Source organism: Pantherophis guttatus, chromosome 2 (genome assembly GCF_059756535.1).
Source record: "Pantherophis guttatus breed Tessera chromosome 2, ASM5975653v1, whole genome shotgun sequence".
NCBI lineage: Eukaryota > Metazoa > Chordata > Lepidosauria > Squamata > Colubridae > Pantherophis > Pantherophis guttatus.
Genome location: NC_142064.1, coordinates 120587971 through 120795843, shown reverse-complemented (window position 1 = coordinate 120795843; position 207873 = coordinate 120587971). Strand labels below are relative to the sequence as shown.

General features: G+C 41.1%; 8 protein-coding genes across 15 annotated transcripts; 6 read left to right on the top strand and 2 right to left on the bottom strand.

Moving 5' to 3' along the window:
* Positions 1-6413: 6413 nt before the first annotated feature.
* On the top strand, positions 6414-64906 carry KCND1 (potassium voltage-gated channel subfamily D member 1). Its single transcript, XM_034434054.2, has 7 exons — positions 6414-7057; positions 8160-9905; positions 44493-44655; positions 44772-44855; positions 46894-46989; positions 48982-49214; positions 61481-64906. The coding sequence occupies exons 2-7, from the start codon at positions 8791-8793 to the stop codon at positions 61695-61697; spliced, it is 1908 nt and encodes a 635-aa protein (XP_034289945.2). The 5' UTR covers positions 6414-7057; positions 8160-8790; the 3' UTR covers positions 61698-64906.
* On the top strand, positions 63267-125286 carry OTUD5 (OTU deubiquitinase 5). Of its 4 annotated transcripts, none has more exons than XM_034434058.3 (9): positions 63267-68533; positions 77324-77414; positions 117470-117534; positions 118336-118492; positions 118634-118782; positions 120417-120602; positions 120773-120983; positions 122645-122758; positions 123599-125286. In XM_034434058.3, exons 1-9 carry the CDS (start codon positions 67949-67951, stop codon positions 123718-123720), a joined length of 1680 nt encoding a protein of 559 aa, XP_034289949.1. In that variant the 5' UTR covers positions 63267-67948; the 3' UTR covers positions 123721-125286. The 4 variants fall into 4 exon arrangements, with proteins under 4 accessions (XP_034289949.1, XP_034289950.1, XP_034289948.1 ...); XM_034434059.3 differs by having other exon boundaries at positions 77321-77414; positions 118634-118686; XM_034434057.3 differs by having other exon boundaries at positions 77321-77414.
* A 9090-nt stretch (positions 125287-134376) lies between these two features.
* Positions 134377-142972, top strand: PIM2 (Pim-2 proto-oncogene, serine/threonine kinase). Its single transcript, XM_034434060.3, has 6 exons — positions 134377-134663; positions 137973-138079; positions 138913-138963; positions 139715-140087; positions 140663-140839; positions 142238-142972. Exons 1-6 carry the CDS (start codon positions 134624-134626, stop codon positions 142402-142404), a joined length of 915 nt encoding a protein of 304 aa, XP_034289951.1. The 5' UTR covers positions 134377-134623; the 3' UTR covers positions 142405-142972.
* Positions 142973-147931: 4959 nt separating this feature from the next.
* SLC35A2 (solute carrier family 35 member A2) lies at positions 147932-163787 on the top strand. 2 transcript variants are annotated; one of them, XM_034434061.3, is made up of 6 exons: positions 147932-148067; positions 151009-151191; positions 152711-152862; positions 154421-155142; positions 160424-160461; positions 162480-163787. In XM_034434061.3, exons 1-5 carry the CDS (start codon positions 148013-148015, stop codon positions 160455-160457), a joined length of 1146 nt encoding a protein of 381 aa, XP_034289952.2. In that variant the 5' UTR covers positions 147932-148012; the 3' UTR covers positions 160458-160461; positions 162480-163787. The 2 variants fall into 2 exon arrangements, with proteins under 2 accessions (XP_034289952.2, XP_034289953.2); XM_034434062.3 differs by lacking the exon at positions 160424-160461.
* PQBP1 (polyglutamine binding protein 1) lies at positions 163730-170705 on the bottom strand. Of its 3 annotated transcripts, none has more exons than XM_087886600.1 (7): positions 169371-170705; positions 168816-168926; positions 168491-168602; positions 166936-167045; positions 165456-165566; positions 165256-165316; positions 163730-164524 (listed from the first exon to the last, which is right to left on the bottom strand). In XM_087886600.1, exons 1-7 carry the CDS (start codon positions 169396-169398, stop codon positions 164368-164370), a joined length of 690 nt encoding a protein of 229 aa, XP_087742726.1. In that variant the 5' UTR covers positions 169399-170705; the 3' UTR covers positions 163730-164367. The 3 variants fall into 3 exon arrangements, with proteins under 3 accessions (XP_087742726.1, XP_034289956.2, XP_034289955.2); XM_034434065.3 differs by having other exon boundaries at positions 170162-170364; XM_034434064.3 differs by having other exon boundaries at positions 170109-170290.
* TIMM17B (translocase of inner mitochondrial membrane 17B) lies at positions 170588-182612 on the top strand. Its single transcript, XM_034434066.3, has 6 exons — positions 170588-170902; positions 176299-176398; positions 177175-177238; positions 179968-180096; positions 180195-180305; positions 181323-182612. Exons 1-6 carry the CDS (start codon positions 170877-170879, stop codon positions 181409-181411), a joined length of 519 nt encoding a protein of 172 aa, XP_034289957.2. The 5' UTR covers positions 170588-170876; the 3' UTR covers positions 181412-182612.
* Positions 182613-182617: 5 nt separating this feature from the next.
* Positions 182618-189502, bottom strand: LOC117675442 (chemokine-like protein TAFA-1). 2 transcript variants are annotated; one of them, XM_034434067.3, is made up of 6 exons: positions 189279-189502; positions 186134-186222; positions 184568-184722; positions 183916-184056; positions 183195-183319; positions 182618-183008 (listed from the first exon to the last, which is right to left on the bottom strand). In XM_034434067.3, exons 3-6 carry the CDS (start codon positions 184713-184715, stop codon positions 182991-182993), a joined length of 432 nt encoding a protein of 143 aa, XP_034289958.2. In that variant the 5' UTR covers positions 184716-184722; positions 186134-186222; positions 189279-189502; the 3' UTR covers positions 182618-182990. The 2 variants fall into 2 exon arrangements, with proteins under 2 accessions (XP_034289958.2, XP_087742727.1); XM_087886601.1 differs by lacking the exons at positions 186134-186222; positions 189279-189502 and adding an exon at positions 185121-185196 and having other exon boundaries at positions 182868-183008.
* A 7723-nt stretch (positions 189503-197225) lies between these two features.
* On the top strand, positions 197226-206717 carry CDK20 (cyclin dependent kinase 20). Its single transcript, XM_034434069.3, has 9 exons — positions 197226-197463; positions 200577-200666; positions 200785-200898; positions 201586-201774; positions 201916-202037; positions 202380-202442; positions 203103-203226; positions 203347-203502; positions 205550-206717. The coding sequence occupies exons 2-9, from the start codon at positions 200592-200594 to the stop codon at positions 205736-205738; spliced, it is 1032 nt and encodes a 343-aa protein (XP_034289960.1). The 5' UTR covers positions 197226-197463; positions 200577-200591; the 3' UTR covers positions 205739-206717.
* Positions 206718-207873: the final 1156 nt, after the last annotated feature.

Sequence of the window (207873 nt, the reverse complement as noted above, 5' to 3'; positions counted from 1 at the left end):
AGGATTTCAACTCTTCTGGGACAATCACTTCCCTTATTTTGCTTTGTTGGCTTGCTTCTTTGACATGACATACATTGCCCCATCATGTCTGTCGCTTTATTATTATACCTTTAACAGCAATACAACAATTTGCAATTGTAAGCAAGTAGTTACATTCATTTCTCTAAATGAGAACTATTCCTATGCAGGTTTCGGCAGAACAGACTTTGAAAAAAGGTACCCAAACTGGAAAAGTTAGTAGGATTTATAGTCCTGATCATTTGGCAATCTTACAATGGATAAGATGTTTTAAGGGTGCTCCGTTTCTTTCATAGCTTTGCACTAGATAGACATTAATAGGCCTAATACAGCAAAAAAAAAACCTGTACCTATTCATATCTCATATAAGGGGGAGAGCCTTCTCTGTGGGGGCACCTGCCCTCTGGAACAAATTGCCCCCGGAGATTCAGAGGATCCCGGACTTACGCACCTTCCGCCGTGCCCTCAAGACTCTTTTGTTCCAACAAGCCGGGCTGGCATGATTCCAATTCTTCAACTTTGAATCGTCATTTTTTAAGAATGGGTTTTTTAATTAGTTATGGGCCATATTGTTTAATATATATTTTAAATTGCTTTTAAATTTTCTATTTGTGTGTTCTTATTCTGGCTGTACACCGCCCTGAGTCCTTCGGGAGAAGGGCGGTAAAAAAAGTCAAATAAATAAATAAACAAATAAATATCTGACTGTCATATAGCTGTAAAAATCAACATATAGTCTAGACCAGGGGTGAAATCCAGCAGGTTCTGACAGGTTCTGGAGAACCAGTAGCAGAAATTTTGAGCAGTTCAGAGAACCGGCAAATACCACCTCTGGCTGGCCCCAGATTGGGGATTTTGCAGTATTCTTCCCCTGCCACGCCCACCAAGTCACACCATGCCCACCAAGCCACGCCCATAGAACCGTTAGTAAAAGAATTTGGATTTCACCACTGGTCTAGACACCCAGGAAAGGAAAAGACAGGAAGCTGCTTTATCATAAACCAGGGTTCACACATAATGCTAAACCATAATGAGGATGGTATTTATTTTTAAGTTGGCTTAACACTGTATGTGAATTAGACACAGTATCTTGAAGAAAAGCAAACTGCTAAAGCAAACTGTGGTTGCATAGATGCAAACCTAGCAAGTGTGTCCATCAACCAGGCATCCATATGCAAAATCTATTAGATGGCAACACAGAGAACTCTCCAAGTTCTTTGCTATGATCTGGATGTCATCTTCATTTTTACAGCCCAAAGTATCCTTATCTCTTCAGCACTCTACTTCCTGATTAAAGCAACTCTCCCGGATCTTCTCTAGACTAGAGGCCTTTTCTATCAGTTGTTACCTCATGCTTTCATGTGGAGATATCAGGGAGTGCACTACTGGGATCTTTCTGCATCCAAAACAAGTTCCTGACCACCAATGTATGTTTGCCTTCAAATTGCACATATTGCAATATTTAAATCTCAAGCCGTAATCATGTGTGTAAAGGAAAACAGTGACTTGCAAGCAAGTTACTGGAAGAACTGCTTGTCTTTATCGTGTCAACAACTGTGATCAAGATTATCTGGCAGGAGGAGGAAGATAGTGAAAATGCAGGTATGTTTGCTAATGGGCTGTGCCACCAGTGGGCTTCAGGGCCCCCACAAAATTGCACACCCTTGACTTGTAGAGCCACAGTTGGCTTTAGCTCATTAGCTTAGCCAAATTAAGATAAATCAAATTGTGGCTTGGGGCCATGTGTGATTGGAATCTTTTTCTCTCTGGGCAGTGTATTGTGGGAACTTACTGAGATATTATTTATTTACTACATTTTGAAACCAGCGATCAGCAACAGCTGCTAGGCCATAAACCACGAATGCAGAAATTCTTGGCTAAAGATAACGGGTGCCAGACGATGCAAAGTTTTCCTTATTTTTTAAAAGGCTTTCTGGAACGGGAAGAGGAAATTTGTAAAGACTGACTTCCCTTCCCGATGCGTTCACTATCTCTGGGCTGAAAAAATATCCCAGGAGATGAACAAGAAAATAGGAAGTCTTACCACCGAGATACAACGAAGTGCAAATTAAAAAAAAAAAAAAAGTAACCCATTCCGCTTAGTTTACAAACGGTCTCAGGCGCCTGCGCTGAGTTCCAACCTCTAATGGTCTCTTTTTTTTTTGCAGCTGGAGGGGCGAAGGATGCGACGCAGCCTCGGGATCTCCGCAGCCCGAGGAAGTTCTTGGCCCGCCACGTGGCTACGACCACGTCAGAAAGCGGCCTCGGACCTCAGTTTCCCCCCCCCCCCCCACTCCCCGGATCACCAGGTTTGTTTATCATCATCACTCCTAAACGCGGCTAGGACCTTTACAGTCGGACTGTTCGGGTAGGTCCTGAAGTAGCCTGACTCGCAGGGGCAGAAAGGGGTGGGAAATGGATTATTAATAACAATAGGAATTAAAGAACCGCGCGATCGCGGCACGTTCTCTCTCCCTGTGTTTCCTTGTTCCTCCCACCTTTAGGTGCGGCGCGTTCCTTCCCTTCTCTAGCCGGGCCCATCGTGCTACGGGCAATGCCTGACTTGCCGATGATTCAGCGGCTGCCACTTTCCCCTGATTTCAGGCAGAGTTTGCTAGGGGGCTAGGAGGCTAAAACGTACGAAAAACAGTTACAGGAATCGGGTATGTCTAGTCTAATGAAAAGAAGGACTAGGAGAGACATGATAACACTGTTCCAATGTTCGAGAGGCTCCTACAAAGACGTGTGTGTGTGTGTGTGTGTGTAAGTATTTTCCAAAAGCAACAGGCAAGACAAGAAACGATGGTTGGAAACTAACCAAGGAGAGAAGCAATTTAGAATTAAGGAGACATTTCCTACCGTGGGAGCAATTAACCAATGGAAGAACTTGACTTCAGAAGTTGAGGGTGCTCCATCACTGAAGGCTTTCAAAAAAGGGGACTGGACAGCTATTTGTCTGAAATGATATTGGGTCTTCTGCTCCAGCGGAGCGGGGTGGACTAGAAGACCTCCAAGGTCCCTTCCAGCCCTTATTATTTTGTGTTCTATCCCTGAAACGAGCAAAAGTCTCTTGCTCAGTGTTGCTTTAAACTGGTAGAGAAAAATAAGGGCCAGGTGAAATGCTCAAGACATTTATTTGATCTGAGAGAACCAACACAGGTGTGAAAGATCTTCAGGTACCAGGAGATCCCTACCCTACTGAAATAGCATTCAAACTTGTAAACTCCCCACGGTTTTGACATCAGGAGATGGTGTAATGTTTTTAGGAAAGCTTTCCTACTGTTTCTGCTATTGTAACTGTGTTTATGGTGGTTCTCTTAGCCTAAAGGAGAGAGTTTATATGTTTGGGAAGCGACCTAGAAGATGTATAAACAGACAGTTTAAGAACAGCCTTGTGAATTATTTGGAATTTTAATCCATGCTTCCCCCAGTTTCTGCTATTGAATAAGCACCAGTATCTTCATTTGCTCTTATTTAGTTTCTGTTTGGACATGTGACATGATGTCTCATAGTCCATAACAATGTAGCCATATCTTGCATTAGCTAAAAAGGCTCATTTTGAAGCTTATACACTTCCCTCCTCTCGTTGCATCCACCTAACATGCTATGCTGTAATAATAAGGTACAGGTAGCAATCTCAGGCGTACTTAAAGAAGCACACACATATCAATTGAGCAAGACCAAGATGAAGTAAGTGTGATTTAGATCATCAAATTAAATGCAATTAAAGTTAATGCGGCTACTTCCCTTGTATACTATTTCCCTCTTGGCTTGAAGTGAGGTGTATGCAACTCATCTGCAAATATTCTATTTGCTCTGAGGAAGCTGAGGAAGAAGAATACTGACTTAGCTTGTAGATTTGGTGTAAGCACTATTGAGGAATATATGTGAAATAAATTGAACATACAGGAATATTTGGGATGTTGATTAAAGTTGTTAATATCAGGACACAATCCAGTAACACAATAACAGGACACACAATTCTGCATATCAGTTTTTGCTGACAAATTCCTTCGACCATATCTTTGCTATTAAAATTGGATTTCTTTGCTTCTGAGGTTGGTAATGTGGTTCTTGCTTTCTACTGGCATGATGAACTATCTGTCCAACCTAATCCACCAGGCTTCCCTTCCATTCCTTGTTCTAGCCAATTCACATTTTAGCTTTCTGTTAAAGGAAACCAAAGTCCAAGCAAGCTATTATCCTCTCCTGGAGAGGCCATATGTCTTCATGGGCATCTGCCAGCTGGGATTTTCTCAGGTCAAGAAGGAGCTAGATTCAAGCACCTTGAACGGGAGCAGGGGAAGAGAGGATGCTAGCTATTGTGTTGTTTTGATGACAGGGAATTGCATGTGAAATAGAGTATGGTGAAAGGCAGCATCTAACCCTAACCTTGGGCTGGAGACAGAGGGAAATTAGGAATATTATTATTTTATTATTATTTATTAGATTTCTATACCGCCCTACTCCCGAAGGACTCATATGGGGAATATGTTGTGAATATAGTCACAAAAGAGTTGCTAGGGAGTTTGCCACTGATTTTGTCCAGGGAACAAAGCACTTGCTATATTAAGATCCTACTCATCTGCCCCTTCTACTTCTCCCCCCCTCCACCACCACTTTTGCAGGACTTTCTTCTTCTTCTTCTTGTCCATTTTCTTGCCACATGAACAACTTTCCAAACTATGGTTTGGGATACTTGTAGCCTTCATTTTAATTCCATGGAAGTTTAAGAGGCCCATGTGAGGCCCAGGGACATCCTCAGAATAAAGATGATGCAGATGGTTTGCTATCGGCCAGCTTTGCATTATTACATTTTTATGTTATAATGCATCTTAGAGCCCATGGTTGCCCTGCTAGGAATTCCTGCGATAAATAGAGCAAGTTTCCTATCATGTGGATGAAGCAATAATTCTCCCTTTCGTTTATGTTACAGGCTTGCCATTATCAAAAACCAAGATCTAAGCAGAAGGAGATGATGATGATCTTCATATTGGGGGTATTGGGTTGGCTTCAGAAGTGATGGGGGAAATGAGAGTCCATCCTAGTCACAACAGTGTGAAGAACCAGGAGTGATAAAAGTTGCAACTGCGTGCTTCTTTGGGCAGAGAGTTTGTTTGGTTTGGGTTTTTTTTGTTTTTTTGTTTGCTATTTTATACTTCATGATGTAGATTGATGAAGAGATATCATTGATTTATTGCACTTGCAAGTAGCTCTTTCTGCCAAGAGGCACTCAGAGAAGCATATATCAATTAAAAACAAAAAAAAAATCAATAAAACAGCAAAACTTAGAAATCATAAAAACACCACAGCAATCATAACATTAACTTAATAAAACATTGTCTTCTCTGTGTTCTGTACTTATTGTTAATCTCCAGTCCTGTATGTATTAGTTCAGATGAAGAGAAATTAAAAAGAAAACAAAACCTCTCAACATTCAGCAGGATCAAGAACTTAACCAAATGTTAGGGTCCCTGATTTGTGCCAGTTTAGGCCCTACTGCTACTTTTGCTCCCATACCAGAAAAGAAATTCGGATGTAGAAACCACCTAGCCTTTCCCAGCATTCCCCAGGGGAAGGGGGATTTTTTTGGAGGGTGTTAAGTCTTAAGAGGGAGAACGTTCCCCTTTAGGATCTTGTCCCCCCCGTTTCGATTTTGTGGAATCTGTATGGGCCCAACTGGCAGAATGGGGTGCGCTCTACGAGAGAGGTGGGGTTCAACGCTCCCCGGGATCTCCAGAGGGGGCGCTGTGAGGAAGGAGCCCGGGATGTTTCTGTGCGAGATCGGAAGGAGGCGCGTCAGCCCAGATTCATTGAGAGAAGCTCGCCCCTCCCGCCCTGTAGCGATTATGCCCTCTCTCTCCCTGATCCTCCTCCTCTCTGTACTTATCCTGCATGGCACCAAATTTGAAATTCCTATGGAGGCTCATAAACGTTTATGAGGCAGCACTGCGCACAGCCCAAGATTTCTGAGCTGCGGTCGGAAAAGGGAATATAGCCCGGGTCTAAACGGCAGCCCTGGGAAGTAGGTTCCCAGCAGAAGCAAAAGGAGGGTAGGGAAAGAGAAGGACACGCGGGGGCCCCTTGGTAGTGGACGGGGTGCCTGATTCCTCAAGGCGTTTGAAGGGCCCGGGCGTCCTTTCTGCTTGCCAGATCTCGACGGTCCTCCAGACTTCTTTCATACCTGCTTGTTTTGGCCCATCCCGGGCTTCTGCCTCTTTCCGCCTCCGGTCTCAAAGCACTTTTCTGTGGCTGGAAGATGCTATCTGTTGATCGGGCACTTCTCCAGTCTTCCACACACACCCCCCCACACTTCCTGTCTCCTGCAGCTGCCCATCTCTAGTTTCTAACCAGAAACTAGTTTCTCGATGCACTCTTAAAATGTCCGGTTTATTTCATATTTTTCCCCCCTATGTGATCTCAGCAAGCTCTTTCTCCGTTCCCGGTCTCTTTTTCCTCTTAACGCCAGCTTCTCCTCGGTATCCATCCTGGCTTTTTGCTTCATTCTCCTGTTGAACTCCTCCGTCTATCCCTGTTCCTATTCTTCCCTCCATTCCGGGCCATTCATCCCATTCCTTTCCACCCGCCTCTGTCTTTCCAGCCTCTTGCCGCCACCCACCCACACCTTCCCCAGGCTGCGTCTTCCCTTCTCTGCTCCTGCTGGCCCCCGGCCGGCCCGAGCTTTGCCTGGGGTGCGCGCCTCCGCCGCCTGCGATGCAGCCACTCGCTGCTGCCAACCGCTCGCTCTGCCCCCTCCCTGCCGAATGCAGCTCACCCACACTCGCGCACACACTCTCAGATACACAAACACACACGCGCGCACACACACACAACACACACGGCGCCCGGAGGGTGGGAGCGCGGCACAGTCAGACGGGCGAGCCGAAGGGAGCGATGAGGATCGGCACCGCCGAGGGCAACCGGAGCCTTGTCGTTTGCGTCCTGGGGGCGGCTCGGCACCTCCTGACCCGAATCCCATTACCACACACTGGGGTTTGCGGTGGTCAGGCTACTGCCTGCTTCTCGGACAATCTCCGGGGTAAGAGCCTTGCATTAGCCTCCCCACCCCACCCGCAACCCACCCCAATTACTCCACATACCAGTTAGATTGGGCTTCTTCCTCCGAGTTGCCACCATTCCATCAGGGATCACCGCCTTCTCTAAATTTGCCCTTCCTTCCCTCCTTCCCTCCCTCCCTCTTCCTTCCTTCCTTCCTTCCTTCCTTCCTTCCTCCCTCCTTTCCTGGATTTTGTTTTTTACCATTTTCAAACTTGCCTTGTTCTTCCTTTTCCTCCTGTCCAAAGTCTTGTCACGTTCTTTCCTTGATTCCCATCCCCCTCCTTCCAGTTTCCCCCTGCACCTTAATTTGTTGGAATTTTTAAAAAATTCAAATTGTTTGTAAAGATGTAGGCATGTGGTAGTTTGAGTCTAGTTTCCAGTTAGAGGTGGGAACTCTTGGCACAACTAAATGGGAAAGTTTGTTTGGATCCTGCGGGTGCTTCCTGAGAAATAACTCTTTTCTCTTCCCAGCCTCCCTTCTCTGGGGCTCAGGGCTAGTTTGCCCTGAGAAACAGCAGTTTTCACACCCTAGTAGGTACAGAGAAATGATAAGTGTTCCCTTGCCTCTGCCAAACTCTTTGACAAAGCTTCCTCATGCCACATCTTGGGCACAGCATTATGAAGAGACATCATACTTTTCTGTCAGTGGCCTTTTGACTCTTACAATATGAAATAAGTCCTGTTGGCTCCTCTAGTCATTTGAGCTCTAGATTCCTAGATGTTATTCTAGCTCAGGAGAAGGATTTACATAGTTACCTAAGAGCTGATTTCCAGGCGTCTTCCTCAAGGATGGTGTGTAATTGTGGATCTCATTCCCTTGACCAGCTTTCTTGGTTTCTCTTCCAAAAATGCAGTCAAAAGACTGGATCCCAAACTAGTGCCTTTTAGGATTAGCAGTTAATTAAACCATATTTCTCATGTAGTATTTTGGGGTTCTAGGTTTCAAAGCAGGACAAGTTCAATAGCTTAAGAACTGCTGCATTCACTCCAAATGCCATAATCTAATGGCATGCAGTTATTTCTTTCTCATAGTTTGTTGTTTTTCTATTTCTCTCTCTCTCTTCCCCCACCTCTTTCTACAGCAATGTGTGTCCTCCCTAAAGGTGAAGATATCAACTGAGCCCCTTTCTCCTACCTCCCCATCCGATGTTGGTATCCTGCCATCCATTTTCTCTGCCAACAGGAAGAAAGGATCAAAAGACAAAGAACAGCAGAATAATATAATTCATTGCAGGTTACCCGAGAGGAGTGTCCGTTATGTTCAGTCTGCACAGGACCAAATGGTCAAATTAATCTGTCACCAGGCGCAAACTATGGAGAAGACCCCTGTCACCTGCATTATCTCTTTCCGATTCCACAATTATTGATAGTAGAGCATTTTGATCTGAATACAGAGCTGGAATGCTGTTTGGTAGCAAGTTCTCTAATGCATCCAGATTTGTTAACATCCACTGAAAACAGCTTGGATATTTTTGCACAGGAGGAGAGGAAAAGACGTCACTTTTGGGGATACTTTGTTGTGCCTGGATATTTTAGACAACTAATCCAGATGGCTACATTCCTATTGAGACCCTCTAAGTCGCTGACTTATGGTTGCAACTGACCAAAGTAACCAGCTGAAGAATTCTTTCAGGCGCCTTTCCACTAGACAGCACCTGTTTTACCAAGAGTCTTAGCGCATAGAGGTTTTGATGGTGATACAGCTTATACAGTATGGCTGCAGGAGTGGCAACCTGGCTGCCCTTTGCTCGGGCAGCAGCTGTGGGCTGGCTCCCACTGGCCAAGAAGCCTATGCCCAAACCTCCTCTGGACAGTAAACGCCGCCATGATGAAATCTTAGTGGTCAACGTTAGTGGAAAACGCTTCCAAACGTGGAAGAATACCCTTGACCGTTATCCAGATACCTTGTTAGGCAGTTCCGAGAAGGAATTCTTTTTTGATGAAGACAGTAAGGAATATTTCTTTGATCGTGACCCAGAGATGTTTCGGCACATTCTCAACTTCTATCGTACTGGCAGGCTCCATTACCCCCGCCAGGAGTGCATACAGGCCTTTGATGAAGAGCTGTCCTTTTATGGAATCATCCCAGAGCTGATTGGTGACTGCTGCTTGGAGGAATACCGAGATCGTAAGAAGGAGAATGCAGAGCGCCTGGCTGAGGATGAAGAAGCCGAGAATGCCAAGGACACTTCCTTGCCGCCAGATAGCACATTCCGCCAACAGCTCTGGAGAGCGTTTGAGAATCCCCACACCAGCACCATGGCTTTGGTCTTCTACTATGTGACTGGTTTCTTCATAGCCGTCTCGGTTATTGCCAATGTGGTGGAGACGATCCCATGCCGGCCACCTCCTGGGCAGAAGAGAAACATGTCCTGTGGAGATCGTTTCCCCAAAGCTTTCTTCTGCATGGACACAGCCTGTGTCCTCATCTTCACCTTTGAGTATTTCATGCGGCTTTTTGCTGCCCCAAGTCGGTTTAAGTTCATGAAAAGTGTGATGAGTATCATTGACGTTGTGGCCATCATGCCTTATTATATTGGGCTGGTGATGCCAGAAAATGAAAATGTCTCTGGGGCCTTTGTGACCCTGAGAGTCTTCCGTGTCTTCCGCATCTTCAAGTTCTCACGTCACTCACAGGGCCTAAGGATCCTGGGCTATACTCTTAAGAGCTGTGCCTCGGAGTTGGGCTTCCTTCTGTTCTCCCTCACTATGGCTATCATCATCTTTGCTACTGTTATGTTCTATGCTGAGAAGAGCACAACGGAGACCAACTTCACCAGCATTCCTGCTGCCTTCTGGTACACTATTGTCACCATGACCACACTTGGGTGAGTTCCCACTTTCAGACATGGCCTTAAGGTCTCAGCTCTGTACTATTTATCTCATTCTTCTCCCTGCTCAAATAGAAAAAGAAAATCTCCAATTACACCTCTTTTGGAAGCTGATTATCAGGTTGATATCTAATGGCATCCTGACTTCCTTGTTAATTAATGTACCTCAAGTCCAGGCTATCGTCAGATAATGAGCTGTGGGAATTAAGAGCTTGTCAGTTTCCAGAGTAGACATAAGAGCCAAACCATTAGGAGATGGGTAAGCATTGAGTCCATAAAGGTCACTACGTTGGTTTGGAAGTTATGTCATCTACAAATGGGTCCAGATAGCCTCTTCCCCAGACACTCTTATAAAGTGGTGGCAAAAAGGTGGCTCTGCCAAATAAAAGAGAGAACATGTGTCCTCACCTTTAGATGATTCTGAGATCAATGCGGCATTATCTTCAAGGAGATACTGCAAAAAAAAAAAAAAAGTGCCTTTATCTTTGGGGAAAGATGAGGAGGCACCCATATGAGAAACAAGAGAAATTGAGATGGGGCCTATTGAGGTCAAATAAGTGGGAGTTGCAAACTAAAAGGACAATGGGAGAAGGAAGGAAGGAAGGGAAGGGAAGGGAAGGGAGGGAGGGAGGGAGGGAGGGAGGGAGGGAGGGAGGGTTTAGGAAAGATGTATAAATATGTGGATCTTTTCCCTCAAAAATATAAGCACCATCTTTGTATCTGTTATGGATGAAAACTTTAGCCTATTCTTTCAAATATAGCATTCCGTCCATTTCACTATTCTGTACACAATGCGCTGACTTGTAATCATAGCTCTGGCTGCTGTACAGAAGCACTGACCTTCCTTTTTAAACTACCACATTGGGGGAATATGTATGCATTCTAGAACTGTATGCACTTTCTGGAAAATCAAAAAGTGATTTTGGGTGCGCTTGTGCATGCATACTTGCCAGTTGGATTTTTAAACATTCGGACTGGGGGTCTGGTGTTTCAGAATGTCAGCTGCCTTCAGAGATTTATTTTCCTCAGTCAACTGATTGATCCTCTTTTTCCTCTGAATTCAACTGGATATCATGTGTTACATTAGAACAGGATAAGAAAATCTAGTGTCTCAAGGTCTGTATAAAATGTTGGTTCCAGTTCGTTTCTGGGCTTTCCAGGGTTCACATTCCATGATGGGGTTAGTACCGTATGATCATTTTTAAAATTAAGAGGTTAAATCAAATTATTACTAAGTTATTTAAATCATGTTGTTATTGATGTATCTTATATAATACGTAGCACTTTATAATTTACCATTAGCAAAAGACAAGTTTCTTCTCTCAAAGGTTTATTTACAATATAAAGAGAAATTGAGGCATTGTCAGAAAAAGAGAGTTAAAGGGAGTTCTGTGAGCAAAAGCAAGATGTGAGTGGCTATTTTGAAAGATTCAGGGTGGTATAGATCAAGGGCTTTTTGGAAGTCTGCAGGAAGCCTGAGGCTAAGCGATGCTACTAGGTTTATTATTAACAAAGGGCTTTCCTGTATTCCAATGAATCATTACTTCTGGCATCTATTTTTGTATCTGTTTTGTTTTATCGTTACTGGGAGCATTCAGGCTGCCACAAGACTTCAGTGTAGAATCAAAGTTGGGAGTTTTTATAATCCACCGGCTTCCATCTGGGAGAACTTATGGACGTGTGTTGAGACTGTGTGAGACCTAGCTTTTTAATTCTAGAATTTTTAATTCTCATTCTCCCTGTAAGATTCTCCAAATAACGTCTGGAATTACCCCCATTTTATCCTAACAACAGTTCTATGCAGTTGGTCCAGGGTTAAGAGAAAAGGCAGTTAGAAAGGAGGGAGTTCTGGAGAGCCACAGGCAAATGTCAAAGAGATTTGGAGAATCTGGTCAGATATACTGGGAGTATTTTCAAAAGTTGTCCAGAATAATCCTTTGACCAACTATTAATTTCCAAGAAGAGGGCTCTGAGGCTTCAAGCCTCCCTGAAAGCCATTCTCAGTCTGTCTGACCAAATTTCCTAAATCCTCTTGACATTTGCCTATGAATCTCCACCAGCAAAGGATAAGAGAAAGAGAGAGAGAGAGAGGGAGGGGGAGGGGGAGGGGGGAGGGAGGGAGAGAGCAAAAATATAAGTGCTGCTTTGAATCAGACACTAGGACTCTGGTTGAAAATAAGCAACCAGGAAAAAGAAAAAAGGCTAGATAAGGAGTTAGTGTCATTTACTGGGCATGTTTTGCCTTGATTCTGATGAAGGAAAGAAGAGAGGGATGGAAGGAGGAAGAAAGGAGGGAAATGATTCACTTCTCAGAAATCAGTAAATCATTATCTTACCAACTGGAATTGGTGTTGCTGAAACTGAAAATCTGGGTGATGGATTTGTTAAGGCAATCATTAAAGATCACTTTCATTTTTCCATATTCTGGATGTGGGGCTGGTAGTTCAGTGCAATGATGGGTTGGCCAGAAACACAGCAGGGTTTTAGGATAGAATAAATTATTATAGTAGAAGGAAGCTGTGATACATGCTCTTCCCCCCCCTCAGAATGTATCCACATGCCGATTTCCTGACAGTTTTGAATCATGAAAGGGTAGATTGTGCCACCAGACCAGGGCAAATGGAGCCTTGATTCACTATATGTTGGAAGTGGGCCAGGTTGGGACTGAAGGCTGATCCTTCAGGATCAGGACCGTTGGGAATCTGGCAAAGAGGAGAAGGAAGAAAGGAGCATGAACAGGTGGTGACTAGTTTGAATGAAAAGAATCATCTTTCTCTGCTGTGTCTAAACTTAATGAGAACCCACTGGTTGCTATAACATTTCCCCAGTGTCAGCAACTGAGCTAGCAAGAACTCTTGGCTCCCTCCTTCCCAGTCTCTACTAGGCCTCTGTTGAGAATTTCCCTTCCCAATAAATCCCAGTCATAATTCCCAACTCCTTTCCTAGTCTCAACCAGGCCACAAACCCCTGCTTTCTCATTCCATTCTCCTCTCCTGAAATCTGATGGTTCCCATTATTGGGAAGCTTAATTATCTGCCCTGTTCCCATCCCGCTCAATTAAGTTTTAATAACTTGCTTGCACTTGTGCCAGAGAGACACCCGCTGTCGACAAACATACCCCCCTCCCAGTTCCCAGCCCTGAAGACGTCAGTGAAAGCCTCTGTTTCCACATAAAGGGGTACCAAGGCATCTGAGTTGCTTTCCCCTCAGGAAGCGAGGTCTCCTGGCATCCTATTTGGTAACCATCTCCGCCCAGAATAAAGTCTCTCTTTTTCCTCATGGACTTCTCCCTTGCCTGTTCTCCGGCAGCCCTCACGCAGCTCTTTCTTTTTCTGCCGGGTACACATGGACCAGCCTTTGATGCTTTAAGCAGCAGAATATTAAGCCAGGCTCACCGTTAATCACCACAGTGATCCCGGTGGCTCTGCAGCTCTTTTAGCTTGGCAGAGGCACAGCTTTTTCCTTCCCCCATGAGATCCCAATAGGACTCCTTGCTTTCCTGGGTGGGAAAAGCTCTTTGCAGGGAGCCCCAATGATGGAGGGTCTTAGCAGTTTGGATAGAATTTATTTTTCTAAGGGTCATATAAATAACAAATCAAGACTACCCGCTGTTGCCAAATATTACCTTGGGTATGCTTTCTAGAAGTAATTTACCATTTTATTTATTACTAAATTTATTTTCTGCTCATCTTGCCGTGGGTCTACTCTGGGCGGCTCTGGTGTGGAGTAGTGTGTAATGTTAGGTCACAGCAGCCATTTCTCAGGAGTCTTTGGCCTAGGACTTTAGCCACACAAGCAGGAAAATTGTGGAACTGAGCTTTTGAGATAGCTGGAGAGAACCATTTGGGGGCAAAAATTAACAAGGTCCTACCTTGTCATTTCTATTCTCCACCTGTAAAATGCGAAGAATAGAGTGAATTACCTTTCAGGATTGATGTTAATGCTTAATGGATCCAGTGAATCAGATCAAGCCATCAAGCTTATTGCAACAGTTGGCTACTTAATTCAGATCCATCTGTGACATTGACTCTCTCTAAATTGCCTTGCTAGGTCAGATTGCTGCTCTTATCACCTCATAGACTTTTTTTTTTTTTGCACAGTTTTTGAAAGTGCAGGAGACTCCTCAGGCTCTAAAAGGGCACTCCCTAACATGGTCGTGCATGCTTGGAATGATGGGAATGGTAGTCTTAACACATTTCGGAGGTAGGCTGGTTGGGGAAGGCTGGCTGGATCACAGTCTCCAGAGTGCTTTTGCTGTGGCTTGCTGCCATTCTTGTTCCCAGGGCCTGGGTGAAGCTTTTCTTCAGCTCTCCATTTTCCAGCCTGACCTCTGGACAACATCCTCAGTTATTCAGCATTCTTTCTGTGCCACCCTGCCAGGGGTGTCTAGCTTGTCTTGCCCTGAGGAAGAATAAGTTGTACATACTTCCCTGGCTGCCATATTTTTCCTCCTCTTTCCTGTCTCTTCTCCTTTCTGTTCCTAGTACAGTTTGTCTGCCCATGGACTTCTTGATTCTTAACAAAAATCTCCTGACAGCTTTCCTTCCCCTCGGTTTTCTAGCCTTCGACCTTCCCCCATACTCAGCTAACAGGACACCATCCTTCATGCAGAAAAGTCCAAATTAAAAATAGCTCTGGGGTGCTGCAGCCTCTTGTATAAGGGGGTGCCTTGCCACAGAATGGGTGGCGTGGCATCAACATGTACCCAGAGAAAGGCTCAAGGATACATCCGGCTGCTCTTTCTATTCGGCTGCTAAGTTCCATCTTAGCATCAAAGAAGAAGATTGTTTGATTAGTTTAATTGTCCCTTTCCCTCCCCTTACCCCTCTCCACCCATGAGGTGTTTTGAAAGGTGTCTTTGGCTGTTTGTCCACTTCTGCAGGGGCAATGCCAGTGCTGGGTTTCCCCAGCCCGGATGCAGCCAGGTCAGCAATTCTGAGCTTTTATTGTTGTTGCTGAGTAATTTCTCTTTATGGGCTAAGTCACTTAATGTGTAACCAAAGGGAGGGGAAAGAAATAAATAAATTTCCAGGCAGTGAAGGAGCCTACGTAAGAATTGAATTATTTATAGTAGGACCACGGAGAGAGGAGAGAACTGGCTGCCACTGAAACAGAATTCTGTTAAAATCGTGGCTGCAGGAACGGACCCTTTGTGGATGGAAGTTTGGCTGGGAAACGAGAGAAGGGGGCTAAATTAAGGGGTAAAGAATTATTAGGAGGGAGATCTAGTGAGAATGAGGAAGAGCTACTGGCTGCTTCCCATTGAGCTCTACTAATCTGACCATCTCTCCAACCTCAAAAAGGGAACTGGTGGGTTATTTCAAAATCATTAAACTCAAGAGATTATAGATGCTTTCCTTGCTCCATTCAGGCGGAGGGTGATTGGCTCTGGTTTTCTTTTCAGAATGTTTAAACTTAAAATTCAGAAGCAAATACTGGTGAGAATAAAAAGATGGTAGACGCTTGGATTTTTTTTGGTGGGGGGGGAGGCCTGAATTCAATTGCAATTATGAATTAGTGCACAAGGCACCATAAAAAGGTAAGGAAAAGTCAACTGCCTTGCCCTCAAATTGGCAGCATTAGATTAAAACCTTGTGAATTCCTCATTGGTCCAAGATCGGCCTGCACTTAAGCATTAAAACATTGTTTAAGATTTTCAGCTTTAGATCTGGGACACCTTGTAGGAATGAAATATATAAATTAGTTTGAAATGGAGTATTATTTGTCTCATCCATTAAACCTATTTCAAGTGCTCATGTCAAAGCTTCAGCTAGGCATGGAATAAATCTCTCTCTAGGAATGCCAGTACAGTGAGCAAACAATTTGAGGAGGCGGCTCAGATCAGTTTTTATTGTAGATGCAAAATATTATTTTTTTTAATGTTGAAGAACAGCTACTGCAGAATCTAGGAATCTAGGCATATTTCTAGGTTAGTTGCAGAGTTTAGGCCAGAGCTGGCTGGAGAATTCTGGGAGTTGAAGTCCACAAGTCTTAAAGTTTGAAGACCTCTGGTTTAGGCCCTCCATTCTGTTTCTCCCCACTCCCCTTTCAATGGGATGGAATGGATGTTGCCTTTTCTCATACTTGGATGCTGATGGAACATGCTTGGGGTTCTTGATTATACAGTTTTTGTCTTGCCACCTTCAGCCCTTGTAACTGGACATGTGGAAGCAATGACTAGACTGTTTCTGAGGTTCTGTTTTCTCAGTATTCAGTAGCTACAGCCCTTTGCATCTGTTGAGGGCAAACATGGATACAAAGAACCCCAAACCTGCAGAACAATATGCAGTTGTGTGATTATTTTTTTAAAAAATAATTGCAAGTATTTGCACCAAAGCTTACATAGTGATTTTTACTTGGCACGATTTTGCTGTTGCTTATAGCTCTTTCACCATGACTCCTGAGATTACCAGGCATAACCATAAAGACTAGGAAGTTGCTTCTTCTTATAATGAAAACTGAAATTCTCAGGAACCTCCACTGCCCAAGAACCTCATCTGTACCTCCACAGAATTATGGCACATACATTGCCCCGCACAAGGTTGAATAAACGGTGGCACCTTTCTGTTTAGAAAGGAAGGCAGAATTTCATAGTAAGGAGCTGCCACTGAATAGACTTAATATGTAGGCCAGATAATAAAGTTAGTTGATAGAAAAGCAGAATCACAAGTATATGCGGGAGAGGAATGCATCCATTTTTATGCAAGTAAATATCAGGACTTTGAGGCTGGGAGTGAAATGAAGGGTGGCAGTGCCAACATGACCAGAAAACAGAGTTTAATTTGCTTTCTACTGGCCTTTGACTAACCAGAGGCTCAGTGGTGTTGCTGAATCACTAACCCCATCATTCTCTAAATGCTGTATCAGTTGACTGCCAGGCTGTGGAGGGCTCCCAATTTCTACATAAGTAGCTGCCTTGCCACAAGCCAAACCAATAATTCATCCTGATCCTGAATTTTCAGGTTTTTCTTGAGATTCCTTCAGCAGAGATCTTCTCACTTGCAGTGGAACATGGACTTGTTCTTTGAGATGGGGCCAGGTTTGGACTAAGGAAGACCTCCATGCAGTGATGGGATTCAGCCAGTTTGCACCAGTTCGGAAGAACTGGTTGTTAACTTTCTGAGCAGTTTGGTGAACTGGTTGTTGGAAGGAATCATTAGGGCAGAGAACCGGTTATTAAATTATTTGAATCCCACCACTGCCTCAATGTTTTGTCCAATCTGCAGAGCCCCTCCTTGTTCTCTCATAGGATTATTCTCATTCTACTGCTGGAATGAATTTTGCAGTTTAGGTGCCTAGTGATTTATTGGTTCAAGCATTGGCTTTGTTTGCCTAGCACACTAAATTAAAAAATGTGGTTTACAATCCATACATTGAATTTTAGCGAAGCCATATTACGGTTTGCTTCTTTATGGCTTAGTGTGGTGCAAATCCACCAATTGTGATTAGTTTAATAAACCATGATTAAGCAAATAATGGCATTGCATGGCATATGAACTAAACCATGGACCTCCAACTCTGTTTTAGGTAGTGAGGATGAATAGAACTGTAGCCTTAGTATACCCTTTTATTCTGACTTTCCTAAGCCATAGCTTTCTTTGAACCACTTTAGAAGTTTGGCACCAAGATCTCCAAATCAATGTTATACTCATGCCATTGAGAACACCTTGTGCTTAGAAGTATGAGCGTATACAAAGGATTCTTCCTCATCTACAGTTCTAAAGACCTCCTAAAGACTATGTCGACTGTCCATCCTTGGTTCTGTGGGGGGAGAAATTGTCCCCTTCAGAACGGGCTCGCAATTTGGGTGTCCTCCTAGACTCACAGCTAAGATTAGAGCAACATCTGGCAGCTGTAGCTAGGGGCACCTTTGCACAGGTTCGCCTGGTGCACCAATTGCGACCCTACTTGGATCAGGAGGCTCTCCTCACAGTCACTCATGCCCTTGTCACCTCACGGTTAGATTATTGCAATGCGCTCTACATGGGGCTACCCTTGAAGAGTGTTCAGAGACTACAGTTGGTCCAGAATGCAGCTGCGCGAGCTGTCATGGGTGTACCTAGATACACCCACATTACACCAATTCTCTGCGAGCTGCACTGGCTCCCTATTGGTCTCCAGGTACAATTCAAGGTGTTGGTTATTACCTTTAAAACCCTACATGGCTCAGGGCCAGGCTATCTTCAAGACTGCCTTCTACCGCATAGCTCCCAGCGACTGGTAAGATCCCACAGAGTTGGTCTCCTCCGGGTCCCGTCAGCTAAACAGTGCTGGCTAGCGGGCCCATGGGGGAGAGCCTTCTCTGTGGCTGCCCCAGCTCTCTGGAACCAGTTACCTCCTGAGATCCGAACTACCCCCACCCTATTGGCCTTCCGGAAAGCGGTGAAGACCTGATATTCCAGAGGGCTTTCGAGGAGCTCTACTCTCGCCCACCGGCTCTCCTCTCCTTCTTTTCCCGAAGGAGAGGTTTTTCAGCCGCCAGACAGCCGGTTTGCACTGTCGAAGCGGCTTTTACGAAGACGCAGGGCTGGCGGTCTTAGAAGACTGTCCACGGAGCCTGCGGTGCCGACCGGAAGTCCCATTTTTAATAATTTTCTGTTCATTGTCACATTACTTTTGTTGTAAGCTGCCCAAAGTCCCTTGGGAGTTGGGCGGCATAAAAATGTGATAGATAAATAAATAAATAAATACAGTTGAGAGGGAAATTTTGCCAATTGTTCATTATGTTGCATGCTGAATTGGAAATCCAGCTGACAGAACAAAATCTGTTTCTATGAAAAGAGCCCCTCTTTTATTGAGGCTTTTGAAGAGCTTCTCCCTTGGTCAGACTGGACAGACCATACTGGTGATGCTTCAGGTGATGCTTTTCAAGTAGGTGGATAGACAGCAATGGCTGGGAAACTAATGTGGGATGTCATCCAAGGGAAATAGAAGCGCAGCCAATATCTTCATTCCCCATTCAAAACTTGCTACAGAAATTTCCTTTTATTCAATGCAGTCAGTTCTCATCTACTTGCTTTTGGCAAGCATTTTTCCTCTTGAAAAAGGGTTTTGCAAACTTAAAACACCCTGGGATCGATCACTTGCTTGGCTCAAGAGACCTTTGATGCATTTGAGATCCCCAGCCTGGTGCACTCCACCTTTGTAGGAAGGTAACTCCCACTTCAGCCAGCCACTACAGCCAATGGGGCTGCAGGCTAAGGAGAGTGAGAAATGCAGCCCAGTGCACTAGGAGGGCACCAGGTTGGAGAATGTCGTTCTGGGTGGTGGTGTTATTTATTTAATTTTTTCTAGAAAGGTTTGGTGATGCTGTTCATTCTACTTTGGGCATCTGTGTGCAATGGTGCAAACAAAGCTTGTCATTGAAGCCCAGAAAGCAGCCACTTCCTCCAGCTCTCCACGTGTGCAGTTCCCCCTCACTCACAGCCTCGGCAGGAGTGTGCTGTTTTTTGCATGAACACACACATGCGGGCATTCTGGATGCAGCTGTTTTAATGTTTCAGGAAAGGAGGGGGTTTTGCTGATGCTGGTTTGCTATGCAAAAAAAAACACCCATTTGGAAGGCTTTGCAGCTGCAGTCTACAATCACACAAAGCCATCGTGTGTTTGGTTTTGGCTTAATGCATTACGGAGAATCCAACTGTTAGGGTTTTTAAAATCATAATTTAGCATGTTAGTGAACTCAGCCAGTGGTGGCTTTTCAGCAATCTGTTCATGTGTTAGGGAAACATGGCTCATACTGACCAGTCACTCAATCAATCTGTATTACCTCTTTAGTAGTGTCCATGGTTTTGAAGAAGGAATGATAATTGCCTAACGGCTTTGCCTTTGAGAAGGGTGTGATTCTGATGGTTTTGGAAGAGATCCAGAGTCCTGGGATGGAAGAGCAGGTGACAGCAGTGAAGGCTTGAGAAATGGACAGATTTGCCAACAGAAGAGCCTTCTATTGCCTTGACAAGAATGAGATTTTTTTTTTTTAAATTTGATTTATATGCCGCCCTTCTCCGGAGACTCAGGGCGGCTTACAATATGCTCAGCAATTTATTGTAGTAAATGTTTTCTTCAATATAGGTTTATTTATGTATTTTTTTCTGCTACCACAAATGAGTAATGCTGCAGTCTTCTAGCCATTTGCTTGGCGGTAGAACTCAGTAGGGCTTGGCTGTTGTTGTTTTGAACTTTTAACATTTTATAAAGAATGAGGAAATAGATCTCTGCCCCATGGTACATACACTCTAGAAATATATCCAATAAAGAGAGCCGAGGAGAGAAAGGGAAATGAAGACAGGGCTCTGTAGGAAAATTGTTAGGTTTCTAAATTCATGCTCCTCTATCCTAAAATGGGGGTGCTTGATATGGATTTTTTACAAGTATTGTCCTCAGCAGGGATAATCTTTAAAGGATAGCAGATATCAATGTTTTTTTTAGAAAGGCCAATGGATTAATCTTAAATTTCTAAGCAATTCATTTATGTATAATGTTGAAACAAGCATTTTGCAGTACAAACTCAGTCTCAAAAATCCACATTCCTCAGCCAGTAAACATGAGATGAATTGAGAGCATTTGCCTAATTTATTTTCATTTCTAACTCTGCCTTGGTGTCTGATGGGAGAGGAATAGGATTCTGTGGACTTTTATTCAGGTCTCCCTCTGGGTTCAGAAATTTCAGCAGGCCCTCATTCCTCTAAGGAACAGACACATAGGTGTGGGGGTTTTATTCCCAAAAGCACAGCTATTGTTCTCAGGATCCTTCTTCACCCTGTCTTTCCTCCTTTTTTTTTCTTTGCCCTCTCACTATGTTTCTACCAAAGAAAATTAGAATATATTTTGTATTTGAAGGGCAGGGCAGTGAACAAAGTGTGTGTGTGTGTGTGTGTGTGTGTGTGTGTGTGTGTGTGTGTGTGTGTATTTTCTGTCTTATTTTCTGTATTTTTGTAAGACTTGCGTTGTTTTTTCCTTGTTTAATACAAACTTAAACCCATGAAGCTCTAAATCTGATGCTTGATCATTGGAATGGGAGGCCACAAAATAAGTTGGACTCCACAGCACTCCTAGAGCATAAATCTCATATCTTTGTCATAGATGCACATAGCTCTTGCTAAATTATATTAACACAGCAGAATCCAAAATCATCCTCAGTCACACCTTTCAAATGCAATTTGATTTCTGCTAGTTAATCCAAGCAGATTTTAGTAGATTAACCTGGCATTTAAAGCTAAGTATTCCTGCAGCCCTTTGTGTTTGCCAAACTGGTATGAAGTGAAGATGTGTTGTCATGCCACAACTGTGGCTGATGTTTATTTCTTTCCCTGTATAGATGCAGGCAAGTTCCTTTTTACGAAAGAATATGAGAAGTGCTGCATCCAGGAGAAGGGAAACATACACTGACAAACCAAATCATATCCATACATACTCACACCCATTCCTGAAATCTTCATTATTTGTGGAGAATGTTGCTGCAATAAATTGAGTGGGGCTATTGACTCTCTTGGCTTTCTTAAGAATAGGCCCGGCCAGCAGGCATGCTTTCAATGCATCAAAAACATCTTCTTTCCAAGCATCTTCTTCCACTCCATCCCAGACATGAGGAATTTTGTCAGACCAATTTTCCCATCTCAGCCTATTCTCTGCTCACCACCTCTGTAGTGTGATAGTCTGCAAAGCAAGGTTACTGCATCTTCTTTCCAGTGAAGTGGAAATGCTATGAGTTGGTACCTAGGGATTATATGAATATTTCATGCTATCCGTATTTATAATCAGTGCCAGCAAAATATATCCTCCTTGAATGCAGAGAGGAAGGATCTATGGTGTTTATTTTACAGCTGGTTGTCATATTTGTTTCCTGTCCATTGCAAAAATCCACCCTCCCTTTTGATGTCTGCAAAATAGAAAAAGACAAACATCTAAATTAAGTAAAGAGTTTCTAATTACCAACTTGCCTTTGACTTGACCTCCTCCTGCTGTACCCTCAAGGTGGACAGAGATTGAACATTGATTTGTGACCAAAAGGAAGCCAGTCAGACTGGAAGTTATCGGTGATTCTCTGTAACGATAAAGATTGATATTGAAGCTGGCCTAAGACATTTTAATGTTCCTCCATTTGGTGCTCAGCAACCAAAGAAATACCTCTTGGAATCAAGAAGTGTGAGCGCTTTTCCTGCAACATTGCAAAAAAATCTAAGTTGCGCCTTTTTGAACTGCAAGAAATTTCATTGATGCTTCCTCTTCCAATGCAGTATTTGCATTTGAGTGGATTGTGGATTGTGTTTTTGTGGAGCTCCTTTTAAACAGCTATGGCACCGCTGCAAGCAGTGTGGTCCAAATCAAAGTAAACAACCAAAGAGATTGCAGTAATTGCGGCTGCAGGAGTTATTCTGAAAGAGAAAGGACATGTTTGAATATTGTCTTAGTTGTCTAGGACAGAATAGACCAATGAGTTAGTCTTGCAGAAGTTGTTGGACTTCAACAGTTGAGGTCAATAAGCCATGGTGATGGAGGTTGTCAGTAAACATTTAAAAGGCTATCAGTTTTAACCACTGTTCCATGGTTTTGCCTTCAATCAATGGGCTGAGTGAGTTTACCCCTGGTCAGTTGCTAGCTGCCATGAAGGACTTGGGCTAAGAGATCTACAGGGCTATCTTCTTGCTGTTGTCACCACCAACTGCCAAACTCTGAGGCAACAGCATCTGCTTAACACCAAAAGCCATTTTCTAAACACAGTTCTTCTTATGAAGCCTCTTCAACACGTTTACTTGAGAAGAAAGGGAGGGGAGAGATAATAAGAAATCCTGTTTCTCTTCTAAAACCAATATAATGCTTGAATGCTTGGTGTAACATTCCACTGTGGCTATTCTGGACCCCTTGCTCTTTAGCTTGTATAGCATCCTTTCTCCAGCTGCCATAATCTCAGGCCGTTTACTATGAGGCCAGAGGATACTTTAGGTTCAAATATCTGGACCATGCTGAGTCAAGAAAAGATGCCATATAATCAAAGAATGCCAGTGTGATACCTTGTCAAAATGATTTGCCATCCATTCACACATTGTTTCCTCTACAGTTCTTTGCAACTATTCTATAAAAAGTCAGCCAGTTTAAATAAATGATATGGCTTTCTATAGATTTTGAGCCTTTTTAGCATGAGCAGTACTCATTTTAGCAAAGCAATGATGGGATCACGGAAATTGTGAAATTTCAATGTTTTCAACACATCTTCTGAATCTACTGTCATTATTATTTCTTTCATATTGCAGCTGTTCCCTAAAAGACACAGGGTAGTGGGTACTCCACAAATACATAGGTTTAGTGGAATCTCTCCAGATAAGGAGTGGATGGGAGATTACCCACTTGTGTAATTTGGAGAAGAAATAGGGTATGTGATTTCGAGAATGAGATCTTCCAAAGCATTGTGAGAACAGGGCTTCTCCTGTTCTCCTAATCGTGCACCCATTTTCATGAGACCTGGAGAAGACCAGGAGGTTTCCAAAGGATTGTGAGAATGGGCCCTGCGATTTGGAGAAAAAAATGGGGCATGCAATGTAGAGAATAGTGTGAGGTAGCCTCAGGAAGGCCTGGCGCAGCTAAATAGTGTTTTGTGTAAAGTCTCCTCTCATGAGCAGCGGTAGAAAAATAGCAGAAGTCAACTGGGTATGGCAGAAACCTTCTGCAGCATACCAACACTCTTTATCTGGGACGCTTTCAATTAATGACCCACAATTCTTGAGTAATGATGGCATACCTGGATTGGGCTCACTGAGTGATGTGGTCAGGTGACTTCTTACATAACAAACACATTGTTTAGTGACAGAAATTCTGGTCCTGGTTGTGGTTGTAGGTTGAGTACTACCTGTATACTTGTGATGAAAATCGGAAGTCATTTTCTTTAAATATTTTTCTTTTTTCTTTCCTTTCACTTTTTATCCTTCCTATTTCTCTTTTTCCTCACTGAGTTTAGTTTGTATTTGCTTTCACTACTGCAATCAAAAATTTCAGTAACAATTATTTAAAAAAAATAAACAAAAGAATCGTCCTTAATTTCTGAAACTTCTGTAAAAAGGCCCTCTTCATCATATAAACCAAATGGGTTAACAAAGCAAGAATATTAGCAACCTATAGAACAATGGCAAATTCAGCTTAGAAAGCAATAGGCAGGATTTTGGTTTCATCTGTCTGGAACTATTTGGAAAAATAAATATCTCACAGGTTCAAGAAAGAGATTTACTTCAGAAGAGTTCTTGACTTACAAGCATAATGGCGCCTGGAATTTCCATCACAAGTCATGATGATTGGAAGTTGAAGCACCCATATGACCGACCTGATTTTATAACTTTTTTTGCAGCTGTGATTAAATAAACGCCACAGTTCTTAAATGAGTCAATGTATTCCTATGGATGCCTTTAGCCAAAAAAAGACCGAAAGGTCCAGTTTCTGGAAAAAATGTCGTAAATTGCATCACATGACTGCCAAATGCTGCAATCGGCTGTAAAGGTGAACCAGTTGCAAAGTGCCTGAAATGTGATCTTGTGACTGTGGGGGAGTGGGAGGGGTGCTGCAGTGGTGGGTTGCTCCCGGTTCGCACCGGTTCGCAAGAACTGGTAGTAAAAATTTGTAGTAGTTCAGAGAACCGGTAATAACATTGGCTGGCCACGCCCCCAAACTGGTCCCCGGCCCGGTCACCACTCGCTTACCCCGCCCATCTCATCAGAGGCTTTTTTTTTTTTAACTTTTAAAAGCATTTTTTCTACAACCTCTTCGGCGGAAAAAATGCTTTTAAAAGTAAAAAAAAAGCCTCTGATGATCGCGCGGCTCAGCTGGGATCGTCAGAGGCTTTTCAAAGCATTTTTTTCTGCAACCTCTTCAGCCAAAAAGGTTTTAGGAAAAAAAATGCCTTTAAAAGCCTCTGGCGATCCCTCACCTGTTCGGCTGAAGAGGTTGTAAGAAAAAAAATGCCTTTAAAAGCCTCCAGCTGAGTTCCCTGATTGTCAGAGGCTTTTCAAAGCATTTTTTTCTGCAACCTCTTAAGGTTGTAGAAAAAAATGCTCTTAAAAGTTAAAAAAAAAAAGTTGGCCACACCCACCCAGTCACATTACCCCCCACCAAGCCACGCCCACAGAATCGGTAGTAAAAAAATTTAGAATCCACCCCTCGGGTGCTGCCATCAGAACTCCAGAACTAGATCGTAAGTACCTTTGGGGAGGTCTGTCATAAGTTCAAATAACTGCTAAGAGACTAGTCGTTAAGAGAGGACTACCTGTATTGTAATTTCTAACCTGCTGGATCAATGATAAAGGAGTGTGTGTTAATGTGAGCCTAGGTATGATTTAGGAGAAATTCATAGTTCTCTGTGTTAACAGGAATTGTCACACCAGCACAAAATAGTTATTTGACTTCCTATAGTTTGATCTATTTAGATTATACAGGTAGTCCTCGGTTTACAACAGCTCATTTAGTGACCGTTCAAAGTTACAACAGCACTGAAAAAAGTGACTTATGACCATTTTCAAACTTACAACATTTGTGGCATCCCATTGAGCATGTGATTAAAATTCAGGTGCTTGTCAACTGGTTTACACTTATGACCGTTCCTGTGTCCCAAGGTCATATGATCACTTTTTGTGACCTTTTGACAAACAAAATCAACGGGGAAGACAGAGTCACTTAACAACGATGTTACTAACTTATCAAGTGCAATGATTCACTTAACAACTGTGGCAAGAAAGGTCGTAAAATGGGGCAAAACTTAACAAATGTTTCACTGAACAACAGAAATTTTGGGTTCAATTGTGGTCGTAAGTTGAGGACTACCTGTATTTTGCTCATGCTCAGACATAAGGGTTTAGGAAGGAACATTCCTGAGAAAGAATTCACATGATTTCAGCCATTCAGAAGCCCTTCTTTTGTTTTATCGAATCCCAATGTTTACCAATGTTGAACACAAATGTAAAATTGTGACTCGAAGAGTAGAAACTGACTGAAGCAAGTTGGTGTCTAGAATCCATTACATTATATACACATGGCTTAAACTACACCTCTGGCCTTCCGGATATTAAACTGCAATTCCCAGAAGCACCAGGGTTGAAGAATGTTGGGAATTTTAATTAAAAGCTAGAGTCTAGAGTCATTTGGGAGGGCAATTTGATACTCAGAGAGGCTGGTCTCGTGAGCAGTGGGTATTTGATTCCAATACTAAATTCTCAGTTCCCCCCTCTTCTAAAAATACAGCTTTGAGGTGGAAAGATTTTGGCTAAGGTCAGTTATGGTAATGACCTTCTAAGTATTTCAGATATTTTCAATATGAATTTCCATATGATAGATGGGAAACACAAACTAGACGGACTTGCACAAATGGAATTAAACATTACCATGCAGAGTACAGCAGCTTTTTTTATTGTTATTGTTGTTGTATTTGAGTTACAAAATCTTTGCCGATCATTACAAAATGCCAGAAATCTGATTTAGCATTTGCTCGCCTCCGATGATCAGGTCTTTCATTGATCTGTCCCCATGAACTTCATATTAGCCTTTCCATTCCTCCCTTTGCATTTTTTCATATTAAAATTCATGCCTGTAAATGCCTCAGGACATAAATGCTAGCAAAAAAATCCATATTCACGCCCAGAGGCCCATAGTATCAATTTCAGCTATAAAGAAAATAGCAAAGGACATGAAAAGAATTGAAATGAAAGGGTCAAACAAAGAAAGACTGTGAGCGAATAGAATAGAATAGAATAGAATCGAATCGAATCGAATCGAATAGAATAGAATAGAATAGAATAGAATAACAGAGTTGGAAGGGACCTTGGAGGTCTTCTAGTCAACCCCCTACCTAGGCAGGAAACCCTATATCACTTCAGACAAATGGTTATCCAACATCTTCTTAAAAACTTCCAGTGTTGGAGCATTTACAACTTCTGGAGGCAAGTTCTTCCACTGATTAATTGTTCTCACTGTCAGGAAATTTCTCCTTAGTTCGAAGTTGCTTCTCTTCTTGATTAGTTTCCATCCATTGCTTTTTGTCCTACCCTCAGGTGCTTTGGAAAATAGCTTGGCTTCCTCTTCTTTGTAGCAGCCCCTGAGATAATGGAACACTGCTATCATGTCTCCTGTAGTCCTTCATTAAACTAGAGATACCCAGTTCCTGCAACCATTCTTCATATGTTTTAACTTCCAGTCCCCTAATCATCTTTGTTGCTCTTCTCTGCACTCTTTCTAGCGTCTCAATTATCCTTTTTACATCGTGGCGACCAAAACTGAATGCAGTATTCCAAGTTTGGCCTCATCAAGGCATTATAAAGTGATATTAACACTTCACATGAATTTGATTTTATCCCTCTGTTTATGCAGCCTAGAACTGTGTTGGGTTTTTTGGCAGCTGCTGCAAACTGCTGGCTCATCTTTAAATGGTTGTCCACTAGGACTCCAAGATCACTCTCCCAGTTACTACTATTAATTATTAATCTGTATTTCTGATTTGTAAGAAGGAAGAGTTGGTGGCTAAGTCACAATCTTATTAAAAGAGGCATGTTTTAAAGAGAGATTAAAGGGGAAAGAGAAATAATACCTTAAATGTTGACCTGAGCCATATCTGATGTCTTTCAGATATGTTGGGACTACAACTCCCCGAATTCTTATTCAACAGATCCTTCCTTCAAAAGTTAGAAATTATGGAAATTGTAATTTCATTATACCTGGAAGGAAGATAGGATCTCTTTTTTGTTTCGGGAAACTTTTGATTTGGAGAGCAGTGATCCAGAAGGTACAGTCTGCAAAAGAGACAAAATCTACCGTAATGTTAATCATTCCAGTTGTATATATAACATATATACATCACCTATGCAGATTATTTTTTTTCCCAGTGGCATCATTCATACTGATCTTGGCATTTAAAATTTGTGAAGTCTTCTAAAAACACAGAATTGTAGATGTTAAAGCAAGGTATTATGGGATAGCATACAAGTGAATGGTGGCTAACAGCCAAGTCTGGTGAGTTCCAACTTCCAAGCTCGCCTCCGTCATTTATGTGAGGTAGATGTCCGCAAAACCTAAGGGTAGTTTGTTATGTGAAATACACCAGTCATCATCATCTTTCTTGCCAGGTTTGTGTCCCAGATGATAAATTTCAAGGATTTTCAATATTCTTTGCCAGTACACTATGAAAAATCTGTCAGGGAAACCTAAAGTAGAAAAGCTGTTAATTTTCAAGAATTCCTTGCACCAATCAGGGTAAAATGTGGGAAGGCTTGCCTTCCTTTCATTCCTCTTCCCATTGGTTGGGTCAGCTGATGTCAGACCCCCTTTGGAAGAATACATGAAGAAGGAGGACACTTAGAATCCTATATATGTTTCCCATCTCTGTGAAACCTTCCCTCCCACAGCATCGCCAGTGGACATGCAATAGGGTACCACCAGCTAATGACATTTGGCGGTAGTAAGTCTATCTTCTATCCAAGAGGGAGCCGTAATCAGATTGAGTTGTCAAGCCCACAAAAATGCTAAAGGTTAATATTAATACTATGGTCTGGCGTTTTTCAAGTCTTCCATGAAATGAATGTTGCCAGCTGATGAGAAGCCTGGTCTGCTGTAGGTTCTGAATAGCATCTGGTACATAGGAATTGGCAGGCAGTGTTATGGGGCATGGAGATAAAAACTGCCAAGATCCTTTGGAATGAATCCCTTCTGGGAGTCCCACACCCCTTTCCCTTTCTAACTTCTTTCTCCCCTCCGGTGAGGAACATCAATTTGGGGATCCTAGAGAGAGTGCTGTTTTCCCAGCTGTCCTGAGATTCTGCATCCTTTTTTTAAACTCCTAGGGCTCTTCCCATTTGAAATGATGGCCTTTGGGTCCTTTCTTCCTCCAATCAGCCTTTATTTGATTTATTTTCTGCTCCCATTCAATTAGTCATTTCTGAGCATATTTTATTACATAATAGCAGATCACTTTAGTTAGATTAATGATGTTCCTATATAAGCTATTTAGCTTTCTGCAATCTTCTAACACCAGTCCCTGTCCCAAGAGAAGGTGCTGTGCCGGCTCACTGAAGAACAAAAAGGACTGCCAGTCTCGGTCAGATCGATCTCCCTTCAGGCTGTTGTCCTTTTCTTGAGGGCAGAACTAAATGTGATGGCAACAGTCCTCTATTTTGAATGTGAGTTCAGCCAAGCAGAATAGGAATGGTGGTGGAGAGCAGTGCAGGAGGGAGATCCTTGTGCTGGAATAGAGGACAAAGGTCCCTGCTTATGCTAACTATATCTATTCATGTCCAGATAATGAGGTTTTTAAAATTAATCATATCATGTCACAATTTATTCCTATTAGATCTTTTCTCTAAATGCTGTAAATTCAACACCATTGCACAGATCTTGATGGGTTTGATCAGAGACTTCATAATTTCCATTTTTTCTTTCATCCTGATTCTTCCATGTTCTTTATGAAAAGATTGGCTCTATTCAGAACAGGAATTATCGGTTTTGCTTTTGTTTTGATACAATGTTGATAGAGGATATTATAGCGGCAGACTTTTCCAGCCTGATTTTTGAGGTCTGCTTTATCAAATAAAACAGATGAATTAAATCTATTGGAGCTTTAGCATATCCATTTGTGTTTTTTTTTTTAATGGAAAATAGTGCCAATGATTTTCAAATTGCAGGAGCAAGGAGCTGCATGCAGTTCTCAGGCTGGAGTGGAATGAATTGATGTGCTATCAGGTAACTTTTTTTTAAATAAAATAAGAAACCCTGGCACCATCAATCAAGAAATAAGAACCAGGGTTAGCACCTAACCAACTGATACTTTTGAAAGGCCTAACAAGGATTTGAAAGTTTTAGCTGTTGTACTAAATTAGGAAAAGTTTAATAAGTCCCACAATGGGCCTGGAACCTGGACAAACACGAGAGGTCTGAGAACACTTGACTCTGCAGCCCAATATGGTTCTGGCAGGACGCATCAGAAATTGCCTTTGCTACCTGGAACTGAGGGGCTGATTATTCAGACTCACAAGACTTCCTGAGGAATAGGCAAACCATGAGATCTAAAATACAAATATGTAAGCACGTCTTTGCCTCTCCCTTCCAAAATATTGACCTTTATAGACAGGTATACATGATATATTCTCCTTGATCATATACCCTTGTTTGGTTTGGGGGTAAGAATTTCTGGCTTCCGGATTGGTGAGTAAAACTTTATTTATCTGATGTGTTTCAGAGAGAGAGAGAGGGAGGGAGGGAGAGAGAGAGAATGCACTTTCCGTTTGTCAAAGCAGTTAGAAATAATAGAAGGCAAGCAAAAATCAAGCAAATTAAAAATAAGAGTTAAAAGACTTAATGAAAACATCGTTTAAAAAACAAGAACTGTCAATATCCACCCAACTCAACAGAAAAACGGCTTATCCATCAAAAGCCTCCATAAGAATGTTTTTGTCTACTGACAGAACGAAATTAGAAAAGCTTAGATTTCATATGACTCTACCCTAACCCAGTATGCTTACTCTCCCTTTCCTGACCAGAACCCTGATGGGTTTAAATTCAACATAAGACAATCCCCACCACAATTCTCCTCATCTAATCCTTTTCTTCTTCTTCTTCTTCTTCTTCTTCTTCTTCTTCTTCTTCTTCTTCTTCTTCTTCTTCTTCTTCTTCTTCTTCTTTTTTTTTTTTTTTTTTTTGACAGTCTTAAAATATTTGCAGCACCTGAACTGACTTAGAACTGTTTGAATGGGTCAGAGCACTAGATTTCGGCTCCCTCATCTGGTAAACTAGAAAGTGCTGTGTACAATAAATATAAAGAGCGCTAATCTGTGCTAAAATAAACCCAGAATCTTTTCAAGATAAAGCAAATACAGCCCTGCTCTGTGACATCCATTCTGCAGAGTAAGCATCTTCGTATGCATATTTGCTTAGTCTGCAACCCTCTGTGCATTTTCTGGAAAAGGAAGCCCCATTGAATAAAATGGGCCTTCGTTCCAAGGAAAATTGATGAGAATCGGGCTGCATGTCTGTGTCCGTGCTGATCATGAGGACTGGTGTTAAACAATTATACATAACCTCACCACCAGGGCCTTGGTCTGCATCAACTGATGATTCTCAGCAGTCTCTTCAAATTGTAGGGTGTTGTCAAGGTCTTGCCTATGCTGTATTTTATCAAAATTACTCAGTAGCGTTGAGAGTTATAAATGTAGATGGGGAGGGGAGAAGTGAATAAAAATATGGATTCTAATGGATTTCTATTATATATGCTCTGCAGCACTGAGGGTGTTTTTGAAAAAGGCTCCCTTCTTCATTGCATAGTGGATGAAATGGTTCCTTGTTAATCTGTTGCAACACACAAAGAGTTCATCTTACTTTCAATCTGATCCTTCAGGTTGGGTTCCTTTGAAACTGCAGTAGAAATACACTGCTCAATCATTGCACGAGATAGATTGGCAGCAGATTTTCCATTTATTTTAACACTTTTAGCTGAATCAGACTGCTATAGTTCATTTACCTCGTGTTCTCCACCCTTGATACAGTCCTTCTTCACCAACTAATGTACTGTAGATACTAAGACAGGAAAGGGGGGGGGGAATGAAAGGACATTACTAAATAGAAGGTAGGAAAAAGCTGCATCTTCTTCCTGGGAATTTAAACATGGAATTAGAAAATTTGACTTCTGACCTAAAAGACTTTTACAGATCGGTGCCACTAAAACTAAATAATTGGGCACAGATCTTGGGGGTCCTAATCTCAATACCTACATAACATTTCAAATCATCAGAGATATTGACTTAGAATAGAATTAACAGAGTTGGAAGGAACCTTGGAGGTCTTTTAGTCCAACCCCCTGCTTAGGCAGGAAACCCTACACCACTTCAGACAAATGGTTATCCAACATCTTCTTAAAATTTTCTAGTGTTGGAGCACCCACAACTTCTGCAGGCAAGTTGTTCCACTGATTAATTGTTCTCACTGTCAGAAAATTTCTCCTTAGTTCTAAGTTGCTTCTTTCTTTGATTAGTTTCTATCCATTGCTTCTTATCCTACCCTCAGGTGCTTTGGAGAATAGCTTGACTCCTTCTTTTTTGTGGCAACCCCTGAGATATTGGAACACTGCTATCATGTCTCCTGTAGCCCTTGTTTTCATTAAACTAGACATACCCAGTTCCTGCAACCGGTCTTCAGATGTTTTAGCCTCCAGTCCCCTAATCATTTTGTTGCTCTTCTCTGCACTCTTTCTAGAGTCTCAACATCTTTTTTACATCGTGGCGACCAAAATGCAGTATTCCAAGTGTTGCCTTAATAAGTTATTATAAATGTGGCCTTACCTCCCACTTCCTTCTCTGCCCCTCCTCCTTCCTCAAAGACTCTCTGGACAAGTGAAGACACTACAGACAATGGCTGATTTGTTCTGTAGTGCCCCCAAATCAGGGGTGAAATGCTCCTGGTTCGGACTGGATCACCCAATCCGGTAGCGATGGCGGTGGGTGGTTTGGAGAACCGGTAGCAGAAATCCCTCCCTCCCCCCATGCCCAGCTGAGCCGCGCGAACATCAGAGGTTGTTTTTTTTTTTACTTTTAAAAGCATTTTTTCTACAAATGCTTTTAAAAGTAAAAAAAAAAAAGCCTCTGATGATCGTGTGGCTCAGCTGGGATCGTCAAAGCCTTTTAAAAACATTCTTTTTACAACCTCTTCGGCCGAAGTGGTTGTAGGAAAAATGCTTTTAAAAGTAAAATAGAAAAAAAAGTTGGCCTCCCACCAAGCCATGCCCACAGAACCGGTAGTAACAAATTTTACATTTCACCACTGCCCCAAATGCTTTTAAACATACAAGGAAAGAAACAAATGGTGCCTGTTAAGAAATAGAAAGTTTGGGGGGCTGGGGGGGGGGTCAAGCAGGAAGGGAATAGTAACAATACTCAGAAGTGTGCATATTTTCATGTGCCAAGAAGGTATCTTATCCGAGTCTCCTCAACCCCAGCAGCATGGCTGTTGTATCCATCAGCACTCTGACCAGCCTCTGACCAGCCTCCCAAATTCTGTGACCTGCCTCTGATATGGGTCAGAGGGTCAGAAAGTAGAACGAGAGACAAGCGTTTCTCTCTCTTTGCTAACACTGAGGTCTTCCAAGAAATCTGAATAGTGAGGATTCAAGTCAACAGGTAGCACATGTTCATACAATGCAGGTGGAAATAAACTTTATAGCTCCAGCCAAGTGCTGTCCACCTGTGCTGTGCTAGTAGAAAACTACAGTAGCATAAAATTGATCTCTGTGGTACTGTCTTTATTTACAGCGCACAGTACAAATAAGAAAAGGGTTTGGTGCATTTTGTCAGCTTTGTTTGCCTCTCCCCTTTAACATGGGCTGGTCTTGGAAAGGAGATGAATTTCCACAGCTAGACTACTTGAGGTAAACATCTGGCAATATGTGGTGTGTTTTTTCATAAGTACGTTCATAGATTCTTTTTGACAGTTCGAGAGTGGAATAAGATAAACATATCATTGACTTCTAGAGATCTTCCAATAATAAAATATTAGGCTCTTTATCTCTCACTAGGCTTAAGTCTTGGAAACCGCTTTGGGATAACATACCACAGTCTTAGATCAGGGGTGTCAAACTCAAGGCCTGGGGGCCGGATCTGGCCCACGGGGTGCTTAGATCTGGCCCATGAGGCCGCCCTAGAAACAGCAAAGGATTGACCCTGGCAGTGAAAACAGAGCTCGGGAGGGCTGCCCGCATCCCTTGCAAGCTCCATTTTCACTGGCAGAGAGTTGCAGGGTGCCGTTGCAGCCGAAAACAGCTCAAGAGCCCATTTTCAGTGGCAGAGTGCTCAGGCCACCACAGGTGCTCCCGGCACGAGTGATGTCGAGCTGGCCATGCCCACCCTGCCCACACCCACCCTGGCCCCCCGAAGTCAAATACAACCCTGATATGGTCCTCAATGAAATCGAGTTTGACACCCCTGATTTAGATGAACAATGACGATTAAAATGGGCAACTTTTAATAACCACAACCAAACAGATCACACAGATCCAACAAAACCACTTTCAGGAATGCAGTTGCTCAGAAAAATATCAAGCCACCTGAATAGAATCATTACAGGCCATTCCAGAACTAAGGAATGCTCTTTAAATGGGAATGGCAGAGAGCCCGCGATGTGCCTGTCATACACTAGACAAACAATAACATATATAGTTCAAGAATGTCTTCTCAGGAAATCATTCAAGGCAATTGGGATGATCTTACCACAGCCATACCAGAAGCAGTTAGATGATTAGCTTCTTCAGTTATCAGATCTATCCCATTGCAATTCTATGGCTCGATATTATGGTGATTTTATTATGGTTTAATCCTAATTTAATATTTTATCTCCTATATTGTATTGTCCCTATCTATCTATCTGTCTATCTATCTATCTATCCATCGATCGATCGATCGATCGATTGCTCTATCTGGTTTTAACCAGGAAGTAATGTTTTTTTACCTTCTGCACATGCGTAGAAGATTTTGCACATGCGCAGAAGGTGTGTGCGTGTGTGGTGCGTGCACTTCCGAACCGGTAAGGAAGGTAAGTAGATTTCACCCCTGGGGTGTATCCATATCAGCCTAAAGTAGCCAATGGATGCCACATGGATTGCATGTATTAGAGATGACTTGACTTTGCTGCTAACAGTATTTTTGGTGAAGGTTGTTCACTGTATACATGGTAAAACCTGGTTTGGGAGAAGGTGGAAGCACTACTGTACTTGAAAACTGGGCAGCTATAGGGGATCTAACGCTACCTCATGGCTGAGCTGGTGATCAGATGATGGAGATTTTAAGAGGACAGAGCAGAAAAAAGGTTCCTAGGTCATGTTAGCTCCAAATGAACAAAGTCCTCCCTAGAGGGCCACAGGTTCTTCACAGTTTCCTGAGGCAACTGACTCAAAAGATATGCCTGTGCTGGAAATCATCAAAAATGGGTTGCAAGGTTTTTTTCATGCAAATTATTTCCATTTTCTGCAAATATGGTTTGACTTTAGTTCTACATGGTTTTACTTTTGGTTTTTTTGGCTAGCATCATAGTCGTCATTTAGTGTCCAAAATTAGGAGCTGGTCAAGAGGTTGCTAAGTGAAGCCATATTTTTCAAAATACTTTGAATTAGGTACATTTTCTTCTGTACTTATGATCTTACTTCAGCTTTCCCTTGTTTTATGGATCTGGGAAGGCCATAAAAGTGACAAAGTTACTTTTTCATTACCATCATAACTGCAGATAGTCACTAAATGAGGCAGTCACTAAACAAGGACTGTTTGCAATCAACTATTATAAAGCAAGAAATTATGCTTAGTTATTTAAAAAAAACTTATTAAACTTTATAGAACAGGGAAGCTGTAGCTTTCTAATCAGAGGTCGGCAAACTGTGGCCCTCAGGCCAAATATGACCTGCTACCTGTTTTTGTATAGCTTGCAAGCTAAGAATGTACATCTAAGAATGTACAGGTGAGTGGCAGATTGCCACTCAATCAAGTTCCTAGGTTAAATGTATTATCATAAATCAAGGATTACCTGTAATCTTGCTGCATTTATCATGTAGAAAAACAAAGTTCCATGACTTTTTTCCAACTGTCCATCAATCCCCAAGAAAAACCTCTAGTTAATTATATATTGTTTAAAATCTTCTGATTTTAAACAATATACAATTGTTTAAATCCATCTGTGAATCCAAACATGATAAAATGTCCCTTTTTGTTCAAATTTCTAGCATAAATTTGAAGCAAGGGTGAAATCCAGCAGGTTCTGACAGGTTCTGGAGAACTGGTAGCAGAAATTTTGAGCAGTTTGGAGAACTGGTAGCAGAAATTTTGAGCCGTTTGGAGAACCAGTAGCGGAAATTTTGAGTAGTTCGGAGAACTGGCAAATAACACCTCTGGCTGGCCCCAGAATGGGATGGGAATGGAGATTTTGCAGTATCCTTCCCCTGCCACGCCCACCAAGCCACGCCCACAGAACCAGTAGTAAAAAATTTTGGATTTCACCACTGATTTGAAGTGACTTTATACATTCTAGACAATTTCTCTGGTGACATATACCAAGGGTACATCATTTTATAAAAATTCTGTTTATAGCCTTGTGTAAATTTCAATACTTTCAGCCACATATTTTTCCATTGTTCCATCTATATATTATGACCAAATTTTTAGCTCACTTTATCATACATTCTTTCACCTATTCTTCTTCTGTTTCGAATTTCAATAAAAGTTTAAACTGTACATATTAACAATTATGTAGCCAACATTTGTACACAATTCTATTTCAAACTCAGTTTTACAATGTTCAAAGCCATAAACACTTTTTTCGACTGCCAGGTGCCTTCACCTATAAAATTAAAGGAAGTTTCTGAAGTTATAAAAAAAAAATTAAACCAGGAAAGGCGTGTGAACCAGATGGTATTAATGTTTTTATTATAAATGATTTAAGGACGAACATTTACAACCTTTACAAAACATAACTGTATCTTAACTGTACAGGAAGAAAAATTAGAAGGACATGACCTGAGATTTGGTTGGCATGGGTATTTCTGGTATTACAAGGTCAAGATTAATGTGGATTTTAAGAATCACTGTTAGAAGTGCTATATTGAGAATGTAGAATAGATAGAAACTGAGATTGCCCCCAAAACATCTATGTGGCTCTCAGCACAAGGAGCATATTATAGATGAGAAATAATAGGCAAACACAAATGGTTAGCTTATCACCAGATGCTAGAATTTTATTGAGGGGAATGTAAAATACAGTGTAAAGAATTGGTGGCAGAGGGATATAGTTGTCAATGGTTTTCATATTTACTTTCTAGTTAATAAGTTTCTTATTTTTACAATAGGAACTTATTTTTTATTATCTTATTTTTGCAATAGTATTAGATTTTGGTTTAGTATTAGTTTATCAGGCAGAATAAACTTGGCCTTGGTTTGCTGAGTGCTAGTAAGAATTCAGGTTAGCCAATACATTTATAGGGAATGCAAGTTGGGTAAATATATAAATAAACTTGAAATCCGAGGACAGCCAGAGAGAAACAGTTCTCATAGGCAAGGATGACAAAGTTTGCTGTTTTGTAATAAAGCAAAGATTCTAACTATTATCTGCTTAAAAAATGCATAAAGTTGGAAGTTCAAGGGCTAATGAAAATTGTGATAGCAGCAGCTTACAGCAGCAACCAATTGCGGGAGAGGAGCAGTATGAAACGGTATCAGGAAGGAATGGAAGATTGGCTTGATACTCTAAATCAGAGGTCTTCAAACTTGGCAGCTTCAAGACTTGTGGACTTCAACTCCCAGAATTCTTCAGCCAGCATAGCTGCCAAATTTGGGGACCCCTGCTCTAAATCTAGCACTAATTATAATTCGGTTCTTAGTCCCTGAGACCCAATAGAATAGATAAAGGTATAATCAATATAAAAGTGATTCTGACTCCATGAAAGACACTCTTTCCTCATGCCTGAGCCAAAGAAAGGAGGCTGTGAAGCAATTGTTTCACTACATCACTGTGACAGTGTTCAGGCCAATTCAGATTTGGAGTTAGTAACCCTAGTGGCTATCCTGTGAATCAGTTTTGTCTGTCATCAAAGTTGAACACAAATTCTGCATGCCCAGAATTCCAAGGGATGGATGGCCAAGAGCAGAGATGTACAACTAATTTTCATGAATGTATAGATAATACTTAGTAAAGGTAAAGGTTCCCCTTGCACATATGTGCTAGTTGTTCCCAACTCTAGAGGGCGGTGCTCATCTCAGTTTCAAAACCGAAGAGCCAGCGCTGTCTGAAGAAGTCTCCGTGGTCATGTAGCCGGCATGACTAAATGCCAAAGGCGCACGGAACTCTGTTACCTTCCCACCAAAGGTGGTCTCTATTATTGTGGTCCACCAGCAGCCTGCGGAGCTGGCAGCGGAGTTGGACAGTGATGAGGCTGAGGAAGAACATGGGCCAGTCCTGGAGGCTGGGGAAGGCCTAGATGAGGGCTTTGCATCAGAGGCAGAGATGGGGCCAGGGCCATCGGGGAGTGAGGTGCAGACTCCGGAGCCTCCAGAGGCTGACAGTAGAGAGGCAGAGGAACAGGAGGAGCCTGTTCCTAGTGCACATATGAGAAGAGCTGCCAGAAGGCAAGAGCAGTTACAGCAAAGAGGACGACTCGGGAGTAGGGCCAAGAGATGATTGGCCCCTCCCATAAGGCTTAAAAGACCAGCAATGGCTCTTGGGCTCTTTGTCGAAAACAACGTTGATAGACTTGTTCTTGTCTTGCTGCACTTATCTCTTGTCGGTGTCTTCTGCTTCTGAACTTTTGCCAAGAGAAGCCCTTGGCAGTTTGCCTAATTATACCAAGGTTGGTGATTAGATTGAAGAATTTGTGTTATGAAGAACTTGTTTTGATTTAGTTTGGACTATGCTGAGAATGAGTTAATTCTCAACTTTATTAGAACTATAATTCTTTATAGTTCTAATAAAGTCTGTTTGTTTTGGAACTGTTTGAGTCAAATACTACCTACTTGGGCCTGGGTCACAACACCTGTTTCTCTACTTGCATTTTTTACATGCTTTTGAACTGCTAGGTTGGCAGAAACTGGGACAAGTAACGGGAGCTCACTCCGTTAAACGGCACTAGGGATTCGAACTGCTGACCTTTCGATCAACAAGCTCAGTGTCTTAGCCACTGAGCCACCGCATCCTTCTAGATAATACTTAGTACCTTAGATAACTCCCAGGCTGACTAGCAACTTCACCCAATAGTTTCATGTAGATATTAGAAGGAGGGAGAGAGTCAAGTCCTGAGGCATAATAAAATGGAGGCGCTCAGGAGCAGACACAACTGAGTGGAACTGGCCTTGGAAGAAGAACTATGGTAAAATATGCTTCCCCCAAACCCCTAAGCTTCTGCAAACCTCTTAAGACGCAGCTTGTCTGTCAGACACGGCGGTCAGCAGGTGGATGAGCTGATAAGTTACATGAATTTGTTGTTGACTGATTTACCCTCAGCGACCATTTTTTTTTCTTTTTGATGTGGCTTTATTAATTGCATTTTGTTTTGTATTGATGTTTTTATTGTGTTAGCCACCCAAAGTCACTTTATGTGAGACGGGCAGCCATATAAATCTAATGAATAAATAAATAAGCTATGATCAATGGTATTGAACACTGCTGAAAGAGCAAGGGATGCCAGGATGGATGCACCTGCCCCCATCTCAAGCCCACCAGAGATCATCAACAAGCATGATCAGTACTATTTCAGTACTATAATCCATCCTAAAATCCAACTGAAAGGAATCCAGATAATCTGCTTCGTCTGGGATCCTTTGGAGTTTCAGACCTATCACCTTCTCAACAACCTTCCCTAATAAGATAATAAATTGGAGACCAGACAAAAGATTAGATTCAGCAGTGCTTATTTTTGTAAGCTGCCTAGAGTCACTGTGAGTTTGGTGACCATATATGTTATATTAATAAATATAAACAAACAAACAAACAAATAAATAAATAAATAAATGCCTTCTTGTGGACAAGATGAACCACCACTTTACCATGGCAAGCATTCTGTGTCAGAATCTCAAAAGATTGTCCATCTCTGGATAAAAAATGGAATATAATTCTTAATTACTACTGAGAACAATATGAAGATAGATAGGACCTTCCAGGAGCACTAGTGCTGGCTGGCTGATTAGTACATAGAATTGCAGGAGAGTGGGGTACAGTTGCATGCAAATATTCGGATATCTGCTCAAATTTGTGTTTCAATGAACAATATTTGGAAGCTTTTTATCAGAGAAGATCTAAAGGACTGATTGAAAGAGTACCCAGACTTTGGCACTTCCCATAGTCACTGTTTCTGCTCTGAACCTGTACAAAATTGGACATAGATTATAAGCGTGCATTAAAATTTACAGAAAGATATGTTTAACTCAGTACCAGGCTGAAGTTTTTCAGCTTGCATGCATAGTTTTGAGTTGGAGTGTTTCAATGTTGGCATGCAAACCACCTGTCCTTGATCTGCTCCAGTAAGTCACAATGTATGTTGGAAACTAGTATAGACTCTTGTTTCTAATAGCATGCCTGTATATTTTGCATTTAAACTGCCTATATTTAATTATAAGGCCCTTGGATTCAGAACTGTAAAATTTAGTGAAAGCACAGTTCCCGCCCTCCCCTTATTCTTTAACGCAACTGAAATGTGAATGTACAGGAAAGCTCTGGAAATCATTTGAAGAAAGCAATGCTGAGTTGGATAAAATATCTGACCTCCATTTGTTCGTTCATTCATTCATTCATTCATTCATTCATTCATTCATTCATTCATTCATTCATTCTGGTCTCTGCTGAATCTTAATATTCAATTACCTGCTTCCTCTCCTTCTTTCCCCAGCACTGGTCCTATTAATGGTCTCCCAAGGGCCCATTCATCAGAACAGAAATAAAGAGTTATTAAGGCCGTAATTCTTGGAACCTGCTGTTCTCTGACAGGTGCCATAGATTCCCACTCTTTAAGTCAACTGGTTACGTGGAGTTTGCTCCATTATAGACTGGAAATGACAGCTAGGTGGTATCCTTGGGGAGGAGGACATACCAGATGGTGAGCAACCAGCTCCACCTACAGAATTTGGGGAAACAAGATCATATGGGGAAGGTGTCCAGCTCAACCATGAAGCCATACTGCCAGAAACACTGGTCAGCGGTGGGTTTCAGATTAAGTTACTACTGGTTTGCGCGTGGACATGTGCTTGCTTCGTGCGTGCATGCGCCCGGTTTGCACACACGCCTGCCTTCCACTCATGCGCCTGGCCTTCCGTGCATGCACTTTGCTCATGGCGCGCACCTTCTGCGCATACTCCCGGCCTAAAAAATGTGCCTAAATAGGACGGCATAGAGCCAGGGCGGGTGGGCAGGTGGGTGCAATTTCCACTACCGGTTTGAGTGAACCAGTCCAAACCGGCTGAATACCATCTCTGACTGGGATATGTGTGGGGGAGTGGTGGATGGAGAATTTGTCCCTCTGGATCATTAGATGTTATATATGTAGAGGCATTTATATGTTGAAGAAAAAGAGGAGGAGGATTTAAAGCCTGATGCTGGTGGATAAAGAGGAGTGGAAAGAGATTGATTGACTTGAAAATAGCAAATTTTTATTATTTGAAATGTGTTTGCCTGTATTAAATGGGTTAATATTCTTTTAACTGGTTTAACTGATGTGTCAGTCTTGATTTTCCAAGTCCAGTGTCCTCCAGATATATTAGAATACCATCCCCAGCATCATTATCATCCATCATAGCCCAGAGTCATTGAGAGTTGGGTGGTATACAAGTTTAATAAATTAAATTATTGTAGCCATTAAGTGGGAATTATAAGATTTCATCCCAGCTATATGGAGAATGCAAGGATGAGGTACTCTGCACCAGAATTATATACAGAGAGATCTCTTTTTAGGGGGAGGAAAGGTCAGTTTCAAAATGAGTTGGGCAATCATGAAATGAAACATTAATTACCTTCACTACTGAAGAACCAGGCTGAAGATTTAAATCTTCTGTAGCAATGGGATTAGAGTTGGTGAAATGGTGAAATTTATATATTGAGTCATATAATTTTTGGATTGTTGCCTTCTGGCAGAAGATACAGAACAATTAAAACTCGGACCACACGTTTTCTGAATAGTTTTTATCCCAGAGCTATAATTGCACTCAACAATGAACTAAAGGGCCACCATCAGTGAGCTGTTGGACAGCATTACTTGGTCTGTTGTGTGGATGTTTGGGTGGTTTAGGGGTGGGGAATTGTGGTAGGTGGGAGTGTGTTTGGGGATTGTTATGTGTGTTAGACCTGGTCTTTGGGTGTTAAGTGAATTTCATTGTATGGGTATACTGTGTATACATGTACAATGACAATAAAGTTGTTGCTATTATTATTATTATTATTATTATTATTATTATTATTATTATTATTATTATTATTATTATTTTATTAGTTCTAACCATGCTCACATGCTTAGTGGTTTCATTTTGCTGCATGAAGCTTCTTTTGGGACTGAATATTCAAAAAAATGTCAAAAAAGTCTGATTTTTAGTGGCCAATGAAAGTGGCTGAATTTTGGGGAACCGTTTGTAGAACTTTGTCTTCATATGTCTTCAGTCTCTTCTTATTGACATGAGTCTATTGATGTAGACACAAATAGAGCATCAGATAAGTTCATACCAACTTTTGTGATCAATTCCACTAGATGTATTGGATTCCAGCTTCCATCATCCCTATTTCGCATGCTGAATAGGAATGATGGGAATTGAAAGCCAACATATTTGGAAGGCACCAGATCAGGTGAGATTGTTTTTCTACTCACTTTACAAGTAAAGAAATTCTTTACACCAGTCCTGTATATAAAAAAGATGGAATTCCTAATCATCCTTCTACACCAGAGGTGGGTTTCAGCAGATTCTGACCAGTTCTGGAGAACCGGTAGTGGAAATTTTGAGTAGTTCAGAGAACCGGTAGTAAAAATTCTGACTGGCCCCACCCCCATCTATTCTCTGCCTCCCAAGTCCCAGCTGATTGGGAAGAAATGGGGATTTTGCAGTAACCTTCCCCTGGAGTGGGGTGGGAATGGAGATTTTTCAGTATCTTTCCCCTGCCATGCCCACCAAGCCACGCCCACCAAGCCACACCCACAGAACCGGTAGTAAAAAAATTTGAAACCCACCACTGTTCTACACCACCAGTGGTTCCACTCCCCAGTAATGACATGAAAGTGATCAACCATTGTCTTCTTTGAAGATGTTTTTTCAACTTCTTGATCTAGAGTAGACTTCTGGTATACTGGAGGAATCCCATCCAACTATTAACCAGGGCCATTCCTCTTTAGCTTCTCAGCCTAAAAGCTATTATCTGAATAACTATTAGAATGCCACTTAAATATTGTAAATTTAGTCAACAGTTAAAAAAAGCATTTAAATATATGATTAAACCATAAATTACATTCTTGTAATACATATTTAATCATTCCTGTTTTAAACTATACTCAAAACTTACATAATTAGAATAGATATTTTTTTAAAATGATTTTCAAAAACACGTATGGTAACAGAATTGACCAGAACAGTGAAATGAATAATACAAAAAAACCCCACACCTTAATAGAAATATATTGGAAATTTGTATTGGTCAAAGAAAGTTCAAGTTTATGTGAATCAAAAATTCCAGACTCGTGCTTACATAATTCTTATGCAGCACACACAACCCAAACTATCTAGTAGATATGCCACCACTATTATTTAGTCATCCTCCTGGGTCCTTAATAGCAGCTTGTCACATAACTTAACATTTTCACAGCATGGAAATCAAAGATCAAGATCTTTTCATTTGCTTGATTTTTTTTTACATCAAGCTGCTCTTAACAGTGTGCTAGAGGGGTCAATGAAAAATTCAGCATCCCATCCAAAATTTCTCTCCCTTTTCCTCTCCCTCCCTCCCTCTCACTCACTCACTCTCTCTCACACACACACTTAATGCCCCCACTCATCTACATATATACACAGCCTGGTTGCTGATTGCAAACCTGAACTTAATTATCCCATGTAGGCTCCTTTGATAAGGCAATGAGCCTGGCTTCAGTTGTGGAACCCACCCACTGACTTTGGAATAAGCCCTGTTTTTTCATCAGAATGGTAATATATAGAGAGGAGTAGAGGTAATACTGCCTAATGTAAAGGTTTATTTTTCTAATGATGAAGAGAAGGGAAGATGTTTAAATGAACAATGGCAATCCTGGTGAACCCCAGTATACTTGGTGCTATTTGCTGGGCAAAACTGACGGTCCATTTCTTATTTGCCAGTCTTTGATTACTTGGTGTTGTGAGGACAGAGGCAGACTGCACAATCTTGGATTCCAGACTTGAAAGTCCTGATTATGCTATTGAGCAGTCAGCTATTTTCTCCCCAGCCTTCTGGAGCACTGGCCAAGAAAATCCTTCCAAATACATTGGATTTCAATTCCTTTAATCCAGTGGAATACTACCTAAGGGTTATCGGAATTGAAGCTCAACATATCTGAAAGGCACTAGTTGGTGGAGGGCATATGTTCATTTCTGGGTGTTATAAAACGGAGGGTAACAGGTTTATGTGGGCAATTGTGAGATGCCTTAAGGCAATGATGGCTAACCCTTTTGCCATCGTGTGCCAAAAGCAGGGTGACTGCGGGGTGGTCGTGTGTGTGCGTGCCCACACCCATAATTCTATGTGCCCTGCCCCCCCCGTGCATGTGCACGACCCCCCCCCCATGCTTTTGGCATGTGATGGCACGGTGGACCCAGTAGGCCTGTTTTTCGCCCTCCCCAGGCTCCAGAGGCTTTCTAGGAGCCTGGGGAGGGCGAAAACAGCCTCCCCAACCCAGAGGCCCTCTGGCGGCTGGAAACAGCCCATTTGCTGACTTCCGGTGGGCCCAGAAGGCCCGAAAATCAGCTGGCCAGCGGGCACACATGTGTGCTGGAGCTGAGCTAGGGCAACGCTCGTGTGCCCTCAGATATGGCTCCACGTGCCACCTGTGGCACCCGTGCCATAGGTTCGCCATCACAGGCTTAAGGGCTGCCGTAACTGTCGTATCTCTTGCAGCTATGGTGACATGGTTCCAAGCACCATTGCAGGGAAGATCTTTGGATCCATCTGCTCTCTAAGCGGGGTGCTGGTCATCGCCCTTCCTGTACCTGTCATTGTTTCCAACTTCAGCCGTATCTACCACCAGAATCAGCGGGCAGATAAGCGACGAGCTCAGCAGGTAGATTTTGGGAGAGGAGGGGGAGGAGGAGAAGGAGGAGGAGGAGACCACATACACGGGGAACTCAATTATCTGTGACATTCCACAAATAGTTCTCTATGTTTCTCCCTTTACAGAAAGTTCGCCTGACCCGAATACGACTGGCCAAGAGTGGCACTACCAACGCTTTTCTTCAGTACAAGCAGAATGGAGGCCTTGAGGTATGAACTCAATTCTCTGTTCAACCTGGTGCCCTCAGTTTTCTCCATGCTGGGCATCCTTAAGACAATGGCACAGATTTTCTTAAACCTATTGACTTTTCCTAGGTAAGGAAAACAAGGATCAGCGTGAATGGGAAACACATGTTCCTCTTTGTTTGGGCCAATATGCTCAGTTTTTGTTATTGCAGTCAAAATGAGCAAACCTAAACCTTTGATCTTTGGAGTTGACTATAGCTGGGCTGTAGACATTTTCTCTCCATTGCATTCCATCAGTGTTAAGATTAACTTGCCAGAGCTGCATGTTAAGCCAAAGATAGTTTTAGGCAGAGCTAGTTGCTGAAAGATAAGGGGGAAAAAAAGAGAGAGAGAAAGAATGGGATATACCAGCCCTCTTTCCCTTTCTTGGCCATCCACTTTCTGTCACATCTGTTATTGTTTTTCTTTCTCTTGATCTGTTTTTCTATCTCCCCATTTTATTTACTTTATTTATGGGGATGCATGCAGCACTTAGCCTAATTTCAGAAACAATCTGCAAATGATCAGTCTAGACCTCTGACAAAAGGAGTCTGTCTGTTCTCTGGCAAAAAGAGAAGTAGATGTGATTGTTTTCAGAGGGCTTTTGAAATTAGGCTGAGTACCATGTTCACCCCCAGAGCCAACAGTTACACATCCTTGGGCCAAGCTTAGAACAGAGCTTCCTCTATGAGTCACTTGCGGAAACCAATGCTGGAATGCTCTTCCCCAGGGAATAATTCTGGTTCTCTATTATCTCCCACACTTGTTAATATAATCACAAAATCCCTCGAATGGGTTCATTGGAAACGTTGGCATTTGGTTTAGATTTATGTCCAAGATTCCCATCTCTATTTCTCCCTCTCACCAAATCTAGGGGAAGCTGTGAACTTCTTTTGTGCAAAATCCCATTCATTAAATGAGAGCAATTTAATTAAAGTGCTGTCCAAATAAAACAAAGGTTCAAGCATTGCATTATACTACAAAATAATTTGTTTTGTGTTGGCTTGGGTGAGCACATGCATTTACCTAGCCCATTTTCATGTATTCAACAAATAGCAACTAAAACAAATCATAGTTTACTAGGTTTGAACCCATTCATTGTTAAGGATAGAGGAAGACTGGCTGAAGAAACAGCTACTCTGGATGGTCTCAAAGGACCCAATTCATAGCTCCTGGACTTTTAGGGGCTACTGTTGTCCTAATACCTTTCTATCAGCTTTAGCTGATTCAGATTCTGTGTCTCCTCTGATGCAATAAACTTAACTGCTGTCATTCATGCATTGGTGTTTTCCAAATATTCTGTGAGTCAGACTGTCCTTGAAGATGGTTTGGAAATGTCAAAGGCTGCACAATGCAGCCTCCTACATTGCTGTCAAGTCTTGCACCATTTGGTTTCTGTTCTGATTGCTAATTCTTCGCCCTTTGTTGGTCAATACTTTGATCTTAGCTAATACAGGCATCATAGAAGCCTACTCTTAAATTATTTGTTTATCTTATTTGTGATATATTATATGAACAGTAAGTAAATATTTTAAAAAAAATAACTTCAAAAGTCTAATCCAGTGCTCCTCAAATGTTCTAATCTCAATTCCAATTTTAAATAAGCTCCCGACTTTATATTGCAACTGGAGTATTCTTTGTTGGAAGGCTTCCTACCTTGCAAAATATCAATTCCCTATAGACAGAAAGGTAGTCCATTAGAGAGGACAAATATAGCCACACCCTAACCCTGCAGTATTATTTTCTAAATGCAGAAACCTTCTTTTCAATGGAAGGCACTCAGATACTTGGCTACCCTTCTTGCAATCTGAATTACAATAATCTAAATATATTTAAAAGTTGAATACGTTTTAAACCTTATGTACTTAGGCGTTTTCCCCATTTTTACATTTCTACTTGCGTGTCCAATGAAGGCTCTGATAATTTAGATATGTGGATATTCAAGCTGGAGCTACCAATTGTTGAAATGGAATGGTTATGTCCATCAGATATCCCATCTGCCTTTATCATCTTTCTCCATCAGGACAGAGATCCTGATGCACATGCCTTGGCAGTGCGTAACCGATCAGCTTTTGAACAACAGCACCACCATCTCTTGCACTGCTTGGAGAAAACTACAGTGAGTAATAAGAAGGGGGGATCAAAACAGGGGAGGAATCAAAAAAGGGAGGAATGGAAGGAATTTGGGAAACAGAAGTGGGACTGGTGGGTGAAGCCTGCATTTGTATTTACAAATGAAATCTGCTTTCTGTCCAACACCTTGTGAGCCAATCTTCCCACTTTACACTCTAGAAAATAGTAAACTATGATTTTGATGCTCAGATGGAATAATGGGACTTTTGTTACTAAATACTTGAGGGTTTCTTATTGAGGGAGAGGTTGGAACTGTGCTCATCTTATTTCTAGGCAGTTCCCCCCCCCCGATATATAACATGAATAACCTCACCCAAAATAAAAGCAGCAACATTAAAGGGGAGAGGCTTGTTGCAGTGACTTTGTGGGGAAGATCCCCCTCTGTCCCAATAATGGTTTAATTGCTTCTGGTAGAATGTTTGTTACTTTTTATTGCAACAAGGATAATAGTAGTGCAGATTGCCAGTAGATGCAAAATTAAATCAGTTACACCCAGAGGTGAAATCCACATTTTTTTAATACCAGTTCTGTGGTGTGGCTTGGTGGGTGTGGCTTGGTGGGTGTGGCAGGGGAAGGATATTGCAAAATCTCCATTCCCATCCCACTCTGGGGCCAGCCAGAGGTGGTATTTGCTGGTTCTTGGAATTACTCAAAATTTCCATTACTGGTTCTCCGAACTGCTCAAAATTTCCGCTACCGGATCTCCAAATTGCTCAAAATTTGCGCTACCGGTTCTCCAGAACCTGCTGGATTTTATCCCTGGTTACACCCCTTTTGATGTTTAGTATTAAATTATAGTTTAATTATTAAAATATAGTACAGGACAGAAATCTTAGGATCCTATGTAGGTCTTGAAAGACTGAATTGTAGCCCCCAGAAGCTGGGGTGGTGGTAGCGGCATAGACACACTTTAATTGAGTATAACTCTGGAAACTGCATATAGTTTAAAATTTAAACTGTAAGTGATCATCAAACTAGAATTCATATGGAGCTGTCCAAGGTCCTGTTTTCATTTGCTCTTGGTGCAGAACGACTTTTGCCTTGATTTTGTTTATCTCAGCTGAATTTCATCACTGTCTTAACATTGCTCATCTTGATTGGAATATGACTGCCTAGATTTGATATGAGAGTCTGAACTGATTCTACAGGTTTACAAATGTATGTTCTATATTTTTCTGCTCTAGTTGACAACTAATGAATTAGAAATGAACATGATTATGTTTTGCAACAACATTAATTTACTAGGATAGTTAAAACAAGAAGGGGCAGCAATGAAGGACAAATTTATCTTCAGGCTTGAGAAAATGGTAATAAGATAACAGACACACTGTGAAATAAGACAAGTGATTGGTATTGCGTGCCCTCCCGCCACCCTTTTTTCATAAAAAGCTGTTGGTGGCTGAATTTGCAGTAACTGACCCAAGAAGGGGATCTTAGAGTTTTATTACTATTTCAATAAAAATGACAGTTCAGCACAGGAAAAAAGGCAGAAACTATATTTTTAGTCATTGGGAATGGAATTGATAATAAAAGTGCTAGAATCATAATGCCTTAATACAAATTAATGGTGTCATCATTCTTAATATCCTATTCATAGTCTTTTTTTAGTTGCGGTCAGTATTTCTCAGAAGAGTATCGAGCTGAGAATGCAAAAACAAAGTAATCCAAATGATTAAAAATTGTTGGAGCAATGAGGAAAAGTTACAATATTTGAGGTTTTTCAGCTTAGAGGGGGGAAAAAAGAGGCAAGTGAAGGGGCCATAATAGAATTGTATTAAATTACACATGATGTGAAGAAAGTGTTTAGGGGAAAACTCTGATGAAGTATTAATTAAGTAATCTGATAAGAGCACACTTGAAGAAGAAGGGCCGTTTGGGAGTAAGAATAGGTTTGTCCACTCACATCAACCTCTATTATTATTTTTCTCCTTCTCTCTCTCTTCCCCTTCCCTGGCATTTTTTTTTCACCCACATGCAGAGTCATGAGTTTACCGATGAACACACCTACAGTGGTTTTTGTCTGACTGAGCCCCTGGGTTACCGCACCAGCCGCAGCACCTCTCTCTCCTCTCAGCAAGGAAGCACCTCCTGCTGCCCCCGCCGCAACAGGCGCCGCACCACCCGCCTCACCAACTCCACCATGTCTGTGAGCCATGCCAGTGCACAAGAGCTGGATATGTTGAACAGCCAGAAAAGTGCTGCCCCCCAGAGGTAGGAAGTATGCCTACAGCTTTTAACACCCAATCAGTGGGAAGAACGGATTGCTTCCACTTGCATTATTCATGCTCAAAAAAACTTTGATTACATCTATTATTTGCAGGAAAGAGTGAGGATGGGGGAGACACAGCTCAAATATATTACCAAAGCTATTCAGTATAGAGAGAAAATTCAGCTCAGTAGCAAAGCATTTTAAGCAAGCATTCTCAGGTTTAATCCCCAGGAGTTCCCTGCCTGAAGGGCCACTGACAACCAGTGCTGACTGTATTAGATTCACAGGGGGTTTTTTTTAGATTGATATGCTGGTAATATAAACTGTGTCTCACTAGTGCTAAAAAATAAAATAAATATAAACAAATAAATTTTTTAAAAACTCATGACCTTTCAGAAGTCCCTTTATCTACCATGATTATCATTTGGTTGGGGCTGCTGGGAGTTTTAGTTGGGTAATATCTGGAGTGCCACTGGTTCCCCATCTCTGCCTTCCTCCCTGAAGACCAAAGACCATCTGTAGGGTATGTAAAAATACCTCATGGTGACGTATAAAAAATACTCCTAGAATAGAGTGCAATTAAATCTGTTGATTTGAACTCCAGGTCACCAAAGTTTTGCAATAATAAATATGTTAGTTGCCTTCACTGTAGTTAAGAAAGTTTTTAAAAAGTCTGGATAGTGGACATTGCAACACCTGGAGACAGCAGAATAGAAGGGAAAGAAAATCACAAAATACAAAGACCTGCAAGAGAAGTAGAACAACTGCGCCAAAAGAAAGCAAACATGGTAGCAATAGGAATAGGCACCTTGGGTGCAATTCCAAAACATTTGGAGCACCACTTAAACATCATTGGCATTGATAAAAATCCCCAATTGCAAAAAAGCTGATTTACTTGCAACAGGGTACATCCTGCGACAATACCTCTTAACACCATCAAACAAAAACATCTGCCCACCCCAGGTCCTTGGGAAGGAGTTGACAGGAGAACAAAAATGCCAAATCCAATCTAAACATCAAGCTGACTGTTTGATTGAATATATGGCAATATAATATATTGCCATAGCTGCTTCCCTTCCATCTCTTGCATAACTGATTTTACAGCTAATAAATATGACCAGATTTGTTTAATAATACAGTGGATCTGATTGTACTTGCAGCTCAGCTATGCTGTCAAGTACAACCAGATCCACTGCAGGATGAAGCATAAAGGACATTTTTGACCAGTTTACTAAAAAAAAAATCTGTTTGGGCTCTGCAGGAGGAGGTTGGGCAGTTATGGCCTTAACAGAAATAGATAGACTGGATAGAGAAGTTTAGGGTAAGAGTTAGGTTAGGTTAGGGCAGGGGTGTCAGACTCAATTTCATTGAGGGCTGGATCAGGGTTGTGTTTGACCTTGGGGGGCCGGGGTGAGCATGGACAGGGTGGACATGGACACCTCAACATCACTTGTTTTCTGCCAGTGAAAATGGGCTCCCAAACTCCGTTTTCAGCTGTGATGGCCTCCTGCAACCCTCTGCCAGTGAAAACAGAGCTCGGGAGGGCCATGGATGCTTTTGCTGCCAGAGGCACCGTGGGCTGGTTCTTCACTGTTTCCAGGGTGGCCCCATGGGCCAGATTTAAGCACCCTGCATGCCGGATCCTTGAGTTGACATCCCTGGGCTAGGGCAACATGGAGGAAGTGATCCAAGAATGTACCGTATTTTTTGGAGTATAAGACGCACCTTTTTCCCCACAGAAAGAGGGTGCGTCTTATACTCTGAATGTAGCCCCACCCAGCCTTACAAATGGAGATTTCAGAGGCTGAAAGAAGCCTCTGAAAGAAGCTTCAGAAAAAAAGCCTCAGAAACGAAGCTTCAGAAAAAAAGCCTCTGAAAGGCTTTTATCTAAAATAATATGGCAAGCAACAAAGGAAGAATCAGTAAAGGTTCTAACCATACTATGTTAACAAATCTGGAGAATGACACAATAACCAACAGATCCGGAAGAAGTTAATCTACATACCAATACCAAAGAAAAGAAATTGAACAGAGTACAGATAGTCCTTCAGAATAAAAGCCTCTGAAAGAAGCTTCAGAAAAAAAGCCTTTTTTTCTGAAGCTCTGTTTCAGAGGCTTTCAGAGGCAGAAAAAAAAGCAAAAAAAAAAAAAAAAGCAAGGCACAGAGCTCACAACCAAGGAACCTGTTGCTAAAATTCACCTCTAGAAACAGCTGATTGGGGGTATTCCGGGAGGCCGATCCACCCACCAATCAGCTTTTTCTTGTTTTCCTCCCCAAAGACTAAGGTGCGTCTTATACTCGGTTGCATCTTATACTCCAAAAAATATGGTAAGTGACATATTAGTGCCTCTGGACTTTGCCCCGGGCCTATTTTTTCCACATTTTTGGTCTACTTTGGTGTTCTTGCTAAACAATGAATTATCCATACTAGCCAAATGGCTTAGCTTGAAGGTTCAGCATTTCCCCTCCAGTGAAAGCACAACGTTTTTGGTTCTTTTTCAAGTTCAGGTCAACTTTGTTTTTGAATGGAATGCCAAAGTTCTGCTCTGCAAGATAGACCAGATCAGGTAACATGCTCCACAAGATGACTGGAACTCTATTTGATTAAGTTAGGTTGTAGTAACAGAATTGTGTAAATCTGTTGTGTTTCCCTCACTCTTATGCTCCAGGCAGTCATGGAAGCCAGTCAGAGTTCCTTTTTCATGGTTTCCCCAAAGCTTAACTGATACTTCTTCTGCTCCTCTTGTCCTAATGACTTCTGGATGCCTTCTCCAAGGTCAATTCCATGGCTTGCTAATCAGAATTACATTCCAAAATCAGAACTAGAACAGGATTAGAACAAGAGCTGGGTAAAATCAAGCTGGGATGTAAAAAAAAAAATCAAGATGTCATCCGTGACCATGTGATTGAAGCCCCACCTCTCTTTATAGCATCACGATGAACATTAAAAAGCAGCAGGACACCTATCATATAGTCATTAGTGCCATCTTCAATGTTTCGTTCCCCTTCTCCATGGATGCTGATGGGGCCAGGCCAAAAAATAAAATAAACTCAAAGGTAATTACTATAATTACCTATGTGTATTTGTAATTTTCCTCTTCTTGCGCACTGAAGGTGGCATCTCACTTCAACAGTGGTTGATGTAATCCCGATTGTCCTTTCAAAGTTTACAGTTTTGTATGGGGGTTTAACTGGCTCATTTGAACTTACTCCCGTTTGGATATTGCTTTGAACGAAATGCGGATAATAATTGATAGGTAAATTAGTGATTGCAAGGAGCATGGAAGCTTAGAGTGTCAGAAAAGTTCACTATTTCTCTATAAAATGGGGGCAGGGGCTTGGAAATGGAGATAAGACCTTCTGCTTTGGCCACTTATTTTATGGGGCAGATCAGGACTCCTGGCTGGAGCTTCCCATGCATGACCTAGAGCAGAGCTAGAGCAGGGGAAAGTGATCTGATGGCCCCACATCTGTTTGTACTCCATCTTCTACAATACCTTGCTGACTCCTGCCTGTCCCGGAGGAAAGCATCCCCTAGAAGATCTGGATGGCCACAAGTCTATTGGCCAGGAGCATAATAATAATAATAATAATAATAATAATAATAATAATAATAATAATAATAATAATAATAATAATAATAATTTTATTTCTATACCGCACTTCTCCCGAAGGACTCAGGGCGGTGTACAGCCAATTTAAAAACACAAGACACAACAATAATTAAAAATTAAAATAATTAAATAGATTTGGCCGATTTAAAACCCCAAAAATTTAAAATACCCCAATTTAAAATTATTAAGTTGATAGCCCGGCCTGGCGGAACAACAGGGTCTTCAATGCGCAACGAAACACCCGGAGGTCGGAGATCTTGTGTATTTCCGGGGGCAGTTCATTCCACAGGGCTGGGGCTCCCACAGAGAAGGCCTGGGTGTCGCCAGCTGACATAATTTGCCTGATGGCACCCTGAGGAGACCCTCTCTGTGGGAGCGGACTGGTCGGTGGGAGGCTATTGGTGGCAGAAGACAGTCTCGAAGGTACCCGGGTCCTAAGCGAGTTTTATTATTTGTTTGTTTTGTTTTGGGAATAGTCTTTTGATTCCAGCCATGTATTAGGGTGTGGATTGTATACAGGTAGTTCTCAACTACAACTATTCATTTAGTGACTATCCAAAGTTACAATGGCACTGAAAAAAAGTGATTTATGACCTATTTTCACATTTATGATCATTGCAGCATCACTACAATGATCAAAATTTGGACGCCAGCTTGACAACTGGCACGTGCTTGTGATGCTTGCAGTGTCCCAGAGTCATGGGATCATCTTTTGGGACCCTCTGACAAGCAAAGTCAATGGGGAAGCCAGATTCGCTTAACAACAGTGTTACTTACTTATCAGCTGCAGTGATGCCCTTAACAACTGTGGCGAGAAAGGTCATAAAATGGGGCAAAACTCAACAACTATTTTGTTAAGTAACAGAAATTTGGGGCTCAGTTGTGGTCACAAGTCAAAGATTACCTGTAATGGTTTTAGGAATTATGCTATTGTTTGGGGGAGGGATTGCTCTTGTATGCCACCCAGAGTCACCTTTGTGAGATGAGGAGCTATACCAATTGCTCAACTAAGTAAATGAATCAGGGCTGGTGGCTAAAGGTAAAGGTTTCAGATGTCTGACTCTAGGGGGCGGTGCTCATCCCTGTTTCCTAGCCAAGGAAGTCTGTGTTGTCCGAAGACAATTTCTGTGGTCATGTGGCCAGCATGGCAAAGGGGCACGGAACGCTGTTACTTCCCACTAAAGTGGTACCTATTAATCTATTTGCATTAGCATGCTTTCTAACTGCTAGGTGGGCAGGAGCTGGGGCAAGTAAAGGGAGCTTACCTGGTCTCAAACAAGGGGTTTTAAAATCTTTAACTGCTGAGCCATCGTTCCCCTTATTGCTGGTGGCTGATGGGAATGAAATCCTAAACTCCTGGAGGGCACCCTTTGCCTTCCTAGACTAACACATGAGCTGTGTTCTCAGTTGCTTAATACATATGAGATCTATGCCATGCAGTTCTATTGATTGATTTATTATATTATTCATAGGCTGCCCTTCAAGATTAACTCTCCCCTTGTGGTTTGTAACATATTAAAATTTAAAATTTTCTTTAGAACTCTTTACAATTCAGAGCCCTGTAATCTAGAAATATTGTAACAGGGTTACAGCAATGTTATGGCAGCAATAATATGCATCAATGCTCAAAAGTACACCCCGTTGTGTTAAGTGGGACAGACGTGAGTTTTCACTTATTCCATTATATAGAACTGCTGCTTTTGTGGTTCTAATTAGATAGTGATTAACTGCAGGTGTCAGCAAGTAGCTGACCTTGGTTAATTCCCCAGAATCAAAGTTGATCTGACCTGGTTCACACATGGATGGGAAACCACCAGGAACCTGCTAAAACTATAAAGCAAATCGTTTGTAGTTAAGGTCCCACTTATTTTATTTAAATGGACTTTTGAGGGATGTAGGGGGCATGGGTGATCACACAAGGGCTCCCTTAAGGGCTTTAAGATGGAAAGTGGGAATTATTTCAGTGCAATGGGAGGCACTGCTGAAAATCAGATTTTTCTGCCAGATTTTATTGTGCTATTCGGCTCCTCTAGGGCCATAAAGAGGTGCTGCATGGTATGAGTCCTTGCCTCACATGGCTGTACTCACAAAACACACTATATTACTTCCCACCAGAGCGCGGAGGCAAGGAATGCTATGGGTCCCCTCTCCTAAGAGGGCCATTTAGTGGAATCAAGAAAAAGGGCATTCTCTGTAGTGGCTCCCTCCCTACAGAGATAAAATTGGCTCTCGCTCTCACACTATTTTATAAGGCCCTGAAGACTGGTTCTGCCCACAGGCCTGTGAAGCCTAGGATGATATGAAGCCCATCAACTGGCTGGTCTGGTTTTTGTTGCCCCAGAAATATTGGTTTTTGTACTGGGCTTTTATCTTTGTAAGCGTCTTGGAGTCAGTGAGTGTGTGTTGGGCAGCCATATACATTTTCTTAATTAAGCCTTGGCTTAGTACGCTGCATGAGCCCAATTACTGTGATTCATTAACCCTAAAGGCTTATCTATTGTGTGACTCCAGCCACTGCAGTGTCAAAATCATAATTGTTTTGTGAACTTCTCCAATGTTGGTTTATTCAGGAAAAGCATGCTTAAGCAAACCATAGCTCATTCTGAACCAAGCTGGAACTTGTCTTTACTGTGCTAGCTCCTTCCTACTCTATACATAAGACCTGTTCAAGCCTTTCTTGCTTGAAGATATAACAAATATATCAGTTTTTCCTAGTTCTGGGATCAGATGTGTGAGTCTGGGTGGGAATGATAAGAACTGAAGTCTGGTACCCAAAGGGCATTCTGGAAAGCTACATTAGAGTGGGGATCTGCCTATAACTGATGAAAGGTGAGATCAAAAGGTTGGAGGGAGGTTTTCCATCTCTCCACATAACTGTTTCCATTTTCCTGGGACGATTCATTCCTGCTGAGAATCTAAGACTTAGTGCAGATTTATGATTGAGTTGCACTAACAAATGAGGGGATAGGATGGTACTTTAGTTGATTACATCACCAAAAGGAAAAAAAAATGTTTTTAACTAAAGGAGTTATCAAACATTCCATGGACACAATTTTAATAAACATCCCTGTTTCAAGAATGATGCTGGCGAAAGCTGAATTGATAGATGGGTTTGAATGGAAAGAAAAGGCTGAAAGAGGCTGGACAATGCAAGCACAGAGAAAAGAAGTTTAGGGAAGAAACATAAAAGCCACTTCCATTATCTGAAGGAAATGATAGGGAGAATGGCTGACTGCTTATTGGCACCCATTCAGCAAGAAAAAGAACCTATTGCAGGAAAGCAGGCATAGCATCAGCATCTGGAAGAGCCAGAAGAAGCATTCTCTGGGGAAAAGCATTCAGTCATGGGTGTTTTGTGTCAGCACTAGATGGCTTTTGATTACTGCTCTAGGCTCCATTTGTGCTATTTCTGTTGAATCTTCCAACAGAATGAAGAGCTTGTCAATCAAAAGGATGAGTTAAGTATCTGCAGATTGACTGCTATAAATGTGATCTCTCTCCCCCCATCTCCCCCTCCTTGCAGTAATTGACTCAGCTGCTCTGATGCAACTAGACATTCAAAGGAGAAAGAATTAGCCATAATATAATTGAACTACTGCATAGGAAATGGAAGAAACCAACTTTCATATACTGAGATGGGCAAAGATAGGCAGAAGAATGCACACCCAGCTATAAAATGGATGCTGGCTGGGTGCAGGGATCCCAGCAGCCTAAGGGCTGAAGGGAAAACGGGCAGATACGTGGAAAAACCCGGAGGACATAGGAGACCAAGGAAACCTCCTTGGGGTCTGAAATATGGAAGCAACAGTACCCAAGAGACAGATCAGCAGGAGACACGGTCAGCAACTCAAGAAGGTAGCTGAGATGAATTTAATATATGAATGATAAGCCAAATGTTAGGCTGCAGGTCTCCAAAATTGTTGAATTCAATTCCCTAATTTCAGCAGGACTCATGTTTCTTACAGCTTTTTGAAATAATGGATCTTCTGCCACCTCCTGGTAGAAGAATGGCAACACCAGAGGAATAGTACCGAACCAAGAGTCAAGAGTCAACTTTCCCATTGGCATATACAGCAAAAGTAACTCCTGGGACATTATTTTACCAAGATTTTACTTTACCGATAGATCCATATAGGTACAGAAGAAGCAAAGTTGGTTCTGAGGCTTTGGCGCGAAAGGTAGCATAGTTAAACTTCCCCTTTTCCTCCCTGGGCTACCCCGTGTCCATTATCCACCAATACCATTCTATCATTTTATTTTGGGAAACAGTCTGTGCCGCATGAAAGGGTCCCATCAGGCGACCTTGAAATGTTGGGACTTTCTCAGGCTGCAAACGGCTCACATAAATAGACATGAGTAAGAAACACGAGTTTTGCTGAAATTAAGGCTAGTACTTAGGAACTGAATTCAACAATGTTGGAGACCTGCAGCCTAACACTTGGCTTATTTTTTGAAATCATGGATCTTCTGCCACCTCCTGGTAGAAGAATGGCAACACCAGAGGAATAGTATCGAACCAAGAATCACCAAAGTCATTAGGTTAGAATTAGAAAGGTCTACTAATCATTGCCCTAACTTGGCATGTACACATTAGGTTAACTCAGAGGTGTGTGTCTTTCTTTATTTGAAAGCCACAGCCGACTTAACTCAGCAAGGCTGTATTCCAAAAGTAGATGAGGAAATGCTCCATGAGGTTCAGGGGTTTTAAGAAGTGAAATGAGTGCTTAAGACTTTGAAAAGTTTCAAGCACACAAATGGCTCCATAACTTTCCCAAACACAAAAACATTCAAAGCCAGGGTCTGAAATATTATAACCCAAGCACTTGGACATCTGTATGGGTCACAATAGAGATGTTAGAGGATTGCACTCCAAAGCCCTTTTGCCTGATGTGAACTCAGCTAATTGTGGCTTGCAAACCATGGCCTACAACTTAGCCAGTTGTGTGAACCCAGCCATTTAGATAACACACAGTAAGCCACAATGTGGTTAGTTTATTTATGGCAGTTTTAGTATGTTGTATGAATGCAGCCAGTGTTTGTAAACTGTATTTACCATAATTGTTTAGCTTGTTGCCTGGACCTCATCAGTGATAAACTTCCTTTTTATGCTTTGACTTAAAACTTTTCCCCCTTTTACTGTATATTTCTTTATTTTTTTAAAAAAATATATACAATTTTACAAAGTGAAACAGATAAACACAAAATTGTATAAAGAAAAAGTTACAAAATGAAGAGAGGTGAATAAAAAAAAGTGTTAAATCCCTTACTGGGACATTTCTGAAATTGGGTTACATCATGAGGAAAGAATTACATTCTGTATCTGCTGAAAGCTGCACCTCCTCAGCCTTGGTTGAGCTTTTAAAATGCTCATGCATGGCTAAGAATAATTTTCCTTTGAAAGCACCACTGGTGAAAGAAAAGCAATGCAGACAGGAAGCCTTCAGAGGCAAGTTTTCATTCCATTAAAACCTCTGATACTTGAATGGCACACAATAGGTGTGAAAAATTTACCTCACACGTATTCATCTCTCTAGTTTCCCTGAAATTACTTCCTTTCTTCCCTCCCACTTTTCTTCCTCAATCCCTCCCTCCCTGTTGGCACACATATACTGTATTAAATCACTTATGCTGTCTTTTTTTTTTTTTTTTTGGTCTCTTGAAGAAGATCAAATAGAGTCTTCCTTTCAAATGATTGACCCACCATAATAGCCACGTCAAAATATGGAAAGTCTATTAGGATGCTCACAAGATATAAGCATTTGATTCAGATTTATTTATTTATAAAATTTAATGGCCACCCATCTTACCAGAAGGTAACTCTGGGTGGCTTACAGTCATAAAAAATATATCTAAATTAAAACATAAATTAAAGCCAAAGATTAAAATCCTAACGATACATGGGGCAGGAGTGGAATGGGAGGAGGTGAGACCTGTTGTTACTCGATCAACCACCTCCACTGTGCTGTTTCCCCATTGGGCCCTCAAACCAACTGGCAGAGGCAGGTCTTTAGACTCTTATGAAAGGATAGGAGGGTTGGGGCCAACCCCATATGGGGTGGGGGGAGATATTCCAGAGGGCAGGAGCAACAGCAGAGAAGGCTGCTGGACCTTGCCAACTGGAATAATTGGGCTGATGGGACCAGTGGTGGGTTTCAAAAATTTTTACTACCAGTTCTGTGGGTGTGGCTTGGTGGGCATGACATGTGGATGTGGCAGGGGAAGGATACTGTAAAATCTCCATTCCCACCCCACTCCAATGGAAGGTTACTGTAAAATCTCCATTCCCACCCCACTCCAGTGGAAGGTTACTGCAAAATCTCCACTCCCACCCCATTCCAGGGGAAAGTTACTGCAAAATCCCCATTTCCTCCCAATCAGCTGGGATTTGGGAGGCAGAGAATAGATGGGGGCGGGACCAGTCAGAATTTTTACTACCAGTTCTCCGAATTACTCAAAATTTCCACTACCAGTTCTCCAGAACTGGTCAGAACCTGCTGAAACGCACCTCTGGATGGGACCCACAGCATGCCTCCTCTGCTGGCACAAGTGAGACAGGCCACTCGAAACATTGGGTGCTACATATTTACGAACAAAAAACAGGAATTATCGGATAAGGTTGTGTACAGTTCCAATTCCCTCACTTCACTCTTGTATTCTGTTAAATAATTGGTCTCTTTCTTGTTGGAGTGGAGCTGGGCTATAATTCGCAGTAGTTCAAATGACTGAAAAATCTTTCATTTAGTAAAAGAAATTCCCTTCACAGAGGCTGAATCCATTGTGCTAAGCCAAATGTGATTTGTTTTTGTTTTTTTAAAGTAACAAAAAAGAAAATGAATAAAACACAAAGATAATTATGATTGATACCTTCGCAAAGGAAAAATACATGAAAAGTGCTTTAAAAAGTTTAAAAATAGCACAGATAAAAAGAAAGTATAATATATCATTAACAGTTACAATATACAATGTCTAAACTTATCTAATGTAAATATTATTCAAGTATATGTATATTTATTTCTGTTACATTTATATAACCATTATTTTTTACCTACTGCATTTTATAAAAATGAGTTCCATATATTATACTTATCCATACAAAGTCTATGTCTGTAGTCAATCTGCTCCAAGGTGGCAAGTGTAATCAGGTCTTCAATCCAGTGAAAGGGCCACACATTCATCTTTTCAATACTACAATATGTCTTTTGGCCCCAGGAACGGCCACTTACATTGTCCACCTGTCAAATTCGATGTAGTAAGTATGTAATTCAAGAAATATTATCCTCCGAAAATTTTAACTTTTGTCCAAAAGTCATATTTGTATAGTCCACTACTTTCTCCCAACATTTAGCAAATAAAGGACATTGTAAAACCATGTATTTTTTAAAAAGCATTATCCTTATTACATCTTAGTCTTTTCTATACAAACATAGTGGAGTCCAATAAATTGTAAAAATTATTTTTTGTTGTATAAGTCTTCGTTTAAGATCCATGGACACTCTTGCTATAGAAGTGAAGAAACTCCCCATCATCTAGGCAAAATAGAAACCTCTAATTTTTATTCCTTTCATTTCTTATCATCTGCATATCAAATTGATTTATCAATAACAACTATAAGAATGAATAGTATGTTTTTTTAGTTGTATAGGATTTAACAAGTTGTTCTACAATCTCAACTGTCTCAAAACCTGAAAATGCTGCTGATCCAACAATGTTGTTAACAAATGTTGTAGCTGTAAATATTGCCGTTTACAGCTACAAAGTGATTTGTTTGTTTATGTCTTAGCGGACGTTGTGAATCCAGTTGCTGATCTATATATTCTTTTAAGACTATCATTTATCTCAGCATGAGCATTTCCCCCCTCCTCTTTTTTTCCATTCATCCTTTCTAAATATGATTAAAGTCTTTGCAGGGATCATCCTGTAAATCAAGCCATGTGATTTCGTATCATTTGAAACATATTAATTTTTAATTTTTGCCTGCTATTGTTTTACTGTTATGATCTTTCTTTTTCTTTTTGGAGTTTAATAAAATGTGTTTTTTAAAAAAGCGATGACCGAGGAGACTGAAGGAATACAAGCAACCTGAAGATAAAGCAGCTTTGCTTTTGGACTCTATCTCTGAAATATAATGGATGGTTATCACTAAATATATACTAAATTGAACTGTTGATTATTTGCTGATGGATTATAAACAGCTGAGGAAACTGTCCCAAGGATTGGACAGGGAACAAATTATGGAAGATGGACATAATACATTTGAAAATAATTAAAATGTTGGGATCAGGTCTCTGGGAGAATCAGTGTTCTGCCATAGACTTTGTAACCACAGCTCTATAAGGAAGACTAAAGTTCACTCAGCAGCTTCAGAAAAATATTGTCTGAAGTCACTTCATTTGTACAACAGGCACCTTTTGTTTAATATTTGTTAGGAATTTTTGTGGTTCAGCCCGTCGCTGAGCTCCAGATATGGCTACGTTTATTAGCATTCTTCAGCATTTGGCCATGAGAGCAGGGAGTTATTGTTCAGCAATATCTGGAAAGTCTTTGATTGTCCACCCAAGGTCTATTATTAAAGAATCTCATACTTTGAGGCTGGGATGACCTCTGCATTCATAATTTCTCTCTCCCTTCCTTCCTTTGTCTTCTGCTTCTCTAGTCGCTCCAACTTGAATGCCAAAACCCACGACAACTTGAAGCTGAACTGTGACACCACTGACTTCACAGCTGCCATTATCTGCATCCCCACTCCTCCTGCCAACACACCAGATGACAGTCAGCCTCCGTCACCTAGAGGCCCTGGTGGACCTGTACGCAATTCCAGCCTTTCCCCTCCATACCTTCTTCACGAGACTGTCAAAATCTCCTCCTTGTAAGAGGAGGCTGGGGTGGGGTCGGGTTGGTGGTCCTTTCTCTTTCTGGAGTCCCTGTTGGTCAACAAAGTCTTATTTAGGATCTGGGGATGGGATCTTCCACATCAGTGTTCCACCCCATCCTGTTGCTGCAACCTGGAGGAGATCAGAGGGAATCAGCTTTCTTTTTAAGGGTGACATTGATACCTACCAACACAGGAAGTTCTTACGTAAGAGGTGCCTGCCCAACTCCCATACCCCAGCAGTCAAAGCCATAGAGGAGATGAAGTGGATCCCAGATGCTATGCAACTTCAGAAGAGTAGAGCAATGCAGGGAAAACTGGGTCACAGTAGATGGATCTCTGGGGTACTCAGGAACATATCCCAGCTATGGGGGATGGGTTTTTTACCCTTTAGATAGTTTTCACAATACCAAACCTCTTGTCTCTGAAGTTGTGAACAAGGATGAGCTAAGACTCCTATTTTTTGTTCTCTTAACTGTAGAAATGAAGAAGGCTTTAGATTCTAGAGCAGGAAAGGAATCAAGGACTTTGGCACTCATGGCTTTGGAAAGGAAGAAGAATCTAATGGTGAAATCGTAGATTTCCTACATTAGTGTGGCCAGGGCGGACAGATGAGTTGCCTGAATGTACAGCCAAAAAACTCAGAAAACCTAGTCCTCAAGGTCTAGGTCTCTCAAGAAAGAGAAAACCTCTTTAATTAATTCTGTCCCCAGCATAGTCAAGAAAGTGCTGTGGAGTGATTAGAGCAATGACCCATAGATGCTTGCAAGATTTAAGGAGGGAAATGAAAAAGGGGAAAAAGAGACAGAATCAACAAAGCTTCCAACAATTTTTCTATCTCCTGGCTAAGCCATGACATCACTGGGGTGGATGGAGCCTGAAAGTTTCCCCAAAACCCCAGCTGCCACTTTTTCTCTTTCTCTCTCCTTCTCTCCCAAAACCTGTTCTGTCTCTTGGAAACTGCACTTTAAAAGAAAAAAAGTCTATTGCACCAAAATGCTACACCTCATGGGAATCTCATGTACTATGATTCCAACCATACACACACACACAAACAAACAAACAAACAAACACAAAGAGAAGCCTGCACTTCCCCACATTGTGTAGCATAAAGACTGTGCATGTGTATTATACCTCCAAGAGTGAGATCCCAAGTCCACAGCTGCAAACTGTCACATGCATGTATAGCTGGGTTCCCATCTCATCTCGCCACCCTGATGGAAGATACGCTGTGAAGAGCTGAACCAACTCTGCAGAGCAGGATGACAATGGTCTATGTGGCCATCCTTCTTCTACAGACATTTTTTGGATTAAATAAGCAGGGAGAGAAAGACTGAATCTTGATATTAACCAAGCACTATAACTGGGGAAGGAATTAAAGATGGCAGAAGGCAGAGAAAAAGAAAAAGCACTTTGGTGGGATAATGGATACCGTTCTAGGTATCAGACCAGCCATAAGGCCCATAGCATGCATCAAGTTGGCCAGCTCTCATGTCCAGAAAAGGATTTTCTCTCAAACAGGAATGGCTTCTTTGTTCTGTGTCCATCTTGACTGTTTTCTGGTGTTTGTTTTATTTTCTAATTATATTGGATTCTCTCTCCTGGATATGTATCTGGAATAACAATAACCTATTATGAGACAGCTGAAAATCACCAGTCAATTAAGACACAACTTAGGAGATGTCCTACAGTCTTCCACAAATTGATGCCCTCCACATATACTGGGCTGTTTCCCACAATTCCTCAGCCAGCATGAAATTTGGCCACGCTAAAGAATTATGGGAATTGGTGATGCCAAATTACAAAAAACCCTGCTCTACTGGAGGCCTGCAAAACAGCAGTATATTAGCGAATATGAATGCAATGAAATTGGGACCACAGGATGCTGAAAGTTAGTACCCTCAGACAGACCCACATAACACATACTCTGGCCTTTCTCCCTTTCTTCCTCTCCATTTGTTTCTCAGGGCTGCTGTTCATTTATGCACCAGTTTCCCACACCACAAGTAAAGCAATATCTCCATGTGTCGGATAGTTAAAAGAAATGCTATCAATTTTCTTCTGTGCACTTTAATGCTGATCACAAATGTACTTTTAACAAACTGGGATCTGAATGATATCAAAGGAAAAGAATATGTCTTTTATTCTTTTTTATCTCTTAAGGGAACTGGAAATTCAACGATAGTTTTAAGTACAAATGCTTGAAAAAAACCATGCAGACAGCTCAGGAACAGAATATAGTTTGTTCATTTTCCTGAAATCTTTTGGGGTTTTTTTTTCCATTAATGGTGCTAGCAGGCATTCTGGGAATAAAGCAGCCCAACTGCACAATGAAAATCTCACTTATAACCACCCTAAATGTAGAACATAGTACTCAGTGTCCAACTGCTTCAGAGTTAAATTGAACAAAAGTTCTCTATCCTCATGAAACTGATAGCAATATTCCCAGGTTTTACTATATGCAAAGGGCAATCTGTATTTTCTTCCACATAGTTCCCTTCTCCAATCTCCAGATTTCCATCTGTGATCTGTCTCTAATGAAGGCCATAAGTATATATGAGAATTCTTACACGTCTAATAACAATGCATCAGAATCCACTTGCAAAGCTTTTTCTGGATTAGATAATGTACTGCTTCAAGAATGTTGTGGTAAAGGTACAAGTCTGAATGGTCCTCTCTTAAGAGTGAAAAAAAAAATGTCACCAAAAAAACCTGGAAGGAACTTTCTCTAACTTATTAATTCACCATATGCAAGGCGTTTGACTTTTGTTTCTGATATGCAAACAAATCCTTTCACTTTTCGAGGTGATGGAATAATCTGGGACAATGTTACTTGTCCATTTTCCTGAATATATGAATATTCTGGATTTAGCCCTCAATATAACAAGGTTCTTAGCCCTGCAGGAATGAGAAAAGTGGTTGGCCTAGAAAAGAATTCCCTTTGTTCTCATGCTGTGTGGGTTTGTGATGTGTATAATTGTAGTTTCACATCAACTCAGGTTCCTATTTGGGTACAAATAGGAGAAACAAAACTGATCTGGACTGAAGGGAGATTGTGTGTATTTTGAGGGAGAAATATGTCAAGCATATGGGATGGGGTTAATGGAGGGTCAGGAGGCATCATTACTGAAGTATACTTTGAGAGAAGATGTTGAGGAGAGAAGATGGACACTGTTGTAGTTTTGTGCCAATAAACAACATTGGATGAGAGCTCCAAAGCAGCTTTGTGCTCTTTTTATTCCATGTAGGGAAGGTATTAGAGAATTTGGGAATGAATATAACGACTTATTGAGGTCATATACCAGCCACTTCCATTATAAATATCATTTGGAAAGTTATTCAAATTATTATTCTATAAAACATTTTCTAATTAAAATCTAGAAAAAAAAGAAGAAAAACTTCAACCAGAATATCTTTCTCAATAAAAACAATGTTTTTAAAGCATACATTGTTGGCATGGAAAGGCAAGTCTAAATGGGCTGATGTAAATTATTATTTTTGAAATTACGCTGATACCTAGACATGTGTAAGATTTGTAGATCCGTATGAATGGATATAGAATTGAAGTATATCATCACTACATTTGGTTTTTAAAAACCTCATCCTTAAAATAAGGACAGTTTATTTATTCATTTAGGGTAATTTGAATCAAGAAATCTTTTACTGTGATTAACATCTAAGCATATAAAAACCTGAAATCAGCCTTCTTAAACTAGTGCTCTGTATTGCTACTAAGGAATTTTGAGGTGCTTCAACATATTTGGGGGATACCAATACTGAAAATCAGTTATCAGGAAAAGAGTGGGGAATTCTGTGCAAATATCACACAGCTTTGAACAGGGCTATTTTAACACATTCTGTCCTCTGCTTCCACAAAACAAGTTGAATTGTATAATTTGGATATAACAGTGAGGTTATATCCTCACCTCACAGTGAGGTTCAAATGTTGTCTCTGGTCATACATTTCCAGAATGTGTGATCGCTAAGTGATTCAATTATTAAGCGAGTTATCATGTGACGGGACCCCATTTTTATTGCAGTTCTTAAGTGAATCACTTTGGTTAAGCAAATCATGCAGTCATTAAGGTTTCCCCCATCCACTTTGCTTGTTGGGACCTGGGTGGAAAGCTCACAAACCCAGTCACATGACTGCAGGATGCTGCAACCATCCTGAATGCCAGGTATCCAAATTGCAATCACATGACTGCAGGGTGGTGCAACAGTCATAACTTTGAGGACACATCATAGGTCCCTTCAGCACCATTGTGATTCCAAACCATTGTTAAATGAATGGTTGTAAATTGAGAATTTACCTGTACAGATAAATTCTGTTACAAAAATCTGGGTCACTGCTAGATTACAGCCCAGAGATACAAAAGTAAAGAAACCTCTTGCTTCTCAATGCCATCTAGTTTAAGTCATCCAGATACTTGCAGCTGGTTTCTTAGCTGCTACTACTAACAGAAACCATGCTTCTAAATTCAGTATCGTGTGCAATATCCATTAGAAATTTTGGCCATATGTATTAAAAATGCCCTTTTAAAACAGCTACTTCTTTAAAAAAAAAATTGCCATCACATTTCCCTTTAGTATTATCTTAATGTAGACAATCACCCCCCCCCCCCCCCAAAAAAATCCAAACACCGAAATGAACACAAAATGAATAATGGAAACAATACAACGAAACCTTAAGCTAGGTGGATTTATTAACTAAAAGATTCTTCATACCATCCCTGGACTGTCTCTGCACCTCTCAAAGGAAAGTACACCTCCCTTTTGGAAAGCTTCTATTAAAACCATGTTTTTGGCCATATTTGTTGCCATTATATTGTATTTAATAAGCTCTAAAACCTTAGTTGAGGAGCTATTTGTCTAAGTACGTCTATAAAATAAAAACTAATTTCATTTTCACTTCCTCGCTTTAAAAATAATTATTCAAGAAAAACAACCTGTTTAGTTCACCTTGGACGTTTTTTTGTTCACATGCTTGGGAGACACAGTCGGCACAGTTAAGAACCGTTGGGACTACGATTCCCGGTATACCCAGAAAGGACGGCCTTTGAGTAAGTATTCTGGGAATTGTAGTTTCAACTGTTGGGATAACATCGAGTTCAAGAAAACGAATATAAAGCACCGGAACACACTTTCTTGATCTGGACGGTTTAGGAATCAGGACACTCGGAAGCGCGCAGTAACCAATCAGATCGAAGAATTTCGGCACACCAAAAAAAAAAGCCGCCCTCAACCTATCAATTTTTACACCCGGGAGAGCCCCCCAGCCAATCAGAAAGACTCTGCCCATTTCCGCCAATTACAAATGAGATTTGCATTCGTTGACGAATTGAGGAACGGTAATTATATCCCTTAGCCCTATCGGAACGAAGTCTGCCGCTAAGCGTGATTAAAAGCTCCCGCCTCCCTCCCTCGGTCAACGGTGGAGCGGGGAGGAGGAGAAATAAAAAGGCAGGGTTAACAAGCTAAATGACAGTAAAGCTGACTACTCAGGGAAGGACTTCCGTCACTACCGGCCCGTGAATGTTTAAATCACGTGCCGCTCAACCATTAAGAAAGGGATGGTTGCTAAGATCTGCCCAGGGACCGCCTCAGCTGTAGCTAAGGGGCGTGGAAACGGAAGTCGAGTTCGACGGGGTCAGAGGCCGGCTGTGTTGATGTTGACACTAGGCCGGGCCCATAGATGGGCCATAGTAGACGCCGCTGTCAGGAGACCGCGAGAGGTCCGGAAGCTTTAGGCGCCAGCGGGGAAAGGCCCTTTCAGCCAAACTGGGCCGCTCGGGACGGCCGCTTCCCTCTCGGGCTCCTCCTGAGGATTGAATGCTTCGCTTCCTTCCGCCTCCCTGCTGAGCCCGAGCCGAGTTGCCGTGGGACGGCCAGACGTTGTGCTTGAGCCTGTCATCCGGGCACTTCCCTCCACCTTCCCTCTGCTTTCTGCCGTCCCTTTCGACTCCTCGCCCCCGACGTCGCCCTTGCCTCCCTCTGTCTCTTTACCCCCCCCCCACCTTCCCCGAGCCCTCCTCATCCGGGTAACCTGCCCGTGGCTTAGCCCTCCTCATCCGGGCACCCGGCGGCGGTCGGCCCTCGGCGGTCTTCCTCTGGCCGCCGCCGCTGCCTAGGCAGGCGGCTCCTTCCGCGAGGCTCCTGCCCGGGGGTCTCGTCCCTCGGCGCTCCTCCTCCTCCTCCCTCCTCCTCCCTGCCCCTTCCTGCCCCCTTCCCTCCCGTCCTCTCGCTTTGGCCATGACGATCCTGCCCAAGAAGAAGGCCTGCCCGGCTGCCGGAGACGGAGATAGGGACCAGCCCGGCTCGAGAGGGGGAGGCCCCGGCGGCCCAGGGGGGCCCGGCGGCGTAGGCGGCCCTGATTCCCGAGGCTGCCCCGGCGCCGATTCCCACCCGCGCGGCGTCGGCGTCGGAGGAGGCGTCGGACCCGGGGATCCGCATTCCGGTCGCGGCGGAGCCCGTCCCCGAGCTTCGCCTCCTCCCCCGCCGCCGCGCTGGGGACTGCCCCCCGCCGGGTCCCCTCCGCCGCCCAATCCCGGTGTTGGAGCCGGGGGCGACGGGCCCGGCCTCGGCCTACTCGACCCCGGAGCGGCCGAAGCGCGGGGCGGAGTAGGCGGCGGCTGCTGCTCCGGGCCCGGCCACAGCAAGCGGCGACGGCAGGGGGGGCCCGGCGGCGGGCTTGGGCTCGGCGGGGCGGCGGGGCCTGGGGGAGGGGGAGGCAATAGTCCCGAGCAAGATGAGGTCGGCGCCGGCTACAACAGCGAAGACGAGTACGAGACGGCGGCAGCCCGCATCGAGAGCATGGACCCGGCCACCGTAGAGCAGGTACCCCTCTAGCGAAAGGACCCGAAAATCGAGAAGGGAGGGAGGCCTCTGGACGGGCATGGAAGAACGGAGGGCATCGGGCTGGAGGCCACCTTTGGTGTGATAGCCACAGGAGGGGCTTGGCTCAACTCTTCGGCTATAAGACGATAATGGTTTACTTAACAACCGCCCCCCCCCCATGGTTAGAAATGGTCAGCCGAGATGTGGCTGAAAAGCACCCCGGCTGGCCTACCAGATTGCTGCCCCCATGAGTTTAGCCTGTGATGCACAACTTTCCTGGCCCTCTGCAACTGCCTCTTAAGGTGTATGAACTGCCTTCTATGCCTCTTTTCTACTGAAAAAAAAAAAAGTTGCACCAGCTTTAATTTTTAGGTGGCTTGCCCATGGCAATGAGGTGCGCAAATTCAGTGCGTTGGTAGCAACTGTGTCTGAAATAATTTGCTAAATTGTCAGGATTGCATCACAGAGAAATAATCCTTTCCGTATCTCGATATTTGCCATTTTTATTTAGGAAAGTTGTTGGTTCAAAAGGGGATTGGGGGAGGAGGGGGAGGCTATTGTAGTAAGGTTTTAATATACAGTAATCCTGAAAGGAAGGAGAACGGTAATTGATGTGGATAGGAAAGTGAACCTCTGCTAAATCTGCTTAGCTGATAGTGATCATGACTTTGGCAATCATTGAATGTGAAGCTATACTAATGTGAGGCAAAGGAGAATGGGGATACTGATGGAAGGATAAAGGGATCATCTGGGTTCAGACATGTGAAGAAGAATCCTGTCCACTGGAGTGCTATGTCCTGTTTGGGAATAAAAGGTAAACGTTCAATCTCCATTGGAGGACAAAACTTTCTTCCACAGATTCCAGTTTGTTTTTTGATAGCAGCAATAATGATATTGTATCTCTTGTTCCTGTTTTGTCTGCCAAAACATTTTTTTTGCCCGAAGTTTCATGCAATAGATTAAATTCACTTATTTTGGTAGTTTCACTTTTTTCTCCACCAAATTGGTTAGGCTAGTTGATTGATGGTTAACTTTTGTTTCTTATGTAACCACAACTAGGATATCACATCAATTGATTATACCTGCTGAGAGTAAAAAAAAAAAAAAAAAAAAAAGGTCATGAAATTTTAACATTAGGTGTGGGCAAAAAAGGAACAAGAACTCCATTGTAATCAGAAAAAAAGGCAGGTTTGTTTTGGGCTGAGAAAGTATAGTCATAGAAGTCAGAGAAAAAAGCGATTTTTTTTCCTGCAGTTTTGGAGGAGTTGCAAATATAGGTCTCCATGCTTGATTATTACTGATTAATCTGTGATTATAGTTATGTATTCGGCAACTGCTTAACAATGTGGGGGATATTTGTACAAGAAAGAGTTTGCCTATTATGAATTGGAGAGACTGAGGTATGATGAAAGAAATACTAACAGTTGGGGTTACAGTTGGGATCCTTCAACAGTTGAGCCTACCTTATTGTAGGTCCAACAAGCATGCTATTCAGAAGTTAGATTCCAGCATTTATATGCCTGTACCGTATGTATGGCTATATAACATTGATTAGGTTTCACTTATGTCTAATTATGAAACCCAGAACATTTGTTTTTAAATAAGCTGTCCTTCAAGACTGGGCAATGTGATTTTTTTCAAATGGAAAGATTTAATTGAATTTAAAATGTAATGTGTGGTTAGTAAGCTTTGAGCCCTTCCATTTTAAGAATAAACAGATTTCTTTTTGATCCATGAATTGCCCCTATGGTGTTCTCAATAGGGCTGTTGCTAAGTATATGTCAGACTTCCCAGGTAAACCAGACACATTATCAGTTGAGCTAATTCTGCTTTATTGTAAGTCTGAAATCTTGCAAGTCTGAAAGTACAAATCTCCTGCTGTCTCCTTTACAGTCTGAGAAGAGGTTAGGGAGGGTCCCTTCTGAGCCTATTTCTCTACTTATGCAGCTATGGGCTATGCTCTCTCTTATCTGATCATTTCCTAGGCAGCATCTACCCATCCGCTCCCCACTCAAGATGTTTCTTACATAACATTTCAGCATGCTTAAGTTTTAACTTTCTTTATAGTATATTGTCATTTCTTAACAGTATGTCGGTATGTTTTCCATGGTTTATTACCAAAAAGCCGCCTTAGCTCAGTTGCTATAAGATAGGTCTTATGGAACATGCAGAAGAAGTGTTGTATTTGTGATTCAAATCCCTGGCTTGAGGTAAACTAGAAAACTGTTGAAATTGTGAAATAAAAGTAAATTCTCTTCATCCCAATATTCCAGTGGGAAGCTAATTTGAGATAGGCACTACCAGAGTGGCTCCAGAGCAAAATTATTCATGTTTTTAGCTTTAAAATATTGTGCTTTCCTTGCCTTTAAATCTGCCGTAGGATCACTCCATATAGGCATCTTTTTAGTAAAATTAAACCATTTGAAGTTATTTCAGCTAAAGAGATAAGTGATGTTAATGTGACAAAAAAGTACCTGGAATATTCTATACTATCACCCTAGCCTTCTTTTAGAATTGATGCAAAATCTGGATGTCAAATGGTTGAAGCAGAACACTTGGCTTGGAATTTAACTTAAGTTTCTGGGAGATGCAGCAATTTAAATACATTAAAAAGCTTAATTCCCTCTGCCATAGAAAAAGAAGGCAAAGCAGCTGTTTTAAACTCTAGCACTATGAATTTGAGTCCAGCATTTGAGGGAAAACCTATTAAATGCAACAATTAAACAACAAAGCAAGTTGCTTTGGAAAATTGCCAAGCTTTGTGAACTGAAAAAGCCCATTAAATGTTTATATTGATGTATCAAAAAGTTTGGGGCAAGTTAATTTGTCTATAATCACAAAGCATCAAATCAAAAAGCTCTTAGTTCACTTAAAAGGCTTCTGAATAGCAGTGCAATTCAATTAAGTTCTGGGACAGGCCAGCTTGATACCCTGTTTGTAAGTCTGTGGTACTAATGTGCCAGATCCTAATTGGTATTCTATATTCTGTTAAGATGCACATGATTGGACTATCGACAATAATTATGAGGAATAATACAATCGGGCGTGTGAGCAATGTGTTTTAGGGTTGAACCAAGCAGTTTGCCCTTTCTTCTAAAAAAGGGGGAGAAGATATATTTTGGTAGAATTCATATTAGTCTATGTCACTTGCTGTCTTCCACTGAATGGGTCTTCCTCTTTTGGGGAAAAAAAAAATCTTGTGAGTATGAGGTTGTTTCAGAGGCTTAGAAAGTTGTAACATCATACCTGTTTCAATGAGGTGGAACATTAACATTTGGCAATTATATTATTTAATAAATAGACTCTGCAGTTTGGGCGGGGGGGGGGGGGGGGGAATTAGTCCGGCAACTTCCCTAGGGATAAGAGATCCAAGTTGTAAGCCAGCTAGAATGTTACCCTAGTATTTTAACATAGGACCAGAAATTATGTTAATAAAGCAACAGTTATTATGGAGCTCATTAAAGAAGACCTACATAATACAAGTTATTTCAGACCATGCAGGGCAGCTCATCATAATCTCTCTGAAATGTTCTAAGCATAGCAGGTAGTTTTGGGAAAAGGTATAAAAATAATAAATTTATGTGCAGATATAATTGAAATGTGTTATCCCTGTCATCTTCATATCTATGACTGTCAGAGTATTCTTAGGTGCTGTGACTCAAGATACTTACCATATTTCTGAGTAGACAGTTATTTACTATGAAGTGTCCTACTATTGTTGAATTCTTTTTCATGATTCTAGTAGATATGACCCTTAACTGTATGTACTGATCTCTCTATATCTGCTTACTTGTTCATCAAAAATGCATTAGCAAATCTGAAAAGAGATTTAGATGAATTTTTGCCTTAATCTTTCTACAGTTCTATAGAAAGTATCTACTGTGGTGATTTCTAATCATCTACCTAAGCATCCACATTTGTTGGATTGTAACTCCCACCACCTTCACTCAATAAGTTGGTCAAGGATTTTGCAAGTTACATAAGAATACAGTTAGAGGGGCCTATATGGAGTAAATTGAATGTAGTTTTTGCTTTTTGTTTTATTTGGCCAGGGGTCTTGAAATCAGTATTGATTCTGGTGACTGCTTGGAAAGCCTCCACAGTTTTCTTGGCAAGATTTCAGAAATGGTTTGCCATTGCCTCATTCCTAGGGCTAAGAGAGAGTGACAGGTCAAAAATCACCCAGATGGTTTTGTGCCTATGGCAGGACTAGAACTAATGCTCTGGTTTCTACCCTGATGTTTAACCACTGCACCAAAGTGGGTCTATCTAATTTTTGCTTAGGTCAACACTGCAAAATGTGCTATTAAGTAGGTCAGTGGGCTCTGACTAAATGAAGTTGGATTCCATACGTGCATGGTTCTGTATAAGAATAAAGATTTGCACAGAAAAGGAGTTTGAACTATTTAGATACAGGTAATTCTCAACATAAAACCACAGTTGGGACAGGAATTTCTGTTATAAGTCATTTTGATTGTAAATCCTTGAGATCATATGACCAGACCTGATTTTATAACCATTTTTACCATGGTCATAAGTTAAGTTACTGTGATTATAAGTGTGAATCTATCTTAATGAATGGTGTGCTTTGCTGAAAACTGGCAAAAAAATGTTACAAATCGTGCTCACGTGACTATAGGATATTACAACCAGTTGTAAATGTGAGCTGGTTGTGAAATGCCCAGATTGTGATCATGTGACTGTGGGGGTAAGGTGAAGGTTGTAAATTCGAATTTAGATCATAAATGATTTTTTTCAGAGGCTGTTAATTTGAACTGCCATTAAGCAAATGGCCATAAGCCTAGGACTACTTGTAAAAAAGCTATGTAATACTACATCATAATCACAGATAAATTAGGCTTTGAGCAAGGGTTGCATCTTATTCTAAGAACATTTGATATGTGACATGCCATTGAAACAGAAATCAATGTTGCAAAGCTTTCTCATGGTTATGATATACGATTTGGAATAGATGAAAACTGTGCCTTGCCCTTCCCCAGTTAAGGATATAAAGAAAGGAAGATGTTCATTTTCATATTTTGCAAAGTGGCTAGGCAAATTATACTGTATGTGTGTGCAATTTTTCAGCATGATTGTGATAGGGGTATTACACATTTCTTATGAATGATTGAAGGTCACTTGCAAATTTGATGTATATAACCAGATTGTCTGTATAAAGTCATGACTTCAGCTGGTTTCCTTTGTGCTACAACCATGCACTTACCTACTCTAATTTCATATCTCAATATATTTATATGTTTATTTTCTGACCTCAGTTTGGAAGTGAATTGATAGATGAAGGACAACGAAGGTGGAAAAATGATAAATGATTTTTAACAATTGAAGTGATACCTATGTGGCTTTTTTTATTGAATCGAAACAATATGAACAAGAACGTTAGAGATTGAGAGATTGAGAAGCAGAATATTCCATGTATTTTCTACTGATCTTTAGGGAATAGTGAGTCTGCAGAATGGTGAATTTTGTGGAGTAGCAAGTCTGGATGTGTTGTTGAGGTATCTTGAAGTTTCCATAGCCTGGGTCAACCTTCTGAGTATCTGGATTGCAACAACCATAACTCCCTAGCTCTTCTATCTTTTGCTAAGAAGTTTGAAAATTAGAGTCATCATATATGTGATATAATCAGGCTGCAGCGTGTACCCATTTCTTACAATAATTACAGTTCATTTACCTTTTATATTTATCTTCTCTGCATTTTAATGTGCCAGATTGCCTAGAAAAGTTTCTAATGAACTAATCAAAATAAGCATCATAGTGTTCCTGCCTTATCCAGTGAAAAGTATAAGTTCTCTTAAAGCCTGTTAAGTCTAAATGGTCACATGATGTTGCTACCTGGTAATACAGGTGGTCCTCAAGTTACGACCACCAAAATTGAGCCCAAAATTTATGTTGCCAAATGAGAAATGTGTTAAGTGAGTTTTGCCCCATTTTACAACTTTTCTTGCCACATTTGTTAAGGGAATCACTGCAATTGTTAAATTAGTAACACTGTTGTTAAGTGAATCTGGCTTCCCCATTGACTTTGCTTGGCAGAAGGTCACAAAAGGGGATCACATGACCCTGGGACACAGCAAAGGCCATAAATATAAACCAGTTGTCAAGCCTCTGAATGTAAATCACATGACCATGGGGTGCTGCAATGGTCATAAGTGTGAAAATGGTCATAAGTCAGTGCCGTCTTAACTTTGAACAGTCACTGAATGAACTGTGGTAAATCGATGACTACCTGTAGTAGAATTCAATAGGGCTCTTTATGCATACAAGCCTAAGGAATCTTCACAGGATAATAAAAAATATATTGGTTCCCCCCCCATTTTTCCCTTTTTTCCCTTCAATGATAAAGACTGTTAAATTGGCAGGAGAGCCATAGAGTCATAAACATCTGGAGAACATTATGGTAGTTGGAGAAGCCAGCTCTGTATTCTCTTTGCTGAGTGTTAATTGATGGTGAGAATGCCAGTGTGAAAAGTAGCCAAAGAAGGAAGTTTCGCACCAAAACATAGCACTTGAAGCATCCACAGGTTTATTTTTTCCTGTTGATCTTTCTCTCAATATGATTTCCAATATGATATTGTTGATCTTTGTTTCCAAGGAACACAGTTGGAGTAGGCCTAAACTTCTAGTTTAGAAACAAAACAAATATCAATTTGAAAATTTTTGTTTTCAATCTAGCTTCAGGTATGAAGCTTTTAAGTAACCGCTAAGATATTGTTTTGAACTGTCAGTTTTCCTTTTTAAAACAGGATTCATTAATTAGTAGTCCGCTTTATGCGCTTCTTGTAATTCTTGTAGCAAAAAACATTCTGTTGGACTAGAGATTGCTTTTTGGCCTTCAGAAAATTGTTTCATAACTGAATATTTGCAAGATTATAAAGCCAGAATTAAAAGGAAAATAAACATCAGTAGAGGTTTCCAGAGGAACTATCACCTAGTCTTCCTTATGTCCCTAATCTAGTGCCCCGATTCTACAAATATTCTCTTTCCCTAATCTGTTCAAATTCAATATTACTGGGGCTGATAGGGAATGATGAAAAGGTAGAATTGCTAACAAAGGGGATACGAAAATCTTGATTACTTAAAAATCTAGCTCTCGCTGTTGCCAGTAGATGGCAATGAAACTATTTGGGCCAAAGACAAAAGGCTAAATAAATTTGGAGCAGCATTCTTTTGAATTGCCATTAATATACGTTTTTCCGAATTACTTGTGTGCCATCAAGTTGCTGTCAACTTTTAATGACTAAAATCTTTAATAGATTACTGAAAGACAGTATGCAGTGGGTCATTATGTGATCATTTCTTGAACAAAGTAATGTACCTATTCAATATAGATATATCTCAATTAGTACAATTAATGAATCCCACAAAATGGTTGCATTATTCAAATTTACAATATTCAAAGTGATATTTCTATGAAAAATAGGGTAATTGGCTCCAGCATGAAACACAAATGTTTACATATTAATTAAACACTGTAAAAGAGGATAAACTTTTATGCAAAGTGCATTTGCTATCTCCTGTATTCTGCAGATGCATTAAACACAAGTTGCTATCACTTCATAATTTGCAATAAATCAAGTATTGCGCTATTCAAACTCACACTAATTGTAAACTACCTGTATGCTTGAAGCAATGATACCATATGAAATTGTGGAATTTACTTCCAAAGTGACTGAATGTGTTTATTTAGGAGAGAAGAAAGGATTATTTAATTAGAATGTAAAGAGGGTTCTTTTTTTTTCCTTTTGAAAAAAAGTAAATTGCTAATCCTACTACAGGTTGCAGAGCTGGATATATGGGTAGGAGAATGCAGAAAACAGAATTGTACAATCAGGCATGATTTAAATGCTGTTCTTAAAGCTCTGGGTATTTGCAAAAAATATGGGGGTTGTACCAAAATGAGCTTGTAATCACGAAGCCTCTGGAGAGGTGCCTTGTCCTGTACGAGTTCCTTAGCTGCTGTCTTCCTGCTTCATGACCTCTCACATTCTCTGTACAACAAGCATGGAAGGTGAAGAACTTTAATCTGACTTTTAAGTATGGGAATTGTGCTTACTGGGTTCAATCTAAGAAGTTGGGGCTGACCTGTAAAGCCTTAAATGGCTTAGGATCAATAAAGGGATTATTTCCACTGTTGCAAACCTGACAATCTGTCAAGATTTGTAGGAAGAATCCCATGCTGTCAACAATCCATCTTTCCTGCACACATGGGAAAAGAGCCTTTTCCTCTCTTGCTCCCAGAAAAAGGAGCATTTCTTTAGGAGTTGTGTTTGGCCCCTACTCTCTTGGATTTAAAAAAGAAAAATCCCTGAAGACATTTCCAATCAGGTTTTTAATTAATTGGATGCAATACAAATGTTACTGTTAATTTATGTTTTATACTCTGTTTCAGTTTTAAATTTTTGTTAGCTGACTGACATAAGTAAAAAGGCAAAGTATAAAACAGACATATAAATAAAATTGTGCATGATTCGATTAGTGCCAATCCTGTATAATTCTATTCTTGGTTACAGCACAATTTGGAATTAACAGGGGCCATTAAGCCAGAGTTGTAATGATCACTGCTTGGTGTGGGCAGCCTCTAGTGGGCAGCAGAGTTACTTATTGCATGTGGATAATCTTTCTTCTCCAATGTGGTTTTTCCACCTGGTCCCTCTTTTTATAAGTAATCATGGGTAGATCAGGAGAGAAAGTTGGTTATGTTGCTCTCCTCATTTGTGGGATGGGGATGCTGTCTAACTTGCTGACATCTGCCCCTCCTGTCACCAGCAGGAACACAGGTTCGAGAAGGCGCTGAGAGAGAAGAAAGGGTTCATCATAAAACAGATGAAGGAAGATGGGGCCTGCTTGTTCCGGGCTGTGGGTAAGTCCTGCCTGCTGATGGGATCTACCTTAGAGAGGTTGGACAGCAGGCAGCACTCAAGCTGAAGTGAATCTCTTCCCTCAGTTTTTAAAGTCACATATAGCCTCACGTATAGGTCAAATATTTACATTGTGTTAATTATAATATTTCAGATCCAGTGTTAAATTTCAGTAATTGTAGATTTGATCATTAACACGGTGACTTACATTTAACATTCGACAGCTGGGTATTGCAGCTGGGTTTAAAAAATTCAAATCGAAAATGGGATCCAATTACTGGCTAATAAGAAGTAAGGCGATCATTTTGATTTTTTGTCTGCTCTGTTACTGCCACATTTTCACTTTTAACCTCATTGGTTCTTTTTCATTTGGTCCCTAATGCAATTTATTTAATTTGGTACTCAGCTTGAGATGAAAGTAACCTTTTAACCTGAGCCAGAGACCTAGTAGTGGGATGGGATGGAATCAAATAGTTGGGCAAGTTCAGACTTCCAGTATTTTCTCTGAGCGGGAAATGTTAGTAGCTTTTAACTTTTGCTGAAGAAAAACATTCCACATATACTTTATTATTTTATTAGCTAAAAACTGTTTTGGTATTTAATACCTGTTGTTGGTTATCTGATTGATGTTTGTGGAAGAATCTGTTGCCATATATATATACCAGCGATGGAAAACCTCTGTACCACTAGATCTTTTCTTTCCCCCAAAACAGAGAACCCTCTTCAACTGGGAATGCCTCTTGCCTTATAAATGAGGAAATAGGAATATTGGCAAAGCGCAGTTGTTGCTTAAAGGCTTTATTGTGTTCTACTCACTGGTGGGTAGCCTATGGGATTGCAAACTGGAAACAAAATTTTTGTACCCCACTCCTCCCCGCACTCCTGAAGGGGTGGGATGCAAAATTCTGGCCATGTTTACAGGCTTAAGGAGCAAATAAATGTCAGTTGGTCCATTATCTTGATATTTGTATTGCTTTAATACATCCAACTTGGTTGATCTGATATTTCTTCTGCACAGTCTTGATACGATCTCAAACTCTGTACGTATGTCCAAAATTAATTAATCATTTATTTCATTCATCAATTTGCCACCCATTTAGCAGTTCAGACAAAATTTAACATCTTAGTTTTCCTATCAGTACTCTTCTTTATTTGATAGGCTAGAATTCTTAACTCTGAAATTCTACTCTCACTTGTTCACAATCATGCAAGTTTTCCTTGGACAGAATAGTGAAAATCAAGTTCATTATCATCGGCAGGCAGAAACCCTGGTTAATTTTACTGACTCTTATAACTTCAACTATATATTGTTCCTGCCTCAGTCACTCTATACTTTTATAATTTTTATAATGCAGTGCTTCCTTTGTAAATTCCTAAATGGTTTCCTATCTGCATTTCATATCATGGATGTTCCTTCATATTCTGTGACTTTCCTCTACATCCTTATCTGCAATACACCTTTGTCCTTTTGAGATAGGGAACATTTGATCTGTAACCTGGATGTACCCAATTGGACTTCCTCTTTCAGCCCCAGTTTGCTATAGCAATAGCACTTAGACTTATATACCGCTTTACAGTGCTTTACAGCCCTTTCTAAGCAGTTTACATAGTCAGCATATTGCCCCCAACAATCTGAGTTCTCATTTTACCCGCTGGGGAAGGATGAAAGGCTGAGTCAACCTTGAGCCTGGTGAGATTTGAACTGCCAAATTGCAGTCAGCCGGCAGTCAGCAGAAGTAGCCTGCAGTACTGCACTCTAACTACTATGCCACCGTGCTATACCTTCTGTACCTTCTGTATAGCAATGACACTTTAAAAGATTGCAGCTTTTCAAATGTGTTTGTGATTAATTTCATGGGGGGGGAGGCATGGTGTTACCCCGCCCCCCCCCCCCCCTTCATATGCTATGACACTCCCTTTCCTGCAGCACAGTTGTTCTGAATGGATACTTTCTTAAGGCCAAATGTTGAGTAGCAAAGCAAAATTTTGCTGGGGAGAAAAAGGGATATAGAGATCAGAAGAAAGAAAGTATGATTATGAGATAACTCTATTTGTACCTACTGATTATGTGTGGCTTTGAGTATATTTCCTGCAGAAAAATTATGCGCTTTGGCTGGAAAAAAAATTCTCACCTCTAACTCTGCTTCTATTGGCATTTATTTGTAGAATGTTGTGCAATCCTACAATCATGTATATGTGATAGTATTCTTTTCCAAAGAATTGTTCTAAATTCAGTAGGCAAACAAAAAAGAAGAGCTTAGGGGAAAAGTAAGAATAAGACTGGGAAGACTGTTGATTTCAGTTCCATGGACTTTTGCTTAGTTAGAATAAAATACAGGTAGTTTTTGCTTAACAGTAATTGGGACTGGCAACTCCGTCACTGAATGATGTGGTCATTAAAGTGTAAAGTCACATGACTGCACAGACTTACGACAGCAGTTGCAGTAGTTCTAGTTGCTATCATTAAGTGAATCCAGCATGGGCCATTAGGTGTCACATCACATGAATACCATTTGCAACCATCTGCTAGCTTCCCCATTAACTGCTTGTCAGAAGCTGGAAGTGAAGGTCGCAAATTGTGATTACATAACGGTGGGGAAATGTGAGAGCCACAACTATGAAGATTAGTTGTATGTCTCCTTGTTCAGTGCTGTCCTAACTTTGAACATGGTTCAAAGTTCAAATGATTGTTAAATGAGAGCTATCTATATTAGCTAGACCTAGGAAATGATCCAAACCCTTCCCAAAATAATGAGATTTGAGAAGGTTCGTAACCCCTTTTCTTTACCAAATGGCAGCCATGTGATAAAGATCAGCGGTGTTTCAGGACTGGGAGACCTTTGGACCTTTGGACCTTTGGACAAGAGAATAGTAGAGATGGGTAAGTGTTGGAAAAGAAGTGCTGAGAGAAAATCAAGAGTTTTGAAAGTGAGGAACAGAACTTTGTGCAAAGTTAGGGACTGGATAAGAAGGCTGAAAAGGGCTTAGGATCAAAATGACGAGACTGGTTGCTGAGTGCCCAAAATGTGGTCACATGACCATGGAGGTGGGTGCAGCCATTAGAACTTCAGTACTAGGTTTTAATGATGCTTTGGGTAATAACCGCCGTGCCCTCAAGACCTTTTTATTCCAACAGGCTGGCCTGGCCTAACTTCCCTTTTTAATTGTAAATTTTAAATTTGTCTAAAACTATAGGGGTGTTTTAATCTGTTCCGGGCCAAATTTATTTAATTAGGTTTTTATACTTTTTTTAAATTTTGTAATCTGTGTGTTTTATCTCTTGGCTGTTCACCGCCCTGAGTCCTTCAGGAGTAGGATGGTATATAAATCTAATAATAAATAAATAAATAAATAAATAACATCAAAAGGTTGCTACGGGACTGGTCATAAACACTACCAGTATCAGGTACAAATGATGCTTTTTTCCCCTTTGACATTCCATTTACTTGTTTTACAACATTATAAAAATAAGGTGAGTCCCCTTCTCCATCCAGCAAAATGTTTTGTCAGACCTGGACACCTTTTGCCTGGAGAATTCTAGTCTTTTTTTCTGGCTTTTTATTGAATCATCATCATATCCACCCAATACTCAATTTCCAGTTTAAAAAAAGGGGGGGGGGGAATAGCGAACAATGAATTTGCTATGTTCATTTAACAACCATAACAAAAAAGGTAAAATCAAGGTGGTCACCTGATGATCCACTTTATGACCACCACAATTTATGAATGGAATTTCCAGTTTTAATTACAGTCATAATCCGAGAACTACCTGTGCAGTGAGGTGGATACAGATATGAATAAGATAAAAAAAAATCAGATGGAAAAAAGAGAATGACAACCCTAAATGTAATCATCTTGAGCAGACAGCAGTATCACAGCTAGTTATGGAAATGGGATTAAATAGAAGGCAGATCAGGTGGGATAGTAGGGGATGGGTGTTTGTATCAGGAATGCGGAAAGCCATGGGGAACAGTAAGACTGTCCAGGGACAAGCGGAGGATAGAAATAAAAGCACACCAAGGGCAGAACCCAGAAGCAGTCTGAGTATAGTTGATACCCACAGACATTTCAAGACAGCTTCTGTTCTAAAATGAGTCTGAACTGAAAATGTAAAAAAAAATCATATGCTGAGTTTTTGTTTCATTTGACTATTTGTTCAAATATTTTGCTCAGAGAGGGATCAGTCTATACAGAACTCAATCTTTGGGATCTAGGTTAGATTTTGTTTTTCAAAAGTAGCTTAATTACTATCTCTTTTAAATTGGCTCTTGGACCAAGCTGTACATCTTCTCTCTCTAGAGAGAGATATAAGCTGAAAAGGACCAAAAAGTTAATATTCAGTGATTGACTAGCCAAAACACCATGTCCTCTCCTCAAACTTCAAATAATTGAAACTCATCCGGTGATCCAGTCAGTGTTTAACCAGTTGTTTACAACATTGTGAAACGGTTCCTGAAACTACATTCTTGGAATTCATGTGTGGCTTTAAATTTTTGTAGAAATCTGAAACTTCCATTCAGTGTTACTTTTAAGTGAGAAAGCACCCCTTTCTGTTTCTTTTCTTCACAGCCTAGCTACATTTACTAAAAACACTAGTGACCTGGTCTCTTTTACGAGAAACACATGCTAGAAATTTCCTGCTAGCTAGTGGTAATGAGAATACTGACCACTTTGTTACTCATGCATTGAATTTTCTGAGTAAAACCTCATTTCTACTTTAAAATGTTTGGTCTGTGCAGAGCCCCATATATAACTTAGTGTTGTATAAAACAATTCTTTTTTTAATATAGCATAATCAATGGTAATTTTAAATATGATACATTAATACAGCAGGTAATATATGAAGTAGTGAAATTTGAATGGAGCATCATTTCGACAAAGCCAGAAAAAGAGAGGCTTATCTGAGATTAAGTGGATATAGCACTACAATAATGAGTCTGGATTCAAATTGCAACATAGGCATGCAATTGTCATGAATCTGGACAAACCAGCTAGCAATTAGCCTCTATTGCTCCATCAGTAAATAAATTCAATTTAGTTGCCCTTATTACTCATTGGCTGCATTCATCACTGAGTTAGAGGGCAAGCTACTTTCAGTCACCTGTTTGCCATCATTTTGCTTTTCTTTGTTTTCATGTATGGATATTCATTGTGAGAAATGTATAAATTGATATGTTGTCTGAATTTGGAATGCTGACTAAATACAGTCAGAGGAGGAATGCTTCATTTGTCAACAATTATTATTTAAGGCCAACAATCCTTGCTTGTGACAGCATGCTGAATTTTGAAAGTTTGTATGCAAGCTATGCCTGAATTCAGGACTCTTCCTCTGGAATTCCAGATTAGCCTTTTACAAGTTAACACTCCCCAAATGTATTGTGACTGCAATTTGTAGAATTTTTATAACCCATGCTGGCTGGGAATTGCAATAACATTACAGCAGCTTGAGGAAGACTGCTCCAGATGATTCATACAAGTAATCCAGTTGCTTTTTGTTGCAATCTAAAGAATCAAAGGCCTTCTGCAACAAAAGTGGTGCCAATCAAGCTGCCTCTTACATTATTATTCTTGCCTGACTGGAATTGAATAATACTTCTAGGTAATTAGAACTAGGGTGGATAAAAATCGATGATTTTTAAAATAAAAATGAATTTTTAAAATTTAAATCTGATTTTTTAAAATTTTTTATCAAACTTACTTTAATAAAACGCTTTTATTACAATCTATAAAATAGTTTTCTATTTAAGATACATTAATAATTTAGTTTATTCAACATGAAATTGAGCTTAATTATGTAGCATGAGGCTGTATGTTCTGCAATATTAGGACTGTTGGTGAGTCAATAGTGGGTCAGAGAGGAGCTGTTGCGGGACAGAGATGACAGTTGCTCTTTAAAAATTATGATTTAAATCGAGTTGATTTAAATCAAGCCTTTTTACTAGTGATTTGGTACTTAAAAGGTCCTTAAAAGGACCGTGGAGTTGTGTGTGAAGCCAGGAGATTCTCGCGGATGTCTGGCTACCAGTCCGTCTGTTACTCATTTAGCACCACCCAGGAGGCACGTGTGGTTTAAGGATTGCCACGGACGCAAGTAACTTTGCCTCCCAACATATCATCCACACAAAAGTGGATAGAAGTGTGGAATAGCTATTCCCCCCAAGATATCTCTGAGCATATTAATCCTAATAGTATACCTCCAGGATTTAACCTACCCCGACACATATGGGTGACGTATAACAGAATTAGAATGACTCATGGGGTGTGTGCCGACTCCTTGTATAAATGGGGAAAGACACCTTCAGCACAATGTGATTGCGGGGGCCCCCGACAGACTATCCAACATATAGTGAAGGAATGCTCTAACAGAAGGTATCCAGGAGATTTTGGGGACTTCCTCTGCATAACAACGACAGCTGCTGACTGGATCTCCAAACTCGACATTAAACTCTGAAATGTTATTTCTGTTTTCCTCTTAGGTTTTCTTACTGCTTTTTTTTTTGATTGTTTTAAATGTTTTAACCTGTAAAAATGAAGTGTTTTAATACTGTGTGTGACCAGCCATACACTAAATAAATAAAATACTAGTGATTTAAACCATGATTTAAATCACGATTTAAATCGACTTGATTTACATCAAATCCATCCCGGTTAGAACCTACAAAACTTGACACACACACACACACCCTCCTCCGCATAATAAATACTGTGCTACCATTGATGAACAAAGATTCTCCCTTGCTGATGTGAAGTCTAAAGAGAGCTAGTATCATTACTTAACTGGGACTTTTTAATCGATACAGGCTTGAAATGTTAAAATGTCAGTTACAGTCTAGCATTATAGTTTGGCAGATAGATTTGGAAAGCTTGTAAAACAGCTGTGTTTTAAGTGCTGAATGGGTGCTTCCTGTAGAAAGTTCACTAACAATAATATCCCATTCCATATGGAAAAATTTATAGATGTTCCATTTACTTCCTTTTTTTATTTTTGAAATGCTGGCAGATAGCTTTAAGTGCTCCTTTTTGTTTCTGAATGTCTACCTGCCTTTCTAAACCCCTCTGCATAAGTGGTTTTGTCCTACAGGCTTTTTCTTTCAGGAAACCACAAAGCAGCAATAAATCTCCATCATGGGACCCAAAGAGCTACATTTTCAGACACTTGCACATTAAATCATATAAAATGTAGTACATGTTGAGAAGCCTTCTATACTATATTACAGGTTGAAGTGCTACTTTTCAAGCATTCCTTTCTGTACTCTATAGTAACTTACTATTTTTTCCTTTTAATTACCTTAAACAAGATAATTTCCATCTTGTCTTTTTGCCGGCTGTTCGCCTATTTTGTTAAATAATTGAGTTTCTGGGAGAATTGACATGCCTTCTACAATTGAGCTAATTTTATTTGACAGTTAAGCTTTTGGTTCTGCTAACTCTCTTTCTTTCCTTGGAGATACCATAAAATAGTTTCTTGTTTGAATCTATTGTTTGCCCCCTTCATCTTACTTAGATGCTTAACTTCATTATCCCTGTTATCATTTACTTGGCACTTTTGGCCTTTCAATCTATCAAATCTGCCCTGGTGGCGCAGTGGTTAGAATGCACTATTGCAGGCTAACTCTGCCCACAACCTGGAATTCAATCCTGACAGGCTCAACGTTGACTCAGCCTTCCATCCTTCCAAAGTCGGTAAAATGAGGATCCAGATTGCTGGGAGCAATATGTTAACACTATAAACTGCTCAGAGAATGCTATAAAGCACTATGGAGCAGCATATAAATCTTAAGTGCTGTTGCTATTCTATGTGAAGTTTTTTTTCTGTAACCCCTGAAATCATAATGTTATCTCTCTTCTGTCTGGGCAGTGTAATTTTGAAAGAAGTTATATGAGCATGATTTGAAAACAAAATATTAACTGATAACTGCAGTTAGTTGCTGTGTGTTGTTGCTTTTGCATAATATCTATGAGATTTATGTACATAGATGTATGCCTGGCCAGAGCCTAATTTGGAGACTACCAGAGCGGTGGAATTGGTGGGACCCCCAATATGACTATATACACAGTTCCTGCTGAACCCTTTCACTTTGTTTTTGATCATGTTTTGGTTCTGCAACCCAACAAGACAGACACAGACTTCAGAGGATAATTAGAACTGCAGAAAAAACAATTTCTACCAACCTGCCTTCCATTGAGGACCTGTATACTGCACGAGTCAAAAAGAGGGCTGTGAAAATATTTATAGACCCCTTGCATCCTGGACATAAACTGTTTCAACTCCTACGCTCAAACGATGCTATAGAGCACTGCACACCAGAACAACTAGACACAAGGACAGTTTTTCCCCGAATGCCATCACTCTGCTAAACAAATAATTCCCTCAACACTGTCAAACTAGTTACTAAGTCTGCACTACTATTAATCTTCTCATCTTTCCTATCACCCATCTCCTCCCACTTATGACTGTATGACTGTAACCTTGTTGCTGGTATCCTTACGATTTATATTGACTGTTTCCTAATATGATTTGATTGCTTATTTGTTCCCTAAGACTATTATTAAGTGTTTTACCTTATAATTCTTGACAAATGTATCTTTTCTTTTATGTACACCGGGAGCGTATGCACCAAGACAAATTCCTTGTGTGTACAATCACACTTGACTAATAAAGAATTCTATTCCATTCTATTCATTGAGTATTAACATATTCATTCTTGAGCTGATTGTCCTGCTTTATCAACATTTTTTTCTTGTTTTCTTTAATCTTTTCTCATCTCATTTTCAATCCTTAGAGCTTCTCAGTGCATTCTTATCTTTCCATCACAGTATAGGGCTCCTATCTGAAGAGCTAATCTTTTCAGGCTTTGTCTCAGACCAAAGAATATTACCTCTCTTGCCTCAATGGAGGTCATGCAGTCTAGTAAACTGTCTTGTTCTTCTTTGTTAGGCACTCCTAATAGTTTTAAGAATGATGCACACCAATGTTACTGTAGCCACAACCCTTCTAACCATTCTACTATATCCTCAGAAATATATGGCAGCTTCCTCATTTCTTCAAGCAGCCGCCATACTATTATAGCATTGGCACTCAGGAAATTGCCTATTAATGATTCAGAGCCTTCAAAGAGGCCTACCACCCAAATCAAACCACAGCAAAAAGTAAAAGAAGGAATGTAGAGCCTTTTGAATCTCTGATCCCAGCTTCAGCAGACTTGAATCATTCTTCACAGTGGCCTTTTACAATCTTGCTGCTTGTAGTCCAACTGTTGATAAACTTTCCAATTTGTATTCCAATGGGTATTTATCAGCAACTCTGCCAGTGTGGGATTTAATCTCAGAAGGAAGATTTGGTACAAACCTCCCTTAATTGGTATTCTTCTGGGCTCTGTATAATATAGATATTATCAGGAATCTATCAGGATAAATGTCTATGGAGATTCTCAGTCATCCAGGTCATGGTTGTCCCAAAGGTGCTTTTTCAAGAGGCAACGGGACTTTCTGGTTTTTCTTTGAAGACGTTTCGCTTTTCCTCCAAGACAGTGGTTCTCAACCTTCCTAATGCTGCGACCCTTTAATACAGTTCCTCATGTTGTGGTGACCCCCAACCATAAAATTATTCCTAAAACCATTGAAAATATGTGTTTTCCGATGGTCTTAGGTGACCCCTGTGAAAGGGTCATTCGACCCCCAAAGGGGTCCCGACCCACAGGTTGAGAACCACTGCTCCAAGAAGCTTCTTCAGCTCTGACCTGATGGAGGGGAGTGGAACAGTCAGAGCTGAAGAAGCTTCTTGGAGGAGAAGCAAAACAGAAGAAAAACAAGTCCAGTTGCCTCTTGAAAAAGCACCTTTGGAACTATCAGGATAAGTGAAAGAATATTCTTCAGCTATCTTGAGGTCACTCACATTGTAGTCACTTCATGGCCACGCTGCTTCCAAATAGCACCTCAGAATTCAGTTAATTACATATGCTAGAGTGGATCACTGGTCCATTCAGAATCAATCCTTTTATCAACCCATAATTGCCAGAAAAGCCCAAATACAGTGAAGCAGATCATTTACATGCTGGCTTTCCACTCCATATTCTTTTCATTTTCAACCATCAAATCACGTCTCCATCTGCTGAGGCTACACAGCATCAGAACAGGATTCAAAAGCTTCGTATTTGTTACCTTGTTTCAGCTACTCTCCCTGGTGCCATTTGCATCTCAAACAAAGACCATCATTTTTTTTTTAATAGAAAGAGCATATTGTTCTGTTGCTTGGTTCTTGATAGATGTTGGCACTGCCTATACCCAGTTTTTGATTTTGATCATGACGTTTCTCATATGGATTATTAGGAGACCGCCTAGCTTACTTTCAACTTATAATTAATGATCTTGCATGGATTTCATAACGAATTCTAGACTAATCCCACATCAGATCATCCTCTTGCTTCTCAGGCATTCCAAGGATTACTTCTGGAAGTTTCCCTTTTACAAAGAGGCAATTGACAGCATTTCTGAAGGAGAGTGTTTTATGGGGGTTGTTCATCTAAATATCTTACTATACTAAAAAGAATGGGCTCAGATCCGTATCGGATTTTTCCGATCTTAATTTTTCAGATGCTCTCATTTTGTGATGGTATGAAATGAAATTATTTCCATTAGTCCCTTCTTGCAGAAGAGAATGTGGCTCACATTTACGGATTTGCAAGATGCATTACTTTCCCATGTCCTTAATAAACTACTGTCACTTCTTCCTTTAATTGATAAGAGATGGATGCATTTACCAGTTTTATTTTTTATCATTTAGATGGACTCTCTGAGGCCAAGAATTTTTTCTAAATGCAGAACAATTTCATTGCATTTCTTCTTCTCTAACTAACATTATGGAGATGATACAGGTGGTCCTTGGATTACGACTATTCGTTCAGTAACTATTCAGAGTTGCAACAGTGCTGAACAAGATGATTTATGACCGGTTCTCAAAGTTACAGCCATCAAAGCATATCCACAGTTACGTGATTACAATGCAGGTACTTGGCTACTGGCTTGCCATTATATTTGCAATCACCTGATCACCATTTCCAACTTTCCATGCTGGCTTCCTAGGAGCAGTTCCCATAGGAAATCTGGCAGGGGGTCGCAAGTCTCCTCTTGCCACTTTTTCTCCTGAGGAGCCCTCAGGCGGCATGTGGATCTTGTACTCCATAGCACCTGCCTGGACTCTGTAGTGCCCACCTGTGTCACCCACCTGTCTATACTCTGTAGCACTTGCCCACAGTACCCACCTACATGCCAAAGTGCCTGTTCGTGGCTGTCTGCCCATACTGGGTAGCACCTCCGGCCCTCCCATACTTGGTAGTGCCTGCCTATGGCACCCACACTCTGTAATGCTTGCTGTCCATGGCAGCTGCCCACTTGCACTCCATAGCACTTCTTCACAGTACCTGCCCACCCATATTCAGTAGCATCCATCTGGCCATGCTGCAGCTCCTGTCTGCCTGCTTGCCTATAATTCTCACCTGCGGGTCCAGTGCCTGGGACCCAGTTTCCACGCCTCTTCCGATATCACAGTCATGTGTGGTCCTCATTTAACAATGGCAATAGGGATGGTCAATATTGCTATTGCTAAGCAATGTGGTCACATGGTGTCATGCTTTATGACCTGATCTCTTGGTGATGGAAATTGTAGTTCCCATTGCGGTCATAACTTGAGAACTACCTATAGTTTCTTACTTGCATTTTTGTCTCAAGTTGTCTTACAACATAGCTCAAATCCTTCTGCTTCTGTAGCATTTCATCTTCCTAGTCATCTGAGAAGTCTTGCTTTCTTCCATTGGAAATAATTTACAGGGGGAATGCTTCCTATTATACAAGAGTTATTTCTTTACTGTTGTTGCAGCTTGGTATGATTTAGGTCCTAGTACAGAAGATCCCCTAAGAAGAATCAGAACCCACATTACTCTGCAGCAACTAACAATATGGCAGCTGTGCCTCCAATTGTTTGCTTCACCCATCTTTGGATACATTCCTTACAGTGTAGTATGGGCATTCTGCTTCTCTAGACATGAAAATAAGACAGTCCTCCTCTCAGCTCTGCCCTGTGTCAAGGAATCCTTCTTCAGATGTTTACTTTCAGACAGTCTCATTAAAGTTCAGAGCTTTCCCTCCCCCCCCCCTCCCTTTTCTTCATGTCTACCCCTCACCATTGCAGTGTGAATGTCTGGATGGAGAGTCTACTTCTAAGGCAGATATTTGGTCCAGGTGAAACATATCAGTTCTTCTTCATAATTAGGAAAGTATATGAAGTTTTCCGAAGTTTTTTTGGGAGGGCCACAAGTTACAGTATATCAGACAATTCTATGGGACCTGAAACAACATTGCAAAAGTTTGCCCCTCCTTTGAATTACGGATGTGACATAGGTGCATCCATCACTCCATCTTCATCCTGGTAATTCGTACGCCTAGAATAGCTGATCCTTGATGCCCAGATCAGCCATTTCAAACAGTCTATAATGTAAGTGAAAAATATATCTCTCATTAAATTCATTGGATATTAGAGAATTCTTAACCTTTTGCACTAGGGTCAGGGTAGACCTTTACCTTCTCAGAGACGTCTTTACATTTTTTAATGGACTTTTGTTTTATACACTCCTGTATCTTGGTGGCCTTGATAACTGTAGTTTACCCAGCTGCTGTCTTTTTCTTGGGAATATCTATGTCTCCTACCTAGCCAATCCATATTTCTCTCCTTCCATCATAGACATTTTTTTTTTCATCCAGAGCTCATTTCTTTCTATCTGAATATCTGGAGGTTTCATTTGCACAATCCCTCTGAGACAAGGTAAAACAGATCATGCTTGCTTCTTGGAGGAAGCCTTTCACATGGCTTTTTGGGCAATTAAATGAACATCCTTTGATGCTTTGTGCTTAAATAGGGGTTAGACTCCCTGCAGTGTCAAGATCATTACCTTTTGTCTTTCTTTTGCAGTTGTGAGAGTTGGTTCTTTTTCTGTAGAAATATTTCTTTTTTTTTTTTTTATTGCAAAAGTTTTACAAGTACATTTTCACCCCTTTTTTTTTCACCCCCCCACCTCCCTCCCCAGACTTCCCAACCTCCCTAACCCTCCCTAACCCTCCCCCCCCAGACTTCCCTATTATATACTCATAACTAATAACACTGATATATATATATAAGCTTGAACCCATCCCTCCCCCTGTATAATTTTTTCTATTTGTCTCTTTACATTAAAATATTTCTAATACATTATTTTCAAATAAAAGCTATTTGATACTTTCTAGTTTGATATTTGTTCTGAACATATTCTATCCACCTTTTCCATTCCCATTCATAAGTCTCTTGTGAACAGTCTTTTAAGTATGCTGAAATCTTCGCCATCTCTGCAAAACTAGCCATCTTCAAAGTCCATTCCTCAATAGTGGGCAAAGCTTCATTCTTCCAGTATTTACCTATCAACAATCTTGCTGCTGTTATCATATACAATATCAATTTTGTTTCACCCCGTGTAAAACCCTTAACTATACCCAATAAAAACAGTTGTGGAGAAAATTGAATTTGCCAATATTTCTGTAGAAATATTTCTGTTGCTGGTTCTCCTTTTTTTCCTTTGTCAGGAGGTTTTTTTTTCTATTTTTTAAAATTGTTTCATTAAAGCCTAAGGCCCTAAACTAATGTCTGTCCTTCAGTTTCCCTGTTGCTTTTGGCCTGCAGCCTCTCCCTTGTTTCCATTGAGATAAAATCTTGAACACTTTGAAATCAACCTTCTTTGGAAAATAGCCTTTTGGGTAGCTGTGATGTTGGTTCAGCAAGTTTGAAAACTGTGGATTCTGCAAGGAATTCTCCCTTTGCCCAGATATTTCCTCCCCAAGCCAGTGTACCATTTTCCCTATCCCATAACACCACCGAAAACATGGTTTAATTTTTGAGGAGTGACAGTGTTCATAGTGTTCTGCCATTTTGCTGGAGCCATTGTTTATTTCTCATCTTCCAAGAGCTGCTTAAAGAGAACAGCTTTTTTGTATAGCATTTCTCCAAATGTGTATTGGCACCTGTCAGGTTTTTTTACAAGCAGATCAAAGTACTCTGTACTCTTCCAGTCTGAACTCACTCCAGAACAGCACAGACACCATTAGATCTTTTCTCCAGGGTATTTTATTGTTGGAGTTATGCCAAGTGACCAAGTAGCATTATAGATTGGGATCTCGGCTTCCAAAGAGATGCAGATTTTGAAAGAGTCACACTCTCTTCTGGTTTTTCTGATCATACCTTCTTCAGGTAAGAAGCTTGTTCTTCACACACATATGTTCAATATTATGGTGATCACAATAAGGAAGATCCTTCTTTACCTATACTTTGATTGTCTGTGAATTCACACAGACAACCACACCTATCTTCTAATCCATTTGGACTTGGGTGATTTCCCTGTTCCATCAAATCTTTGTGTTGGTTTTAGATACAGAAGGGTTTTGGTGGGAGCTACATCTGGTCATATGGGGGAGGGGGGTGCTGAGAGCTCCTGCCCCAAAATTCTACAGCCTCTTAAAGGTTCTCAGTTGGAACTGCACATAATGCACTAATGTGCATTCACAAAGGACCATTCAAAGAACATCAGTTATGGGTAAGTCACCAAAACCTATAAACCATATTTTATTAGGATCTAGTGTTACACAAGGCATGAATGTTTAGACTGCTTATACCAACGTAGCTACTTGCAAAAAATAGGGAAGGAATAAGGGAATGCTGTAAGGGGGGGAAAAGAGCTCTTCTTGGAGCAAGGTAAGAAAACTTAATTAGGCAGCACTTTGGAATCTGTACTTTCATATTATTCCATGATGTACTTTTACGTACGGTATTTTTGTATTTGAATGAAATTAAGTTCACAGGGAATTGTTCCCATCTGTAGTCTGCAGGGGGCAGCATAAGGCATTACAGTACCTTATCCAACTTCAGCTGCTGCCTAATGATAAAGACTTCCAGAGAAGTTCATAGCAACACACCCTGCATTTACTGACTCAGCAGACCAAGAACTCTTGGAGAAAGCATGACTCTGCCTATTTTTTTTTAGTGACGCTGCATTTTTGAGAGAAGTGGGACTGGAACAAATGGCTAGAAGCCTCTGCTTTTAGTCACGCCAAGCTGCAAGAGTATATATATATGTGGGAGATGGAGCAGAAAGTGTTACAAAACACTAGAAATTAGCATGTTTACAAAACAAAAAAAGGTTACACTTCTATAATTTGATGCAAATAGCTGGGAGTGTGAAGTAGAACTGGCAAAACTTAAAAGAATGTTTTCTTCTTGCTTCAGTTAACTGACACTTTAGATGTGTATCTGAAATCCCTACATAATGTTACTTGATTCTATTAGACTGTAGACAAAGTAGCCCAATGCATTTGTGGCAGTGAGATTGGCAATATCTGTCCCAATCTATTTTCAAAGGCAGAAGGGATGGGACATCTTCTGTAATTTGTATGGATCCATTTAATGAAAAATAACTAAATGAATGGTTGATATTATTTATCTGGTGCACAGTTTCATCATCTAGCATCTATATATCGGGTTTTCTTTGAAAATAGAAAGACCATAATTAGAAAGGGTTTGCCATACATTTTGACTTCTAAATGGTTATTTCAGTGATTTTGGGCTTAAAACAAAACAGATGCATTCCCAAATTATTGTTTCAAGTTTTGGACAGCCTCTTTCAGATATTTTAAGCTCAAAAAAATTTTTCCCCAGAGTTTTATTTCTAGGCTACAACAGAGCACTCAAAACGTTTTGAGTTTGTTTTCCCTGATTGGCACATAGCCAAATCATAACACTTCAAATGGAGCTATTCTTTTCTGAACTCAAAACAAAATACATTTTCCAGCTCCTGTACATTTTCTGGTCAGGTTCCCAAATCATTCTTAATTAAGCTGAAATGCTTTTCAAACTCAAAACATGGTGACACTTGGCACCTTAATTTTGAAACAACATGAGTTGTGTGGATGGTCTTGTTTTGTGATAGGTGATTACTGCCAGTGCCACTTACCTAAACTAAAGAGATCTGTCCTCCTCCACTCTATCCTGGAAGATACCTCCATTGGTTTTAATGAACTCATTTGGGAGTGACAAAATGGGACATCAGGGCAATTCTTTTTCTATCTGCTTAAAAATTCTTATTTCTGTTACAACTCTTTGCTAGTGTACCCCTCTAGCATGTGTTGATACATGCAGCTACCTGCCTGCATCTCTAGTTGACTTAAGACCCTGTGATGCAGTGATGAAATCCTCCGCGGATTGCCATTGGTTCGCTGCACGCGCATGCATAGTGCATACCAAAAGCACGCTGCGCATGCATGCACAATACACACCAAACGTGAGCTTCGCATGGAAAAAAAAGGCTTAACAAGGTAAGTAGAACAGTGGGGGGGGGAACAGCTGTGCTGCGTAATTTAGCTTTGCTAGAAAGCAGGATTTCGTGCTTTCTAGCGAATATAAACCATGCGGTACAGCTGATGGTCAGAAATACCGGTTCGGACAAACCGATAGCTTTTTTTAACTACCATTTCGCCCAATCCAGTAGTTTTTATCACTGGTAGCATTTCACCCCTGCTGTGATGTCCAGCTTCCATTTCCACCTGATGTGCCCAAGCGGAGAGTCATTCTTAGTTGCTGCTATGATTTTCTATGTCCTGTGTCATTCAGAACATTTTTTACTTACTTACTTACTTGAGGACATTCTGTTCATTTTTTGTAATGTCAAATCCGTATCTGCATCAGCAATGTTTCCCAGTTTAGTTTTACTTCCTTCCCAAGGCCAGCAGTAAATAATACCCCCTAGAATAATCTTAGAGGAATTCCAGGAGTGAATCCAATCCTTTCTCTTTCTCTTCCTCTACCTTGTATGCTCAAAAACTCTGAGTGGCTCACAGCACTCAAAACAAGGACATTACAATTTAAAAAAAGGTGGCGGAGGGAAGGAAAAGATGGCAAAAATAAAGACTGGATGGCAAAGAACAAGGGGTTTCACTTTCTGTTGTGAAAAACCTGGGCAAAATGCTAGGTCTTTAAGACCTTTTGAAACACCACCCATGTGGTGGTCAATTGGATCTCGGGAAGAACCTTATTCCACAGGCAAACACCACCACAGAAAAATGCTTTGGGATCCTGATAGATGGTAATGTTTAATCACAGGAACCCGGAGCATGCCAACCTTGCAAGAGCTGACTGGGTAGATACTATAGGAAACAGGCAGTTCCTCAAGTAATCAGGCCCTATTTCATGTGGCTTTATAGGTAACCAACACTTTGAACCACATCTGGAAGCAAACTGGCAATCAACAGATCTTGAAAAGCAGAGGTGTTACATGGGCATACTAAACTGGCACATTCTGGAATAGTTGAAACGTCAACCTGTGGTCTTCAAGGGCAGCCTCACTTAGTGTGCATTGCAGTAGCCAAGCTGTGAGGTGAACAGGACACATTACATGATCATTTGCTTTCCAGTATACAAGGCTTGTTTTTTCCATCAAGCTCAGGGCAAATGGGGAGGGGGAGAGAGCTGCTTCCCTTCCTTTGAACCGATAGTACTAGCAATCCTATGTCTACATGGGGACAGCTAATCATTTGTCCGGTAATTCTGTTCACTTCAGATCAGAAACTGCTGCTGCTGCTGCTGATTTTCAGCTATTCTAATCAGGGTAGAGATTAGAAAAAGATTTCAAGCCTTAACAAAGGTTGTCTATCTGCATCTTAAAGTTGCCCAGGAAGACAATTCCTGGTGAAATATCCCAAATGTTCCAAAAGAATGCCTTGCAGTGCCACAAAAAGAAAAATAGACACAAGAAAAGGGAAGCTCCTGGTCCCATGATGAATGACAAGGGGCAAAAGAACCAATAAAGGTTTGTTTCCAGAATTAGAGGCTGGAGCTGTCTGAATAAAATACGAAGGTTTGCCTTGAAGACAAAACAATATTCACTCAACTTTGGCCTACATATTTTGTCTATTTTTTTAAAAGAAAAACTAATGGTATTGCAGAAGCAGCTATGGATAATTTATAATGTAATCTGCACAATCAATTTAGCTTGTTTTTAACCAAAAAATTTGTGGCAAAGGGTTATTTGGAGCAAGAAAAGAGCAATAATTTTAACAAGCTAGTATTTTGCTGCAAAGGGTTGGCTTTCAAGAATGGCAGGTTTTTAATCAGTAAAGTTCTAACCCCTTCAGCCTACTACTTCCTAAATTCAATTCAAAGTAAGTAATGAACTACCACTTTTTTTTGGGGGGGGGGGAGGGAATCCTCCCTCAGTAGCTTGATCTGCATTGTAACTGAAGGATTCTCAGAAGCCTCTGAGTCAATTGTACTTACTGTCACCAGTTGATAAATGTTATCACTCTCTCATGGTTAACCACTATTTCTTATGGCCTGTTGTCTTGCCAAAACCACACTGTTAATTCCGGTATTCCTAAATACAGCCTTGCCTTGACTTGCTCTCTTCCTTCAACTCACTCAATTTCTTTGGCAAAGCAGGTGTATAAGACTGATTTCAACATATTTCTGCAGAACATCAGATCTCTAGCAATAATATCTTTTTTTTTTTCCTCCCAGCAGACTTGAGGGCAGAGAGGGGCAAAAATCTCTTATTTTATATTGTAGAGTAAGGAGTGCATATTCTAGGTATGCAAGTCTGTGTGTTTCACAGCCCAGAAGGTCAGATATAGTGAGATTATCTGGGAATATCCTTGAATTCTTTGGTGGGCATTGCTAGTTGTCCCTTGTTTATGTATTGCATAGTTGAAGCAGCTCTTAATGTCCTCCCTGAACTGATGAGCAGAAGCGTTCTGCAATAGGTAAAGGCAATTTTACATGAGACTGACTCCGGATTAATTCACCACACTTTGGATTTTATAGAGTGAGTTTACTGTTTAATATCCAGTTTTGCCCATTCTTAATCAGGCAGTCTCTTGTCCTAGAGCTTTTCCTTTTTCTCTCCTTATCTGTTCTCTCTGTCTGTTTGGCAGAAGTCGCTTGCACTCATATCAGCCGCATACACTAACCGGGAATCTAGATTCTGACGCAGTAGCTGGCATTCTCAGAAACTTGCTTTATTTATTTAAGTGTGCCTTGTTCTTAGCAATTTGGGAGGGGAAAAAAAGAAACCGGAACACAGTACTGAAGGAATGTCAATCCCTACACAGGCTTCAGCAGCCATACTCAAATGTAGGAAGCTAGTTTTGAGATGTTCCTCTTGGTGTCTTGTGAGCTTTCTGATTTAATAAAACAGTACCAACAGACTGAATGAAGGAAATTCATTTGCATTAAGTTTAGAACAAGTTTAAAACAAAACAAAAAAGCATGAAGCATCTGTGGGGTAGACAGGGAGATAAATAAATAGTAAATCTATTAAAGGTTTGAATTTGTGAGATCATGTGAGAGCTGGTCAGAAATTCCCCATGGCCTTGGAACATTGGAACTGCCTCCTCCTAGTTTGTATAATATGAATAGTGACAACTGATTTTATCTGTTTTGTAAAGTTTATTGAGAGTGTGAAAAGTTTGAGTGATTGATTGATTTGTTCATTTGTTTGTTTAGAACAGGGGCATCAAACTCAAGGCCCGGGGTGCCGAATTCGGCCCACATGGTACTTAGATTTGGCCCATGGGGCTGCCACGGAAACAGCAACAGATCAGCCTGCAGTGCCTCTGCCAGCGAAAATGGCACTCCCCAGACATGTGGCCCTCCCGAGCTCCTTTTTCACTGGCAGAGGGTTGCAGGAGGCTGTCACAGCTGAAAATGGAGCTTGGGAGCCTGTTTTTGCTGGCAGAGTACTCGGGCCACCACAGGTGCCCCCAACACGAGTGACATCGAGCTGGCAATGCCCATCCTGGCCACATGCACTATGGCCCCCCGAGGTCAGACCTAACCCTGGTGCGGCCCTCAATGAAATCGAGTTTGACACCCCTGGTTTAGAAAGTTTCTATAGCCACCCAATTTAAATACATAACTCTGGGTGGTAAGCAACATGGGGGGGAAAATCCCTATAACCAAAATTAATAATAATCCATGACAAAGAAAAAAGAAAAAACTCTAAGTAATAGTTTTACAAAAACAAACATATTGGGCTCCCCTAACATCCTGACCCTAACAAATTGTGTGGTGTGTGAGTAGGAATCAGGTTTTAAGAGCTCTCTTGAAAACTAAGAGGACAGGTTTTCCATATCTCAGCCCAGAGGATTTTCCATAGGGCAGGTGTTACAAGAAAGAAGGCACACCTCCTTGGTCCTGCAGGATTGCACTGTTTAATACAGGAGACTTGGGACACACACTCCTGGTCAGATCTGATGAACAGAACCCCCCCAGAAACGGAGGGCCCTGCAAGTACTTGGCCCTGTGCCATGCAAGCCTTTAAAGGCGATAAGCAGCACCATGAATTGCACCTGGAAGCATACATGAATTGCACAGGGAAGCCAAGCATGCAAGATAATATTCCATTCCAATCATTTAGATCTAAAAGCCCATGAATGCCAAGTAACAGGCATACATAGCCAACCTGTTGCTTGTCAAAACTTTCCTGAATACAGTGGTTTTCGTAGCTTTCCAAAAGCCTAATACAGTGATGACCTTGTATCATCAGAGGGATAAGGTGTTGTAGAAGTATTATATAAACATACAAGCTGTTATAATATCGGATATATTGAGTTGTTACAAAGCTTAGTAGCTAGGTAAACTTGTTTAAAACATGCACTGAAAGTGGCTGGGGTTTTTAGTCTTTGTGCTATAGAGAGCATGTACCTTAGGGATATGCAAAACATTCTGAAATTGAAACATCTAAGCTCAAAGTGGCTGTTTTGAGTTCAAGACAGATTATTCCATCTTAACAGAAGTCTTCTAGTTGGGAAATGTTCAAAGCTTGAAGCAAATGTATTTCGGCTCAGAACTCTTCAAGCAAAGGAATTACAGGTAGTCCTCGATTTACAACAGTTTATTTAATGACTGTTCAAAGTTACAACGGCACTGAAAAAAGTTATGACCGTTTTTCACACTTACAAGCTTTGTAGCATCCCCATGATCATGTGATCAAAATTCAGATGCCTGGCAACTGGTGCATACTTATGACTGTTGCTGCGTCCCAAGGTCATGTGATCACCTTTTACACACTCTTGACAAGCAAAATCAAAAAGGAAGCAAGATTCACTTAACAATTGTGTTACTAACTTAACAACTGCAGTGATTCACTCAATGACTGTGACTGTTTATTTACTTAATAAATGTCTCACTTAACAACAGAAATTTTGGGCTCAATTGTGATCATAAGTCGAGGACTAACTATATTGTTATAATTTTAGATTTCAAGCTGTTTTGTAAATGGTTGTGTATGCTTGTCAGTACAGATATATGTGTACCAAGCGAACATAATTTTATAAGACTGTTAGTGGTTGTTTGCACAACAAGCAACCGATATTTTAGTCCTCCAAGCTTCTGACAAGATAATCCCTAATTTCAGTAATAAGCCATCAAATGCATGTGCGCGTGCCAGAACCCCAAAATGTAATGTGAGTGCATCCCCTGCGCATGCGCCCTGCCCCCCCCCAAACCCCACTTTGACTTCCAGGTTGGTGCAGGAAGCTTTCCAGGCCCAAAATGGGGTGCGGGGAGGCCCCCTCTTCCCATTTTGGGCCTGGAAAGCCTCCTGCACCCACCGTGCATGCGCCCTGCACCACTGCATATGCACACATTCATCCCTGCATGCGCCCCACCATCCCACACATGCATGACAGAGACACGAAGACCAGCTGGCTGGCGGGAGGCGAGGTGGAGCTAGGCTGGGGCAACGGCTGGCGTGCCTGCAGAGAGGGCTCTGCATGCCACCTGTGGCACACATGCCATAGGTTCACCATCACGGGCTTAGGGAGTCTATCCGTCTCCATTTCATTAATTAATTTTACATATTAAATTATTTGTCCAAGATACTCTGAACTATACTGCTCAAAAAAATAAAGAGAACACAAGCAGAAGACTTCTGAGATCTGAATGAATGAAATAGCCTTATTAAATACTTTGTTCTTTACATACAGTAGTTTATACACAGCTCAAACAACTAAAGGGAACACAAAACTACTGTATGTAATGAACAAAGTATTTAATAAGGCTATTTCATTCATTCAGATCTCGGATGTCTTCTGCTTATGTTCCCTTTATTTTTTTGAGCAGTGTATTTTCTCCAGTACTACAGTTTAACAGGATTGATATTCATTCATCCCTTTGATCCAGCTATCATAGCCAGATGTTACAACTGGGAAGGGTTTAGCCTTGACAGTATGCTCCTTGGCAGTCTTTATTTTATGTTTCAAATTAACTTTTTTGTTGATTTTTGAGGCCAGGAATATAAATGTCTGTTACTGCTTCCACATCTGTTTTTGTTGACTTGACACTAGCAGTTGACATTATCTTAGGAATTTTTTTAATACAGTGTATCTTAGTGGCCTTTGCCTCTTATTTCCCCTTCAACAAGAGATTTCTTAAATTTTCCTCACTTCCTACATGAAAGTGGTTTCATTAACTTGATTTCTTTAATGTTAGGAGTAGGTGGTCTGGTACACCCTTGTATTTAAGGTCTGCCCACAATTACTTGTGGTCTGTGATGTCAGAGGCCTTTGTATGATTAAGAAAGCAAAAATAAATATCTTTTTTGGAACCCTTTCTGTCTTTTTTAATAATCCATTGTAGCTCTGATGGCCTCCATTTAGAGTATTCTTGATCTTTGGGCGGCAATATTTTTAGCATATGAAATAAATGCCATTGTTTAATAGTTTGAGTAGTATTGCTCTTTTTTGTATTGAAAAATATTTATTTATCTGGAAAACATATATGGCTCACAATGACATCCAATAAGAACACAATAAATATAACCAACAGCACCCCACAATAACACATGCATCCCAACCCCAGCCCCATAATGCCTCATTAACTCTACATTTACGTTTGCTGAGTTTGCTTCTGGCCCAATGCCTGGGCAAAGAGCCAGATATTCAGAGTCTTTATAAATTGAAATTTTTCCATCCTTTTGGACTCTACTATGTTTTTCATATCCGCTTACAAACTCTTATTGCCATCATCTTCCAAGGTTTTAAAACAGTTTTGCTGGTATTTCCTCAACTCTTTTTCTTTATTTTTAGTAGTATTTTCTAGGATTCTCTTAAATTCCAAAATGTCTTTCCAAAATGTCTGGCTTTACCTTCATTTGAAGTGAAGTGGTGGGGTGTATAGTTTCCCCATTTATTTTTTTTATCTCCTCCCTTTATTTTTATTTTTTTAACTTTAGTGGATCCATATTATGCTTACTTTTATGTAACACGTTCCTTAATTTTCACTATTTTTCTTTAAAGTGTTGTCTATGGGGTGTTGCTTATTTAAATATAGCTCTTTATCTCTTCATTGCTCTTTGGAAATTAATGTTCAGTTGGATACATTTCCCTTTGTTGTTGCCTTCTGCTTAAAGCCTTTCTTGACATATCTGTTCCGCCAAGCCGGGCTATCAATTTAATGATTTTTAAATTGGGTTTTAAATTTTTGGGGTTTTAAATTTCAGCCGAATTATGTAATAATTTTAATTATTTTTAACTGATGTTTGTCTTTGTGTTTTTTAATAGGCTGTACACCGCCCTGAGTCCTTCGGGAGAAGGGCGGTATAGAAATAAAATTATTTATTTATTTATTTATTTATTTATTTATTTATTTATTTATTTATTTATTTAATATATCGGTAGACAATCATTTTGCCATCTTCTTGTTTGTACAACATGGAATAAAACCCTTCATCTTTAATATCAAAAACTTCAGTTGAGAGTTCTTCAGACATTCTGTTTATCAAATCTAATCCATTAAATCTATTCTTTATCATTGTCACATTCTTATGTGGAATATTGCAGAGATTATGTATTGTTAGCTTGATTTTGGTTTTGCTTTTCACTAGTTGGAATTTTGCAAGATCATGAACTGAGCCACAATCAGCTCCAAGCCTTGCTTTTGTTGATTTGAGTAGAGTTCCCCATTTTTGCTTGCAAAGTACATAGACAGTATGATTCCAATAATGACCATGCAGTTATGTTCACATATGGAGTCATCTTATCCTGGGATAACTCATCTTCTTTGTTTCATATACAAAGAAATGTTATAATTATATAATTTATATCTAAAACTAATGAATTATAAATGTTAAAATTTAGATCTAATTCTTTCTACCTAATATGATTTAATATTTTAAAATGATTAACAATGTAGAGTAGAACTTTTAATAGTCCTAGTCAAAATCCTGGAAGATATAGGCATTGCATAATTTGCAGTATTGGATGGATTCCACTGTCCCTTTTTCCTTTAACCTAGCTGCTCTAATAGCATGAAAAGCAGCCTGCTGTGTCACGTTGTAAATATCTTATAAGAAGTATTTCAGCTTACTTTCAACATTCCAATTCCTCATATCATCAAGGAATGGAAATCAATAGTGATCCCTATATTTAGCACCCAGCAGCATTCCAATGGGTAACATATCAGATCTTCTATTTCATCTGCCCTCCAATACACAAAGTCTGTCTTGCACTGAGATACCTCAGAATCTGCCTGGTTGAATCATTATATCCAGTTGCTCAAATCTGAAACAAGAAAGGCTACATGATAATCCCCTTTCATTGGAAAAGGCAGATATTTTTCTTCTTGAAATTGGGATTTAATTCTTACTAGCTGTTTCATTAAGTATGTAATTGAGTGAGCTGCTCAGGGCCATCTTAACAGCATTATGGGCCACGGGCAAAGCAGTGTACTGGGGCCCCTACGACAACTACTCACAGGAATAAAAATGTAAATGGTCGATAAAATTAAACATATGCTTATTTTATTGGCACTTCCAACAAAATCGGTATTGAAAGATTAAAAACATGCTGTGCAGCAACAACTAATCAACATGATAAACATTTGAACAATATATGAGGCTTGAAAAACACAATAATACTCAGTAAGCCATACAGTTGCTGTATTTATATGATACAAGGTGCATTGAAAGGTTAACATACACAGAGTAATATGGGACCCCTATACTCATGGGGCCCACGGGCAAGTGCCCATCAGGCCCATGCGTTAAGACAGCCCTGTGACCTTCTGTCCTCTAACATCAAATGTTCTTTGTTTGAAAATGTTTATTACATTAGTGCTGGGTAAACATAAAATCTCTACAACCATAGTGTAATGCCAGTTTTGAAAATTTACATAACCACAACTTGTCAAGGATTTTAACCATCTGCTCATTTAGAAAAAATTAGGAAGTTTACTCTTTGCTTATTGGAGTTAATTGATCCAGTAATTAAATATATCTTAAAACAGAACCCTATTATTTATATCTAAAATGGATTAGATCTACTATATTGATGATATGTGCTGCGGAAAGTCTTGACACTCCTAAAATCAAACATAAAAAACAATGCTGAACATTTTCAATCCCATTACTGTCAAGAACCTGTTCAAAATTGGAATACTTTTTGCCTTCAGTTCATTCCTCTCAGTGCAGGATCCTACAGATGAAAAAACCTATACCCACATATAGAAAAGATCCAACCTATTCCACTCTATGGGAATTTAAAAACCACTTGTTTCCTTCCTCAGTGTTTCCTTTTCCTGCAGAATGCCACCGCTTTATTAATCCTGCAATTAATAGCTAAGTCATTATTCAGGCAACGCATACTAAACTTCCTTGATTCTTTACATAACCTCACCTGGATTATAGGGAATGGTTGGCATTTAACAGAATATTTAATCTTCTATCCAAAACTATTGGCATATGGAAATCCTGCCTGTCAACAGTAGATTTAACCTAGGGTTTATATGCATCCTTGACATAGTTTTGTTAGTAGATGGGATAAGATTATTGATGACTGACTGTCCTTGACTAAAACCAGCCTGTTCCTTTGCTAAAATGGAATTTTATTCTGGCCAGTCAGTCCGCCAATTTCTGGGGGAGGAACTTTGTATAATTTTTGCTGAAATATCAAAGAAATTTGTCTATAATTTCTGAGGTCCACTTGATTACCTATGTTAAATAATGATACTATTACCGGTATACTAAGCTTCCATTCTTAGGGAATATGCCCTGTATTGTTTATGTGAATACACAAATTGGCCAAATTTTCCCACAGCTTTGTTATTTTTAGTGACTATATTAAGTTTTTATTTTCCATATAATAAAAGAAGACTTATTTGTGCAAATCAACAATACCCCTGAAAAGTATTTTCTCGAAGAAAAAGTTGTATTCCTAAACAATTTACCATAAAAACCACCAATCAACAAAAAACATGTTGAATTTTTATTTATATATTCTCCTTTTAAAACTGTCTAACTTTTGCAATAAGCAAAAGCTTTGGGATTAGAACTTTTATTATACTCGTGTCTAAGATCAGGCATAAGTTTAAAGCCTTTGTCATCTAAAACATTTCTCATTGCTTCCCTTGCATGCGTTCCCAGATCTCTGGGCTTGATACCTTATGTAATTAAATCTGACCTATGTTATTAATAAAAAGTTCAATTAGAGAACAGATAGGCTGATAAGCACATAGTACAATGTCAAAGTTTGATTTTGTAGAACACACAGTACTGGCCAGATGCTCCTCCTGCCTCTGAGGTCAGGAAAGTTTTAACTTTTAACAAGCTCATTTGCTGCCATTTTAATCTTTTCTCATATACTCAGTTCAAATTTTGTCATATATGTCTGTCAGCCAGACAGGGTGCTAGATCAGATTCAAGGAACAATTGGGTAGATATCAGTTAGTGATGGTTCCTTACTCTAGTATGAACTGAGATGCCAGAAAACAAATGTCCTATTTTGCTTAGCTATACATTGGAAAATTCCATTAGTCCACCAATTTTAAGGGAGATAGTCTGTTCTGGCATTAAAGTCCTTTGACATAATGATTAACACATCTAGGTAAATTGGATTTATTTCTTCCGTCAATTTTTCGAACAGGAAGCAGATTATCTGCAGAATTGTACAGATAGTTTATTGGAGGAATATTATTTGCCAGGATTACACTTGGGAGTTTTAAATTAAGACCTATTCAATTCCAGGGCACGTCAATATTGACCACAACTCACTTGACAATCCTATGTCGTCTTTAACAAATATTGACAGACCACCTATTGCTGCTCTACTCTTATCTTTGATTTTCAAAGCAGATTTGAGCCATGTGTTATCTCCTGGTGACAGATTATCTCCTTTAATTATAAACGAAGTTTCTTGAAGTGTAATTGCATCAAATTTGGAGACTAATTCAATCAAGCCCTTAACTACAAATGGAAGCTTTCCAACCAGCTATGTTCCAAAAGAGGATTTTAACTGACAAAAATGTGAAATGGGAATTATAGCCAAAAGGATGGAATTGTATACAGGTCGTCCTCGATTTACAACAGTTCATTTAGTGACTGTTTGAAGTTACAATGGCACTGGAAAAAGTGACTTAGGACCATTTTTCACACTTGTGACCATTGCATCATCTCCATGGTCACATGATTTACATTCAGATGCTTGACAACTGACTCACATTTATGACAGTTGCAGTGTCCCAGAGTCATGTAATCCCCTTTTGCGATCTTCGGACAAGCCAAAGTCAATGGGGAAACTAGATTCACTTAACAACCGTGTTACTAATTTAAGAACTGCAGCAATTCACTTAATAAATGTGGTGAGAAAAGTTGTAAAATTGGGCAAGTCTCACTTAACAAATTTCTCACTTAACAACATACATTTTGAGCTCAATTGTGGTTGTAAGTTGAGGACTACCTGTAATTTGTTATACCTTATATGATGTAAGAGGGGGAAAGTTAACTGCTAATCTTCTAACTTGGGTGTCAAACTCACGGCCTGTATGCATCATGTGCTGGCTCCACCCTCGCCCGGTTTAGCGAAGGGGAAAAAAATCCTGATACGTCATGTGACAATGCAAGTTTGACACCTGGTAACTGGTAGCAATGCAACCTGGTATCATTCCGAATTAACTAGTTTGAACAGAGGGCTGCTCTCCTCTGGAATTAAGAGACACAGGTTCATCTTTGAGTTGACTCAATATACCATCATTGAACTTTGCTGGATACAATGTCTATAATTTCAGTTGATTTTTTTTCTCTTTCAATCACTTCCCAAGTTGCTGTTATCCGTGTGCCTCATTTCAAGCCAGTTTGCATTCATATCAAAGCCCTTTTATGTGTGTTTCGTTTGACTCAAGTTGCTTTCGCAACACCGTTTGTTTTTGATATAGTAGCTCCTGTACCCTCAACCTTCTCCTAACTAGCTAGGGTCTTACTTCTAAGCTTTTCTTCCTGGTACAATTTCTCCACTCCTATAATTCCTATTTAATCATTGCATTGTTTACATTCCCTCATCTTACAGTTGTGTCTAGTCAAGATTCCCCAAGACATATCTGTTTTTGAATTAAACAATTCCTTAGCTGATCTATTCGGTCGAGGCTCTACTTGAAAAATAGCCATCCAGGACCAGAATGTAGACAAGAAAACTTTCTGTTCAGGGCTGAAAGATTCTATCCTTTCACTAGATATTTGTTTCATGTGTAAATAAGCACTGAAGTTTTCCAGTTTGAGTCCTGAGACTGTATATCAGACAAGATGGAATTTTGGAACCAATTAAAATAAAATATTGAAGACCATTTAGTCCTTACCTTTAGGTAAACGTTCAAAGGAGATTGATTTTCAAAAAATCTTACAATTGTTAAACCATACTCAAAGAATATCTCTTTGGCTTTTCACGCTCAATTACGTAGTCTGTTTTTTTGTCTGATGGAAGTTCTTTACTTGATCCAGGCTTATTTTGTTTAACTCCATTATTATCTTTTCAAACATTAGATTCTAACTGGTCTAAAACTCTAATTAGCCTCTAAAACTGATCTTCTGCCCAGTAATTTGAACAGGCTCTTTTAAAGACCCTTTTCTGTCTATAGTGGACCTTTTTACTCTCATTATTTTTTGATATTTTTGCTTTTCTTCTGTGTTTTGCATGAACCTTTTGAATCCATTTCGGCTTAAAAGATTTGGAGTCATCGTTAAGACCACTAAAACAGAACAGGTACAATTATATTATACTGTCTGGTATTGGTGGTATTGTCTATTCTGAGAAAGATATGGCTGTGCCACCATAGACTGTTCTTACAGTTTCTACATACCTTTTTAATTAATTCTCTTACAAATTAAAAAAAAAACTGCGAGATGAGATTTAATGCCTTTTATGAAACTAGTGCATCTATACAGTGCACTGCACACCAGCATAGGGCAGTTGTAGCATTCCAGCATTATGCCACTTGTCCTGTTTCATGAGTGATGATGTAAAAGATGAAAGTTCTTCTCCAGCACAGGAAGTCCTCGACTTATGACCACAACTGAGCGCAAAATTTCCATTGTAAGCAAGGCAGTTGTTGAGTGAGTTTTGTCCCATTTTACAGCCTTTCTTGACACAGTTTTAAGCAAATCACTGCAATTAAGTGAATGATGTGGTCGTTAGGCGAATCTGGCTTCCCCCATTGACTTTGCATGAAGCCATCTGGGAAGTTACAAATAGTAACCACATGACCCCGGAACAGTGCAACTGAAATAAATATATGCCAGTTGCCAAGCATCTGAATTTTGATCCTGTTACCATGGGGGTACTACAATAGCCATAAGTGTCAACTGTCCAGTTGGCGAATCCAGAAAAAGAAACTCCTGGGACATTATTTTAACCTGTAGGAAGAAACATCCTCCTGGGTTCAGCTCCAAGTGGGGGAAAAGTCACTGGAAACATGGAGACTGCTTGGAAAGATGGTTTAATGGTGGACAGGATCACATGGTTTGAGTTCCTGAACAGAAAAGGAGCGAGATACAGCGAGTCCCCGGGTTTTATGCCCTCTCTGGCTTTTGAACTTCCTGGGGCCCCAAAAGAGTATCCTGATTGGTTGTCAGACTCCCAGGGGGTGGGGCTCTTAGCTAGCCTTGCTGGCTGATGTAATCTTCCCAGATGCCATGTGGTAAGTTTCTGTTGCTAGATGGGTCCTATTGTGTTAGTTTCAGTTGCTAGATGGGTCCTATTGTGTTGCAGATGATGGTCCATTGACAAAGGATTGGGTTTCTGCCTCTGGCCCATTGACAAAGGGTGGGGGCAGGAAGATGGGAGCTGCTTCGTCTTTAAAACATGCTTCTCCATTTCTCATCCAGGGAAAGATAATATTCTGCCTTTTTAATGTTCCCTAAAATATTTCATTCTTCTAGGAAAGGGGTGGGTGCTAACTTCCTACAAACCAAGAATATAAACTTTACTGAATAAATTCCACATTGCACAGAAGAAACAAAACCAGCTCTGAGCTTCCTACATGAATGCACGCATAATTCATTTCCCCTTTCCCCACAGGCCACCCACAGTCCATTACGTCCACCAATCTCTTCTGTTCATTTTGTTTCGAAAACCAGCTGATCACGCTGTGGCATTTACTCTGGGTGTCCTATAGTGGAGGGGAGCTGGCACACGGGAACCATCGATGCTGGAAGGCCATTCCCCCCCCCCTTGGCATTCCAATCCACCCACCCACCTATTCTTGGGCAAGCTGCAAGCAAAGCAGAATATAGGTGAAAGTTGAATCAGCCTTGACAATAAGTGTGAAAAACTGTCACAAGTTATTTTTTTTCAGTGCCGTTGTAACTTCAAATGATCATTAAATGAACGTTTGTAAGTCGAGGACTACTGTATAGGAATTTCCAGCAGTACTATTCTTCAAAATCTTCCAAGTAGCAATAATTATCTGCCAACGTCCTTGGCAAAGAACTGAAAAGGAGATAATACAAAGAAAACTAAACAAGAACAGAGCTCAAAACCTTGAGGCACAGATTAAATCAGGTGTCCTTTGCTTACTGACGTTTTGTTGCCGTCATTATGAGGAGGCCATGATGTGGCTGCCTGCAGCCCACTTTAATTGCCTGTCCTGTCCCCTCCTTTCCCATCTTACAGCAGAGGCCACCAGTGTGGGAGGTACTGTGGGAATCCCATTTTCAAAGAGCTTAGTTGGCTGCAACCAATAGTTTCAGTTTCTGTCAAAATACACTCAGGTTTCCCACCTTAGGTTCTTTAGTGTAAAGTTAGGTTCCCCTTTTGTTGTATGTTTTAACTCCTACGCACTATTTTTTTTAAAAAAATTAGCATGGCAGCTAATGTAGCTTAAAGACAATAAATGCTCGGCTTTGTTCTCTTTTTTACACCCAAAATGTTTATGTAAAACAAGGGGTTTTTTTAAAAACAAAAAACAGGCAGAAAATTGGTGGGGAAATCTCACTGATGAAATAAGGGTATTACAGGGAATCTCCAACTTGGAATGTGTGTACATTACTATTTTATCGAAGACGTTTGTGGAACCTGTTATTTGAAGCTCTTACTTGCCATGTAGTAGAAGAGGAGATTTAAAACTGGAACAAAATCAGCCTGCCCAGTAATGCTGAAGTCAACTTTTCCAACTTGATCTCTTCTAGATATGGCTGAGAATTCTGAATATCATCCACAATATTACCTCTCTCTTATCCCAAATCCTGAAAAAGAAATTTCAAAATCACCTTTACGGAGACACGATCACAGACCCAAACCTCCAAATTGTCTTTTTTTTTTTTCTTTCTTTTTTTTCCCAGAGATTATGGATAAAACCCTTGTTAGTTTCCCCAGCTTCATTCAGTTTCATGCACTCTCTCTGAAGTGGCTCTTTATCCACAGCTGCAGGAGAAGCGAAACGTGACCATGTTAAAGAATGTGTAGACAGGAAAATATGACATGGGAAACACACACACACACACACACACACACACGCAGACGCATGCATGCAACTGTGGGCGGGATAGGGTAAGTGGAAAGGATGATAGGATCTTTTTGTATGTGTTTGTCAAAAAAACAGGAAAGTGAAAAATTGTCATCTTCCTGGATGTCATGTCATGTCATGGAGCTGCAATTGTTTTAACCATTTCAAGGGGGAGGCATGTTGCAACATAAAGAACAACCACGTGGCCCTATAAAGATTAATTAATTTGTTGTGGCATGAACCAGTCTTTTCCCATTGTAACAGTAACAGAGTTGGAAGAGAGCATGGAGGTCATCTAGTCCAACCCCCCCTGCTCACGCAGGAGACCTATAGGGATTCGAACCTCTGACCTTTGTATGACATTAGTTCAAGAAAATGTTAGACCACAGCCCATTTCATCATGTGTGTCTCTGTAATTGGCTGTAGTATAAAAAGCATACTCAAGCCTTCCTCCCAAGTAGATGCTCTCAAAATGCGGGTTGGGCCTGATATTAGAGAGTGGTATTAAAACATGTGTTTGGGCTTGAACTGGTAAATCCCCTGAAGAGTGCTACACAGAGATCAAGAAAAAAGTGTACCGATATTTGTTTGCTCTTGAACCCTTCAAACAGGACCGTTTGGTGGATTGTTTCAACCTTCTTGCTGAAATATTTTCTTCCCTGCTGTTAGGTTTTCAGTCAAGAGGTAAGAAGTTAAAAGTGCCCTTCCCATTGGGTGCCTTTTGAACATGTTTGCCAACAATGGTGTTAGAAGGGCATACAGTATTACACCCTGGATCAACCTACAGGATCAGCCTTCTCCAAAGGCTGTGCTAGCTGGCAATTCTAGAGATGAAACTAGGACATATTGGGAAGGTGCCAGACTAGGCAAGGATATCCAAGAAAGTTTCACTCCTGAGGCAATTGTGCATCTTCTGTCAGTGATGCCTTTCCTTCAGTGTGTCCAGGTTTATTTGTGTGAAGGAATGATGCTGAGGTGGCTGTCTCCATTTGGAGAAAGCAGCTACAACGAGGCAAAAATATTTCCCACTCCCCATTTCTCTCAGGCTAAGCCCATGCTTTCTCCCAAAGAGAAAGGTTTACAGGCTCCAAAACCTTGAAAGGAGATAGGCTCATCCATCCAGGCATGCCTTCCTTCCTTCCTTCCTTCCTTCCTTCCTTCCTTCCTTCCTTCCTTCCTTCCTTCTTCCTTCCCCCACTCCAGTTTAGTCACAAGTATTCAGGTGTCAAGCTAATTGAGCCACACTTATGGTGTTTTTAGGAACATGCCAATGCTCATACGCAACTTTCAACCCATCTATCTCCCTAACCTACAAAAGTGTGCATGTGTAGAAAAAGGGGATTAGAAGATAACAAGCATACAAGCAGGAAGCACAGTCTGGGAATATACAATGATTATAGGCAAGTAAGAAAGTTATCAGTCAATTGCCAAGACCACAAGCTGCAATAAGCAGCCCATTGTGGTGTGTTTCCTGCCTGGAGCTTGGCTTAGAGCTTGGTCTGGAGCTTGGTAACAGCCAGCAGAGGCATAACCAATGGTGGGTTGCCCCGGGTTCGGACTGGTTCTATAGAACCGGTAGTAAAACTGGCAGGAGGCTCCGCCCACTGACCCTGATGTCATCAGAAGCAATATGCGCAGAAGCAAGTCATGCGTGAACGAAGGGTGTGCATGAGTGCGATCCCGTTGCGAACCGGTAGTAAAGGTAAGTAGAACCCACCCCTGGGCGTAACCACCTTGAAGCAACACCTAATCCCAACAACGGCAATAACTTTTGGGGGGAGACAAAGGTTGAATGCTTTATAAGCTTTAAGACTTTTATTTGTTACATGGTCTTACTTGTGTGGGTACATCAACTTGCGAAACCTAGGAGGGTGGAGTTAAACAGCACCCTATGGTTGGGAAAGTTGTGCGCTACAGTAAAGTATTTTGTAGTTATCTTCTAAACTGTGGCATGTCCAGTCCATGGAAAACAACCCTCACAATCTGCACTCTCTGATGATACTGTTCACAGGGGTACCTTCCAATAATAAATTTGTGCAATTGCTTTTACATACCGTAGTCCCAAATTCTGAAGTTCTTGCCAGATCTACTTCTGCAACTTTTGAATAGAAATGCAAAAAGTAATGGATTAGAAGGATGCCAGTCCCAGCCTGGAATCTCAGGATAATTTTGAAGATGGAATTCTTCAGCAAAGTGTTTGGGGTCCTGCATTTTTATAGTTTATTATAATACTGTTCCATTGTTTGATTTTATTATATGTTTTGTTTGTTGTAAACTGCTGAGAGTCAATCCCGATTTTATTCAATTCAATCAACTATTTATTTATTTATTTATTTATTTATTTATTTATTTATTTATTTTGCAAGCAAAGCCACATATGTTTTACTGGCAAGCTGTGGCCTTAGCCTTTATTGAATGGGGAAGGAGAATGACAAGGGATTTGATCAATAAAGATAACTTGGTTCCTTGAATGAGATAGAACTTGACTCCCTAACCACAGGTTTGGGGGTTTCTTTTATCACTTGGATAAATAAAGGAAGTAAAATAAGTTCACTGAATGGTTCAACTTGATCCTTGAAATAGTTTTGTTTGTTTGTTTATATCAATCAATCAATCAATCCAGGGAGGGAAAGAGCTTTTCAAGAAAGCAATGATATACTGTACTGATGTATTCTAATTTATCTACTAGTAACTCACTGCAAAAAAACCTTTCATGTGCTTTATCTAACGCAGATAGTCTCCCTTCTAAATCTAACACCTTGCTTAATTTGTTTTTAAATGTTTTGGGGAATTTTATGGTGTAGGCTGAGAATTTTTAGAGCCCAAAGAGCATTGAGTTTCTTTGAACTGCAATGTAGCTGATCTTCTGGAGATTAGTCACTTGCCTCTACTTCCCATTTTAATGTAATTTACTTCAACCCAGAAAAAAATACATTCTCATAAGACAGTGTTGCAAGTGAAAAGGACACCCAGAAATGGAGTGCCCAATGTTTCTGATCAGGAAAGCTTCTTCCACTTCTTCCCCTTTGTTGTCTGACCTCCAAGTCTGCATTCTTCATTCTACCTCTGGCCTTCATTGGAATGCTTTGGGGATTTTCCCCCTTGATTTTTCAAAAGAAGTATTTCTGATTATAAATTTTCGGGGTTTCCCCTGGACCATTTGTGCTCATGCGCAGATAACGCTGTTTGATGGCAAAACAATAGCGCACCTCTCTGAAGATCGTAAGACAATATTCAGAATCCTGTGGCCAAAAGTTACCTTCATCAGATCAGTGTAAAAGGATGGCTTGAACTTGCGGGACTCAACGCTGATGTGACTAGCTTTGACATCAGTTTACTCAAGAGATCCTCCGCTTGGTGACTTGGCTACTGATCAGTTAGCCTTAAAGGACAGTTTCATTGCGCTGCTCGGTGTTCTCAAATAATTATTAAGCAAGATGGATCAGCTTGTTAGCACTTGGCTTGATGATGAAAAAAGTGTGAGCAAGTCACATTAGCTCTTAACTGCTTCTTCCCAGGTCTTTCAAAACTAATGCAAATGTGTGGCAATATCAACTAATCAGGATTGAGGAGCATCTCGATCAGTTTTGCACACACACTGAATCGGCAGCGCTACTCCTGAAATTCTCTGAATTTCAACCGTTTTGAAAGTGCAGATAAGAGACGATACAATGGGATTGTGGTCAACCTTTTGTAAAGCTTGGACTTCTTCACCCTTGTGCCCTTGATACACATTTGTTTTACTGGGATATTATTGCTGGTTGGAATGGTGGGAGTTGAAGTCCAAGACCTCAGGATTTAGGGAAAGGCTGCCTACTCTGGTTAAAAAAACGTTTTGGGTTAGAATGGTATTCTTGATATCTGCAGATAACATAGTTTATACTGGTGAATGCTTGGTGAAGTGTTTCATTTACACAATTGTCTATTCCAGCAGTTTTCTCTAGAAACAGATCAGTTCTTGAGGTAAGAAGGATTCTTGGAAAGTAAAAGAACTGAAAAAGGAACACGTAAAGTCAGAAGCTTTTGTTCTTCAGCACTTTTGCTGTCACGTTGTTTAATGTAACCACGAGATCCTTAACATTCCTCTTTATTTTCCATAGCTTTTCCTCCTTTGTGTTTTAAGCGTCTGGCTGAGGGAATAGCATCACAGAGACCTCTTTAAAAAAAACAAAACCCCAAGCATGGCCTGGAAGATAGTGCAGAGGTCCAAAGTCCCAGTGATACCTGTTTCTTCTATTTCTAACCCTAGTTGGTGCATCTGCGTTTAGTGTGCACATTCACCAACAAAACCGAAGCTTAGCATAACCGCAACCCCAGTTTCGGAGAAAAGCCCATGTCCCATGTGATTTGCTGGAACTGCTGGCTTTACTTCTCCACATCAGAAACCACATCCTTGTTTACATAGGGGGGTAGAGATGAGTCACTTGCTCCCATGATGCAGTGTGCAGCAGCCCGCCAAAATGTTTTTGAGCAATATCGTTTTGACTGTTGCTTTGTCACTGCTACCTGATTAGAGGATGGTAACAGAATGGGTGGATACAGCTCTAATGAGACCAGGTGTCTCCCATTGGGGTCTTTGAGAGAGAACACATCTAATAGCTCCTGTCTCCTCTCTCTTCCACTGTACAGAAAGTTCCAGAACATCACTGGCGTAAGAGTGGCTTTGAGGATGGGGTGCCTTCAGTAACACCATGTTATTGTCATGCGATGTGCCACTCTCCTGGCTATTCTGCCTTTCCTACCCTGCTAAATTCTGAATCCGGCCAGGGTTTTTTTCTCCCCTGAGGATTGTACAAGGAGTCCCCATTTAGCAACTGCCTTGTTTAGCAACCATTCACAGTTATGACAAAGATGAAAAAGTAACTTTACGGACTTTGCAAGTCTGTAAATCAAAGGAAAACTGAAATAAGAGCACGGTCACTTAGTGACCGGTTTGTTTAACAACCAAGTTGCTGGTCCCAATTGTGGTTGCTAAATAAGGACTACCAGTAGATGCCTATGTATGTATTTAGTTACTTTAATTTTGATGCTACCCAACTCCCAAGTGACTCTCTGCAGTTCACAATGTAAACCAGTCAATAACATAAATTTAAAAAAATACAAAGAGAGAATGTTTGGTGTTAGAAAGCTGGCTAGTGCATCACTTGACTTCTCAGATGAAGCTACCTTAAGCAACAAGGGTAGAATTCAGGGAGCGGTTGTCCCATGCTCCTCCAAAAACGACTCGGAGCTATGCATTTCAGTAAGGATTGGATCTCTGAATGACTTAAATTTAGTTTGCAGTTGAGCACGTGGAAGATGGCACAACTTTTATTTAAACCTCTTCAAAAGACCTTGGCCTGGCCCGCCCAAGAACAACAACAACCTTCTGCTTTACACCTACTCTCATTGATGTGCCTTTCAAATGAGGGTGGGGGTGGGTGGCGGTGTTTGTTGCTGTTTGCTCCAGCTATACCCCATGAGGATGTTGTGGTTCCTGGCAGCTTCAGAGGAGTTGCACAAAGAGTCTTGTCTATGCCTGAAGCAATGGCAGATCTGCTAGGTGGTTGTGAAGGCAGGAAGAGAAGCAAACAGGGAGGGCAGAAGGCATGGGAGGGATTGTGGTTTATAAGGATTTAGGCAGAGGTATTAAGCAGGCATGGTGGAACCTGATGCCATTGAGGAAGGAGTCCATAGGTCTTATCCTAGAGGGTTGGTCATGCAGTTTTCCCTGTTTTTGAAGATTTGCTTCCTCTGCTCCCCTTGTTCTTCCCCTGCCATGCCAGCTCCACTGAATGGAAAGATGCAAAAGACCAAATTCTCCCTCACCATTGCTACAGCAATTTACAAGCTCTTAACACACTGCGTTGTCGCCTAGGCTTTGCTTTCCACCAATGTTAGACTGTTGAACTCATCGTCCCACAGTCCTTAATCGGAGTTGTTAATGAGAGTTGTACTTAAAGGTACCTGGAAAAAGGCTGCAGCAAAGTAGTGCCTGCGTGGTTGAGGATATCTCCTTATTATAGGTAGTCTTCAACTTACAACCATCGCTTAGCAACTGTTCAAAGTTACAATACACAAACACACACACATACACGGGGCTACTTACAACCCAGATTTGAAGTTCTGATGTGTGTACACACACACTCTCTCTCAGATGATTGTATTTTTGGTGCTCAACAACCAACCCACACTTATGGCTGTTTGCAGTGTCATGTGACTGCAATTTCCAGCAAAACAAAAAACAAACCCCCCCCCCCCACACACACACACATTGCACTTCACCACCATCACATTTGCTTAATGATTCACTTAACAACCACTGCAAAAAAAGGTTGTAGAATCAGGTACAATCGGATGGTGGCCCACTTAATGACTGGCATGACTTACAACGGTAACTCCTGCCTCAATTACAATTGTAAGTTAAGGATACCTGTAGTTCCTTCTGTCTCCTGTAGAGAATGAGTGGGTGGTCTGCAAAGAGTGCATGAGACCCCGTTTTACAGTTTGCTAAAGACCCCTGCGCCAAGACTGCCCCTCTGAAATGAGCTTCAAGACATAGAAGTTTTCAAGTCCAACTTCTTTTTCTTTTCTTTTTTTTCTTTTTGCAAAACTATAAAAATAAAATTATTTTTTATTTTAAGGCCCCGGTGGTCTCTCTTCTCACCTCTTCAGCCCAACTGACTGAAGAATAAGACCATATTGCCACCTTTTGCACCAACAATTGTAGGGTATGATACAAAAGTACATATAGCTCAACAAAGAAATCCCTCACACTGATTTTGCTGTGTTTATTTGGATTCTCCAGGAATTCCTCTTTATTTGTGATCCCATTTCCCATTTTCTTTGGATTTGACTGCTCCTGATTCACAAAACATACTTGAACCGTGCATTTGTGCTTTGATATGAACAGAACTTGGAATCTCTTTTTTCCAAAACAGTCTGAATGAGAGCGACTTTCCCAAATCTAGTGCTACTAATTGAATTACGTTAATTCAATAATTTAGTTAAATTCTGTTATGTCAGTTGCAGCAGGATACGGAAGTAGAAACTGTTTAAACAAATCAGAATAGGAAGAAGTGTTGGCACTTCTCTGTAAATGCTTCTTTGATACGCTATGGTGCTGCCTAACATTTATTTTCCAGAAATATTCCTTGGCCTGCTTCTCATTTTGCGTGATCCTCCTGAACTTTGCATCAATAAGCTTTTTCCTCACTTGTCTCTGGAATCATCTCTATCTAACCTGCAGAGACTTCCATTTTAAGATGGGAAAGCTGCTTTGTCTTGCTTTTCATCGCCTTTTCAGCACCTCTTATCAGTTTCATTACAGTTTCATTCGTTCCCTCATTGTGGTTTTAGTTGATGAAGAATGGAACCAGAGCTTTCAGGTTTTGTTTGCTAGATTACTCAGTGAAAGATTTAGTTTGACTTATTTTTGAACTGCACGTAGAAGAGTAAAGTTATGGCAAAAGGGGGAAACTAATTTAGTACTAGAGGAAAGAGGAAACAAATCTTTTTCAGTTTAATGGATGTCCCTGATCAAATGTTTCTTAACTGATGGTGGGTTAAACGAAACATATAACAAAGATGTGTTGCAGATGGTACTAGTAGAATAAAATTGCATACTATAAAGGCACACCCCTAATTCCATGTTTATCTGCCATGAGGGGATTTGAACCGTGATGGAAGTTGTAGAATTTGATCAACCAAATCCCTCAAAATGAGACATGGGATTGGTGGTACTTGCCTTTAAGAAAGTATTGAATTGTAGAAGCCAAATGGTTGCTGACTTTGCATTTCAATTTAGGAGAAGGAGACAAGCCAATGTCTCTTACAGCATCTCTTATTTCTTTCTCCCTTGATTTGCTGTACTGCTACACAACTTGTATTTTAAAAAAAGAAAAAAAAAGAAATAAAAAATAAAAGCTTGTTTCTTTGCTCAGAAAAAATCTGGAACTGAATTTCCATCCCAGTTAAAAAAAATAACAAGAAATTGACCTGAGGTTGAGGCCTTCTTGGCTGCAGATTCCAAAAGACCTCGATTTTTTACTCTAATTGATCGTTCTTCAGGATCTTTGAGTAGCATACATAGAGTCAGAAAACTGGTGGCCTGGAAGATACGACACCATTAGATGCAAGGAAAAAGGGGATTGAGGCCTAGTCTTCTGCACCTAGTTTTTCTAGGCCTTTCTTGGGAAGCCAAGTGTGATGTTGCACTGACACTGTTCTCCTGTTTTCTTTTCATAGCTGACCAGGTATACGGTGACCAAGACATGCACGAAGTGGTCAGGAAGCACTGCATGGACTACTTGGTGAGTTAGAGCGGGAGTGCTGTGGAGGGCAGATTTCCACCGCCATCTCTGAGTCTGACATTCAGAACTGCAGCTGTCAGGCATCCTGGCAAGAACCAGGGCAGATCAGGTTAGGCTCCTGGGCAGCTGTCTCTGGAAAAAGGGCCTCTTTCCTGCACAGGAATTTCCCCTGAAACCTGAAGCTCTGTATCTGCTACTACAGTCATCAGTTATCCGGCCAGTGAAAAAAAAGGCCTCCCTTTTTTTAATTTGTGTCTGCAACTCATAGCCGCATTTCACTGTTAAGAACAAACCCAAACCATTCCTGTTTCCCCCTCCCCCCCCTCCCCCACCCCCAAATTTGCTAGCGCAGATCAAAAGGTGTCAAGACTAAATCTCTGTATTAACCAGCTGCTTCTAAAGGTTGAGGTTCAGGCAGCCATCTGTGAATGGCTTGCAAGCGATAGGGGCAGCACTGGCCTTGCACAATCTCATCGAAAGGGAAACGATTCTGCAAAATTACTTTGGGTATGCTGGAGGAGAAGCTGCTTCCCCCTTTCCTCCCCCCAAATAGTTCCTATGTCTCTGGATTAAGTCAGTTATACAGGTGGCCTTGTTTAAACATGACTCCCACTGCTTGAGATCCAGTGATACTCCAGGATCAGGGAGTCAAGGGAGCCCTTTTTTCAGTGACTGGATAAAGCGTCAAGGATTTATATTGAGAGCCCTTCTTTGGAAATTTACTGTCTTGCCCTTGCTTCTTTTGCCCACCTGAGAAGTCTGTCTGCTTCCGTCTCATCTTGAGGCCCTCCCTCATTTCAGATGAAGAATGCCGACTACTTCTCCAATTACGTGACAGAAGATTTCACCACTTACATTAATCGCAAACGGAAAAACAACTGTCATGGCAACCATATTGAGATGCAGGCTATGGCAGAGATGTACAACCGACCTGTGGAGGTTTACCAGTATGGCACAGGTATAGGCACCTGTCCCCTGTTTCAGTTGCATCCCTGATTCTTCTGAACATCCATCCGGGCAAGTGGGGTTGTTGCTTCCCTGCCTGTCCTACAGAAGAGCCAAGGTCACCCATCCTGTCCTGCCATTTTTTCCCTTCCAGAGCCCATCAATACTTTCCATGGCATCCATCAGAATGAGGATGAACCCATCCGGGTGAGCTATCACCGCAACATACATTACAACTCCGTGGTGAACCCCAACAAGGCTACCATTGGGGTGGGACTAGGGCTGCCCTCCTTCAAGCCAGGGGTGAGTTTTTCCTGGTTGACATCTGGGGGGGGGAGGCTTTTTAGGATGGGCAAAAAGTTAGTGGCCAATGTCCTGTTCCAATTCTCGTTCTTCATGACCTGGACTACTAGCTTCACTATTATCCGGGATAATAGCCAGGAACGTGGCCACGGCCCGGCTTTGGAAGATTGGGGCAAAGAGAATTTTATAAGTCAGGAGGGTTATGAGAAACTTGCATAGTGTGTTTTGGGAAAACAACTTTCCAATATGGACACACAACATTTGGGGGGATCTAAGCTGTGGTGGGCTGCCGCCGCCAGTTCAGGCGAACCAGTAGTTCCGACCAGGGCTGGCCCCGCCCTGGGGCTATCATGTCCTATATAATCACCAGATTTTTGATGTGAACATGTGCAGAAGGTGAGAGAGAGAGAGAGAAGCGAGAGCATGCACGCGCGCAATCACATTGACGGTTCTGGGCGAACCGGTTGTTACAAGGGCAGCAGCCCACCCCTGAGTCTAAGATTTACGTTTGACTTTTGGAGCTGCATTCCAAAAATGGGCATGTCTAAGATTAAGTAATAGCTAAACCCTAGGCAAACTCTAATTTTGATGGAATTTTAACTTAATTCAAGTACTTAACTATGGCTATCTTATAATTATTTTCCTTGTAATCATTATATTACTATTTTCCCTTTCTGTCTCATTCAAAAATATATATTGACAGCAACATTCGGAGTGAAGGATGCTTGGGATTTGGGAGAGCTTTAACATATGCACCTCTTTCCCAAAGAATAAAACAGTTGCTCCAATAGAGCTTTGTCACATTTGATAAAAATTCATTTGACCTTACTTTTTCTGTCTTCAGAAATACATTTTGAAACAGATAGCTCTTTTTGAAGCTTTAGTGCAGTGTTTTCAGCCTTGATGACTTTAAGATGTGTGGACTTCAACTCCCAGAATTCCTCAGCCAGCATGTTCATACATGCACCAGCTAGTACACACATCTTAAAATCATCAAGGTTGAGAAACACACTGCTGTAGTGCGTAGATCCCACATCCTATAGGGACAAGAGAATCTGTTCAAATCAGGCCTACTACCATAGTCATCCGGATATCTCTATACACTTCCCAAGTAACCACCTGGCCAAGCAGCTCTAGCACATCCTCTCATGCCAGCTGGGGAATTCTGGAAATTTGAAGTCCACATATCTTCAAGCTACCATGTTTTAGAAACTGTTTCAGCCTGGCCCCTCAGCTGCTAGGACAGTGTTTCTCTGCTGGCTGGGGGATTCCGGGAGTTGAAGTCCACCCATCTTCAAGCTGCCAAGGTTGAGAAACACTGTGCTAGGAGATGACCATTTGTCTCCTTCCCAGATCTAGCAAAGCAACCATTCTCCAAGGCTGTTTCTATATTGTTTATGGCAATTTAATCCATCTCTTCCCTGTATCGGGGAGAAACTGAGCACCTGCCTGTTGTCTGTTCTCCGTAGGGGACCACCGGGGAAATGCTTCCCATTCTGCCCCAGTGCTGGTATTTGGAGGGATACTCACATTTTGCAGTTTCTCTGTTTAAAAGGGGGGGGGGGGGGGCAGAAAAGGCTTCGGGTTGTTGGGACTGCGATGGGCTTGCTAAATTCTCCTTTTGCTCCTTGCAGTATGCAGAGCAGTCCTTGATGAAGAATGCCATCAAGACCTCAGAGGAGTCCTGGATCGAGCAGCAGATGTTGGAGGATAAAAAGCGAGCGACCGACTGGGAAGCCACCAATGAGGCCATCGAAGAACAGGTTGCCAGAGAGTCTTATTTGCAGTGGCTTCGTGACCAGGAAAAGCAGGCCAGACAGGTTTGGCTCTCTTTTTTTTTTTGCACAGGAGGCAAATAAGAGCTGTCAGGATACCTCGGGGTCCCTGCAGGACTGTAGGCATGGGCATGAGTAACTAGTCCTTTTTGGCAACAGAAATTTTTAAAATGGCCATTCTCCCCTGACAAGCGCCCCTGCTCTTCTTCCCTCAGCCCCGCAAAGCCAGTGCTACTTGCAGCTCTGCCACGGCGGCCGCAGCGAGCGGCTTGGAAGAATGGAGTGGCCGTTCCCCACGCCAGCGCAGTTCAGCTTCTTCCCCAGAACACCCCGACCTGCACAATGAGCTGAATGCTGCCAAACCCCCTTCTCCTGGAAGCACTGCAGCCCTAGCACTTACCAAACCCCCCTCGCCCTGTGCTCCAGGTGAGTGCTCTGTGGATTGGGGTGTAACGCTGTAAGATAATTCTGTGGATTGGGGTATAATGCTATAAGAATCACGCTGCCAGACACTGCCCTATAATGTCCTTGCTTGTAGCGTTTGGGACATTATAGGGCAGTGTCTGGCAGCATGATTCTTACAGGATCCTTAGACAGGGCCTGTGGCCTCCCAATGTTAAATAACATTCTCTTACGAAAATGTCTGGGATCTCCCTGGATTACTTCATTTTATAAGACTGCAGTATTGTCATGCAATATCCCTAAATTCTTCATACCATAAGTTTTCCGACACTTAATGTTTCTGGCATGAGGCACTCATACCATTACACGAAAAGATTGCTAAATGAATTGAGAAGTTGACTTTTCCTTGAGACACATGTCAAACAAGTGCCAGCACATCATTTCAGTATAACAAAACACCTGCAAGGTTTTTTTGGGGATGAGGGAGAACAAGGCTTCTATGTATTTTAAATTGTCAGCCATAAGACAGAGATGGTTATGCAACATGTCAATTTCCTGCCTACATAGGAAGTAGTTGCCCTGGGTTTTCATCCAGGAACCAAGTTACTTGTGCAATAGTATTAAAACTATACTACAGATGCTACTAAACAAACTATAACATATCTTAACTTACAGAGATTGGACCTTCCTTTTGAAGGCACAAAGGGTGACTGGAAGAGCACTGTGCTTTCTTCCTTCACAGCTGCATCCTTCCCACCAGTTTTAAATTCTGACAATGCAGTTTGGAGAAAAACATATAGATGGTAATCTGATTAGACAGGAGTGAAAATGAGAGAGCTAATTTTGCATACATTCAGAAAATTGCCAGGCACTTTTAAATTGAGCTCTTTGAGAAACTATATTAATAAAAATATAATAGTGTGTTAGAGTCTACTTGAACAAAAGTTGGAGATAATGCCCTTTTCAGCCAAAATATCTTATGCTTAAGCACATATAACTTTAACATAAGATTTAGCTTTGCGGAGTTAGAAACTAAAAGAAGGCAATTCAGAAGAACAGAACAACCCAGAGTCAAGAATAGCTTAAACATCTAGTAGTTAGAAAGTAGGTCCTCCCGTCCCCCCCTGCGTCCCCTCCCTTCCCCGGCAGATCTTCATAGCCATGTTCTGCTGAATCGCCATTGTTGGGAAGGGATATTTTAATCATAATTTTAAATTTGTTTTCTGGCCTATGGGTGGCAAAATCAACCAGTGCAACCCAACTACCCACAGTTTAAACAGCACCTCGAATGATTCTATTGCAGAGAGAACAGTAAATGGACTTGGGTCATAATTTATGTGTTATGGCAGAATCCACACTGTATTTTAACCCTTGTGCATTGCATTAGGATTGGTAGCTACTCTTTTTTTTTTTTTTTTAATGAAAGTTGAAATTCTCAGGAATCCTATGTTGTCTCATTATCTATGCTAATTTCTGCCTTGCAAAGTTGTGACAGACATTTTGCATTTCCAAGGAATGTAGATCTTGCAGGTGCTACTTTTCAGCAGAAAACAATTGTTGGCATTCCTTCAAAGAAAGTTGAACTTATGTAAACTTCCAAATCTTCAGATAACCAGCTGCAGTATGGCACTCAGTTCTGAACCCTGCAATGCAAAGTTTTCATTTGCAGTTTCCACCTCTCACAGGTACAAGCAGCCAGCTGTCTGCAGGCGGCGGGCGGGTAACCCCTCCCTTAGTGTCGTTGTATCCAGCCCTGGAGTGCCGGGCAATAATGCAACAGATGTCGCCCACAGCATTCGGTAGGTGCCCTCATTTTGCCCTGCAGGCATGACTGGAATCTTGGATTAGCTGGTTTTCAGCTTTCATACCTTTAAAAAGCAACGCCTTCTGGCGCTGAAAGCCATGCCAGTGTTATAGTCCTTCCCTTTTGTTTCACTCTACAGGATCTCACATGTTAAAATGCTCCCAACCTTTGATCCTTAATCTTGTGGACTGGATGTAAAGGTTTAAACTGCCCTTCTTCAGGTTTTATACAAAACAGCTGGCTTTTACACACGATGACGTTGTCTAGCAGCTGCGGCCACGCAGGTTTCCAGGGCAACCAAATCTTAATATTTATTTATCCACAGCATGATGGTGATCATTTGTCTGTCTGTTTTTGTTTTTGGTATAGGAAAAGAAGAATATAGTCAAAATAAGGCCGTTGTAATTACCATTAGCGCATCACACTTGTTTTAGAATTTAGCCGATTAAAAAATGGGAAGGATGGGAATCTCACCCAAATTCAGTAGCACAGGGGCTGTGGGCTCTGTAGACAAATGAATCCGGGAAAGCTGCAAGTGGTTAACGTGAAAAATCTCCGCAGCCCTGTTCAGAGCCATTACATGGGCTGGTGGTGGAAATAGATTTGTGGCAGGGGAACTAAACTGACTGTGTGTCTGAAAGAGGATGGTGGCCAAGAGGAGTCAAAAGAACAGGGGACGTGGCAGTACAAAACAGGTTTGGAAGAAGTACAGCTCCCATCCTTGAGCATTGACGGTGCTGGCAGAGGCAAAGCCAAGCTTATTTGATAAGACACGATTCCCTCATTCTGCTCTCCTCTCCTTGACTGTTTTGCCCTTTTGCCTGTCTTTGGCCAGGTCTGAGCGACTGGGATGACGATGAGATCCTGGCCTCGGTGCTGGCCGTTTCGCAACAGGAGTACTTGGAAAGCATGAAGAAAGGTGCCCTGCACAGAGACAGTGGTTCCGACAAGAGTTGATACCTGGTTCCAGCTCTTGCGCTCGCCTGACACCCCTTCGGTGCATGTTTTGGCAGGAAGGATGATAACACTTGGGACCCCTCCCCTCCTCCACTGCTGCTGATCAAGGCTCCTTCAGCTGCCCCTTTGCTCCCCACTTTTGGCTCTCCGCAGAAGACTCTCCCCTCTGGTGCGCTGAGAAACAGATAGGTGCAAGAGAGGGACAGGATCCTCTTCCACAAGGAGCTGAAACACTCACAAACTGGGGCATGCTGGGCTTCCCCTTCATCTGCCGTTTTTCATTATTAAAAGAAATAATTGAACTGGTCCTCAAGAGAGCCCTCCCCCCTTTGGATTGGAGGGGTAGAGTTTGCCTGCGGGGGGGGAGGGGAGCGGGGGGGAGGGGAGGAGAACGGACGTTGGCTTTAGGCGTGTGGAGCGAGAGCGTAGCTGCCTCAATAGAAGGAAAATGCCACTGTAGGGCCTGCTGGTTTCCCTGACCCTGGAGGCTGTGGGGGAATCGTGTAATTTGGGGGCAAGGAGAAGAGGAGTTGATAGGACACCACTTGTTTTTTTGCTCTTTTCAGCCACATTCCCTGCCCTAAGGGAAAAGTTTTCAGCAAAGCGGGTCCTAAACCTGCAGCCATTGAAATCATTCTGCCTTCCTCCAAAGAAAAGTCCCCACCCCCTTGTCTGTAAGATGCCGTCCCCTTTTTCACTCAGTGCAATAGCCTCGCTTTCTCTTCCCACCCATCTCTTTGTTCACATGTGGCTCTTGACCACCCGGCAGGCATCACTTCTTCCACCATTGCCAATGGGTTAGTCCAGCTATCTGGTCTAACTGCTCTCGTGGCTGTGCTTCGTTGGCCTTGGTCCCTCTTGCTGCTGCCTTTTCGATTCTCCCTGTGCCTAGCAGCAGAGGGAGAGGGGGCACCGCTCACCGGTCAGTGTCAGGACTCCCCCCTGAGCAGGTCTGCCCTTAGGGTAACGCTGAGAGGAAAAGAAACTGGGAACCAAATGGACTCTGGATAGAAAATAATGCGATGGAGGCTGCAGCTAACATGGAGGCGTGCCAAGCTCTCCGGGGGCAAAAATAGACTTTGACTCCCATTCTAAGGGCTGGTTCAAACCAGGGAGCCTCTCCTGGGTCCTGGACTGTTGATGGACTGGCTTGAAAGTTTAAAAAAAAAAAAAAAAAAGCCAAGGAAGGAAGTATTTCTGGTAATCTTACCTTTTCCAGGTGTGGTGTCTTCCTCACTACATATGTAGTTATAATCTACCTATTGTGGCCATTTTACTGTCCAAGCCTTGGTCTGAACAAGTGTTTCTTTACAGTCAGATGTAAAGAAGCCATGTGTTCAGCTTCTCTTGCGTTTTCATGCTGAGTCCCAAATTCTTGGAGGGGCAAGAGATAAGCTGACATTCCTGCCCCCCCATTTGTTGCTCTCTTGATGCTTCAAAGAGGCATCTTTGAAAAGTGGGGAGGGGAGTCGTCTGCTGCTTTAGAAGATGGATCCTGGAGACTCCACGGATGGCTGGTCTAAAAGTGGTATTTGGTGCCTGAAATAAAAATATAGGCAGAGTTGACCTCCTGCACGCTCTTTTCTCTCTCTTATTGTATTTTCTTCTTCAATTTTTTTTTTTGTTTGTGCACAACGGATGACGAACTTCTCTGCATTGGAGGAGGGGGTGGGAGAAACTGAATTTGGAAAAGATGAGATGGGTGCTCTTACAGTCTACACAAACCAAATATTTATGCTGCTATTTCTCAAGTGCTCAGTTGAGTTTTTTGCTTTCCAGAAAACTATTCTGTTGCCAATGAGGGGTTATGGTTGGTTGATGAGCCTGGTTGAAAAAGCACCTTGGGACAATGAGTCTGGTTGCTTTTCTAGGGATCCTTGATGGGCAGTTCTTTAAGTCACCCAAGTAGGAAATGGGAAGCCATTGATTACCTGCTGAAAATGAAAATACCGCATGGCTGTCTCTCCAGCAGGATCACGTGTTCCACCCAAGGATTGATCAAAAACACGCTTTCTGTGAGATCGGTGTCCGTAGTAGAAAAGCATATACATACGACTTTGATCTAGTAGAACCAATCAAATAGTTTTGAGATGCATTAAATGGAGGATATCCATGCTCAGTACCATTAGTCATTGTTCCTTTGCAAAAGGGAGGCGGGATATTAGAAAATAACAGGAGTTTCTCAACATTAGTGCCATAAGGACTATCTCCTTGAAAATGGCAATAGCAATAACACTTAGACTTATATACCACTTTACAGTGCTTTACAGCCCTCTCTTAAGTGGTTTACAGAGTCAGCACATTGCCCCCAACAATCTGGGTCCTCATTTTACCCATCTCGGAAGGATTGAAGGCTGAGTCAACCTTTACAGCAACAAATTGAGATCCTAAGCAGCATGATAGACTTGAAGGTGGGTACTGAAAGTCATCTTTGCATGCAGGATTTCAGTCTCTACTGGGGAGAAAATGACAAATCTCATCTCCTGTTGATCTGTTTTTGCATCTGAGCCTCATTCCTGGTCTGCCCTCTTTGTCACCTAACAGGCTGCTGCTTGTGTCTCTTGGTGACACCCTGAAGGTTTCTATGACCTGCTGTGCTGTCACCTCTGAGGGGAACAGGTTTTTAATTGACATGTGGCAGTCGGGGATTGGCATTCCTTTTCCATGTTTGTGTATTGAACGGGGGGGGGGGGGGATAGCTGATATGTAGCAGTCAACCTTCTGTCTGCTAATGCCAATCCCTTCTCAACTCTGCTTGCAAACTAGCTTGTGCTGATAGATTGTAGGTGCAACTGTTAAGCTGTCCAGAGCTGGAGAAACCTGGTCTGATAATCACAATCCGCTTCTTCCAGAAAATATTAAGAGATACACCCTAATGGCAAACTGGTAGGTTTGAAGCCACTTTCTACTGGCTTTTTGTCACGTACAAGTCCAAGCTATGGCCAAAAGGAGGAATTATTTGGAAGTAGTACTGCTGAATCTAAGAACGAAAGAGCTCTGTTGGGTCAGGGCAGATGTTTCAAAATAAACCCTGTTGCTTTCCAGTGAAGCAGGAGCAATTTTGGTCAATGAAAAGTGGTTTTGAACTATTTTGGCTTCCAAATATAAATGTGGTTATAGTGATGGGATGATAGGAGTTGTAGTCCAATGTTTTTGGAGCATACCACAGGCAGGCCGAGGGAGGGTTAGCATGCTAAGAATGTATGTTGGACTGGTCCATAGTTGGACCAGAAAGAAACCCAGGAATGCCAAGGTGACAGAATAAAAAGCCTTTTCAATATGCCTGGGCTGCTGTGTCAAGGGAAATACTTCCCTGTAAATAACTACAAGCAGAAAACCAACGTAAGAGGAAGTGGGCAGGAATCATTTATCTGACTGCTAGTTACTTCTTATATTATTTACATGAAGCTTAGTAAATAGAAAAGCAATAAAAATAATACCCGGATGGTTAACAGTTCCTGTTGCATCTTGTAGATCAGGTGGCACAATGTCAGATTTAAAATACTTGATAAGTTAATTTATCCTGGTTTCCCCCCCACCCTTCCTCACATCTACACTTTTCTCTGCTTTAAAATACAAGGTCCCCAGGAGCTCTAGATATTTAAATCATGTAGATGTTGCTAGTACATTATCCTACCTCACTTTTCTGAGTCTGGTACTCTCTACCATGTGGGGAGGGTTTGCACTGCAACTTAGCTAGCAGACATCATTTGGGGGGGGGAGCCTCTAATGTATGTCCTCTGACACTCCTTTTGACATCTCAGGAGATATTAGAAGAAGATGCAGCTGCTTCCAACATTGGAGTAGTTCAGAAATAAATAGAGTGAGGATGGTAGCCACGTGCTATTCATGTCTGAGGACAGTGGGGGGGGGGGGGGAGAAAGAGATCAGTGCTTCCAAAATCTGGGTAAATCACCCATAATTGAGTTAAAGTGGTTTTTCTTTGCTGACAACAAACAAACCTGTCACAAGGATATTTAAATTGATTTAAAGATTGCCATGCATACTAAAAAAATACTTGAAAATCTCCCAAAGTATTCCTATTAAGACAAAAACCAATGAATTTACCAATGGTAATTTGTTGAAATGACATAAAGATCACTCAAAGATTGTGTTTTTGTAATAAAGGTAGAACGAGTTATAACCATTTATTCAACTACTGAAGTTACAGTGGTACTGAAGGAAGGGATTTAGGATTGGTCTTTAAAGACTTTCTGATAAATGGTTTTGGATAATGAAGGAAAAAGTTTGGACGTCACGGTCTTAGGCAGTTCATAGGAAGGAAATGGAAACTTATAATGCTGCTACTAATATGACAGCAGAAATGGTCTTGTCCAATCAAATGCTGGCTATATTTGTGCAGCTCACTGAACCAGAAACTTGCCAGCCATCTTTTAGCATGGTGTATTAATGTGAAACCAGTCCATGTGATTAAAGTTCAGTAGGTTGTATGAATACCCAAAAGTACATGAATGTCCTTAATGGATCAAGGGTTTTTGCAACCTCATCCCTTTCATAAGTTATGACTGCTGACCCGAGTATACTTCCCCAATAGTACCTATTTGGAGGCTCAGGGAACACCTCTTGGTGTTCTGGATTTCCAATTATAGATTAAACTTCATTTAACCAACCTGGCATCAATTTTGTTTTGAGAAGTTTATAACTATTGGTTTATTATATAGGGGTGTATGGGGTATTCAGGGAGGGTTAGCACTTCTGGTGGAGGGGCATGTCATGTCCTTTTAGGACAGCTTGTCCACCTTTGGTCCCCACCTGTCACTCAGTCCTCACCTGTGGCTTCCTAGTAGCTGTAGCATGCACAGCAGCCACACCCCAGGCAACAACTTTGACAGGCTGGCCAAACCAGGTTGAGAGTAGCCGTTGGGACATTGACCTTCGGTGAGATAGGGACTTGATTATCCCGAGCATGTGAAGACAGATTCCAGCGGATTGAGCAGATGAAACCTATTAGAATAGGACAACGGCAGTCTCCATAAGCGATATGGTACGCTTAAGAGCATGGCAAGACACGAAAGACGCCCTGGTCAACCACTGCGCCCACCCCATCTCCAACTGTCTCGACTCTTGTCCTGCTATTGGAGCAAGATGGAATCTGGGAAGAGAGAGTGAACCTTCAAAGTCCTGTGGCGATGAGTGAGTGACGAAGCAGTAGGTGTGGATACACTGGGAGATGTAGCCGCGGAGCTACACACAGGCAACTCAGGTCTAATGGTGGTCTTCTTGCTGATTGAAGCACCAGCTGAATTTGGCACCTACCTGAGTGACTGAGCAGCCCTCTTTGGGACCGCACTGCTCACCTCCATAGTAAGAGGAAGAGGCTAGAAAAGGTGCCCTAAACATTGTTGCTTCATGGAACCCTGGCCATCTTACTGCGACTAGAGGGGATCCCATTTCATGCAGTTGAATAACAAAATTTAAAAAAAAAAACATAAGGTGACACCACTCACCGTTAGCACATGGAACGTACGTATGCTTCAAGACAATCTCTTAGCAAATCAACCAGAAAGAAGAACAGCCCTGGTCCCCCGAGAGCTTGCAAGATTTAACATCAATATTGCGGCTCTGTGTGAAACTCGTCTGGCCAACGAAGGTCAGCTCACAGAAACAGGAGGTGGTTATACATTGTTGTGTGGACGCAGCAGTAACAAACACCGTGAATCTGGAGCTGGCTTTGCGGTTAAGAATCATCTTGTCTGCAAACTTGCCACTCTTCCCAAGAGCGTGAACAACCGACGCATGACACTGCATCTCCCACTACTGAGTGGAAAACAAGCCACACTGATCAATGCCTATGCACCCACAATGACGAATCCGGATGAAGTAAAAGACACATTTTATGAAGATCTCGATGCCCTACTTTCATCCGTGAAGCGCATGGTTCTTTTTGGCGATTTCTACCTGGCGATTTCAATGCGAGAGTAGGATCCAATCACTGCTTGGGATGCCATCATTGGAAAAAATGGAATCTGCAAATGCAACAGCAATGGCCTATTACTACTGAAGACATGTGCGGCTCACGATCTGATCATAATCAATACCATCTTTCACCTGCCCACTCACAAAAAGACATCCTGGATGCACCCATGCTCCAAGCACTAGCTTCTTATTGATTATGTCATTGTATGGAGGAAAGACAGACAGGATGTAAGGGTGACCAAACCCATGATGATTGCTGAATGTCATCATCTCCAAATTAAGCTTTCACATCAAGCCAAAGAGACATCCACAGGGAAACAAAGCTGTGATGAAACAGATCAACATCAATAAACTGAGGAACCCCAACACAGCAGCTTCACTAGCAGATGATCTTAACAGCCAACTCTCAGAGCTGCAATTAGAGAGAAATGCTGAGAAGGACTGGGAACACTTTCAGGATATTGTGCATTCTTCTGCACTAGGACAATACTTTTACTAGATCAACTCTAGGTTTTAAGAAGTGAGCTTTTAAGACCCTGATCTCTCCATCAGTCCACTGATACCCTTCATCAATGTGGTCATTTCCCATAATTCCCAACCACCACAGTGATATGAAATAATCTGGAGGTCACACAGAATCCTCCCTTTATTGCATCTGAGTCCATGCAGCATGCTAAACCAAAACCAGCAAATCACAAGATCATTTAGCACAAAGTGTGAACCAGGCAGTTACCATAGATTAGCTGACTCTTTAAGAAGTGCTCCTGTCCTCCTGTCACAGAAGGACACTGCTGTTCTCCTGCTGTGGATAGGCCTGGTTTGAGCACAGCATGTTACCCCCACTCATGAATAAGAGCAAAGTCAGTTCAAGGAGTAGTTGTGAATCAGTACCCAACTAGTGGAAGGGAAAGTTGAGGCCAGAGCAGACGCAGCAAAGCTTCCACATGTGCCTCTCAGTAAGGCCGCCTGCCTCAGTCAGAAGCTAATGCTGAGCTGGGACCTTGTTCTTCAGGCTTGGCTACCCACAGGTGCAAGCAAATGACTCCAGTGCAAGGAATCCTGTTGGGCTTGCTTTGCAGCAGGACCCACACTGAGGAGCAATGGGTCCTTCCCAAGCCTTTTCCTCATGCCTTCCATCCACCCCAGGAAAAAGACAGGCAGGATTGAGTAACTTGCTCTTCAGACCCACAGCTGTGGGGCTTGCCCAGAAAATGTCAAGTAAGGAATTTTCAACTGGTATGAGGAATTGATTTCCCTCCTGCTCTCGCCACTGACGTGGAAAGAAAGACCGAGGCTGCAACTCCAACCTGTTAGAGGCTGACCTCTTGTTTCTCAAAGCTTATGCTTTTGTGTCTGGAGATTTTCCTCCATTTCTCTCTCAGGTTTGTCTGAAGTATTAATCTATGGGGCCGGTCTGTATTTGCATCCAGCGATTTAAATTTCTTTTTAAATCACTGAAGCTTGCAAAGTAAGCTTTTGTTCCTCAACCCTAATAGCGTTTGAAAGATGCTGACGGTAGTGGTGACAGAAATAGGATCAAAGTGGTGATACTGTTTACATGAACAAAGGTTAGGTTTGTCTAGAGCTGTCACAGTGACGTGATGCTGGCTGGGGAATTCTGGGAGTTGAAGTCCACGCATCTTAACTGTTCCCTTAAAGTTCTCTAAACAGTTCTCTTAACCTTAAAGGTTGAGAATCACTGGGCTAGAGAACGTTTGGCAAACAAAAGGTGCTTGAGGGCACAGGCAAAGAATTTTGGCATGCAACTCAAAAACAAAATGCAAGACTTCAGCATCAAATTAATTCCAACCCAGAATTTAAAAATCCCCGAAGTTTATATCTGTATGAGTAATAGAGATTAGTTGTGGCAGATAAAGAGTAAAGAACAAGAGGATATAAATCACCCAGAATTTCTGGGTGTTGGGTAGCATATAAATTTTAAGTTGTTATATCAGGTTATATGGATAGATTCACAAACCCATTTTAATCTGTGATGTAGTTAAGGTTGAACATGTGTGAATCTAACCAAACTGTGAATTCTTAAGTATGCTTATGGTCACATTGGTAAGTGCAGGTAGTCCTCAACTTACAACAGTTTATTTAGTGACCATTCAAAGTCACAGCAGCACTGAAAAAAGTTATTTAAGACTGTTTTTCACATGGCCATTGCAGCATCCCTATGGCCATGTGATCAAAATTTGGATGCTCAGCAACTGACTCGTATTTACGAGTGATCTCCGACCTCCGGACCTTTCGTCGGGCCCTAAAATCTCATCTCTTTCAGTTAGCCGGTCTCTCTTGATTTTATGATTTTATGGTTGGTTTTAAATTTTGATGTGGATTTTAAATTGATAAATTTTAAACTATGGACCAAATTTAATTATTTTAAATCTATTTTTAATCGTACTTATGTATAAATGTTTTTTATTTTGGCTGTTCACCGCCCTGAGTCCGAAAGGAGAAGGGCGGTATAGAAATTCGAATAATAAATAAATAAATAGATAAGTTGCAGTGTCCCAGGATCAGGTGATTGCCCTTTGTGACCTTCTGACATGCAAAGTCAATGGGGAAGCCAGATTCGCTTAACAACCATGTTACTAAGTTAAAAACTGCAGCGACTCACTTAATAACTGTGGGAAGAAAGGTCATAAGGCCGGGCAAAATGAACTTAACTGTTTTGCTTAGCAACAGAAATTTTGGGCTCAATTATGGTTGTAAGTTGAGGACTACCTGTATTGAACAATGTGTCTTTTAACTGGGAAGGTTGGTTCGAACAAAAACCTTTGCTAGGAGATTAGAAGTATTGACAAAACATAAATACATCCTTTTTGGTCTAGAATAGGGGTGTCAAACTCAATTTCATTGAGGGCCACATCTGGGTTGTTTTTTACCTCAGGGGGCCGGGGTACGTGTGGCCAGAGTAGGCATGGCCTGCTCGATGTCACTCATGTCAGGGGCGCCCACTGAGCACTCTGCCAGTGATCCTCCTGAGCTCCATTTTTGCTGGCAGAGGGTTGCAGGAGGCCATCACAGCCAGAAATGGAGCTTGGGAGCTTGGCAGAGGCACCACGGGCCAATTCCTCAGTTTCCAGGGCTGATCTAAGGACCCCACGGGCCAGATCTGGGCCATGGGACTTTAGTTTGACACCCCTGGTCTAGGAGCACCAGGTCTCCTCCCAAGCTGGTCTCCATTTTATATATTGGCGTCTCACTTCTAATAATTGATCTTGCTAGATCATTTTCACCCTAACAGGTTAAAATAGCTGTAGTTTATGTATTACAGTACAATATTACAAACTTCCTCTCTTCCTCTCTCTCCCTCTCTCCATCTTTAGAGAATATCCATCTCCCTTATAGAGTGAATGTGTATCATATTATTTCACTTAGGAAGCATATTTTCTTCTGTCTGTGTGTGTGAGAGCGACAGAGAGAGAAACAGAGACACAGAGAGTCTGAACCACAGCAGTCACAGAGAAAGACATTGTCATGTTTACACTGGCTGAGGAGTTCAGGTTGGCTTTTTAAACATTCTCCCGGCCTATTTTGTGTGCTCTGGTCAAGTTTTTAGAACTTCAGTAAGATCCCAGCGGAGTGTACTTGCCTGACTCACTACCCACCGATCCCAGCCTATCAATCTTTATGTAGAACTGATTATCCATTGGTGACCGGATTAGCAAGTAGGGTGAGGCTGGATTATTAATACTGGAGGTTTTTTGCTTCTTCAATTACATAAACCCCATAACAATCCTTAAAAGACACCATTCAAAAGTTTCCCGCTTCAGATGTGTAAAAAACTGTGGAACTTTTTTTCAGCCATTGTGCCCAGAGAAAGTTACAGGGCCAGAAAGGGAGAGAAACAGAGTTCAATGGTAAATAACCATTCTAAGGTCATCATCGTCATCATCTGAACCATTGTTTAACCACTGCAAGACGCTTTTTATCAAGTGGGATCCATCCTTAGTCCACCTGCCAACAGTTCTTCTTGCAATGTGACCAGCCTATTTCCATTTCAATTCTTTTACTCTTTTGATGGTACAAGAGAGTAATAACAGGCCTACTACTGATTCTTAGTTCAGAGCAGTGGTGAAATCCAAATTTTTTTACTGCCGGTTCTGTGGGCATGGTGTGGCTTGGTGGGTGTGGCAGGGGAAGGATACTGCAAAATCTCCATTCCCACCCCACTCCAGGGGAAGGATACTGCAAAATCCTCATTCCCTCCCCACTCCTGGGGGAAGGATATTGCAAAATCTCCATTCCCACCCCACTCTGGGGCCAGCCAGAGGTGATATTTGCCGGTTCTCCGAACTGCTCAAAATTTCCGCTACCGGTTCTCCAGAACCTGTCAGAACCCCTGCTTCAGAGTTATAATCAGCGACACTTTTCATTGATACCACTACAGTACCATGGAAAAGGGAAGTCCAACCCTCTCCTTTTCCGCCTTCACTGAATAACTGAAATTCCGAGGAACTCGCTGACTTTGGAGTTAAGGGTGCGGACTGTTCCCTAGAAACATCCAGGAAGACAGGCGCAGCTCCGTTTCCACAACGTAACCGCTTTGCGTTTATTTTTATTTTTATTTTTGAGCCATTGCGCAAGATCTTTCCAGGACACGGGCGGGAACTTCCCCGATCTCCGCTCCCTCCTCCCTCCTCGTTTGCATAGTTGCAGGTGGGTGGGCGGGGCGATGCAAATGCGCTCGATCCCCTGATTGGTCAGAGCGCGGAAGGGAAAAGGAGCGGTTCGTGAGTTCGCCGGGCAAAGCGAAACGCCGAGACGCGGAGCGAGAGAGAGTTTTGGCGGACGCCGAACTCCGGATTTGCCGGGCAGAGGATTTTTCATTTTTGTTTTGACTAACGTATCTATGCCGGGGAAGGGAGCTTGGTAAGCGGGGCTTAAGGCAGCCTAGCTCCGCTCTCTCCTTACTCCTGGATCGGAACTGGGGACTTACCTGGCCGCGTCGGCGACGATGATCCCACAACGCAGCGAAGTCGCTTGGAGTCCGGCAGGTGAGCTTGGAAATCTCCCGACCCCTCGCTTTGCTTTCTGTGCGTCCTAGCAAACCCTTTCAACCCGACGGCGGAATTAAATTCGTTTTCTGGGTTCTAAGCGAGACACCGAACCGGTCCGTAACGTGACACAAAACGGGCCGGGTTTGCATGATGCGCTAAAACGAACCAGCGCAAAGACATTTTCTAACTTAGATCCGCGTGTTGTGTGAAACCCAGATTGTGCCGTTAAGCCGAAGGCATCACGCCTCCCACCCCCCACTTTATTTAATTAATTAATTAATTAATTAATTAATTAATTAATTTCTATACCGCCCTTCTCCCGAAGGACTCAGGGCGGTGAACAGATTAAGATTTCATATACGTATAATATTTTTTTTTATAAACAGTAAATAATAAATTGAGTCAACTTGGTGTATCTGCTAAGACCTTGGCATAGAATTTAGATGTTAGCGGATTCTTTTCCACGATTAATTAAAAAAAACTTCAGAAGCAGTTGGGGGGGGGGGGGAGAAGCGGGAAGCCGGACGGTTTCCAAATTAATTGCTACCTCGGGGCAATCTTGACGGACAGCATCTGGGAGGGTTTATTTAATTTAATTTATTTATTTAGTCTAATTTTTATACCGCCCTTCTCCCAAAGGACTCGGGGCGGTGTACAGCCAAAGATAAAACAAACACATATATAAAATTTAAAAGCAATTTAAAACACAAAACCCTGCTCCACACATTATCCCGCTCGAGTTTTTCAGAAAATGTGCAAGAGAACTATTGCCAATCTTGGCTTCTGGATCCATAAATTGCACCTTCGGCTTGCTTTTAAATGAGCCCGCCCCAAGGAGACCGCTCTCGATGTAGCACCTGTATACCCCTACTGCAGAGGTCTTCAAACTTGGCAGCTTTAAGACTTGTGGACTTCAACTCCCAGCTGGAGTTGAAGTCCACAAGTCCATAGCTGGCTGGAGAATTCTGGGAGTTGAAGTCCACAAGTCTTAAAGCTGCCAAGTTTGAAGACCTCTGCCCTATTGTATTCTTGCATATCGCTTTGTAACGGACCTGTGCAAAGCATTTAAGAGGGCTTTCTTTTAAAACAACAACAACAACACGGTTTTTAAAACCACGGTTGTCTAACAAACGGTTTCTTTGCGGGGATAACACCTGATCATGCTTTTAAAAGAGGAAATGTCTGGAGGCTACTAGGATTGAAAAGAGAGAAATTATAACAAGCAAGTCACAAAACACCCTTAAAGGTGCCCAAACCTCAGCAGGACAGTGGGCCTGGCTGCAAAACCAACCAGCACTTAACCAGTGAGTTATTGTCTAACCAAGATTAAGGGTGAGGCAACAAGGCATCCTAAACAGTAAAGGTTTGATTTCCCCCCCCCCCTTCCTAGGACGGGTTATACTGGGACTCGAGGAGCTGCACCTGTTGCAGCTCTTCGCACAATCTTCGATAGCTCAGATGCACACGGGTGCGCTCTCTGTTTCTCTATCGCCTCTAGGACTATGGGTGTAACGATCTGATATTCAGGGATCCGTGCTTGCACACCCAAAGACACGGCCGGGAGGGCGACGAGCGAAACCTTCGCTTTGCCCAACCGCTCAGGATTGGTCGCGGGAAGCGGCCAGACGCGGCTCAGGGCTGCCCTCTGCTGCCGAAAGGACGCGCGAGCAAGTCGGTCCCCATCCCTCCATGAATGAGACGATAACAACAACAACAATAACAACAATATGCTGAGTTTAGTTTCCTTTTCCAATTAGAAAGCCGAGACTTGGCGGATGGGATCTTTTGCGAATCCCTGCTTTGCTTCTCAAGATTGGCTAGACATGGGCTCTCTCCAAGCAGATTTGTCAGATTCCCACCACAGTCCTACTTAATTCCAGCTAGTCATTTGTTTCTCTATTTCTTCCGAACTGTCTGCTATTTTCCTTGCACTCTGTTCTCTCACAAGTATTCTCCTTCCCTCTGTTCAGGAATCTTTCTCTCATCCTGAGGTCTCATTCAAATCCAAGAGAGCTTCCCAACCCCTTGCTAGTAATCAGATTAAGAGAACCATCGTGTAAATTTTGTGGGCTATTAACTGTCAAGCTGCCTCACAAAGGACTGGTGGTTAAACAGAAGTAACTCATTTACAAGACTATCTGTGGTTTAGGATATAGAGTAAATAGCAGAAGCATTGTTGTTGTTGTTGTTGTTAGGGAAGGTTTCCAATTCACCCTTGTGTCTTTAGTACAATACCAGGAAGAATAGAGGTCTACTGTTAGGAGAAAATGGCAGCCTGGATTGTGTATGTGGATTTAAATGTGGGTTTGTATATATCAGCCCGCAGCAAGGGCTGTTTGACCAAAAGGTCTACCTTGTGGGACTTGGATCATAAACAGAAGCATCTCTCTCTGCCTTTGAGTCATCACTGACTTCTGGCAACTGTCTGGTATAGTCCCTGAGGTTTTCTTTGCAAGGTTTTTAAAAGTGGCTCACCCTTGCCTTCTTCTTCTTGAGAGAGAGAAAGAGAGAGAGTGACTGGCCCAATGTCACTCAGCTGGCTTTGTGCCCAAGACAGGATATAAGCAAAGTAACAACAGATGCAATCTTCCCCCTTCTCTGTATTGCCTTACTAGAGAAAGCGTCATTCACAGACTTGTTCCTGTTAGACAGCTGTTACAGACAGAGGATTGCCATTGACATAAAAGAGGGAACTTCCACTCATTGCAAGAGTTATATAAATAGTAATAGTCAGACCCATGATATCCTGACCCAGGAGTTCCTCTCTCCACCCATATTGTTTGTACTAGAGTTGAGTTCAGAGAGGTATTTCACCAGGTTGCCCTGCTCTGTGTCAACTGTACAGAGTTGATTCCCGGAAGGAGGGGCTGAGACCAGATGCCACATCTGTGAGTCACCTGAAACTTTGCCACCACCTCATTTCCCTACATTGAAGCGCGATCCAAGAGTACCAATAAAAATAACCTGAGAAAACACATTTGAAAGCCCATTTCAACACCCCAAAAATGAACAGAATTATCTTAAGAGCCCAGCTGCTCTGGTTTCTCCCCATCAACAAGCTGGATGAGACTGGGTGAGATTCCAGGTGCAAAAAAGCAGTGCTTCTGGTTGCTGGGAGCTGCTGCTGGAATGCTGCCCTAAGTGGGGTGAATACCAAATTACCGCTGTCTTGAAAGATTGGCAGCCCTGCCCTGTGAAGCTCCTTTGCCTCTGCTCCCATGGAAATCCTGCCAATGTGTAAAAAGTATTATTGATTTTTATTTATTTAAAACAAATTTATAATTTCCCTCTTTTGCATTTTTCTAGGCAAGGACAAGGAATCTTTTGAAGTGCTGTACAAGCGAGGCAATTTGCTTGGCAAAGGTGGCTTTGGAACCGTGTATGCTGGGTACCGAGTTACAGATGGACTGCAGGTGAGATGGCCATCCGTGCTATGCTACGTAGAAGCAAATGTGGCTCTGCTTTGTATACATTGCAGTGTGCTTGGGAACTTGTTTAGGGATGTTATGATGGCTTATAGCAGGGGTCAGCATCCTATGGCTCCGGAGCCATATGTGGCTCTTTGGGGCCTCTGCTGTGGCTCCCTGTCAAGTGATCCCAACACTGGCTGGCCCTGCCCCTCGGCCTCCCTTCCCCTCCCAGTCACTCCTCATCTGGCCTGAGAAGGTAAGGGCGAAGGCAGGGAATGGAGAAGCGACCAGGGCAGAAACAGAGATATACAGAGAGAGGGGGAGAGAGAGAGACAGAGAGAGATACAGAGAGAGAGGGAGGGGGGGAGAGAGGGAGGGAGGGGGGAGAGAGATATGTCAAAAGGATTTTGTGGTTTCCGGTGTTTTTTAACAACTGGTTCTCTTGCCCTAATGACTGGCTGGGTAGACGTGGTTGGGGGGGGAGGTGTCATGTGACTGGTGGAAGTGAGTGACATCGAGTTGGCCACGCCCACTCAGGTTTTGTGGATCCCGGTGTTTTCTTTTCTGTGAGAAACGGGTCCAAATGGCTCTTTGAGAATTTAAGGTTGCAGACCCTTGGCTTATAGCAATTAGCTTTGGATTGCTTTTGGCAATAGTCATCATTATTTCCATGAGCACCTTCTGTACCTGGGAATCAGGAAATTGATAGTTCTACAGGATAAAAAGCTCTTGCTCAGGAAGGGTTTGGTCTAAGGAAATCTAATTCTACTTCGCCTCTATGGGTGGGAAGGAAGATGAGTGTTGGAGCTCAGATTTCTGTGTTTTTTTTTCAACAGGTTGCAATCAAACACATTGCCAAGAGCAAGATTACCGAGCGGGCTGAGTTGGTGAGTATGCAGAATATCAAGGAATAGACCTATTCCAACCCTGGTAGAATTTGGAGTGGGAAAACATTATAGCTGACCAGAGGCTGGAAGAGAAGAACAAGTGACAGAATGGAGGCCGTGGGTTGGGGCCAGGCTAAAAATGTCGTCCTATCTTCCTGTGCTGCTTTATGTGTAGCTTCAGGATAAGTAGATTGCATCCTCTCTCTTATCTCAAAACACACTTCATAATTTTTATAACACAGGATGAGTGGAAGAGTTAGAAAGGCAAAGGAATTTTACTGGGTGTACACCAAAGTGTAAAACTAGCACTTCGGTAGGTAGAACTTTTCTGAAGTGACCTTGAGCATAAACAGGGAGAAGAAGGATGCACTTACCTATCCCTGAGCATCATCATTGAATTGACTTTCTCACTGTGAGAATTTGGGGGTGTTGGAGGCCTTTTACAATTCGGGATCCTGCTCTGCCTTTTCCTTTGAAAAGGCTGGAAATTATAGTTCTCTGAGAAGTGAGCCAGAGATCTGCAACATAGATTTGGGATACTTGGATACTTTGCAGCAGATTTGAACAAATGTTGATCCTCAAGAGTCTTGCATTAGCAATTCCTAGAATTTTGGCTGACCAAAAAAAGCCAGGGATTCTATGACCTGCAGCTCCAGTACTTTTGATGGACATTAATTTGGGGAGGGCTGCTGCCTTTAGCATTTTTGTTCCTTGCCTCTCAATTTAAACCCTTCTCTCTTTCCCATTTCAGCCCAATGGGACTGTGGCTCCTTTGGAGGTAACACTGATGAAACTTGTCGGATCAGGATCTGGGCACCGTGGTGTGATTCGCCTCTTGGACTGGTACGAAACTCCCGAAAGCTGTTTCCTGGTCCTGGAGCGCCTTGAACATTGCCAAGATCTCTTTGATTATGTCACAGAGCAGGGACCACTCTCAGAGAAGCTTTGCCGACACTTTTTCCAGCAAGTGGTCGAAGCAGTATGCCACTGCCATGCCCAGGGCGTGGTCCATCGGGACATCAAAGATGAGAACATTCTGGTGGATGTGCGCTCTGGCAACCTCAAGCTCATCGACTTTGGGTCTGGAGCCTTGTTGAGGGATTCAGTCTACACAGATTTTGATGGTGAGTGTCCATCCGGCATTCCTCCAATCTGCTAATCCTCAGATGAACTGGATCATAAACCACCTTCAACCTGCCCTAAATGATTTCATACAATGATAATGTTAGTGCAGAAGTTTGGGGCAGATGCCCAGAACACCCTTACAGTGATTGGATAGCCTGGACTGCCTGACCCAATTTGTAGGAGAGGAAGTATTCCAGATTACTATCTAAAGAGGGAAACCTCATAAGAACATTAAATCCAAGCCTAAACTAAATACACTGCTCATTACTCAGTGATGGTAACTTGCTGTGATGGAATGTTGTCTGGATTCACAGGAGGGAGGGAGGGAGTGCATTCCAGAGGAGCAATAAACATCACACCTTAGTTGATTTGTGTAGGAGAAAGAAGGTAAAGATGGCTGCTCCCTAATAGTTCCCAGAATGTATGTTTTATGGTGCAAGTACTCTGCTTCAATTTGATAGGATTTCTATCTATAGTGAGGAAGAATAAAGGAAACTGTTTAGAGAATCTGAACATGCCTTTCTTGGTTTTTGGAGCCTGACACAAGCTGTTTTTTCCCCTTGTCTTCTTTCAGGTACCCGTGTGTACAGTCCACCAGAGTGGGTGGAATTCCAGCAGTACCATGCTCTCCCAGCAACTGTCTGGTCCTTGGGAATACTGCTCTATGACATGGCATGTGGGGACATCCCATTTGAACGAGATGAGGAAATCATGGCTGCCAATGTGCAGTTCCGTACTCCTGTCTCTCCTGGTGAGTCGTCTCTAGTCCTTCTTGGTGGTATGCATGTGTACATGTATGTATGTATGTATGAATGTATGTGTTTGTTTCGGGGTGAAATGCTCCTGGTTTGGACCGGATTGCCTGACCCGCTAGCGATGGAGGCAGGTGGTTCGGAGAACTGGTAGCAAAAATCCCTCTCCCCCCCCCCATGCCCAGCTGAGCAGAGGCTTTTTTTTTTACTTTTAAAAGCATTTTTTCTACAACCTCTTTGGCTGAAAAAATGCTTTTAAAAGTAAAAAAAAAAAGCCTCTGATGATCGCGTGGCTCAGCTGGGATCGTCAAAGGCTTTTAAAAGCATTTTTTTTACAACCTCTTCAGAGCCTTGGTAGTACAGTGGTCTAAGGCACCCTGTTATTAAGCTGGTTATACAGTGGTCTAAGGCACCCTGTTAAGCTGGTTATTAAGACCAGATGCCTGCAATTACTGTAAGTTCGAATCTCACCAGGCTCAAGGTTGACTCAGCCTTCCATCCTTTCTAAGGTAGGTAAATTGAGGACCCAGTTTGTGGGGGCAATAAGCTGACTTTGTATAAATATACAAAAGTACGAAGGCTATTGCTTAACGTATTGTAAGCCGCCCTGAGTCTCCGGAGAAGGGCGGCATATAAATCAAATTAAAAAAAAAAAAGCCTCTGATGATCCAAGCTGAGTTGTCTGATCGTCAAAGGCATTTAAAAGAAAAAAAGCCTCTGCCAATCAGCTGGGATCGTCAGAGCCTTTTAAAAGCATTTTTTATAACCTCCTCGCCGAAGAGGTTGTAGAAAAAATGCTTTTAAAAGTAAAAAAAAAAATTGGCCACGCCCACCCAGTCACATTACCCCTCCACCACCAAGCCACACCCACAGAACTGGTAGTAACAAATTTTAGATTTCACCACTGGTTTGTTTATTTATTTAATGTCAGCACTGCCCATCTCATCTAAGTGACTTTCTAGGTGGCCAGGATGGATCAGTCCTCCATTCTCAGCTGGGTGGTGGAAGACATCAACTTTCAAATTCAGATGTAATTTTATTCAATCTGATCAGAGCTGATTAAGAACTAATAAGGCACCCCAGGCTGCCCCATATTTTCTACGCAAAGCTGTCTCACTAATTGGGCTCCCCAATTTGTCACCAATCTGAGACTGGACTTAGAAGAGGCTCTCTGGTGCACTGCAGAGTACCATTGCATTAGCAGAGAGCATATTGAAGGCACCACCAGTGGCCTATCCATTTTCTATCTTTTACCAGTGCCTTAGGAACTAGTTACTCTCTTGGGACTTTCTAATAAGAGAAAGCAACCAAAGTTTCTCAAGACGTACTTCATGAAGCCAGGGTGCTGAATACTTCCAAACGGAGGGCTCGTTCTAAATGTGATTCTTCTTTTCCAGACCTCAAAGACCTTGTCCAATGGTGTTTGTCTCCAGAACCTTCCGAACGACCCACATTGGAGCAAGTGCTTTTGCACCCTTGGCTAAAACGTGATCCCCATCTTCATCTTGAAGAAATGCAGGGCTCAGCATCGCCCAGGGCTACCGTCTGCAACAGCAGTGGTTGAAGGACTAAACTTTGTTTCCTGGCCGTGCCTTTCCCCTCTAAGATGGGGCAGTGGTCCAAGTGGTAGCCACCGGACCTCAAGCAACCGGATTCAGTTACTGGTTGAGAAAGTGTATCCTGGTTCTACAGGCTTGTTTTTGTTTTTGTTTTTTAAGAAACTCAATCATGAGAGGGAACTTGAGCTGGGAGAAGCAAATTCATTGACTCAAGCTTAATCTCCTCTCAGCTATCCAGATGTTTCAGTTCTGGCTTTGACCAGGAGAGGACATCTCAATATGTGTAAATACTTGGGTATTATTATTTACAAGGATTCCTGCACATTTTTGGAGAAGAGAATTCTCTGGTACCCATCCTTTCCAAACTCTTTTCAAGGCTTCTGGCCAAAGGAGAACCGGAATGGGGTGGAGGTGGTATCTGGTTTACATGTACGGGTGCACAACTTTGGTTTATCGATATGTGTGTCCTTTTTTTTAAAAAAAAATGTATTTAAAGAAGACATCGTGCAAAGACTGGTCCTTAATGTCAAAATCTGAGTGGAATTCTATTTAATAAAATAGAATTGAATCCTTGTTGCTGTCACTAAGTTCATCAATCTCATTTTCTCATTAAACACGAAGAGCTGTTCCGTCTTTCTGGGGTGGAAGCTAACTCTAAGGGGTGTGGAATCTCAAGAGCAAGCAGTCTCTCTTGCCTGGGCCTGGGTGGGGTGGATGATGGAATCATATATCAGTGAAGGGAGGGGTCTTTTTTTAAAAAATGCCCTTTTGAGCTGAAGCTGGGGGATTCTGAGAATTGAAGACCACACATATTAAAGTCCCTGAGATTGAAAAACAGTGCCCCAAAGCGTTGATTTTATCTATTAAATAATCTCCATTGGAGCAGGCTTGTCCTCCTGATGACTATCTGGACATAAATAGTTTGAAGGTTTTCCCAGAGTTTCTTGAGTAAATAAGTGACTATATATATATTTGATAACAAAATAATCAACTAGATTTCTTCATATGTAAATGCACTACCTTTTCCAATATGTTTTTTAGCTTTCCAGGCTAGCTAAAAAGCTGTGAAGGTATCTGGTGGCTTCCTATATACCACCTAACCAAGGTCTGATCCAAGCTTTTTTAAGATGAACAAAAGTCATTTACTGTGATTTTGTCCCCTTAGTCCTCCAAAGAAGTGCAATAGAGAGACCAACATAAAAAAAAGGCTGAAAAGGATTCTTGCTGTTCCTGTTTTAGGGGAACATCTATTGTATTTACATAACATTATTCATTTTTTGATTCCCCATCATAAAATGAGGGCAATTCTTTTGACAGTTGTCATGGAAGTTGCTAAGTCACCAATTAACTACAATTTACTGTAATAAAACCTAATTAGCTGAGTTCACATGAAGTACTAAACCACACACATTCAATGAGTTTGCACAACACATTAAATCACAAATGACCCATTTATATTTTAATACAGCATGCTGCATGAAGCTAGCTACAGCTTGATTCCCCTTTTCAATAACAATACCAGGTCAGGAAGGCAAAGGCATTAAAACATTGAACATTAAAAGTTAACAAAAAAAATAGGTAAGTAGGAATCAATAAGAGGAGGTGGAGGTGGGATCTTCTTAGCTTACTAACCATCTCCAAAATGGAATGTCAATGCCCCCATCAGGGCTCCAAGCCAACCAGCAGAGATAGATTTTCAGGATCTTTTGGAATGCTTAAGAGGGTGGGAGTAGCTCGCGCCTTAAATGGCATAGTATTCCAGAGGGTGGGAGCCATGGCAGAAAAGGCTCTTCTCTTGGACCACCCCAGGAAAAACTCCTTGGCTGACAGGGTTGGCAACATGTCCTTTCTGCCAGATTGATTGGGATTGTCCAATCCCATTGGGATGAGACAGTTCCTCATACACTACATGTAGCCTGATCCCATGCCATAAGGAGCTTTAAAGGTAATAACTAATACCTTGAATTGGACCTGGAAACAAACTGACAACCAGCGCAGTTCACTCAACAGTGATGTTACATGGTCACCCTGCTGGCCCCTAGAATTGTCCATGGGGGCTGCATGCTGTGCCAGTCATAGCTTCCAATTTGACAGACACAAATAAGACTGCACTTGAAAAGCCTCTTCCCAAATTTCTTAGGAACTCAATGTCCCCTGTGGTTCACATGTTATGACACTTGCAATGATTCATATTTGCCTATTTAATGCCTCTTGCTGATATAGTTGCCACATCAGGGTCAAATAAAAATGTTTATTGTCAGGCACTCTATGTCACAGAGAGAGGGAGAGGGAGGGAGAGGAAAAGGGGGAGAGAATGAGAGAGAGAGAAAGAGAGAGAGGTGTCAATGCTTTCAGTCCATTGTTTTCAGAAGCAACTTGCACTAATAATTTGCTCTCATAATTTGGTGTTATATCTTAGAAGGTTCTGGGGATTGAAAATAAAAGAAGGGGAGGGGCTGTCTAGCAAGCAGCATACCTGGTTTGCCCAATCCTATTGCACTTGCTGCAGGATCCCAATTAGGTGAAAGTTATCCGTGCTAATATCTCCTCTAACATCACAATGGATCCAATGTGTGCACAAACGCACCCCGCACATATTACATGTACCTGCCTTTATTCACCAGCCTTATATACAGATAGCATTATTTATATTCAGACCCTCCTAGAAGAAAGAATTTGAATGTAGGTAATATTATGCCTTCCTCTCACCCGGATTTGACCTGAGGTTCACACCCATCATTAAATGTAGAACATTCCATTACTGGGAAGAATGCCAGTCTAATGAAACCAACAAGACAATTTCCTGTAAATTCCACCTTCTGGGGTGCCAGTCTGGAAATGCAAAGCAAGTTCTAGAAATGACGCACCCCAGCGTCACACTAGAGTTTACTTAGCTCCCGAGTACACAGGAAGTCGCTACACCCTGACAAAAGCTGGTCTGTCCACCTGTATGCCTTCTGCCTGCATCCGTGATGTGCTGGCTCTTGCCCTGCCCAGTTGCAACATCTGGTGAGAAGAGTAAATACGAGGCATTATATAGAATAAATTCTACTATTGAAGCTTTCTAAGTGATTTAAGATGGCAATGAGCTGAAATGCTAGCTTCTCTTTAGAAGTGCCACCAGGCCTAATTCCCTGTTAACATGTTTTACTGGCAAACTACTACTCTTCTAAATGAGAGGCAAATCAGCACTCCATCGTTATGAGTAGTCCTCGGCTTACAAGTATTTGTTTAGCGACTGTTTGAAGTTACAACGGCAGTGAAAAAGTGACTTATGATCGGTTGTCATCCTTATAATCATCCCACCACCCCTATGGCCAGGTGATCAAAATTTGGGTGCTTAGCAACTGGCATATATTTACAACAGTTGTAGGGTCCCAGGGTAATTTGTGACTGTCATTTGTGACTTTCCCAGGCACTTTCCAACGAGCAAAGTCAGTGTGGGAAGCCAGATTCACTTAATAGCCATATGATTGATTCGCTTAACAACCATTGCCCAAAAGGTCATAAAATAGGTGTGGCTCATTTAACAATTGCCTTGCTTAGCAATGGAAATTCTGGTCCCAATTGTAGTTGTAAATTGAGGTCTACCTGTCCTCCAAATGCATGTTTGATCTATCACATATTGCACTTAAGGGTAATCAAAGGCAATGACCAGCTGAAGTGGAGCCAACCAGATGAATTTCATTCAGAAGTGCCACACCCATCCTTATATCAATTGAGCTGTTTTTTTAACATCCTAAGAATCCAATTGGCCCTTCACTTGCTCTGAATCATATCAGAACATCCTTATAATAGTGGACATTTTGAACACACTATGCAAAGACCTAGTTCTCTGGAGAAGGCTCTAAGCTGAGATGTTGACCAGTAGCAAGATGGATGGACTCAGTTACCGTGACAATAAGTACACCATTGGAAGACCTGAAACACCAGGTTAGAGCAAATTATCATAAATAAAATTATGTGGTCACTAAAAGTTGATACCACTGTGATGCTACATAATCAATAGTGGAAACTGGACTCACAAGAATGTGGTACACTTGGGGCTTTTTTTTATTAACATTAAACTATAACATTGCCTGACATCAGTGGCATCCACTGAATTGTTTCGCATGGTTTTTTTTTTTTTTTTGCTTGTGTAACACGATAGTGCACATGTACAAAGGGGCACAATTTTGATTTGTGTGGTTGCTCTGTCTTGACCCACTCTGTGACCAGAGGTGTCCCAGAAGTATCACATGCAGTGATACTCCCTGGACCCACATTGGAGTGTTATGCAATCATGATGTTCTACCCTTTATGTATGTGTATCATGGTGTTGCACACATACATTAAACAGGCAATGTTTCTTTCTCACAACAAGGAAAGCCTCCAATCTTGCAGAAGCCTTCTTAGCAACTTGGGAGACAACTTGTATTCTCAAATGACAGCAGTCCAGTTGCTGAGATTTCTGTGACTCAGGCTGAAAGACTCTTTTATTTTCTGTTGAAGTGGGTCACTAGGAGTTTTGAGATTGTAGCCCAAGAACCCCCACAATCCATTTCTGTGATTGACGCATCCTACTGATGTTTCCTTTGCCTTGTCCTAAGCTCACCATAAGCAACCCTTAAGGTTATATTTAGTTCTCCAATCTTAATGTTTTTTCACTTCTTGCACAATTCTTCTAGGGTAGTTTGTTGAATACTTCGGTTGAGGATATACTGAGTGCCTGGTATTGGGGCATCTCACTGAATCAGTTTTGTGTAGTTTTGGAAGTGCTAACCCAGAACCCAGAAGATAGCGAGTTCGAATCCTGTTTCACACATGAAAGCCAGCTGGATGACTTTGGACCAGTCTTTCTCTCTCAGTCCATCTGACAGGGTTGTTGTTGTGAGGAAAATGAAAAGCAAGAGTATCAGGCTGACCTGGTTGCAACATTAATTGACTGACCAGTTTGTGGCCCGAGCCTGATATCATGGGCTGAAGAAAGAGTGACTGGCCCAAAATCACCCAGCCAGCTTTCATGGCTAAGGGCTCACAATCTCCTGGTTTCTAGCCTTGTTCCTTAACCACTATACCAGTGTTTCTCAATCTCAGGGAGTTTAAGACCTGTGGACTTCAATTCCCAGAATTCCCCAGCCAGTTTAGCTGGCTGGGGAATTCTGGGAATTGAAGTCCACAGGTCTTAAACTCCCTGGGATTGAGAAACACTGCACTACACTAAACCCTCGTCTTCATCTCCTTGCCCATTGCAATACCCCTCCTGTCTGATCAATGCCCTCTGTAACCAGTTTTCCTTGGGCTACAGCTTTCTGGCTTCCGCAAAGGGATCCCAACACTTGACCAGCACTTTGTGTTTTCCCCGAGTCGAAAAATGCAGAATTGATCGGCCTCACTTTGCAAAACTGTCTTTTCGCTTTCGCCAACGTCACCACCTCGCCCCCCCCCACACCCCCGTTGTGACGCTCTAGGAAGAACATTACCAAAGCTGGGATTTGATCCCGCCTACCCTCTCGCTTTCTGTGCCGTCTCTATGGCTAGCTAAGGTTCTCCCGGAAGCGGAAGTAGGCCGGCAAGTAGGATGCGGAAGTATCCGTTACAGTGGGAAAGCTCGGCTGCCCCGCGGTTGCCACCATGGCAGCGGCTGGGGGACCGGGAGGCGGCGTTGACAGCCCGGTGGCGACGGCAGGTGAGAGAAAGAGGAGGAGGAGGAGGAGGAGGAAGGAGGGAGAGAAGGGAGGAGGAGGGACGTTTCGAGTTTCTCCTTGTGTAGCCACCAAATTACAAATATTTTCCAAATGACCGATTTCCCATCTTCCCTGCTTCTCCCTACAGAGACGCTGTGTTGCCTCTTTCTCCGGGAAGGTTTTTCCTTTCCTTCGAGCGAGGCTTGTCTTGAGTTTTGGGCTCGGGGATTTTATTCTGGTGGGAGGAAAGAGAAGTGTAGCTAATGTGCTGGAATGGATAGGAATTCTTGAAGAAATGAAATAGTCCTCAACATTCTTCTTCCCACATATTTCTCTCTCTCTCTCTCTCTCTCTCTCTCTCTCTCCCCCTCTCTCTCTCTCTGTATGTATGTATGTATGTATGTATGGTATGTATGTATGTATGTATATGTATGTATATGGTGTGTGTGTGTGTGTGTGTGTGTGTGTATGTATACTGCTCAAAAAAATAAAGGGAACACAAGCAGAAGACATCCGAGATCTGAATGAATGAAATAGCCTTATTAAATACTTTGTTCGTTACATACAGTAGTTTATACACAGCTCAAACAACTAAAGGGAACACAAAACTACTGTATGTAACCAACAAAGTATTTAATAAGGCTATTTCACTCATTCAGATCTCGGATGTTTTCTGCTTGTGTTCTCTTTATTTTTTTGAGCAGTGTATATATATATATATGTGTGTGTGTGTGTGTGTGTATGTGCCGTATGTACCGTATGTATGTACCGTATATATGAATAGAATAGAATAGAATAGAATTTTTTAAATATATATATATATATATACACACACACACACACACACACGCCAAATTTATATTTTGCTGATAAATAAAGGGAAACTACTAGTCTCCCTTTATTTCTTTATCAGCAAAATATAAATTTGATATAAAAATGGTTTGTCGTGAATGGGACTGCTTGAGGGCTCCTGGATTGGAGCTGAAAGGCAAAAGGGAGCAGACTGCTCCCTCCCACATGTTGGGGTAGACCAGGTGTCTCAGTAAACACTTAATTAATATATATATAAATTAGTTGTTGTAGTGGCAGCAAGGAGAGTTCCCTTGAGGTTTTGAGTAAGAGGTATTGAGGATAATCCTGAAAACATTTAAGTTATACACAATTTCCTAATGTGAGTTTCCTCATGTGCTGGAGGTAATTGTTGTGGACAAATGGACTACTTAAAATGCTGTAATAATTTTAAAACTATTACTGCAAACTAAGGTAGGTACATTTCAAAGCTGGTGTGCTATATGAGGGATAAAATAGTCCTGTCTTTAAGATGGCAAGTGTGTTTAAGGAGCAATTTATTGTAAGGCAAACTTCCTTGAAACATTTCGTGTATATACAAGTAGTAAATATTATCACAATTGAGCTCAACATTTCCTTTGCTATAAAGAGGGCAGTTGTTAAAGTGAGTTTTGCCCCATTTTATGACCTTTTTTGCCACAGTTGTTCAGTGAATCACTGCAGTTGTTAAGTGACGTTAAGCAAATCTGGCTTCCCTCATTGACTTTCCTTGTTGGAAGCTGGCTGAGGTTACGAATGGCAGTCACATGACCCCAAGATGCTACAACTGTCATAAACATGCCAGTCGCCAAGTGCCTGAATTTTGACCATGGCGATGCTGCAATGGTCATAAGTATGAAAACCAGTCATAAGTCACTTTTTTCCAATACTGTCGTAATTTCAAATGGTCACTAAATGAATGGTTGTAAGTCAAGGACCAACTGTAGACTTGGGAGTGCACCAGATTATAAATATGTCCCTTTTTTATATCATTTTCCTTCCTGCTTGGTTTTCATTCAAGAAACAGATTAGCTTTTGTTCCTAGAAGAGGAATGTTGTTCTGCAAGATAAGGCTTATACCTTTTTTTTTGCTCTCCACTTCCTGTCTAATGTGCCTCTCAAATTGACAGGCACAAGAACAGAGCAAAAGAAATAATCCGGTTTAAGCATTAGCACAGACGGATGGAAATCCTTAACATTTTTTTTTTATTGCTGGAGTTCTGAGATAAGATATGAAAAATATTGCTTCTGAATAACTTTTATTTGCCAATTAGATTAGAGAGAGATTTTTTTCCCATTTGACGTCAAGAAACTAGAATATTGGATCATCTAGGTGCCTATTATCACTCATATTTATCAAAACCAGACATATTTCAAAAAAAAACCCCATACACTATTCCCTTTTGACATGGTAAGCAATTTATTAAGATTCCTGCTCTTGGAAAATGAAGGTGGGTAAGTTGGAGTTTTTCACTTCCATTTCTCAAGATCAGTTCAGATTTCCAATTGACTGTAGGATTGCACTTTGAATTTTGATTAAATCTGTAAATTAGTGTTGGAACTTTAATCAGGGATGGTGGCTGACATTGTCGGCCCTTTTGAGGGCAATAGGTTAAGGGGTGAAATAAGCCCCAATGAAGTTAAAAATAAAGGAGGAATAAATTTTGATTAAGAAAAATGGTGCCTGCAGAAACCTGTGGTCTGATATTGAATTTTGACAGTGTAAGCTGGAGTCTAGGGACTACAAAAATGAGACTGCAGATCGCTTGTGTCAGCCAGGATTGTCCTCTTCTGCTCACATTGACAATCCTCATTCTTCATCCTAGCTAGTGGGCTGGCACCTAAGGGAAGAAGGTAGGAATTGGTCTGCATGTGTGTCTGTTGGTTTGTGTGAATTCAAGCCTTGATTCTCCATGTTCTAACACCAGTCTTAGTGGTTTCTGATACAAGAAACTTCAAGGGGGACCCAGAGGTCCTCAATTATTTCTTCCATCAAAATCTCTAGTGCTGTTTCTGGATGGGGATCATTTTCTCAGTGCAGTATCTCTTGTGAATCTGCTGAGGAATGATATTGCTAGAAGGATACTGAGCTGTTTTCTACTCTTCCTTTTCCAGGTAACCGACAGTTGAAGTACATTAGTTTGGCAGTCTTGGTGGTGCAAAATGCCTCTCTCATCCTCAGCATTCGCTATGTGCGCACTTTGCCAGGAGAAAGATTCTTTGCTACCACAGCGGTGGTTATGGCCGAAATCCTTAAGGGAATCACCTGCCTACTGCTCATCTTTATTCAGAAGCAAGGTGGGAATACCACACTAAGGAAAATGGAGGCCCTCAGAGAAGGGTTTGCTTCTCCCAACCTTGTTCCATGTTCATTAACAGTCTTGCTGGATTGAGATTTGTGTTTCTGCCTTTGACCCAATCTAATGGTTGAATTGCAAAAATCTAAATGTCTTTTATGTCATTTCTGCACATTATTGTTTATGGCCATATCTGGATTTGGCTCACCATAACTTTAAATAACATGGTTGAACGCTTGCAACTTATATACAAAAATGGGAAGAAAACAAGCAAGAAAAAATATTTCTATGGACCCAGAAAGAAACAATTACATAATTATACAATTCAATTATGTGAATCAATGAATAATTTAAAACATGCATATGCAGTCATAAAACTCCTGTAAATAGAAATATATACATTTATTTTTTAAAGAGCCAAAATACAAAATGAAACACCTAGTTAACTGACCAATTGATGTAAGGTGAGCAGTGTTTTTTCTTGTAAGGGCTTATTTTTATTTTATTTACTCACATGCTGGTCCAGTCATCAAGTGACTCTGAGCAGCCTGCATATTTCACTCTGTAATCAGATTAAAAGGGCAACAACCACAATAATCATTAATTCAACAATAACCCCAAAGTAGCCCAGTAAAATCCCATATTCAACAAAAAATTTTTTACAAAAAGCTGATATATATGCCAGACCTTAACAGTGTGCTTGAAACAGCCAGGGCTAAATGACTTCATAGAACACGCACGTCTAGAGGAGAGTGATCTGCAGATGGGATATCATTCTAGACAAGAGGAAGCAGTAATGGAAGAGGTTTATCCCTGAGCTTCCTGCAATGATTTACTTGAGGGAGTCCATACTTTTAGAGCTTACTGGTTGGGCAGGGGCCATTGTGAGAAAATACTGGGTCTTGAGCCATGAGAGTAATTTATAGGGAACCTCATGGCCATTGTGGCTGTAGCCTAAGCAATCAATCAATGAAATCAAAGCCGCAGGAGAGACAATCCTTCTAATTACCTTTTTTCTTCTTTTTCCTCTTTTGCAGTCTCCATTTCCCTACAGCTGGCTAGAACAGTTTATTGTTGCCAGGTGTCTTAGCTCCTTACTCACAGACGTTTTTATTGAAATTAACTCAAGGATCTAGGCTGTAAAACTCTAGGATGTGCAATACATACACTAAATCTTCTGTGACATTTCTTCCCCTCTCAATTATAAAGGCCTGGGACTTTTTCTTATTCCCGAGCACTGGAAAAAGAATTATTGCACATATTGCCATGTGCAATATTGTGCACAATAATGTGCAATATTGCCCCATATTCTCGGGGAAGAGTAGTAGTTCTGGTTCTGTCTTTTTTGCCTGTCCTGAGTATTCTCAAAGATAGGAAAGGAACAAATATTTGCAAGGTGTGATAACTAGTGATCTCTCCCTTTTGCAATTGTTATTCATATCAAAGCAAAAAAGACTGGAAATTTTTTGTTGTGTCTTGATATGTACAAGAAACAGTTTCTTGTCTGTATCCTTTTCCAGGTAATCTGAGACAGTTTGCTGCCTCTTTGTATGATTCCATTTTGGTACAGTATATGGACACTCTCAAGCTAGCAGTGCCTTCTCTCATTTACACCCTCCAAAACAATCTGCAGTATGTGGCCATTTCCAACCTGCCAGCAGCTACCTTCCAGGTGAGATGCTCCTCCTACTGTCACTTCCTCTCTAAAGCGCTCTCCAGAAATGTTAGAAGCATCTTTCCAAAGGAGAATGTCCTTCAGTTTCATCTACTTTATATACTTTATATCTACTGCCATTTTTTTTAATGTGTCCCTCTTCCCCACATCAGAGTAATGAGGATGGGGATCCTGAGTTATGTTCCTTTAAGTCTCCTGGATGGTTCTTATTGAAATCCTGTGAAATATAGAAATACAATGAGTTCCCCGTGTTATTGTTTGATTTCATTTATCTGGGTGGCATTAAGGTTGTTCCCCACTGAGATGGGAACTGTAGCTACCTGTCTGCAAAGGACTGACAATGTCACATTATTTCAAAACCATATATATCTGTATATATGCAAAGGGAGCCTGTTTTCTGTCTTTAGAAAAAAACTGAATGATGTTTATGTAAATTATGGAGCTTAAGCAAATCTCCTGCTCTGCACAATTTTGAATATTTTTCTGATTTGGTCTAATATGCTTTGTTTCTGATAATCAATTGGAGGGAACATGCTGAATTATGAAATTCTGAAATCTTAGCAGGTATTCTTGTTATCCTCAAATAAATAGACACACTTCCATAAATAGTAGAGAATGTTTTTTTTTTTAAATTTGATTTATATGCCGCCCTTCTCCGGAGATTCAGGGCGGCTTACAATGCGCTAAGAATTCCTCTCTCTTTAAAAAGGAAAGCGAACAATAATGGGATGCTGAATTGGCCAAGATGTTGTAATCTCCACTTTTTAATCCACTTTTAAGGGATTAAATAAGGGTATGCATACAACCTTGGATAGCCGATATTTGATTCTAAAGCACTATAGTTTTCAGTAACCTTGGTTTTTTCAGTAAGATTAATGATTTAAGGTGCGGCAGCATTTTGAAATTTTGGTCTCATTTGCAAATGGGAACAATAACTGAAGAGGGATCTGGATCAGAATAGAATAGAATAGAATAAGAATTGAATTGAATTGAATTGAATTGAATTGAATTGAATTGAATTGAATGTTTATTGACCAAGTGTGATTGGACACACAAGGAATTTGTCTTTGGTGCATATGCTCTCAGTGTACATAAAAGAAAAGATACATTCGTCAAGAATCAAAAGGTACAACACTTAATGACAGTCATAGGTTTAGAAATAAGCAATCAAATCATATTAGGAAACAGTCAATATAAATCTTAAGGATACTAGCATCAAGGTTACAGTCATACAGTCATAAGTGGGAGGAGATGGGTGATAGGAATGATGACAAGATTAATAGTAGTGCAGACTTAGTAAATGGTTTGACAGTGATTTAGTAATTTAGATTAACTTTCCCTATCCAGATATCTTCTGGATGAGTGGAACTGCAGCTCCCCCAAGCTGCTGGGAATTCTGGGGATTGTGGTCCAATCAATCTGAAGATTTCTTGCATTTCTTCTTAGTCTGGGACTAAGGAGAACTACATAATCCTTAGGCCCCTGGCTCGGTGGCAAGCAGCTTCCTGATTCATGGCACATTGGAATGGCTACTAAACTGCACTGCCTTTCTCAGGTCACCTACCAGCTGAAGATCCTCACCACAGCTGTCTTCTCGGTGCTGATGCTCCGCAAGAGCCTGTCGCGTCTTCAGTGGCTGTCCCTCCTGCTTCTTTTTGCCGGTGTAGCCATTGTCCAGGTGGAGCAGCAGCAGGCAGGGGGAAAACCAGCCTACAAAGGCCAAGGGATGCAACAAAGCTACATGGTGGGACTTGTGGCCGTGGTGGTGTCCTGCCTTTCGTCTGGCTTTGCTGGGGTCTATTTTGAAAAGATCCTCAAAGGCAGCACAGCCTCGGTTTGGCTACGTAACGTCCAACTGGGCATCTTCGGGACTTTGCTGGGGCTGTTGGGGCTGTGGTTCACCGAGGGGGCAGCTGTAGCTCAGCATGGATTCTTCTTTGGCTACACCCCACTGGTGTGGGGAGTGATCCTGAATCAGGCTTTTGGTGGCCTCTTGGTGGCAGTGGTTGTGAAATATGCTGACAACATCCTCAAAGGCTTTGCCACCTCCTTCTCCATTGTGGTGTCCACCGTGGCTTCTATCTACCTCTTTGACTTTCACCTCAACCTACTCTTTGCTCTAGGAGCAGGCCTGGTCATAGGAGCTGTCTATCTGTACAGCTTGCCCAAGGGACCATTGTCCAGTCGATCCCTGGTGGGTGCATCTATCCAGCAGCAAGGCCATGGAGCACAAAGCAAGGAACTTCCTTCCGTGACTACAGATGGCTTCCTGTCCAAGTCAGTACTGATCAGTTGAGAAGAACAGAACACCTCCTGCGTTACCTGTCACTGGTTTCTTGTGAAGGTTCACAAAACCTGGACCCCTTTTTGCAATGTCCATCTTTTTCACTTCTGACCTCTCTTTCCCCAGGTCTTCTCTGCTGTTTCATCTCCTCCCCCTCTTTGCCTTGGTCTTTATGTTCTTAACTGTGTGCTGACCACTCATATTGTCTTCCTTTTTCTGCCATCTGCTTCCCAACTTATTCAGCTACCCGTTTTATAAACCCATAAATTGTTATTTTATCCAGTTACATATTTACGTATAATTCTCCATACACTTCAGTTTGTATCTGCCATTGTTTGCTTGAATTGGTCACTTTCTCTTTGACTTCTAAATTTCCTCTTTCTTTCTCCACTGTCCTGCCCTTGGCGACATTGCCTCCTGAAACGCAACTTGAGGCAGAACTATTTTGGGAATATTCTGTCCCAAGAACTTCCTTATGGTCAGCAGGGAGAAATGTTATAAAGAAGTGTACTTTTAATAAAAGTACACAGTCACAAGGTATAATCCCAAGAAGGATTGAGAGGGGGATATATATCAGCACATAAAGAGAAAAATGTGAAGAAAAATGTAATTTGCCCTTTGAGAACATACAAATGTTTTTTTAAAAATTCCGGGTATATGAAAGTAACAGGGATTAGCTTGTTTAGAGCTCTTTGCTCAAAAATTGTCCAAATTATCTACTGTAAGCAGATGAAAATTGAAGAAGAAAGGTTGTGTATGGGTGCGTGCATGTGGTAGTACCAGGCCAGTGAAATCAAGGTGTTGGGTATTTGAGTTGCTTGGCATTCTGCTTTTGTTCCTTCTCCAGCTCTGACTATTTAGCAAATGCAGTTGGATCATTGTGGAAAGGGAACTGAGTTTGAGGTGTAGTTAATTCTTTCCTTCCTTCAGTGTATATTTAGAATATTAAATGTTTGGGAGTTACTGGGCAAACGTTGAATCATTAGTAATTAATTTTAAGGTTTTGTTACAGAGGAGATGGACTGGAACAGATTGCCTCATTTCACATAAGGGACACTTGGCTTGAAGTAAGAAGAATCTCAGGGTAAAGGTTATTAGGACAGAGCCACCAGATATGGGTATATAATGTACATACAGTATGGGAAGGGAAATTTGCATCAGCCAGCGATTAAAAGGGACAACCATCTGCTGGTGCTGTGGCTATTAGAAAGCCATAATTGGCCTTCTGGAACTTCAGGACAACCACTGAGGAGTCTATGGAGCAGAAGCTAAGAATCTGAGTGCCATTCATTTCTTTTGTACTTTGCAAGGAGGAGAGGTGATTAAATGAAAACAGGGTTCTTAGTAAACGTCTAAAGCCCATTTCAAGTATGTGTCCTCCCTCTTCACCCACCCTCACCCCCAAACAGAGGTCTCCCTTTGATCTGCACTTCCAGGCAATCATCTGTACAGGTGCACACTAACTGTCCAGCTTGATGGTTCACATGTTGTATAAATTTTGAACCTAAAAGCGGCAGGAAGGTAAGAGAGGCTGAGATTCTGAGAAGTTAGGACCCTTCTCTGCCTCGGTTTCCTTTTTATGTTAATACATGAGGCTTTTTGGGGTGTGAACTGCCTCTCCCTAATCCTGATGTATTTTATACCTACTAGGTTTGTTGATTGAGAGGGAGTACACTAACCCCAGAGTGTGTGTGAAGGGGGTGGGAGAGTGTTGGTTGAATTTTGTTTCCTTTTGAAATGGGGAAGATAAACACAAGTCACCGTGATGTGTGTGAGTGTGTATGTACATGTTTTTTACATTGCTAATCATTTTTTTATGAATTCTGCTTTTTTAAGGAAAACAATCAAAGAAAGCCTGTACTGTTTGTCAATGTACATAAATTACAGATGAATAAAGAGCGTGTATTTATTTAGCCTTACTGCTTAATGTTTGAGGAAACCTTGAAAAGGGCAGATCTGACTCATGCTGCATGTCTAACCCTATTAACACTGGGAGTTGGCTGGGGCAAGGATGGGACAGCCTTTTCCACTTGAGATTGGGGTCAACTGCCTGTAAAGGAAAGAGACTGAGGCGATTCTGAGCCAGAACTCTCACCAGCCTTCATCAGCCTAGTAGTCCTCCCCTCAGTCAGCCTGTGGCCAAAGAGCTTGTTTGATGATGGGAACTGTAGTTCAAAGCAGTTGGTGGACATCCAAATAAAAAAGGCTGGCATGGAGTGTTTTTCCCATATCTGTGAGTCAGTTGGAATGTAACGATTGAAGTTGCAGATAATAGTACCTGAAATACATGCACACGATGGGCATATTGAAATGCAGAAAGCCATTGACTTGTCTGGCAGCTTTTAAAAGGCTTCTTGGGGACCACACTCAAGTTTTTAAATGGCCACTGACAACCTCGAGGCCTCAGACTGTACATCCCTATCAGAAGGAACAGCCATAGCCTTACTCTTCCGTTTGATTAAGAATAAACAGCACTCTCTAATCATTAAAGTTGAGTTTGACTTTACCAACAGTTAAATATGTTAAAATTAGAATTACACGATAACTCAAGGGTCAGGAACTGATGACATACCTCCCAGTTCAGACTGATCTAAAGTGTGTGTACAGTACTTATAAAGTCTACATGCATTATGATCCAATATTGTCTTTCACAAGTGATTTGCTAGTGCAAATTCTTTCCTCGCAATTCTACCCGCCTCCTATAGAAGTTCCACCTCAGGCGTTTGGATGATGCATCTGAACTTCAGGGCTCAGACATCTAAACCAAAAGTGGAAGACGGGGTCCCCATAACTGTAGGACTCCCCTCCCAGTCAAACAGGAGAGATGCAATTTCCTATTATGGGTACTGTTAAATCCAAAATCTAGGGGGAAATTCAAGATACAGTTTTGCCTACTTTGCACTAAAGTCTACAGTAGCCTCCTTTCCCAGGAGAATTGTTAAGCTGTTGTGATCCAGAGATTGTTTGCAGGCACGACGTTCTGTTGTTCTGCTTTTTATTTGCTCCCTACTTCTCTGGATAGTAAAACATTTCCCTAATATGCGTGAGCTGCATTTTTTTTTTTTAGAAAAGTATTACCAGATACTGGGAAATCTGGTTAATTTCTTTTAAGAAACCCTTCCTAGGAGAAGATGTTCTAATGAAGTTTTACTAAGGATGCAGAAGGAGGGGGAAAACATAGTGGGCACTGCCTAGCAACATAGATAATTACTCCTATTCTTTGACCCATGATTTATTCCAAGGAACCAGATTTGGAGTATATGAAAATGGGTCACATTGGTGAGATGCATTCTTCTCGAGGCTCAGCGAGAATGGGGCCCAATGTAGCATTCTGCCAGATCTGATGCACCATCTCATTCTGGAGATGACAGATTTGCTTCCTTGAATTGATCCTCCCCTCCCCGTGACTAAAGTAGAAAGTAAAACAGCAAAGACTGAAACCTTGGTTTCCGTGGGGAAGAGCAGTAGGTAAGTAGCATGGGACTGGGCCAGTCTTGAGATCTCCAAGTGGATCTGGAAAAAAACTGTCCTCAAAGCTTTTAAAAGAGATGGCTGTGAAATGTTAGTGGCCAATGAACAGGAAGAAATGGCATTTTCAAAAATTCATCAAACGGATTTTCTGTGGTCTCCAATATTTCCTTATCTCACAAGAAGTCCGGAAACTTATTCATAAGGATGAATACAGATTAAAAGTAAGCAAAACTATGCACATTTTGCTTAACTGATGCATTTTGGAAGATCTAAACCATTGCTTTCAGAACATTTGATTTAAAAAAAAAAAGTTGCAGGATCCGCCCAGGGTAAGATAAAATATTTGATGTGAGCTGTGGATGAATAGCTAGGAATCACTGAGCCAAATCAGACCAGAGGAATTTCTATACTGCAGCTAGATTTGTCTTCAGGATTGATTCTCCTCTACAGGATCCAGTTAGATGAACTTAACTACAGCCTAAGTGTTTTTTTCCGGTGAGACCGGCCTATCAAGGCAACCTGGTCCACGCAATTATGGGATGGAGCATACTGCTTCCACTTTTGCCTTTTAATCCCGCTCCAGGAGCCTTCACAGGCAGTCACTTCTGCAACAAACTCTTTTTGTGCTGAACTTATGTTTACCGACAAAGAAAGGGAGACTAGTATAGGTCTATTTCAAGCTATTTAGCTCTCATCAGCTAGCCATACCCTTATGAGATTCGAACAGGCTTAAGTAGCCTGTTTTCTGGGTAGCTCCAAATGAATAGAGTACTGCATATCGCTTAGGAAGCTCTAGGCCTGCCTCTCTTGGAACTATTAATTTTCACTACCTGGGGATTAATTTTCACTATTAATTTTCACTACCTGGGGATTTTACCACTTCTCCATTCTGGATTTGTAACCGTACTGATGAATTTTTGTTGCTTTGGGAGGTTCGTATTTGAGCACTAATTTAGAATTAGATTAGAACCATCAGCAGTTGTTTGCTGTTATCTCCTACAAAATGCTATTAATATTGTGCATTCTGTAGCTATTTCCATAGGCAGAAATAGTCGTCATGGTTCGCTTAACTATGAGTTTATTGAATAAACACCTACATAGTTTTTGCACAAAATGCTGAGCCATGGTTGGACTAATAATGAACTAATGAATATCAATTAAGCGAAATGGATTTGATTCACTAACCAACTAAGAAAGCCACAATTATGTCTTAGCACAATGTCTAGGGGGAAACTCTAGGCTCACTTTGGGAGTCCATTTCAAATGCAAGTTGAGATATTTGCTTGCCCTACAGCCCAGACAACTGCTGTGGAGCTAACTCCTGCTTTGGCACTATCCTCTTCCCCCCCCCCCCTTTGCTAGATATGAGATAATTATTGCTCTTTTAAAAAAAAGTTTGTCAGGAACACCCAATGTTTTGTGACTTGCAGAGAAAGGAAAATACAGATACAAGTTTCTTTGGGCATACAGTATTGATTCTGCAGCTGAAATATAGTATAGTGTCATAGATTAGATGTCATTGCAAGAGCCTGTCCTTCTTTTCAATGATATGCCTTACTCTGAAGCAATTCTACACTGCCTGGAATGAGTTATATGTGTATTTTTAAATGCTTTTTTTTTTTTTTACTGTTTCCTAAAACTGCAGCTAAAGCAGGGCTTTTCCTTCTAATAAGTTTAATTTCTAATTGGAGTTTGTTTTATGAAATAATTCAAAATATTCCCCCATCTTGGGGGTTTTTTGGTGGGGGAAATCAAACTACATTGTTTGTTGGCATGATTTATTCTGGCTGTACTTATTTGCAGATCTGGCTCAAGGAGCAAAAGGAGGAAGTACTAAATAGGTCAGTGTCCTAGTTACTGTGACAACATTGTCGTAGCAACCTTGTTAAAATAAGAACACAACGTACCACAAACCACAAAATGTTTTATCCTAGCTTATGGTATCAATTCCGATAGAGCAGTTCATTTATAATTCATTGCATCCTGCAAATCCAGGAATCTGGATTAACTGAGTAAACCATTGGTTGGGGATAAATGGCTGAGGATGTAATTGAAACCCAGCAAGCCTTTGTAATGTGCTTTTAAAAATATGCCATTATTTATAGCACATGGAATCTGCGTATGATTCCTCTTTGCCAAATGGGCGGTTTCCCCTAATCTATATGATGATCTGTTAGGTGGGCAAATGGAATAACTACTAAATTTGGGATCTTCCCATAGAAAGCATTCAGACATATTCTTTGCTCACTTCACTCCAACCACTTTAGGTGGCTCTAGCTAGAAGGGGACAACTCTCCAATAAACAGAGCTTTGATGTTGCCTTCCCTGATCCAAATGCAGTACTATCAGGAATAGAGTTGATCCCATATTGTATTCTAGATGTTACCAACCCGCCACTCCAACATTAACAGCCAGCTTGGTTAGTAATGAAGGATGCTAGGAGTTGTTGTTCAGTGCTGTTTGGAAGGCCATAGATTACCTATTCTGGCAGTTTACCATGTGGGTCTAAGGGTACCATGCTTAGCAACCACCTAAGAAGTTGAGCTGAACTCAAGTCAGAAAAAACCAATGGCATTCTCTCCAATCCTGCTAGATGGCTTAATTAGTCATCAGAGATCTTTTCCTAGGGATATCAACAAGGTGTCAGCAGTGTAAAAATGGGAGTGCAATTGGGTGATCATGCCCCAGTCTTTCTACATGAACCTAAGAGGGGCAGGACTTTGATCCTCCCAGCTGTGCCTGCTATTTTGCTTCTGACAACCCCCATCCTTGGTACCCCAGCTGAATGTCTTTGAAGCCCTCGTAAGTATAAAGAACTTGGGAAAACTGTAACAAGCAAATATAAAAAAACAAAAACAAGAAATCATGGGAGTTATATGCCTCTGATGTAGTGGTTTCTTGCTTTTTAGGCAAAATTCATTTTCTAATATATCCAAAGTTTAAATGTGTTTTTTTTTATTCATCAGCACTGATGAAGTTACTTAATTTGGTAATGAAACGTCTTCAAGAAAGCTACCAGGCTCACAGAGCAACCAAGGACTCCGCAGTTGTTATTGCGTTCTGTTGCAGAATGCTTTTGATATCTGCAGACTAGGAAAAAGGGATTATTTGATTAAATTTCAATTGGTAACAGCAAGGCCCAATAGACTGAGAATATTTTAATGGCAGTTTGTTGTTATTCATGGTGGGATTTGCTTTAATACATTGTTATAAATTGTTCACAAACCATGATTGTGTTCAGAGAACACAGTAAACCAAAATCATGTTTTATTGGGGAACCCAGCCATTATTAAAACCACCCGCATAAGCATAGGGTCTAGAAGCTTGCTGTTTTGAATTTTTTTGGAAAACGGCAATTCTAAAAGGGTGGGATTCTCAATTTAGGGCCACCTACCTTGCTCACATAATATATATAGTTATAATATATATAGTTCTGGTTTTGTTTGAGCACCAAATCCCATTATCAAACTGAAGGGCCTTCTCAGAAAGCTATAGTCAGGCTACTGCATGCTGTAATTAAAGACTTATAAAACACGAAGGGATATTGTTCCATATTATCCATGCTTGTTTATTGGTAGCGTGCATGTTCAAATCCATAGGATTCAGTAACCAAGGCTAGGGTAGTAATGAAGATTCTTTTATCTGACTTCCTGATTTTGGCAAGGAATAATTTGCAGAGGAAGAAAAAAATATGAGTGTCACCCTTCCCCTGTACCCTCTAGATTAGTGAATCAATATCCAGATTGGGGAAAGTGAGTATAAGTAATTTGCTTAGTGGCAGATGGGATATCCTAAGAGTTGACAAAATCTCCAGGTCCTGTGCCTGACTGAACTCAACCATTCTTTTGCTTTTTTCCAGGGTCTCAGCTAAAGAAAAAGGTTCTTAAAGCAGCAGAGAAAGCGCCACCGAAGACTTCAGCAGCATTTCAGCTGTGATGCTTTTCTAGATTAACAAAATCTTCTGCCTGCGCTTACAAGATGCAGAACAATTCACAGCACTGACTGCACAGGAAAGACGGGACTCATTATCTCAGATGTGCCTTTTGGTTGCCTGATGCACTTTACCAAGCTAAACTTGGTCTCCCATTAAGATCTGCCTCAAGTACAGAGCTGAACCATAGGGGCTCCAATAGCAATTAATGGTTCATTTAGGTCAGGGCTGTCAAACTCGTGGCCCGCAGGCCGGATATGTCATACGCTGGCCACATCCACGCCCAGTTTAGCAAAAGGGAAAAAAGTCACAATACATCACATTACAACACAAGTTTGACACCCCTGATTTAGATGATCAGTTATATTTTCCCAGAGGAGTAAAGGAGCTATTAGAGCCAATTTTTTTTTTTTAAATGAAGCAATACCCTTAATTGATTGTCTCAGTAGTCTGGTGTGCAATTTGAATTCTAAGGTTTGTTCCTAGTGTTTGCCAAATTCTGCCGGAAGTCTGTTACAAATTGCAACACTAAGGACCAACTTCAGGCCTGGACTTTTTTCTTTCTCCTTCCCTAATTCTGTTTTGTTTACAATGCAGGTGGGTTGGGGTGGGGACACAGCAAATTTTGTAAGGTCAAAAACTTGTGACATTCATGCTAATTACAGAATGGTCCTATGTGGCAGTATGAGTGAATTCAGAAAAAAAATAATCATGTGTGAACCACCCTTGGCCCCCGATTCTTGTGAACTGAGATTGATTCCAAACCACCATTCTGTTCTGAATGACAGACATTATCAGAAGAGTTGTAACTTGTCTAAGACTTTGACCTTGCTCCTATTCCACCTGAGAATGTGTAGCAGAGACTAACCCAGTCTAAATTCCATGGCTTCACTTTACATTGCTTTTGGTAGCTGAGCTGGCAAAAGTCTGGCCTGGGCAAATCCAGACCTCGGAGACCAAAAAGAAGACAACATATTGACTTCTCCTTGCTTTCCATTTCCGTTTCTCTTAGTGCACTGAGCCTTTCCCTCTCCAGTACAAAGGGAGAGACAGTATTTCTTTTTACTCCCTATCCCCAGCCATATATTCATGCAGAACTGTAGCATCGTATCAAGTATTAATTGCATTATAAAGGCAGTATGGAACTAATGTGTTATATTTTAAGTATACTCACTAGGCAGCTTTGTATATTTTATTTATTCTTGTAAAAACAATACAGATTTCTAAAGCAAGCAAGCCCAGGTGTCATCTGATCATTTAAGCAGAATCAAAGAGCTGTGCGTCTTATAGCTACTCTGAGCTGGGGGAGGAGAGGGTGGGAAGGTGCGCTGGCTTCCATCTCCTTGCCTTGGCTGGTCCTCACTGACCAGGTGCTACAAACCTGTCTGCAAACGTTTTTCTTTATGCTATGCAAATATTATAAGCTAATCAAAATTGTTATATGGAAAAAAACGAAGCGGGTTTTCTCTCAACTTTTTTTTTTTTTTAGAAATTCAAAGTGGGATGGGAGAAGGAGATGGAGACTGGCGAGGAGACTGTCCCCTGCAGAAGTCAGCAGGTCAAACACGTAAAACCTCTTCTGTGGGGAAACACTGTCTCCTGAAAGCCCCAAAGATATTGGGAACTTTGCAGCTTTTCGGAAGCCGCTGAACCATAAAAACCAGCCTCTCTTACCGCTGACATGCCAGAGTTGTAGTACAGATTTGGAAAGACTACCGCTGGCCCCGTCTGTCATCCAGAGGGAGTCCTGCTCTTGCGGCGAGCCTTTCAGAACTTAACATTCATTCATTCAGGGATAAAAGGAGGTGTGGGCATCTCAGTCCTGCTGTTTGGCTCGAGAAGCTTCTGCGTTCGCACGTAAGACTGCCCCAGGGCTTGGATAAGGGCGCTGCTGGAAGAGTGGGCCAGCAGCTGTGGTATCTGCACCAGTCTTGGCTTCATTTCGCTTGGGCAGCCCCGTGGACCAGGTTCCCCTTGAGAGGTAGGAAAGATGCAGAAACAAGGTTGGTGTCATTGGCTGCTCTCCGATCCTGCCACTGGCCCTTCTGACTTTGCCTCTCTTTTCTAACCTCATCTAGCCTTGGTCCTACCCCGCTGCACCCACTCTCCTACATAGTTCTCAGCTCCTAAAGCAGCCCGAAGTGCTCGGTGACTTTTAAAATGCCACGAACACCATAAGACACCAACTTATGGCACCAACCCTTGAGCATCTGATCGGTATAAGTCTGAGAAAATGAAATCATGTAGTTACAGGGATAGAATTTCATGTCCTTATAATCCATTTTTTTCATAGAAAAAGCAAGTTTTTAGTCCCTATAGATCATACAAGTTACGCTTTGGCATAATTTATGTACAGATGTTAGAAAAGTCTAAAATATAGAATGGATAATTTAAAATGCCTGAATGCATCTCATTAATAATTCCAGCAGACGACTGGAACACACAAAAACTGCCCTAATATATCAAATCTGAGCAATGAAAGATATAGTTCAAAAATTATTTCTGATTAGTGAAATCCCTTTAAGATCCAGCAGGGGGCTACTCACAATTTTTTTTAAAAAAAAAAAAACCTACTTCCTGTTGTCTCTTTCAATCCTGAAATTGGAAACATTTGTCAGGGCCAACTGCTGATCTGCCAATTTAGCCGTCTTTCTGCAATGATACTTGGCTTCAGCAGGGGGAGCTTTCTACTGAGCAGACTCACCGAGGAGCATCTGAGTAAGCACTGGGGTCCATGGGATCAAGTTCTTCATCCTTTCGGCTTGCTGTAGAAGAGAGACAAGAGGGATGCCAGACTTTGATAATCACTTTGGGGCTAAGAGAAACCCATTCCTCCAGGAGGAGACACTGTATGCTGCTAGCCAAAGCACCTTTGGGAGCTCAGGATAGGGCATCTACTCTTACCCTTTTTGCTCTTAGGGTAGGGGGCCAGTTCTTCCCGCCGGTGATAGCGACGTTCCTTCACCTCTTCCCGCTCGATCTTATCATGGAAGCGTTCTGTTTTGCTTTCAGCATCTAAAGGAGATGAATATTTTAGTTTTAGTTTTGCGATAGCCTACCACTTGCCTTTTTCTTCTGCACTGTCGTTTTTCTTTTTTCTTTTTGTTCTTAAACAGTAATGTATGTAAGTAGATACTGGACTCCAGCATATACAGGTAGTCCTTGGCTAGAGACCACAATTGGAACCAACAGCTTAAGTGGTTGCTACACAAACCTGCAACTTTCTGTATGATCTTGCTTCAGCTTTCCTTTGCTTTACAAACTTCTGAAGGTTGTAAATGCTAGTACTGGTAATAAAGTTACTTTTTCATCGCTGTTGCTAAATAAGGCAGTCACTAAATGAGGACAACCTGTAAATGGATTCCCCCTGCTTTGGAAATATTTTTGAAAACTGAATTGCCCATAAGCAGCAGACTCAGTGGCCACCTAACACCACCTTAACAGCTCCAAAACAAGTTAAGTACCAAAACAGCAGCATGCACAGCTCCTTGTTAAAGAAAGGGAGAGATGATCATTGAGACAGTTTTAATAGCTTTTCACTGCTGATGAACACTGCAAATACAATCAACTATTTCCTTTTATATAAGATTGCCCACTGACTACTTGCTGTGATGCAACAAGCAACTGTGGCAGAGAATAGATGAAGCTATCCTTTTTCACAAAATCAAGTATTATCTGTTAAATGACTCCAAATCAAATTGCTAGTAATTAACCCCACACTTCCATTATCACCTCTCTTCATGACTGCATATATCTTCTGTATGTCCCCATGTTTTGATGGAGGGAGGGAGGGAGAGAGAGAGAGAGAGGGAGGGAGGGAGGGAGAGAGAGAGAGAAAGAAAGAAAAACTGTGGTTCACTTTGCTGGCAACAAATACAGTGGGAGAATCTGGTATATTTCAAGATATTAGATAGCTTTTTACTTCTGATATTACAGTTGAATGTTTTCCCACCTCAAAGTGATGGAAAAATGCACCACTCAGTTTCAATCCAAAAGAGATCTAGAGTTTCTTTTTCCTTTAAAAATAGAGGGGGGAATCATACCAACACTCATGGTTTCACTTAGTGACCCACAAAGTGAACCACTTTATTTAACGAGTTGGTTCCAATTGTGGTCTCTGAGGACTACCTGTATATACTTACTACTTCTGTACATTTTTGTTTAAGAACAGCCAAAATAAAAATGCCAGCGCAGAAGGGGTATTCAGAGGCCATAGGTTGTCCATCCCCACTTTGTAGCCTTAGGCATACATTCATTCTCACCAGAGGCCAGATCAAATTTTCTGTGCTTCCAGAGATTAATTCCCCTATTCATTTAAAACCAATTTATAGTTTTCCTATTATGATCTATACCCAAAACACTATATAAAACAAAACATTCTTACCTAAATTGTTCTTCAACTTCTTGGCTGCTTTGGTCACTACAGAGTTGGGATCATTAGGCGAGAGCCATGAAACCAGATCACTTTCTAAGTTCCAATAATAAGGGAGACAGCTACAAGCAAAAGAGAACTATATTTGTTACTTCTAGAGCCAATAGCAATAGCTCCAAACCCAAAATTCCCATTCTCCAAAAACACTGAAATGTATTCTCAATACTTTTTGCAAAAAAACACTGGCATTTAATGTCAGAAAACTGACTTTATTTTAGTTAGACTGATATCCCACTGTTTTTTTCCACAATTCCCTGCTCACAATTGAGTGTTGCTTTTAGGACTAGCTTTCAACTACTATCAGGCATTCAAGAAATAAGCTGCAGCCTAATGCTTGGTAGAATAGCTGTGAAGATATTCAGATTCTGAGAAAGATCAAAGATATTCAGATTCTAGAAAGATCAAAATGACACAGGCAATGATTTCCCTGTGATATGCTATGAAAGCAACAGTTGGAATTTTAAGCAACAGGATAGATAGTTAAGAAAACAAACATATGGATCAAATAACGTATCAATTCAGAGTTTTCACTTATCACACGAATGATCATATTTTGGTCACCTTATGCAATGGCCTAGCTCTCTTGAAAAGTCTACACTGTTGGCAAAGGTGGGAGGAAGCAGAGAATGATCAGCAGCAAGCTGAACCAGACTCATTTACAGCAGTAATGGGTGCATCATTCACCCTTCAGTCAGGAAAACCTGAAGGACCAAGCTGGAGAAAGATTATCCTAGAGAAAACTTATTTATGTGATCACTGAGTCAACTCCAACTTCATGACACATGATGATCATCATCATGGTTAACACAATTCACAAGTTGGTATAATATTCTGACTCCAGTCTAGATAACATAATCAAAATTTTCAGACACAGAATATTTCCCCCCACCCCCAACCTAATAAACATCATCTATCATGTAAACATAACAGCTTACTCGGTAATATCGACTGGACTTTCTTTTTTCAGTGTTCTTCAGAGAGCCATAAAAGCTTAACTTTTCAGAAAGGCATCTAGCTACTTCCACTGTATATTAATTGATTTTTGCTTTTATATCCTATTATATTCATACTGTATGTACCCCAAGTCTCTAGGTTTGGAAACATATGTCATAGTAATAATACTCTGCTGGACCAGAGATATGAAAAATAATAAAAACTTTGCCAACTCAGTGATGGCTAGGCAGCACATGGTAGCCTTCCAGAACCACCAAATCTTTCCTCCTTTCAGAGATCAGCTAACACAGGGGTGTCAAACTCATGTCGTCACGGTGACATCACATGACGTATCAGGACTTCTTTCTCCTTTGCTAAACCGGGTGTGGGCGTGGCCAGCGCATGATGCATCCGGCCTACAGGCCGGGAGTTTGACAGCCCTGAGCTAACAGAACCAGAAACATCTCCCTGATTGGGCACCAATGAATAGTAGTACGAATCCTGTGAGCACGGGCTAAAAACACTCTGATAGAAATCATTAGCAGGACATACTGAGCACTCACTATATGCTTACCAAACAGGGTCAATGACTTTGTACCAGTTTGATGGCAGGTTCTCCATTCTTGTGGCTTCATAATCAACGTGATCATCATCATAATCTTCTGCAATTATTTCCTCTTCTGGCTCTTATGTGGAAAGAAACAGGATCAGGCTTGAAAAAAAAAGACGGCGTCCACAGGTGGCAAAATTGCACAATCTAGAATGGATACCAATTTTAGAGAGCCAAAAATGACTTGGGAACTAACCAGCTCTAGTTCCTGGGAACTATCCCTGATGCTCATCCTTGGTTTGTAGACGCCTATACAAGTTATCTTCCTCCTAATTTCCCCTGTACTTACCAGGTTCTACATGCTTTAGCAGGCCTCGCCTGGCTAGGCGGGATTGCAATGCCACCGGCAGAGGCATCAGAGTGGAGCAGATGTGCAAATGTTGCTTTTCCAATCCCTTTTCTATATTTGAGCAGAGAAAGAAATATCATTACATTTTGCGCTTTTCACTGCTCTTTCCAGAACAGGCACACTCTCTGCAAGTTTTCATACCAGAATTCTTTAATACTATTTCTCAGAATATATGGGATTCAACTTCTAGGGCTAATGGTAGATATAACCCATCAGGGATCACTTTGGAGTAGTTTGTACCTTTTTTTCTTTTTCCTATCTACTTACATTTCCCTGAGAATCAAGTGAAATCTTTAAAAGCGTATTTGACTCTCTTTCACCAATTTAATCAGAATTTGGAATGACATAAAATTGATAGTGACTGCCCCACTAGAAGAATGGAATAGGAAATCAACTCCATAAGGCAACTAATTTTTTAAAATTGAGATTGGGTATTGCAAACAGAATCTTGCAAATTTAGCCTGTATATTAGGAATGTTCTGATCCAATTCTTACCAAGCTGATGAATTTGCTGCCACACCATGTCAGTCTACAGCCAGGACTGTTCAAACAAAATACTCATTGCATAGAATTCTCACGAGGAACAACAGCTCTGATCTAGCTGGTTGAGTTTTCCATATACATGTAGTCCTCGACTTACAAGAGTTCATTTAGTGACCATTCAAAGTTACAATGGCACTGAAAAAAAGTGACTGACTTGTTTTTTCACCATTATGACCTTTCCAGCATCCCCATGATTATGAGATCAAATGTCAGATCCTTGGCAACCGATTCCTATTGATGACCGTTGCTGTGTCCCAAGATCCCGCCGATCCCCTTTTGCGACCTCCTGACAAGCAAAATCAATGGGGAAGCCCGATTCACTTAACCGGGGTAATTAACTTCATCAACTGCAGTGATTCACTTAACAACCGAGGCAAGAGAAAAAAAAATGGGGCAAAATTCACTTAACAAACGTCTCAACAGAAATGCGGGGCTCGCTTGTGGTCATAAATCGAGGACTACCTGTAAAACGATCATATTTACTCTAACCGTGACTTTTTTTTGTCTTTTAAAAAAGTTATATTCTGTCCTCATTATAACACAAATACGAGAGTTCTCTCCATTTTTAACGTATTTTATCCCACTTCTAAAATTCCATGAGTTTTAGGGCATTTGCACAACGAAGCTCTATTGATCATCCTTGTTTCTGTGTCAGAAGTGATCCTTGAAACCCTCTTCATTCAGGCTCACCATAATTCTCGCAAACGGTCTCAGTGGACACCGTTACAGTTTCTCAGCCTCACCTTCTTACCGCCCCGGAGAGTCACGCAGCCGCGCGCTCAAGAAAACCCCCGTCGCTTCTCCTTCAACAGCCCCTCCCGTTCCCGGATTCAAAGCAGCTCCCGTTTGCTCCAAGGAGCCACCTGCACGTGACACACGCCCACCAATCCGCGGCCCAACAGAATTCCTCACGCTACGCTTTCCCCCCCCTCAAACGTCATCAAACGTCATCGTTAAATGAAAACCAACAGACCAATCGCCGGGGAAGAAGGTTCAATTAGGCCCACCCACCCTCGTCGGCGCCCTATCAAGAGCTGGTTTGCTCCTCCCCCGGTAGTGACGAAATACAGATCCGATCTCATCCTTTGACCCCACCCGCCCTTGGGCCGAAGGAAAACACGAAGGCGGGAAATTACAGTTACGAGAGCGGCACCCGACACACGCGATAATTCCGATCGGTGTTCCGATCTGTGTTGTAACTCCTCCCCCCCGCCTCTTGTGTTTCCTTAGTTGTCAAATAATCAGACCGTTTGAAAACCACGCCCCCTTTGTTGCTTTGCCACTTCTGGGGAACCAACCAGCGAGTGACGTAGATCGGCCTTCGGTTACCTTCCGAAGCGCGAGCGCTTTCGACTCTTGGGCCACGTGCACCCGCCGGCCAATAGGCGTTGGTCACGTGACTCGCCCGGAGGCTCCTTCCTTTTTCGCGTGGGCCAGCGAGCTTAAAGGCCGGGAGCCATGGAGGAATATGCCCGGGAACCTTGGTAACCGAGGCGGTGGGTGGGTGGACGGAAAGCTGGGCTCGGGCCGGCTTCGTAAGCGAGCGAGCGTCTTTCGCTGGCCGGCTTGAGCTCCTTCGAGGCCGCGGGGAAAGGGAAGTTTGGGGAGCCCCGCCGTAGCCGGGCTCCTTCTTTATAGTTCGCCCTTCCTTTCTCCTCCGTCGGCTGCTCTGCGAGGGAGGGAGGGAGGGAGGGAGGGACAGTCCCCTTTTGTATCCTATCACAACAACCCTGCGAGGTAGCTCAAGGTCAGCGGAAAAAACGAACCGGCCTCCATCTCTGTGCGGGGTCAGATTAACAGAGTTGGAAGGGACCTTGCAGGTCATCTAGTCCAACCCCCTGCCCAAGCAGAGGACCCTACATCTGCCTCTACCTAGGATCGAACTCACAACCTCCTGATTGTGAGTCAATTCCTGAGAAAAGGAATTGAACCCGCAGACCAAAAGCCTGGGCTGGGGCCACCTTGCCTTTTTTTTTTTTTTTTTTTTTTATTTAGCGATGGCACTTAGGCTTCTTTATATACTTTTTCTTTTCTTCCCTCTTCTTGCTCCCCTTCCTGGTTACAAAAGCGGCAAGGGCAGGAGGCAGTTCAGAAGCACTGCATAAAAGTCACAAAGAAACGAGCCAGGATGATAGGTGGTGGGGGGGGGGGATAGCTCCAAGGTCACCCCGTGAATATTATGAAACAGGTGAGAGTATGTATAGGTACTCGGGTTTCCTTGCTCCGTGTCTATCTCTCTGCCGAACTTGCTTTTCTGCTGCCTTCTGGTGTGGAGTGCTCTGGGATCGCTGTAGGTACTTGAGCATCTTCCCTTTTTGCTTATTGGCTCGCAGGTCGGTGTCAATTAGGAACTTGCAGATTAAATTCGCTTGAAGTTACAACGGTAGTGAAAAAAAGTGACTTGGGACCCTTTTTCACACTTTACGACCATTGCGGCATCCCCGTGGTCACGTGATCAGAATCCAGACACTTGGCAACTGGCTCATATTGACAGCGGTTGCACTGTCCCTGGATCATGTGATCACCTTCTGACAAGCCAAGGTCAATGGGGAAGCCAGGTTCACTTAACTGTGTTACTAACTTAATGGTTGCACTGATTCGCTTAACAACTGTGGTGAGAAGGGTCGTAAAATGGGGCAACACTCAATTAACAGATGTCTCACTTAACAAAAATTTTGGGCTCAGTTGAGAAACTCCTGTGGTTGGTGGTGGTGTTAACAACCCAGTTGTCTTTTATTCAGAGGGACGTTTCATGTTTGTGGCGGCATTTCAACGTGTATTAGAACGTTTAGGAAACACTTGTGTGGGTCAATATCTGTATCGAGTAATTTTATCACGTGTAGAGTGCTTTCAGCCTCATGTAATTTCTGCAACCATTATGTGTTTTGTCTTTTTTGAAAAAAAATATTTTTATTTTTAAACAAACATATAAAAACATAAAACTATCTTCAATTACACACAGCGTGTCGGTTGGTTACAAGTCTTGTGCGTCTTCACCATATTCATAGCGTACAGTTTACCTAAATTCTTATATTATCGATCTAATATATATCTATGTATTATTGTCCTCATTAATCATTTATTTGACTATAGCTATTCTTCCTTCATTTTGTACAAAATATTCTAAGACTTAAGTTAATTTATATTATAACATTCATTTCATCATCCTAAATCGATCCAATAATAATATATCTTTATGTTATATTTTATATAGTTCTACAATTCTTATATTATAAAAATCTCTTATCATATTTCATTTCCATATTTTTTTATCTAACCATTGATAAAATAAATCCCATATCTTATAATATTGTTTATCTTCTTGTTCTTTAATTTCAAATGTCAATTTACTCATTTCAGCACATTCTATTATTTTCTTAATAACTTCATCTTGCATTGGTATTTTCTCATTTTTCCAATTTTTAGCAAACACAATTCTAGCCACTGTTAATACATTCACAATCAGATATCTCAATTCTCTATTATATATTTCAGGTATAATCCTCAATAAAAAAATCTCTGGTTTAAAATCTATGTGCTTTTTTATCATTTTTTCCAACCATGTGTGGATTTTAGTCCAGTATCTTTTGGCTTCTGCACACGTCCACCACATATGGTAATATGAACACGGTATCTGATGACATTTCCAATATTTTTCAGATTTATTCTTGAACATTCTGGCTATTCTCGTCAGGGGTAAATGCCATCTGTAAAACATGTTATACAAATTTTCTTTATATGCAGTTGACATTGTCATTTTATAATTTTGCAACCACAATTTTTGCCATTTCTCTAAGTCAATACCGCATCCAAAATTTTCCCCCCAAGCAATCATTGTTTCTTTAACTTGTTCTTCTTCCAATTTAACCTCCAATAAATATCCATATAGTTTTTAAATTACGTTTTCATCAGTACCTGTTAAAATTTTATCTAAATTAGTCAAATTATCATAAAAACCTTCTGTCTTAAAATCTTTATCGTATCTAGAATGTATTTGCAGATAGGAAAACCAATTCATCTTTATACCTTGTTTTTCTAATTGTTGCATAGATTTAAGTTCACCCTTTTCATTCAATAATTTACTATATCTAATAATTTGTTCCTTTCTAAATATTATTGAATATGAAAATGCTTCAGTCATTGATAACCAGACTGGAATTTTTAAATAATGTTGTCTTTTAATCTTCTCCCCATTTAATAGCAAAGCCTCTCGTATAAAATGTCTTCTAAAATACCCCTGTGTTTTTGTTCCCTTGTACCATAAAAAAGCGTGCCACCCCAACAACAAATCATGCAACCATTATGTTTTTGAGTTGACACTGATAGTTTTATTTTAAGAATTATATTTTCAAGTATTTCATGCAAGCAAATTAGTAAAAATGTATTTTTAATACATTTGAAATGAAATGTGATGCATCGACATTTGTAAATATAAATAAAAGCAGAGAATTCACATGAATTGGTTGTCAAGGAAGTGAGGTTTTTGAGAGGGAACTAGTACTATATGGGCTGGCCAGCAGCTCAATACACTATCATTTGTGTTTCTATGCAGGTGTTGCAACTATTCTACACTTTTCCCCAAGCTGGTGTATCTGTCTATACTTAGGCTGGTAAATTGTTGAGTGCTTGTTTGTGTATGTGTGTGTACTGTGAAAAGGAGCTCACTTATTGGCTGCCAGTCCCGACGGTTTTCATTTGTTATATTAAAACGTCGGTAATACAGTTGGGCAAAAAAGTATTTAGTCAGCCACCAATTGTGCAAGTTCTCCCACTGTAATTGTCATCATAGGTAGACCTCAACTATGAGAGACAAAATGAGAAAACAAATCCAGACAATCACATTGTCTGATTTGGACAGAATTTATTTGCAGATTATGGTGAAAAATAAGTATTGGGTCACCTACAAACAAGCAAGATTTCTGTCTCTCACAGACCTGTAACTTCTTCTTTAAGAGGCTCCTGTTGAGCCTAGCAACCTGCTCGATATCGCTAACGCGTGCTGAAAGCATCGAGGGACATATACATACTTGGTGGTGGTGGAACTGGGTGAAGGCGGCTGTATGCGGGGAGTGGGGTGGTGGCATCGGGTGCGACGGGATTAGGGCCATTCCGGAGGACACAGCGGCAGCACCTTCCAGAACACGCTGAAGACCAATTACGCCCCTAAAAGAGGGGTGTGGTAATAAACAAGGGCACGGTCTACGGCCCTAAAAGAGGGGCGTGGTAACAAACAAGGGCGCGGTCCTAATGAGTTAATGGAAAGATGGGCTATATAAACACCCCATTCTTGGTGTAACGTAGCGCCAATTTCCTCTCAAAAGAGGAAGTGCCAAAAGAGCTGAATAAGGCTGTAGCTGTGTTTTGATTGCGTCTCGCACGGCATTCCTGAGAGCTCCTCTGTCCTCCACTCATTACCTGTATTAATGGCACCTGTTTGAACTTGTTATCAGTATAAAAGACACCTGTCCACAACCTCAAACAGTCACACTCCAAACTCCACTATGGTGAAGACCAAAGAGCTGTCGAAGGACACCAGAAACAAAATTGTAGACCTGCACCAGGCTGGGAAGACTGAATCTGCAATAGGCAAGCAACCTGGTATGAAGAAATCAACTGTGGGAGCAATAATTAGAAAATGGAAGACATATAAGATCGCTGATAACCTCCCTCGATCTGGGGCTCCACGCAAGATCTCACCCCGTGGGGTCAAAATGATCAAAAGAATGGTGAGCAAAAATCCCAGAACTACACGGGGGGACCTAGTGAATGACCTGCAGAGAGCTGGGACCAACGTAACAAAGGTTACCATCAGTAACACACTACGCCGCCAGGGACTCATCCTGCAGTGCCAGACGTGTCCCCCTGCTTAAGCCAGTACATGTCCGGGCCCGTCTGAAGTTTGCTAGAGAGCATTTGGATGATCCAGAAGAGGATGGGGAGAATGTCATATGGTCAGATGAAACCAAAGTAGAACTGTTTGGTAGAAACACAACTCGTTGTGTTTGGAGGAGAGAGAATGCTGAGTTGCATCCAAAGAACACCATACCTACTGTGAAGCATGGGGGTGGCAACATCATGCTTTGGGGCTGTTTCTCTGCAAAGGGACCAGGACGACTGATCCGTGTACAGGAAAGAATGAATGGGGCCATGTATCGTGAGATTTTGAGTGCAAACCTCCTTCCATCATCAAGGGCATTGAAGATGAAACATGGCTGGGTCTTTCAGCATGACAATGATCCCAAACACACCGCCCAGGCAACGAAGGAGTGGCTTCGTAAGAAGCATTTCAAGGTCCTGGAGTGGCCTAGCCAGTCTCCAGATCTCAACCCCATAGAAAACCTTTGGAGGGAGTTGAAAGTCTGTGTTGCCCAGCGACAGCCCCAAAACATCACTGCTCTAGAGGAGATCTGCATGGAGGAATGGGCCAACATACCAGCAACAGTATGTGCCAACCTTGTGAAGACTTACAGAAAACGTTTGACCTCTGTCATTGCCAACAAAGGATATATAACAAAGTATTGAGATGAACTTTTGATATTGACCAAATACTTATTTTCCACCATAATTTGCAAATAAATTCTGTCCAAATCAGGCAATGTGATTGTCTGGATTTGTTTTCTCATTTTGTCTCTCATAGTTGAGGTCTACCTATGACAATTACAGGCCTCCCTTATCTTTTTAAGTGGGAGAACTTGCACAATTGGTGGCTGACTAAATACTTTTTTGCCCCACTGTACATATCAATATAATATTGGGGTAGTATAATACTTCAGAAAAATTAAATTTAAATACTTTTAGTATTTAATTAAACATAAATTCTTAGCATAACACAGAGCCTCCTATGTGAAGAGCCTATACTGACTTGTTTCTATTTTAACAGCCCCTGGCGGATCGTGGATGACTGTGGTGGTGCCTTTACTATGGGAATGATTGGCGGGGGTGTCTTTCAGGCAATTAAAGGCTTTCGCAATGCTCCAGTGGTGAGTTCTACATATTTTATTTTTAGTCTTTATTTAATTTGATTTTATTATCTATTGCTCCCTTTAAGCGCAAGTAATGAGGAAATGTAGCATGTGGAGTTAGAATTCTTATTCAGTGACATTTGCTGTAATAAATTTAGAGGCAGTGCTGAGATTTAATGTAAAATATTTTGCTTTATGATTTAACAATATGAAAAAAATGGCCATTGTTTGTATCTATATGCAACCTTACTGTTCTGCAGTCTTGTTACTTATTATTGATTGAGCGTGGACTTTCTCTGTTCATCCAAACAGTTCATTCTTAATTTCAGTTGTTATTGTTTGATTATTGATAAGCCTGTTTCAAAAATGCTTTTCATTTTCCTCAGCTTGATACCCTCTAAGGTAGGGATGTCAAACTCACGACCCGCGGGCCAGATGTGTTACACACTGGCCACGCCCACCCACCCATCCCGGTTTAGTGAAGGGGAAAAAATTGTGATACGTCATGTGACGACGTGACACTGTGAGTTTGACACCCCTGCTCTAGGGGTTGGGTTACAATTCTCATCTGCCTGACCTTTTAGGGATGATAGCATTTGTATTCAATACCTCTGAAAGATTCTAGCCTAAAAAGGCTGACTGTAATGAAAGAGGTTCACATATACATTTTTCTTTGCAAACCACTGAATCCTAAAATGTGAGTTCTGTGTGCATTGCTTGAATTATGAGTCCTCTTTAAGTGTGGAGTTGATTAACCAAAAGGGTTTCTGCTTCTTTTTTAAAAAAAAATTCAGGGTGTCAGGCATCGATTCAGAGGCAGCATCAATGCTATCAGAATCAGAGCACCACAGATTGGAGGTAAGATAGAGGGCTTCGTAGGGGGAATGAGTGTCATAAGACAGGGGTCCCCAACCCCCAGACTGCGGCCCAATACTAGGTCATATAGCCTGTTCAAAACCAGGCCATTGTAGAGATGGGCAAGTGCGCGCGCGAAGCTCCACTCATGCGAGCGGAGGGTGCTTGCTCTTGCGGGTGAAGTTCCATTCACGCAAATGGAGCTTCATGCATGAATGCAAGTGCTTGCCACTTGCATGCCTCCGCTCTTCCCCGCCCTACCTGCCCCCCAATGCCGGGCTTGCAAAAGATCAGGGAGAACCAGAATCAATTCTGACACTGTTGAAGCAGAGGAGTGACTTTGGATCAGTCTGTTTCAGCTTGACCTATCCTATAGTATGTCATTTTTTTTGTTATAAGGATTTAAGTGTCTGGGAAAAATGGAGAACTTAAATTTGGGGCAGGGATATACAAAATTGTGTAGTCTATTTCCAGAATGTTCTGATGATCTAAGAATTTGAGAGAAATGGCTTATCCATTTCTGCAAGTGTATCTTCTGCAACATAAAGACCTTTGTAGTCTTCTAGACTACAGACAAAGTATTTTTTGATGGTTCAGATGGAGAAAAATTAAATATCACAGGCATGGACTTTGAATTTTGGTTAATCCATTAACATTGGTTAATCCAGTGACGGGCGGGGGGGGGGGGTGTCCTGCAGCCCTTACCCTGGTTTCAGAACTCTCAGCAAGCCATCATGTAGGAATTGTCTGTCCCAGCCTATGATGAGACAAAGAAGAAGGTGGCAAAAGACAGAGAAAAGAAAGGATACCAGGCAGAGAAAGGATGGCTTCGCTTAGCCCAGAATGCATTTGAACTCCTATATAACTTACATTATTAGTGGAAAGTGGAGTGCCTGGTTGGAGTTCTTTCCCAATCCTGGTATGTATTTTAAAAATAAACACTCCAAGCAATGGAAAGTGGGACTTAATTGAGAAATGTTTACTTGCTGAAATCATCTCCAGCTTGGTGGCCTTCAGACCAGTTTGTAGAATTTCTAGCATAGCCATACTAGCTTAATATATTGGACATGGAAGTCCAGCATATCTGGTAGGCATCAAATTGAGGAAAGTTAGTTTTTCCCTTCTTGAACATTGCAGTCCTATAAATATTTGAGTAAAGTAAGTAAAGGTAGACCTCAAGCTAGGATTAATTCATTCAGCAATTGTTTGACATTACAATGACACTGGACAAAGAATATACTTGAGGTCCTTGAAGTTCCAGTCATTGCAACAAAATTCACATGCTTGGCAACCACCTCACATTTTATGACGGGTTGCGGCACGTGATCACTTGTTGACCTTCTCTGCCAGCTTCCTATATACAAAGTCAATGGGGAACCTGACAGGGAAGGTCACAAGTAAGTCTCTCCCCCACCCCCCAAACCACCATGCCTTCCGTCCGCTTGCACTCACTAATACTCTCCTTCCCCGGCCTCTGTGCGCTCACACACATGCACATACGTTACATGCTCTTTCCTTAGCCTTTATAAACTTGTGCTGCACTGGAACACATACCATTCACCTATAGTCTGTGCCAAGCCTCCTAGGGCACCCCACTCCACTGTGCCAGTCCACGTTCCTTACCTGGGACTCCTTAACTTCTGACTTAATGACCCATGTGTCTTGGGGTTATGATGACAACTGGGATTGGCCTGGATTGCTATTAAGTGATGTGGTCACATGACATCATGCTTTACAGCCACATCATTTAGCAGTAGCAATCTTGGTCCCAATTTCCATTTTACCTTAAGGAATACCTGTAATACTAATTTCTAAGTTCATATTATAGGTAGTCCTCCACTAACTGCCACAATTAGGACTGGGATTTCTTTCATAAATTGTGGTTGTAAATCAAGTCAGATCCTATTTTGCAACAATGTTTATGGTGGTTATTAGTAAATTACTGTGGTGGTTAAGTGAATCACATGGTTGTTAAACAAATCCAGATTCTCCAATGGGTGCTTTGTGCCATTTTTTGCTGGAAATCAGTAAAAAAAAAAGGTTGCAGATCATGATCATATGACTGCAGGATGCTGTAATCCGTCATAAATGTGAACTGGCTGCCAAGCACCCAAATTGCAATCACATGACTTGATTACTTGCATCTATGAGACCATTACTTGCAGTAAGCTGCTATGAGATCTATTTACTTATAGTCATAATTGGCATCCTTCAGTCTCAAAAGACTATGGTATCATGCTCTGCAAAGAGGTCCTAAATAGCTTACTTATAGTGAGCTATTATGAATCCTATACCTGTGAAACAGTTTGTAGAATGAGATCACGTGTTTAAAAATACCAATGTAAGCAATAAAAATCAATTAAGTCATTTACATTTTCTTACGCTTTACTACTTGTTTATTCATACGGTTCTATTTTCAAGAAATTGACATAACATTGAGATTGCAAATACTTTAAAAAAAGCAAAGTTGTTTCTGTCTTTCAAGGTTCAGGTGATAAATTTGGAAATCAATTGCTCGGGAGGTAGAATCTGAATTGCTGCCCCTTTTTGAGAAGCTCTGAGTATCTTTGGCAATAACTTCTAAGATTCTGGGGTGTTTTGATCCAATTCTCATGTGCACCCAACAAGTATTTATAATAAAGTTATCAGGCAATGGGCTTTTTCGATGCAAGTTACGAACAATTCAACCCTCAGCTGGTGACTCCAAAGGCTTTTTCTCTTTCTCTTCCCAGGGAGTTTTGCAGTGTGGGGTGGGCTTTTTTCTACGATTGATTGTGGTCTGGTGAAAATGCGAGGCAAAGAAGATCCTTGGAATTCCATTACCAGCGGGGCACTCACTGGGGCTGTATTAGCATCACGCAGTAAGTGATGTTTCTTAGCTCTTCAAATACACACCACCCATTTATCATCCTTTCTAATAATTGCTTTCTTGGGGCTTACTAACTGCTTTTTCATTTAGGTGGGCCGTTGGCCATGGTAGGCTCTGCTATGATGGGAGGCATCTTGCTTGCCTTGATAGAAGGTGTTGGCATTTTGTTGACAAGATATACAGCCCAGCAATTCCAAAACCGTAAGTTATAATTCTGAGAATAAAAGGGTCCCAGAAGGAGGGGGGATTTGGGGGAAGCTGTGGACCTCCAAATATAGTTGCAAAAAAAAAGTCCTTCTCGTTGTTGGCCTTGATTCCAGGAATGCTGGAATTGAAATGTACTAATATATGGAGGGCTAGAAGTCGCCATTACATCCTGGGAAATATAGTTGGAATACTTTTTCATACTACTACTTACGGTTAGATGATCTGCAGCCCTCCAAACACTTTGTTGCATGCCTCCTAGAGTCACTTGATTAGTGAAATGGGCAGCTATATAAATTTGAAAACTAAATTCCCAGCAGCCTCAGCCAGCATTATCAACAGTGAAAGATGTCGTTCAAAAGCCAAAGAGCCAGATGTTAACGCACCTGCCCTTGTCTATCACCTTGTAATGATAAAAGTTAGTGAGAATCTTATGAACCGATTGGCACTAGAGCTGGGGGAAGTGGTGTGAAGTCAGTTCCACTTTGTGGTGAAAGAGATTTTGGCTTTTCTAATCTCTCCACACACACACACACACACACACACACACACACCAAAGTGATGTTTCTTTGCAGTTACCCAAAGTGCAAGAAACATCTCTTCCTGTTTGTCATGTCTCTCCCTATTCTTATCCCAGATCTTGGTGCCTTTATAGGGAGGAAGCATGCTACATGCCTGTCTCCTCCCATCTCCTGTATTTTAACACAATTTGTTATGACAATGGCATTTTGCTAATGGTTCTATAAATGTGTTCCAGAGTTACACTTCTTCCCATGCTGTCTGGCACCTTCCTCTTCTTTATTTACTGATTGACATTTCAACCTCTTTTGAATTTTCTAATAGTAAAAGTTGAGATTTTTCACTTAATTTAATGAATCACTTCTCCCTTAAACCCCCATCTTCTTTCTTCCTAGCTTTACCATTGTTACTTCTGCTTCAGAAAGTTTTCCTCTGCTGCTTCCTATCATGAATGTGTTTTCATGTATCACTAATGGGTCCTTCTTTTCTTCTTAGCCAATCCCTTTGGAGAAGATCCCAGTCAACTGCCTCCGAAAGATGGTTCACCACCTACAGGATATGCAGGCTATGGACAATATCAGTGAGCCAATGTGGGGCCTGAATCACTTCTATTTTTAGAATCGAGCAAGATTTTCCCCCTTGAAACTAAGACATTCACCCAAGAGTGCAAACAAAGCATGGAAGGGATTTGGTTCTTAGAGTTATCTTTTAATTTTAGCAGAGGGGAGGGGCAAGGAAAACGTGGTTGGGGGTTTGAGCTGTATAATATCTACCTCTATGAGGAGTTAAGAAGTTTGCAGTGATGAAATGAGGTGCCCCAGGATTAATTCCATACAATGACGGAACCAAAGCTTATTAGGAGAACTTGGAATCCTAGGATGATATTTGCCTGAAAAACTGGGGTGTGCAATTACAATTAATTGACCATGGCAAATTTTAAAGGGCTGTTTTCCTGACTTTCTGATGGAAGGACTCCTCCAATTTTTTCTGTTTGGTGGGAACTCCTCTTAAGTTATCTTTTAAAAGTCTGTAAACAATGAATGTGTTTTCCCAAGCCTTGGATGAAAGAGTTATTGTAACAAGGGGAAGTACTGCCACTCTACCAATGATGATACCCTGTGATACGTCTCTTCATTGTAGGTCAGATGCCTGTATGCTATTGAGCCAGAATAAGAGATGCTGCTACCCTGAATCCTCACTCTTTTCCTTCACTTAATAGTACTGTTGTTGCTGGTTGCTTAGGTTTAAAGAAACAAACAAAGAGGGAATGATGGTGGATCAAAACAGGGTTTGTGGCCTTGACTCACCTTAAAAGGCTGGGTAGGCCTCCCTTAGAACTACGTTTTATTCCAGTAAAATGCTGTGTCAGTTCCATCTTTAGAAGAACTAACTAGGACAGACTGGCAGAACAGAGAGGGTACTTCAGTCTCTTAGTTGCCTAAAAAGCCATCCAGGATATTGAAACAGTGCTATAGTTATAAGATACGAAACAATCCAAAGCTCTTTTGGGATCTAAATTGACATTACCTCTCCCTCCACTGCCCATCTAAGCCAAACCACCTCTTAATTTGGCAATATAGTTTTAGTTCCAGTTTTACATACTTGGCCTTTGTGGGCTAAGGACCTCATTCAGAATTCAAACGGCCTATTAAGATGGCATTAAAATTTTACAGATCTAGTAGTCCATTTTCTCCAGTTTGAAGATCGCCTAATGGTGGGGCAATTTGTATTTCAATATCATTGTAAAGAAAGACACTGTATTATATTACAGATGTAAATACAAAACTGGCTTTTTTGCATTTGTTTTGGAGAATTTAATTATCCGTTTGACAAAAATGATAGTTACGGTATATAGGAAATGTCTCAGCAGTCTTTCACAAGAAAGTTTAGAATCATTTGAACCAACTTGCTCTACTGTTTCCCCAAAAGAATAGGGCTAAATCTTCCTTCTGTTAATAAAAGGTCTTTGATTCCATTTCCCTTAACAGAGAGCAGCACTGTCTTCTGCAAAGTCACAGTGCATCCAGCAATATGATGGTTTGTCCTCCCCACTGGACAAAAGGTTTGCATGTCCACTAGCATTCATCATGAAGTTGATGATAATTACAGTATTTGAAATCTGTCATGCCTTCTTCAGAGATGGGTTTTTCATTACAACAGACTTCATTTCCTGGGATGGATCTGAAAAACAAGCCAGGATAAATTGTTACATGGAAATTAAATCTCCTCCACTATTTGTGCAATGGGCTTAAAAAGAAAAGAACAAAACCTTGACAATCCTTAAGACTAGATACACGTTTGAGATACGGGAAAAGAAGTGGCATCCTGTGCAGACATGACTTTTGTCAGGGTTGTGAGAAACCTTACCTTGGTGGTTTTAACACGGTTTCCTAATGAGCACATCCAACCTGTGTTGTCAGGTAATGCTTTGCACTCCTCTTCAGCCTGGCAGGGCTGCATATCGCACCACCACTTTCCTGTCACAATGGAGGCTATAGAATAGAGGGAGACACTTTTTACCATCCCTCCTTAAGGCCATGAAGTTTACTGACATTGGTAACTTGTTCCCTGCGGATATGGCAATTCAATAGATTTGTCGTCAAGATGGAATGCCTCTAGTCTATTTGGGTCTCTTGGCATCAAGAGGTTATAGACCAGGGACAAATGGGACTTCCTGAATTCCATGCTAGCTAACTAACTTGTCTCTGTCCTTGAATCAAGTATCCTGCTTTATCATGGAAGTCTTGGCATAATAAATACTATTTGAGGACTTTTAAGACCACCATAACCACTACTTACATCTGGCCTGAGAGAGCCATTATATAGAACACACATACAGACCTCTAATAAAAGAGGCTCCAACTATCAAGCCCTTCAATCATCTTTTGTTCTGTTTACATGCTAAGCCATCCTCCTCACCAATATCTGTTTATGCACATTTGCTGGGGGGTTTTCCTCTTTATTTTGGATCCATGTTTTAATCTCTTCCCAGGATTCTTATTGCTTAGATTCTTGGTCCTTATATCCCCTTGGGTTTTCCTGCCACTTGGGGTTAGGAGAAAGAAAGATCTTGGCTCCTAGTACTTACTATCCACGCAAGAAGGTTTGCCACGGGTTGTGCCAGCCACTTTGCCTTGGAGACAGGAGCATTGGATAGTTTGGGACCGTTCTTCAATATGGTTCCGGTTGCAACAGCGTTTGACAGCAATCACTTTGCAGGTACCCCCACCTGTGGTGAGGAACAGTTGAGAGGGAAGATGGGAGGAAGAAGCAGCACTGAGGATTTTTGTCTTCTGCACCTTTTTTTTTCTAGCACAGAAGAGTGAAGGTTCTAATCTGGTGTCAACTACACATGCACTCGTACTTTACCTCTTGTGTGACAAAACTGCAAGCAAATTGGAATGCATCTGGATGATAGTTACTTGAAGTTATTTGCATTGTCAAATTTGCTGTCATTTGGGTGGAGTTGCTTTGTCCTGTGATGCTTAGAGATTACTATGCCTATTTGGAAGACTCTCACCTCCACACTTTAAGAACTGAAGTATACAGTAATTCTATTTGTGCATAAAAACAATTGGGGGGTGCTCAAACAGTGATGTTAACAGAAAATGCACAAACTATTATCCAATCAGATAACTTGGGAAAAGACAATAGACCCTAAGTTTCCAAAATGAAGGCTGGAGTTAATACCTTTTACTTGATACTCAACCCTCCCCTTCCCCAGAACAGAAGGAACTCACTGATCACTGGGATTTGATCTACTGTTGTCTGGTACCAATACTGATCATGATGATGTTGACTCTGAATGGGAAACTCTTGAGCAAAGGTGCCTGGCCACATGAGAATAATGGAAACCATTAGGAATGCTGGAAAGAGGTGGCACATCATGTTAGAGCTGCAAAAGAAGGATGAGATTGCATAGTGAGAAGGGGAAAGGAAAATGGAATCCTATTTTACCTGGTACTTCTTACTTAATCTAAGCTTTGGCAAAGTTTCCATGGTGAGGAGAACAGTTGCATCATAGCCATCTGGGACTACTTTTCCAATAGAGGGGGATGTATTAAAATGGAACGGCTTGAAGACAGTTTCTTCCACCTATGCTTAGAAGGGGTGTAATTCCTGATGTACTGTTATAATTTGTTTTGAAGTTGTGAATTGGCTTTTCAGAGAACTTGGCTGCTGAGTCTCATTTCATGATCTTGACTTATGAAGTGCAAGACCACATAGGCTCAAGCTGACAGGAAAAGAAAGGGATTAAAAAAACCAAAAACCATTGAGATAATTTTATGATACCTATGTACTTCTCTTCAGGAAAGACGCCCCAGATCTTTGGAAGGCCTTTTCTCAATGTGAATTCTTACATAGTTGTGTCTTAAAAAAAAAATAGAAAGGAAAAAACCACAAAAGTATTGGGCAAGTGTCATCAGTACATTATCGAAAGTGCATACATGCCTATTAAAAATATTGTTAATTGTGAAAGTATACCACGCATCTACAAAACAGTATGCGCTAATTAGATGGGATTGTGTATATTTGATTTCCTACACTACTTTAAAATGCAAAGTGAAAAAAGCTAGGATTCACTTTTCCAGAATTCTGTATTTGTTAGGACTAATATCTTCTGTTATTGTTTATTTGGCATATTTTCAGTTTGTTCCAAACAAAATACATTTTACATTGCTTGACTTTCACACTTTTGGCAGGTATGCTAACATACACTTTGCAGCCCAGGACTGATCAGGAATACCGTATTTTTCAGAGTATAAGACGCACCAGAGTATAAGAGGCACCTTAGTTTTTGGAGAGGAAAATAAGAAAAAAGCTGATTGGCAGGTGGATCAGACTCCCGGAATACCCCCAATCAGCTGTTCCCAGAGGTGAATTTTAGCAACAGGTTCCTTTGGTTGTAAGCTCTGTGCCTTGCTTTTTTTTTTTTTTTTTTTTTTTTTTTTTGCTTTTTTTTTTCTGCCTCTGAAACTTCTGAAACTCCTTGCAGAAAAAACTTTTTTTCCTGCCTCTGAAAGCCTCCGAAACAGAGCTTCAGAAAAAGCCTCTGAAGCTCTGTTTGGGGGCTTCTTTTCTGAAGTTTCATTTCTGATGCTTTTTTCAGCCTCTGAAACCTGTTTGAGAAGCTGGGCGGGGCTACATTCGGAGCATAAGACGCACCCAGATTTTCACCCTCTTTTTGGGGGGGGAAAGGTATGCCTTATACTCTAAAAAATATGGTAGCTTGAAGACTATCTTACTCTGTTTTCTGTGCTGGAAGTTCAGGAAGGTATTTATTACATTGGACCAACCTTACTGACCTGAATGGACACCTTATTTCTGAATCGGCACTTGAGCAGGTTCTATCAGTAGCAACACTTGTTTCAAAGGAGTTTGTTGTTTGTTGAGCCTAGATGAAAGAGGGCAGAATCAACTCGGAAAACTAAAACAACCAAACTAGAACAACAGTCGAGTAATGTTTATTTTCAACAAGAGAAACAGATACATACGTTCATGTGTTGATTTTTACAAAGACAAAGTGCAGGTAGTCTTTGACTTACAACCACATCTGAGCCCAACATTTATGTTGCTAAGTGAGATATTTGTTAAGTGAGTGTTGCCCCATTTTATGACTTTTCTTGCCACATTTGTTAAGTGAATCACTGCAGTTATTAAATTAGTAACATGGTTATTAAGTGAATCTGGTTTCCTCATTGACTTTGCTTGTCAGAAAGTTGCAAAAGGTGAACACATGACCCTGGAAAACTGTAATTGTCATAAATGTATTAGTTGTGAAGCATCACGTGACCATGGGGAATGCTATTAGGGTCAGAAGTGTGAAAAACGGTCATAAATCATTTTTTCCAGTGTCATAACTTTGAACAGTCACTAAGCAGACTGTTGTAAGTCAAAGACTACCTGTATGATTTGTTGGTGAGTTTGGATCATTTTGTGATGTTCTATGGGGCAATATTAATGTATTCATTCTGTGGCATGATTGGGGAAGTTTTCTTTCTTCAGCATATCTATAGATCTTGTGCTTTGGGGATTTTCTATTGGAAAAGTGATATCTGGTAGTATAGAATCAGAATAACTTGGAATTATTAAGAGAGGTGGATCTCCAGTTTGTCTAGAATTCTCTGCTGGTCTACATGATTAATTCCCAGTTTTTCAGCAGGCATCCTATGGTGGAAGGAAATTGTCCTGTGCATTAATGTTACTTCAAATTAGTTTCCATAAATTGACCTGCAAACTTAGAAGTCTGATCTAAGCACGTGGTTACTCATAATGTAGAGAAGCCATTTTCCCAGCTAGATGACCTGAGCTATTTCTTGAAGAAGCAACAAGAAAGCATCTTTTCTGTTGGCTCCCGCCCTATTATCCTGCTGGAGGTGAGGTTCACCCCACACACTCTTGGCCTTCCAGAAGAGCACAAGTAAGTGATGTTGAGAAAGCACCTTGAGAAGGAATAAGAGATGTTGAAGAAAATAGTTCAACCCCATCCAGAACACAACAACATTTGTATACATAGATCAAGGTTAGCATTGATAATGCAAGAGAACTTGAGTCAATGGTAAACAATTTAATGTTTCAACACTGTGCCTCTGCTGTAAAAAAAAGGGGGGGCAATAGCATGTTATGAATAATAAAATAGATTATAATGTCCTTACAGTATATAAATTGTGTGACAGTATCTGGAATATTGTATGCGTTTCTGATTGCCACACCTCAAAAAGGATAGAGTGGAGCTGGAGAAGGTTCAGAGGAGGGCAACTAGGATGATCAACCGACAGGAGCCTTTATGAAGAAAGGCCAGAATGTTTGGGGGATTTTTAATCTAGAAAGAAAGCCAATGACGAGACATGACAGAGGTGCAGAAAACTCTACATGGTATGAATAAAGTGAAAAAGGAGAAACAATTTCCCCCTTCCCAAAATACTAGAAGCAGAGATCACCTAATCAAATTTGAATCCTGGAAAAATCCAGCAATGCATATAATAGTATCTAAGATAGGGATATAAATTCCAGTCTGATAATTCCATCTTTATTAGATCCAGCCCAAGTGTTTCCTGATTATTTCACAAGCGAAGGCTGCTTACAGAAAGCATGACTTCTCATTTGATCAAGCCAAAGAGTTTAACTATGAAAAGCATTGTTAAATTAAGGTGCCAAGACTGGTATTCGGTGTAATATAACCATTAAGTCAGTTGATTCCTCCATAGTAGGAAAGGATGATGTTATACTTGGTTCCTAGAACCACAGATGATACAGTATTAAATCTAACCCATAAAAACCTTTGTGTAAAATGGGATTAAGATAAATATGTAAAATTTTCTACTAAATGGTGGCTAAATAACAGTCCCTGTAAATAAGAATAATGTCTATGGTGCTTTTATTGCAGTGGTGCTTTCTTTTACCCTTGGAGCAAGAATTGAACTCGGAGGTCACTATGCTTTTTTCTGAGGAAAAAACTGAGAAGGGAGATGGGACAGCCTCTCTCACAGTGTATTTTAAATCAGTATCTTAATTAGCAAATTCTCAAACCGGCATCATCATCATCATCATCATCATTATTATTATTATTATTATTATTATTATTATTATTGAGAAAATACTTGTTTCCAGAGACAAGAATGTTTAACACAAGAATTGCAGCTCACATAATCTAGCTCTCATAAATTTCTATAAGATTCTATAGTCTATGTGCTATACAGTAAAAGACTAAAAAGATACTATATAAACAATGGGTTGTATTATTTAGAATGCCAAAATAGAAAAGGTATTGATTAATTAGTGACTTCAAGTATAACTTGAAGCACTTGAAGTCATGCTTATGCACTCATAACATCTAGTCAAATGGAAATGCAATAAATTGTGTAATACTTTGTTTAAGAATTTTTCAAGGAAGGGCTCATTGAACATTTTGTGCAAATGAAATCAAAGTCCTGGATTTGTTACTCCTGTGGGGATTGAAATATGTCAGTGACACAGACAAAGAGTTCAAAATATGTTTCTCCTGCTGCTGGGAACTAACTCCTAACTTGAGAGTTTTGTCCCACTGCATTGAGAATATCCAAGATTCTGAATTTTTCAATCTAGCCAAATACTCTGCCATAGCGCTTTCTATGAATACCACCCCCACCCCACCCCATGTTAGATGGGTTCAAATGCAGAAGGGAACAGAAATACAGAATAAACAATTTCTTCTGTAATGGACAAGCGATAAAAACTACAGACTTAGTTCAAGTGGGATTCTTTTACTGTTTATGTCAGGAGCAATGATAAATGGAATTTTAATTTTGTTTGGAAATTTGAGACATTTTTAAAATGACTAGTTCATCCCATAAAATACTGATGTAGTTTATTATTTGATTGCCACTTCTCCCATAAATCATTACCTACTATACTACAACATTACCTGAATAAACTTTTAATAGTCACCCAGGCCCCATTCTCATTTCTTACCTGTGATTCTGTCCTTGATGCTGAAGTGTTCTTACCTCTCTGTCCCAGCCATGGCAGCAGGCTCTATGGACCCTGGAAGCATCCTCTTCTTTGTTCGTATTAATTCTCTTTTTTTGGAAAAGATGGAGAAAAATGTTCCGAGCGCTCAGAGTTCTGGAATCAAAGTCACTATTCTGGCAGCTTTGATCTGCCCTGATCATAACCTTACAATCTAGCAATTCACTGCTCTCTCAGCCAGATTTGGTGCCAGAACCAAAAGTTCTGGCTGCCAGCCCTCCTTCTGTAACCCAGCAGATGTCTCAGTATCTGTGCAAGATTTTGAGTCTGCCTGTTCTTCAGCTTTGCTTTGACTGATATATGTATACACATGTGTCTGTGTAGGAGAACTCCAGACGGCCTCTTTTGTGCTTTTCTCCTTTATGCTTTCTGTTCGAAGAGCCCTCCTGCTACATCCCACACAATGCTGCCTCCTCCGGATTTTGTTTCTGACACCACTCTTGCTGGGATATGAGCCAGCTTTGATGGCCTCTCTTTGCCTTCACTGCTTCTCACTTTGGGATAAAGTGTTAAAAAAAGTTGGAGCCACAGAGGATGCATCTAGAGATTTCTGTAATTCTTTGATGAAAGGAAAGGAAAAGAAAGAAAGAAAGGGAGGAAGGAAGGAAGGAAGGAAAGGTCATGCCTATTTTGCTGCCCTAGGATTGGTGACACATATTTTATTGCTGTTCTTATAAAACAGTGGGAGGTATGTTTTATTTTAAAGCATATTCTTTGATTTGCAAAAGAGTATGTTTTGTATGAAAATTGCACACGAATAAGGTGTGGTTATACTGTGGTAGATATTAATCTATAGCTGAAATTTCCGATATTTCAGTACCATCTTAATTTCCCCATCCTGGGACTATGTGGCCAGTACCAGCATATTTTCCTCTTTTTTCCTTTTCAATCTTAGCCACCCATCCCAATTTGCAGATCCAAAAGACAATTACCATATCTATGATTGAGAGTGCAGAGATTAATGGTGGAGAGTGATGGATCCTAGTGAATGCCATTGTTTTCTTTTTTCCAGGACCAATTCCATCATTAGCCACAGATGGTAACTGAGATGAGGTTGACAGACTGAATTACAGTTTATCCTTTCCACCCTTCTCTTCCTCAACCTCATTCTGCATGGATGATAAATTTCTCCACAGTTAAACACCATCTTCACTAATATGCAGTAGAAATTGTAATTGTCAATGTAAGCTCTGGTGTCAACTGAAAATGAGGGTGTGAGGAGTGAAATGTGATAAAATGTCCTCCTAGACAAATGTAGGTTTGCTATTGACCCAGTATCACTGAAGATGGTGAGAATAATGACAAAGTGTGCATGTTGGTGTAATACACGATTTATTAATGAGGCCAGATATGAATAGACTCTTAACTGTTCAGTTGCTTGGTGGGGGTTTTATGATAACTATCTTATACTGCCGTGATGGCGATAGGGCTTTTATTATTATTTTTTAATTATTATTATTATTATTATTATTATTATTATTATTATTATTATTATTATTAAATAATAATAATAATAACATTATTAAAGGAACATTATTCTCTTGGGCATATTCAGACTGCGTTTTCATTAAGAATAGGAAAGATGAATATTTCATCTCTAAATACAGTTACAACAGTTCATTTAGTGACTGTTGGAAGCTACGGCGACACTGGAAAAAGTGACTTATGGCCATTTTTCACACTTATGACTGTTGCAGCATCTCCATGGTCACATGATCAAAATCCAGAAATTTGGCAACTGACCTATATGACAGCTGCTCTGTGTGTGTGTGTGTGTGTGTGTGTGTGTGTAGGGGTCACGTGACCACCTTTTACGACCTGACAAGCAAAATCAATGGGGAAACCAGATTCACTTTACGACCATGTTACAAACTTTACAGCTGCAACGACTCATTTAACAATTGTGGCAAGACAAGTCATAAAAATGGGAGCAAAACTCACCTAACAAAGGTCTCGCTTAGCAACAAAAATTTTGGGCTCAATTGTGGTTGTGAGACAAGGACAATCCTGTATTGCGTTTCCCTCCTCTACATTCAGGATGAGGATTGGCTTTGAGGGCAGGAAGTGCAAACTGTACACATTCAGTGGTGGAATCTTCTTTATACTTACCCTTTTCAGAAAAGCAGATGCTGATCTTGTTCAAATCAGTCCCTCACTAATACAGCTTTCTCTTTCTCTGGCTTTATGAAGCAGTACCACAAGGTAGATGTGCTTAGAAAAGAGTTTTAGCTTTCAGTAAATATCTGTATGCTACTCATGAGACACTGCCAACTGCATTTTGCCAAATCTAACATTTTACTTAAAAAAAAAGTATTTGTCTTCTTTTCATTCAGTCACAAGAGAAATAATTGAAAGGGAGTCAAGCTGTGCTGTACAGTATGTATAACAAGTGAATGAATACAATGGTGCTGTTGAAAACATCCAAGTTAAAATTAAACAGAATAAAAGTAGGGTCCCATTGTCCACTATTGAGCACCCAAATAAAATATATATAGAGAGACAATGTATTCCAAATAAAATGTTCAGATATTTTTAAGAGATACAAAATAGTAGAGATGGGCGAACTGAAATACTCTGCCATCTGTTGGTAAATAAATTCAAACAAATGCATCCAGGGATGAAAAATGGAAGAGAGATGAATTTAATGTGTCTGCGCAGAAAAGTGAGGAGAAAATCTAAAAAACCAAAGGAATGACTATGAGAGTGAACAGTTCGCCAGATCACAGAGACAGAGATGGTGTCAGAAAAATAAAAGCTCAGAATGGTTCAAGGTGTGCATTGTTGTTGTTAGTTGCGAAGTCGTGTCTGACCCATCGCAACCCCATGGACGTTCCTCCGGGCCTTCCTGTCCTGTACCATCCTCTGGAGTCCGTTTAAGCTCATGCCTACTGTTTCAGTGACTCCATCCAGCCACCTCATTCTCTGTCGTCCTCTTCTTCTTTTGCCCTCAATCGTTCCCAGCATTAGGCTCTTCTCCTCATTAGTCCTTCCTTCTCATTAGGTGGCCAAAATATTTGAGTTTCATCATAGGAAATAGTGTGCATAGGAAGCGATATTTAAAACAAAAGAAACAATCTATTAATTGTTCAGTGAAGAATGCAGAAAAGAAGGGGGAAAAACATTTACAGTATTCAATTCCTAACTTGGGTCAGACTGAGAAAAAGAGTTTACTAGAGAAATATACAGAAAGCAATTAAAAATAATTTCAACATGAGCTTGATAGAAACATAGGGAATATCTATTGACCTTGACTGAATTCAGATTTTCAGGGCCAGATAGATTCCATCAAAGCTCCTGAAGGAAGCTGGCCAAATCTTTCTTTGTTTGTTTGTTTATTACATTTATTTATTCATTACATTTATATTCCTCTCATATTACTATTGAACAACTCTAAGGCAGCTTACAAAATGAGAAAAATATTAAATAATTAAAATTAAGAAAAATTAAATAGAGACTAAAAACCAAGAGGGCAGCCAACATAGGGGTGAGGATCTTCTCTCTATCCTGTCAGCCACTCCCAGCACAGAGCACCCCCATTGGGACCCCAGGCCAACAGGCAAAGCCAGGTTTTAAAGCTCTTCTGGAAGGCCAAGAGTATGGGGTGAACCTCACCTCCAGCATGACAATAAGGTGGGAGCCAGCAGGAAAGGCTTTTCTTCTGGACGACCAGCTGAAATTCTTTGACAGACAAAATCTTAAACTGGCCTCTTCTGCTGGAGCAAGTGGGATGGCCCAATCCCATTAGGGGCAAGATGACTCCTCAAATATTTTTATCCTTGAAAAATCTGGAGAAGAGGGAACATCCACTGAGAGGAGGATGGCAAACATTCCTATACCCTCCTCCCCAGAAAATTTTACACACTATGAGACAGTCAGTTTGTCATCAATAACGGGGAAAATTCTGAAGCAAATTTTAAACCTGTAAAATGCTAGGCAATGGTTTGCTAACGATTAGAAATCTAGCATGAATTTGTCATGGAGAAGATTTGTCGGATTATATTTCATGTTTTGAATATATCGCTTCCCTATATATACGAATTAGTCTGACAAGTAAAATATAGTCTTTCATCTTGACATCAACATTTTTCCCCCCACAAGTAGAATAGAATAAAATACTTTATTGGCCAAGTGTGATTAGACACACAAGGAATTTGTCTCCAGAGCAGAAGCTCTCATGGTACATCTAAAACAACAACAATAACAACAACAACAATAATAATAATAATATAATGATACCAACAAGAGGGGTAAAAGTACCCTATTATGTATAGCAAATTAGGCAGGTTGAATCTTAGACTGAGTGTAATGTGCCTTTGATTTGCCTTTCAAAAGCAAATAGTATTGTCTTCACCATGCAACAACCTCCTCAGATGCCAGAAGTACTTGTGGAATGTAAGAAGGAACTCTTAGCTCTGTACAGCAAAAAGATTATTGGTCTTTTTCAGAAATTTTTAGATGTGGAGTGGTATAGGAAAGACCCATCAGATCTGACATACCATTAGGTAGGAGAGCTAAATCCTAAATTAAAAATAATATCAGTACATAAGGTAAATGGTCTGAAAATACTAGAATGAATTTTAACAGAAACAAATGCAAAAATCTTCACTTAGGAAACAGATAAGAGATGGGGATACTCGTCTTCCCTAATACTGATCTTAGTATTTGATAAGAAACTATATATAAATCAGCAGTGCATTGTGGCTACTAAAAAGGCAAATACAATTTTAGGCTGCCTCAAAAGAAATATACTTTTCAAATTATGGAAGCAATAGTTTCACTAAATAGGTTAGTCAGTCCCGAACCTCAAGTATTCTTCATAACAGTAACAATTGTTCCATAGAGAAACCAATGGAAAATGAAACTGGATGCGTCTAAACAGGGATCGATAGAGATATTATATTTGGGATACTTGTACTGGGCAAGGACTTTGCCTGGATTACATAACTGACCTTCTAGCTCTATTATTATCCTTCTATATACCAATTTACTGTTACTATACTCTGAATTGATTTGCCTTAGTAGAGGTCGTATGAAAGGGGATGGAGGGTGGAAATGTATTTGGTCGGTTCACCTGAATCTCGATATAAATTTTAATATTGCAATACCCTTTCTCGTCCGTAATTTGGGATGGGACTAGGTGATGAACAGAGAGCTAGTCTGGGTTTGTGGTTAAGGCCTCAGGCTGGAAACTAAAAAATTGTGGGTTCTAGTCCCATTTTAGGTACAAAGTCACTTGGGGGGTGGGCCTTGGGCCAGTTCTTCTTCCTCAGCCCTAGGAAGCTGAGGCTTCTAGGAAGGGCAAACCATTTCAGAAATCTTGCTAAGAAATTTGCAGGGGCTTATTCAGAGTTACCAGGAGTAAACAGTGACTGAAAGACACACACACCTAAGTGATGTAGAAAGATGAGGCCAGAATATGCTTCATGACCCAATCTTTGCCATGGTGAATTGAGATACGTCAGGATTTCATCCTGTTCTCCATGATATCCAACATTTAAATCCCTGGAAGAAACATGTTGAAGTTTTATCAGTATAAATATTTCAGGAATGCAGTTGAAATTGATGCGAGGGCAATATTGAGATGGGTGAGATCTAAGAAACTGAAGCTTAAAGTGGGACAATGTAAAAATATTACAAGTTTGGAAATCAAAGTGGAAAAGTGGATTACATTTGATTTTGAAAGGAATTATATTCTGCCACAGAACTACAAGTATGTACTTTGGAAATATTCCTTAATCTTTTCATTGTTAATTTTTTTTAAAAAAAACAACAAAGTTTGAAAGCCCCTGCTCCAGGAGTGAAATCCAGCAGGTTCTGACAGGTTCTGGAGAACTGGTAGCGGAAATTTTGAGTAGTTCGGAGAACCGGCAAATACCACCTCTGGCTGGTCCCAGAGTGGGGTGGGAATGGGGATTTTGCAATATCCTTCCCCCAGGAGTTGGGAGGGAATGGGGATTTTGCAGTATCCTTCCCCTGCCATGCCCACCAAGCCACACCACGCCCACCAAGCCATGCCCACAGATCCGGTAGTGAAAAAAATTGGATTTCACCACTGCCCTGCTCTATAGAGCTTCCAACACTGTCCTTTTGTAAGACATCTTCAGTCAATCAAGATGTGATACCTGTCTTTAGAACTGGAATTCTGCATAGCTGTAATGGCAGCAGGTGGCAAGCGAAGCATTTCCTGTGATCTTGGATTTCAGACAAGACAAAAAGAAAAAAGAAGCAATTTCCCCATAGTGAAAATGGCAATCTACCCTTTTACTGGCAGTGGATGGTGGGAAGCCTGCAAGAAGATAGCCACCAGACTTGTAATTCAGCAACATCTGAATGGGCATCTTTAGGAAGAGAAAGTCCTATTCATGAATGTAAATCCATTAAAGGGTGATAATATTTATTAGGCTCAACTACATAACAGAGGGAGCTAAATCTTCCAGGATTTTTGTTCAATTTAAAAGGGGGAAAATAAAAAAGTTCCCAAATGAATGAGTACTTTTTAATAATGTTCTAAATTCTTGTTCCTTCAATACTCGTTTTGTCTTCTATGCTACCCAAACTTCTGGAGAACTCAAAAGCTGTCATGCACAAACTTCTTTCGCGACGCTTTGCTTTCAGAAAGGGGACCTTCAGGAACCGTTGGAGTCGGGTTGCTGGGCAACGCGGTCCCGTCTCTATAAACCGCAGCAAAATCCCTGCCTGGCGAAGAGGTAATTGAAAAATCCCAGTCGTAGAGCCATCATTTCCGGTTCCAATTAGACTCCTCCAAGCTTGAAGCAAAGGTAGCGAAAGTACGCAGCCAACTTAAATACTTTCTGTGGCAGTGACTTCATCACGTGGGGCGAATTGCAGTTTATCGATCCCAGTTCGATATCCTCTTACAGCCTTAAGGCGTGGGGACCTTTTATTTATCTCAAATATGTAATGTTAGATATTATACTATCTTTATTCCAAGGAGGCAAAGTAGATTAATTTTAAGCAATTAGCCCACACCAACACTGTGTTGGAAGAAATGTCCATCTGGATTCAGTTGCAAGTCTTTCTGGGGCTATTAACAAAGATGGGGGCTGCTTTCCAAGAGCATGTTTCTCCTTTTCTCACCCAGGGAGGTATAATATTCTGCCTTTTTAATATTTACTAGAATATTTCATTCTTCTAGGAGAGGAGTGGGTGCTAACTTCCTACAACTGATTTATGGAGATGTGTAAATTACATTCCTGTTTTTAATAACATAGTAGGCATAGGATGTGTGAAGCCTCTTTGCTTCTGCAGCAGAGCTTCTCTATGCTGGAGATGGGCGTTTTAGAAACATGAAATATAAAGATAGATTTTGGGCTATATATGTCAAATGAAACCACTAACAGATCTTTGCGATCTTATACTCCTCTCTTCTAAGGGATGTTTTTCAATCTTTCACTAGGACAGCCTGAGTTTCTAGCAGGACAGAAAACTCGGATTTTCCATGACCTGCAGGATTTGTTTGCCCGAAATATGTAAATAAATATGGCTTTGTTTGGTGATATTTTTAAAAGCAGAGGTTGGGGGAAAAAAAAACAGTGACTAAAGAAGAGCTTAGAACTCTACTAGAACACAAAATAGAACACAAAGTGGCTGCAGAAAGGAGTGAGTGTTGTGGGATCCTTCTAGGGCAGTGTTTTTCAACTTGGCAACTTTAACATATGTGAACTTCAATTCCCAGAATTCTGCATGATAGCTGGGGAATTCTGAGAGTTTAAGTGAAAATATCTTTTACACACACACACACCTCTCTCTCTTTTTACGAAAGGCTCATATGTGAAGTTAGGCTACTACTTGTCATAGAGCAGTGTGGACCTCAACTCCCAGAATCCCCCAGGCAGCATGGGATTGTGGGAGTTGAAGTCCACCCATCTTAAAGTTGCTGCGGTTGAGAAGCCCTGCAACAGAGAACCTGAACTCTCGTGGAAATGCCGGGGATCTGGCACTTGCGGGAGCGCGCGGCATGCTGGGAAACGACCAGCGGGAATCCTTTGGCTGAGCAGCCTCCTGATTCTTCAGGGAGCCGATCGGAGAAAGCGGGCTAGATGGCGGAGTCCTTCATCCATCTCCCTGGAATCCTTTAAGGGGCCCTGCGCGTGGGTCCCTTAATAGGGTAAGGAGGGGTTTATAGGGTTTTGCATAAGACGACGCGGAGCCCCACTCCAATTATCCCTCCAAGCTGTCCCGCCTGCTTTTTATTTTGTTTTCTTTTCCTTAAAGCGTCATTACCTTTAATGGGGGTTGGGAGAAGAGATTCCACACTTTTCTTGAAAAGGAGCAGACAACCACCATTATTACCATTATGCATTAGGAAAAGCGGTGCATTAGCGTCTTAGGCTAAGAGAGAAAAAAGGCAACTTGCCTCTTTCACATTTTAAATATGTGCGTGCACCGTAACTAGAAAGTATATAGGAATAGATTTTTCTATTTCTTTCGTCCAGTTAGATCTTGAGCAATTGCCCGGTTGGATGGGCAATTTAATAGTATAATTAGAATTAATCCCGTTTATTGCTTTAGTGTATTACGATGGTCATATCTTAAAATTTGATGTCTCTGAAAAGACCCTAGGTATATTTGCAAAAAATTAATGCCTGCTGGGTGTTAAATATTTCGTAAAACAAGGAACCTCTATATTCAATAGCAGTATACCACTGAATATGTTTGGGGGCAGTCCAGAAGTGAGAGAACATTCCTGCTGTGAAATCCTGTTTGCAGAACCAGTGATAGAGATCTAATCTAATCTAGAGATCCATCTAATCCAGGAGAACTGTTGAAATTGATGGTTTAATGTATGATAAAAACTGCTTCCCATGTTCGTGTTTTTGGATTAAAGAAGGTGGGGTGGGTGATGGGATCATCTCGGCACATACAAAGGAATTTGGTTTTTTATCCTCTTCAAAGCAACTATCCTAATATTTCAACTCGGATCTGGGATAGGTTTTATGCATATTTCTCTTTCTAAATTATATGCCAGACTTGTATTTCAGAGCAACTAGGTCCCAGTTATTGAGAAAATTGCTTCTCTCATCCAGGTTAAATAGCAATAGCACTTAACTTAGTTTACTTTATTGTCATTGCACCTCGTACAACAAAATTAAATGCCATCTTCAGTGTACATTATAATTATAAAAATAAAACACAAACACATCCTTCGCATTCTATACAATTGAATTGAAAACCCAATATTACATTAATATTGCACTATACAGTAGAATTCAATATAGTTACTGCCCTGAGATAGAAGCTTTTTTTCAGCCTATTTGTCCTTGTTTTTATTATCCTGTGCCATCTGCCAGATGGTAAAAGTTCAAAAAAGGGTGCCCAGGATGAGATGGATCTTTAAGAAAGTTTTGAACTTTCTTAAGGCAGCGGGAGCTATAAAGCTCTTCCAAAGAGGGGAGAGGACAACCAATGATCCTCTGGGCAATGACGTTAACCCTCTGGAGTGCTGTCCTATCTGCCACTATGCAATTGGCAAACCATACACAAGTGCAGTAAATTAAAATACTCTCTATGGTGCAGTGGTAGAAGGCCACCAGCAGTTTTTCATTCAGTTGTTGTTTCCTGAGAAGTCTCAGGTAGTATAATCTCTGCTGGGCCCTTTTGACCAGTGCTGCAATGTGAGTGCCCCAGGTCAGGTCATCTTTTATGATAACACACAGAAACTTAAAACTGGCCACTTGCTCCACTCGGTCTCCATTGATAAGCAAGGGCTGGATGTCTGATCTATTCCTTCTATAGTCCACTATAAGCTCCTTGGTCTTATTGGTATTAAGGACCACTTAAACTTATATACCATTTCACAGTGCTTTACAGCCCTCTCTAAGCGGTTTACAGAGTCAACATATTGCCCCCAACAATCTGGGTCCAAAATAAAAAAAAATTCACTTAAACAAGAGATGGTTTTGCTTTTGAATCTTTTAATAAAAACAAGCTGATCAAATATTATTGAGGAATTAATTCTTATTTGTTATATTCTGATCGATGTTGAACTTGAACTCCCATCCCATATAATATGATTTGTAGTTGGTATATTCCTATCCTGTTTAAATGGAATCTTTTACTATTGACTAATTTATAATAGGTTGGGTTATTTTATGTTTTATTTTTCTGGAAAAGGAATTATAAGAACAGACTGACTTTGCTTCCTCAATATTATAATACCTTGTGAAAGAATCTTGAAATCAACACTGGAGAAATCCACAAAGTAATCTAGTTAATATCCTATGATGCATTTTGGAACTTTACTTTCGTTTGCTTGAAATTCTCTTCTATACCACCAAGAATTCCGACTTTTAAAAAATCTTGCCACTCTGTATATGTGCTGGAGCAGAGAAAGTTCAGATTTATTTATAGTATTAAAAAGATTTATAAGGCTACTCATCTTATACAATATTACCCTGGCTACCTAACAACAGCTACATAAAGATAACACTATATACAACTGAGATAACATTATACTCCCATCCCAAATATATATGTGTTGTACTTAACTCCCAGCTGGCCAAGTGGCTGGAGGAACAAGTCTTCATGGCCTTATATCGTAATATTTTCTTCAAATGCTGTGTGCATTTTAATGTGTGTATATTATAATGGAAATTTGTTTTGATTCATTTTATGTTCGCCGCCAGGAGCCACTTGTTGAGATGGGCATCCAAATTGAATAAATATATAAACAAATACGCCCACCGATTTCAATGAATTAATTCAAAGATAGAGAATTATATCAAAGATTTAAGTCATAGAATGTTTTTAAAATTGATTTAACAAAATGGCTTCCCCATTAAGAAATTTTGATTCTGTAAAGACCATGGTTTTTTGTTTTTCTTGTTAGTTGCATTTTTTCAGTGACTTAGTTTTCTTTGTTGGAAGCCAAAATTAGTTAACCAGTTTCAAAAAAAAATAGTGCACGAACATACAAGATGCAAGATGAGAGGTGACCCTGCTTTTTATGCTATGTGACAGTTTGTCATCAGATGTAGTTCTTTATTTTGAGCCTTTTGAACTGTTTGTAGTTTTATATAGATTTTAAAGCTAATTTTAATTGTTTTAAATTATGTTTACTTTTTGGAGTGGTTAGGTTAGCAGTCTAATGTTAGCTTGAGAGAGAAAGGTGGGACATACTTTTAACAAAGAAAAAGGGAAAAATGAATCGCACGTTATTTAATAAGAATGCATGAATTCCAGGCTGGAACAGATGAGCTGACTTTTCTTTGTCTGTTTCAGTTATGAGAAGGCACCATGGATCAATATAGCATTCTTGGCCGTATTGGAGAAGGAGCCCATGGCATTGTTTTCAAAGCCAAGAACATAGAAGTAAGTGAAATTCCTCATGATCTCTGATGCCAATGTAGCCAGCTTTGTGTCCCCCCCCCTTCAAGTTCTGGGGATGAACATCTGCTTCCAATTTTTATTTTGCTCCCTTACCTGGCAGACTGGGGAGACTGTGGCCCTGAAGAAAGTGGCTCTCCGTAAGCTGGAGGATGGGATCCCCAACCAAGCCCTGCGGGAGATCAAGGCTTTGCAGGAGATTGAGGAAAACCAGCATGTGAGTAGCTTGTGGAAGTGAGGATTCATGAGTTAACTGGATCAGTTAATGGGATTCTCAAGTTCCATCTCAGGCCAGGCCTCCAATAAACTAACCTTTCAGAACAAATTAGCTTGGTTTACATATCGCACTAAGGCAAAATAACCTGAGGGGGGGAGTCAGATCAAGATTATGGATGAACTGAGCCATTATAACTTCGTCATGACTTTCCCTTCCTCTGAAACAATTTGCTGCCACTCCCTTGATCTTCTAGAAACATGTAAAAACGGCTATATTAATTACTAGATTTTTACGTAATAATTCGATAATCCATGCCCCACTGGGTCATTGTTTCAGAGACATTTCCTTACTTAATCAGAGAAGCAGAATGACCACAGATGGGCAAAAAGCAGTGGGAGTGGAAGCAATTTCCTGTCAATTTTACTCACAAACTTCTTTTGGAGTGCTAATTGACCAGCTTAAAGAAGCTTAATGAAATGTGTCCAGCATAAAGATACTGTAGGTGTTGGCGGGGAATAATATAATTTAAGGCTTTGTAAACACTTTCAGATGGCTCATACTGTGTCAGACATTCAGTCACTTAACACGCTATACTGAGGATGGAAGCCTAGGTAAATCTTTTATGATATCAATTGTGGGACAGGTCACCCAATATTAAATCCAACTTGTTTAACTTCTCTCTTTTAGGTGGTTCAATTGAAAGACGTTTTCCCTCATGGCACAGGGTTTGTGTTGGTATTTGAGTATATGCTGTCTGATCTGTCCGAGGTGATCCGCAACTCTGAACAGCCTCTTACTGAAGCCCAAGTGAAAGGCTACATGCTGATGCTGCTCAAGGGGGTGGCTTTCTGTCATGCCAACTCTATTATGCACCGGGTGAGGCCTGGTCAAGTTTGACCATAAGATGGCTTCCTTCTCCCAGGAAGATCACACCTTGTTATTTGACCCATTGATGCTGTGCATCCGGTTCTTCCTTAGCTTCTAAGATGTTTTCAAATTCTTGCCTTGTCGTTTCAGGATCTGAAACCAGCCAATTTGCTGATCAGTTCCACAGGGCAATTGAAAATTGCTGATTTTGGTTTGGCCCGGGTATTCACCAGTGATGGAGACAGACTGTATAGCCATCAAGTGGCCACCAGGTAAATAGCAATGGGCATGGGGTGTGGATTGAGCATTTAGCCAGGGAAGAGAGAATCAAACTGGAAGATGCCTACATCTCCAACTCGTAGTAACCACAGCTACAGCTAACGTGTTTAGTGGTAATGGAAGTTGGGCAAAATAGCTCAGCGACATTCCGAGTGGGTCCTTAGATTCCCAGTTCAGACCTTATTCCAAGATTTTTGAAATAGGTCCTAAATGTTAAAAAGGTGCTGGAGTCTTGTTGGCACCACACTTGAAAATTATGGGGACTAGAGTTGAGTTTCATTGTGAGAGATGAATAGAGTTGTGTATAATATAATTTGTGTACTTTTCCCAATTAGGTGGTATCGGGCTCCAGAACTGCTGTACGGTGCTCGAAAGTATGATGAAGGTGTAGACCTGTGGTGAGCAGCTTTGATCTCTTTCACTTAATCAGTCTGGATTGTTCTATTTCTGGGCTGTTTTAAAGGGGCAGCCTTGGAGTGTTAGAGATGCAGTTGCTGAGCTGACTGAAAGCCTTGACCACAATACCACCAGATTATACTGTGCATAATTGATATGCACAGTAGGTGGAAAATTGCCAAGGGAATCCAATACAATTATACTTTTTAAGGGAGGAAATTATAAAGCAGATGTTGAAGGAAAGTTAAAAAAAAAATCCAGGTTTCTCCAAAATGCTAGGAAATCACTCAGAATCACAATAATCAACATTTACCTATAATGTATTTCCTAGATCAGGAAAAGTGTTATTACCATCATCCTGATTAATCAACAGTATTAAGGAAACCTGGAGAAAAGGAATCTTCCTTCAGAAAAGGGTAGCCTTTCCCAAATGAGGAAAACACAAAGAAATGCAAACTTACCCAAAAGAAATTGAAGTCTACAAAATGGAATGTTGAAACTTTTCTTTGGGGGAAAAAAAACCATATTGAAATCAAGAATCAAAGATGTTTCACTGCAAAAGAAGTAGGAAACTGGTTAGGGAAGGGATTGATTGTTTGGATGACGGAGATGTTTCCCCTTATCCCTTCATCCAGCTACCTCTTTTTTTCCTCTTTAACCAGGGCGGTCGGCTGCATCTTTGCTGAACTTCTCAACAATTCTCCCCTCTTCCCTGGAGAAAATGACATTGAGCAGCTGTGTTGTGTCCTCCGGGTGCTTGGCACACCTAATCAAAAGACCTGGCCGGTGGGTTCAATAACCATTAGCTCGCCCGCAGGGATTAGGGCCTGGGAGAGGAGCGTGGACCTTTAAAAGTGAAGAAACCAACAGCCAAGTCCCCCCACTGTTATTCTTTTGCTGGGACAGGAGATTACAGAGTTGCCTGATTACAACAAAATCTCCTTCAAAGAGAAGCAGCCCATCCCTTTGGAGCAGGTGGTCCCTGATGCTTCTCCACAAGCAGTGCAGCTCCTGAAAGAATTCCTGGTTTATCCTTCGAAGCAACGTATGCAGGCAGCCCAGGTAAGGGGGAGCAGTGAGGCTGCCGGTATAGTGCAGCATCCTGCAAAGAACAAAGCAAGGAGCTTTATGGGATTGTGTGAAGCAACACAGTGTACAGGCAGTCCTCAACTTACAACAGTTTGCTTAGTGACCGTTCCAAGTTACAACAGCGCTGAAAAAAGAAACCTTATGACCATTTTTGACACTTATGATTGTTGCAGCATCCCCATGGTCATGTGTTTTACATTTGGACACTTGACAACTGACCCACATTTATGATGGTTTCAGTGTCCATGGTGATCATTGTTTGCAACCTCCTGACAAGCAAAGTCCATGGGAAAGCCAGATTCACTTAATAACCGTGTTACTAATTTAATAAGTGCAGTGATTCACTTAACAAATGTGGCAAGAAAAGTCGTAACATGGGGCAAAACTCATTTCTCACTTAGCAACATAAATTTTGGGCTCAATTGTGGTCGTACATTGAAGACTATCTGTATTGGCCGAAGTCAATATGTACGAGTCTTTCTTTGAAACTACTACATGTAGATTAAGGAAGGAGTAGTTTGAGCCCCTTGTGACTGTCCAAACCCAATTACATGCTCAGTAAGCCATGATGCTTTCTTAAAAAACACATTTTTCACACGTCGGAGAAAGTAGCGGACATAGAATTTTTATGAGTGCCAAATTTTGATAGATTGAAGTTGTGACCCTTCTTTAGTAAAATTGCTTTTAGAGGTTAATGTCAGCTGCCAAACAACTGAGTCTCCGGAGAAGGGCGGCATATAAATCAAATTAAATAAATAAATAAATAAAAAACTGCAGATGAAAGCAAGAGTATAGTCCAGGGGTGAAATTGGATTGTCCCCTGCTATGGAGTTCCTTTAGATTTACCCACTTGTGGGCATCTTCCACTCCCTACCCCAGACTTAGCTTGTAACAAGGAAGCTGAGAAAATAAGCAGTGGTTTTATAAGCACTTTTGTATTGCATTTAAACCTGATCTAGGCTATCTCTTGGAATTCCCTAAGAGCGCCAAAGATTGTATCCTTATTTTGGATACTTGTTGAAAATCAAACCCGGGGAACAGTTTACTTATAAAATTTCTTGAGAAATTTTGCTCATTGAGAAGAAAGCAAGTTCATTCTGTTATCACCAAAAGAGGGCACTCCAACCTACGTTGCTGTTTGGCAGTGGATGATCTATGATCTTTTGCAGAGCTATGAATGTCCATTTCCCTAAAGAAGCTTCTCTAGATAATGAGCAACTTGTGGTACTAATTCAAAGGCAACATGGTAACTATTCCACCTTAATAGATATGTTTTTTTTTAAAAAAGAAACAATACTTAACACTAGTGGGAAAACATGAGAAGATTTAAAGAGGGAAATTACATCCCCCACCTCATGTGAAATTCTGTGAACAAAGTGTAGGGATTGCATGGTAGAAGCTTGTTCAAACTTTGTTCATCCAGCATGAATGGCCCATATCCCCTTTTTGCTGTTAGCAGCCTTCCCTAGCTGATACAGGGAGTCCTTGATTTATGATCAGTTGCTTAGCAACAGTTCAAAATTCTAACGGACGTACCCAGACAGTACTTATGACCCGGATTTGAAGTTCCAACTCTTGGACACCCCCACCACCCCAAGATAACACGAACACTTAGTGGCTTAGCGGTTGGGTTGCATTTATGGCCATTTGCAACATTAGTTTTACAAGGGTTTTGCTGAAAATTGGCGTTTACTTCTGGCCCAGAGCAAACCATGGACTTACTTAACAATTGCAATGTTTCTTTAATGACTGATGCAAAAAAGGTCGTAAAATCACTTCACAACCATATCATACAACCATACGATTGTGATGGGCAGGCTTCATTCCAATTGTAACTCAAGGACTACCTGTACTTCCCATAATGCTCAACCAGTAGGAGATCCAATTCTCTGTCCCCCCCACCCCCAAAATTGGGGGAGGCTTTATGAGAGTTTCCAGGATTCTCAATGTGGCCATAGTGGGAGACACTATCGGATTTGGTCAGAGCCAGTCAGATGATTTCTTTCCTTTTGTTCCTTAGGCACTTCTGCATCCCTATTTCTTCACCCCCCCTCTGCCGGCCCACCACTCAGAATTACCAATTCCCCAGCGTGGGGGCAAAAAGATTCGTCAGGGGCTCCAGCACCAGCGTGATTTCCATGTGGAGCAGCCCCTGGAAGGGTCAGTTGTAGATCTGGAACTGGTGGCACCGTATGTGATTGATGTATAAAATTGCTCTCCTTTAAAGTCTGGCTTTTATACCATCTCGTGAGGCAAGTTTGGTTCTTCATCCTGAGGCACTTTAAATTCTTGTGGGAAGGCGCTGTGCATTTATTGGCTCTATGTGGGGGTAACCATAAGGCTGTAACCCAGTGATATCACACAGATGGCTGAAACGAATCCAGGATTTTCAAAAGCATGAAGGTGTTTTAACTTTGTCCACCATACGTGAGCCTATTGGATGGCTGAATTCAGTAGTTTCTGGCAGATATTTCGTGGCCGAAATTCTGCAAAAAGAGACTGGGGAGGAGCAGTATGTGTAGCCTGCATTTGTCCCCTTTTATTTTCAAGGGAACCAATTTATTGAGTGATTTGGTGGCAGCAGATGACAAAAGAGGGAGCCGAGAGCATGCTGAGCTGCTACTCCAGCAGAAGGACCAAGTAAAAGTGTTCTCTCCAAAGACTCACAAAACCCATCTAGTGAGGAATGTGACAAAACTCTCTCCTGATATTCTTCCTTTTTTCCAATGATTTTTTTTTATTTTATTCACAAAATTAAACTCCAAACAAAAGAAAAAAATACACAAGAACAAAGCAAAACTACACAAGACATGGAAACAAATGTGCATTTTAAAAAATGCATACACATAGTTTGTCCTGATATTCCCCCAACCACATTTTTCCCCCTTGGGATAACAAAATAAGGCCCAGAAGTATTCAGGGGAACAAGGTCTCTGTTCTTCTGAGGCAGGGTAGGGCCCAAAAGAAAAGGCCCAATTTCTCTCCTGCTCTTAGTTTTGAGGCCTTGCCTCAGGTCTGTCTGTCTGTCTGTCTGTCTGTCTGTCTGTCTCTTTCCTTCCTTCCTTCCTTCCTTCCTTCCTTCCTTCCTTCCTTCCTTTCCCCCCCCCTCTTTCTCTCTCTCTCATCTCCTTTGTTATGCAATGACTGTTATAAAGGTTGATAATTAAACAGGTAAGCAATCAATTAAATTCCTGGGCTGTTTATTGGGTTATAAATTTTGGGGATGAACCCTGAGGAGTATCCAATGGGAATGGCTTGTTGGGATCTGTTCACAATTAAGGATACTTCTGAGGATTGCTGCCGCTACCCCAGATCATGTGCTTAAGACCTGGCCTGATTTAGAAATCATCTGCCTAGATTTAACTCTGATGTTGATGAAGCAGGGATTTTGTGGGGAAGAGGAAAGGGGAGAAAATAAATAAATAGTAAGAAAGAATAACAGTTTCCCAGGTTCACAATCACTGATGCAAAATCCTGACCTACCAAAAAAAAAAAAAGTAAAATGATCACTCATTTTTGAGTCTTCCCGGACTGCAGAAACAACAGCTAGTTTACATGTGCTCATTGCAATTGCTCTGTTTAACGAACTTGGCTGTGTGTTTGTGTATAAAGTTAGGCCCAGCTAAGAAGCAAACACAGTTATTAAACTCAAACCAGGCCCATTTGAATAGTTTTTCCTCCTTCAACTCTCTCAATTGAAGTAAAATGGGCAGTACCTTATTCCCCCAATACCTTATTTTCTCCACATTTCCCCCTACAATTTAAAAAAAATTGAATTGTTACTTTTAGAGTGAGCTGGGCTGCCTTCCGATCTCAAACTGACTAAAATTTTATTCCTTTTAAAGGCTCAAAACAACAGTTCTTACATAAAGAACTCTAAACAATATAGAGAATCAAAATATCAGGTTTTAAATAAATATTTGCAGAATCAGCAAAACCATAATATAAATAATTTTATTTATTTAATTTTTATTTATTTATTTATTTATTTTGCAAGATCTAGAAAAATTACACATTTGCCAGACATTGAGTATTGATTTATGAACTCCCCTGGTTCCTGTATCTGTTCAACATTTTTTTGTTTTGCATATTTTTGATACCAGTCCAGGATTTTAAGATTGTTTCCAAACAATTATTTTCTTGCTGTTCAGTTATCAGTTCCATTTGCAAAAGGTTAGAGGGAGTAATTTTACTGGGGGAGAAAACCTACTTTTGCCAAACAATATTTCAAAATCATTTTTGGCACAAAACAAATAATACAAGTTACACAAAGGATGCGGTTTGATGATTTGATCTAAGAAAGCAATCATTTTTGACAGTTTGCAAATAAATTTCCCTTAGTGA

What these genes read in the sequence shown, in the direction of transcription:
- PQBP1 (XM_087886600.1), bottom strand. Translation starts at nt 169,398, where the DNA reads ATGGTGTGGCAGCAAATTCATCAGCTTG. An exon ending in GAAGTTGAAGAACAATTTAG is followed by an intron (nt 165,567 to 166,935) that starts GTAAGAATGTTT and finishes CATCTCCTTTAG; the next exon opens with ATGCTGAAAGCAAAACAGAA. An exon ending in CTACCCTAAGAGCAAAAAGG is followed by an intron (nt 165,317 to 165,455) that starts GTAAGAGTAGAT and finishes TCTCTTCTACAG; the next exon opens with CAAGCCGAAAGGATGAAGAA.
- PIM2 (XM_034434060.3), top strand. Translation starts at nt 134,624, where the DNA reads ATGATCCCACAACGCAGCGAAGTCGCTTGGAGTCCGGCAG. An exon ending in AGTCTACACAGATTTTGATG is followed by an intron (nt 140,088 to 140,662) that starts GTGAGTGTCCAT and finishes GTCTTCTTTCAG; the next exon opens with GTACCCGTGTGTACAGTCCA. An exon ending in CCGTACTCCTGTCTCTCCTG is followed by an intron (nt 140,840 to 142,237) that starts GTGAGTCGTCTC and finishes CTTCTTTTCCAG; the next exon opens with ACCTCAAAGACCTTGTCCAA.
- OTUD5 (XM_034434057.3), top strand. Translation starts at nt 67,949, where the DNA reads ATGACGATCCTGCCCAAGAAGAAGGCCTGCCCGGCTGCCGGAGACGGA. An exon ending in CTGCTTGTTCCGGGCTGTGG is followed by an intron (nt 77,415 to 117,469) that starts GTAAGTCCTGCC and finishes TTCTTTTCATAG; the next exon opens with CTGACCAGGTATACGGTGAC. An exon ending in TGCCCTCCTTCAAGCCAGGG is followed by an intron (nt 118,783 to 120,416) that starts GTGAGTTTTTCC and finishes TGCTCCTTGCAG; the next exon opens with TATGCAGAGCAGTCCTTGAT.
- LOC117675442 (XM_034434067.3), bottom strand. Translation starts at nt 184,715, where the DNA reads ATGATGTGCCACCTCTTTCCAGCATTCCTAATGGTTTCCATTATTCTC. An exon ending in AGATCAAATCCCAGTGATCA is followed by an intron (nt 184,057 to 184,567) that starts GTGAGTTCCTTC and finishes TCCTCACCACAG; the next exon opens with GTGGGGGTACCTGCAAAGTG. An exon ending in CAAACCTTCTTGCGTGGATA is followed by an intron (nt 183,320 to 183,915) that starts GTAAGTACTAGG and finishes TCTATTCTATAG; the next exon opens with CCTCCATTGTGACAGGAAAG.
- SLC35A2 (XM_034434061.3), top strand. Translation starts at nt 148,013, where the DNA reads ATGGCAGCGGCTGGGGGACCGGGAGGCGGCGTTGACAGCCCGGTGGCG. An exon ending in CATCTTTATTCAGAAGCAAG is followed by an intron (nt 151,192 to 152,710) that starts GTGGGAATACCA and finishes ATCCTTTTCCAG; the next exon opens with GTAATCTGAGACAGTTTGCT. An exon ending in ACAGATGGCTTCCTGTCCAA is followed by an intron (nt 155,143 to 160,423) that starts GTCAGTACTGAT and finishes ACTTATTTGCAG; the next exon opens with ATCTGGCTCAAGGAGCAAAA.
- KCND1 (XM_034434054.2), top strand. Translation starts at nt 8,791, where the DNA reads ATGGCTGCAGGAGTGGCAACCTGGCTGCCCTTTGCTCGGGCAGCAGCT. An exon ending in ATAAGCGACGAGCTCAGCAG is followed by an intron (nt 44,656 to 44,771) that starts GTAGATTTTGGG and finishes CTCCCTTTACAG; the next exon opens with AAAGTTCGCCTGACCCGAAT. An exon ending in AAAAGTGCTGCCCCCCAGAG is followed by an intron (nt 49,215 to 61,480) that starts GTAGGAAGTATG and finishes CTGCTTCTCTAG; the next exon opens with TCGCTCCAACTTGAATGCCA.
- TIMM17B (XM_034434066.3), top strand. Translation starts at nt 170,877, where the DNA reads ATGGAGGAATATGCCCGGGAACCTTG. An exon ending in GCTTTCGCAATGCTCCAGTG is followed by an intron (nt 176,399 to 177,174) that starts GTGAGTTCTACA and finishes AAAAAAATTCAG; the next exon opens with GGTGTCAGGCATCGATTCAG. An exon ending in CAGAGCACCACAGATTGGAG is followed by an intron (nt 177,239 to 179,967) that starts GTAAGATAGAGG and finishes TTCTCTTCCCAG; the next exon opens with GGAGTTTTGCAGTGTGGGGT.
- CDK20 (XM_034434069.3), top strand. Translation starts at nt 200,592, where the DNA reads ATGGATCAATATAGCATTCTTGGCCGTATTGGAGAAGGAGCCCATGGC. An exon ending in CCAACTCTATTATGCACCGG is followed by an intron (nt 201,775 to 201,915) that starts GTGAGGCCTGGT and finishes TTGTCGTTTCAG; the next exon opens with GATCTGAAACCAGCCAATTT. An exon ending in CTAATCAAAAGACCTGGCCG is followed by an intron (nt 203,227 to 203,346) that starts GTGGGTTCAATA and finishes TTGCTGGGACAG; the next exon opens with GAGATTACAGAGTTGCCTGA.